The sequence below is a fragment of the Capra hircus genome, chromosome 3 (genome assembly GCF_001704415.2).
Source record: "Capra hircus breed San Clemente chromosome 3, ASM170441v1, whole genome shotgun sequence".
NCBI lineage: Eukaryota > Metazoa > Chordata > Mammalia > Artiodactyla > Bovidae > Capra > Capra hircus.
Genome location: NC_030810.1, coordinates 98,903,874 through 99,186,686, shown reverse-complemented (window position 1 = coordinate 99,186,686; position 282,813 = coordinate 98,903,874). Strand labels below are relative to the sequence as shown.

Here is a 282,813-nt window from a genome sequence, read left to right as displayed (position 1 = left end):
AGGTTATTATACTCACAGATCCCAGAGTGGGGTCACCGCTGGCAAGTGCAGGGCCATGCAGAAGCCCAATCGGTAGGGTGTTCAATTGAACAAGTGGGGAGTAGTGAGAGCCAGGGCCTGTGGGCTGCAGCCTTCACTGGGGTCCTGAGTGGAATCTAAAGAAAGCAACCCAAGATGGAGAAAGAGAGGAAGGAAAGAGGAAGAGGGAGCAGCAGGGAGTCAGGGAAGTGGAGGGAGGAGGGGAAAGTTAGAGTCCCGTTTGGGTTGCTTTTCAAGGGGTTTCAGTTGTTTGTGTGTGTGTGTTCACAAGGGGCCTGTGAGAAGGATGCTGATACACTGAAGCATTAACTCAAAATGGAGGGGTTTTAACACAATATGAGTTGCAAATACTTCCCCAAATTGTCGTTTGTCTTTCGACTTTTCTTATGGAGATTCCATTCATTTATATAGTGAAATTCATCAATATTTTCTCTCAGGACTGAGTTTGTGTAATAGTTAGAACAGCCTTTTCCACACACACAGCAAGAAAACAAAATAATTTTCATGTTTCTTGTAAGAATTTTATGTTCCTTTTCATTTTTATTTTAAATCTTTGATCAATTTGGAATTTACTTTTACGTAAAGGATGTCACTGGGCTTCCTTGGTGTGGCTCAGTGGTAAAGACTCTGCCTGTGATGCAGGAGACGCGGTTTCCTTCCTGGGTCAGGAAGATCCCCTAGAGGGGGCCACGGCAACCCGCTCCAGTATTCTTGCCTGGAGAGTTCCATGGACAGAGGAGCCTGGCAGGGTACAGTCCATGCGGTCTCAAAGAGTCTGACAAGACTAAGCGACTGAACACACAAAGGGTATGATATTCATTGACTGTAATTTTTTTTCTCAGACAGCTACCTAGTTATTAAAAACATGCTCATTAGAATTATTAATTCGAGTCCCTCTTTCTACTATATTACATTTCTTTATGTATTTTGGTCTATTTTTGGACTTTATGCTGTTCTATTGATTGCTGTTTCATTCATAAAAGATATTTTATAACTTTAATCATTATAATTTATGGCATTTTAATATTTCATAGGGTTAGTCCATCCTCATTCCTCTTTCTAAAAAAGAATTTCCCTGACAGTTACTGCTTGTTATTTTTCCATTTAAACTTTAGGATTATATGTTATCCGGTTTGAATTTTTAAAAAATTTCTTGACATTTTAATGAAAACTGTTAAATTCAGACACCAGGTTAAGGAGAGGTGTTCTTTTTGATGTTGAGTATCCTACCCAAGAACATGGTACATCTTGGTTGATAGGAAAGGAAGTTGCTCTAATACAGCTGTTCCTGAAATTGAGCATTTATCCAAGTCACCTGGTGAGTCTGTCTGTTGGGCCCACCTCAAGAGTTTCTGAATCTGTAGGTCTGAGGTAGGGCTTGAGGATTTGCATTTCTCAAAAGTTTCCAGATGATTTTGGTGATGCTTGTCTTGGCACAATACCTTGAGAATTGGCTACTGTATTGATGATTTTGGAGATGGTTCCATATATAATGGAGACTAAACATCTACAAACTTAAAAAAAAAGCAGGACTGGCCAATGATCCTTCTGGAGAAGTGGGAAGATCTGTATGACGAATTAAGAGGGAATCTCCGCATTGTGGTGGAGAAGCCTGATGACTGGTGCCAAACTCGGCTTCCACTCACCTTGGAAACACGGACTTTACTCACACCACCCATCACAACACTGAATGGGAGATTTAACAGGGACAATGTAAACAACTTTGGGCCTTCCGGCTAGAGCAAAGTTCGATCCATAGTTAACTCAAAAAGACCAATCAATAGCCAATTCAAAAAGCTTGAGTACAGCGTTCCAGAGGGACCGGATATGCTCATCCAATGACAGCACTGCAATCTGCCCGTCTGCCCCGCTCCAGGCTTTCACCCTTGCTCCTCCCGATCCATTCCCCCTTTCTTGGTTCTTCCGCGTCCCTCCTTCTCAGCGTCTTTTCCCTCTCCTCTTTTTCTTTTGGAGATCAGTCCTTTGAGGCTGATGGACGTTTCAAAACCCAGAAAGCAAAGGCACGTTGCTTAGCACCTAACGGCGAACATTTTAACTACCTAAGAAGGCACTTCAAAACCTCATCAAAAATTTCCCAGTGACTAAGAGAGAACGAAAGTGTTTCCGTTTGGTCGTGTCCTAAGACAGTGCAGGCCCCAACTTTTTGACACCAGGAAGTAGGTTCGTGGAAGACAGTTTTTCCACAGCTGGGGGGGGGGGGTGAGGGTGAGGGGGGTGCGGGGTGCGGGGATGGTGTTCGGGAGGTAATAGGAAGGATGGGGAGCGATGGGGAACAGCCGATGAAGCTCACCTCCTGCTGTGCAGCCCGGTTCGTAACAGGCAGCGGACCGCTAGTGGTCCACGACCCGAGGGTTGGGGACCCCTATCTTAAGACGTCTCCTAGGTGGGGCAAGTCGAAACAGAACAAAGGGGAAGGTCCGCGGGCCCCGGATTCGGTCCTCGGAGGAACCTGGTTCCAGGGAGCCTTGGATCAGGGACTCCTGGTCTCAACCTGAGATGCCGGAACCGGTAGCCCAGATTCCTCTTTTTGCTGAAATTTGGGCAAATAGAGGCGATTTCTGGAATAGTTTACTGAAGTTTGAAACAGCAGTGACAACAATAGTTATTTAGAAGCTGCTGGTTCAGTTGGCAGCGAATAAAGGAAGATTTAATACAACCGAAGGTGGGTAAGAAAAACAAAAGTTTAGGTCGCCCAACGTGGGGCTCGAACCCACGACCCTGAGATTAAGAGTCTCATGCTCTACCGACTGAGCTAGCCGGGCACCAGTGCAAGCACCTTTTCGTACACAAGTATAGTTTCCTTCAAAGGCCTACCTGCACCATCAAAGATATACGCAACTTAATTTGAAAGAATTCTCGGGCTTTAGGCTTTTCTAAATGGACTAGAAGCCTTTGCCACCAAAAAACTCGACGCTTCGATAGTGCCGGGACTGCGCGGGGCCAAGGGGGCTTGCCGAGGACCCAGGAATCCCGAATCCTGAAACCCCGACGTTCCTTCAGATTCCTTTTAGACCGGTTTTGAGACCTTTTGGTTAGCAAATTCCTTTGAGAACCCGGTGTCTGGGACCCGGAATACTGAACAGGAGGCGAAAAAGCGCGAGGGAAAGGGGAGGTCAGGCGCAAACTGCCGCAGGGACTAGGAGGGGCGCGGGAAGCTGCTCTCGCGAAATCTTGGTGTTGAGCCTCCGGCTTCCTTCCGGGTCCGAAACCCTTTTCCCGGTTCAGCCATCAGGACCAGGGGGTGAGGTGCAGGTGGAGCTGACGGAGGCGTCTCTCGGAAAATAGGTCCAATTCACTAGTCTTTTGGGGCACGATTTTGTTTTTGAATACTAAACTTCGTGTGACCTGAGTAAAAGACCATATTCATTACGTGTAAAAACCCCACTGAGATTTCAAGTCGGATGGAATTCAGAGCCTCAGGCGTGGGGGCTCACGGGAGATTTCACTCCATTCTCCGAAACGTTCATTTCTCCAACTTCTGGAAGAGGCGCTGAGTTCCCGAGTCACTCGCGAAAAGCTGTCTCCTCTGCTCAGGTGAAGGCAGGCTTTTCAGGCAGCTCCGAGGCGCTGCACATCGCCCTGAAGTGCCTCTGCCGGGGCTGGTCAGGTTCCCCTAGGTCGATGAGCCGCAGAGTGAGCTCCACGGAGTGAGACAGTTATTCGTCTAATCCATAGACTGCATATTCTGCGGTGCAGTCTTGAGCAAAAGTGGATTAAAAACTTTTTTTTTAATCGCTGAAAGTTTCCGAAAAACGAAGGCTGCTAACGCGAATTACAGTCATGTGCCGTGACTCGGATTCGAACCGAGGTTGCTGCGGCCACAACGCAGAGTACTAACCACTATACGATCACGGCGTGCTACCTTCGCGGCGGCGCAGTGCGGTTGGATTTAATATCCTTTGAAACAGGATTGTCTTACTGTAGCTTTCTTTGCCTAGTTGGCGCTATTCGCACAGAAAATTCCAAATGTTTCCACTCACAACCTCGAAGCCAGATCTGACACCAGAATCTGGGTCCGAGAATCCCGCGGTGCCGGCACCAATATCACCCCCTCTGCTGGCCGGCGCCGCACCGTCGAGATCTGAGAGGTCTGTCGCCTGCAGCTGGGGGACGGCGTCCCCAGTCGCCTTCCTCAGACCACTTCTCTCTTTCCCCTTCAAATATTCAAGGCGTTCGGCCTAGGTAACCAGAGCATTTGCCTATTTACACCTCCACCTGGTACCCTGGAGCTGATATTTCTGTTTCCTGAATGTTGGAACCGAAAGAGAAGCGGAGCTGGTGAGTTGCGTTCAGTTCAGTTCAGCCGCTCAGTCGTGTCCGACTCTGCGACCCCATGAATCGCAGCACGCCAGGCCTCCCTGTCCATCACCAACTCCCGGAGTTCACTCAGACTCACGTCCATCGAGTCAGTAATGCCATCCAGCCATCTCATCCTCGGTCGTCCCCTTCTCCTCCTGCCCCCAATCCCTCCCAGCATCAGAGTCTTTTCCAATGAACGGCTTTGAGATCCCTTTATTTTTTTCTTGCTTCCCTCACCGTTCCTTGGCGCCCGCTCTCAGAAACTAAGGACTCTTGGGCTGACTCCAGTAAATCTAAGCCGCCTCGGAGTAAACAAATCAAACCAGCCTCCTTTACAGACATTACCTAAAGGCCCCCCAGAGGACAATTATCGTAAACTGGTGCGAAGCAAGAGGCCAAACCCAGCAGATAGGCTTGGCTTGATAGCTGCAAGAAAACTGGAGCTTCACTTTCGCTAGAATCTCCCTGAAGGCTTAGAGTTTGAGGACAAATGGGTGGTCAAAAGATCTTTCTCCCTGCCCTTGGCCTTCAGGAGGTTTGTGCAGATAAAGCAGATAAAAGGGGTGCTGTTGCGTTGGCCGGGAATCGAACCCGGGTCAACTGCTTGGAAGGCAGCTATGCTCACCACTATACCACCAACGCACACAGGAAACAAACCTGGTTTACTTCACTATAACGAGTTGATTATTTTGGTCTGATTGTTTCATGTTTAGGGACTTACGTTGAGAAATATTCAACACAAAGCCAAAGGACGAAAAGTAAAAAAAGACCTCTAGGATTTCTTCTGTGAGCATATTAAAAATTTTGTGGTAGTTTTTTAGTTGTTTCAGAGGTTTAAGGAAAATCGATTTAGCTTATTTATCTTTTGAACCATGCCTCTGAAATCCAGCGGACAAGTTCAGGCCTTAATGTGGGTGTTATCTCTGTACATATATTGTTAAGCTTTTCAGACTGCTTCCTTAGCACAAAGGCATAGAGGTAAAGTTGCCATTGAAAAGCTACATTTTTAGGATTTGGATACATATTGCCAAATTGCTGTGTGGCGAAACCTCACCCAAAGTGTATTACCAAATTACATCAGTCAATTAGATATCATCTTTCTTTTTATTTTTACGAAGGTGTAACATAAAAATTTGGAGTCTCATTTTAACTTGTATTTACTGTACTACTACTGAAGTTGATCATTTTTCATAAACTTTACTAATTATTTGTATTAGTTTTGAGAAAAAAATCATACACTTGGTTGATTTTTTCTATTGGGTATTTGTATTATATGTATATTACTGACATGCTAGTTTGCCATTTGTCTTTTAATATTATTTATAGGATTTCAGATGGGCAGTTGTCTGTTTCTATATAGTTTTAACTGTCAGTTTTACTTTCTATGTTTGTTTTTATCTTGAAAAAGTCTTCTCCAGCCCAATAAGATAATTATCCACTATTTTTGTTTCAGTTCTTATATTTAATTTTTTAATCAATATAATACATGAAATTGTAATTCCACTTCCATGAATTTATCAGAAAGCAGTATCCAAGGACAGACAAATATGTATTCACACAGATGTTCATTAAAGTGTTATTTGTAAAGCCAAAATTTTAAGGATAAAAATCTAAAAGTCCAGAAACACAATTGATCAAATTCATTTTGATGAAAACCCAGATGAGCTTTTTTTTTAAAATAATATATTTATATTGTACATTGCTGGTGGGAGTATAAATTGATAGGACCTCGAAGGAGGGCATATTGGCACTGCCCATCCATAAATGCACATATCTTGTGAACCAGCATTTCAGTTCTTAGACATTTATTTTACACATGTACAAAATGACTGGAGAAGGAAATGGCAACTCACTCCAGTATTCTTGCCTGGAGAATCCGATGGACAGAGGAGCCTATTAGGCCTCAGTCCATGGGGTCGCAAGAGTCAGACACGACTTAGCCACTAATGAGGACAAAATGACATGTAGAAGATTATTTTTATGGTCACAAGGGATTAGAATAACATCCTAAGTGGAGAAGGCAATGGCACCCCACTCCAGTACTCTTGCCTGGAAAATCCCATGGACAGAGGAGCCTGGTGGGCCGTACTCCATGGGGTCTCTAAGAGTCAGACAGGACTGAGCGATTTCACTTTCACTTTTCACTCTCATGCATTGGAGAAGGAAATGGCCACCCACTCCAGTGTTCTTGCCTAGAGAATCCCAGGGACAGGGGAGCCTGGTGGGCTGCTGGCTATGGGGTCGCACAGAGTCCGACACGACTGAAGTGACTTAGCAGCAGCAGCAGCTAAGTGTCATCAATAGGAAGCTGGTTCCATTAATTATGGAGTATCAATACAATGGAATACTATGTACCGTAGAAAAGAATGAGGAAGGTCTTCATATGTAATCTGGAACTATTTTTTTAAATATATGTTAAGTGAAAAAGGCAAAGTTCAGAAAAGTGTGCATGGATTACTATCATGTGTGTAAGAAAGAGGAATATATTTAGATATATGTATGTATGCATGTACTTGCATTTAGAATAAATTTATTTTTTATATTTATAGTATACTTATAATTACAAAACTTACTATTGACTGCCTTATTAGAAGAAAACTAGAAGGCAGAGGTGAAAAGTAGGTTTAATAGTTATGCCCCTTTGCATATTTGAATCCTAAACCATGTGACTATATTACCTTTACAGAAATTAAATAAATTGAAAGAAAATATGATTTTGCTTAAGTATATTTATTTCCACTGAAAAGTGTTAGAAATATATTAACTTTAAAAATAGTTTGTAATAAAACAGTATGTAGAGCATTATTCTATCTTGTATTTCAAAAACGGGTAGAAGCCATTTTTTATGTTCTTCTCTATTTCCTATGTTCTTCTCTATTTCCTATGTTTCAGCTAAGGTCACCCATGGGGGAACTGAGTAGAAGAAACGAAGTTAATCATTAAAAGTATTCAGTAGGAAAGTTCAGGAGAGAAAACAAACACTTCCCTGACCGGGAATCGAACCCGGGCCGCGGCGGTGAGAGCGCCGAATCCTAACCACTAGACCACCAGGGACGATGGCAGGCTACTGCGGATACGAATATATGAGGCTAATCCAATGTGTGTCTCTGCTTACCCATTCTGTGACGTGTGTTTTTTCAGCTTTCTAGATTTTGAGACTCTTCACTACTGGGCCCTCCCCCCACCGAAACTACTTTTTCCTCGTAAAAAACTACTTTTTTTTTTTTTTCTTGAAGGAGAAAACCCTGAAAAGAAAGCCCCAGCTTGGCTCCCAGAGCTAAGTGAGGTTCGTATGCACACGATCGCAATGTCCAAAATTAAAGACAAATGTCCGGAGAAAAGACCTAAAAACTAATAGGAAACTCAGCTTACCGTGTTTGCAGTATTTCCTGAATTGCGATCAGCGGAAACGTGAAAGCCCCTAACTGGGCTCTCCCAGGAATCTTTCCTTAAGGAATATAGAGGTGCTATAGCAGGTTTTGGGGTTTTTTTTTAATCGCTTGTGAATTTAGGCCAAACTCTGTTGACCAAAGCGAACATTACAGACAAGTAAAAGTGATTCAGCCTATGGGTGGTTGGTTGTCAGCAGGATCTGAGCATAATTCGCTTGTGGGAGACTAAGAGACGTTTGGAGCTTCAGAAATTTCAAATATGAAGAAGGAAGAAAGGGAGAGAGGAGAAAGAAAAGAAAACTGGAGTGCATACCTAGACTGAAGGAATCTTAAAAACCATACCCCTCAATATATGCAAATTAGCTTTATAGGAGACAGAAAGCAAATATGGCAAAATGTTAACAGGGAATCTTGGTGAAGGGTAATTGAAATTTTATTATTTTAAATTTTCGCTTGTTTGATATTTTTCCAAAATAAAAATTTGAGAAAACCAAAAATGAAAGAGACAATCAAGTCTCCTCTCAGACATTTTTTGGTCCGAAGACTGCACTGTGATTAAGTCTCTGCACATAAGTTCAAATATAAAGTTTAAAAACAACCTCCACAATTTAAGATCAGAAAACACTTTTGATAAGTGAAAAAGAGAACTAAAAAATTGAAGCAAAAATCAGCAGGACCTGATAGAAAAAATGAATGGTAGGATGCCAGATGTTTATGGGGAGTTTATTGCTTCGTTTTGCTTTCAAAGTGTCAATATTAAAGAGCTGTGCAAGAAAAGTGTAAATCCTCTGGTCATCCAATCCACACTTTCCTAGGGAGAAGAGTAACTAAACACTAGACATTTATTTTTACAAAACCCAAGAAATCCTGGTGTCACAAGTCACCAAGGAACCCAACAAAGCCCACTTTCTTTTACCCCATCTCTGTTCCCACTGGGCAGCTACCTGTATTCAAATGCTGGGGGAAAAAAAATCTAACCCTCAGGGCAACATTTTGGGATTGTATCCAGGCTGGGTACAAGGCAATCCATTTTATTTTTCTGTGTCACAAAGGAAATGAGCCTCCTTATGTTTTGGTCAACTGTCTACTTTCATCAGTTATTCTGCCACCTGCTGGTAATTTTCAGTAACATGGAAAACTGGGAAGTACTGCAGTAATAGCTCTTGCTTGGAGCAAGCCTCCTTTCTCAACCTCAAAGCACCAGGAGAAATCTCATCATTCAGAATAGGATTAAGCCTCCTCCTTCCTGGCACCACACACCTAAAGATGAATGAGGGGGAGTGCAATTCATTTACTTCATTCCATGTTCTATTTTCTTTTTTCCTTTTTGCAAACATTTACAGATTATGTGCCAGAGTAGGTACTGAAGATACAAAAATATACGTAAAAAGCTCACAATCTAGAAGAAAACCAAATAAACAAGTGAACAAAAGAGAATAGATCGGAGGAGATTGAGCAGATGTATTTTCTTCTGTTCTCTCTGCTAATACCACTAAAAACCCTGGACATTTCATATAGAACAAACATATGAGACTCTGAAAAATAGAGGCAGACTAGCAAGGGGCCTCAGAGCCCAAGGAACCACACAGTGATGATTTCCTTGGGTTTTCTTAGTGCCTCATATATCCCAGACTTGGAGGTGAAGAAGCTGGCAACCTGGAAATGCAATGGATGCAGCCAGATAAGACCAAACAAAACCAAAACAATAACAACAACAAAAGCCTGCTCTCTCTAGTCAAAGGACTGGGAAAGAGGTAGCCTAGCAAAATAAAAACTTTTAGATAATAACTGCTCTATTCCAGCCAAATGCCACAGAAAGAACTGTGGCCCACATCAACCCACACCAGCAAAGACTGAGTGGGATACCTAGATTTCCATTCTCAGCAGGCCTGTAAGGAAGTATTCCTCCTCTTCCTTGCCAGATTGCTATCAGAGGAAACATGGTGCTTTCACCAACATTTGCTGATAACAAATCCTGCAGTGTCAGTGGAGGCCACGTGCAAGCTGGAACTCCTACTCCTGCCCATCAGTAATGAGGAACCCCTCTCCTCAGGTGTTAATGGAGACCAAGTAGGGAACCTGGAATTCTACACCTATGTGGTTTTCACAAGACATCTCACCCACCACTTCCTCTACCTGATGAGTATCAGAAGCAGCCAACTGAAACAGAAGGTTTAAATAAGATCCAGGGTCCCAAATGTTCAGGCTTTAATTAAAAAGCATTCATCATATCAATAAGAAAGCTCTTGAACTGAATGAAAACAGACAGTACCTAGATGATTGAGATGGCTGAATTATCTGACAGAGATTTTAAGGCAGTTATCATAAAAATATTTCAACAAGCAATTATGAACATGCTTGAAACAAATGAAAAATTAGAAAGTTCTGGCAAAGAAAAGTTTAACCAAAGAAATAGAAAATATAAAGAAAAACTGAACAGAAATTTTATGACTAAACCATACAACAAAAACTCTCAATGGATGGGCTCAACAGCAGAGTGGAGGGGACAGAGAAAAGAATTGGTGAACTGAAAGATAAAAAAACAGAAATTACTCCGAGTAATTTTTTAATTCCATCCAACAGAGAAAATGGAATTTAAAAAAAGCAGGGTCGCAGGTACTTGTGGGATTATAACAAAATATCTAACATTTGTGTCATCAGATTCCCAGAAGGAGCAGAGAAAAAGAACAGGACTAAAAAAAGTAGTAAAAGAAATAATAAGTAACTCCTCAAATTTAGCAAAAGTCAAACCTACAGATTCAAGAAGCTGTGCAAACCCTAAAGAATATAAACCCAAACAAATTCATGCCAGGACATCATCATCAAATTGCTGAAAACTAAAAACAGAAAAAAAATCTTGAAAGTGGTGAAAAATGACACCTTGCCTACAAGGGATAAGCAATTTGAATTACAGCAGATTTCTCTTCAAAGACCACAGAGGCCAGAAGAAGTGTCACAATTTATTTCAAGCACTGAAAGAAGACTGTCAACCCAGATTCTTATATCCAGCAAAAATATCCTTTAAGAATGAAGAGGCTACCACTCAACAATAAAAAGACAAACAACTCAATTAAAAAATGAGCAAATGATTTGAATTTAATTTCTCCAAAGAAGATATTCAAATAACCAGCAAGCATATGAAAAGATGCTCAATGCCATTAGTCATTAAGGAAATGCAAATATATCACAGTAAGATACCACTTCACACTTTCCAGAAAGGCTATAATTTTTAAAAATGGAAAATAACAAGTGATGGTGAGGATAAGGTGAAATTGAAACCTTAATCCACTCGTGGCAGGAATATAAAATGTTGCAGCTGCTGTGGAGCACAGTTTGGCAGTTCCTCAATATGTTAAACATAGAATACAATAAAGTAATTTCTCTCCTTGGTATAGATCCCAAAGAACTGAGAGCAGGTACTCAAACAAATACTTGTACATGCACACTGATAGCAGCATGATACTGCTGCTGCTGCTGCTAAGTCGCTTCAGTCGTGTCCGACTCTTTGCGACCCCATAGACGGTTGCCCACCAGGCTCCCCCGTCCCTGGGATTCTCCAGGCAAGGACACTGGAGTGGGTTGCCATTTCCTTCTCCAATGCATGAAAGTGAAAAGTGAAAGTGAACTCGCTCAGTCATGTCTGACTCTTAGCAACCCCATGGACTGCAGCCTACCAGGCTCCTCCGTCCATGGGATTTTCCAGGCAATACTGGAGTGGGGTGCCATTGCCTTCTCCATCAACATGATACTAGCAATAGCCAAAAGGTAGAAATAGCCCCAGTGTCCACTGATGAATAAATGGATAAACAAACTGAGGTATATACATACAATGGTATACTATTTGGACATAAGAAAGAATGAAGGGACTTTCCTGGTGGTCCAGTGGTTAAGAGTCTGCCTTCCAATGCAGAGGACGTGGGTGGGTTTGACTGCTGGTTGGGGAGCTGGGATCTCACATGCCGCGCAGCTGCTAAGCCCTGGTGCCACAACTAGAGTCCAGTGCACTGCAATGAAGGACCTGCATGATGCAGCGAGGACCCTGTGTGCCACAGCTGGGACCTGACACAGTCAAATGAATAAATATTAGACATTTTTAAAAAAGAAAAAATGAAGTACTGACATGCTACTACTTTGATGAACCTCTAAAACATGCTAAATGGAATAAGCCAGACACAGAAGGTCACATATGATTTCATTTATATGAAATGTCCAGAATGGACCAGTCCATAGAGACAGAAAGCAATCAGTCATTGCCAGAAGTTGAGGAATGACTTCACAGTGGGAACAGGGCTTCTTTTTGGGGTGATGAAAACATTCTGGAACTAGATAATGGTGATGGTTGCATAACATTTCAAAGGTACTAAATGCCACAGAAATGTACACTTTAAAATGGTTAAAATTGTGAACTTCGTGTTTTATGTATTTTGCCAAAATTTAAAAGTTAGTAACAGGGAAATCCTAGCAAGATTTTTCTGTAGCCATAGACAAAATTATTATAAAACTTGTATGGAAAGGCAAAGGAACTAGAATAGCTAAAACATGTTTTGAAAAAGAATTAAGTAGGAAGAATCAGCTCATCCATTTTCAAGGTTTGTTAAAAAGCTATAGCAGTAAAGATGGTATGGTATTGGCAGAAAAATAAATATCAGATCAATGAAACAGAATAGCAAACTTAGCAGCAGACCAAAACAAATATGCCAGTTTATTTTCTTTAACAAAGGTGAAAAAGCAATTCAATGGAGAAAGAATAGCTTTTTCAATATATATTGCTGAAGAAATTGGATATCCATAGGCAAACAAATAAAGAGCAAACAAACAAAACTTTCAACCTAAGTCTCATACCTTATACAAAAACTAACACCAAAGTGGATCAACAGTTTAAATGTGAAGCATAAAAATTTTAGAAAAAAACAGAGGAAAAATTCTTCATGATCTAAGGCTAGACAAAAATTTGACACCAAAAACATAATCTGTAAAGGGAAAAGTTGAATAAGAAGATGTCATCAAAAATAAATATGTTTACTCTGCAAAAGATACTATTATGAGAATGAAAAAGACAAGCTAACTGGGAAAAAATATGTGTAAACCATATACCCAAGAAAGGACTATTGTGTAGAATATATAAGAACTCTCTAACTCAACAGTACAAAAAAAAAATACAATAAGAAAATGATCAAAAGACATGATGGAACATTTCCCCAAAGAGGATATACAGATAGCAAATAAACACATGAAAGGATGTTCAGCATCATTAGCCATTAGGGAAATATAAATTAAAACCACAACTAGATATCACAACATACCTATCAGAATGGCTAAAATTTAAAATGACAATCTCAAATGCTGGTGAGAACAATGCAGAGAAACTGGATCAGTCATACATTGCTTGTGGGAATGTAGAACAGTACAACTACTGGGGAAAACAGTTTATTTACAAAAGAAACACAACAAACCACAGTTTATTTAAAGAAAAATCCTAACTATGCAATTCTTACATGATCCAGTGTTTACACTCCTGGGCATTTATCCCAGAAAATAAAAACTAATGTTCACACAAAAAAACCTATGTGCAAATCTATTAATGAAAAGCCAAAAACTGGAAACAGCACAGATGTCCTTTAACAAGTGAATGGTGGTACATCCATAGCATGGACCAGTACTCAGCAATAAAAAGGAACAAACTATTGATAGACACACAACTTGGATGACTCTCCAGAGAATTCTGCTGTGTGATAAATGCCAATCCCCAAACGTTATATACTCTAACCTGTTTATACAGCATTTTTATAGAAATGGAGATCAGATTAGTTGTTGCTAGATATTAAGGTGGAGATGAAGATAAGAGGGAAGTGAATGTGGCTACACAGGGGATCCTTTGATAGAAATGTCCTGTATCTTGCTAAAGCAAGGATAGTCCCTATAGAGAAAAGACTTCTGCTAAACCAGTTTAGGTCATGGTAGTATGAGACCACCTAGGATTGAGAATATCTGGCAGTATTCCTCAACCAGAGTGGTACCACCTTCTGGGGGGCTTTTGGAAACATGTAGGGGCATTTAAAATTTTACATTGTCAATTTTACATTGACATTTAAAATTTTACATTTACTAAAATTTTACTTGACAGGGGAGGGGAGACAAGAATGCTAAATGTACTGCACTGGGCAGGACAGTTACACACACACACACACACACACACACACACACACAATTATCCCCATTATGTTAATAAGGCCCCATTAAGAAACCATGAAGGCAGTTTTATACTCAAGGCCCCTATGACACACCTCAGTATGCTTTGAGCTCTAATCTCCCTTTTTCATTACTTTCACTGCCTCTGCTCTACCCATCTCAGATTCTCAAATCCACTTTCATGATAGAGAGGATAATCCTTTTTCAGATGTTAGAAGATCCACAGTCTCCATGGAGATCAGGAGCCTCTGGACCATAAAATAAATAAATAAGTATGCTAGTGATCCAGATGCTGCATACACAACAAAAGAAACATGAAATATAAAAACACTTTACGGCAACATGACAGGATTTTCTATCCAACTAGTTAATTCTCTCCCCTATAAGACCTCAAGGTAGAAATTAATATAAACCCAAATAAACAAAACACAATCTGTGAGGGCATATACTATAGTGGATATTCTTCAGCAACTGGGGTAAGTTTTTTAGAACTACTCGATGCATACCGCCCCCCAACCCACCCCCACCATGGGGCTTTCCTGCTGGCTCAGTGGTAAAGAATCTGCATGCAATGGAGAAGATGCCTGATTGATCTTTGGGTCAGGAAGATCCCCTGGAGGAGGAAATGGCAACCCCACTCCAGTACTCTTGCCTGGAGAATCCCATGGACTGTGTAGCTTGGCCGGCTACAGTCTATAGGGTTGCCAAGAGTTGGATGCAACTGAAGGGATTTGCATACTCGAACAATAGGCATAATAGAATTGCTTCAAAGAGAATATAAAATACACTTGGAGCAGGAAAAGCACAGACATACTTGAGCATTCTCTGAGGATGGGGCTTATATCTCTCATTAGATTTTCAAGAGGAGTTTGTGGTCCAAAAAAATTAAGAACTATTGATTTATAAATTCTTAATCTCATTTGGCCACCATCCTAAGCAGTTCAACGAAAGAAAACCTATCTTTTGCTCACTTGCAGTCTTTGATTTCAGCAACATTTTATTTTTGGAGCTCTCATCTTAATACAGGGAAATGCAAACACTGCATTCTTCACCTTCGCAGGAATTGATAAAAACATTAAATGTGAGGTGGCACAAAGAATACATCTTTATATAATAGCGGCAAATGAGTAAAACAGCAACATCCCAAACCCACTGGAGTGGGTTGCCATTTCCTCCTCCAGGGGATCTTCTTAACCCAGGGATCAAGCCCACATCTCGTTCATTGCAGGTAGATTCTTTACTGCTGAGCCCCTGGGGAAGCCCCTACATCCCTCTATTCTACATCAAAAACCCTGGGTTATGGGACTTCCCTGGTGGTCTAGTGGTTGAGAATCTGCCTGCCATTGCAGGGGAAACCGGTTTGATCCATGGTCTGGGAAGCTCCCACATGCCACAGAAGAACTAAGCTCCAAGTGCCACAATGACTGAGCCAGTGCTTTAGAGCCCGTGAGCCACAATCCCTGAGCCCCAGGAGCTGAGACTACTGAAGCCCATGTGCCTAAAGCCTGTGTTCTGCAACAAGAGAAGCCACTGCAATAAGAAGCCTGCACCCTGCAAGGAAGAGCATCCAGCCCCACCACCCCCAGTCACAACTAAAGTCTATGCACAGCAAGGAAGACCCACCAAAACCAAAAATAAATAACTCTTAAAAAAAAATCCTGGTTCACAAAGACACTAGCATTATTACTCATTTGTTTTATCCAATAGTATACCCACAAGCCTTAAGGATCACATCCTGGTTGAAGCAAAGGGGCTTGCATAATTCAATGAAGCTATGGGCCATGCTGTGCAGGGCCACTCAAGAAAGATGGATCATAGCAGACACTGACAAAATGTGGTCCACTGGAGGAGGGAATCTCAAACCACTCCAGTATTCTTGCTGTGAGAACCATGAACAATATGAAAAGGCAAAAAGATATGAAGGTGTCCAATATGCTACTGGGAAAGAGCAGAGGTCAATTACTAATAGCTCCAGAAAGAATGAAGAGACTGGGCCAAAGCAGAAACAATGCTCTGTTGTGCATGTGTCTGGTGGTCAAAGTTTGATGCTGCAAAGAATATAACACAGGAACCTGGAATGTTAGGTCCATGAATCATCATAAATTGGACCTGGTCAGACAGGAGATGGCAAGAGTGGACTTTAACATCTTAGGAATCAGTGAACTAAAATGTATAGGAATGGGTGAATTTAATTCAGATACCATTATATCTACTACTGTGGGCAAATATCCCTTAGAAGAAATGGAGTAGCTCTCATTTCAATAACAGAGTCTGAAATGCAGTACTTGAGTGCAATTTCAAAAACGACAAAATGATGTCGGTTCATTTCCAAGGCAAACAATTCAACATCACAATAATTGTCTATGCCCCAACCACTGATGCCAAAGAAGCTGAAATTTACCAGTTCTATGAAGACCTACAAGACCTTCTAGAACTAACACCAAAAAAAGATGTCCTCTTCATCATAGGGAATTGGAATGCAAAAATAGGAAGTCAAGAGATACCTGGAATAATAGGCAAGTTTGGTCTTGGAGTACAAAATGAAGCAGGGCAAAGGTTAACAGAGTTTTGTCAAGAGAACACAGTGGTCATACCAAATTCCCCTTCCAACAACACAAGAGATGACTCTACACGTAGACATCACCAGATGGTCAATACCGAAATCCAATTGATTGTATTCTTTGCAGCCAGAGATGGAGAAGCTCTATACAGTCAGCAAAAACAAGATTTGGAACTGACTGTGGCTCAGACCATTAGCTCCTTATTGCAAAATTCAGACTTAAGTTGAAGAAGCTAGGGAAAACTTACCTAGGCCATAAGGCCAATCCCTTATGATTATATGGTAGAGGTGACAAATAGATTCAAGGGATTAGATCTGGAAGACAGACTGCCTAAAGAACTATGGACAGAGGCTCATGACACTGTACAGGAGGCTGTGACCAAAACCATCCCAAAGAAAAAGAAATACAAGAAGGCTAAGTGATTGTCTGAAGAGGTTTTACAAATAGCTGAGGAAAGAAGAGAAGGGAAAAGCAAGGGAGAAAGGAAAAGATATACCCAACTGAATTCAGAGTTGCAGAGATAGGAAGGAGAGATAAGAAGACCTTCTTAAATTAACAATGCAAAGTAGAGGAAAACAATAAAATGGGTAAGATCTCTTCAAGAAAACTGGAGATATCAAAGGAACATTTCATAACAAGGATGGACATGATAAAAGACAGAAACTGTAGGGACCTAACAGAGACAGAAGAGATTAAGAAGACTGGCAAGAATACACAGAAGAACTACACAAAACAGGTCTTAATGACCCACATAACCATGATGGTGTGATCACTCACCTAGAGCCAGACATCCTGGAGTGTGAAGTCAAGTGGGCCTAAGGAAGTGCAACAAATTCTTGCAAATTCTATTTTTATTTTTATTCTATTACAAATATTTTCTAATTTCTCTTGTTATAGCCAGTGGAGGTGATGGAATTCCAGCTGAGCTATTTTAAATCTGAAAAGATGATGCTATTAAAGTGCTATACTCCATATGTCACCAAATTTAGAAACTCAGCAGTGGGAGAGTTTCCACAGTGGGAGAGCAGTGGCCACAGAACTGGGAAAAGTCAGTTTTCATTCCAATCCCAAAGAAGGGCAGTGCCAAAGAATGCCCAAACAACCAGACAATTGCACTCATTTAGCCTGCTAGTAAGGTTATGCTCAAAATCCTTCAAGCTAGGCTTCAGAAGTACTTGAATTGAGAACTTTCAGATATACAAGCTGAGTTTAGAAAAGGCAGAGGAACCAGAGATCAGATTGTCAGCATTCAGTGGATAATAGAGAAACCAAAGGAATTCCAGAAAATCTTCTGCTTCATTGACTACATGAAAGTCTTTATGTGGATCACAACAAACTGTGGGAAATTCTTAAAGGGAAGGAAATACCTGACCACCTTACCTGTGTCCTGAAAAATCTGTATGCAGCTCAAGAAGCCAACAGTTAGAACCTTACATGAAACAACTGGCTGGTTCAAAATTGGGGAAAGAATACAACAAAACTGTGTACTGTCACCCTGCATATTTAACTTCTATGCAGAGTCCATCATTCGAAATGCTGAGTTGGATGAATCACAAGCTGGAATCAAGATTGCCAGTAGAAATATCCACAACCTCACATATGGAGATGATACCACTGGCAGAAAGCAAAGAGGAACTAGAGCCTCTTGATGAGGGTGAAAGAGGAGAGTGAAAAAGCTGGCTTAAAACTCAGCATCCAAAAAACTAAGATCATGACATCCAGTCCCATCACTTCATGGGAAGTGAAAAAGTGGGGAAAAAGAAGGGGAAAAAGTGGAAATAGTGGAAAATAGTGGAATAGAAGGGGAAAAAGTGGAAGCAGTGACAGATTTCATTTTCTTGGACTCTAAAAATCACTGTGGATGGTAACTGCAGCCATGAAATTAAAAGACGCTTGCTCCTTGGAAGGAAAGATATGACAAACCTAGACAGCGTATTAAAAAGCAAAGACATCATTTTGCCAACAAAAGTCTCTATAGTCAAAGCTATGGTATTTCCAGTAGTCATGTACAGATGTGAGAACTGGACCATACAGAAGGCTGAGCAGTGAAGAATTGATCCTTCGAATTGTGGTGCTGGAGAAGGCTCTTAAAAGTCCCCTGGACTGCAAGGAAATCAAACCAGCCCATCCTAAAGAAAATCAACTCTGAATATTCATTGGAAGGTCTGATACTGAAACTGAAGCTCCAATACTTTGGCCACCTGATGTGAAGAGCTGACTCGCTGGAAAAGACCCTGATGCTGGGAAAACATGGAAGGCAAAAGGAGAAGTGAGCAGCAGAGGATGAGATAGTTAGATAGCAACACCAACTCAATGGACATGAATTTGAGCAAACTCCGGGAGATACCGAAGGACAGGGAAGCCTGGCATTCTGCAGTCCGTGCGGTCACAAAGAGTCAGACACAACTTAGCGACTGAACAACAACACCACCTAGAATACTTTCAGAATAACAATACCAATTTTACCACCAATAATATGACTACTTAAAATATCTTTGCACTTCTTTTTGTCCTTAAAAGTGGTATATACCACTTGGGATGTCACAGTCAAATTATTGTTTTTAAATCACTTGGATAGTTTGGGTGGAGTCATTGTACATTTCTGTAATAAAAACCCTTGTGATATGGCTTTATGTGGTAGAGAGAAAAAAATTTTCAGATCTGTATGTATAAAAAAGAGAAGAGTACTCTGTGGACTTCTGAATTCTGAATTAAATGTAGAGCAAATTAGTGCATGTGCCTTAGTGACACTATTTGAAATCAGTCCTTGTGTTAATTTCACTTGGCAAGTACTAAGAAATGATGATCCCTGATGCCTATGGCTGCAAAAATACAACGTGGCTAAATTCTTTGGTTGCAATCTCTTCAAAGGTCATAAGATTATGTTACTCCACAAAAGTATCTTTCTGAATCTCTTTTTCTCTCACTTTATCTCTCCAAGTTCCTCTCCCCTTCAAAAACTTGTATCCCCATTCCTTCTTTCCCTCGTTGACTTTGTTAGCCTCCTCCCTCAGCAACTCAGAAGCTTGTGTGTTTGTGTGTATACCTGCAAAGAGGAGCTGCTATATAAATAAGGTAATGAAAATGGAGGCCGTTGGGGAATAGACAGCTGCGAGGATCTGAGCTGGTAGACTGAAACACACACTCATCCTAAACCACTCAGAGCTCAGATTTCTTCTCTAGACAGCTGGCTTTTTAAGTCCTTCTGAAATACTCTACAAAGATGGGGGAGGGGCTGTGAACTACCTCTGCTATGGACCTTATTTAGTCAGCTACCTCTTAGATATGTTCTGTAGAAACTAAATGCAATATTCAGTATGGCAAGGATGAGGGTGCTGAGCTAAAGGTATACAACTGTCTAACTGTCTAAAGGCCAGTCTAACTAGACTAAAAAATTAGTCTAATTTTTAAAGGCCAGAGGGCTTTTAAATTATTGACAGTGCTGGAGGGCTGCTTGGAGTAGGCAGTGACTACAATCATGTAAGCTCAAACTGGATAACTGATTTGCTGGTCATATTCCTATCCCTTCTCTGCCACTTGGCACCCTATACCCCATATTCATTCTAATCCTCCTACCCTCTCCACCCTCCCCACCTTCTCGCCACACTCCAACACCCTACCCCCATCAACACTCCTGGAATTTTGGACTTAGCTATTTTTAAAACAGTCAACTCAGTAGCCACCTCCCTCCCCCGCTCAGCTGTCCAGTACTCCGGCCAGCCATCTAGTCCCCCTTCCCCCCACACCAGACCTTCTCTGGTTCCCTGACCTCAGTGAGACTGCAGCCTGTCTGGGGACCTAGGGGAGACATGGAGAAAGAGACGGGGGATCCCCTGGCTGGAGCTGACTGATACAGTAGACAGTCATGGCTGGAGAATTGGATAGCAGACTAATGTTTGACCTCTGGAAACAGTAAGTCAAAATTAATTGCAATTCCTTTAAAAATCTTCTAAATTGAAGTTAGAATCTCATAAAATTATGACATAAACTTGGATGTCTCTGGTGCAAATCTAGGATCTCTTCCATACCAAGGTGCCCCAGTCTCCATTTCTCCTTCTGTCTTAAGCTTTCTGGCCTCTGGCCACTCGAAGTTTAAACCTCCATCTCTCCTCTGGGAGTCTTAGCTGGCTCCTCCTATTACCTCAAGACTTCTGATGAAGTCTCCTTCTTTAGTAGAAGTTTCCTACACCTCCTATTCTGTGGTTTTCTCACCAAGGCCAAATTTAGCTTCAGATGATTAGTCACTGATACCCTCTATCTTGTTCCTATTTATCAGTGCCCTTCACATTGGGCTTCCGAGGGTGAGGCTTACTCCTTGTTGTACATGATTTCTGCCTACAACTCTAGTCCCATCATCTTGTTCTCCTTCCTGCATGACTCTCCCTCAATCATATCCCTAACTCCAGAGAGACTAGTTTGGCAAGAGGGAGTTAGCCCCTCCCCAAGCCTTGTCCTCATCAAAAGACTGACTTCCAAACTTGCAAAGTTAAGATCGATGGAAAGGTAAGATCAATGGAAAGGGTGGTTCTTCAGTCAGATTTGAAGAAAAGTTGACTCATGAAGAAGAAATGTTGACTCATAACAGACAAATATTGATTTGCATGCTTGGTTTGCATCCATTGTTCCATGAGACAGAGGGATAATTTTAGCTCTCTACAGTAGATGAAAGAGACTGGTTCCCTTTTCATTTGAATACTGATTCCAGAGATGGGATGTGTATCCCACCCTTACTCCTCCTTACTGAAAATTCTGACACAAAGGAGGAAAATCAATGAATGACCTCTGGAGGGTGTCCCCTCCTGATGGGGAAGGGTGAATAAGAGGTAGTCTCTGATGTATTTTCAGATCCTAATTCTGTTGGGGAGCCCACATAACTGAGATCTGATCTATCCACATGATTCCTCTTTTTGACATTTCTGCTGTTTGGTAGCTCAGAATGGGGCAATACCGTGGACTCTGCCCTCCGAGTCCACTCAACCTTTCTTCCACCCCCACCTAGGGGTATTGCATAAGGGGCCTGAAAGTGGTCACAAAAGCAGGGCACAGAGGCTTAACAGCCTTGTGTTTAGTTCAGGGAGACCCATTTCCCCTAAACTCCAGTTAGCTCATTCTTTTCTTGATCTTCCCAGATTCTCTTCACATCATTCTGAACAATCTTCAACTCTTCTCTTCCCCATGCCCAGCCACATTTCTTTTTTCAGTCCCTTACAGGACGTCCGGTCAAAATTCACTAGGTAGGAGGGTCATCAGCTGGAAAGAACCGGAACCTGGGGGGACCTGGCTGGATAGGTATGGGGGATCCAGGCCAGTGCCCTAGTCCCTGGTCCCCCCATGGCAGTCCCCCAACTCTAAGCATTCTCACTCTCCTGCTGCTCCTCTGTGGACATGGTAAGGAAGGGTTAGGTAAGGCTTTGGGGGATCTAGGGGGTAGGCTGCTATGTAGGGGTGGGCATGTGAGCTTGGGTGAATGAGCTGAGATGGGTGCTGAGGGGTCCCAGTCACTCGCCCCACTCTCAAATAGGTATATTTTATTCACCATTCAACTTGGGGAAGGGCACTGGGAAAGCCCTTGATCCACAGGCAGGAGAGATCTAGCAGGGCTTACCCATCTTTAGCAAGACTGAATGAGGACAAGACTAGGAAGCTGGGGGCTGGCGGCTGGGGACTGGGAATTGGGGGAGGCTCTCAGTTGGGTTTTAGGATCCGCTGCTATCCCCCCATGAGACCTGGGAGAATTATGGTTGAGGTTGCGCGGGGATTGGGGGACCAGCTCACACTCCTCTCTCCCTTCCGCCCTCAGCTTATTCTCAATGCAAGATCCTCCGCTGCAATGCTGAGTATGTATCTTCCACTCTGAGCCTTAGAGGTGGGGGTTCACCAGGAGCCCTTCGAGGAGGAGGCCGAGGTGGAGGGGTGGGCTCCAGCGGTCTCTGCCGAGCCCTCCGCTCCTACGCGCTCTGCACTCGGCGCACAGCCCGCACCTGCCGCGGGGACCTCGCCTTCCATTCTGCTGTGCACGGCATCGAAGACCTGATGATTCAGCACAACTGCTCCCGCCAGGGCCCCACGGCCCCTCCCCCACCCCGAGGCCCCGTCTTTCCGGGCGCAGGCCCGATCCGCGCCTCTGGCTCCCCAGCCCCGGACCCCTGTGACTATGAAGGCCGGTTTTCCCGGCTGCACCGACAACCCCCAGGCTTCTTGCACTGCGCCTCCTTCGGGGACCCTCACGTGCGCACCTTCCATCACCACTTTCACACGTGCCGTGTCCAAGGAGCTTGGCCCTTGCTGGATAATGACTTCCTCTTTGTCCAGGCCACCAGCTCCCCTGTGGCACTGGGGGCCAACGCCACCACCACCCGGAAGGTCAGGGACTCAACTGCTCCTCCATGGTCACCCCAGGGTTCCACTCCCATGCCAACCCCACTACTTTTCAGCAGTGCAGCTCTATTCCCTTTCCTCCTGAACCACTCTCACATCTTGAATCACTCCCTCCTACCGAACACTTGCTCCTGTAAATCACTTTCCCTCCGTGGGAATTTCACTCCAATGCAGAAAAGAGCTGGGGAGAGGAAAGTTGAGAAGCTCTGGGTTGAGAAGTTACAGAAAGGAAACTTCCTTCTCCTATGGGAGCAGCTGAAGTTGAGCCCAAACAGGAAGGAAAGGGATGGAGCAGGGATGAAATAGTATTGGAACATAAAGACAGGATCAAGGAGTGAGGACCGTGATAAGCCTTGCATCTCTGCTGGGATCAGATCCCTGATTATGTACAATAATGAGGCCTAGTTGATGGAAGAGGGGAGGGTTGCACTGAGCCCCAAATAAACTGTTTTCCCTCTTGCCCTTACAGCTCACCATTATATTTAAGAACATGCAGGAATGCATTGATCAGAAGGTCTACCAGGCTGAGGTGGACAACCTTCCCGCGGCCTTTGAAGATGGTTCTATCAATGGAGGTGATCGACCTGGGGGCTCAAGTTTGTCCATTCAGACTGCTAACCCTGGGAGCCATGTGGAGATCCGAGCTGCCTACATTGGCACAACTATAATCATTCGGCAGACAGCTGGGCAGCTCTCCTTCTCCATCAGAGTAGCAGAGGATGTGGCCAGGGCCTTCTCAGCTGAGCAGGACCTGCAGCTCTGTGTTGGCGGATGCCCTCCAAGTCAGCGACTCTCACGCTCAGTGCGTAGTCGTCGGGGAACTATAACCATAGATACTGCCCGACAGCTGTGCAAGGAAGGGCTGCCGGTTGAAGACGCTTACTTTCATTCCTGTGTCTTTGATGTTTTAATCTCCGGTGACCCTAACTTTACTGTGGCAGCTCAGGCAGCTCTGGAGGACGCCCGAGCCTTCCTGCCAGACTTGGAAAAACTACACCTCTTCCCCTCAGATGCTGGGGTTCCTCTTTCCCCAGCAACCTTCCCAGCTCCACTTCTTTCTGGGCTCTTCGTTCTGTGGCTTTGCATTCAGTAACCAGGCCAGCATTCAGTAACCATGATGGGTCTAGAAGTGATTTGAGGATAGAGATTGGCAAGGGAGAACGTAAGAATCATTGAAGGGAAACAATGAGGGTAAGAAACACATGAAACAATAACTTTTTTCCAGAGTGAGAGAAGGCTGCAGTCTAGGGTTGAAATGATCACAGCATAAGGATTTTGGGCAAGGTTTCTGCATTCCAGACTTCAGTAGGGGCTCTTCACTAATTTTCCAAGTCTTGTTAACAGGAAACAAATTGTTCTAGTCCATCTCCTCCTGAGATCACCCCTACAAGCTTAGAGGTTATGGGGTCCTGAGGATCAGTAGAAAAATCAGTAGAAAACTTAAGGGTTGAGACTTTTAATAGAGAAGAACTGAAAGAGGAAGACATGATCATCACCCATCAGAAACTCAAAATCGAATGATATTTTCTCTTGGAAGGTAGAAAGAGGAGGAAATGATGAGGAAAAGAATCTATTTGATAAGTATAATGTGGGTAAGATGTGTTCTGCTTTCTTGGTTCATAAATGAAGTGGGAGTTGTTTGGATTTTTGGTGAAGAGAATCTCTGTCTTTGGAGAATGACACAGGTAGGAAAGAAGCTATCATCCCCAACCCTAACTAATCTGATATTAAAGCTATGGAGTCTTCACATTGTTGTCTATGTTGAATCTCTTTACAGACGCTTAAGATGGCATAAAGTCAATGTGTTCACTCCACTGAAAGAGGGCTCAAAACCGTGAGATATTGTTCTGCCTTCAGGAAGTTTACAGGCTATTAGGGAGACAAACTGACTTACATGAAGGAGTGATGAGTGTGTAATTATTCACTAAATTCCATGATATTGTGAATTCAAATGGGAAGATGATTGAGAAGAACTCAAGAAATAATAAATAATAAGAGGTAATAGAGTAGATGAGATCTGAAGTGACCTTTGAAGACTGGGTAAGATTGGATTTGAATTAAGGATCTTCCAGGCAGGGGAAACCATCTAGACATTCAGATTCATGATTCAGTGAAGAAAGCAGCAAAACTCAAATGAAGTAGATGAGAAGTAAGGGCTAGATGGATAGAAGCCAGATTATGAAGTGCCTTGAAAGTGGGGCCAAGGAGTTTAAATTCAATTAACAGCTAACAGTTATTGAGAGCTTAAAACCTGCCAGGCCATTTTCTAAACAATTTAAAATTATTAATTCATCTAATACTCACAACTCTCTAAGGGAGGTAACTTTCTTATCTCTACTGTTATATAAGGAAAATGAGGTACAGGAAGACTAAGCAATTTTTCCATAGTAACACAGCTTACAAATGGTAGAGCTAGAAACTGAACCCAGAGAATTTGGCTTCGGAGACTTAACTTAATCTCAACACTACACTGTTCTGTCAAGGAAACAGCCATTGAAGATTTTAATTGTGGATGAGGCAGGGAAAGGGAGCTGCAGGCAGTGGCTGCCATCACAAAAACTATTTTCTTCTTCTGTCATATGAAACCCAAAAGGGAGAGCTGGAAAGTAGGGGGAAGCCCCAAATAGAAGGAATCTAATTTGAAGAAGAAAAGAAAATAGAAGCTGTTCTAGTCCAGGATGTTCTAAAGTAACAGTGCTTTACTCTTCCCTCTTCTCTCAGTGTCACCCATCTAACCTTTATATTGGTTAACTCCCCAGGACACACATATACACCAGCCAGTGCTTACCAGACAGAGCGTCCTTTTGGTCTGCTCTTTTAAATTTCTTTTGCAATTCTTTATCTTCTATTCCTGACTCACTATCTTCTCTAAAGACCGCAGCCACTCTGCCATTCCCACAAAGCACAGTCTCTTTACTTTTAAAGATGACCTGCCTCCCTGGTGGCTCAGATGGTAAAGAATCTGCCTGTAAGATACGGGTTTAATCCCTGGGTCAGGAAGATGCCCTGGAGGAGGAAATGGCAACCCACTCCAGTATTCTTGCCTGGAGAATTCCATGGACAGAGGAGCCTGGTGGGTTACAGTCCGTGGGGTCACAGAGAGTTGAATGTGACTAAGACACTTAGATAATCCAGAAAACAATCTGTTCTAATGGAAGAAAATTAGAGGAAACATATCCATTGCTGTTCTCACTTACAGATAACTTAGGCATTTTAATTCAAAACATCTTTTTGAGAAACTGCTCTTTATATTGGTTAACTCAAAAGAGTACATAACTTCATTTCTCAAAATTCCCTTGTGGGAATTTCAAGTAGGTTAAGAAGAATTTCATAGGGGAGTGAGATTCCAATTGGGGAGTGAGATTCTTTTATGGCACCTGTCATTTGCTTCATTTGCCCAAACTCAGGGTTAACCCTATTATCAATGGAATATTTAAAAATGAGTAGTTCAAAATAAGTACATGAAAAAATGTTCAACATCATTACTTATCATGGAAATGCAAATCAAATTTGAAAAACAAGGAGAAAACGCTACATAACCACTGGAATGGTTCAAATTAAAAAGACTGATCATATCAAGTGTTGGCAAATTGTGAAGCTCTGACATGCTATTGGTGAGAATGTAAATTAGTACTACTACTTTGTAAAATTTTTGGCAGTTTCTTCACAAGTTAAGCATAAACTTACCACACACTCTAAACAGTCCACCTCTAAGTATTTATCCAAGAGAAAGGATAAAGACTTGTATACAATACCACTCAGCAATAAAGTGAAATAAACTACTGATACACACAATAATAGGATGAATCTCAAAATAAGAATGTAAGCGAAAGAAGCCAAACAACAACAAAAAGAGTACATACTGTATGTTTCCATTTGTATGAAATTATAAAAAGTGTAAACCAATATATACTGAGAGAAAAAAGATCAGTGGTTGCCTGTGGATGGTCAGGGAAGGGAGAGAGGGATGGTTTACAAAGACACATGAGGAAATTGGAATAGAATGTTCATTATCTTGATTGTGGCAAAGATTTCAAAAATCATGAAACTATACACTTCAAATATGTGCTGTTTATCAAACATTAGTACATCTAATAAACGTGTAAGTAAAATAAATAGGTAGCCGATCTTTCCCTCTTCCTTTGGTGGGTCAGTCAAAGGAAAGACCATTGTATGAAAAGGAAGATTATAACAGAATTTCCTTCTTCTAGGAAAACACAGGAAAGAAGAGGATGACAAGGCAAAGAAAGAGAGCATTTAGTGACTTCCCTGCTGGTCCAGTGGTTATGACTTTGCCTTCTAGTCCCGGGGGTGTGGGTTTGATCCCTGATCTGGGAATAAAGATTCCACATCCCTTGGGGCCAAAAAGTAAAACATAAAACAGAAGCAATATTTTAACAACAAAACATAACACAGAAGCAATATTGTAACAAATCCAATAGAGACTTTAAAAATGGTTCACATAAAAAAAAGAAGGAAAGAGAATATTTAAATATTCTATACTCTCTCTTCTATCATAAGGACCATATTCCTTCCTCCAGATTCTCAAGGTCAGGGATCATGGAAAGGACATTTTGTGGTTTAAAAACAAACTGGTGCTTCATTTTTGTCTTTCCACTCCACTAACAGTCAGCAGATGGCGCTGATGACTAAAAAGAATTACCCAGTGGGGCTGGAGCAAGTCTTCAGGAAAAAGAAAATGAATTTCTTAGATTTTAATATGTTGACCAAATGAGAGAAAATATTAATAAGTATTTGACAGAATTGGCATTTCAGAAATAAACTTAATGGAGGCAGGTTCAAGAGGGAGTGGACATATGTATATACTTATGGCTGACTCACGTTGCTGTACGGCAGAAACCAACACAACACTATAAAGCAACTACCCTCTAATTAAAAATAAATTAAAAAAAGAAATAAACTAAATGTAGGTGCATAATAAACTAAATAAATTGCTTAAATAATTATGGGTTCATAACAAATAAAGGGTTGTTCAAGACATGAAACAGTCAAAATATACTACTTGACTCCACAATTGATGTTATTTATAGTGATAATATATAATTAATATAGTCATAATTGAATTGTGGTGCTGGGGAAGACTCTTGGGAGTCCCTTGGACTGCAAGGAGACCAAGACAGTCAATCCTAAAGGAAATCCTGAATATTTATTGCAAGGACTGATGGTAAAGCCCTAATACTTCAGCCACCTGATGCAAAGAGCCAACTCACTGGAAAAGATCTTGATGCTGGGAAAGATTGAAGGCAAAAGGAGAAGAGGGTGGCAGAGGATGAAATAGTTAGATAACATCACCAACTCAATGGACATGAATTTAAGTAAACTCTGGGAGATAGTGAAGGATAGGGAAGCCTGGCATGCTGCAGTCTGTGGGGTCACAAAGAATTGGACACTTAGTGACTAAACAACAACAATAGTGATAATAATGTAAATATTGACTACTGATTTGGCCAAAATTGTGATATAACTCTATCAGGAGGATGAGGTAGGAGGAATGGGAAGGTAGGGATAGGGAGTATGGTGTAAGACACTTAAAATTTCAAATACTGTAGCAAAAAGACAGTATGATATGTCTAATATTGGGCTGCCCTGGTGACTCAGATGGTAAAGAGTCTGCATGCAACACAGGAGATCCGAGTTCTCTCCCTGGGTGGGTAAGATCCCCTGGAGAAGGGAATGGTTATGCACTCCAGTATTCTTGCCTGGAGAATCCTATGGACAGAGGAGCCTGGGGGCTACAGACCAAGGGTCGCAGAGTTAAACATGACTGAGCTACTGACCCTGTGGACTGCAGCACGCCAGGCTTCCCTGTCCTTCACTATCTCCCAGAGTTTGCTCAAATTAGTGTCAATTATTTATAAATTAAGAAATAAAAGAAGAAATATATAATTTAGAAATATGAGAGGCTTCCCTGGTGGTCCAGTGGTTAAGAATCTGCCTTGCAATGCAGGGGACACTGGTTTGAACTCTGGTCTGGGAAGATCCTACATGCCAAGCAACAACTAAGCCTGTGTACCACAACTACTAAAACCCGTGCACCTAGAGCCTGTGCTGCCACTGCAACAAGAAGGCGGTGCACTGCAGCTAGAGAAAGCCCTGTAGCAATGAAGACCCAGCACAGCCAAAATCAACACATTAATTATTAATTAATTCATAAAAAAGAAATATGAAGTATATACCAGATGAAAAAGTTGAAATAATTGAAAGATAAATAATTAGAGTGAACTGAGAACTGCTGTTTTTTTGTGTGTAAGAATTAAAATTATGGGATTTTTGACTAAGTTATATTACATTATTTTGATTTTAAAAAAGAGACCACATTTCTACCTTGGCCAGTCCTGAGTATTTCCCCTTAACTTCTTATACTTGTGGACACCTCCATCATTCTTCAAACCCACCCAACCCCCTTCCTACCCACTTCACCTTACCTTGTATACTTCATGGCAAGTTCCTTCCCACATTTCTTCTCAAGGAAGCAGAGAGAATTTCCATGGTCCAGTAATTGCAGGTTCTCCAAATCAGTGCCAAGAAACTGCAGCAGCACTAAGGAAAGGAAGGAAGGCAGAACATTAGAAAATAATAGGACTTCCTCAGTTTTTCTGCCTACTCCCAAACCAAATTATTCATCATCCCCCTAATAGTTATTAGGAAGAAATAAGTCACATGTGTTTCCTGAGATATAATCTATGCGTGCTTGAAGGGTGGGCTTTGAGAAAGTGAAAGAGAAATCAAGAAATATAATTGGATTCTGCCCCTACTGCAGGGTTACTGTGGAATCATTCTTTGCTACTGGTTCCAAAAGAATCAATCTTTTGAATATCAAGGGTTTTGTGGACTTCCCTGGTGGTATAGCAGATAAGAATCCACCTGCCAATGCAGGGGACACAGGTTCCATCCCTGGTCTGGGAAGATTCCACAAGCCTCGGAGCAACTAAGCCTGTGGGTCTTCACTGTAGAGCCCACAAGCCACAACAACTGAAGCCCATATGCCTAGAGGCCATGCTCTAAAACAAGAGAAGCCAAGGTAATGAGAAGCCTCTGCACTGCAATGAACAGTGGTCCCTGCTTTCCACAACTAGAGAAAGCCCTTGCACAGCAACAAAGGCCCAATAAAAACTGTGTGATTGGTCTTTGATACAGCACTCTTCTTTTGCTTCTACCTATGAGGAACTAGTTAAGTTGAATTTTTAAAAAAATTAATTAGTCTTTCATCCTGCCTTCCAACCTCACCTCACTCCAGCAAAGAATCAAAAAGTCCTTTGCTGAAAGTGTAGCGCCTGAAACAGAAAATGTTCTGCCATGGTTTAATTTTCTATTTATGGAGGTCACTGCCCTGCATCTTGGAGAAGGCAATGACAACCCACTCCAGTACTCTTGCCTGGAAACTCCCATGGACAGAGGAGCCTAGTAGGCTGCAGTCCATGGGGTTGCTAAGAGTCGGACATGACTGAGCAATTTCACTTTCACTTTTCACTTTCACGCATTGGAGAGGGAAATGGCAACCCACTCCAGTGTTCTTGCCTGAAGAATCCCAGGGACGGGGGAGCCTGGTGGGCTGCCGTCTATGGGGTCGCACAGAGTCGGACACGACTGAAGCAACTTAGCAGCAGCAGCAGCCCTGCATCTACCACGACCAAGCCTACAGGGAGAATACCATCATTGCTGGAGAAGAAACCAAAACCAGAAGGACAGGCAATGGGATGGGCTAAATATGTGACATATTAGCTGATCAGGCTAAAATAATCCTACGGATTGACTTTGACCCTTATTTAGAATTTTTGGAACACCTAAACTATGCCAGGCCATAAGACAACATGGCTCCTATCTTTGGGGAACTCAGTTTAGTAGGGAGGAACAAATAAACAGATATATGATTAACATTTATAATATAGAGAAATACATCCAATATGCTATTGAGAACACAAAGAAAGTGACAAATCTGCTTGTAGAAATCAGAGAAATCTTTACAAAGGAGGTGACTTTTTTTTTCTTAAAGGATCAGAGATGTGCTAGTGGCAAGATTTTCAAACCATAAATTAGACGAATTTCATCCTAGTTCTGTGAATTAAGCAAGCCTCTTGAGCTCTCTATATTGCAATATTCCTTTCTGCAAAAATATCTGCCTATCCGGTGAGAATCAAATGTTTGTGTAATTGCTTTATAACACACATGTGTATTTAGCTGTATGTACACTTTAAAATGCATTAACACAGAAAGTTCTCTGAAATGGATGAAAAACAGAAAACTGTTTTAATATGTAATTCCTTCCTTTCAGTCATAAACACCTTCCTCTGCTCCTTCTCGAGATCAAAAAATCATCTTCCTCACTCAGGGAGCTGTCTGGTCAAGTTTCTAGTCTCAGAAACACTTCTGTGTGGACCAAGGATCTCGATTTTGTTGTTGTTGTTCAGTTCGCTCAGTCGTGTCCAACTCTTTGAGACGCCATGGACTGCAGCACTCCAGGCTTCCCTGTCCTTCACCATCTCCCAGAGTTTGCTCAAACTCATGTCACTGAGTCAGTGATGCCATCCAACCATCTCGTCCTCTGTCGTCCCCTCCTCCTCCTGCCTTCAATTTTTCCCAGCATCAGGGTCTTTTCTAATAAGTCAGCTCTTTGCATCAGGTAGCCAAAGTATTGGAGCTTCAGCATGAGTCCTTCCAATGAATATCCAAGATTGATTTCCTTTAGGATTGACTGGTTTGATCTCCTTGCAGTCCAAGGGACTCTCAAGAGTCTTCTTCAACACCACAGTTCAAAAGCATCATTTCAATTCTATGCCACTTAGGTTTGTCATAGCTTTTCTTCCAAGGAGCAAGCCTCTTTTAATTTCATGGCTGCAGTCACCATCTGCAGTGATTCCGGAGCCCAAGAAAATAGTCTGTCACTGTTTGCACTGTTTCTCCATCTATTTGCCATGAAGTGATGGGACCAGACACCATGATCCTAGTTTTTTGAATGCTGAGTTTTAAGACAGCTTTTTTACTCACCTCTTTCACCTTCATCAAGAGGCTCTTTAGTTCCTCTTCGCTTTCTGCCATAGGGTGGTGTCATTTGCATATCTGAGGTTGTTGATATTGCTCCCAGCAATCTTAATTCTGGCTTGTGTTTCATCCAGCCCGGGATTTCTCATGAGGTACTCTGCATATAAGATTAAATAACCAGGGTGACAATATACAGCCTTGACGTACTCCTTTCTCAATTTGGAACCAGTCCATTGTCCCATGTCTGGTTTTAATTGTTGCTTCTTGACCTGCATACAGGTTTCTCAGGAGGCAGGTAAGCTGGTCTGGTATTCCCATCTCTTTAAGAATTCTACAGTTTGTGGAACTTCCCTGGCGGTGAAGTGGTTAAGACTCTGTGCTTCCACTGCAAGGGGTGCAGGTTCAATCCCTGGTCAGGGAACTAAGATCCCACATGCCATGCAGCAAGGCCAAAAAATAAATAAAAATAATTAAAAAAAAAAAAAAAAAGAATTCTACAGTTTGTCCTGATCCATACAGTCAAAGACTTTAGCATAGTCAGTGAAACAGACGATCTCGATAGTACTTTATCCACTGGGTGGCAGGGCTGAGCCAACTGGATTACAGAATTGTGTAAGAAAGAACTTCTCAGAAAAGGGGAAGTTGGGTTAAGGACAAAATGTCCCATCTCCCTCATTTTTATAAACATCAGTACAGTCCAACTTTCCCTCATAGGAAAACAAACCATCACCTCTCACCACCTCACCACCCTTGCTCTATACATAACTGGGCCATAGGCTTTGAGGAAGAGGGACTGGTTATGTTCAAGTGTAGCAGAAGGAACCGAGATTAGGTTTCTTATAGTTAATAAGATACAGTACTAGGTTCTGAATTAGTGGCATATTCTATTGCAAAGATATATCCCAATCTATCAATTTAATTTATATTTAATAACCTATTTTCTCTATGAAATGTACTTTTCTAGATGCTATGAAGAATAAACATATTTAAAAGGACACAGATCCTGCTCTCTAGGAATTCATTCCATAGGACAAAAAAGAAACTTTACATGTAAATTCCATATAAGAAATAGTTTAAAAATATGGAATGGAGTATTCAAAGAGAATGGAATTCTATTTGGTTATAAGGTGAGAGATAAAGGGATTTGGGAATCAGGAAAGGTTTCATAGAGGAAAAGTTATTTGGCTGTCTACTGAAGAGTGGGTTCAGTTCAGTTCAGTTCAGTCGCTCAGTCATGTCCGACTCTTTGCGACCCCATGAATCGCAGCAGGCCAGGCCTCCCTGTCCATCACCATCTCCCGGAGTTCACTCAGACTCATGTCCATCAAGTCCGTGATGCCATCCAGCCATCTCATCCTGGGTCGTCCCCTTCTCCCCCTGCCCCCAATCCCTCCCAGCATCAGACTCTTTTCCAATGAGTCAACTCTTCACATGAGGTGTCCGAAGTAGGATTTAAAAAAGTAGAGATGGGGAGGAAAGTCGGGCATTCCAGGTAGAGAGAAAAGTATAAGCAAATGCAGAGAAGGATATATTAAGGGAACACGGTGTACTCAGGTTTGGCTGAGGAGTAGAGTACATTTCTGAGGAAGTAGTGGGAAATGAGACTGGAAAGTTTAGTTGAGGTCACTTTGTGAAGGCTTTAAATACTAGGTTGAAGTATTTTAATTTGATTCAGTAAGCAGAGGGTTTGGGAACATCACAGAACAGTTAGGAACTCAACTGTGTAAGATTAATCTAGTTGAGGTTTATGGATTACAGCAGAAAGATCAGTTTAAAACTATCAAAAATAACTTATGCAAAAGTGTTAATAACAAGGATATGAATCAGAGTGATGGCAATAGAGTAAGAAATAACAGCTTCTAGAAAAACAATGGAATGATGGCCTCTTCAGAATCTGGCAATTGACTGAATGTGAGCAATGTCAGAAAAGAAGGAATTGAAGACAGTTTTTAGATTTTATGCCTTGATATCTAGGGGAACATATAATGGTCCCATTAAAAGAAACAAGAGTAAGAAGTGAATTTGAGCACAGGGAGAAGATTATGAATTCTACTAGACAAGTTGAGTTTGATGCCAACTAGAACTTTCAAGACAGGCCAGAGGTTTCCATGAGTGATGTACAGATGGGCAAACTGAACAGCAAAGCCCGAAGACAGAGAAGGAGAGAGCCAAGCAGAAACGCTTTCAGTAGGGGAGAGAAAAAAGGAACTGCTGACAAGGGAGAAAAGGATAAAGTCCAAAAGGACATTTAAATTTACAAAGATGGCAGTTTTAAAATTATATAGAAGTCAAGGGGAATATGGCCTAAAAAATTACCGTGGTTTCCTCTGGAAACTTAAAGAAAACCATTTTAGTGACAGAAGAAGCCAGGCTACAAAGGGACAAGTTTAGCCAACAGATAAAGCTGGTATAAGTTACTCTCTAAAGAAATTTAACAGTAAACAAGAGAAAACATGGGTGATAGCATGAAAAGGGAAAAAAATCTTTTGTATCATAAGGCTACCTTAAGAAATATCTTAAAGGCATCTGCAGTAGTTTTGAACAAATTAATTCACCTCCTCTCTCTATCTTTCCCTGAAGTTGGACAACTCTCAGATCTTCATTCCTTCCTCAACATAGTAGAAAAATAGAGACACCAATAAACATAAAATATGGACTTCAAGATGAGATGATTTCTTTTTCTTTAACAGCTGTTCTGGGTCTTCTAAACTGCTGGGGCTTATCTTTAGTCGAGGCAAGTTGGGGCTACTTACTAGTTGCAGTGCTCAGACTTCTCACTGGAGTGGCTTCTTTTGTTGCAGAATACAGGCTTCAGTAGTTGCAGCTCCTGGGCTCTAGCACACAGGCTCAACAGTGGCCCACAGGCTTAGTTGCTGCAAAGCATGTGGGATCTTCTCAGATCAGGGATCGACCTTGAGTCTGTAACATTGGCAGGCTGATTCTTTCCCACTGAACCACCAGGGAAGACCCAAGATGAGTGTTTTTTAAATTTAGGTATGATTGACATACAACATTATATTAGTTTCAAGTGTACAATCTAATGATTGACATTTAGATATGTTGCAAAATGATCACCACAATAAGCCTAGTTAACATCTGTGATCATATTTAATTACAGGATTTTTTTCTCGTGATGAGAACTTTTAAGATCTACTCTCTTAGCACCTTTCACATAGGCAATATAGCATTATTAACTATAGTCACCATGCTGTGCATTACATCTCTATGACATTTATTTTATGACTGTTAAGTTTATACCTTTTGACTCTCTTCACCCACTTCACCTACTCCCTAACCCAGGCAACCAGCAATCTGTTCAAATGAAGTGGTTTTTTTTGTTGTTGTTGTTGTTGTTGTTAATAATTAAACTGAGAAACAAGAATCTTCAGAAAACAAACTAGAGACAAGATTCTAGATTAAGTGTTAAGAATCCTGAGTTTGGAGAGTGGCTCCACCAGTTACTAGCTATACATCCTAGAGCAAGTCTGCTGCTGCTGCTAAGTTGCTTCAGTCGTGTCCATCTCTGTGTGACCCCACAGACAGCAGCCCACCAGGCTCCCCTGTCGCTGGGATTCTCCAGGCAAGAACACTGGAGTGGGTTGCCATTTCCTTCTCCAAGAGCAAGTCTACTTAACTAAAATAAGAAAGTACCCCTCTTAAAAAAAAAAAAAAAAAGACTGGTAGAGTCCCCTTTAACTTTAATATTTTATGGAAGTAACTCTCTTTAACAAAAAAAATGACTGGTAGAGTCCCCTTTAATTTTAATATTTTATGAGTCTTATCCTAAACCCTTTACAGTGAAGATCAAACAAGAAACCATGTGTTAAAGCACTGAGAAGCAGGACAACACATTAGAAAGAGTACCGACTTAATTTATTTATTTTGGCCACACCACACTCAAGGCATCTTAGTCCCTGACCAGAGTCTAAACCCATACCCTCTGCAGTGGAAGCAGGGATACTTAATGGTTGGGCTGCCAAGAAGTCCTCAGGAGTACCTACTTTAGATCAGACAAACCTGGGTTCAAGATTTTGCTCTACTTACAAATCGGTGACTGCAGGCAAATTACTTAACCCTCTGAGCCTGACTTAACCCTGAGTCACAGAGTTATTGTGAGAATTAAATGAAATAATCTAACCTTAAATCCTTCTAGAACAAGGTGACAGATGAATCTATAAATAAAATATTACTGAGATAATTATGTAAAGGACCTGGTCTATTACAGGTGCTCAGTGACTTGGAAGAATACCTGACGTTGATCAGCCTCAAATGCCACACTCTCTTTTAAACCTTTATTTGTCTCTAAATTAATATTCCCTAGAGGAAAATGGGAAAGATAAAAGGGAAATTTTCAGAGTGGAAATGAAAGTAGTGATTAAAAGGATAAAAAAGGGGGCTATTAGGAACCTTGAGTCTTTAGAGTCCTAGATGTTTATCAGAGCACAAGTTAAGGAAAAGAAATGCAAGCAGCTCCTTGTATTTGATTGGAGCTGAGGGTAGAGGGCACTTCCCTCCCTAGAAGCTTTGGCTTTGCTCAACCACCTCCTGTAAAGCAAACAATTACCGCTTGGTTTCCTATTGATACTGGGGTTGAAGAGGGTGGGGAAGGAACAGGTAAAGATGATCTAATCTGCAAAACTCTTGGATTTAGCCCTCCTTTGCTGTTCCTTACTGGACCTGCTGTCTTCCTCCCTTGCACCCCACAAATGTTTGTACTCTGTTTTCAGGACAGAAGTTTGTAAGATTTTTTTCTTCTTTGGCACAGGAACTGAGAAAAAGAATCAGAAGGCACGTTTTTATCAGAATACCAGGTTATAAGGTGAAAGGTTGTAAACAACTCTGTCCAGGACAACTCCATTTCAGAACATGTCTTGGCTACAGGCCTGGTAGGCAGCAGCTGCCAAAGTGAAATCTTTTTCTGGCATTTAAGGGAACCCAGGCACAAAACAGCACAAACAAGTGGTCTGCACCAAGTTTTGCAAAACGGGAAAGAAAGAAGAAACTGGAGCCCAAGAGAGGGACTTAAAGCAAAAGAGAATGGTATTAAGATTTTTTTAAAAAAAGCAAGTCAGTACTCCATAGCTGTGACCAAGTAAATACTGGCATTCCCCTTTCTCTAAGATGTTCCAAATATATACCACCCTGGTCTGTCACATTCACCTCTCCTCCCTGCCCCTCAACATTTATGCAGTTACACATCACACATTGTTTAATAATATTGTCATTATGTATTTATTTGTCAACATTTTGGTATTTCAGATTTACATACACTTCCACATCTATCAACCTAAAAATTTTCTCAGAAGCTACAATTAAACATTTTAAAATTACTTTAGTGAGAGTCTCACCTTCCCTGCTCTACCTACTTCAACCAATATTGCTGACCAACTAAAAACAACTCAGGCCTTACTGGTTAACTTTCTTAAACAGGGTGCCGCCTCAAAACCACACACCCTAAGGATCAACATGTTCCCCTTTTTGTTCTGGGGGTTGGTCCTGTGGGTGTGTGTTTTCCAGTAGTCTTGATGCCTGATTCTTGAGCTTGCTTAATAGTGCAGTTGGGTTGTAACTTGTTAGCCTTAGGGTGTCAACCCAGTTAGGGTGTGCAAGAGCAAGTAAGAAGGATCCTTCACAGCAGTGAATAGCCATCTTCTTGCTAAGAGGGCAGGATCTCTATATATTCTAATGCTTCTTGTTTACTTCCCCATCTCAGTCTTGGGAACACTGTCTTCCTCTTTCTAGCACAAGAAATGAGGTAATAATCTCCTGATTCTCCAACCCATGGGGAGGAACTCAGGAATCAAAGAAAAAGGAGAAGAATTCCTATATCTGTGCACACAAGTCTTTCTTACTGCATCTCTGAAAAATTTCTCAGGAGTCAGCTCCTAAGGCACCTCACGGCCAGCTAGGGAAAAACCCATCTGACAGAGAGCCAAATAACACAGGATGAAGAGTCAGGGTTTCTTTTAGCTTTAACATACAGGGTGCTAATGATCCTTCTGTCTTTTCTTCCCTTTCTTACCTATTTCTAAACAGTTTAGGGGAAAAAAAAACTTTCCAAAGACTGCAGAATGGTTCCCTCAAACAGAAATACGGCCATCTTTCCCTGACACTTTCCCTCTGACGTTGACAATTTTCCTGCTTTTAACTAACTTGAAGGCTGTGAGGAGTGTGGGCAGCAGATTTAGAGGTGTATCTCTGATTTAGTAAGTTGGAAGGGGGAGGAAGACGAGACAGTTAAAATAACTCAGGAAAAAGATGACTAGAGTGAAGCCTTTTTTTTTTTTTTAAATTACTTTCCTGGAGAAGCAGGGAGTGAGATACTCAGAGCCCAAAGAACACACTTTAACGAAGAGGTAATGAGGTAACTGAGAGAACATAAATAAAGTGTTCCCTAACTCTGCAGATCAGGGACTGAAGAGATGACGGGATAAGTGGCAGGATGTGGATATGCCCGTACTGTACCAGTCCAGAGAACAGAGAGAACCGAGTGGAGGACGCAGGGGCAGAGGCACATGGACCGGAGCCCCCAGCCTGCAGCCCAGGGAGCTAGAAAGGGAGTGGGGGATGGCTAATCAGTCCCATATATTCACTTTGCTGTGACCGCTGAAGAGAGGTTAAAAATTTGTGACAAGTTCTCTTTTCCTTCCCACACAGCCGGGATTTTTTATGGGGGGAGCGGGGAGGAGCAGGGGGTTGTTTGTTGATTTTTGAGAGATGCGGGGCAAGAGAAGGACAAAGCGGATCTTCCTCAACAGTAACGACTGCACTCCCTGTCCTCCGCCCCATCCTCAAGTATTCTTGGAGCTCTGGGATTGTTTTTCACACGACTTGCGATTTGTGAGCCGGGAATAAACAGTCACCTCTAAATTAATTACATTGGCTGAGGTTAGGCATGGAATTCCATCATAAGCACATTTTCCTTTTACCTCAAAATAATAGCTACCACTCCAAAAGCATCCACACCCGTCCTTCGAAGACCACTGGCCTCGGATAGATTTTGGGGTCAGTGAAGCATTCCTTCCTTGGGCACATGGGAAGCCGCCCCATAGCCCCTCCGCCCCCTCCTCCCAGCCCCGCAGCGTAGCACAACAACCGTTTTCCCCGCCAGGAGCACACTGTGTCCACGCGCTGCTGCGACCTCGCTGATTGGTAGGGCTCCTGGTAAACAAGGAGCGGGCAGCCAATGGGAGAGCTGTGCACGAGGGGAGCACGAGCCTCCAGGCCAGCGTTCGCGTGGACCTGCCTGCTGGGCTACTATATAAACCAGTTTCCGGCTCTCAGTTGCAAACTATCGTTTCGTTTTCTGAGGTGGGACGCTTTAAGCCTTCCCGCCGAGATCCGGAGCTGTCCTCCAGCTGTTAGAAAGAAAGAGCTTATTTTTCTTTTGCAATCTCTTGATACAACTCGCGGCTTACATTTTTGGGTGGACGTGTTTTCGAAAATTCAGTAGAGAACTGAAAAGTGAAAAAGTTTTAACTTACAGCAAAAGGTCCTTTGATTGAGAGTTTTGTTTAGTCCTCATTTTTAACTCTTAAGCAGACCCAGCCCAACATGGTGATGTTCAAGAAGATCAAGTCTTTCGAGGTAGTTTTTAACGACCCCGAAAAGGTGTACGGCAGTGGGGAGAAGGTCGCTGGCCGGGTGATAGTGGAAGTGTGTGAAGTCACTCGAGTCAAAGCTGTCAGGATCCTGGCTTGCGGAGTGGCCAAAGTCCTGTGGATGCAGGGATCCCAGCAATGCAAGCAGACGTTGGACTACTTACGCTACGAAGACACGCTTCTCCTGGACGACCAACCAGCTGGTAAGTGACCCAACTATTTGCTGGAGGGTGAAAGCGGATTCAAGAAGAGAATTGATACGGATAAAGCCCACACTGTAGATCCTAAATTGCTCGGGTTGTGGGGTTTGAATTTTGTGTGGCTTCTTTATCTTTTTTAGCTTTAACTTGCTAACCCCTACCCCCACCCCCAAAAAAGGGTGATTTGTGCAACTTCTCAGGGTGCTGTGTTCTGCGGGTGATTCTGAGGGATGTTGACTTAGCTATTGAAAGGTTTTTATGTCTTAATAAATTGCTTGTTCTTTGCTTGCTTCTTGTTTGAGATGATGATAGGTTGAGCCTTTCAGCACTGCAGGGCTTTGCAACTTTTTGCTCAGCGAATGCATCAGAATCTCATTTAAGAACATAAGGGGTTCTGCATTACTCTTGCATGCTGCCCAAGAATTCCTTATTGCATAGAGGCATTTTAAGTATAACAAGAAACCTAGAAGCTTCTCCTTTTTCTCTTCCTTCAGGTGAGAATGAGATGGTGATCATGAGACCTGGAAACAAATATGAATACAAGTTCGGCTTTGAGCTTCCTCAGGGGTAGGTAACTAAATGCATCTGTGATCTTATCTGTCTGTAAAAATCTTCCCCTCTTTTGATCAGTTACTCTTCTTGGAGAGCATTTTTAAGTTGTTTCCTTTTTCTTGATAAAGGCCTCTGGGAACATCTTTCAAAGGAAAATATGGGTGTGTGGACTACTGGGTGAAGGCTTTTCTTGATCGTCCCAGCCAGCCAACTCAAGAGACAAAGAAAAACTTTGAAGTGATGGATCTAGTGGATGTCAATACTCCTGATTTACTGGTGAGATTCATTTTAAAAGTCTCTTCTTCTGGGTTTCAGAGATAAGTAGTTAGGTTTTTAGGGCATTAAAGTGAAGCCTGTCAGGGAATCAAGTCCTTAAGTCATCAAGGTGGGAGAGAAAACTACCTACTTTAAGCAGTGGAAAGAGAAGCAGAGAAAGGATCTCTAGAGATTCTCAAAACGTCTTTTTCCACTTCATTCTATATAGGAACCTGTGTCAGCTAAAAAGGAGAAGAAAGTTTCCTGCATGTTCATACCTGATGGGCGGGTGTCTGTCTCTGCACGAATTGACAGAAAAGGATTCTGTGAAGGTAAAAATCTAGTGCTGAAAATGAGAGACCCTTAAAACGGGAACTGTGGGTTTGCGAGTAAGGGCAGGAGGCAGGGACAGATTAAAAGTCATGGATTGCACTGAGCATCAGTTTTCATCTTTCTCATTGCCAGGTGATGAGATTAACATCCATGCTGATTTTGAGAATACGTGTTCCCGCATCGTGATCCCCAAAGCTGCCATTGTGGCCCGCCACACTTATCTTGCCAATGGCCAGACCAAGGTGCTGACGCAGAAGTTATCATCAGTCAGAGGCAATCACATTATCTCCGGAACCTGTGCATCATGGCGTGGCAAGAGCCTTCGAGTGCAGAAGATCAGGCCTTCTATCTTGGGCTGCAATATCCTGCGAGTTGAATATTTCTTACTGGTGAGTGGGTGGATGGGGTTGGAGAAAGAAATTGTTCATTGGTCTAAACGATAGTGGTGTTTCTTCAGATTTCTAACCTAACAAACTGATGTCTTCCTTTCTAGATCTACGTTAGCGTCCCTGGCTCCAAGAAAGTCATTCTTGACCTGCCCCTGGTTATTGGCAGCAGGTCAGGCCTCAGCAGCCGGACGTCCAGCATGGCCAGCCAAACCAGCTCCGAGATGAGTTGGGTAGACCTGAACATCCCAGATACCCCAGAAGGTGAGCCAGACACCTGATCTCATTTTTTTCCCTCTGGCCTGGGTGGGTTTGTAAAATTGTGGTTAGGCTTTTCTTGGCTGGGCTTCTTATCTCCATGCTTTCTCTCTCTAGCTCCTCCTTGCTATATGGATAGCATTGCTGAAGATCACCGGTTGGAGAGCCCCACTACTCCTCTGCTAGATGACACAGATGGTTCTCAAGACAGCCCTATTTTTATGTATGCTCCTGAGTTCAGGTTCATGCCACCACCTACTTACTCTGAGGTGAGAATTGTCATTTACCACTACATTTGTCCTAAGCCTTTTATAGGAAGTTAACTTCTTGGGATTGCCAGACTGGACTGTTGTGTTTTTTCTTACCCAAACTAAAATACTCTTTCTTTTCTTCCTCCCAGGTTGATCCCTGCATCCTGAACAACAATGTGCAGTGAGCATGTGGAAGAAAAGAAGCAGTTATACCTACCTGTTTCTTTTCATCTCTCTTCCTGGACTCTTTGATTTTTTAGAGACTCAACAGTCTCCACAGTGGGGTACAGGTCCACCCCAGCCTCTGACTCTCCAGTGTAGGAGGTGATCAGCAGGCAATCTCCTGGGCCTTAAAGGGTGCATACTCGTCCTCAGCCAGTGAGATGATGTGATACAGAGTTTTTTGCTAGATGGGTTTAAAAACACATTAGAAAAAAAACTAAGGCCCATCCCATTTTCTTGAATCTCTTCGAAAATTGAGGCATTTTCAGTAGTTTTGAGTAAGGGGTAGAAATGGCATCCTGGAATGGTGTTCCCACAGTTAAATTGAGGGGATTATATAATAGAGATACTGTTATAACAATAGATCTTGAACCTCTGCCATGTGGAGGAGAGCCAATTTAGCAAACTAAGAAAGTGAAAAGAAAAAATGGTCATGGCCAAAACTTTGGGAAAAGGATATTCTTAAAATCATTGTTCCCCACTGTTTGTACACTTACAGAAAAAGAAAAGCCCTCCAGAATTGATTGGGTTTGGACTCTGGAGCAAGCTTCCCATGTGAATTAAAGGGGAGGAGCTTTAAGTTTCATTGTTTAGAAAGTAGTTTTAATCAGTCATAAAGCAGTAGTAACTGTGCCCCACCAGAGGTCTTAAAAGCCATTTTTAGAGCTTGTTGCACTGTGTTCTCCTGTTGGCAAACATTTTTATGTGGGAGAAATTTTTTTTTTTTCTCGTGTGACTCCTTGGAATTGATTCTGAGGCAATGTCCTTAGCACTTTAGTTTGTGTCAAATTTGGGGTTTTTTCCTTTCTCAGATGTAAGCTAAAACTGGTCTACTATGTCTCTAGGGGTAAGCACAATGACAGGGAAAAAAAAGTGTTCCTGCTTTTGAGACTTTGTCCCAGTGTACGGAATTCTGCATTTCTGACACTGATCACGTGAGAAGGGTTGCTGCTATCAGCCTTGCCCACTGTGACTTCTCCAAACCCAAGGAGGAACCCTAGATAAAGTGCCCCAACACTGTGATGAGAGCATCCAGATGTTGCCATGAGAAACCAGAAGGCAGATCTTCACAGAAGCCCCAAGGGCTCACTTCCTGCCCAGTGTTAGGAGACAGGGTTGTTGACAGCCCCTGTTTCACTGCAGCCTCTAGCACTTGGTCAGTCACTCTCCGCCTTAGCACTTTGTTCACTGTCCTGTGTCAGAGCTCTGAGCTCTATCTACCCTTTTCTGAAAAGGTATGTGGGCTGAAGGTGGTTTCATTTTTTGTTTTTTAATTGTATATCTTTTTGTATGAGAAAAACTATATTTTGTACTTAACCAGATATATTTTTCACCCCAGGTGGGGGTATTCTTTGTAAAAAAAAAGAAAGAAAATAAAAAGTTTTTTAATGGCAAAAAAATGTTTCTCTTCTTGTCTGTAAGATAATATTGATGTTAGTAGAAAATGTGCCTAAAGGAGCTTTCCCCCTTACTTCACAACTCAGATTGTTGAAAACCCTATAGAGAAACCATTTCTTATTGATCCTAAGGACTATGGTCAGAATGGGGGTGAGGAGGGAAGGAATTTGAGCTACATTGTCTTTCGTCCAATTCACTGAAGAACTTCAGTGAATAGTGGGGTCTTCTGGTGGTCTGATCTGGTTTTCTACATCTTTAATTAATCATTACTAAATTTCTTCAGCTTTGGAGTATATAAGGCTTTTTTTGTTTATTTGTTTAATGAGCTCCTGAAATACAGAGAAATGAATTTTTGTAAGGGCATTTGGGAGGAAAGTGTTATGGTACTTTTATTTCTTATTTTGGTTTCATCATAGTTTCTTGCCAGTAAAAATGTGGTTTATATGTAGGAAGACAAAACAGGACTAAAGGATTTTTACAGTTAATGAATATCAAGTTTTTTGAAGACAGCTACCATTTTTTTAAAATCTCTGCAGCTCCTAGAACAATTCCTATCCAGGCACATGATCATAACTCAGTAAATGTTTGCTGAACATTCAAATCCACCTTCCTCCTTAGGGTATGGTTTACAGTTCCTGTTACTTCTTTGTAGAGTAATAACAACAGATTGATACCACAACTCCACCTCTAATTGAAATGATTATTATTCCTAAAGGAGTGACTTACAGTGATAAACCCTGAGATGGCAGAGGTTAACATACTTTCTGATTTCTGTTTCATTTAAACTTCTGCAGACAAATTTAGTCTTAGCCTTTATTGGGAGAGGGGTGTTGGCTTTTCTGTGGATCTCCACATAGTAATTCCCAACTTCAGACTCCTGAAAGTTCATTAAAAACGAAAGTGTTAGTTCAGTTGTGTCTGACTCTTTATGACCCCATGGGTTGTAGCCCACCAGGGTCCTCTCTCTGGAATTCTCCAGGCAAGAATATTGGAGTGGGTAGCCCTTCCTGACCCAGAGATTGAACCTGGGCTCTGCATTGCAGGCAGATTCTTTACCGTCTGAGCCAACAGGGTTCATAAAATCAATGTAAATTGAACAGAAAGTGAGATTGAAAAGATTCTTTTGCAGTTGTCTTTGTGTCTAGCTTTCATTCTCAGTAGTTGTTTTGCGCCTCCTGTTTTTTTCTTTATCAAGGCATCAGGTTCTAGCTCTGTTGCCATGGTGACTGTCACCCTCACTCTCACCTTTGCCTCCTCCATTTCTTACCTGTTCACAAATTTAGAGCCTCCTCCCTCTTTCAAATCTGTGGCCAGATTTGAAACCAGGTCAAAGTTGATGGAAAGTTTTTCTGGAGCTTGTTTTCCAGGGACTGGGGGGTGGGGCAAGGACAAGAGCTGGCCAGAGGGCAGGACAAAGAGAAGGGGAGACCATGGAGCACACAACTCTGGTTGTGTACACAGCCTGGCTACTGGAGTGTGATACAAGGGGATGGAGAGGGTAGATAACTTACAGCCAAGGGCTGATAGAAACTTGAGCCTTGAAGGGCCAGAACATATGCACCCTCTCCTGATAGCATAACAGCTCAAATCCAGCACAGTCCAACAGAACTTCTGTAATGATGGAAAGGTGGTACATTTGCACTAATACAGTAGGCACTATTCACACGTGACAAGTGCTCTGAAATGTGTGGCTGCTTTTACTGACAAACTGAATTTTTATTTTTGTTTGTTATAAATTTAGTTAGCTCCATATGACTAGTAACTGGCACAGAAAAATCTGAGCAAGGAAGGAACCAGCTATAGCTCTTCACCCAGAGGAAATACATCCCTCCCTTAAAGCACAAAAGTCTCTACTGGACTTCCTTTTGACTTTGATACACAACTCCTACTTCACCTCAGGACATCTGCATATGGGCTCACTTAAGTAGTCTTCCTTGGGTCCTAGCCCAGCTGTTTCTCCATTTAAGTGGGTGGATATTTTGGGTCTTCCTTTCCCATACTCTTCTCATATGTCTATTAATTTTTAAGGAACTATAACCTACACATACACCCATTAAAGGAAATCCAGTTCTTAGTATCATTTATTCATTAGGTCTAATCTGGTATAGGAAGATTTAAAAGAAGACAAAGAAAACTAAAGAGAGAAAATAGTTAGAGAAAGTAAAATTAATAAGAAAAGAACTGATACTTCTACAATCAGGATCCTGGACCATCTTGATAACTCTGAACAGACTGGGAAAAAACAAAGATATAATTTGGGAGGGAAAAGTATGGAGATCTGACCAAGCACCTGGTCAATAAAAAAATCACACAAGAGCTAAAGGTTATGAAGTGGGCTGAAGAAGTGACTTTTGCCCAGTTTTTTCACTACTATATAGACCTTTTCCTAGAATTCCTTCCATGGACTATCTTGGACTATCTCTAGGTGACAGAATGCATAAGATGGATAAGGAAAATGTTTTGCTGACCCTCCAGTAGCCCAGCCCTTGTCTCAAGCATCCTGAACTCAGTAGTTCTGGAGTGGAAAAAAAAACAAAGCAACTTTTGTCTCAGTTTCTGTTCTGTCCCTACATCCATCTCCATTTCCTAAGCTGAAAAACTCCCTCTCAGAGATAGCTACAGATCCAGGGCTGCGGTCCTGGAATAGGTGAGTCTATAGCCTAGAAAAAGTTCAAGACTAGCCTTCTTATTTAAGGAGAAATAGTATAGTGTGGTAATTAAGCACATGTACCCTGGAGTCAAGCTATCTAAATTCAAATCCTACTTCTACCACTTAACAAACTGTATGACCTTGCAATTTGTTTAACCTGTGCTACAGTTTATCTGTAAAATGGAAAATAATAATAGTACCTACCTTAGAAGATTGCTGTAAGGATTTAAAAAATCTATGGGAAGTGTTTCAACAACAGCAAACAAGTGCTTTTTTAAAATTTTAAATATTTATTTTGCTGTGCTGGGTCTTCATTCTTCCATGGGCTTTCTCTAATTGCAGAGAGCAGGGCCTACTCTCTAGTTCTGGCACACAGGCTTCTCATTGTGGTGGCTTCTCATGTTGCAGAGCATGAGCTTTAGGCGCACCGGCTTCCATAATTTCAGCTTGTGGGCTCTAGAGTTAGGGTTCAGTGGTTGTGGCAAATGGGCTTAGTTGCCCTAAGGAAGATGTGGAGTCTTCCTGCACCAGAGATTGAACCTGTGTCCCCTGCATTGGCAGGTGGATTCCTATCCACTGTACTACCTGTAAAGTCTAGAAACAAGTGCTCATTATCTAAGATATTGCGAAGGCATATTCACCACCACCACCTTGATTAGCTCAGTCCCAGGCATGTCCCCAGAACTGTCTTCCTCTGAACTGTCATAAATAACACCATTCTCTCTTTATTCCTCTGAATTCCCTTCCTGTGTTAGGGGAACAAAAGAGTCTGAGAAGAGGTCAGGGTACAGAAGCTGACTCCACCTTAGTTAATTTGGTGGTGGGAGAAAGGTGGCCCATTATTGGGACTCCCAACCACTGGGCCAGGACAGGCCCTCTGCACACCCCCATGGTATAGTTCTTTCATACTCCTGCGTGCTTCACAGGCCTCTGGAGTAACTCTGTTACTCCACCTTCTAGAAATTAGTTAATTGAGCTCTCAACTTTTCAGTACTATGGGACTGCCAGAGTCAGACAGGACTCAGTAACTAAACAACAACAAACTTTTCAGTACACAATTTCAGGGGAAAGATTCCCACCATTTGAAGTGATCAGCAGAGAAAGAGGGAGTGATGGACATATAATGTGACCCTACAAAGAACTCTCAGACTCCTCATTTGAAGGCATTGCAATTCATTTATTTCCCTAAGGTAAACGCATGACTGAGTAGCACAAAAACCAGTGGAGGTGAGCTCCACTGATGAAGCCCAATTTAGCCAGTTTAGGCTATTCCTGTCTTGTCTTGACCCTTCCCTTGGTGTGACCCTGTTGTGTCCCCTAGGGAGCCTGTTATGTAAGGAGAAAAGAATGGACAGGTTCTGAAGGCTGGGGTTTTTCTGACTACCAATTGGTTGGTCATCTTCAGGTAATAGAGTGATGGGAGAAGGAAGAGGAGAGGAAGAACATGGGGATGTAACTGTGAAACCCACAGGCTTCGAGTCCTGAGATACCACTCAGGGTCCATTCTTATTCCTTGTTGAGTGATGGAGCTGCTGACCACCTCTCCAAGTCAATCAAACAGTCAGTAAACAGGTTCTTGGAAATGTCTGGCTGGGTACCCAGCTCAGATATTTTTAACCTCTTGGATAGATGGACAGTGGAAGGATTTAGTTGCTAGGAGGAGAGGTGGGGTTCAGGACTGTGAGAACTGTGTTTCCCTTGTATGGTTCTGTGGCTAAAGCCCCTCCCTCTCCAGTCCACCTGTCTATATTCCAACTTCCTCCTTCGCCTATCCAGGCTCAGTTTCCTTCCTTCCTTCGTCTCCTGTTCTCCCATTTCTCTCTCTGTTTCATCTTTCATGCTTGCCTCACCTTCCAGCTCTGAGGAATCTTTGATTTCTGTTTCAGATCCCAGTATGTTTTTAGCTCCATATCCCTGAAGATCAGGGGAAAGGTGGTTGGGTGGTGACCAATGGCTCCTTTGCTTTTGCTGGAGAAAATGTTGCCTGCCACTGGGTACCCAAAGGCTTCTCCTTAGTTCTACTTCCTGAGCTGTCCTGTAGGAGAGCTCCATTCTCTCCTGCAGCCTCATAAACCTTACTGCCCCCAGCTCTTGGGAACAGAATTGGAGGTCTTGGAAGGCCAGGTTTGGGCCACACATACCTTTGGAAAGTAGAAGAAATGTTGGTAGAGGTCAGAGGCAGCAAACCATGGGCCCATAGGTGGAATCAGCTTGTAAGCATTTAGACATTTCTATAGTTTCTTCTTAAATATCAATATTTGAATTAGTTGTAAACATTAAACACCCTGGAGGAGGGCATGGCAACTCACTCCAGTATTCTTCCCTGGAGAATCCCAATGGACAGAGGAGCCTGGTGGGCTACAGTTCATGGGGTTGCAAACAGATGGGACATGACTGAGCAACCAAGCACAGCACAAACATGAAACAATCAGATGTCAGTAAAATCTATTGTCTGGCTCCCCTTAAAAAGTAACCATCTTTGGTAACACTGAGACCACATTCCTTGATGGCATCAACCTGCTGGAGCTAAAAAAGTTAGGCAGAATCATATTTACCAGTTCTCGCCATCCCCTATTGCATTCCACTCACCTGCTTCACTTCTTTATACCCATCTGGTGTTAAGGTTTGTCTTAGGTTGTTACCTCTGGTCTAAGTAGGGCTTCTCTAGTATTTCCTCTGAAGGACCCCCAAGATTACAGAGACTGAATTTCCCCCCCAGGGTTCCAGAACCATCCAAAGTAACCTGTCCCAAGCCAGATATGTCTTTGAAGTACCTGTTTTATGTTTAAAAACTACAAGTTTTGATTTAAATGGCATAATATATTTGTGTCATTTTAGTATAAGAATAGTGTATCTTCCCCCACCAAATCTTAAAAGTAAAATTGACATTCTGGAAGATGTGCCATGTGTAGTCTGTGGCTCCAAATATATTCACCATATCACCCATTGGTAAACTAATTGCAGTAGCACGATGCTAAAGACATGAGGCAAAAAGAGACATGGAAATAAAGACGTGGCTAGAGAGTCAGAAAAGGAAAGGAATCTGAAAGACAATGAGTTGGAGGGACAAGTTGCTTTCTGGCTCTTAGCCACCCCTCCTGACCTAGCCCAGCCCAGCTCCTGAGAAGTTTGTAGACATCCCTGATACCTCTGGACAGGTGTAGAGTGGTGGCTCAGGGTGAAAACCTAGTGTCAAAACAGGGGCCAAGCATGGGAGAGGTGAGGGGCCAAGACCAGCCAAGTGTGGTCAGACAGGAAACATTGTCCAGGGGCCAAGGAAGAGGCTTGCAGACAGGAAGTGGAGGGCTGAGAAAAGGACTGGTCAGCATTTGTCCTTTCTCTCACTGAGCCCATCTTTGTTTCACATCCTCTTACCACCCCTGCCCAAGAAAAAATGAGGCAAAGAGTTAACTTGACCTCCTTAGAGGTAGGAATTTCTTCTCCGGAATGGCTGTTTCTCTGGCCACAGAAGAATATAAGGAGGATGAGCACTGGGACTCCTTTCCCCGTACACATGGGATGTCATCTATTCTCTCCAAGATAGGAAATACCCCAGATCTGTGTCCCTGACTCAGCTTAGTTTGTTTCCTCCACTCCTTTGGTGGTAAAGACAGGTCTAACCTCCCTCCTATTCTAGCACTATTAATACTGTTGTGGTTGTGGTTTAGTCGTTAAGTCGTGTCCAACTCTTTGCGAACCCATGGACTGTAGCCCGCTAGGCTCCCCTGTCCATGGGATTCTCCATGTAAGTGGCTTGCCATTTCCTTCTCCAGGGGATCTTCTAGACCCAGGGATTGAACCCACGTCTCCGGTGTTAGCAGTCAGATTCTGTACTTCTGAGCCACCAAGGAAGTCCACTATTAATGCTACCCTGACTGTAACAGAGACTGTTAAGAGACACAATTTGGATATTTCTCCTTGTCCATTTTATATTAAGGGAAATGGAATTACAGGGTGGAGAAGATTCAAGGAGAGGCAAGGGTCCAAGTTTTGGGAACTCCTAGTCCACAACTGAGACTCCCAGGAGGAGAAGTTTGAGAATGGAGAACAGTCCCAGAGTCAGAGGTCACTGGGGCACACCACCCCCTGCATTGGTCAGGACTGGATTGAGGAATCCCTGGATTCCTTTCCCAAAAGTCTTGGTGCCCAGGCTGCTCACACGTAGCCCCTCATGTCCTACAGTTAGGGTTGGATCACCCTCTTTCCACTGACTCCCATTAGAGTTGCAGAGGGAACCTCCTTTCCCTCCAGAATACAAAATGGCAAATTAAGTCCTGTTGGGGATAAGGCAAAGCCCTTTTTGAGGTGATTCTAAGAAACTAGAACTTCTTATTTCCAGCTTTCTAGTCCCAAATGATCTTGGGGAAAAAGTAAGTCTCAGTAGGGGAAAGGTCAGTGAAGAAGAGGTCACCACTGTTCTGGCAGGATTAGCTAAGCGAGCTATTTCTGTTTAGCTCATTTCTCCTCTTGATCCTCTGGCCAGACATGCTACTTGAGGGGGATAGAGGAGACCTGCCCCATAGGCCCCTTCCTCATCAGTCAGAAATTCCCTAGGAGTCTCCTTGAGTCCTGGCTTGCTGGTTGTGACCTTGAACTCTTCTTCCTTGCTAGATAATGGAATTGCTGATCCTCCGGCTATTTGGGCTGAAGCAGTTTCGTGGAAAGGACTAGATGCCTGAGGTATCTTTAGCATGTCCAGCTGAAAATGAGGTGGGGAAACCCAGCGGATGGAATGAGTTCAGCAAAAGTTGGGCACATCTTCACCTTTGTTCTCAGGAACATTTATTTGGATTCTTGCAGCGGATCAACAACAACTTGAAAGATTCCTTGTGGATGTCTAAATTCTGCTTCATACATGATGAATTTGAGACTCGTAGACTGAATATGTGGAGAAGGAAATGGCAACCGACTTCCCCAAGGGCACAAAGCTATGAAATGGTGAAACTAGGACCACAAATCAGTGCTTTGCCCAGCTGAAATGGCAGCTTTCCCCCTTGGCTTAGTTCTTAAACTAGCCTACGCCTACAAGCCACCCTTCCTTCCTTTCAAAGTTCAACAGCAATAAAAATGAATTGAGGGGACTTCCCTGGCGGGCCAGTGGTTAACACTTCTTCCAAGGTGGGGGTGGTTGCTGGGCTTGATCCCTGGATGGGGAGCTAAGATCTCAGATGCCTGGTGGCCAAAAAATAAAACAGAAGCTATATTGTAACAAATTCAACAAAGACTTTTAAAAAATGGTCCATATTTTAAAAAATCTTTAAAAAATGAATTGAGGAAAATATGTCCTTTCCTCACCAAATCATGGGTGTTCTGGGCATCCAATATTTGAGCCTCTAATTTTCTTCAGTTTCCACTCCCTATCTTCTAAACTGCATGTTGCATCTCCCATTCAGCACTCCTTCAAATCACCTGAGTCCCTGAGCCTAAACCTGCAGACCCCAATCTCAAGCTTCTGGCCCAAAATGGGAGCAGAACAATAGGCTATGGCACATAGGGTAGGGAAGGATACTATTCTTGCCCAAGAATTGACCCTGCCTGGGACCAGTGCGGCCTAGATCATGGGCATGGGAACAATCTGTTCAACACAAGCAAACACGTAATACAGGGCTGAGCAAGAACAGTGTGAGGCCTCTCTAAGTGTTTGTAAGCTGTGTCTTGACTTCAGCCCTTTCAGATGGTCCTCCAGAGGACTAGCAGCCCCCCATGCCATGTACTGAGCCTTAGGCTTCAGCTTCAGCCTGCCCAACAGGGTCTATGGAAAGTAGGGGAAAGGTCAATGGAAACAGTCTAGCTCATTCCTGGAACCATTCCGGAATCTGGGGAAGCTGCTGGGTCCCTTGTCTCTGGCTTTGTTCACCAAGGTCACCTGCCAGGAAGGACAGGAGGCCAGAAAGGAAAGAGTCCAAGAATGGACTGATCTCTCTTGACACTTGGTCTTTGAGGCAGTACAGCAGATTCCCCAGAGGCCACTCTAATCTTTATCCTTTCCCCTATTTCATGGGAAAAGGATGTACGTGTATAGAGGCAGACGGAGGTGTGTGTTCAGTCTCTCATCTAGAATTCTTCTTTGTTCCCACTCTTTTTAAAGTACACATGCTGGTATTAGGTGGGATTTAGGAGGCCAGCTGTGCCCCCTACAAAGACACAGATCTAGTTAACCAGATAAGCTCTGGTGTGTATGTATATGCAAGTGAGTTAGGCAAAAGGAGATTTTTTTCAGGGTCTTTTATTTTTGTTTCTTGCTGATTTCTTCCTAGCCACAATCATTGTGTATGTCTATGGAAAACCCCTGAGACAGGTCCCTTTGCCCCTCCCTCCAACACAGTCACACAATACCTCAGAGAATTAGAAAAGGAAACACACCAATCATCACAAATTGCTCAATAACTCTGGAATGTTCTATTTCAGTTTCCTTCTCTGTTCTCATGGCTGCTTCTTCCTATCACACTTACTACCTAACACTTACTACCACACCCAAACCTGGCTTTTAAGGTGCTTTCCCTCAATGGAGTCACAGCCCCTGTTCCTTCTTTACAATGGGGTCAAAAATATCTAAGAGTAGATTGCCAGTCTCTATCACTTGATGCCACAGGGAATTCAATCTGCCTGCCTAAATATGGCTGGGGACTTTCTTGAAGTTTCTCCCGCCTCCCATCTTTATGGCTTTCAAATGTTTAGTAAGGTCGCTATGACAGCATCCACAGCTCTGTGCCTGTCTCCTTATCCAGTCCCTATTCTGGACACGCAGCTCGCCCGTGACTGTTGCATGTCAAGTGGCTGGAACCAATCAGTACATCTAAGGCTTCCTCAGAAGCCAATCAGAGCCTAGGGAAGTGACCTCACCCAACCGGAGGACTGTGTGGGCGGAAAAAGCACCTCCTAGAGCTGAGTGTCCCTAAGTCACTCCCTTCCTCCGCACCCTCCTTACTTCCTGTAAAGCAGTACTGCCTACCCCATCCCCCTCCACACCAAGTGAGTGAGAGAAAGGCTAACTAAATTCCACAGAAGAGAAACTGCAACTCAGCCACACAGCAGCTTCTGCAAGTGGAGAATAAGATATTCAGTAAGCTCCGTCTTCACAACACACCCTTCAAAGTGGGGTTCCCAGGGTCTGGAAGAGGTTGAGTGAGTGTGCTAAAGAACAATCAGCACCTCCTCCCTCCCCACACCTGGTTTTCTTGACTCCACAAAAATAGCTGTAATCATTCCTTGTAAACAAGGACAAGATCAAGGTCAAGTGCAGGAATGTGAGAGCCTGTGTCCCATGAACACATGTGAACAGAGACAATCACGTCCCCATTGCCTGAGGACCAGAAGCTCAGAAACCAGCTGGTCTTCAGGGCATGGGCTGTTTACAGCTCACTCCGTGTTGCCTTGCAGATGAGTTCCGAATGTTCCTTGGCAGAGCTATGTTGGGACTAGGTGTCCCACCATGGGGGTAGGAGGGAAGGGGCAAAGAACAGGAAGGCTGTAGTGCCCACTGTGTTACACTGGACTCTCAACAGGTAAGGAGAGAAGAAAGGTTTACTAGGCATCCCCTTCATTCCTCCAGCCCTCTCCCAACTAGGCCTCACCCTGGACAGAGAGACAGATAAAAACATTTTATTGAAACTGTAAAACTGCCCTTATTCCTCCTAACTGCTCACACCCAGAAAGAACTATAAAAAATAGTAGGGGCATGTGTACAGCTACCTCAGCTCTAACAATTCCAGTCCTCGTTTTGACCCTCCTTTTTTCCTTTCATACAACTGAGACACTGGTCCTTTGCCCTTTTTCCCAAGATATCAGAGGAGATACCACACCACAGGAGAGAGGGAGGGTAAGTGCAGAAAAGAGAGCTATCTACTGTCACTCTCCATTTCCGTCTCCAGGGACCAAACAGGTTAGCTGGATTCTAAGCAAAGGATTTGCTTGTCCACAAAACCAAATAATAGGGGCCAGTTAGTCTCTGTGTCCTAAATCAAGAAAGATATGAAGGTCCAGGGTATTGTTTAGAGTCTGTCTTCAGTATATAGCCTCATCCATATTGTCATCACTGTCACCCCCAAAGTCCTCCCCATTGTCAAAATATGACATGATGTAATCAGTTTCCTGAAATAGAAAAAAAGGAAGGGAGGAAGAAAGGTTAGGTCAGGCATGCTTTCAGCGTTCTCCTTTCTCCCTAGGTACCAGTCTCCTCTCCTCCCAATCACAGCACTCCAGGCTTGGGAGGTCCCTGCAAGCTATAGTTCACTTTTAAGAAGAGCTTAAAGTTGAAACTCCAGTACTTTGGCCACCTCATGCGAAGAGTTGACTCATTGGAAAAGACTGATGCTGGGAGGGATTGGGGGCAGGAGGAGAAGGGGACGACAGAGGATGAGATGGCTGGATGGCATCACTGACTCGATGGATGTGAGTCTGAGTGAACTCCGGGAGTTGGTGATGGACAGGGAGGCCTGGCGTGCTGCAATTCATGGGACTGCAAAGAGTCAGACACAACTGAGCGACTGAACTGAACTGAACTGAAAGGACAGATAAAGCAGAGGGTACTATCCTTTGTGGGCAGTACCTCCTTTGGCCTTCCAGCCCTCTGAAGAGAACATCCCTGGTGGACAGAGTTGAGATCCCTAGAGCTTATGAGTGGAAAAGACGGCGGTCTGAGAATGAAAGGTGGTTCCTTTACCTCTTCATGTTCTTCTTCATCATATTCCTCTTCTTCTTCCTCTTCCTTCTCTTCTTCTTCTTCTTTCTCCTCATCTTCCTCTGAAGTCACTTCTTCCTCCTTCTTCTCCAGAGTCTTATGTGAGGATGAAAAGAAGATAAACCAGACTCAGCTCACAGAAGGGGGAGAACTGAGGCACCCATGGGCCAAAGCAGAGGAATGAATCTGGGGCCCAGATGGCCTCTATTCATACTTCATCCTTACCTCTAGCTTCTGTATTGTTTCCTCCTTATCTTCTGTGGTCTTAGGGGGTCTCTTGGGGAGTATAATTGTGGTCCCTGGTGAGAGGATCACAAGGTGAACCATGAGAGAGCAAGCTTCCTTCTTGGCTGTCACCTCTTGCATAGACCATGTCACTTTGCTGCCCTCTCGTGGCCACCAGAGCACCCAGCAGCCATACTGGGTAGATGGGGTAGGTAGGCATCGGAGAGCAGGCAAGACCACCCGCAGCCTTGGCCCTCCAGTTGATGAAGGAAATCTCTACTTTCCCTCCTTTTTCCAGATACACTCACGTTCCTTCTGTAGCTTCCGCACTCGGATCTTTAGCTCCCGGGGCAGACGTCGCCAATCTAGAAACAGCAGGAATGTAAAAATCAGCCAGACTCTGCCTGGGGTCTGCTATGAATGGTGACTCTTTTAAAGGAGAGATAAGGGTCAGGGTCCAATCTAGAAACAGCAGGAATGTAAAAATCAGCCAGATTCTGCCTGGGGTCTGCTATGAATGGTGACTCTTTCAAAGGAGAGATAAGGGTCAGGGTAAGGGTGAGGAAGGAAAAGGTTGGGTCAAAGTTGCTTGGAACAGAACTGTGGTTTGAATACCTCCAGAGGAGTAGGGGACATTTACCAGGTTTTTAGATAGAGTCTGTGAGTACGCTGGAGCACATGTAAGTCTTCTGAATAGGGTGGAGGTTGGGGACAGAGGAGGGTGGATAGGGTGGTGGCTCAAGCATTTGAAAGAAAAGAAGTCAGTGAAAGGGCCCATCACCTACCAGGGTTCCAATCGATGGCATTGTCAATCGGCCCTGACATCTGATATTTGTCTGAGTAACGCTCCACATCTGAGGGATCAGAGGTCAAGTGTCAAAGTTTTATCCTATCAGAACCCTCGGGTTCTTCCTGAGGGTCTAGCCCTCTCAAAACTCAGAAATTGTCTTCCTCACCCCAAACCCAGAGCCCAGGGAGGGCAGCTTCAGTGAGGACCTTCAATACTCTTTTAACCTGTCTTTTCACCACCCCAAATTGCAATGTTTTTGCTATCTCTCTTAACCCCAAGGCATGGCTATATTGACTGGGAGTGCGTTACAGTGAAAAGCATACTAGAGCAAGAAAATAGGGTTTCTGTCTTCCCTCTACTCCTTGTTCACGGGACTAACTTGGGCAAGTCTTTTAACTGTCTGAACTTCAGCTCCTAGAGCTTTAGGAGGAAAGTACTAGTTGTCAATACACTGAAATACTATACTTCCACACCAACTGGTAACTACCCACTATCCCAGGCCTCCCAAGTATGCCCCCTTCTCCAGTTCCTCCTGGCTCCATGACCTCTCCATGAGCCACAAACCAAAGGGCTAATATTTTAATTTGCAGGGCTTCTCAGAGACCCCTTCTCAACTCCTTCTGACTGGTTAGTGCCTGTAATATCCAGATTGTTAAAAATTTTTAATACACCTCCCCATCTATATCTGTAAAATGGGAACCTTAATACTTAAGCTCTTACTGTCTAAGATTATTGTGAAACTCAAAACAAACCATGGATTCCATAATGCATTTCAAATGCAGGGGTAATTACTATGATCTCCCCAGCTAGGCAGTGAGCTTTCTGTGTCTCTTCTGACCTCTCTGGGGCCCCAGTGGCGCTAAGTACAGGGCACTACTCATGAAAGGCACTCAGAACATTCAACTGACCTCTCTTGGGGACAGCAGGCCGAATGAAGTAGGGGAGCTGCCGCATGGCCCCTCGAAGCTCCTGCTTCAGGGCCAGGACATATTCCCCTTCCTCTCCTGAGGGCAGAGGCACTGGGCGGAACTCCAAGGGCTAAGAAGGCAGAGGCAATGGTCAGTTCAGAGAAAAAAATGCTGGAGTATAAATCTAGGAGGGCCTCTCCTCTCCCCACACTTCTACCCAATGCTCCCACTGAGCAGGGAACCAAAGGCAAATGCTGGGAGCAACACAGCATTTTGAAAGCTGGGGAGCAGAGACTATAAAAAGTAAGGGCAGACACTTCCTAGTCTGGAAAATATCCCATGTAAGTTGCAAATACAGAGACAGGGAGGGGCCAGATGAGGATGATTTTGATGACCCAGGAGGAATCCAGGATCACATACAGTCAGTCAAGGGCATAAGGGATCTTGGGAAAGGGGGGCAGACACTCACAGGGAAGAGCGGAGAAGGCTGCAGGGTGGGTGGGGGCAAGGCATCCCCCTTCCCAATGCCCACAGCCTCCACGTTGAAGGTCAACTGGCCCCGGCCACAACCCCGGCCCCCACCCCGGCTGGCCATGATGGAGGGGGCCTGGGAATTCAGACATCCAATGGGAAAAACCTGATAAAGACAAAAACAAAGAGAAAAAGTACAGTAGAATGGACAGGAAACCAGGGAGATACAAGACACTCAAATCATTTCTCCCAGAGACCTGAAAAGCCAGTTTAATTCAATGAATTTTGAGAAGGCATGCTGCCAGGCAAAGTATTTCTGAAAATATAAATAAGGATGAGACATGGTCCCAACAGGACAGATAATTGCAACATGGTGTAACTGGTGTAACTGAAGCACAAGGAGGAAAGTGACTAGACACTTGGATAAAATTTCCCTATGTTTCCAAGTTAACTGGATGTTTATCATCAGCTGCATATCTACATATGATTTTTGAATTCTTTCTCTCCCTCACTTTCCAAACCTAACTAGGCCCCAATTCAATCTAATGCAATGCATTTCAGCAAAACATTTATTAAGCATCTACCATGAAAAAGGTAGTGTGCCAGACACTGTGAGGGAACAGAAATGAGTCATCAGTCTCACTGTCAATTGGTTGGGGGTGGGGGGAGCTGTGTGAGAAGAAATATTACACTCAAACAGATCTTTTTAAACACCACTTGGAAACACAGAATCTTAGAACTGGAAAGACACGTGGAGTCTTCTAGCTCAATAATCCTCCCAGTACAGTACTACCTTCTGTAAACTGTCAGTCACTCAGCTTCTGGTGGCATTTTCCTAAAGAGATGGTGTCCATTTTCCCCCAAGGCAGCCCTTCCATGTGATCAACTGTGATGAATTGAAAGTTCTTCCTGCTACTGTAACTGAACTCTGTCTCTTACCATCATTTTTGAAAAACCAGGCAAGATAGGATGGGGAATAAAGAAAGCCATCAAATGAAAAAGAAATTTGAAAGAAATTATATGCCATAGCAGGGAAGATACCTAGCACCCAGATCTTGGCTTCTCATACCACTCTCCAGCAAAAGGAACCAGGGCTTCTTGGAGAAATGCAGCTTCTCCAATGGGGCAGGAAATACACAAGATAAGACTGAAGTATCTTGTAGTGCCAGAAAGTAAGAAAGTGCTCAAAACACAACACACACATTGATGGGACTCTGTCAAAGGTACATAAGAGGCAAATGAAAGAGCTCCCAATGGCCAAAGTCTGAATAAGTTGAACCATAAAATAAAGCAGCATTGGAATGCAATATCAAAGTATAAGATAAATATAAAGAGACTATACTGATATAAATAAACATTTGAACAAATTAATACATGGGAGAGAAAAAAAATCCCATGTGCAGAATTCTAAATAAATTATGTAGAAAGAGTGTTAGTTGTTTAGTTGTGCCCGACTCTAAAATCTTGTGAACTGTAGCCCACCAGGCTCCTCTGTCCGTGGAATTCTCCAGGCAAGAATACTGGAGTAGGTTGCCATTCCCTTCTCCAGGGGATCTTCCCAACCCAGTGATCAAACCTAGGTCTCCTGCATTGCAGGGAGATGCTTTACCATCTGAACCACCAGGGATTATACCCTAAAAGGGGAAAGTGTAATTCCTCACTGCTTAAGTATGGCCTGTGCATAGGGAATTTTGTCCAAAACAATTTTGGAAAGGTGGGGGGGTGGTAACTTTATGGTATAGAAATTGGACAAGCATTACTTCAGTCAGGTGACCAAAGTCAACATGAACAACTTTAAATCATATTATTAGTATGTACCTTTGTGTGCTCAGTCATGTCCAACTCTTTGTGGCCCCTTGGACTGTCGTTCACCAGGCTCCTCTGGCCACGGAATTTTCCAGGCAAGAATACTGGAATGGGTTGCCATTCCTTCTCTAGGGGATCTTCCCAACCCAGAGATCGAACCTGTGTCCCTAGCATCTCCTGCATTGGCAGGCAGATCCTTTACCACTAGCGGATGTGATATCTTCCTCCCCAAACTGATACCCCAGTCTATAAACAGGAGGAAAAAAGCAGATACATTCCAATGGAGAAGCATCTTATAATATATGTGACCAGTACTCTTCAAAACTGTCAGGGTCATCAAAAACAAAAAAAGTTCACACTTCCATTGTAAAAGAGAGCTGTCCTAGTGGTAGCATTCTTAAAAAAAATTTTTCTTTTGTTTTCTAATTACAGAAGTAACAGTAAGTAAAGTCGCTCAGTAGTGTCTGACCCTTTGTGACCCCATGGACTGTAGCCTACCAAGCTTCTCCGTCCATGGGATTTTCCAGGCAAGAATACTGGAGTGGGTTGCCATTTCCTTCTCCAGGAGATCTTTCCAACCCAGGGATTGAACCCAGGTCACCCACACTGTAGGCAGAGAAAAACGGCAGGGACAGAGGAGCCTGGCAGGAGGCCGTCTATGGGGTCACACAGAGTCGGACATGACTGAAGCGACTTAGCAGCAGCAGCAGAAAACTTGAAAAGATACAAATGAGGTATAAAGAAAAATATCTACTAACCATGATGTAGTAATAATCATTACAAACATTTGAATATGCATCCTTTCAATTCCACTTCTGTATTATACATACAGTTTTGTGCATTATAAGTGTCTATATATATAGACATAATAAGGCCATGATAACTGATTGTAATGTGGTATCCTGGACACGATCCTGGAACAGAAAAAGAGCCTTAGGTAAAACTAAGGAACGCCAAATCAAGCATAGACTTTACATAATTACAATGTATCAATATTTATTCATTAATTATAACAAATATAGCATATTAATATATTACGTTAATAATAGGGGAAACTGGTACCAGGGTGTTTGGAAACTTTTTGTACTACCTGCTCAGTTTTTCTGTAAATCTCAAAGTGTTTTAAGAAATTAAATCTATTAATAAAGAAAGAAACATGAGTATCAATTCAAAATTCACAGTTCTCTGACCTTCCTTGGTTTTCATTTCCCTGACAGTTTTATTAAAGATTACTGGTCAAATATATTATAGGATGTTCCTCTATTGGAATTTTTCTGAGGTTTTTCTCTTGATTAGACTGGGGTTGTGGATTTGGAGGAGGATGATCAACAAGATAAAGTGACATTTTCATCACATCATATGAGTGTACATACTAATAACATGTTAGTTATGGAACAATAAGAGACAATATAATACATAATCATGACCTCTCAAATTAGTGGTTCGTAATAAAATTGTTCCGACAGTCCAGAGAAGAGAGAAAGCTAAGAGGACTAGGATGGTGAGGGGAGGCTTTAGGAATCACAAGGTCCCAAGTTTGGATCAGACCTTAGAAATGGTTTCCTTTCTTTCTTTCAACAAATATTTATTGAGCATCTACTATAATCTACTGTAATTGTAGCTCAGTTGGTAAAGAATTTGCCTACAATGCAGGAGACCCAGGTTTGATTCCTGGGTCAGGAAGATCCCCTGGGGAAGGCAATGGTAACCCACTACAGTATTCTTGCCTGGAGAATCCCATAGACAGAGGAGCCTGGCAGGCTACAGTCCATGAGGTCGCAAGAGTCAGACACGATTTAGCAACTAAACCACAACCACTACCACTATAAGCCAGACATAATGCTAGACAATGGAGATCATGGTGAATCCTTTACTTTAGACATTCAGCTTTCCTTTGATAAACCATATCTAGTAAGCTGTTATCCAGCTTCAATTTAAACTTTTTAGCAAATCTTTTTATCTCACTTTACAAGTCATTCCATTTTGGGATATTTGTTCTTTAATCAAAATCAAAAAAATAAAATGAGAAATATATGACTCAACAAAATGCACTCCACAAAAGATTAGTCAGGGAAAAAAAGATTTTAAAATATATTCAAGGTAATCTATTTTATCAGACTTATACACACCCATACATATAAGTAAAAAAGTTGTTCTTTTTCAAAAAATTAATTTATTTTTTATTGAAGGATAATTGCTTTACAGAAAAGTTTTTCTTAAAGGGTATACAAGAATTAACATTGGTTAATTTAAGGTGATGGGTTTTGGAGATTTTTTGGTAATATACATTTTAAGCATTGTTTTTCCTCTGTACCAAAAAGGTATTACTTTTATAATAAGAGGAAAATATTCATTAGAAAATTAAAAATATAGTAACTGAATAGTAGATGAGATTAACAATATGTAGCAGGAAGGAGAGGGTAGGGAAATGTTTGCTTAAGAAATCTGGAAAGCTTCAAGTCTAACTGTCATGAAAAATGTGAGGAAAAGATAGCTGTTAATGAGGTATCACCTCATATTAGTCAGAATGGCCATCATCAAAAAGTCTACAAACAATAAATGCTGGAGAGGGTGCGGAGAAAAGGGAACCCTCCTACACTGTTGGTACGAATGTAAACTGGTACAGACAATATGGGGAACAGCATGAAGATTCCTTTAAAAACTAAAATTAGAACTACCATATGACCCAGAAATCTCACTCCTAGGGGCACACTTGGAGAAAACCATAATTCAAAAAGATACATGCACCCCAATGTTCACTGCAGCACTTTTTTTGATAGCCATGATATGGAGGCAACCTAAATGTACATTGACAGATAAACAGATAAAGACGGTGTGATACATACAATACAATACAATGGAATATTACTCAGGCATAAAAGTAATGAAATTCTGCCATCTGCAGAGACTTGGATGGACCTAGAGACTGCCATATAGAGTGAAGTAAGTCAGAAAGAGAAAAATCAATATCATACATTAACACATATATGCGCAATCTAGAAAAATGGTGTAGATGATCTTATTTGCAAAGCAAAAATAGAGACAGACATAGAAAACAAACATAGATACCAAGGGGTAAGAGGGTGGGTGGGATGAATTGGGAGACTAGGATCGACATATATACACTATTGATACTATATATATAATAGATAACTAATGAGAACCTACTGTACAGCACAGGGAACTTTACTCAATACTCTATGGTGATCTAAATGGGAAGGAAATCTAAAAAAGAGAGGATATATGTATACATACAGCTGATTGACTTTGCTGTGCAGCAGAAACTAACACATTGTAAAGTCCAATAAGAAGTAATAAATAAACAAAAAACAGCTGTTAGTTAATAGCTTAAACTGTGATCTGATTTAAAGAACACATTAGGTGAGAGATCCTGTCTTATAGATGTGAGACAGGGAGCAAGAATTTGCCATTGTGTTTTCAGGCCCTTTCAAGGGAAAACACTCTTAACTAGCCGGCTTAGGTATTCCTCCATCTGATAGATTCAGTTCTATCAGTGGAGACAGGAGCTGTTTTGATTGCAAAGCAGTGAGGTGTTAAGAAAAGGCCATGAGCTTTGAGGTGAGACAAATCTAACTCCATTTCCACATACTGACCAAGTGACCCTCAAGAAATGTGGGGTAAAAAGAAGACAAAACTTTATTTAATTAAAGCGTTAAACTGGTGGTTAGGAAACTGTAAACCATCCATCTGTACCCTACTCAGCTTAGGAATCTACAAGGCTCTTCTATGTAAGATTGTGATGAAGTGATTGTGATTCTTGAAGATGTTCAAGGTTTCCTATAATCTGGTCCCAAACTACCCCTCCATAAACATCACGCATTCTCCTTCCCCCACAAACAACATCCCACATATGTTATACTCATTCCCAACTGTGCCATAACTGTTTTAATATGGTAGAAGTTACTAAAAAGCCTTTCTTAAATTTGATGTTATTGCTTTTCTGTATTTTTTTTTTTTTTGAAAACTGCTTCTTAGTAACTTCTACTACATTACACAGTTTGGCACAGTTGGGAATGAGTATATGTGAGATCCTGTTGTTTGTGGGGGAAGGGGAGTGCAAGAGTGAATAATAGGGAGGGTTGATGTTTCCTTATCTGTAAAATGGAAATAATAATAAAAACCATCTTAATTCATTCAATGAATATTTACTCAGTTCTTATTCAGTGTCAGGCACTGTTTCAAATGCTAGAGATGTAGCAGTGAACAAAATGGACAAAAACTGCTGCACGCATGGAGTTTAAAAGGAGCTTGCATTGTAATGGAGGTCTCAGTATAGAGATGGTTCAAGTCATGAGACTGGGAGAGATTCCTAAAGGAGTGGATGTGAAGAGAGAAAAGAAGAGATCCAGGGACTGAGGCTTGGAGCCCTCTAACATTTAGAATTTGCTATATTTGTAATACATAAGACAAAGATTTAACACTCTTATTATATTAGAACTCATGGAAATGAAGAAAAATCATCCCAATAGAATATGCAAAGAACATGAATAGGCAATTAACAAAAGAATGGTTAATCAAACTATTTTTTAATCTATAAAATTGGCAAAGATTTAAAAATTAATCAGGCTTCCATGAGTTTTTTTGAAGTGGACACTCTCATACCTCACTGGAAGAATTATAAATACAATATTTTGGGTGAGCAATTTGACTCTTTGAATCTACAGCCTTTTAAAAGTTAATATCCTTAATCCAGTAATCCCACTTTTAAAACTTATCCAAAGAAATCATCAGGGAGGGGGTTCAGGATGGGGAACACATGTACACCCATGGCGGATTCATGTTGATGTATGGCAAAACCAATACAATATTGTAAAGTTTTTTTAAAAAAATTTTAATAAGTAAATAATAAAATTATATGTCAAAAAAGAGAGAGAAATCATCAGATACATAGTCAGAGATATAAAAGCATGTTTATCAAAGAGCTATCCATAGTAGCACAAATTCTGAAATAACCTAAATAGTCCAACAAAAAATGAATGGTTGGGGCTTTCTCACTGGAGAAGGAAATGGCAACCTACTCCAGTATTCCTGCCTGGAGAATCCCGTGGACAGAGGAGCCTGGTGGGCTGCTGTCCATGGGGTTGAACAGAGTCAGACACAGCTGAAGCAACTTAGCATGCATGCATTGGAGAAGGAAATGGCAACCCACTCCAGTATTCTTGCCTGGAGAATCCCAGGGACAGAGGAGCCTGGTAGGCTGCTGTCTATGGGGTCGCACAGGGTCAGACATGACTGAAGCGACTTAGCAGAAGCAACAGCAGCAGCAGCAGCAGCAGCAGCAGGGGCTTCCTCAGTGGTCCAGTGGTTAAGAATCTGCCTTGCAACACAAGGGACACTGGTTCAGTCCCTGGTCCTTAAGATCCCACATGCCATGGAGCAACTAAGCCCATCTGCCACAACTACTGAGCCCAGGCATTGCAACTTCTGAAAGCCATGTGCTTAGATCCTGTGCTCCTCAACAAAAGAAGCCACCGCAATGAGAAGCCCACACACCACAACAAAGAGTAGCCCCCACTTGCCATAACTAGACACAACTAGAGAAAGTCTACTTGAAGCAACGAAGGCCCATCACAGCCAATAAATAAATAAATCTTAAACAACAAAAAAAGACCTAATGACCAACTTCAATAAATGGGCTTTATTTTTAAAAAGATGAACGGCTAAAAAAAAAATCAAATATCTATGTTAGACTATTATGTATACATAATAAAAATTTCAAATAATATTTAAAGGCAGAAAAATGTTCACAATATGATATAAAGTGGAGAAAGCATGATAAAAGGTTGTATTTGTTGTATGGCCCTATGTGTGTAATACACACACACACACACACACATATATACATATGTATACATGCAGGAAATAAATTGAAGGGATTCATTGTCATGATGTAATAGACATTTTATGGTTTTCTAGGATAAATGTATATTACTTCTATAAACAGAAATCAAAGAGAAGATTTTCTTTATCTTTAAGAATGTTACCATTAGGACAGTTCTGTCTCTTTTACAGTGAAAATGTGGAATACATTTTGTTGAGCCATATATTTCTTGTTGTATTTGTTGGATATTGATTGAAGAGCAAAGTGAGATAGGAAGTTCTCTTACTAAAAAGTTAAACAGAAGCTGGATAATAATTTACTAAATATGGTTTATCAGAGGAAGGATGCATATCTAAAGTAAAGGATTAACTATGATCCCCATTCTCCAGCATTATGTCTGACATATAGTAGATGCTCAATAAATATTTGCTGAAAGAATGAATACATGACTCCTAAGGTCTTTTCCAAACTTGAGACCTTGTGATTCCTAAAGGCTCCCTTCACCATCCCAGTCCTATTAGCTTTCTCCCTTCTCTGGACTTTGGGACCAATTACATTATGAACCACCAACTTAAGAGGTCATAATGATATACTGTATTGTATTTTACTTCGTGCTTTCTTAATTGCTCCCTAATTACATCAGAAGTTTAAATTCTTCCTTTCCAATCAATTCCATCCAATTAACTTTTCCTGGGCACTGTGCATTTAATACATAATACATTGTATTGTATTAAATACTAGAACTTGCCCTATAAAACTTTATATTGAAACATTAAAGAGGGAGAGGGCACTAAGGCTCCTGTAAAAGTACACATAAAATGCTATCATCAGACTGAGGAACAATTAATCCTGAAGAAAAAAAAAAATTGGTCCAGGAAAGCTACAGGTAGGAGGTAATATTTCATCAGAGTTTTGATAGACAACGGGAGTCTGTCAAGCTCTTAGTACTAATAGATTTAGGGGAAGCTGGTTCACAGTAAAGAGTCAGAGGTACCAGAGAGTCTTCCACTTTCTTCTTTAATATATCTCTCCTCTGCGCGAAGGAAAACTACAGTGCTCCAGTGTATAATCAACACAGCAAAGGGAGCCCACAGGGAGAGGGTGCGGAACTAGAAGGGAGCAGATCCAACAGGCTGCCGGAAAGCGTTGTCTCTCCAGCTAGCTGCTGGTCCCTGGTGAAGTAGTTCGGGAGATGCGGGATGGAACCAGGTCAGAGCCACCAAGTCGGGGGCCTTACCTGCTGCCCCTCCCCCACGCGGAAAACACGCCGCAGCCAACTTGAAATTTGCTTGTCTTCCTCTAGCTGGTGGCGTTCTAGGTCCGCCTCCCAGAGCTCCCCATTGGTGAGTTCTCCCAGCCAATCTAGGGGAAGCCGAGGAGGTCCGCCCACTTGAAGCTGAAGAGGGGAGGGAGGGAGAGAGTTAGCCGGAACTCAGGCTAGCCAAGCTGGGTGAGTAGGAAGATGGGGTTGCAGAACCAACCCAGGGGTCAGTCATTTCAGACCTCATCTCAGATGGAGGACCCTTTGGCCTGGCGACGGTTCACAGAGGGAAGCTGATCCTTAGATTTCACCGAGGGACTCTATAGAAAGAGCTTCCACAGAGAAATAAAACTCCCTTAGGGATCATTCTTTTTGTGGCTTCACACTTGGCCTCTGCTCCATTCCTCCAGTCTTCCCTTCAGTTCTGCGCTGCTTCCCTCCAGCACCACCCATGAGTATTTCTTTTCTAGAAAAATGTTTTCCTGTAGGTTGCTGCCATGTCTGTGAGAAGATGGAAAGAGGCTTTGGGAAAGGAAGGATTAGGAAATCAGATAACCAGAGTTGGGGAGATAGGGAAGGAGTCCAGTGTTTACTCCATTTTGTAGTAGCCTTTGGTTGAAGAGGGTGGGGTTGGGAGGAGGGGGTCCCACTTTTACACACACACAAAAAAACAGAAACAATGGGGAAAGAGATCAGAGTAGAGATAGAATCTAGAAGTTAGTCAAGAACAATAATCCTGATGTCAGAGAAAATGGCCCTGGGAGTGAAGCCTCTGGACTGGGAAGGCTGTTGGTGAAGTGGCAAGCACCCAGTCTCTGGAATAGGACAGAAACAGAGCTGTGAAGCTTTGGAGAACTGCTTAACTTTACTAAGTCATAGTTTCTTGATAACAAGAAAATAATTCCTACCTTATAGCATTGTTGTGAGGATTGGAGATAATGTGTGTAAAGTACTTACATAATTGGCACATAGTTGGTTTCCAGTAAATGGTGTGTGCATGCTAAGTTGCTGCAGTTGTGTCCGACTCTTTGTGACCCTGTGGACTGCACCCTGCCAGGCTCTTCTGTTCATGGGATTCTCCAGGCAGGAATCCTGGGGTGGGTTGCCATTTCCTTCTCCAGGGGATCTTCCCGACCCAGAGGTCGAAACATGGTACCTAGTAAAAATGGGTAGCTTCCCTGCAAATATTTCTCTCTCCCCCTTTTTCAGGAACATTATATCTTGTGTCTGGTGGCCTCCAGCCTCTGAATTATCTCAAGTGAGTTTTCCAAATCCTTAGGGCTTTTTCCTCACACCCCCCCGCCCCCCACACACTTTCCCTGATGCCTTCCAGCTGGACACAAACTCATTCCTAAAATATGCAGATGGAAGCTATGGTAACCATGGAGACAGGGCAGGTGGTGAGGAGAGGCAGAGACAGACACTGAGAGAAACCGACTGCTACAGATAGGGAGAAAGAAGACTTTAAGGAACGATTCTAACAGAGACCTTCAAACAAGATGGGAAAACGAGCCTAAGCAAGACCGAGAATAAACAGATGCAATGAGAGAGAATGTGTTACAAAGTTCACTCTTCTCTGCCCCTTTTCTCTCTCCCTTCCATCCCTCCAAAAATATGGGGAGGAGGCATCTGGGAATAACCCCTTGCTGTATCTAAAAACGACCCCAACCTCCGCATACTTATCTAAGTCTGTATAAGGGAGCTGAGGTCCAAGTTTATTTGTGATGCATGTTCCGGTTGCGGGGAGGTGTAATGAAGATGTATCGCTGTGTCTGACTCCAGCTCCCCCTGACATTTAAACTAGGAGAAGGCAGACAGATCTCTTGCCTCCCTCTGTACAGTAAGGACTCCAGCTGTGGATCCCATCGCCTCTCTCTTCACCTCTCTATATAGTGTGCCGTGTACCGTGTGGCAGGTCAGACCTGGCGCACAGGCGCGCATCAACGCACGAAGAGCGGAGAATGGGGATCTGCTGAAGCTAGACGAAGAATTGGGATGGTCCCAGTCTGGGTCGCGGAGGAGTCTCTTGAGGAACATTTAGGTTTGTTGTGACTGAGGGGCTAAGAAAGGGAAGTCAGGATTGGAGCCTCTAGCTTTTGAGGGTTTATGTGTGCATGGGTGGGGTAATGGTTTGGTGCCTGACGCCCCCACCCGCAGAGACTAGGCTATAAATAGCGAAGCATAGCTCCGCCCCCCCCCCCCAAGCTTCTCTCCTCCGGAGCCGGCGCTGTGCCCGGGGCGCACAGGGAGGAGGGACCAGGATTCTGTGCCCGGGCGCAGATACTGACACCAAGGGAATCCGAGTGCCCACCCCCACGCCATGTGGGCCCCCAGGAACCCGGCTCCGCCACCCCAGCTGCCCCGTGGCCCTGGCCTCAGCCCTGGCCCGGAGGAGATTCTGCGGACTTACAGGTATCTATTTGGGTGCACAACCTGGGAGGGGAAAGAGCAAGGAGTGATGAGGAATATAGCAGGAGCAAAAGAACCCCCCAATTCTCCCCCCACCCTTTTTAGGTCCCAAACGCAAGCTGCCTCCCTCCCCCCATTCAGTTTGTGGGGCTGTGGCAACCTAAAAGAGGTTAGGAATGGGACTGTGTGTGTGAATGTATGGGTGCATGTGTGTGGGTGGGTGGCGTTCAACATCCTAGAAAGGGGGATTCCAAGTGCGGATAAGAAAAGGGGGATGCTGGAAAGGTCTGATAAGCCGTGGGGTGAGGGTGGGGGTGCGGATATCCCTGCGCGTGCACGTACGCGTTTGCACGCGTGCTCGTCCTTCAGTGCGGGTGCACCCTTCTCATCTCCTCAGGCATGCGCTGGGGGGATGAGGGCGGCTCAGAGGCATGAGTTAGAAGAAGGACTGTGTACCATGCCGTGGAGATCTTCCCCATCCCACGCGGGTCCGTCCACCTGTGCCTCAGTTTCCCTGCCTGAATCAGTAAATAAGATCTTTCTCTTTTTTGCAGGGATTGGCTTCGCCCCTGAGCCCGCAGGCCTCTATCAGCCACTACCCTCACCCCCCTAGGCGTCCTCGGCAGGTCCCAATCCCGGCTCCAACGGTGCTTTCTCCCCAGCGGCAGCTATGCTGCACACCGAGGGCCACGCTCTTCTTCGGGCCGTGGGTCAGGGTAAGCTACGCTTGGCCCGTTTGCTTCTGGAGGGGGGCGCCTACGTGAATGAGGGTGATGCTCAAGGGGAGACTGCGCTAATGGCGGCCTGTCGGGCCCGGTACGACGACCCCCAGAACAAGGCACGCATGGTACGCTACCTTCTGGAGCAAGGCGCGGACCCCAACATCGCAGATCGCCTAGGGCGCACGGCGCTCATGCACGCTTGCGCGGGCGGCGGGGGCGCCGCGGTGGCCTCCCTGCTCCTTGCCCATGGCGCGGACCCCTCAGTCCGAGATCACGCCGGCGCCTCGGCGCTTGTCCACGCCCTGGACCGCGGGGACCGAGAGACCCTTGCCACGCTGCTGGACGCCTGCAAGGCCAAGGGCACGGAGGTCATCATCATCACCACTGACACCTCGCCCTCCGGCACCAAGAAGACCCGCCAGTATCTCAATTCCCCACCGTCCCCGGGGGTGGAGGACCCCGCTCCCGCTCCTCCTAGCCCCGGGGTCTGCACGTCGCCTTCGGAAATCCAACTGCAGACTTCAGGAGCGGGAGGACGAGGATTGTTATCCCCTCGCGCCCAGGAAGAAGAGGAGAAGAGGGACGTATTTGAATTCCCTCTTCCTAAGCCCCCAGATGACACCTCCCCTTCCGAGCCACTCCCCAAACCACCCCGCCATCCTCCAAAACCCCTCAAAAGGCTCAACTCGGAGCCCTGGGGCCTAGTGGCCCCTCCTCAACCTGTCCCGCCTGCCGAAGGGAGGCCGGGGTTCGAGCGCCTGACCGCGGAATTCAACGGCCTGACCCTGACAGGTCGACCGCGTCTTTCCCGACGTCACAGCACCGAAGGCCCAGAGGACCCGCCCCCGTGGGCGGAGAAAGTGACGGGTGGGGGTCCTCTCTCTCGCAGAAACACAGCGCCAGAAGCTCAGGAGTCTGGCCCCTCTTCAGGGCTGAGGCAGAAACTGAGCCGCATGGAGTCGGTGGAGCTCGATACTCCCGGAAATCTTTGCCCCGACTCGCCCGAGTGCAGCCGCCCGTCCCTGGAGCGCCGCAGATACAGCGCCTCCCCGCTGACCCTCCCTCCAGCGGGCTCGGTTTCCTCCCCGCGCCAGTCCCAGGAGAGTCTTCCTGGGGCTGTATCTCCGCTGAGCGGGCGGAGGCGGAGTCCCGGGTTGCTGGAGCGGAGGGGCTCGGGGACGTTGCTCCTGGACCACATCTCACAAACGCGGCCAGGTTTCCTGCCCCCGCTCAATGTCAGCCCCCATCCTCCCATCCCCGACATTCGCCCGGGAGGTCGGGCGCCTTCGCTGCCCGCCCCTCCCCAGGCGGGGGCGCCAGGCTCTCCCAGGACCAAGCGCAAGTTGGTGAGACGCCACTCCATGCAGACTGAGCAGATCCGCCTGCTAGGGGGCTTCCAGAGTCTAGGCGGGCCAGGGGAGCCTGGGCGCTGAGAGGAGTGAGAGGAGCCAAGGTGGGTGGGGATCAGGACCTTGGGACGGGTGGGAAAACCAGTTCACACACACACACTATGGACATAGAGGTCTCTTGCATGTGCTCATGGGCACGGTGCACACATACATGGGTAAACGTGTCCACAAGCACAGTACTCGTATTTACAGAGAAGGGTAAGTACTCTATTTATTGGGCATATAGACTCATGCATTCATGCCCTGGTCACTTCACAGTGCATATGGGAATTTCTCGTGCCCTTGGACACAGCGCACACAGGACCACTTGTGCTAGGGCCCCCAGAGGGTCCCAAACTCAACTTGCATTTGTTCAGAAGCATTAGGGAGCCCCTACTTATGGGTAATCTCCAATCTCTGCCCTCCTGCAACAGTAATCCCTTGCTTTCCATGTATGCCCTGCAACACAGCCTGCTCATGATTTCGGACACGCTACCCTCTTCGTGAATATCCCAACCCATTCTGCAGGTCTTGCTTTTCAATCCAGGCCTGGCTCCTTGTTCACACCCTGCTTCCAGCCCTAACCACTTTTCAGGATAGCTTCTTTACTCCCCTTGGGAATATCCTGCAGCAATCCCCAACCTCAGTTCTGCTGCTGCCCTCCCTGCTCTCAGCTTTACTTCTCAGCTTCCAGCTTTTTCTTCCCAGCCCATCCCCCTAACCAAAACACCAGGTTGTTTCATTTTCCCAGGAGGTGGGTCATGGGCTCTAAGCTGCTCTTCGGTCCATCTGAGCTTATGAACACCCCAACAGGTTGACATGGGGAGTAACCCTAAATCATTCCTCTCTCCAGTTGATATATCAAATAAATGTGTTCAGAAGTCTCTGTTTTGTCACTTCTGCTGGGAGTGGAGGGTGTGGGGGAATGAGGACTAGGGAGGGAGGGTGATGCTAACTATAGCTAGCTATAAAGATCGAGGGGATACTTCAAGGCTCCATCCACCTTCTTTCCAGGAAACCAACTGTGGTTGTAGAAGAAGAGGCAAGGGTCCCATGTCTTGAAGATTTTAAGGCATCTGATAGGTTTTCATTTCCCTCAGTCTCCCCTATGTCCATCCTTAAATTATTTAAGATTCCTACAAAGAATTTGCCCCCTCCACCATCAGCAACTATATTACAATAGATTAACTGTCCCTCTTTCAAGCTTCCTGCTTCTTGACCACTCATAGTTTTTCCTTGGTGGGGGGGGGCTATCTTTCATGTCACCAACTGCATTTCATCCATTTTTTTTCTATTTCTGTTTCCCCATCCTTGATTTCTGAGGCCCTGTTGGGTGGAGAGGGAGGGAAAAAGAGAAATAGTATAATTTCCACCCAAGTAAAAATGGTGACATTCAACAGACAAAGGGTGGGTGTATGTGTGTGCATGTGTGTAGTGTGTGTGTAAGAGAGTAATTGGAGGAACCCAGCCTGAAAGGTTCTGTGAACCAAGGTACCTGTCTTAATTTGCCCCCTGGACCTTTCAGCTTGCTGGTTTTCTTCCTATACTCTAACTCCTCCTTGCTCTAATGATAGGTAAGGGAGCAATTCTACTGTTTCTTCCTTCAACATAGAATTGGTGAAATCAGAAAATTACCCAATGGTGCGGTATAACAAAAAGATTAAAATATTGGAAATCAGAAGACCTATTGCCTAAACCAACTTTTGCTACATCCTGGCTATTTAATTTTGAACAATATATCTAGCCTGTCAATTTGCTTATCCATAAAATAATAAAATCTAGTTAGTGATTGCAATTATTAGATAAGACAATCCACTAAAGTACATTGTATAGTGTCTGACGTACAGTAAGTATGTGCTCATTAAATGTCAGTATCTTTCCTTCCTTTAGCTCCACTATCAATTGCATATGATCTTGAACAAGTCATATCACTTCTCTGAGTCAGTTTCCTCACCTACATCTATGAAATGAAATGATCGGACCAAGACTAAGAATCTTGTCATTCTGTCTACAGTTCTCCCCAGTCATGCATCCAGGCCCCCCTTTTTTCCCCCTCTAGCCTCGCCCTAGGAGTCTGGCCCGCTTTCTAGTACTCGCAAAGATGCGCCGGAGCTAAGCTTCTCCAGGGTTAGAGGTATCGCTTTTTCTCTTTGTAATTGGTTGCTCAGAACCTCCGCCCTCAATAATTTGCCTATGGTGGAGGGGCAGCAGGCCAGCTCCCGCCCCATCTCTGGTGATTGGCATAGGACTTGGCTCGTCCCCGCCCCCGTTTGACTGACGGCTGGGCTCCGGCACCTCCTTCAGTCCCTGGGCGCTCGCTGGCGGGGGTGGCTGGGACCGTTAGCTCGCCAGGCTGGCAGGCTCCGGGCCGCTACTCCACTAGCGGCTGGGATGGAGACCTTGCGAGCGCAGCGACTGCAGCCTGGAGTGGGCACGAGCGGGAGGGGCACTCTGCGAGCGCTTCGGCCCGGAGTGACTGGGGCCGCGGCTGCCACCGCCACACCCCCAGCGGGCCCCCCGCCGGCCCCGCCGCCCCCCGCACCGCCCCCGCCGCCTCTGCTTCTGTCCGGGGCCGCCGGGCTGCCGCTGCCCCCCGGCGCCGCAGGCAGCCCTGTGGTACTGCGGGAGGCCGTGGAGGCCGTGGTGAGAAGCTTCGCCAAACACACGCAGGGCTATGGCCGAGGTGAGTCTGCGGGGTCTGGCCTCCTCCGGGACACCCTCTCTGTAAGGGAGCTGTGCTCCCACAGTCCTCTGGATCGCTTTTCCTGGCTCAGAGCCCTCACATGCATTTCCTTTTGGGGAGTTTCCTTCAGGGCTGCACACACAGAGACATGCACACGCACAGACGCGCATATTCATACACACGTTTAAGCCTCTCACCCCTCCCCTTTATTGAGTTACTACTATATTCTCCAGGGACCCGTTTTTACAGATGTAGCCTTCTTTTCTTCCCAATCTTTTCCTCTTTAGAAATGGACTTCCTCCTGTAGCTTAGTGCTTTAACATCTCTCTGCCTTTACAGACCAGTCCCCATTGTGTGGGATCCTATCCTTTATCTCAGGACCAAGACATTTCTCAGCCACATCCTCTCAGTCTGTCTTCTGTGATCTCAGCAATTCCTGGGCTCCGGCTAATTTACTCTATCTCCTTAACCTTGACTTTTAAATTCTTTTCTTACTTATGTCACTCTGAGATTTCCAGTGCAACTTCAGATTTACTGGGGAATTAGGCAGGGCTTTCACAAGTCACCTGTAAATTGTGCTTTTAAATTTGGACCCCTGCCAGCTTCCTGTGACTTAGTGCCCTGCTTCGGTGTCTTTTTAAGTATGGAGCCTCACAATTCCAGCCTCTCTGTCTGTCTGGCTCTGTTTTCCTGGCCCTTGCCCAGGAACTGAGGATAAATCCCAGGTCTTGGCTCTCTCAATGTTAAATTCAGTGGAAATGAGCCAGACAGAAACCCTATTTCCTTTAGAAATCTTCATCTTAAACACGCCTAATTTCCCAGGTTTCTGAAAAGGGGGATGTGAGGATTTTCTTTGTTGTTTGTGTTTAACCAGTGCAGGATATCATGCGTTTGAGTTCCAAGATTTATAGTGTAAAAAGAAATATATAGTAAGGGATGTGGGGTACAGAATTCAGGTCTGAAATTTCTGAGACATCACTTTTCTCTGCATGGTTAAGTCCTGCTTGACCTGGAAGTGACTGTGTCTCTAACTTTCTAGTTTGTCTCTTTAGGACAGAGAAAGGTTGCAGGGCTTTCTCGTAATGACTTTTTTTTCTTCCTGAGAAAGTGCAGTGAGAGGAGCATACACAAAGGCTTTGGAGTCAGACAAGTCTGGATTAAATCCCAGATTAAATCTCTGTCACTTGCCAGCTATGTCTCTGTGGAAGAGACTTAACTTCACTGAGCTTTGATTTCCTTTGGAATTATTGTCTCAATAAATGATATATTGCACCTGACAGATATAATGTGTACTTTAAAAATGATAAATATCCTCTCAAGCTTATTGGTTCATTTCTTTGGAAAGAATACATATTTTCTCTCACTGTTAAATCCTAACAGTGTAAAACCAATGATTCCTATAAAAACATTTTAAGATCCATTTTGCTTTATTTGCACAATGATACATTTCCCATCAGTTTCCCTTTGTTCTTTAACATTTTAAACTGCTACCAAGGGGCTGGCACTCTCCTAGATGCTGGGAATACAAATGCATATTATCTTGAAATTCATCATGAGGGAATTTAATTGTTTTTTTTTTCTAGTTTAACACCTAGATTTAACAGGGCAATGGAATTGCCATTAGCTATTGTCCTGTTACTTCATGCCTCTTTTAAATTGAGACCAAAGGAAGGTCTTTGCTTCTGAGCATAGGAATAGCAACCCTAAATCTGAAGCCTTCTTCCTAGAATCGTATAGGTGTTTATTAAAATTGTAGAGGAGTGACTTTTTTTTTTTTTTTTTTGGTCTGTGTTACCTCAAGAGGCTATGGTTTAAACTGAGCATCCTGGAAAAACTTTTTCATTTCCTTAGAAAGTATGAGGGTGAGGGTACAAGAGAATTATACTGACAAAGAGCAACTGGTTAGCATTCAGACTCTCTAGCAGTTCAGTCCTCCAGCTTGCCTGCCTCCCACCACAGTCCTTCTCATTATTTTTCAGTTTCTCATTTCCAGCCTGGGTGTCCAGCCAGTACTTTGGGAAAGTTTGGCAGATAGTTCAGCTTCAGGCAAGCAGAATCTCTGCCGATTTGGCTCAGAAGACTTTCACCACATGGAATCACTTACTCTGCTTCAATTAATAGGCAAAACTGCCACTGGCCTGTGTCCACACACCCTTGTGACTGATGGCATGATATTTGGGGGCTGGCTCTATTCCCCTGCATAAAATTTACTTTAGTCTTTGCCCAGACCAGTCCTCAATCCAGCAATGCTTTACTGGATTATCTTCAATTCAGATCTTTCATCTTCCTCCTGACTGCTCCAAATTCACCTTTTCCAGGCATGGTCTTTAGATTTACCTTCACTCCTGTAGGCTCTCAGCACTAGATTCTTCTGTTATCTCACTTATTTGTCCTGTATCTCTCCCTGAAGTCCCCACTCATGATGCACACCTAGCTCAGTATGCTGTAGGATCTTAATCAGTTTAGTGCACAGGATTTGGAATCAGAATCTGGCCCTGTCAAATAGTGGCTGTGTAATCTTGGATATGGCAACCCACTCCAGTACTCTTGCCTAGAAAATTCCATGGATGGAGGAGCCTGGTGGGCTACAGTCCATGGAGTCACAAAGAGTCGGACATGACTGAGCGACTTTACTGTACTTCACTTTTAATCTTGGATAAATTACTTTCTCTCTCTAGGCCTCACCTTTTCCATTCATTCAGTTAATGAATATTTATTGATCACCGAGGTGAACAAGAAACTCAGTCCCTATCTTCATGGCGCTCACAGTCCACTTTATAGAGCATATGTGAGAATTAATGATGCAATAAAACAGGACAGTACAGCAGAAAGAGGACTGGTTTGGGAGGCAAACAAACATTGGTTCTAAATTCTGGTTCTACCACTGTGGTCTGTTTCCTAACTTGTTCACCATTTGTTCAGTGGGTATTACAATGCCTATCTTAATAGTTCTGTGTGGATTAAATGAATGCATGCAGCAGCTAGTTAGTACTTAATGGGTGGTTGCTATTATTATGCATGTGGAAATGCTTTGAAAGCTGTGCATTTGATAGGTACTGTTAGCATTACCATTTACCCCCTTTCCACATGGCATAGACCCCTTCTAATGACTCACAGCTGGTAATCTCTAAGCTGGCGCAATTGCCTGAACAACCAAGTTGCTTTCCTTGTTCTGTAACTTCTGTGTTACCCTCTTCAAACCTATCTTTTAAAAAGTTATTGCTGTCCCATGGGACTTTCCTGGTGGTCCAGTGGCTAAGACTTCTCACTTCCAATGCAGGGAACCAGGTTTTGATCCCTGGTCAGGGAACTAGATTCCCACATGCTGCAACTAAAGATCCTCTGCAGCCAAATAAATAAAATTATTGCTATCCTTTTATATCACATATGGTTACATGATTGGAAATTCAGCCCAGCTACTCCACTAGGTTGAACAAATGAATCTTATGTGGTATTTTCTGTTTAGTTGTTCCTTTTCCTCAGAATCACAGACAGCTTCTTTGTTCTAAGTGACAATGTAGTTATTAATGAAATGATTGGTCTGGATATTTCCAATGTTTGAAGTGTAGGATTAGACCCTGTATTCGTTTCCTGTGGCTGCTCTAACAAATTATCACACACTTAGCTTAAAACAGAAGAAATTTATTCTCTCATAGTTCTAAAGCCCAGAAGTTAAAAATCAGTATCACTGGGCCACAGTCAAGGTGTCACATCAGGCCTGTGTTCCCTCCAGAGGCTCTAGGGGAGAATCTGTTTCTTTGCCTCTTCCAGCTTCCAGAATTCCCTGGTTTGTAACAGCATCATTCTAATCCCTGTCTCCATGTTCCTGCTGCTTTCTCCTCTTCTGTTTTTCATCAAGTCTCCTTCCCTAAGGACCCCTGGGATTACATTTAGGACCCACCAAGGTAATCCATGATAATTTCTCCATCTCAGATCCCTAACTTAATCACATCTGCAGAATCTTTGCCACATAAGGTAACATTCACAGGTTCCAAGGATTAGGACACGAACCCCTTGGCAGGGTGCATAATTCCACTTACCATAGTCCTCTCCCAAAGTCACTGTCACTTTTCAGTCCCTCCCTTCTGGAGACTGTGCAGTGTGGGCTATTCAGGGGTACCTTCTACAAACTGAAATAGGAAGTCAGATGAAATATTGTTAACCAGTTTCCCTATCTTCATAGTAACATGAATTAAGCCAGGTCACACTATTCTTACAAATAGCTGTGAAAAGAAGAGAAGCAAAAAGCAAAGGAGAAAAGGAAAGATATAAGCATCTGAATGCAGAGTTCCAAAGAATAGCAAGGAGAGATAAGAAAGCCTTCCTCAGCGATCAATGCAAAGAAATAGAGGAAAAGAACAGAATGGGAAAGACTAGAGATCTCTTCAAGAAAATTAGAGATACCAAGGGAACATTTCATGCAAAGATGGGCTCGATAAAGGACAGAAATGGTATGGACCTAACAGAAGCAGAGGATATTAAGAGGTGGCAAGAATACACAGAAGAACTGTACAAAAAAGATCTTCACGACCAAGATAATCACGATGGTGTGATCACTCACCTAGAGCCAGACATCCTGGAATGTGAAGTCAAGTGGGCCTTAGAAAGCATCACTACGAACAAAGCTAGTGGAGATGATGGAATTCCAGTTGAGCTATTTCAAATCCTGAAAGATGATGCTGTGAAAGTGCTGCACTCAATATGTAAGCAAATTTGGAAAACTCAGCAGTGGCCACAGGACTGGAAAAGGTCTGTTTTCATTCCAATCCCAAAGAAAGGCAGTACCAAAGAATGCTCAAACTACTGCACAATTGCACTCATCTCACACGCTAGTAAAGTAATGCTCAAAATTCTCCAAGCCAGGCTTCACCATGGAAGTGAACTGTGAACTTCCAGATGTTCAAGCTGGTTTTAGAAAAGGCAGAGGAACCAGAGATCAAATTGCCAACATCTGCTGGATCATGGAAAAAGCAAGAGAGTTCCAGAAAAACATCTATTTCTGCTTTATTGACTATGCCAAAGCCTTTGACTGTGTGGATCACAATAAACTGTGGGAAATTCTTAAAGAGATGGGAATACCAGACCACCTGACCTGCCTCTTGAGAAACCTATATGCAGGTCAAGAAGCAACAGTTAGAACTGGACATGGAACAACACACTGGTTCCAAATAGGAAAAGGAGTACATCAAGGCTGTATACTGTCACCCTGCTTATTTAACTTCTATGCAGAGTACATCATGAGAAACGCTGGGCTGGAAGAAGCACAAGCTGGAATCAAGATTGCCAGGAGAAATATCAATAACCTCAGATATGCAGATGACACCACCCTTATGGCAGAAAGTGAAGAGAAGCTAAAGAGCCTCTTGATGAAAGTGAAAGAGGAGAGTGAAAAAGTTGGCTTAAAGCTCAACATTCAGAACACAAAGATCATGGCATCTGGTCCCATCACTTCATGGGAAGTGGATGGGGAAACAGTGGAAACAGTGTCAGACTTTATTTTGGGGGGCTCCAAAATCACTGCAGATGGTGATTGTAGCCATGAAATTAAAAGACACTTACTCCTTGGAAGGAAAGTTATGACCAACCTAGATAGCATATTCAAAAGCAGAGACATCACTTTGCCAACAAAGGTCCATCTAGTCAAGGCTATGGTTTTTCCAGTGGTCTTGTATGGATGTGAGAGTTGGACTGTGAAGAAAGCTGAGCGCTGAAGATTTGATGCTTTTGAACTGTGGTGCTGGAGAAGACTCTTGAGAGTCCCTTGGACTGCAAGGAGATCCAACCAGTCCATCCTAAAGGAGATCAGTCCTGGGTGTTCATTGGAAGGACTGATTCTATAGCTGAAACTCCAATACTTTGGCCACCTCATGTGAAGAGTTGACTCATTGGAAAAGACTCTGATGCTGGGAGGGATTGGGGGCAGGAGGAGAAGGGGACTACAGAGGATGAGATGGCTGGATGGCATCACCAACCCAATGGACATGAGTTTGAGTGAACTCCAGGAGTTGGTAATGGACAGGGAGGCCTGGTGTACTGAGATTCATGGGGTCACAAAGAGTCGGACACGACTGAGCGACTGAACTGACTGACTGACTGACACTATTCTTACCATCTTGTATGATCAGAGAGAACCTTCTCACTCACTTAATTTCATTATCTATTTATCCATGCTGCCCCACTATAAAATTGTTTATTTTTATAAAATTTTTTATTATAGTTTCATGTGTTGTTTTAGTATTTTTACTCTGGTGTGTGTGCACTCTCTCTTACCACTTAGACATTCATCTAATATTTTATCTCCTAAGGGAAAAACCAAAAGTATTCTCTTTCATGTTTTGTTCAAAATTATGGTACAAACACTTAAATATTCCTCACTACCTTGGTCTTTCCTGTCCCTTTTAGCCCAGAATCTATCAGTGACCTCCAAATACCAATTGTAGCTGTCAGATGTGTATGTCTCAGTAATTGCTACCCTTCTACCTCACTGACCTTTAGCCATCCTTATGCAAGCCATTATATCCATGGTTTGTCACTGAAAATCTGATAAAAACTATGAGCATTCTCCTACCATGCACACGCACACACACGCACACACAGAGACATGCTTAATTTTACTTAGAGTTTTGAAGGTCTTGTGAACCCCTATGAAGTTCAACCACTGAGTGGACTTTGGACCCTGGGTTAAGATTCCCAAGTTGGAAAAAACATTGGCATCAGGTTCTGCTACAGTTGTGTGACCTCAACAAATCACTTACCCTTCCTTAGCCTGAGATAGACTAGATAACCTCTCAAGTCCCTTTTAGCTCTAGAAATGAATGGGCCTCGTGGGCTTCCCTGGTGGTTCAGACGGTAAAGAATCTGCTTGCGATGCCGGAGACCCAGGTTTGATTCCTAGCCAGGGAAGATGCCCTAGAGAAGGAAATGGCAGGGAAGATTCAATATTCTTGCCTGGAGAATTTCATGGACAGAGGAGCCTGGTGGGCTACAGTCCACAGGATCGCAAAGGGCTGGACACAACTGAGCAACTAACACTTATGAGCATTTTCAAATGCAGATCACAATTCATTGCCTTTTTCCCTGATCATTTGCCCAATTTCTCATTTCATACTCACATTTCTGAAATAAGACTCCCTATTTCATTTGGCTTTGAGTAATTTTTTTTTTAAAGCCCTATACTCTATGCCAAAAGGGATTTAACTGGATAGAGAATGGTCATGTGCTTTTTAATAGGACCTTCCCCATTATAGCAGTCTTCTCCCCTTCCTCTTTATTTCAGTATTCTCCTTGTTTGAATGCCATAGGACCTGTCACCCAGCACGTTGTGCTAGATTGCCTCAAAGAGGGAACTGAGCCTGAAAAGATCTCAATGAAAAGAACAAAGCTTTCTGGGCAGCAATGACCTTTGAAGAGTCCCTGCTAAAACTAAGGGTGGGAAAGAGAAAGTTTCCTTTTCATGCTGTGTTTTAATGGAAGAATGAACATTTTAAAAAGTCAGTTAAATATAGGGTATTAGTTAAGAGCTTATCCTGCTTTTCAAACCCTCGTTGGTACATGGAGCGCTTGCTTCAGTTGCAGAGCAGTAAGATAAGTTATTATTGTCCATTTTGAACACCTTCATGGCAAGAAACGTGTGTTACTCGTCTTGGCATCTCTAATGTCTGGAATAGAGCTGTGCATCTATTGAGTGCTCAACATTTTGCTCAGTGTGTAGGTGGCAGCCATGAAAATGTGCTGGTTAATATCTGGTGCTGCAGGGAGCATAATTGACTGACAGCCTTAAACTGCTGTCCCCTCTGAGTTCATCACCAGGTTTGCATTGAGGCCATACACCCTGTCGGCTGCTCTGTCAGTGACTGAGCACAGCAGGGGTGCTAACTCAGGCACATCCTGAGATGTGGGATTCCTTTGGTTTGAGTACCTGGCCAGACCTTTCTTGGAACTGTGCTGCAGTCTGAGACTCTCATATCCACACTTCCTGCCTTGCCTCTCTTCTTCCACAGGTGTCAGACCGTGAACCTGGTCTGAAGGCTCTCCCTTCTCCTTCTTCCTCCCCAACAAATTTCTTGCATGTCTGACTCATCTTGGTGTCTTCTCCTTGTCAGACCTTAACTCACATAATATAGTAGAATTAACAAGTCCTTGTTGTAACAAAGGGTGGAGAGTGGTCATGGAAGATATTGGTGAATGTGTGTGATCATTTATTGCTATGAGGCTTTTAGTTAAAGCCATTTGAAATTTTGGCACTCTAGAGTCAAAGAGATCCTTTCCAAAGGCAAACTGATTTTATCCTGCCATCCATTTAAAAACCCTTCAGTAGCTTCCCATTGCTCCAGGATAAAGCCAGTATTCTAACATGACCCATCACATCTGACCTGATCTGGCCCTGGCTTTTTTTTTTCTCTTGCAACCTCATCTTGCATTATATTACCCCTCACTGTCTCTTTTCTGTCCATACTAGTCCCCTTGTTCATTGTACTTCCTGCTGCTACAGAGCCATTGTCCATGCTATTTCTTCTGTTCAGAGCACTTTTCTCTCACCTTTTTGCCTAGTGATACTTATATCTGAGCTTAAATACTACCTTGTCGGTGTAATATTTAATATTTATTCTTAGCCAGCTGACTAATTGTGGAATAATCTACTTGTACTTTGTCAGGTAGTAACAATGGTATGCTGACCTTGGAAACTCTGGCCTCCAATATTTATGCTGTTCTCTTTTGGTGTCTAAGACTAACCAAAATGTGAACTAGAGAGGTGAGGGAAGTATATTCTGGTCTTCCTATGCAAATGAACTTAATTACAGCCTTGGCTTATTAATTTAAATGCTTTTAAATGGTGATAGGTGGGGATCTAGGAAGGAGTAGTCTCTTAACGTAAGTACGGGTTACAGATAGTGTATTGAAGCAGAGCACCATGTGGAAGCATTCTTATTGCTGAACTGAACTACTTCTCTTTTTATAGTGAATGTGGTGGAGGCACTTCAGGAATTCTGGCAGATGAAACAGTCACGAGGGGCTGACTTGAAGAATGGGGCCCTAGTGGTTTATGAGATGGTTCCCGCCAACAGTCCTCCCTATGTCTGTTATGTCACCCTGCCTGGGGGAAGTTGCTTTGGGAGTTTCCAGGTAAGAGCTGGGAGGCAAATGTAGCAGAGATAAATCCGTAGGTGCTAGTGGTGGCTTTCTCTATCACTTTGGTCATTAAATCTAGGTCCAAAGTCACCTATTTGAGGACTTGGACCAGTTCTGGGTAAATCATTCTAATGAGTATCTGAGGCTCATTTTATCAGAAAACAACCTTGGTAGCATGCTTTTCTTTTTAGTGTGTGCGCTAAGTCGCGTCAATCGTGCCTGACTCTTTGAGATCCTATGGAGCCTGCCAAGCTCTGCTATTCATGGGATTCTCCAGATAAGAATACTGGAGTGGGTTGTCATGCCCTCCACCACTGGGTTTGAGTTTTTTTTAATTTATTTATTTTTTAATTGAAAGATAATTTGCTTTATAGGATTTTGTTGTTTTTGTCAAATGGGTCTGAATTTTTGAAAGCTGAAAGAGAAGCAAACTACTGGCACCTAACTCGTGTTCTGATCTGGCTTCCAGGTTCCTGCTCTCTCTTTTTGAGGACATAGGATAATATCCATCGCCCGCACTACTTCTTCATAGGCTGTGGCCAAGGAAGGCAGTGTTTGAGTTCTCTAAGAAATCAAAGGAGAAGGACTATGTATGGTGGAAATAGTACTCATCCAAGAGTTAGCATATCCAAATTCTCATTCCCCTGACTGCTAGCAGGGCAAGTCAAGTAATTTCTATGGGCCTTGGTTTCTCCATCTATAACATGAAGGAGACAGAGTAGATTATTTCTAGCCAGTATTTCTGGTACTAACATTCTACAATTATATAAAAGACTTGTATATGATGATGAAAAGAGTTGATGCTATTGTAGGGTAACAAGAAATTTGACCAGTGTGAATATTATCATCAAAGATGAATTTTTCACATTGTAGACAGGAAAGTAGCTTCCTGAAATGTCAACTTAGAGCCTGAATAGGAATTTAGGGAGGAGACTAGACACTTTTGTTCTGTTTTCCGTATGGCTTGAATAACCCTTAGACAAAGTTATACCCTCTGCTATGTGCTTCCATAGCACCTTGAACTTCCCCTGTCAAATTACTTACCACAACATATCGTTATTGAGTGTTTCTCTCTCCTAGTGGACTATGCTCTATGGTGGCAGAGACAGTGTCTGTCTTCTGTCTTCTTTCTTATTTGGTTTTAAATCTCTACCGTCCAACTCAGTGCCCAGCACAGAATAGACATTCAATAAATCTGTTGCACGAATGAGTGCCATTGTAGCTCAGTTGCAGTTTCAAATAGAAACTGTCCAAAGGGAGCTTCATTTCAAATCGGGTGACTAAATGTTTCTCTCAGAAACCCAGCCATTTCAGAGAAATAAATATGTGCCCAAGATAACTAATTTTTATCTTTTGCTTCTAGAAAATAAGATCTTTCCTTCCTTCTCCTACCTCATCATACCGTTGAATAAAGATTTAATAATCTTATGGTGATGCCACAAGTGAGTGGAAGTCACTCAGTCGTGTCCAACTCTTTGAGACCCCATAGACTATAGTCCATGGAATTCTCCAGGGCAGAATACTGGAGTGGGTAGCCTTTCCCTTCTCCAGGATGCCCCAAACTGGGGCATTCAATTTCTGTTATTTCCTGAAAGAGTAGAATTATCTCTCTTGGCCTCTTTTAGCTTATATCTTTTATATCCACTTTGGCAGGTGAGATTTCTCCTGCTGGTTTTCTTCATAGATGATTTTTTGGAAAGAGCACCATACAGTAGCATGGGCGGCAGACTAATAAATAGTGAGAGAAGCGGAAACAGAAACTGCATGAGCAAGAAGCTGTAGGGTTAATGTACCAAACTCCGTATGCTGTCTCAGAGAGACCTGTCAGCCAAAAGAAATTGGGAATTACTGAAATTAAGGATGGCTAAGTAGCAAACATAATCTGGTCTACTTTAAAAAATTACATCGCGTTCTTTAATCCTAATCATAAATGACAAAGGCCACAGAGGCCTTTGAAACAGCCAGTAAAAATGAATTTTAAAGGTGGCTAGGAATGGCAACCCACTCCAGTATTCTTGCCTGGAGAATCCCAGGGACGGGGGAGCCTGGTGGGCTGCCGTCTGTGGGGTCACACAGAGTCGGACACGACTGAAGCAACTTAGCAGCAGCAGGGATCTGAAGTTGAGCGATTCAAGACTTTTCAAAATCAGACTTTCTTTTTGATACATATGTTGGATACAGTGTAAAAACATGAGTTAATTTTTAATTTATTCTTGTTTTCCTCAAGTCAGCTTTTCTTTCCCTAGCTACCTCTTTTCTCTTTGCCTCCACTAGGAGGGGGTGGAGGAGAGACTATAAAATCCTTCCTCAGACCTTAGACTCCATTCAGGGATAGTTCCTTGGCTCATTGCATTAGTGGGGAAAGTGCCTGCACATAGCTAAGGGTTGAAGTCCAAGAATCCTAAATGGGTGCTTCGGATAGAGACTAGAGGGCTCCTCTGCAGAAGCAGCCTAGATACAGCTTTGTTCTAATCTTAGGTTATCTAGAGGGATTAAAAAAAAATCTTGCCCATCTCGTCTACAGAATAAAAGTACACGATACAGATTTCTAACAGACTGGCCAGAATCTGGCTTTTGAGTAATTAATTCGGTTGACAGCTTAAACAGAGGTACTTTTCGTATCCAGTGATTATATGCTGACTTCAGCAATCTTCTCCAGCCTGCCTTCAATTTGGTATGAGCTACAGCTGTCTCCAGTTCCTTAATGACTCCAGGATGTTGAATCAAACTTATGCTTCCAAGTGCCCCGACCATTTTACAATAAAAACTTTGGAGGGTGTGTAGAACAAACTGCCTTTTGCAAAGAGTATCCAAGTGTTGTCTGTGCCAAGTGTTTCCCTCCGCTTCTTCCTTCCTCTCTCTCAGATACACATATACACATATTTTCTCTGTTTACTGCCTAGTTTTGTCCCACAAAAGCTGAAGCCCGGCGGAGTGCTGCAAAGATTGCACTAATGAACTCTGTGTTTAATGAACATCCTTCCAGAAGAATCACTGATGAGTTCATTGAGAAGAGTGTCTCTGAGGCCCTGGCATCTTTCAATGTAAGTTACTTGGAGTTGGAAAGGAGGAGAGTGGGGGATGGGAGAATTGGCTGATTGTGAAATCTTGTGTATTACTAGGAAACAGGGCATGAATTCTTAGTTTTCTTTCCTGTCTAAATTTCTGTTCTGTTTATTTTCTGTCAGTCTTTTGTATTACATGCTCCAAATGCTTCAGTCTCTAAATCTGTGTATGTCTTTGTTATTTTGTCTCTTTCATTATGCCTCTGGTATCTAGAAATATTTATTTCAAGATTTATGGACTTTTAGAGATATTATAAAATAAAAATTGAACCGGAATTTCACTTTTCCCAATTTTGGTTTAAGACCTACTCCCTTTTTCCCTCACTCTTTTTTTATACAACTGTTTTTATTGTCACTTGTTTCCTGCCTCCATTACTTCATCTTGTTAATAAAGAACATGTTACAATATAAGTGTCTTGTCTTTTCATGTTTCTAGGAATGTGGAGGATAATTTATTTACTCTCTTTAAAAAGAACATCTCTTCTTTCAAATGATAATGACAATGATGATAACCATAGCAAATCCTAACTGAGTATTTATTTTGTACCAGGGACTATTCTAGGGGATTTATATGTAGTTTATCTCATTTCATCTTCACAACAGTCCTATGAGGTATGGTGGTGGTGGTGGTTTAATCGCTAAGTTGTGTCTGACTCTTGCGACCTGGTGGACTGTAGCCTGCCAGGCTCCTCTGCCCATGGGATCCTCCAGGCAAGAATACTGGAGTGGGTTGCCATTTCCTCCTCCAGGGCATCTTCCTGACCCAGGAAATGAACCTGGGTCTCCTGCATTGCAGGCAGATTCTTTACCAACTGAGCTATGAGGGAAGCCCTCCTTATGAGGTATAAGTACTATTGATACCCCTCTTTTACAGATGAGGAAATTATAAACACAGAAGTGAAGTTTTGCCTAAAGTAATATAGCTTGTAGATGGTAGAACCAAGACTAGAACCCAAGTCAGCTTACAAACTTTTCTAGCTTAGAGGTACATCTTAAAAATTAGCACTGCTTTCATCCTTCCTCTCAAAAGACCATTGATAGGGAGATAAAGTCAGATCAATTTTCTGTTTCTGTTTTCTTTACATTTAAGATGTAATTACATATACTAAACTGCTTCACTTATCTGTTTCGGAGATTAGTGTTGAACACTTTGACTCATAATCCTTATGTTACCTAGGACCCATCTGTTTTTCTCCTATTACCCTGTCAAGCAGTGTCTGCAGGGAATAAAACATTTTATATTAATCAAATCAGTTAAAGCACATTTTTCAGTCTTAAATCATCTAATGTATTGACATTATAAAATGAAACATTAGTTTGGATTATAGAAAACAGTGCTTATGATCATGGGCTCTGAATTTATTTTGAAATTTTGCTTCTACTTGTTATGTGACTTTGAACAAGTTAGTCTTTTCCAGTTTCCTCATCTGTAAAATAGGATAACAGTTATACCTATCACATAGGATTCTTGGATAAAAGAGATTATGTTCCAGTATTTAGCACATGCTATCTGTTTAGGTGCCTTTGGATGCAAATAATAGAAAAATCTCACTTCAAATTGACTTAATAAATAAAGGAAGGAAATTTATTACCTAACATGATAAGAAGTCTAGAAGTAGGGCAGATTTCAGGACTGGATGATACCATGGATTAAGAATGTCATCATTTAGGACAGCAGCTCCAACCTGGACTTCAAGCCTGAAGACCAGTCCCATTTTGACATAAAGGACGAGTTCTGTTGTCCCATCTGCAGGAGCACACTCTTGGGAGGTTGAAGTGGGGAGATACTCAGGTGCAAAATTTCCTGCAAAATAGCTGTCTGGGAGTCTTGGTCACCAGATCTGAATGAAGCAGACGATTTTTTTTGGTCTGTACTGGGTCTTCATTGTTGTGCACAGGCTTTCTGTAGTTGTGGCAAGTGTGGGCTACTCTCTAGTTGTGGCGCATGGGCTCTTGGCAGGTTAGCTCAGTAGTTATGGTACATGGGCCCTAGAGCATATGGGCCTCAGTGGTTGTGGAGCACAGGCTTAGTTGCTCCTTGGCATGTGGGATCTTCCTGGACCAGTGATCCAACTGAGCCCCTGCATTGGCTAGCAGATTCTCAACACCTGGACCACCAGGGAAGTCCAAAGCAGGCTTTAAAGCCATTTTTATTTATTTATTTATTTACTTTTGGCTGTGCTGGCTCTTTGTTGCTACACAGGCTTTTCTCTAGTTGCAGTGAGTAGGGGCTACTCTCTGGTTATGGTGTGTGGGCTTCCCCCTGGGGTGTTTTCTCTTGTTGCAGAGTACAGTCTCTAGGGAGAGCTGGGCTTCAGTAGTTGCAGCTCCCAGGCTCTAGAGCACAGTCTCAATAGTTGTGCTTTGTTGCTTTGTGGCATGTGGGATCGTCCCGGATCAGGGATCAAACCTGTGTCTTCTGTATTGGCAGGCGGATTCTTTAGCACTGAGCCACGAGGGAAGCATCAAAACAGACTTCTAACCTGGAGGAAAAAAAGAAAAGAGTATCATCTACTGGCCAAAATTCTTTCCATCTTTCCACTCAGCCATCCTCTAGATATTGGCTTTGCCCTTGGGCTGACTCCCCTCAGGGTACAAGACAGAGACAGAGTTCCATTTCAAATACAGAGAAAACTACATTCAGAGACAGAAAGAGACCATCTTTTCTAGTATCTCCTTAGTAGTAAGGACTCTATTCCCAGAGGCTCTCCAGCAGACCTTCCCTCTATCACCCATGCCCAAATCAGTTACAGGCAAAGGAGATTAGGGTTTACCCACTTGGAGTTAGGATAAAATCACTCTTCCCTGAGGTAATTGGGAGATGCATAGGCCCTGTAGTATGGAAGGAAATAGACATTGGGTAGGTCACCCGCAGTATCTGCTACAAAGTGTTTAAGAAATGTAAACTATTATTATTTTCGTGCCACTATTCTTTTTTTTTTATTAACCTCTCAAATTGAGAACTTAGTGGATGTCTCATTAATATCCCAGGGAATTCCCCTTCTCCAAAAAAAATAATTTTCATTTGGTCTTAGCCATGGGTAAAGAGTGATGTCCACATTTTTTGCTTTTAACTTTTGTCCTTTAAAAGTCCTGAATCTGACACTACATTCTGTCTTTTGACAAATCACCTAGCCTCTGTGGTTTTGAATTTCCTCATTTGTAAAATAAGTAGATTAAATTAAATTAATTCTAATTCCTTTCCAATTATATTCTGATGTTCCTATCACTAATCAAGTGTTCTGTGATTAAATGTTTATTGAATAAATGGAGTTCATTTATAACCTTGTTAGGTATAGAAGTATCCTATGAGACGGAACTTGCCAATGTTGGGTCGTGCCATTTGGTATACTCCAGATAGTTTACAGATGTGCCATGATACTGACCCCCTCAACTCTCAGGGGAACTGAGAAAGGCGTGAGGCAGATGGACTCCTCTGCCCCGCAGCCTCTGCTGGTAGCTGTTCTGTGCTGTATCATGGAGGCACTGAATAAGGTATTGCAGTGAACAATTCTAGATAAGATCGAAGATGCTTGCTTCAGAGCCCTAAATGCTAATAATGAAAATCACCACCTTTTCCCTCCCTTCCTCTAGATTTTCACTTCTAAATCCAAATTTTATGATATTTGTTTCACCACAAAGATTTAACCACGCATGGCATGATTATTTCTCATGAGCCACAAAACAAAGTCGGTTGATTTTGAGTAGTTCTGACTTCTTGTTGATTCTAGCACAGTGAAAGCAAAGAATGATAATAAACTAGCACTTATGGTATGCTTACTAAGTGCCTGACATTATTTAAGGTGTGATACATATACAGTAAAACCCCATGATAAAGTATCCCACAATAAACTGAATTTGGATCTAACTTAATTGGCTCCTGACCTCCACCTGATCCCTTTGCTCAAAAAGAGCAGAATTAAGTTCATATCTTGGGAGTTTGGGGATGTATGTGTGGAAATGGCTAGAAAGAGCAGGAAACCTCTTAGGAAGCAAGAGGAGAAAGCTGGATCCCTGTGTTCCCAGTAGTCTCCTGGCCTAATGTTTCTAGATCAGGTTGACAAAAAGGATCACTAGTAAACCAGGAGATGCCTTCATTTTGGAAGTCCCTGCAAGACCCTGGACCTAGAATTATCTTCAATAATACAAAACCACCAACCAAATAGCACAAACCAGAGCCTGTACCAGAATGGATTTGGATTGTGTAACTGGATACCAGGTCCAATATGATAATGCATCTACATTATATGCTTAGAATTGGTAGACTAAATTTATCTTTTTTTTAATTTAAAGTTTTAAAAGAATATCTGTAATCCTTAAAATAATCCTGTAAGATAGATCTATGATTATTCTCATTTTACAAATAAGGTAGCTGGGGAACAGAGAGGTTAAATGACTTCACCAAGACCATAAGAGTAGTCCAGTCCAAGCTCTTAACTTCTATACTGTATTGTTTTTCATACACTCTAGGCTTACAGGTAGGTCAATGTATTTTAACTCGACCCTGGCAGGGTCATGTTGCCAGTAGAAGACACACGAGGCAAATGTCCAGGAGGCCAAACTGCTACCCAGAATTTGCCATGCTTATGATTTTTACAGTCACTCTTTAAAATGCATTTGCTAATTGCCCTCTAGGTTAGTCCAGTCTTATATGCTGAACTCACTCTGTTATTTTAGCTAAATCAAGACTCTCCTCTATGTTTCAGTGCTCTCCCTTTTCTAAAATAGGGAAAATCAGATTGACTTGTCTCTATCACTTAAGTTAAAATGTGTGATGGCTCCAGAGGCCTCTAGGATTGCGCTGAGCAGCAGAATAGCCACTAGCCACATGTAGCTATTGAGCACTTGAATTGAGATATGCTGTAAGATGAAACAGACACCAAATTTTGAAAACTTAGCATAAGGAAAACAACATTTCATTAATAAATTTTATACTAATTATAGTTGACATAATATTTTAAGTATATTAGGTTAAATAAAATATGCTATTAAAATTAATACTATTTGTTTTTACTGTAATATGGCAACTAAATTAAACACGTGACTTGCATTATATTTCTCCTGGACAGTGCTGCTCGAGGTGATAATCCTGACTGAAAATCTATTGTCTTTTCTTTTCCTCTGTTACCAGGGCAACAGGGAGGAAGCTGACAACCCCAATACAGGGATTGGTGCTTTTCGATTTATGTTGGAATCCAACAAGGGCAAGTCAATGTTGGAATTTCAGGTACTATACTATTCCACCTACTTCCCTAGCTCTAATAACATGGATTAGACTGTACACACACACAGACACACACATACACACACACATGCCTCATACTAAGACTCAGTTGGAAAGGAAAGGAGAAAAGGTTATAGAATATTTTTCAAAATATAAATATCTTCCTTCCCCCAAGGCCCCAAGGACATATCAGAGTTGGTATAAGGCATGCTCCCACAAATACATTTTGTGAAAGTTTTCCCATTTAATTATTTTTAAAAAAATCAACATTTAATTGTGTATTTGGGTGCCTCAGGTCTTAGTTGCACCATGCCGGATTTTCATTATGTCATATAGGATCTTTTGTTGGGGTGCGTGGACTCTCTAGTTGTGGCGACCAGGCTTAGTTGCTCTGTTGCATGTGGGATCTTAGTTCCCTGACCAGGGATTGAACCTGCATCCCCCGCATTGCAAGGCAGATTCTTAACCACTGGACCACCAGGGAAGTACTCCCCGCCCCATATTTAATTCTTATGCAACCTCCATATACCACTGTCCTGGCACTTCATATTTTCTTCCTCCAGGAGCTAATGACAGTTTTTCAGCTGCTGCACTGGAATGGCAGCCTTAAGGCCATGAGGGAAAGACAGTGCTCTCGGCAGGTAAGAGTTCCTGTGGATGAGGGGAGACTGGCAGAAGGGCTGTTTTGAGGTGGCTGTTGTGTTATAAATAAGCAGGCCTACCAGGTTGTGAGTCTTGAAAGGCTTACGTAAAGTGCCCACTTCATTCCTATAATCTTAACTGTGATTCTTTTACTCGCCTTGCTTCTCCCACCAGGAGGTTTTCCTGTAAGACTCTCCTCAGAGGACACCAGTGCTGACTTTGGTTAGGACTCAAAGGCTAAGAGTTCCTAGTCCCAGTTGGGTTAATGAGGAATGAACCTTTACTTTGTCTGTGACTTTCACATTCCTCTCCCCCTCCAGGAAGTGTTGGCTCATTATTCACACCGAGCCCTAGATGATGATATTCGCCACCAAATGGCATTGGACTGGGTGAGCCGGGAGCAGAGTGTGCCAGGGGCACTGTCTAGAGAGCTGGCCTCTACTGAGCGGGAGCTGGATGAAGCCCGGCTGGCAGGCAAGGAGCTGCGCTTCCACAAGGAGAAGAAAGATATTCTCATGCTGGCTGCTGGGCAGTTGGGCAATATGCATTCCTCCAACTGCTAGGCATCTACCCACATGCTCGCATCATCTCCAGGCCCGTTTTTTATATGTCCTTTCTAAGACGTAGTGTGATTTCTGTACATACTTTCTCAATTTTATACTTTAAAATATAGATATATATATGTGTGTATGTATAAATTCTACACCTAGATTCCTATTTGCTAAGATATCCCTTTTCTTCTAGTTTTTGGATGTAGTTGCTTTTGAAACATATCCACACTGCTTTACAAGAAGAGCAGGCTGTCTTCAGAGCTTTGTGGACTCTTACACTGCCAGTAACTCTGTGTAGTCATTTCATTTGCACAAAATGACTTACTAGGTGTTCATGTCTCCTTTTAAAATAACAAGGAGCTTGAATAAGGACTGTGAGCCCCACCCTTACCTTCATTCCTACTTTCTCTTGGACCAAACAGAGCATGAAAATGAAAACTTTGGCTTTGGTTTCATCTTGAGCTGGGCCTACTTGGTACCAAGTTGTTCCCTCGGCAACTAGGTTATTTCATAACCTACACCACACCACACTACCACCTTACTTCTCTTCTGCCTCCAAACAGTACTTCATTTTAGGGCTTCCTCACTTTATTATTTGAAAGGGAAGTGGAGAGCTGGTGGTTTCTTAATTTTAAAATCATTGGTGAGAAACTTCCCAGGAAGAAGAGAGGAATTATAAACACAGCCTGCAGGGGTTTATCACCTGTTTTGCTTCTGGGGCATAGATGCCATACCATACCAGAATCTATTGAATGGGTAAGGGTTGAAGTTATCTTTCAATATTCTCTTTTCACTCCTCCTCCCCTGCTCACCAAGCTTAGTTAAACCCTGTCTATAGATCTTTCTGCTGCAAAGATTGGTAGAAGGTAAAACATATTTCCCTTTCTTAAAAACCTCCTCCCATCATTTTGGTTTTTGGAAACATCTGTCCAATTTGGTGAGGGCTATGTTCCTCCTACTCCGATGAAATGGCTACTGTTTATGACCTTAGATGTATATAACTAGATTCACATTGGTGTTCCTCTTTTCTTTCCTTTTCCTCCACAATGATTATTAGAGCATGAGCTGATCAGGAAAATTAGAAGATACTTTGGCATAATGGCACTTCCTAATAGGAACCATGAGAAATTTCAGGAAGGGAAAAAGAATCAATGATCAGCTACTTATGTTTTTAATATGAATACTATTCTCTTCCCTTACCTCTTTTCTGGGTAAAATAGGAGAAAGATGATCTGGAGTATAGCTAAAGCATTCCCCTTTGGGAGAATTTTTTGTACATCTCTCTAAGATATATTTTCTTCTTGTTTCTGTAATCACCTTATACTTTATTATAGCTCAGTGCACTTCCTAAACTTCCTGTAATGACACTTTCCGTTTAACAGTTATACACTTTGCTTTTAGAAATAGGTTAGGAAACAGGCTACAATTTGCACATTTGGATCAGATAGGGAAAAGATGAAAGTCAGCTTTCTTGCTTTTGAAATCATCTTAGTGACCAGTATATATGGGATCAGAGGTAAGGAATCTAACAACAGTTGTATTAGTACTTGAAAGGGATTTCCTTGAATTCTCCAAGCCCCATCTCTGTATTCCATGAAACACATGTAAGGTTGGAGCAGAGGCTCACTGCTTTTAAATAATAGGTGTGTCTATTCAGTTTGTATTTATGTTTATAATCCAGAAATCACAAACCCTCATTTCTCCTTTGCTGATTTCTCTGGGAAGGGGTGTGAATTATGGAAAGAACTTGTCTTTGCATCTCCTTGATTATTTTTCTCAAATACCAACCAGTAAGATCCCAAAGAACTTGGAGAAAAATTGTTCCCTGATATTTCCACTTTTGGTGTTAAATTTTTACTTACCTTTTTAGTACTCTCTATGTATTTTATATGTATAATTTTATATAATTAAAAATAGATTTTTGTCTAGTGAGCCATATCGACTCTTTCTTGAGACCCATGTATCAGAGAAGTTCTAAAATGACCCTCTTAAAAAAAGTTCAAAAAAGAACTTTTCTTAGTATTTTTAGGGTGGAAGAAATAAGATTGTACTGCTGGGAGAAGGCATCTGCCTCCCCTTCTCCAGAAATTTGAGGAGCCTGAATTTGGTTCTTGACCCTTTCTCCTCAAGTTCTGCCCTTTTCCACTAGCAGTCACACCCACTGTGGTGGCTTAAACTCTATCATACACACAGTTCTCAAACCTGTTCCTTCCACCCCAACTTCTTTTGAGCTTTTACATCTGTATTTCCACACATTGCACATTACCACCTGAATGACACAAGCTCTTTGAACTTACTTATCTAAAATAAAACCCATTTCTCCATACATGCTCCTCTTTGACTCCCCACGTTACTGAAATTACTGCCCAGGAATCTAAGCTAGAACTTCAGTTCTCCTTGAGATCCTTCAATTCCTCTTTGCCATCATCTAGTCAATCACTTACTGTTGAGTTTACCCCTATATAAACTTCTAATCTGTTTTGTCCATATCTACTGAATTGGTTCATTCCTTTAGCATCTCAGGGCTGGACCACGGCAACAGCTTCCTAATTATCTCTACCTTCATTCTTCATGTCCTCTACATTACTATCGGATTTCTTTCTAAAATACTTATCACTGTACCACTCCCTTGCTTAAACTATCATCTAGCTATCTTTACCTTTAGCAGCACTTCCCAAAGTTTTATATGTGAACCCTTGGCATTATCTGACAAGATTTTAGGTGGTAGATGGCCAAACATTTTTCATTTTTACTAGTTATGCTTTTATCTGAATTTATAATAGAAAAATATGGTCTCCACTGATGGCAGTGATATTTAAACAGTATAAATTTGTTTGGGGCTTCCCTGATAGCTCAATGGTAAAGAATCCTACCTGCAATGTCTAAGACCCAGGTTCAATTCCTGGGTTGGGAAAATCCCCTGGAAGAGGGCATGGCAACCCACTCTAGTACTCTTGCCTGGAGAATTCCATGGACAGAGGAGCCTGGCAGGCTACAGTCCATGGGGTTGCAAAGAGGTGGACATGGCTGAGCAACTAAGCACAGCAGAGCACATAAATTTAAAATGCCAGTCTATTTAAGGAAAAAAGTCAAAAATAGTATGAGGGCTACTTGCAAATGTTAAAAATTATGAATACTAAAATATTGAATTAAAAAAATTTCTTGCCTATAGGGTAAGTCCCAAATTTTTAGCATGACATACAGTTTGACCCTAAACTATATTACCAACTTTGTTTCCTAATTAGACAGCATCAGGCATAAAAAATTTCTTGCCCTCCTGATAGTCATTGGATATGTATTTAGCAATTGTCTGCTATGGATCAGGCACTGGTCTGAACTTTGAGGATATAGTTGTAAATAAGAATCTCTGCTAATGCGAAAGACAGTAAACAAGCTAGAAAGTAAACAAAGTAATTCAAGATTTGATTTTAAGTTCTGTGAAGGAAATAAGAGTGAAGGATAGAATAGAGAAGACTCCTTTGAGTGACAGCAGGATTTCAGGGAGACCTACAGGATGGGGTTGAACCAGCCATGTGAAAAGCTGGAGGAAGCTCATCAGGGACAGAAAGTTACAAAATGTCCAGAGATGAGAAAGTGTACAACACAATTGCGTATAGGGAGTAAACATAGTTGAGAAAAGTATAGTAAAGTAATAGGTGAGAGGGAAGAATGGTAGTGAAACAGTCTGGAGACATAGGCAGATCAGGCTGTGAGTCTGAATTTTATTCTAAGTGCAAAAATAAGTAAGGGGGATTTCAGTAGAGATGTGACTTTTTTTTTAAAGATCATACTATGTACTGTAGAGAATGGATTAATGTATCTTAGTTTCAATACAACCGTTTTGCCTGGAAAGCAAAACAGCCTTACAAGCACAGTTTAAATGGAAGCCCTCCCTTAAATGCACTCTCCTTAATTCCAGTCCTATTAGAAACTTGTATTGCTGTAGTAACTTGTAATAGCAATGATCACTTTCATAATATTATTATAAAGTGATTGTTGATGCTGTACTTCCCCTTGTATTGCTAGCACCTCTAATATTAGACACACATATAGGCATTCACAACTGATTTAAAAATTAATAAATGACTACTTATCCACTACTGTTTTTTAAGGCCTATGTCGGATTCCAGAATGTGGGGGCAATATTCTTTTTCCTCAACTCCTGGGTTTTTAAACGTGAAATATCTGTACTATCCTCAAAGAAGCTAAAGCCTCTGTTTTATTTAAAATCACGACTTTTTCTTTTTAATTCCCAGAAGCGGTGGGTAGAATTTAAGAGACTATTTTTAATTTGGGGGGTGGGTGCGTGACCCCGAGTTTGCAGGATTTTAGTTCCCCCACCATAAACTGAACGCGGCCCCCGAAGTAAAAATGTGGAGCCGCCAGGGAATTTCCTGAGACATTATTAAATAAAAAAAGAAAAGTTGATACGTGTCTCATCAAGAGTATTTCACGGGAAACCAGGTCGGCTGATTTTCTTGAGAGAAAGCCGATGCTGGGAGGGATTGGGGGCAGGAGAAGGGGAAGACAGAGGATGAGATGGCTGGATGGCATCACGGACTCGATGGACGTGAGTCTGAGTTAACTCCGGGAGTTGGTAATGGACCCGGAGGCCTGGCGTGCTGCGATTCATGGGGTCGCAAAGAGTCGGACACGACTGAGCGACTGAACTGAACTGAACTGAACAGTACGTTCCAGACGCAGCTTTTTGAGGTAGCATTGCTGGCTTAACTTTTTTTTTTAATGCTTCCATCAGAGATCCGGCTGCTCCTCGGTACAGTATAGGCCTGCAAGTTTTTAGAGAAAAAACTTTCTTCAGCTTCCAGTTCCTGGTATGGAAAGAAAAGAGACGAAAAGCAACCCGCTAATAAAAATTCGGCTGGGCTTCACAAGGAAATGGCAACGCCTTCCAGTATTCTTGCCTGGAGAACTCCATGGACAGAGGAGCCTGGCGGGCTACAGCCCATGGGATCGCAAAGAACTGACACGACTTAGCGACTAACACTTTCACTTTTCACGTCAGTAGTTAGTTTTCGTTGCTTAGTGTTAGGCGCTCAGTCATGTCCGAAGCTCTGGTTAAGAGGAACTCACTAGCCCCACCCACCCCCTACCTCGCCGCACACGGGTGCCGCGCAATGCTCTTGACCCGCTCAAGATGGCTACAGTAACACTTCCGTTATCTTCCCTAACTAGGCCCGCCTCCATTGCGTATTTTTACCGCGCAGAGGGCGGGACCTAGTGTTAGTTTTTGATTGGTCAACTTGATTGATGACCTTTTCCCTCCGCGACAGTTTCCCGAGGAGCCAAGTGCCTGAGCGGCACGGACGAGAGTTGGAGGGAAGGAAAGATGGCGGACGTACTTGATCTTCATGAGGCTGGGGGCGAGGATTTCGCCATGGATGAGGATGGGGACGGTGAGGACAGTGGAGGCGGCTGCGGGAAGCGGGGAAGGTGCGAGAGAAGGACGTTTTAGGAAAATATAATCTTTCTCCCCAGTAGGGAGGATACGAGCCAGGGAACCGGGTTCTGTTGGTTGGAGACTCCGCCCCCTTTGGGAGGAAAAGGGGCGGGCCGGGAAGGGACAGCCTGGAGGTGGTGGGGTTTGCTTTCAGATAATGTCTTGCAGAGAGAATATTGTTGTAAACAACTGTTACCTTTCTCACTTATTCCTTTTCTTCTGGGGCTCCAGAGAGCATCCACAAACTGAAAGAAAAAGCGAAGAAACGGAAGGGCCGTGGCTTTGGCTCCGGTGAGTGTTTGTGGGTGGAATGGGGTCGAATGGAGAGAGCTACGAGTTTTGGAATCCCCATTCAGACCTACGGTGAACAGTAGGAGAAGGGGGATTTCCGGTGATCTGCTGTGTGTTTCTAATAGAAGAGGGTTCTCGAGCGCGGATGCGTGAGGATTATGACAGCGTGGAGCAGGATGGCGATGAACCCGGACCACAACGCTGTAAGTAAATGGAACCTGCAGGGATCTGTCTGTACAGAGTTAGGGACCAATGAAGTAAAACCCAGTAGGAATGGAGTCAGAGGTCGCTTAACCAATCTCTGTGGAGCCTGCACACACACTACTTATGTGATCTTGCTTAAGTGTTTGTTGTGCTCAAACAACTTTCCTCTGTTCCCCTACCTACAGCTGTTGAAGGTTGGATTCTCTTTGTCACTGGAGTCCATGAGGAAGCCACGGAAGAAGACATCCATGATAAATTTGCAGAGTATGGAGAAATAAAAAATATCCACCTCAATCTGGACAGACGTACAGGATATCTAAAGGTATTCTGAGCCATACTCCATTGCTTCTCTTCATCCATAATCCTTAGACAGCATTGGTAGTTCTCCCACGTTGGCTGTGGTTGGCCAAGAGTTGAAATAAAATGAGATTGGGAATTGATTGTTAGACATAGCAAAGAGGCAGAAACAGACAAGTTGTATGTATAATAGGGATGTGACGTGCATTTGTTGTTTAAGGTTGATAGATTTTTCTAGTTGAGTAGAAAAGAGCTTGATGGAGTTTTGATGATCTGTTTTTTTCTTGTCTAGGGGTATACTCTAGTTGAGTATGAAACATACAAGGAGGCCCAGGCTGCTATGGAGGGACTCAATGGCCAGGATTTGATGGGACAGCCAATCAGTGTGGACTGGTGTTTTGTTCGGGGTCCACCCAAGGGCAAGAGGAGGTAAAGTGCAGAGGGCAAAAACATTATCTTAGTGGAAGGAATATAAGCAAAGCAGAATAAGGACATAGTATTATGTTCCTCTCATGGACCCTGCCCCTTTTCCTTCTTTCTAGAGGTGGTCGGAGACGCAGCAGGAGTCCAGACCGGAGACGTCGCTGACCCATCCTCTGTTGTTCAGGTGTTCTCTCCAGAGATTCCATTTGACCATGCAACCTTGGAGAAATACGGCTGGGGTGGAACTCTGTGTTTATATTTAATCTCTTACACTGTTTAGTGTTTCTTTTGAATTATGAATAAATGTACAATTTTTGTTTTCTAATTACTTTCCTTTTCTAATATTGCAAGCTCTGGAGTACTATTTACAGTGAGGCAGTATGGGTCACTGTGAAGATATTTCTCCCAGGGACTGAATTCTGTGTGAGTTTCTACATTAGATACAGTCTCCAGTGTCAGGGTCAAGTAGAGACACTGCTCAGTATTTCTTTTTCTTTGAAGCTAAGAGAGCAAGGGTAGAAGTAAGATGTTCTCATGACAGTAAGGAATAATCATTCTGTTCCTATATATGCTGTCCTGAGCAAGTGGTATCATAGAGAAGTCTCTTTTTTCTCTCCTGCCTTTCTTGTTGCTACATTTGTTTGTACTTCCATCTGTCTAAGAGCTTGAATCTCCTGTTGGGGCACTCTTCCAGAACCTCCTTCCCTGGAGGAGTCTATACTATGTTCTTGATGCTGTCTTTGGCGCCCAAAGGTGAAGGCCCCATAGAAGAGAGGATCCAGAGGAGCACTGAGGAGGCCAAAGAGGAAAAGGATGTGGCTGAAGCTAGGAGGCACTTCAGTTAGCATGGTGGGAGAGAACCAGTACCAAAGACCCAGAAAGTAATAAGGTGTCCAGCAGAAGATGAAGGTCAGCAGGACAAGTAGGGCCAGTAGTAGGGCCCAATGACGAACATGGGAGTGATTGTCTAAGGAGCGGCAGACGGCAAATTCACCTGCAGGGGCTGGGAATTTAGAAAATACACTCGAATTCAGAACCACTTAGCTTCTAAATTGATAGGCAGAAATTGTGAGATAGAGCTCTTCCCTCTATAAGAGAATGCTGCAAGCCCTCCTCCCCTTCCCAACCTGGGACTATATGCTCCCTTCCCATCAGAGATTATGACAGACAAGCTGGAAAAAAGGTTTCAATTGAGGTGTTGTGGTACATGAAGCTACAAAGTCTGTTTGAAGTGTTGGTGTCCAAGAGCAAAGGAAAATACTGATCTCCCTTCTCCTTAATTCTTGCCTAGCTAACTCAACTTCAGAGAATGATGGCTAGTGGTTGGTTAGAATTGAAAGCATTCAATGAAGTTAGTGTGGCTTTAGCTGCTAGAGATACAGTTTGTTGTTAGTCGCTAAGTTGCATCGGATTCTTTTGTGACCCCACAGGCTAAAACCCACCAGGCTCCTCTGTCCATGGGATTTCCCAGTCAAGAATACTGGAATGGGCTGCCATTTCCTTTTCCAGGCGATCTTCCCAACCCATGGATTGAACTTGAGTGTTCTGCAGTGCAGGCAGATTATTTGCCACTAAGCCACTGGGCAAGCTCCTTGGTTTGATAGATAGCTATCATATTAATGAGGCTAGACAATAGTTTTAGGGTATGGGTTAGGGCCTGGGGGTTGGAGTCTCACCGTGGTTCCCCTTCCTTGTCTGAGGAGTGGACACACTGCAGACAATGCGGCTATAGCAGATGGCCATTGCAGTCAGTGGCAGAGAAAGAGGCAGCAGAAGGTGAAGAGGTTATAGATGATCTCTTGCCATCGAGACTTGGACAGTATGGAACAGGAACAGCTAGATTGGAGTCAAGGACTATTAGAACTGGTCTCCCTTCTCCCCTGCCAAGCTACCTACCAATTTAACACTATCTCCTCCCGATTAATTCATTCTTTTGTGTGTGTGTGATTGTTAAGAAATTTGGGAGCTAATACAGTGCATAATCTCAATCCATTCTTAATTCCCTTCAGTGCTGAGTAATGGTACATCCGTGGTGTCTTATTTAAAAGGTTAGAAATGTATCTTGAAAATCCCTATTTTCCTCTTAGGCTATGCTTATTAAATCCAGGACTTAAAAGAATCCTGTCTTTTGAGTACTATCTACCATTTTATAAGAGGATATCTCTACCACCTCACCAACATTTTTTTCCCCTCACTGTTTTTAGCTGAAATTATTTTCCTGATGTGTCTGTGATTAATTATGTGGGAAAAAGAAATCTTGTATAAAATGGGAGGTGCTAGAGTTGCAGCTATTTTGCAGTCACTCTCTAAAGTGACTTTAGTAATAGTCCTATGTACAATAATTATAATGGTAAAATAACATTAATAAAATTTAACATTTTCCAAATGCTGTTGGCTGCCCCTCCTTTTTTTGGTAAACTAGTTTTTGGTTTGAATCAGTAAAGAGCATTTTTCAATTGAGAGCTTCAGGGTTCGTACCTTAGTTCAGGTAAGGTAGATTGAGTCAGTATTAGTTTGATAAAAGGCAAACTTAGTAGGTATCAAATTCCTAGATATGAGGCCTTTCAGAAAGGGATTTCAGCTGGCATGAGGGACTTTTAGGAAAAGAGAATAGTATTAGTCGGAGACATGATTTTATGAACTGCTTGGAGTTATGACCAGGCTATTCTACTTGGGGAGTGGTCTTTCCTTTACCCCTATCTTGAGTCCATATATTCCTGGATGGGTTTTTGTTTTTTTTTTCTTTTGGTGGTGGGGCTTGGTAGGGGGCAGGGAGAGTGGTGTGGTGAGGGTGGTGTGTGTGCATGGCTTGGCACTATGCCTAGAAAACATCTGACTTGTGAGAAGAAGGTTTGAAAACAGGCAAGGTTCGGGGACTTATATTTTAGTCCAGCCTCTTGACTATTTTATATGCATTTTATATTTTACTACCTACTATAGAAACCTTTACTTCTGATACTTGGAAATGAGTCTATGAAAATAATTTCTACCTACACCAATATTCCCTTGACCATGCTAACAATTTTTAATTGACATTTTAAATGCAACATATGGGCACTGCAGAATTTATACAAGAGGTTGATAATTTTTTTTTTAAGAGGTTGATAATTTGGAACCCAAAATAACACCTTTTGCACCTGAATCATGTTACCATCAGTTTGCAATTGAAGCAAATAGAAATTGCATTGTTGGACTGTCAGGCTCCAAGGAAGGATGAAATTCATCTATTCCATAATCTTGTGGTCTATGCATTTCAAGTGATTTAGCCAAAGTTATCCAGTTAGTTAGTGGTAGAGCCTAGACTCAGAAAAAACAGAGCAAATTAATACAAACAACAAAAACAGTCCTAATTCTAATTCCCAGTCCACTTCTAAAATTAATTTCATATAAACCTAATTAATTTCTTTTGCACTGAGGCAACAGGCAAAGGGCTCCTGTTTACAACATACTGTTGGAAGCAGTATTTTTTGTTTGTCTTAGAACTGCAGTCAGACTAACTTTTGGTAGTTACATTTCTAATATTTGAGGATTTAAGAATCCAGTCTTAAATGTGACTACAATGCATTATTCCAGAGACTGAAATGTTAACCCCTCTCCCTGACATAATCCCAACCATAGGCTCAGAGATGCTGCTTTACTCCCTTTCCCCAGATGGTGTTAGTGGTTTTGTTTTGAAGGAATTGCTCCATATTTAGCTTTTTTTTTTTCTTCTTCTAGATTTATAGTTTGTTTTCAATACTGAGATTTGATTAATTGGTACTCAAGTTCAGATGCACCTTTTTGTTTCAGTTTTGACACAATAAAGCTAGAGTAAAAAATACAAATCTGATTATGTTACCCGCTGCCTTTTACTTTAGTGTTTCCCCACTGCCCTTAGGATAAAGTACAAGCTTAATATTTGTGAAGTTGGTTCTTCCTTCCCCTCCAGGCTCATTACTTGCCATTTTCTAGCCCTCAACTTTAACTGTGATTACTTTTGAGATTTTCTACCCTCCACCTTCTCCAGCATTCCTCCTGCTTTGTCCTAACACCTATCTTTCAAGAATGAAATTTTGATATCTCTGGGAAGTCAGGAAGCTTTCCCTGAATGACCAAAAGTGGGTCAGACACCCCTCATTGTTCCTTAGCTCCTTATGCTTAGCTTTAGCATAACACTTAACTGGACATTATATTGTAATTGCCTACTTATTTGACTCTGCACTCCTCTATAAATTTCTTGAAGACAGGACTTTGTTGCTCTATTCTTAATAGAGCATTTAATGCACTTGGGGGAACTGCATTATTTTTTTTTTAATTGATGAATGAAGGTATCACGAAGTTTTACCCAAAGTCCCGGATTCACTCTTTTTTTTTTTTTTTAGTTTTCTTGTCACTGTCTTCTTAATGTCTTCCCTTGGAGGAAACTCCATGCTCTGAAGCTTTCCTGCAATAATCTGAAGAAGGTTGGGACTACGATGATGCAAAGAGGTGGAAGCCAAGTGTAGTAAAAACAGACTCAATAGAAATACAAATTAACATGCAATGATCTTAACTTGCAAAAGAGCAGAGGCTCCCACCCTGAGGATTAATGTTGACTATGGCCAGGCACACCCCTTGAATCCGAAGGCTCATGTTATGTACTCAAATTCTTGTCCAGTCTAACCCTGAGTCCCAAGTCACTCACCTGGGGCAAGGTGAGCAGGAAGCTGAGTCCCCAGGCTACCCCAAGAAGTTTCCTACCAGCTGAGCGCAGTCCAAACGGGTGGAGTACGGCTGCTTGGTGGTCGAGCCCAATAATTACAGGCAGGAAAGCTGCGGCCTACATGGCTACTAGTTTCAGGAACGTGAGTGTACGACATGCAAAGTCCCCGGCCAGCCATTGAACAGTGATATTCCAGGTCGCAACTAGGGGCATAACCATAAAAGTGACCAGTAAGTCGGCAACTGCTAAATGGGCGAACAGTCGTCGTACCGGAGAGGGACGGAGCTGGCTGGGTTGCGGCCGTGTCCCTGACCACACCACGGCCAGGTTCCCTCCAGCCGAAGAAACAAACAGCACGACAGTCACTCCCACTCGCACCTTGGCGGCAACTGAGAAGGTGGGCAGCTCTGCGCCCTCCACCTCTACTCCTGATCCTACCCAGACCTCCTCCCCCGCCGCTGATGACCCCCAAGGGGTGACGTTGCCTGCAGACATGGTAACCTGGAAAGAAAGGGGGCGGGGCGATGAAGTGTGGGTCTGAAGAGGTGAGCTGCGTCCAGTTTCTTCTCCCTCCTCAGGATCTGAGATGGTTATTTTGCGAATTTCGTCCACTAAAGCCTCTATCTCTGGAGACTCCGTCTGTAATCTGGAGGTCACCTGTCCAACTGTCAGGGGCTTGTAGGGACTAGGAATCTGGTGCTGGCTTCTACTTCCGCAGACTCCTTTAGCCCCCTGGAGCTCTGAATTCGATAGAAGCGTGAGAGTGAGTGTGTGTGTGTGTGTTGCGAGTGTTCCGCTGTAAGCAACCCTGGGTCAGGGGCAACCCCATCCTAGTGGTCCTGGAGAGAGCACTGCGGCGCCTTCTCGCTCCGCCCCGACTCCTGCAAGCCTCGCCCTTGGTCCAGAATATTTAAAGAAGACTGTGCCTCTGGAGGCTTGCTCATGAAATAGAGATCTTGTGATTAGAGAACGAGACGACGGAGACCACGCACACAGACACACACCCCTCCACCTCCCCCAATCCCCCCTGCCAAACACACAAACCATACAGATGTAGGCCCAGAGACAAGTGCTTCTCGTTCTGAAATTCCGTTTCAGGGGCCGGTTCCACTAGCTTTAGTTTCTGATGATGTTTGTCCCTCGTGCGGCACCGTTGGGTCGTTCGGGAGGCGTGACTAGGGGCGGGAAGCGAGGCGGGAGCGGAGCTGCAGAACGGGTGCCGCCGCTGTCATGGACGCCTGGGTCCGCTTCAGCGCCCAGAGCCAGGCCCGGGAGCGACTGTGTAGGTGCGGCCCGAATAGGAAAGGGGGACGGGCGGGCGGGCAGAGGAAGAGCCTCGTGAGGCGAGATCAGTTCACACTACGGGGGTCAAAAAGGGTCAACTCGGGCTACGGGGGCCCGGACGGACCGCGAGGGGCTGATTTGAGCCGGCCGCGAGGCCTTGATTCGTTCCTGCTCGTGAGAAAGATGGGGAAACTGAGGCACGAGTGGGCCAGCGGGCAGGCGGCTCAGGGTTGTGTGTTCACAAAAGACCAATACTTTCCTCCCTGGGCAACGGTGGGACGAGGAGCGTTCTCCCCGTGACAGATAGAGATCTGGACTGTGTCCTCAGAGCTAAGGAGGCACTCCTGAGTTCCTGTTATCCCCTTTACCCTCCGCCCTCCACCTCCGCCCTGCCTTCTAGTCTTCATTCATCTCAAAGGCCTTGAAGATCTCTTAGTTCACCTATTTTGAAGACTAACCTGTTCTTCAGCCATCTCTCGGCCCTTCACAGAACATTGCACACTCACACTGAGGTGCTTGTGGTCTTGCGATGGTCCTCCTGCCTTCTTCACTCTCCTCTTCAGGCTGCATCATTGTTAAATCTCATTTCCTCAATTCGAAGTAGTGTTCCCCAGCCCCTACTAGGCTCCGTTGTATCCTCAATGCCTTTCTCTTCCCTTGGCCTGGGGGAGAAACTAAGATATAGGCCTGAAGAGGAGGAAAGGGAACGGTCTCAAACTGGGAAGGGGGTGATCCATGGTTGCCTTTTGGAGGACATTTTTGAGGGGGAGATAAAGGAGGTCTCTACCTTACCTCTCTCTCCTCCAGGGCTGCCCAATATGCTTGCTCCCTTCTTGGCCATGCACTGCAGAAACATGGGGCCAGTCCTGAGTTACAGAAACAGATTCGACAACTGGAAGGTCATCTGAGCCTAGGAAGAAAGCGTAAGTAACTAGGCCTTTCCTTTTACTAGTCCAATACTTCTTCCATCCCCAGCCATTATTCCTTAGTCCCTCCTTCCTATTTTTGACCAGTGCCAATGCATCGTGGTTTGCCTCTGTACTTATCCTGTGCAGGCCTCCCAGCTGAGATAAGACAGCAGGGATAAGGTCCGTGAGGGATTGGAGAGAATGAGGCAGATTTGAGAAAGCTAAACTGGGACACAAATTAATAAAAAATTTGAACTAAAAAAGATTAAACTTTCTGCTGTTTTTTAAAAAGTTGTTTATTATTGTTTCTATCACTTGCCTGACTTTGATTCTCTTGCTTTCTCTCTTTCTCTGTATCTTGTTCTCTGTCTGCCTTTCTACTTTCAAATCCTTGCTTTCCGTTGCTAATCTCCACAAGTTCTACGCCTCGGTAACTCAGCAGATGCCCTTGAGTCAGCCAAACGAGCTGTGCACCTATCAGATGTTGTCCTGAGATTCTGCATCACTGTTAGTCATCTCAATAGAGCCTTGTACTTCGCCTGTGACAATGTCCTGTGGGCTGGGAAGTCTGGACTCGCTCCGCGTGTGGATCAGGAGAAGTGGGCCCAGCGTTCTTTCAGGTTTGATATTCTTTTATCCTACAAGGTCTATCTATTCTTCATACTGCCTACCTTGCCTTTCATGAGAGAACAATCTTTTAAGATCTTCCCAGAATATACACATCTGAATCACTTGGCTTCCAATCTTCATTTAGATCTTATACCATCAGAGAGTAATGAATGGGGGCAGATGGAAGAGGGATGCCCTTTCATGGCGAATGACTAAGATTGGACAAGACTAGATATTAATTATATTGCTTTAATTCTTCTTCTGTCTATACCACAGATTTATGCCCCTCATTGTCTACACATTCATGCATTCTAAAAATACTTAGTAGCTGCTTACTGTGAGCCAGGGAATAAAGCAAAGAGCTAAGTAGATATGGTTCCTGCTCTTATGAAGCTTCTAGTTTAGTAGGGGAGTCTGATATTAAAACAAATAATCACCAAACCGAATATTTGTGGGAAAGTATAGGATGTTAGCCCCTGGAGGAGGGCATGGCAACCCACTCCAGTATTCTTGCCTGGAGGATTCCATGGACAGAGGAGCCTGGCGAGATACAGTCCGTAGGGTCAGAGTCGGACACAACTGAAGCGACTTAGCACATACGTAGGATGTTAGAGCTTTATAACAGGGGGAGCTAATCTAGATATAAAGGTCAGGGAAAAGAGAACCCTTTGAGAAAATGAACTTTTATTTCACACCTGAAGTCTGAGTAGAAGTTATACAAAGCAAGCAGTATAAAGAAGAAACAGAAAATAACTTATTCTAAGGCTTTGAGGCAAGAAAGACTTCTTAGAATTAGAGCGGTGGAAAGAAAGCCAGTGTGGTTGACAGTATTGAGGAAGGGCATAAGTTCAAACTGGAGAGGTAGACCAGGGCCAGATCATTCATGCAAGGTCGTCTAGGTAATGGTAGGATTTTTTTCATTGAGTTTTGTTTAAATTTTATCCTAAGTCCAGTGGTTCTGAGCAGGGATGTGACATGATTCAAATTGCATTTAGAAGATCTGTCTTTCTGTACTGTGGAAAATGGAGTGCAGTAGAACTAAAGAGGAGAAGATTCTTTAATGTGACCATGAAATGATGTTGGCTTGGATTAAACAGCAGGCTGGTAGTGAAGGTGGAAAGGAATATGATTTGAGAATAAAATTTTCTGTCTATATATCACCTATATTTGTTTTTTGCTTCCCTATGATTCGCTTTGTTATTTTACATTATATTGCTTCTTTCCATCTCTGCTTATGTCCTGCTTTTCATCTTTCTCAGTGATTTACAATTATAACAAGGCTTATGGTATATGAGGGATGGGGGCAGAGGCATGGATAGAATGGTATGAAAAAGCAACTCTCTAGAAGAGTTTCTATGCCATGTCTACTCTTTCATTCCATAAATATTTCTTTAGCTCTTACTATGTGCTAGGCATAAGTCTAGACACAAAGATGCAGTGGTAAAGACAAACAAGATCCTTGCTCCTATGGAGCTTACATTGTAATGGAAAGGGACAAAGACACAGTAAATAAGAAAAACATCAGAGAGTGGTAAATGCTGTGCAGGAAATTAAAGTAGGGTCAAGTGATAAGATGGTAAATGGCTTGCTACTTTAGAATGGGCGGTCAGAGAAGACCTTCCTGAAGGGGTGACATTTAAGCTCAGACATGAAGTGCAAGGAAGAGCCAGCCATGTGAAGGTTTTGGAGGGAGAATATTCCAGATCGAGGGACTAGGTAATGTAAAGGTCCTAAAGCAGGAATCAGCTGAATGGGATCAAAATATAAAAAGAAATCAGTGTGGTTGGAGCCTAGTGGTTGAGGGAAAGAATGGTACAAGATAGAGTTAGAGAGGCAGAGTCACTTGTTGAGTTCTGTAGTATTTTATTCTAAATGTGATAGGAAGGAAACCGTCGAGAGTTTTAAGAAGGGGTATAATGTGATTTACATTTATGTCAGCTGCTGTATGAAATTAGATTGTTAGGTGTGGTGGGCAAGAGTGACCATGGGGAAACCAGTTAAAAGACTAAAGTAGTAGTTCAAGCAAGAGATGATGGTTGGTTAGACTAGTGGTCCCCAGTCTTCTTGGCACCAGGAATCAGTTTTGTGGAAAATTTTTCCACAGACCAAGGGGGTGCAAGCAATAGAGAGGGGCTGTAAATACAGATGAAGCTTCGCTGGCTTACCTGCCACTCACCTCCTGCTGTACTGCCTGGTTCCAGGGATTGGGGACCCCTGGCTTAGACTATGGTCTAAGTATAATAGATAGATGTGATTGGATTCAGGGTCTATATTAGAGGTAGGACAGTTATACTGAATACAGACCACTATTTTCAGAATGGATTTTAAAAAATTTTTTGATGTAGGCTGTTCTCAAGGAATTTATAATTAAAACATTTGGCAAGCTTGGCTTCTTTTTTTCCCTCCCTTTTAACAAAAGGATTGGATTTAAATTATGTGTGTGAATCTTTGAAACAACTGAAGCTGTTCTTTAAAAAAAAAAATAAAAAAATTGCATTATTGTAGTTCAGGTTGAATGCATGTGTGCTAATGGGTTGCCAAGTGGAAAAGTGAAATTTGAGGTTAATCTTGAACTATTTCATGATCTTCATTGCTTTTAAACCAGGATCTTAAGGTACACATACATAAACACATTAGTTACAGAAAGGTGGAAGGACATTTCTAATGGTAATAACATTTACTTCTGATATTCTAATGTATAATCTATTTGCACTATGAGGGAAAAAAGTTTAAGTGTTCTGTTGGATTTGCTAGGTGGGTATATGTACCTGTCCTGACCCTTCTTCCCTGTATATCCCAGGTACTATCTGTTTTCCCTCATCATGAATTTGAGCCGTGATGCTTATGAGATCCGCCTACTGATGGAACAAGAGTCTTCAGCTTGTAGCCGGCGACTGAAGGGTTCTGGAGGAGTCCCAGGAGGAATTGAAACTGGAGGACCTGGGGGTCCAGGGGTTCCAGGAGGAGGTCTGCCCCAGGTGGCTCTGAAGCTTCGGCTCCGGGTCCTGCTGCTGGCTCGGGTCCTTCGGGGTCATCCTCCTCTCCTGCTGGATGTAGTCAGAAATGCCTGTGATCTCTTCATCCCACTGGACAAACTAGGCCTCTGGCGCTGTGGCCCTGGGATTGTGGGGCTTTGTGGCCTCGTGTCCTCCATCTTGTCTATTCTCACCCTAATCTGCCCTTGGCTACGACTCAAGCCCTGATATGCTGGTACAGGATAAGGAGGGGACCTGAATTGGTGAGATGGAATTTTATAGATCGTCCCTGTGTCCCAGCGTCATTCTAACTCCACTCCTTGGTTAAAGTTAAAAATCCAGAGATTTGGGAATAAAAGGAAGGAGCTTTGGGGAAGATGAGATGAGAAAAGGTGAATTGTCAGATCAACTGGATGATTCAGATGCTCAGATCTGCTCCAGCTTTTGTTCTTTTCCTCCTCCATTGCATTGTCTGTGTCTCTCCTGACTCTTCTTACTGCCTCTTAAGTCTGTTTAAGATTCTGTCTCTGTATCCCTTTTGTACCTTCTCAGCCCCCTGTCATAGGAATTTAATCAGCAGAGTTACTTTTTGGTATGGGAAGTAGAAGTTATGGTCTGTAAGATTCTAATTGTCTTCTTCCTTTTCCTCACAGAAGTGACTTGTGGCAGTTATTTTTGCCTCCAGACTCCAGATCATAATTTTAAAGGCTTTGCGTCCCAGTGGGCTCTTCCCACATGCACCAGAAGTAGTTTCATGCTTCCTTTTCCTCGCTCATGTCTACCTCACTACCTTCCCTCATGATTTGGCATTCCCCTTCTTTCTACTCACACTGCAAGTTTCTGCTTACACTTTGATTTCATGGCTTTTTTCTAGCCTTTCCATACCCCTTCTTTGCCTATCCAGAATGATGCTATGTTTAGCATCTTGTAAATATTGTACAATGATTCTGTGTAAATAGTTGAGGCCTAAGCCCATGATGGACAGCAAGCCTTCCAGGTTAGCAGATTAAAGATCAATTTGCTCATTGATATTTGGTCTGGTCCTGTGTGTTCTGGTCATCTGAGGCCCCTATTTCTGTTACTTTGGTTTGGGTTTTCCATGGGATCAGCCACTGGCATCATTACCTGCAGACTTTTATTGAGTGTCTACAGTATGTAGGCCATAATACTAAGTGGTAAAGATATAAAAAGCTAAGAGGCACCATGGTCCCAACTGCAGAAGTTTATAACCTAGCTGAGGAGATGAGGGTATAATGGTAAAGTAATTATATTGGTTCCACAAAACATACCCTATACCAATTTATGGTTTATATTTCCTCTGAAAGCTATAATACCATAGGTAGCATAGGCTAAGAGTCACAAGCAGAACTAAATGGAGTGGGTGAGTCTTGGTTTGTGGGTGGGCTGTGTCTTCACTTGTTCGAACTCTTTGAGTAGGTGGGGAAATGGTATCACTGTTATCAACTCTTTCATTTTCCATATTCCAGATTGAGATAAGTAAGGTTAGGAAGTAAAAAGAATCTATTTCCCAGTCCTATCTTCTATTCCAAACTCGGGGAAAGCATTATTGCTTCCAACAACAAAGGACAGAAAAAAAGGAATAGAAAGAAATGACAGAAAGAGTTATGTTCCCTTTGGAAACTGAGATGATGCCTCCAGGGGGCAGCACCAAGGCAGAGAAATACACTAAAATCTCATTCCTCCTTTCCTTGGGCTAGGGCTCCCCACAGTTCCCCACCATCACTCCTCCCATTCCTTCCAACTTTATTTTTAGCTGCCAGTGGGAGGGGGCAGGATGGGAGGGAAAGTAAAGAAAACAGAGAAGGAGAGGGACAGAGGCACAGAGGACTTCTCACACGGACAGAGAACATCAAGGCATGGAATTCCCCCTCATCCCTCACCTGTTCTTGCCCCTGACGTTCCTGACAGGTGAGGGAGGTTAACTTCTTGGTTTCTGGTGGGAATGGAACATACACAGATTTTTGGCCTTGGGACCTTTATGGTTAAAATTCTTTGGGAGTTAGGTGGTGAGGTTAACTGGTTCTATGTTGTGTGTGTGTGTGTGTGTGTGTGTGTGTGTACATGTGTACATGCGTGCACGTGCATGCATGGATTTGCATTCTTATGTCCACACATATGACTGCCTGGCAAAGGCTGAGGCTGTCCACTGCCTTGTGTAATATTTGTGTCCAATTATATAAAACTTTGTCCTTAACCTTGGAGTCAACCGAAATGAAACATGATGTGAACTTCCACGTGGCTCGTCTGATTACTATTACCTGCCCCCACCCCTCCCTAATTCTCTCTGTCCTTGGTGGTCTCTGGGCTCCTGAGGCGTAACTAACTAGCAATGTGGTCAGAACTCTGGATTTATCTAACCAATGAGCTACAGTTACTGGTCATGCAGCCCTACCAGCTTCCCAGATGCAATAAGGCTCACATACAAAATACCTTTCTGAAAATGAGCATGTTTGAGACAGAGCAATAGCCATCGGTGAAAGTGGTGGTGGGGTGGCCTGAGAGGGGCTACTTGAAGGAGCAAGTTGCAGGGAAAGAAGCATGGGAGGGACAAGAGGCCTGGAATTTTTCCTCATCAGTGCCCTGTAATCTTTGTTTCCTAAAATAAATACCAGCTCTGATTTTAAGTGGGTTGGGGTTGGGAGGGAAGAGTCAGCCAGGACATGATTGCGGGGGTCTTCAGAGTGGGCTGAGAGTTAAGGAAGAAATGCAAGCAGGCAGGGGGAGTCAGGAGGGGGATGAGTTAGGAAGCAGATGGTGAGAAACTTTGGGAGTGATGGGACCCTTGGAAAGGATGGATGGCAAACCATGTGTGTAGGCAGGCAAGTGGCTCCACCCAGTTAATTGCCACTGAGGTTTTCCAGGGCTGGAATCAACCAGAGACCTAGACACTGGAGAAAGAGTGTGAAAGAGTAACAGTGATACTGGGAGTCAAGAAGAAACGAGACCCAAACATGCAGTGTTCTCTAACTTTCTCTTGTTCTCCCTATGGTCCTGGATTTGGGTAGAGTTTGGAAAGAATAGTTTTTCTGGGGCTGCAGAAAGGCAACCCTCACTTGGCCTGGAGAGGAGGATGTGTAGGAGGAATGATGTAGAAAAGAGGAAGTTGCCTCTTCCAGGCATGTCTGTGAATGAGATTTCAAGGATAGGAATGGAAATACAGCTGTGCAACAGCATGGCAGAGGGCCACAGCTTAGACATCTCTACCCAAACACAGGAAGGAAATCATCCTTGCTGGAGCTCTGAGTGCATGACATTGATGGAGTCCAGGGCAGCTTGTAAGACGAAGGGAGTTAGGCTTAGATCAGCATGTTCCCTTTGCGGCTTCTCTCTAGCTTTTCCTCCGTGTACTCATTAGCTTTTCTGACTGCTTCCTGCTAACCGTATGATCCTGGCCCCACCAGGTCTCTGCCTCCCCTTTAACCTGGATGTGCATCGCCCACGCCTATTTCTAGGCCCTCCAGAGGCTGAATTTGGATACAGCGTCTTACAACATGTTGGGGGTGGACGACAATGGTGAGGAGGAAACTAGAGGGCGGAGGGATTGGGACTGGAGTAGAGCTGTTAAAGGGGAGGCAAGGTGGCTAGAAATATAAACAAACCTGGTTCTTTGGAAGTGACTGGGGCTCTAGACTTGCCATCACCACGCCCCTTCCCTCTGGCCTATCTTAAGTGTCATATTCACACTGTGCTTGTATTCATTTCCTCTCCCCAGGATACTGGTGGGTGCCCCCTGGGATGGGCCTTCAGGTGACCGAAGGGGGGACGTTTATCACTGCCTTGTAGGGGGCTCCCACAGTGCCCCATGTGCCAAGGGCCACTTGGGTAAGAAGATGCCTCATTCTCCTAACCTCTAACCTTAATATACTAGTGGCTTTGATCCCTTACATCTCACTTCTTTTTAAAAAAATTTTTTTGGATTATAATTAATTTACAATGTTGTGTTATTTTCAAGTGTACAGCAAAGTGGTTCAGTTATACATACACATGTATCCATTCTTTTTCAGATTCTTTTCTCATATAGGTTATTACAGAATGTTGAGTAAGAGTTCCCTGTGCTATACAGTAGGTCCTTGTTGGTTATCTATTTTATATTAATAGTGTGTGTATGTTAATCTCAAGCTCCTAATTTATCCCCCACCCTACATTTCCCCTTTGGTAACCATAAATGTGTTTTCTAAGTCTATAAGTCTGTCTCTGTTTTGTAAACAAGTTCATTTATATAGTTAAACATATTAGATTCCACATATGAGTAATATCACACCTCACTTATTCACCTCCATATCCCACACACTCCTCATTCCTGACTTGATCCTGACCCCTTCTCATCCTCTTCCAAAATCACCTTGAACTCAGTCACCCCGTCTGTGACCTCGTGACCTCATGTTGTTCCACTCCCCTTCAACCAGGTGACCATCCACTGGGAAATTCATCTCGTCCTGCTGTGAATATGCACCTGGGGATGTCTCTGTTAGAGACAGATGGCAATGGGGGATTCATGGTAAGCTAAGGAAAGAGTCTCTGAAGGTTCGTGGTAGAGAAAAGGGCAGTCTGGCAAGGGAAACTGGTCTATGGGGAGAGGTCAAGGAGTTAAAAACCTAGAAAGCAAGAAGGGAAATCTCGGGAAGTGGCCTCACTGCCTCCTTTGACGAGGAGCATATTCTGAGGGTGCCCTCGCAAGCCTTGGAGTAACTGTTTGCCTTCCCAATCCCCAGGCTTGCGCCCCTCTCTGGTCTCGCGCTTGCGGCTCATCTGTCTTCAGTTCTGGAATATGTGCCCGTGTAGATGCTTCATTCCGGCCCCAGGGAAGCCTGGCACCCACCGCACAACGTGAGCCAGGAGAAGGGCCCAAGTCCCCAGAATAGGGGGTGCAGGGTGGGAAAAAGATGGGGCCTCAGTGTATGATGCTTGACCAGGGACCTGCATGGCTATCCTCACGGCGACCTAACGTGTGTGAAGGCTCCATGTTTCCTAACAGATTAGAATTCAGACTCTTTACCAGGGTATGAAGACTCCATGAACTGATTTAGTTCAGTCACTCAGTTGTGTCCGAACTGATTTAACCAACTTCAGAACTCAACTCTCACTATATTCCTCCATACCCTACACCTTAGCTATAGCCTTCACTTCACTTTTCTTGTATATGCCATCTCCTTTTATTTAAAGTGTTCTCCACCCAAATGCCTTTCCTTATATTCTCCTCAAACATCTCCAGTCTTCAATATCTTCTCAGCTGCTGCCTCCTTTTATTCCCCACCATCAGAACTGATCCTCTGTTGTTCTCTCACAACATAAAATGGTGCTAAGTTTCTACTTGCGCTTAATTCCATGTTTGTTGTTTTTGAGTCAAATGTATGTATTCCCATCTTCCCTTTTATTCAGTTCTATATTTACCTAGGACTGGGTAATCTTCCTTGTATGTAAGAAGTGCCTGATAGTTTGAATTAAATGTGCCCTCATGTGACACAGTGGTAAAGAACCTTGCCAGTGCAGGAGATGTAGGTTCAATCCCTGGGTCAGGAAGATCCTCTGGAAAAGGAAATGGCAACCCATTCCAGTATTCTTGCCTGGGAAATCCCATGGACAAAGAAGCCTGGTGGGCTATAGTCTATGGGGTCATAAAGAGTCAGACACGATTGAACGGTTAACACTTTCCTGTGACCTCTTTCCTTGTTGCCCCCATGCCCAATATCCTTTGCCCCTCTGTTTCCCATCACCATTACCCCTTCTCCTAGGCTGCCCCACATACATGGATGTCGTCATTGTCTTGGATGGCTCCAACAGCATCTACCCTTGGTCTGAAGTTCAGACCTTCCTACGAAGACTGGTAGGGAGATTGTTTATTGACCCGGAACAGATACAGGTAAGAGAAGGCAGGATGGATGGGCATGGAGGGAAGAATCGGGGAGAGAGAAGATAAATGTAGGCAGTATCTTCAGTAGTATCCAGATGCTCATCTCCCCTCCCTCACATGCTTTCTTCTCCCTCCCCCTGCCCATTACACACGCTCCCTTAGAGTGCACACTTTATCCTCAGGTGGGGCTGGTACAGTATGGAGAGAGCTCTGTCCACGAGTGGTCCCTGGGAGATTTCCGAACCAAGGAAGAAGTGGTGAGAGCAGCAAGGAACCTGAGCCGGCGAGAGGGACGAGAAACAAAGACTGCTCAAGCAATAATGATGGCCTGGTGAGACACTGGGAAGGGGAGTTTGGGCGGCCAGAAGGGGTAGGGGAAGGTTTGGAGTGCAATGTGTACATCCTGACATGTGTTGCTTGCTTATGTTTGTTTGCATGCTAATGGTAGGTGGGGTGAGTCTAAATTGCCCATCATTGCATTCCTCATTGCCTTTCTACGAAGTGTGTGTCTGTGTCTCTCCATGATTCTGCTTTACGTCTGCAGATGGAATTCTGTCTGTATACCTCCACTCCCCCTTTTTAAGAAAAGATTTATTTGTTATTTTTAAATTTATTGATTGACTGATTGATTTTTGGCTGCTCTGGGTCTTTGTTGCCACATGCAGGCTTTCTCTAGTTGCAGCGAGCAGGCACTACTCTTCGTTGCAGTGCACAGGCTTCTCACTGTGGTTACTTCTCTTGTGGAGCACGGGCTGTAGGGCTTTTGGGCTTCGGTAGTTGCAGCTCAAGAGCTCTGGAGCGCAGGCTCAGTAGTTGTGGCTCATGGGCTTAGCTGCTTTGTGGCATGTGGAACCTTCCTGGACTAGGAATCAAACCTGTGTCCCTTGCATTGGCAGGCGGATTCTCAACCACTGAGCCACCAGGGACACCCCTTCACTCCCCCTTTGATGTTGTCCCTTAGGTTCTCCACCACTCATGTCCTCACCCATTTTCCAAACTTGCCAAAACTCATCTCTGGGAAGACTCCCCTGACCTGACCATTCTTTATTCTATGTACTGGTGGCTCAGCTGGTAAAGAATCTGCCTGCAGTGCAGGAGACCTGGGCTCATTCCTTGGGTTGGGAAGATCCCCTGGAGAAGGGAATGGCAACCCACTCCAGTATTCTTGCTTGGAGAATTCCATGGACAGAGGAGCCTGGCAGGCAGGCTACATGTTCCATGGGGTCCAAAGATTTGGTTGTGACTAACACTTTCACTTTTTTTCCCTCACCCTTAATATTTATTCCCCTAAATACAATATTTGCTGAATGAATCTGTGAGTGGATGGATTTTACACTTATGTGCACTGATGATATGCTGCTCTGTATGTTATAGGACACCCCGACACTTGAGCCTTTATTACTGTGTGCCAATCTATTCTAGACAGTTGGGGAAATGGGCTAAAAGGCAAAAGGTCTGACCTCAGTGAACGGCTGACAGTGTTAAGTACTGGATATGTGTATCTATCTGCACACATCTGATCACAGCTCACTCCTTGTTTCTCTTCTCAGCACGGAAGGATTCAGTCAGTCCCACGGGGGCCGACCAGAGGCTGCCAGGCTACTGGTGGTTGTCACTGATGGAGAGTCCCATGATGGAGAAGAGCTTCCCACAGCACTACAGGCCTGTGAGGCTGGAAGAGTGACACGCTATGGGATTGCTGTGAGAATCAACTCTGGATCTGGAAGGATGGAAGGGGGTGGGGATGGTGACACTGAGGACTGGGAACTTAAGGAAAATGGATATTGATAACTTCCCAGACCAGTCACAACATACAACTAACAGCCTCTACCTTGATCTCCTGACCCCAGGTCCTTGGTCACTACCTCCGGCGGCAGCGAGACCCCAGTTCTTTCCTGCGAGAAATCAGAACTATTGCCAGTGATCCAGACGAGAAATTCTTCTTCAATGTCACGGATGAAGCGGCACTGACTGACATTGTGGATGCGTTAGGGGACCGGATTTTTGGCCTTGAGGGTAATGATTACCCTGGAGAAAAAGAGGACAGGGCAGGGGAAGTTCTGGGGTTTGGGTGGGGTTCTGGAAAAAGTTTATTAGGTCAAAAGGGGAACCATCTTCCCTTATATTGCCTCAATGTTTTCTTACACTCCAGGGTCCCATGGAGAAAATGAAAGCTCCTTTGGGCTGGAAATGTCTCAGATTGGTTTCTCTACTCATCAGCTAAAGGTTGGACAGACTCTGACCTCCCCCACCCATGACCCTTCTCAACGTCTGACTCCTTCCAGCCTCTAACTCAGACAACTTCAATCCCAGTGCTCTTCTATGCTGTACCTTTAACTAATGTCCATGCTGACCTTCCCATGCCTTTCCAACCGACCCCAGTCTCCCCTCAGGGACCCTCTCACTCCTGCAGAGTTTTTTCTTCTTATTCCCCACTGTCTTTTCAGCGACCCCATCTGGTTCTGCCCTACAGGATGGGATTCTCTTTGGAATGGTGGGGGCTTATGACTGGGGGGGCTCAGTGTTATGGCTTGAAGAAGGTCGCCGCCTCTTCCCACCACGGACAGCCCTGGAAGATGAATTTCCCCCTGCACTGCAGAACCATGCAGCCTACCTGGGTGAGTAGCAGAGAGCTGCAAAGGATTAGAGGGTGGCAGGGAAAAATGCTTCCCCAGTGGGGGCTATCAGGTACTTACTGCTAACTCACGCAGTTTCTCACTGATCTGCTACTTTCCTTGGGACCCCCTTCTGTGCCTTTAGGGAACCCTCCTACTCTGACCCCATTTTCTTTCCCTTTCACCCCTAATTCCTTGTCCACTTCTAGGTTACTCTGTTTCCTCCATGTTTTTGCGGGGTGGTCGCCGCCTCTTTCTCTCAGGGGCTCCTCGGTTTAGTCATCGAGGAAAGGTCATCGCCTTCCAACTTAAGAAAGATGGGGCTGTGAGGGTCGCCCAGAGCCTCCAGGGGGAGCAGGTAGGGCATCCAAGGTGAGGGATGAGGCCCGTGGGTCCCCAGGGACTCCAGGCTGTTGGGGGGAGGGACTCCAGGCTGTGAGGTGAAGGGGCAAGAGAGGGGCCTTAGAAATGTGTGATGAATTCTGGTTGTCAGGGGTGTGAGGACCAGATCAGCAGGTGCTTCCCACTTGTCCATAATCTTGCCTTCCCTTCCCCCTGGGATCACCACTGCCCACCACTCTCCAGATTGGCTCGTACTTTGGCAGCGAACTCTGCCCACTGGACATCGATGGGGATGGAACAACTGATGTCTTACTTGTGGCTGCCCCCATGTTCCTGGGGCCTCAGAACAAGGAGACAGGACGTGTTTATGTGTATCTGGTGGGCCAGGTGAGATGTGCTGGGATGCCCTAGAACTTGTCTGTGGGGGGTAGAGGGGGAGGGGAGGCACACACATTTGAGGGCTGGCCGACAGGTCAGGACTCTCTGATCAGCACCGTCGGTCTTCTCCTCACCGCCACCAGCCGTCCTTGCTGACGCTCCAGAGAACACTTCAGCCAGAATCCCCCCAGGATGCTCGGTTTGGCTTTGCCATGGGTGCTCTTCCTGATTTGAACCAAGATGGTTTTGCTGATGTGGCTGTGGGGGCGCCGCTGGAGGATGGGCACCGTGGAGCCCTGTACCTCTATCACGGGGCCCAGAGAGGAGTCAGGCCGCGTCCTGCGCAGGTCAGAAGAGCCCCGATGAAGCAGGGCGTGGTGAGGGGAAGAGGGTACACACCCTTTTCTTATCATTGTTCTCCTGGGCTTGAGACCCAAACTGAACAAGTGCCTTTTTTTGATTGTTTATTTTTATTTATTTATTTTTGGCTGGGCTGAGTCTTTGTTGCTTTTGTAAGGGCTTTCTCTAGTTGTGGTGAGTGGGGGCTACTCTTTGTTTAGGTGCTCGGCCTTCTGACTGCGGTGGCTTCTCTTGTTGCGGAGCACGGGCTCTAGGCTCTCAGGCTCAGTAGCTGTGGCTCACAGGTCCGAGTGTGCGGGCTTCAGTAGCTGCAGCACGAGGGCTCAGTACTTGTGACTCTCGGGCTCTAGAGCGCAGGCTCAGTAGTTGTGGCACATGGGGTTAGTTGCTCTGCAGCATGTGGAATCTTCCTGGACTAGGGATTGAACCTGTGTCCCCTGTACTGGCAGGTGGAGTCTTATCCACCTGGGAAGTCCAACAAGTGCCTTTTTTTTTTTTTTTTAATCAGTAGTCAAAAATGTGAGGTGATGGGGGCAAGAAACATATCACTATACTAGAGACTCCTGAACACACTCAAGTTTTTCTCCTTCCTCCTCATGCTTGAGGGGAGAATTAGAAAAAGCCAGATAGGAGGCCTCAGAAACCAGGTATGTGAGTCCCTGTTCAGTCTCTCCTCTCTCCCTCTCAGCGGATTGCCGCTGTCTCCATGCCGCAGGCCCTCAGCTATTTTGGCCGAAGTGTGGATGGCCGGCTGGATCTAGATGGTGATGACCTGGTCGATGTGGCTGTGGGTGCCCAAGGGGCAGCCATCCTGCTCAGGTGAGCAGTTGCAGCTCAGGCAGCAGTGGATAACATGGCACAGCTGTTAAAAGCAAGGGCTTTGGAGTCACAGACTTATATCTGGCTTCTTGATCAACTTACTCTGCACCTCCATTCTCCTAGTTTATAAAATAGGAATAATACCTATACCTGCTTTATAGGCTTGTGGTGAGGATTAAATGTGATAATCTGTACAAAGATCTAAACACCATGCCTAGAGCACATGGCAAGAGCTTATTGAATATCAGCTATTAGCTTACTTGTGTCCAAAGGTTCAGGGGAGGCTGGCTCGTGTGTCGCCCAGCTCCTTATTCTTTTTTTTGACCTCAGGGAGGCAAATACTGGGGATCGCCTTTCTCTAAGGGCTTTCCTCCCATAGCTAGACTTTCTTTCCCACCCTGTTTCCAGCTCCCGGCCCATTGTCCGCCTGGCCCCTTCACTAGATGTGACCCCGCCAGCCATCAGTGTGGTTCAGAGGGACTGTAAGAGGCGAGGCCAGGAGGCAACCTGCCTGTCCGCAGCCCTTTGCTTCCAAGTGACCTCCCGCACTCCTGGCCGCTGGGATCGCCGATTCCGTGAGTGACTGGGCAGCAGTCCAACCCCTCCCTGTCCTAGTCTTGGGACCCCTCTCCACCTGCACTCTTGCTCACCCCATTCAGATGTGCGGTTCACAGCATCGCTGGACGAGTGGACAACCGCAGCCCGGGCAGCATTTGACAGCTCTGGCCAGAGGCTGTCCCCTCGGCGGCTCCGGCTCAGTGTGGGGAACATCACTTGTGAGCAACTGCACTTCCATGTGCTGGTGAGGAGAGGGCAGGAACTCCTTGCCGTCAGGGCCTGGGAGTGAGAGAAAGGCTACATCAGAGGAGGAGATTCTGTTGGATCAGCAAGAAATCTGAAGTGGGAAAAGTGAGAGAGTTCAGACTTTGGAGGCAGGCTGATCTGGGTTTGAATCCTGCTCTGCCATTTAGCACCTGTGCATTCTGGCAAGTCGCATCACCTACAAACCTTAGTTTCCTTGCCTGAAAAGGGGAGATTAATAATAACAATGTTATAGGAGTTGTCTTAGAATTAAATGTAATAGTATTGATAAAACCTTAGGAGAGTATCTAGCACACAGGAAGTGCTCAGTAAATGATCAGTATAATTATCACATTCTACCAAGATTCCTGGGTCGTCTCCCTTACCCTGGTTCCCCATGAACCTTCACTCTGGTTTCTCTCAGGATACGTCAGATTACCTCCGGCCAGTGTCCTTGACTGTGACCTTTGCTTTGGACAATACCACAAAGCCAGGGCCTGTGCTGGATGAGGGCTCACCCACCTCCATCCGAAAGCTGGTCAGCAGTGCCAAGCCCTGCCCTGCCCCCGCGTTGCCACACTGCGCTTCTCACTGAATTTAAGAGAAAGGGGTGGGGGCAGACATGAGATCACAGTGGGATCTGACCTAGGCACCCACTCTTCTCTTTTCACTTGTCCTCCAATCCCATCCCTTTTTCCCATGCCTTCCTCTCAGTCCTCAGCCCCTTCTCTGTCCTCTAGGTCCCCTTCTCCAAGGACTGTGGCCCTGACAATGAATGTGTCACAGATTTGGTACTTCAAGCTAATATGGACATCAGAGGCTCCAGGTGGGATGGACATGAACGGCCAAACCGGGCTGACTTGAGGCAGACCAGAAGGGACTTGAAGGGAGATGGAGGGCTGTTTCTTGCCCAGGAGAACAGAAATGAGGCTTCTGGCTCTCCTTCAACTCTGGGCTGCCCTTTATCCACCACTCCTAGGAAGGACCCGTTCGTGGTTCGAGGGGGTCGGCGGAAAGTGCTGGTGTCAGCAACTCTGGAGAACAAGAAGGAGAATGCCTACAACACTAGCCTGAGTCTCAGCTTCTCCAGAAACCTCCACCTGTCCAGTTTCACTCCTCAGGTGCCCTTGGGGAAGGGAGTTCAGGGGAATCAGGGAAGGAGGAAGACAGCTGGAGTGCTAGCTATGAGGGCCTCTGGGAAAGGTTGTGTTTAGAGGCTGCAGGCAAGAGGGCAGTCGCAGCCCCAGCACAGCCTTCACCCTGCTTCCTCTGTTCTCAGAGTAACAGCCCAGTGAAGGTGGAGTGTGCAGCCCCCGCCCCACATGCCCGGCTCTGCAGTGTGGGGCATCCTGTCTTCCAGATGGGAGCCAAGGTGAGTCAGGGCCCAGGATGAGAAGGGGGCTTTGAGAGATCAGGGGCTGGAATCTGTGGGGCCTGGGAGTTTAGGGAAGGAGGCTCACAGATGGGCTCCCATTCCTCTGTAGTTGTCCCATGAAGAGAAACCTACCATGTCCCCATGTCCCCGCCCCTAGGTGACCTTCCTGCTAGAGTTTGAGTTTAGCTGCTCCTTCCTCCTGAGCCAGGTCCTTGTGAGGCTGACGGCCACCAGGTGAGAGGAGTGGGCATCTCCTCCCAGCCCTCTCGTGTTAGGTCTTGATGGGGGTGGTGTGGGAGTGAGGGTGGCGGTGGAAGCAGCATGACTCCCTCACTCCAGAGAAAGGGGGTCTGAGACAGGGCTGGGATGTGAGCCTCCCCTTGACCCTACAGCAGTAGCCTGGAGAGAAACGGAACGCTTCGCGATAACACAGCCCAGACCTCAGCCTACATTCAGTATGAGCCTCACCTCCTATTCTCCAGGTATGGCTCAGCTCCTCACTGGGACCCCATTCGGACCCCAGACTCGTCCTCTTTATGTTCGCTCCCTCTCCCTCCATGTGCTTCAGTGTTTCCGAACACCAAACCCCTGGGGTTGCCCCATCTTTTTGGCCTTAATCCCACTCATGCTAAACCTTCTCTTTTAAGCATTTCTCTTTCCTAGGTATGGGTATACCTATACATCCTAGTTGTAGGGCTTTGCTGGGCCCTGGGGGTTGGAGCTGGGGTGGTGGGATGTGGCCATAAAGTTTATGCCATGTCTGTGTCATATTTCATTGCTGTCTTCACTGTGTACCCCTGTATCTTTATCCATGTGCTGGCCCTTCCTACCACGAATCTGTCCGTGTGCTGATCGTGTGCCGGGTTTTTGTGTCATGGCTGTGACCGTGCACTTCCTGACTTGGTGTTCACGCAGTGAGTCCACTCTGCACCGCTATGAGGTCCACCCATATGGAACCCTCCCAGTGGGCCCTGGCCCCGAATTCAAAACCACTCTTAGGGTGAGAAGCCAGAGGGGCCTTGGCATGAGCAGAGGGATGGAGAGGAGTCCTGGGAAAAGGATGGGAAGGGTCTCTCTTAGATTTCAGTGGCATCGAGGGTAAAGCGGAACAGCTGAGGAAGGGTCTTTCTCTGTCTCTCACCTCTTCCTTTTCCAATCCTCCTTTTAGGTTCAGAACCTTGGCTGCTATGTGGTCAGCGGCCTCATCATCTCAGCCCTCCTTCCAGCTGTGGCCTATGGGGGCAATTACTTCCTGTCACTGTCTCAAGTCATCACTAACAATGTGAGTCTGGCCTGGGGGCCTATGGAACCCTGCCACCTTTATCTGGTGGACTCACCCAGCTCCTCATCTGCTGGGTCTCTGCTCTCAGAGATCCTCCCTCTCTGGGGGGGAAGGGGCTTTCTTTTCCATATGTACCTTCTTTGAGAAGAAAGGGGTTACCCAGGGAAGAACTTCAAGAGTGGATGGTGTGCTCCTGCTCAGCCTGGAGGGGCCGGCCTCTCGCCATCCAGGGGATCCCTCAAGTTGGCTCTTCCTCTAGGCAAGCTGCACAGTACAGAACCTGACCAAACCCCCAGGGCCCCCTGTGCATCCAGAGGAGCTTCAGCATACAAGCAGGCTGGTATGAGTCACAGGGGGGTGAAGAAGGTGTCCAGAGCAGGAATGCAGGGAGGAACAGTGGAGTTCAGAGCTTTGGGTGGAAGGTAGAGCCCGGTGTGGGGCATGGGGATTGTTCCCCCTCCAGGGTCCTGATCTGTCTCTCTCTTCCGATAGAATGAGAGCAATACCCACTGCCAGGTTGTGAGGTGCCACCTTGGGCGGCTGGCAAAGGGGACCGAGATCTCTGTTGGACTACTGAGGCTGGTTCACAATGAATTTTTCCGGAGGGTAAATGTTTCCTTTTCTACTACTCTCCCCTGCTGCTGCTATCTGGGACTTTAGCATAGGCATTTCGGAGATAGACTCATGTTCAGGTTTGAGCTTCTCCTCCTACTGGCAAAGTTATTTGATTTTTCTAAACTTCTTTCTCCTCATCTCTAAAATAAGGAAGAAAATATCTACTTCATGAGGTTGTTGTAAAGAACAAACTAATGAGATGCACTCACTCAAAGCTAGTTACTGTTTTTGTATTTTCCTCCATTTATCATCTCTTAGTGTTATTATCACTAAGGTATATAGGATACCTAAATTCAATCAATCCATCAAATGCCTACGATATAAAAGGCCCTGTTTTATATATAAATTCCCCTGTGACTAAGGAGAATATCCCCAACATTTAGCATCATGACTTCCCAGATGACACTAGTAAACGGTTCCCAGGTAAAGAACCTGCCTGCCAATGCAGGAGATGTAATATATGCGGGTTTGATCCCTGGGTTGAGAAGATCTCCTGGAAAAGGAAATGGCAACCCATTCCAGTATCCTTGCCTGGAAAATTCCATGGACAGAGGAGCCTGGCAGGCTACAGTCCATGGAGTTGCAAAAAGTCAGACATGACTGAGCATGTCTAGTTAACTCATTATAGTGATTTAATATATTTTTATTAAATGAACCAGTAAAGAGTTGATATTACATGTAGGATATGCATGGAGGGTAGTGGGAAGTGATATTGTATAGTGAAAGGGATCTAAATTATGAAAATTCTTTAAAGCTGAGGAGTTGAATTCAACATGATAGGCAGTCAGGAGTCAGTGTGAGTTCCTTAGCAGAGCAATGACATCTTAATTATAACAGCTGTTTAGTACTAGGGGTTTATATTGTACTTTCCTGTGTGCCATCTACTTTGAATAATATAAGATCCCTGGGATGTGGGCATTTTCCAGGAAAGTTAAGTCTGACACACCATCCTTCCCTAAGTCCAGTTCTCTCTTTATCTCTCTTTGGTATCCTTTTTTCATTCATTTATTTACTCTTTTAACAAAGGTTTATTGAGAAGTTGTGCTAGGCACTAGGGACACATAAGTTACTAACACTTGACCTCAAGGATTTTATAGTTCAACAGACGTGAAAGAGAAATAAACAGAATATTATAACCTAGTCCAGGGTGATGGGGGTTAGGAGGAAACACTTTTCTACTTCCCAGAGGGGATGACATCTAAACTTCAACCTGAAGGAAGGGTAGGAGTTAGCCAAAAAAAGAGGGGTTGAATGCATTTCAAGAGGAGTAGAGCATGCAGAGTCCATGAAGGGCCACAGGCTTTCCATCTGTTACCTTTCTTCTCTTTCACTATTGCTCTCTAACTGTTTCCTCTGGTCTTGAGGGTCCTGGAAGTTATCCCCCAAGCCTCATCTTTGCCATTAGGGTCCTGAGACCTGTTCCACCTGATGATGTTGTAGTTGTTAGTCGCTAAGTCGTGTCTGATTTTTTTGCAACCCCATGGACTATAGCCCATCAGGTTCCTCTGTCCATGGGATTTCCCAGGCAAGACTACTAGAGTGGGTTACCTTTTTCTTCTCTAGGGGATCTTCCTGAACCAGGGATCGAACCTCACTCTCCTGCATTTGCAGGCGGATTCTTTACCATTGAGCCACCAGGGAAGCCCAATCATGGCTCACTTTAAATCTCTTTCCATTCCACAGGCCAAATTCAAGTCTCTGACAGTGGTCAGCACCTTCGAACTGAGCACCGAGGAGGGCAGCGTCCTACTGCTGACTGAAGCCTCCCGGTGGAGCGAGGTGGGGTTGGAGACTGAGTTTGAGAGCTGTGAAACTAGCAAGGGTGGTGATAGCATCAGGGCATCCGTGAGCTTGTTCACAACAGGGGTGTCTTCATTAGGCAGCATTCAGGGAGTCAGAAGTGATCAGTCAGAATGGTGGGTCCCCCTGCCTCCATTCTGACCTCAGTTTCTTCCCTTTTATTCTTCTGTTTGGGGGCTGAGTTTGCTACAGTGTGGGGTGAAGCTAACTGGGCAAAAGGGTGCAAGTAAAAACCAGCTGTCCTCTCTATGGCAGAGCCTCCTGGAGGTGATTCAGTCCCGCCCTGTCCTCATCTCTCTGTGGATCCTCATTGGCAGTGTCCTGGGAGGGCTGCTCCTGCTTGCTCTCCTTGTTTTCTGCCTTTGGAAGGTAAGCACTGCTAAAGTGGACAGTATGGGGCATGGTGCCCATGAGTTAAGGTAGCCTTCATTACAGCAGGGAAAATTAGGTTTGTGCTGGGCAACTAAGCAGGCTGTGGGTGTCTCCAGATCTCCTTCACTGTCCTCTAGGAATCTTAGCTGAACTAAACCAAAGCCAAATAAAATAAATTTGAATCTCATTTTTGGAAGCAGAACAAAACTGAAGACTTCAGATACCTCTAAGGGCCTTTGGCAGGGTCTCTAGGCAGGGCATTTGGTGATAACTCTTATCTCTTTCCCTACAGCTTGGCTTCTTTGCCCGGAAGAAAATCCCCAAGGAAGAAAAGAGAGAAGAGAAATTGGAGCAATGAACGTAGAATAAAGTCCATAAAGACCTCTCTTGCAGCTTCTCCAAAAGACTTGCCTAAGAGCAGAAGTTTGGGGGCTCAGATGGTGCAAGAGGAAGAAAGCCTCTGGACTGTCTCCCCAGACCTGCAGCCTGACTTGACTTTTGAGTCATGAGGATGCTGCTGGCAAGAGATGAGGCCTCACCTCAGACAAGAAGGGCTGGCACTAAAACCAGGAACATTCCCACCCTGTGCTTCCCTCCTTGTGATCCTGGCTCCAGAGCTTACACTGGGGCCTTAGTGTAGGGCCCCTTTTTTCCCCTGTCCCTGGGAATCAGCATTGTTTTGCGTAGGTCCCTGACTTCTTTCAGATTCCGCCGCTACATCCTCCCTCACAGTTTGGAAAGGACTAGGGTTATCTTCCGCCATTCCCCTACCTCTCACCTTCCTGCCTTCTCCCCACTCCACAGGAGAGCGCTGACGTTGGCTTGCACGAAGTAAAGTCAACATCTGCTGCTTTCCTGTGGAGTCTGGTGATTCAGAGGGCCGGATGGGGAGAGTCAACAGGAAAAAAAGGAGGGAGGAGGAAAAGCCACAAGAGACATTCTGTACAATTCCAAGAAACAGAGAAGCCTTTAGACAGGCAACTGCCATTCCCCCTGAAACCCGAGACTTTCGTGGTGCACTCGCCTGCGCTTGCCCGCCCTCGCCCGCCCTCAGGTGCTGGTGAAAGGGAACTGCTCCAGGCCTGCTGGGCAAGGGTTTCCCAGCTCTGCAGCCTTCCCTGGGAGCAAAGCCAGAGCTGGGTGCCGCATTCTCTAGAGCCAGGGGCCCCCATGTGGCTAGAGCTGGAATAACAGGGAAGACTGGATGCCCCAGGCAGTTTTTTCTTATTAGGCCACACACCCTCTTGAGCCCTCCTTGGAGCCTCCTTATAGAAACTAGAGAGAAGGGACAGGGTTGCTGCTTGATGGTAGGAAACCCTTTCACCTTACTAGATTTGGGAGGCAGCAGTGCCAAGGAGTCTGAACAAGTAGGGTCTGAATTAAGGAAGAAGCTGAAGAAGGTGGCAAGAGGTCTCTGGGAAGCAAGCCCTTACTGGTTTGGCACTGGTTATACAGCACAAGTAGCTCCTAGGAAATATTTCTGGGGCATCTCCAGCCATACCTTGTGAGGCTTCTCTGGTGGCATCAGTTTACCAGCCCTTGCTTGAAGTTTACTGGAAATTCCCAAGTTAATTTCTATCTCTGAACAACCCCCACCCTCCACCCCCCGACCCCCAACTAACTTTTTGGTCATGGCCAGTAAAGAGAAGTGGATTCTCCTTGACAACTGGGTAACTTGCAGTTCTTTGTAACCAAGACTCTGAATACCAAAGTCAGATATTGGTTTCCAGAGAGCAGCTCTGACAGCCACTTGAAGAATCAACACCCATTTACAGCCCAGGAGAGAGGGGACCTGACCGGGCATTTGACTAGCAGCCACAGATTCTCCTCCAGGGCTATTCTTGAGATCTGGTGAGAGGGTTTATTTTGATTTATCTCTGACCTTTTACAGACAGCCATTGTCTCTGTTTCCTAATAAGGTGGACAGTTTATTAGATGGTCAGAACAAATAAAGTTCAGTATCAAATGACTTCTGATTCTTCTTGAGTTCCCTGGGATATAGACTGCTCACAAATTGTGAGAGGTGGAGCCTTGATTCACCTGAGACCCTACACAGTAGAGTCCCTGGAAGATGAAGTTATGAAGGATTTGAAGTGATTTCTGTGACTCTCCTACTGTGATGTGCCCTAGCCTCCTGCAGTCCTCACCTGCTTACATGAGCATACAGTGTAAGATGGGTAGGTTTGGTTTGGTAAGCACATAGGCCTAGATTGAAATCCCAGGTCTGCCATTTATGAGCTATATGGCCTTGAGCAAGCCATGACTAGCCTGAGGTTCAGATAAGAGGCTGTATAGAACAGTGCTTAAGAATGAAGACAGACTTGAGTTTAAGCTATACCACTTAAGGGCTTCCCTGGTGGCTCAGTGGCAAAGAACTCATCTGCGAATGCAGGAGATGCAGGCTTGATCCCTGGTCCAGAATGATCCCCTGCAGAAGGAAATGGTAACCTGCTCCAGTATTCTTGCCCGAGAAATCCCATGGATAGAGGAGCCTGGCTGGCGGGCTACTACAGTACATGGGGTCGCAAAAGAGTTGGACATGACTTATCGACTAAACAACATACCACATAAAACTTATTGGACATTGAACAGATTTAACTTCTCCAAGTCTTGACTTTCTTGACTTTAAACTTATTAAGGTGCAGACTTCCCTGGTGGTCCAGTGTCTAAGACGCCATACTCTCATTGCAGGGAGCCAGGGTTCAATCCCTGGTTAGGGAACTAGATCCCACATGCTAAAAGGAAAGATCCCACATGCTGCTACGAGGACTGAAGATCCCGGAAGTCAGTTAAGACATGGCTCTGCCAAACAAATATTTTAAAATAAATGTATTAGGATTGTGAGAAGTAAATGAGGTGATTCAAGTAAAGTGAACATATATAGTAAGTACTCAATAAATGGTAACTACTGTTATAAAAATAATTTGTTATAAGATAACCTACCCTACATAACCTGCCTTGTGAGGACTGAGGAGGTATATGGAAGCACCAAGTGATGCTCATGATCTGGTGACTTGCCTGCTCTTCATAGACTCTCAAGATTTATTTTCCTATGTGTTATTATCTCCTGCCACTAAATCTTACCCTATGCCTCCTCCCCTTTGAAATAAGCCCTCAGGTCCAGAAAGATGATAATTAGGTGATTAACTTAAGGTTCTAAAGGTAGAAATCTGATTGATTAGATTTCTTTAGACACCCAGGGTTCTTCTGTTATCCTCATGGTACATGGTTCTTCAGCAATGGGCTTCTAGAGACCATGTCTCTGTCTTTGTTGCCTAACCCTGAGAATAGTGGCCATTCTAGCTTATTAGGCAGGGACAATCATTCTGTGGCAAGCTGGTGTTATTTTGTAGCTGGAGGATCCGCGGTGGCCCTCAGCACATAGGCTATCGTTTCATCAACCTTTATGGAGCACACTTTCTGGGTCAGGGACTGAGGCCATGGTTATGTTGACAGATTCCCCCTCCTTATCCTGAGTCAGCCCACAAAGGGAGTTGGATATCCTCAAAGACTGGTTCATCTCATTCTCTCTCCACATGATTAATATTTTTCTCCACCTAGAGATCCCTCTCCTCTCTACTGCTCAGCTCCAGGATGGGACTTTCTCTAATTCCAATCTATTCTTCTATAAGCCTGTTACCTCTTCCTTTGAAGCACAGCCAGTTTGAGAAGCAACTGTAGAACAACAGGCTTGCCTCAGACACACAGAAAGGTGTTGCTTTCTTCTCATTGTTGCTCCTTTGTGCCTTCATTCATTACTTTGTTTATTCACTCATAAGACGTTAAGCACCTAATATGTGCTAGGCAATGAGAATAATATAAAATGCAGCCTCTACCATCAAAGAGCCCAGTCTAGTAGGGGAAACAAGCATGTAAACAAATAATGGCAAATACAGAGAGCTTGTTGCTAGACAATAGTCGCACACAAGGAGTGTGTCACATACAAGAAGCATACTTTTTTTAGGTGGGGTTGGCAGGACTTTAAAAGTTTACAGAAAAAAATTTTTGTGTCTTGAGGGGCCACCAAATGTGAAGGACCACCAAGTGTGAGAGGAGATAATCCAGGGAGGATTAATCACCAGTTGAAAAGGGAACTGTAGTAGATTAGAACAGCCTCAACATTAGGTTATTTGTGAAAGTAGTGAGAAATGAGACTTGAGAAGGTAGGGTGAGGCTCCTAATAAACCTTGTAAACCACACTGAGAGCTCAGCTTTATTCTGTAGGCTTTCCTATGCACTTGAGTGTGCTTTCTTTGGATGAAGGAGAAGAGACAGGTAGACTGGTTGCAACTGACCAAGCACAAACTGCTGAGAATCTGAATTTAAAGGGCAGTGGAAACAGTGAAGACAGTTTTGTATTTTTGTGGAACGGGATGCTGAGACAACAACAACAAAAAAACTCCTTCCTTTCCCTATGCCTTTTTCTAATTTAGAGATGTGTTAGGATATTAAGCCTGGTCCCCCGTCTTCAGGTTGCGGTGGGTCCTCCTGCTCAGTCCTTGGCTCGTACCACAATCTCCTGCCGTTTCCAAAACGCTCTCTTCAAACCCTTTTTTTGTGCCTGGGTTTTGGGCCGGGGAATGGAGGGAGGAAGCAAAGGTAACTATGTTGGCAAAGGTCTCTGGATAGAATCAAATCGTCGTCACGAGCGGTTAAATGCGACAGTTGCTAAGATCCAAGCAGACGCGGAGAACCGTGTGTTGGTGCTCGGAAGGGCGGGCCCGAGGCAGGGCTTGAGGGCGGGCCCGCAGCGTGGAACTGCGGGGAGGGGCGGAGCCAGGGGAGGAGATTTAGCTGCAGCCGGTGGCGTCCCTTTGGGGATTGAGCAAGTCAGAGCTGCGAGCGGGTTCGGTTTGGGAGAGCGAGGTTTGAGACCAGGCCCACCTCTCGGGCGGAGACTGCAGGACTTCGGCCTCCGCAAAGGCCGAGCAGACCTGGGCGAGGGGCGGAGTTTTAAGCCCAGCCCTCGGGTTCTAGTCTCTGATTGAACGCGGTAGGTCTCGGGGCGGGTCTGGGGCGGATCCCGTTCTGCATTTGACAGCTCTCTAACACAGCTGCCGCCGGGTCCTGTGGGTTCAGGAACCTGTGGCCCGGCTCTCCGCGCGTCCCCGTTCCCCCCGTGGCCCTGGCCCCGGCCATGAAGCGCATCTTCTCCTGCTCCAGCTCACAGGTGGCGGTATGTGCTAAAATGTCTGGGAGGCTGGGCATGGGGCTGGGGTCCAAGCCCTGTGGTGACAGAGTCCTGAGTCCCGACTCCACGGCCTTTTATCTCTGTCCGTCTTTCTAGCTCTTCCACTCCCATAGTGCAGCCCTCCAGCCCTGCCTTCCTCAAAACCCTGTCCCTTAACCTCTGACTTGCCTTCCTAACCTCTGCCCTCCCCAAGGTTCTTTCCCTTGACCCTTTCTTTCCCTCCTAGAATCTACGCCCCAACTTCTGATATGTTCCCTGCAGCCCCTGGTTCTCTCGTAAAGGCGCTGTTTTCTACTTCTACCCTGTTTCCCAGTACTGAACTGCCATCAGGCGTTTGTCCTATCCCCAGCCTGGGCTCAGCCCCAAGCTCCTTTCTATCTCCCCTCACGACCCTGCTCTCCTCTGTGGTCCTATCCTTGCTCTCAGTCCAGCAAGTACTTGCAGCCCTGTGCCTTCCCTAGCCCTTCTTCATAGTGTTCTCTGTCCTTGTCCCCATCTTACCCCATAACCACTCCCACTTCCATTCTCTCATCGCCACCACTGGCTTTCAGACAACAACACTCCAAACCTCTTTCCAGTTGGGACTCCCATAGCAGCAGCCTTCTCCTGTTCTCCCCCTTCAACCTCTGCCCGGCTCTGTCCAGTGGTGGTTCAGCTCCCCGATCTCTTGGTACCTGCTCTCTGTGGGTTAATCTTGCAGTCCAGTCTGGCCACACTGAGAGGCACTGCCAGAGGAGGCACAGTTGCCTGGCTGCTCCCCAAGGAATGGGTAAATTGTCCGCAGATTCCACTCTGGCCAGTTCACTGCAGTGCCTGGTCATCAGACGGGTTCTTGGGTCAGTCAAGGCCTTTTGCCTGCTTCTCCCCAGAATCTTCCTTCATTCTAAACCCTCACCCAGTTGTTTAGGGCTTGTACTCTGCTTTCTTTGACTCAGCTGGGGAACGGTGATGGTAAGAGAAGAAGAGAATAAAGTGGATTCACTCTGAGAGTTCCTAGAAGTCAATCCCCTCCCTTGACTCCCAGAACAAAGGTTCTCCCAGAACAGGACACAGGGAGAAAGTCTACAGAAGGGAGTGGCTAAGGGAGGGTATAGGTGCTTCTTTTCTGAAGATCTCTTACAGACAGACCTCCTATCAGGGGATGAAATTTTCTGTGGTCGCTGAGATGGTGGCTCATTTAGAAATAATGTTGCCAACTGCCTGTAGTAACATTGCTTAGCCTAACTTGACTTAGTGTTGTCATTCATTGAGCAAACGTGAAAAATGCTCAGCTTCTTCTGCAGGTCACAGAAATCTGAAAGCAAGCTATGAGGCAAGAGTAGGTACTCTGTTGAGGCCTGTTCTCATCCCACTTACGTTTGCTTCCCCATTAGTTTCCATGCATTAATCAACCAATCAAAAGGCATTATTGAATCACTATTAAAGGTACCAGAAACTGAGGCAACCCAGAGTGTCTTAACTCATGATGATTTTCTTATTCACATGGACTCTTCTTTAGTTACTGAAAGTCCTCCATATTGCCCTTCCCTTTCAGGTTTGTGGAGCCTGCCTCTCCTTAGGAATGGGGAAACTGTTTCATTCTTCCTGATTCTCTAGTTGTTGGTCCATGCCTCCTTTTCAGGAAGCTGGGGTGAACAATGGGATGAATATTGAAATTGGAAAGCATCCCTCTGTCCTTCTTCATCCCAGCTGTACAGAGGTTTGGCCATGAAGAATTTCTACCCACTCTAAACTCTTCTTAGTACAACAAGATTATAGGTAGCAAATTAGATGGATTTAGAACTACTTAGCTGAAAAGAAAACTGTTTCCTCAGTCAGGGTAGGGATCCAATAAGATTGAAAATAGACTAGTTTAAGCTGTAAATTGTTTCCTCATGAAACTTCCCCACACTTCTCATGATAAATTCCTCCACTCCCTGGGTGGCTAACCACTCTGAACCAGTTTGTCAGAGAAGTAGTGTCACAGCCTTCCTGACCACTCCCAAAGCCTAGCTTCCTAGTCATGGCAGAAGATTGCCCCTTTCCATCGTCTCTCCAACCCCTGGGTTCAGTGTACCCTCAGACTGAGATGAGAACTGAAGGATCAATGCTCATTTAAAAATTAATCTAAGTCATCCAGAATACATATAGGAAGCTCAAGAAACAAACAAAAACTTAACTCCTATGATCTCATTTTGTTTTAGTCCCAAGGAGTGTCTTCCATGTTAGTGTTGTAGGCAGTAAACCAGAAAATAGCTTTAAATCGTAGGCACTGAATCAAGTTAGAGAAATATCAGTTGCATTTTATTTAAAAAAACTATTTATTTACTTATTTGGCTGCATCGAGCCTTTGTTGCAGCATATGGAGTCTTTGATCTTTGTTGAGGTGTGCAGGTTCTTAGTTGTGGCATGTGAACTCTTCGTTGTCGTATGGGATCTAGTTCCCTGACCAGGGATCAAACCTGGGCCCCCTGCATTGGGAGCACAGAGTCTCAGCCACTGGACCACCAGGGAAGTCCCTCAATTGCATTTTAAAAATTGAGGGTCAACTCCTGGTTTCTACAGGGCAGCAAAACCATTTCCTTTCACCCATCCTACACAGCGGTAGCCATTCTCTCTACTGTTGGCGTGTTTCATCTTCATAGGACGCTCATGGGCACACAGCCAGAGATAAGAAGAGGCTGCAATTACTTCTACAAAGGCACCCCTAGTCTTGGCTACAGAAATACAAAGCATATCCTTGTTTTCAAGTCTACTAATTAATTTGGTGATTGCTCCCTTGAGGCCGTGATGGTTATTCAGTGCCTCTTTCCCAAGGTGCTGGGGTGAAAAATAGACTAGATCTTGCAATTCAGATTCAGAAGCATCTTTCTGTGTGTGTGTGTGTGTGTGTTTTGCCACACCATGCAGCCATATGGGATCTTGCTTCCCCAACCAGGGATTGAACCCATGCCCCCTGCATCGGAAATGCTGAGTCTTAACCACTGGACAGCCAGGGAGGTCCCTCTCTGTTCTTCTTCACCCTAGCTCTGCAGAGGTTTGGCCATGAAGAATTTCTACCTATTTTAAATTCTCTTGGTATAACAAGATTATAGAAAGTAAATGGGGGTAGATTTTAAAACTATCTAGCTGGAAAGAGAATTATCTACATTGCTAAGAAATGCCATTACCATCTATACAGCTGGACTATTGGCCAGTAGGAGCAAGAGTCCTTCCTCCCACTCCCCTGGATGGAGAATTCTGAGCCCAGGAATATCCAAAATGTGCCCAGCAAGTTTGAGAAGGACAGTGATTAGGACTAATATTTATTGTGTACCTCCTATGTGACAGACAGAGCTAGGTGCTTTATATAGTGTTATTTTATTAGGAAACTGTGGTTCAGAGAAGTTGTTACATGCCTTAGTTCACAAGGATAGAAAGTGTTAGAATCATAATTTTAAACAGAGAACTTCAGATTGAGGTCAGCTAATGATGGTGTCCTGTGGTGGAGGTGTAGTTCTAGCTCTCTGCCTTTTCTGAGGGTGCCATAGCCCCCAGGGGACGTTGGATAATATGTTATTACATCTCAGTCTGTTGAGCAGTCATTTTGCTTATTTTGTCCTTTGAGAATTAACCTGTTTGGAGACTCTTCCTCTTGCAGGGATTAGTGTCTGAACGTGGGTGGCTTTACCCTGGAGGCGGTCTTAGACTGTTTATTTGAAAATAAATAAACCTTCTATAGCTCTGACCTGGTGGTGAGAACTAAGATAGGGCATCCGGTGGCCTGGGTTCTAATCTCAATTTTACCACTATTCTGTGGTGTGCCCCTGGACAGTTATCTAACCTCAGTGCACTTCAGTTTCTTTTCTGTCAACTAGATAAAATAATATCAGTCCTAACTACTTTCCAGGAACGTTGAGAGGCTAATTGAAATAGCACTTAAAAGGGCTACAAGGAATTACCTCAGGAGTGTTACCTCAGAAGCCACTTACCTTAGATAATTTTATGGTGTCGGCATTTAAAATCTTTCCTGTTCTTGATTAATAATTTGCCCTGGCTATGTAAACAGTATTTGAAGCTGAGCTGGCTTCCAGAGACTCTATTTTTCCCCACCGCCTCCTATAGCTTCTTTCTTGTTTCGATCACACCTCGTAAAATGCAATGTGCCACCACCAATCCCGCACCACTTCCTGTTTTTTTTTAATAAGGATGCCATATACTTGTAAGGCTTTTTACAGTTTACAAACAGATTTTATATACATTAGCTCATTTCATACAACATGATGAAGCAGTAATTAGTTTCCGCATTTTATAGATGAGGAAACAGGTTAGAGGGGTTCTATGGCTTACTCTAGGTCACATAGCTGAGGAAGTGGTCGAACCAGGCCCTGAACTTAGGCCTGCTGACAAATATTCGCCTAGGGCTCTTGTCACCATTCCACAGATTTCTGTATCCTTTCCTCCTTTCCTTTCTCTTCTCCGGAGCAAACAAGGCTTTTCTGGGCTTTCGGCTCTGGGTGCTTATACACAACTCTTTCATGCCCTGTAATACTTCAATTATTGTAATTACCCCACCACCTGAAAGAGTCAAGCTGGCATAGTAGAACAATGCATGCCCAGGTGTGGCTCTTGTCTGGAACAGCTGCTCTCTGCCAGGAAAATGAGGAGGGATGGCAGGGTGGAGGAGGCCAACTGTCTCTTCTGCCTCCTCCATAGCTGAAGACCTATCTTGGCCTTTTGGTTGGTGTTGCCAGGGAAGGGGAAGAGGGACTAGCCAAAGGGCCTGGGTATGAGAAGGGAAAATGGAAACTTTGTGCTTCTCTTCCAAGTTTTGCACCCCAAAGCCAATGGGTAGAGATGGTATGGCTAGGCACTTAGACTCCTAACTGTGACCCAAAGCTAGGTGCCTTGGTTTCTCAAATATCTGAGAACAAAAACAAAGCAGCACAGGGGATTGAGAGGCAAAGTGAACCCAAGTCTGGAACGGTCAGTTTGGTTCAGTTTGCTCCAGCAAGACCTAACGACCAAAAGGGAAGGAGTCAAGGCTAGGACTGCTCGGGAGGTTGTGCATCTAAAAATAATCAAAATGCTGATTAAAAAAAAAAAAGACATTTGAAATACTAGCATTCAGGACTCAAACAATGATTTTGAATTCAGTACTCCAAGCCCCTTTTGGTCCAGAACAGGCAGTAACTGGCAGTAGTCCCCAGTGGCATGTGAGTTGGTGAGTATTGAACTGGCCCAACTATGAAGCATTCAGTGACCTAGGGTGAGTGACTTGTGGAACACTGAAAGGACCTCAGGGATGTCCCTTTTCCCTTGCTTGGCCTCCTAACCATCTTTTTTTCTTCCTCGGCTCTATCCCCACCTCTTAGATTCTTACAATGTGTTGCTCTGGTCCAGGTGGAGAGATGGAACCGCCGTGATCAGAAGCTGCTGGAGGCGGTGCAACGGGGGGACGTGGGACGCGTGGCTGCCCTGGCCTCCAGGAAATCTGCCCGACCCACTAAGCTAGACTCGAACGGCCAGTCCCCGTAAGTAAGTCCTCTTGATCCCCACCTTGGTATGTGTGTCATATTCAGTTGCTAAGTCTTGTCTGACCCTTTGTGACCCCACTGACTATAGCCCTCCAGGCTCCTCTGTCCATGGGATTTCCCAGGGAAGAATACTGGAGTGGGTTGCCATTGCTTTCTCCCCCTTGGTATGCAGTTCTCTTTAAAAACCTCAAACCTGAATATGATGTAAGACTAGGAAACATCTATAACTTCAGAGCCCTTTTTTTGTCTTAATTAGCAAGCATATCAATAAATCTTCACTACTTCTCAAGTGCTGCACAAAGTGAGAGAAGAAGAGATTGTCCTTGAGGTCCTTACACCACATGACCCACATCAGCAAAACTGACTGAGAAAGGAATAAAGCCATGAAATAAATGGAAAACTGAAACATACACTAAGTAGGGTATTTCTTCATTGCACAAGTTGGAGGGCATGTATGCTTGAGGCACTAGGAGTACTGTGGTGGCCATGAGCATCATGTGGCTGGAAGAGGTGATTAGTACAAGAGGGATAGTATTCCTTGTCTCTGCCCAAGTCAGCCTGCAAATGTCCAGCCCTCTGCTCTGGCCAACTCTTACTGTGACATTTCCAGTCTGCTAAGGGTATTGGGCTCAGAGTGACAGATAATTGTGTGTTCCCTGGACATCCTGAGATACTCAGATTGCTCAAGACCCATAGCTCTTCTTTCTACCTTTGCTTCTAGCCTTCTCTGATGTTATAACAGTAGGCCATTTACATAAGCTTCTCTTTCTCAGAAAGTCAGGCTAAGGGAGCTTTCTTTTCTGCCTTTGGAATTGGCTTTGGGTTGATGGAGCATAGCAGGCAGGGCTTAGAAGATTCTCCCAGGTGGGGAAGATCCCCTGGAGAAATGAATGGCAACCCACTCCAGTATTTGTACCTGGAGTATCCCATGGACAGAGGAGCTGACAGGCTACAGTACATGGGGTCACAAAGAATTGGACATGACTGACTGAGTAAAACCATTCCTCATCTTTATGAGGTCCCTTTATCTTTCTGCCTCCTGGCCTTGACTCTGGCAGGTTTCATCTGGCCGCTTCCAAAGGCCTGACAGAATGTCTGACTATACTACTTGCCAATGGGGCTGACATCAACAGCAAGAATGAGGACGGTGAGTTACACTGAGCCCTGGGTCATGCTGCTTGCTTTTCCCTTTATAGCAGCAGTGAGGGGCTGGGGTGTGGCAGTGCTGGGCCCTGCTGGGCGTTCAAAACTGTAGTCCCCCCTGCTTCTCTCCTTGTAAGTCCCAGCCAGCCTGCTTTCAGGGGTTCCCCTCCTTGCAAGCTGGGCCTACCTCACTCTCACTCCCACCTCCACTGTGGGTACCAGGCACTTGGGGAACAGGAATTTCTGGCCCCATGTGGCTGAGAGTTTCTCTCTCTAATCTCCCTCTGATTATCTGTGCGTCTCTCGCCTTCCCTCCCTGTGAGTCATCAGCATCCATGGGGCCACCTACCCGCTTTCCCTGCTTCTTTCTGTTTCTAGGCAGTACCGCCCTGCACTTGGCCACCATTTCTTGCCAGCCACAATGTGTCAAGGTCCTGCTGCAGGTAAGAGAGACCTCTGATACTACTCCTGTGAAAGGAAGAAGTGGACCCAGAGACTCCTGACTTTGTCTTGTACTCACCAGCAACATTTGGTCAAATGTACCCCTCACATCCCCAGTAAGAGAGCTGGTAAACTCTCATTCATTAATTCGTCAGTATTTATTTAATATTTGCTATGTGCAGGCACCCAGCTTAATGTTGCCCTCCAGGGCAATGAAAAAGCAGCATTGCTAGGGACTGACACCCAGTCAGTCAATATGTGTGTATCGAGTTTCACCATTGGCAGAGCCACTGCGGAGACTGACTGCTGTGATGATGGGCGGGTGGAAGGATGGCAGAGGTGTTCATGTTAAACCCAAAATCTGCTGTCAGTTCTTGAGGAGTTTGTAGTCTAGGAGTACAAAGAGAGATATACATGTGAAATGACATGTGGACAGTTCAGAGATAAGCTTCTCAAAGTTCAAAAGGCCCAGTTCAACCAGGCCATTGTGCCAATGGAAATTCTGCTTTGTTCTTCCTAGCTCTTTCCAAGATTCTCATTTAGGATCCTAAAGTACCAGACATGGACTCAGGCATTATTGTCCTTAATGTGTTTATTTACCTATAATCTGATTTTTCTTAGGCCCTAGGTTTATCAACCAGGGCTGAAATTCAAGGCTGCCTATAGTCTGCAAGGAATAAACTGGACTTGCCTAGTAGTTGGGCTTCCCTGGTGGCTCAGAGGTTAAAGCGTCTGCCTCCAATGCAGGAGACCCGGGTTCAATCCCTGAGTTGGGAAGATCCCCTGGAGAAGGAAATGGTAACCCACTCCAGTATTCTTGCCTGGAGAATCCCTTGGACGGAGAAGCCTGGTAGGCTACAGTCCACGGGGTAGTTGGCCATAGCCATGATCCCTCTGCCCCTCCCTATAGTACGATGAAAGCTGGTTATACAACAGATAAAACAGGGTGGGAGATGACAGTGTTAACACCGTGCTCCATGCTGATTCCCTTTGTGACTGTTTGCAGCATGGTGCCAATGAAGACGCTGTAGATGCAGAAAATCGTAGTCCATTGCACTGGGCAGGTGTGTGCCAGGGTACTAGTGGGAAACGGGGCTGCTGGGACCAGAAGGTGGGGAGGGAGGGGAGGATAATGTTTGGGCGGGAAGGGCAGGCCAGAGTTGACTGCTCAAAGGGTTGGAGAGGATCCTGCATCATGGTCTGAGAGGTGTCCTTCAGGCTTCTGCTTAACCCAATCATCCTGTAACCCTCCGTAGCCTCCTCTGGCTGTGCCTCAAGTGTGCTCCTTTTGTGTGATCATGAAGCCTTCCTGGATGTCCTGGATAATGTAAGTGTTGGCAGGGCCCTATATGGGGAGGCTGCTGCTTTCTTTGAGGTTAATTAGCCAAGTTCCATGACCTGGGGTTGTGGGGCACCACCTCTTCTTCCTTCTCCCTCTGCCCCTCCTCCTTTGCCACACAGAGAGGTTAAGGCTTATCTTCTGGAGAGTTTCCAACCCTCTGAGAAGGAGTATTTAGCTTCAGGATTGGCGCTTTTTCCTGGAGAGGTGTGGCAGCAGGGGAGTTGGTAGGACGTGCCGAAGCCCTGGTTCCCCTGTCTCCTCACGAACCCCGTTCCCACAATCTGTGCAGGATGGACGTACACCCCTGATGATTGCCTCACTGGGCGGTCATGCAGCTATCTGCTCACAGCTACTGCAGAGAGGTGCCCGGGTCAATGTCACCGACAAGAATGACAAGTGAGCCCTCTATCATCCCATCCCGTAACCCGACCCTGACAATCTAAAAAGGAGCCACTGGGCAAAGAGTGTGTGTGTGTGTGTGTGTGTGTGTGTGTGTGTGAGATGGAGAGATTGGTCTCTGTTTTCTTGGGAACCTCCTTCCTTCCCAGTGGTGGTTCAGAAGAGCCCTGCTTGGGCTTCACTGTTTTCCTCTTAGTGAGTTAAGAATGTTCTCCTTATGCTTTCTTATTCTGCTGCTGCCAGCGCCATCCTTCTAGTGTAGATGACTCTGGAATTAGAATTAATATTCCTGGAACCACTATTTTAATTGACTGGCTTTCAAACTATGTTCTAGACATAGCATCTGTTTACCCAGTAAAGAACTTATATAGAACCTCAACATATAAAGCAGATGAAAATGGACCCCCTCAGATGGGCTCCCCGCTTTCTGATGTCACAGCTCCTGGAGTGACATCTGCACAGGTCTGGTCTAGCCTGATGCTTTGTCACTGACTGGTGACGATCTGTGGTTCTCCTGACCACAGTGAGTGACAGCTGACCTTGCAAGTGGATTTTTTTTTGTTTTTTGTTTTTTTTTGAAACCAGGACTCCAGGATGTCATGAGAAAAGCCTATACTCAGATTTGTCTCACCCCACAGATCGGCTCTGATCCTGGCCTGTGAAAAAGGCAGTGCTGAGGTGGCTGAACTGCTCCTGAGCCATGGAGCAGATGCGGGGGCAGTGGACGGCACGGGGCATGATGCTTTGCATTATGCCCTACGCACACAAGACAGGACACTGTGGAGGCTGCTGCGGCAGGCCCTGAACCGGCAGGGCCGAGGGGGTAAAGCCAACCCGCTTTTGTGACTCCAAGATGCTCCTTGACAGCCTTAGCATCCAAGAAGCTTCTTAGAATCCCATTTGTTTCCATGGAAACAATCCATGTGATAAATAACTGTCACTTTAGTGGAGAATTTACTTATTGCTTTTGCTATGAGATGACTCCCACTTCCCAAAAGCAAGGTCACAAAATTCTTTAATGCAACCTTGTCTCTCCCTGAAGGCAACTCTGGCTAGCACTGTTGCTAGCATTTATAGTTGTAATTGTTCATCTATTTGTGTGATTCGATGGTCAATCTGTCTCTTGCCCCTACTATACTGTAACCCCCTCAGATAACCTCCTCTGTTTTGCTCACCATTGGCTCCTGGTTTCTATCTATAACAGTGCTTATTGGCACAGTGTCCAATACATAAGTGAGTGAAAGAAATAAATGAGCCAACATATCTCTGGGACAGGGAACCAACATTGCTGGCTACTTAGGGATTCATCAAATAGAGGTGGCTTCTGTCACCAGAAACACACGTGTGGTTAAGGATGAACACTGAGGGGCCACTCCTTTCAGAGAAAGTCTGAAGCCAGAGTGTGGGCCCTGTCTCCTCTCTCATTTCCCCCATGTCTTTTCATGTAGGTCAGGGGCCAGTTCAACACCTGAATCCTGAATCCCAGGTAAGACCCTAAGTACCTCCTCCTTTTGCTTCTGACCCACCCCAGTCTTTCCTGCTGGGATGTCTCCCAGGCAGGGATCATTGGGGCATCAAGACAGCCTAAGAGAAGAAAGGCTAGCTGCCTGGGTTGACGTCACTGTTCCTTTTTCTACATAGGCCTCTCCCTCTGAGTCTCAGGTGGGTGCTCCACCTAAGAGCCCATGGAGGGCAGAGCCTGAGGAGGAGCAAGAGGAAGAAGAGGATGAGGATCCATGTTCAGAGGAGTGGAAGTGGAAGTATGAAGAGGAGAAGAGAAAAGTTTCTCAGTTGGAGCAGGAACTGCTGCAAAAGATGGAAGAGTGCAAGGCTCAAGCTACAGCTTACCTGGGCCTGGAGAATCAGATTCAAGAACACATGCGGGAGCTGGGGCTCCTCCTGTCCCAAGAGCCCAGAGCTCCAGGGGACCAGGGCTCTAGTCTCCGGCCTGGAGGAGACGGCATGGAACAGGGTTGTGCTCTCAACCTGCTGGCTAAGCACATACAAGAGCTGAAGAAGCATCAGCAGGCCACAGCTGCAGCGGCAGCCAACCCAGTATTAGCTTCCAAGAAGGCTGAGGATTCAGTCCCAGGGGAGATCCAGTATGAAGCCCAGGGAAGGTCCCAACCAGAACAGGAGCCACCCCAGAGCCCAAAGTCTGAGACTGTAGGGGAAACTACGGGACAGCAACTGACCAACAGTGATGGGCAGGCCCTTTGCCTTGATCATACTGACCAGCTGTTTGCTGGCCGGAAGGAGAGGCCCCAGGCTCCAGGGTCTGAACCCACAAGCACAGTGGCTGAGCCAGTGGGCACAGCAGCCATGAATCAGCTCCTGCTACAGCTGAGGGAGGAGCTGGCTGCGGTGTGGCGAGAAAAGGATGCAGCCCGGGGGGCTTTATCAAGACCCGTCTTGGAGGGAGCTCTGGGGACACCCCGGGCTGAAGCTGCAGCAGCTGCCTGGGAGAAGATGGAGGCCAGGTTGGAGCAGGTGCTGGTGAGACTGGATCGAGCAAAAGCAGGATTGCAGATGAAACCCCAGGCCCCTGCCCAGGAGCCCAGAGAGGAAGCACCCAAGGCACTGCCAGGGACCATCACCCAAGAGGATGAAGAAAAGGAGAAAAGGGTCCCCGGGGCCCGGGGAGAACCTCTAGGGGCTCCTGGAGGGGACCAGATGGCAGGAGGAGGCCAGGCCAGGGGACAGCTGGAGAAGGAGGTGTCCGCCCTGAGACTGAGCAACAGTAACTTGCTGGAGGAGCTGGGGCAGCTGGGCCGGGAGCGGCAGCGGTTGCAGGGGGAGCTGCAGTCCCTGAGCCAGCGGCTACAGCGGGAGTTTGTGCCCAGGCCGGAGGCGCAAGTCCAGCTACAGCAGTTGCGGAGGAGTGTGGGGCTGCTGACAGATGAACTGGCCCTGGAGAAGGAGGCCACCGAGAAGCTGCGGAAGCGCCTGGCCTCCCAGAACAGAGGCCTCCAGGGGCTGTGGGACTGCCTGCCCCCAGACCTGGTAGGCCAGGGGAGTGCACGGGGTGCAGCCGAGCCCCTCGAAGACCTGCAGGCCTGCATCAGTGCCTTGGTGGCCAGGCACCGCGAAGCCCAGCAGGGGCTGGCTCGGCTGGAAGAGGAAAACCAGCAGCTACGGGGCTCCCCTTCCCGCCGTGGGGAGCCAGGCGTCTCCACGAAGGGCTCGGCCTCCCCTCAGGTGGCGGCTCTGGAGCAAGACCTGGGGAAGCTGGAGGAAGAGCTGCGGGCAGTTCAGGCCACAATGAGCGGGAAGAGCCAGGAGATCGGGAAGCTGAAGCAGCTGCTCTACCAAGCCACTGAGGAAGTGGAGGAGCTGAGGGCCCGGGAGGCGGCCAGCCTGCGGCAGCACGAGAAAACTCGGGGCTCCCTGGTGGCCCAGGCCCAGGCTTGGGGCCAGGAGCTGAAGGCTCTGCTGGAAAAGTACAACACTGCCTGCCGGGAGATGGGTAGGCTGCGGGAGGCGGCGGCCGAGGAGCGGCGCCGGAGCGGGGACCTGGCCGCGCGCGCAGCAGAGCACGAGCGCCAGGCCAGCGAGATGCGCGGACGCTCCGAACAGTTCGAGAAGACGGCGGAGCTGCTCAAGGAGAAGGTGGAGCATCTCATCGGGGCCTGCCGGGACAAGGAGGCCAAGGTGAGCAGGCCAGCCAGCCAGCCGAAGGGAGTATCAGGGACGGTTTCTGCGTGCTTAGGGTCTGCGGCCCTGAAACTGGGACTTCCCCGGTGGCTCAGCGGTAACGAATCCGCCTGCAGTTCAGGAGCCTCAGGAGGCCCCACGGTTCGATCCCTGGGTCAGGAAGGTCACCTTGAGGTAGGCATGGCAACCCACTCCAGTAGTCTTGCCTGGAGAATTCCATGGACAGAGGAGCCTGGCGAGCTCCAGTCCACGGGTCGCAGAGTCGGACACGACTGACGCGACTTGGCAGGCACGCACAACCTGAAACTATCTTTGGCCAATCAGATTAATAGCCCAAGCAGAACCAGTCAATTGCACAATGTTCTCCTGGGTCTGAGGGGGTTTGGGGTTGAAGCTCACTTCAATCAGAGTAGGTTTTACAAAAGAGTTTCATTGGCAAAGAGGGTGCCATGCAGAGGAAAAAATTTGAAAACCATTGTGTTAGATACTCGAGTTTCCTAATGATTGCTCCAAAAGTGAATATGTCTATATATTTCTAAAAGACATGTTTTTATGAATTCTAAAAAAATCAATTTACAAATGAATTTAGTAATTCTAGAACTACTTGTGCAATGAGTTCAGACTTATTAAAATTTGTGTACATGATCAAATTTAGAAAGATTAAAAACTATAGGGAGTTACATTTGACAGAATATAATGTACATAAATGTAGAAGGAATGTTATATAGAATAGGAATCAGTGTGGGGTGGGGCTAATTAAAGAAGGAATTTTATGTTGGTGTTGAAGATGATTAGACAAATGAGCAAAAGAAAATAGTGTAGTGGGCTCTTAATTGAGATTGCCTTCATTTGAATTTCAATTTCAAAACTAACTGATTGAGGGGCTTCCCTGGCAGGCCAGTGGTTAAGAACTGGAGCTTCCACTGCAAGGGGCACAGGTTCAACCCCTAGTCTAGGAACTAGGATCCTGTATGCCATGAGCGGCCAAACAAACAAAAAACCTGAACTGATTGACCTTGGGTGAGTTATCTAAGCTTCAGTTTTCTCATATATAAAATGAAGATAATAGCAGTTGTTATGAAGATTACATTAAATAAGATATTACAAATAATTTTGGCAAATGGCTAATACCCAGTAAAAGTTAGCTACTCCTGCATTCCTGCCACCATTCCTATTACAGCTGGTTATCATTAACTGCATTTGTGTCTCAACCTCACGAACCACAAAAACTCATCTCCATTTCCTTCAGTGATCAGCAGCCAGAAGTCGGTCAGGATTCAGTAAGGAGCTAAGAGTGTGGACAATGAATTCAGAGAAATCTTGATTCAAAATCAAATCTTGATTTCATCACTTATCAGCTGTGTGATTTTGACAAATTACTTAACTCTGGCTCCTTATCTACAAAGTGTGAATGATAATACTTCCCTCAGAGAAGTATTGTTTTTCTTAGAACAGATGAGTTGTTTTGAGGGTTAAATGAGACAATGTGTGTAAAAGCACATGGCAGATATTAAATACCCAATAAATGGCAACTGACCTTGACTTTGAGTGGTCCTGGGGTGGGAAATGACTGGGGCCTCATTGATTCCCTTCATTTCCTTTTGGCCTCAGATCAAGGAATTGTTGAAGAAGCTGGAGCAGCTTTCAGAGGAGGTTCTAGCTGTTCGGGGAGATAATGCTCGCCTTGCTCTACAGCTGCAGGTATGTTTGGTCCTCGGGAGATGGGCACTGCTAGAGAGGAGCGTGCAGAGTGGCAGTGATGTATTTGTGGGAGAGATTCTGGGGATCCAGAGGCCCGGCCAGGCAGTGGTCTAGGCTGAGGCGCTCAGGGGCCAAGGGAGCCCACCTGCCACAGCCGACCACTTCCCTTTGTTGTTCCTCATGCTTGGGGGAGGAGGGTGAGTCACATGACCTCCCACTGATGCTCACTCCTAGGATTCCCAGAAGAACCATGAAGAGATCATCTCTACCTATAGGAAGCATCTGCTGAATGCTGCTCAGGTGAGCCTGGGGGGAGGTAGAGGCAGAGAGCTGGCCAGGGGGCATTGCATTTGGCGCCTCTTCTCTTAACTGCAAAGACGTCATCTCTCAGAAAGCTGGACTTCAAATGTTCCAGTATCAGGTTTCTGGACCTCATGAGGCAGATCAAGAGTATGAATGTGAAGGGAAGAGGTGTTTGCCCCTCCTTTCCAATTCCCTGACTGAAAGGCTTTTTCCTGTCCCTATGCCCTTTCTTGGGGAGTTTCCCAGGTGGCGCTAGTGGTAAAGAACCTGCCTGCCAATGCAGGAGATGTAAGAGATGAGGGCTTGACCCCTGGGTTGGGAAGATCCCCTGGAGGAGGATATGGCAACCCGCTCCAGTATTCTTTCCTGGAGAATCCCATGGACAGAGGAGCCTGGTGGGCTACAGTCCATGAGGTCACAAGAGTCAGACACGACTGAAGCAACTTGGTACACAGAACATGCCCTTTCAGTTTCCTCCGGAGCCAGCTTATCCCTCACCAAGGAAGAAGAGGTGGGTGGCTTGCTCCTTTATCAGGAACAATAATAACTACAAAGAATCGAACCCTTAGTTTTGTACCCAGTGCTTTGCTCCACCATATTCACAACTGTAACCCTCACAGCAGTCCTGAAAAGTCAATGTTACTATCTTCCTTGTAAAGATTAGGAAACAGCTATGGAGAAGTACTACTAAGTGAGGGCACATAGTAAGTTGCATTCTACTGCAGAAACTCTCCCTTTCATGTTCTGTTCATCTCCTTTTGTTTCTTTCCTGCTACCTACAGGGCTACATGGAACAGGACGTGTATAATATCCTCCTGCGAATCCTCAGCATACAGGAGTAAGGCAACCCGTGCCCTAAAGAATATGGGATCTCTCTGTTGTGAGTTATGGGCTCAGGTTGATGAGGGAAGGAGCCTGGGAGAAAGGGGGCTTAAGGATAGGAATTGGAGTCTCCTTTTGCCCCAGGTGATAGCTGACACTAGGGAGATAGAGTGGGACATATCTTGTGGGGGCATAGACTGTTTGAGGTGAAGTCACTTGAGAAGACATGATATGGGGAATTGCTGGGTGGAGTCAGGAGTCAGCGAGCAGATAGACTGAAGGGGCCTAACTTATGGGGTAAGAGATGGGAAAGAGGAGTTGAGTGACTTTCCTAGGGTCTGGGGTGGAGAGAAGCCAGTGAAAGATGAGTGATGGTGGGCCAGCGACACACAGTTGTTTCCTAGAGTGGCATTCTGCAGATTCCGGAATCTCCTTCCCTCCCCACCCTTATTCAAAGTGTAGTCATCCTCTCTTCCTCCTGACCCCCAGGCAGCTGGCTATCTTCTTCAGTCCGGATAGGTGAGGATCATAGGCCTCTTGGCATGGGTGGGAGGAGACTGAGGGTATAGAAGTGTGTGCATTTCATCCTTGAATTTCCTCTTTCAGGGAACAGAGCATCCTGGTTGGCAGAGGCTCCATCAGGCTGTGGTGGGTGGTCGGTTGGCCACTGGGGGTGGTGTGGGTGGAGCTTCACCTGACATTATGGACCCCAGACCTGGAAACCTGGACCTTGGAATCAGCATGGATGAGATCAGAGGAGGTGTGGGTGGAAGCCAGGTCTATGGAGAATAAAGCGGGAGGCAGGATGGTGTTGGGTGTCATTGTTCCTTCTAAAGGGGGCATGGGAAAGGAATCTTTTCATTCTTTTTTGATCACAAATGACCCTGTAAATTAGCTGCTTTCAAACTTTGATTATGATCCAAAGTAAGAAATACATTTTACATCCTGTGTGTACATACCTGAAATAATATTTACCCTTATTATTTCTATTCTATTCTATATTCCATCAAAACATATTAGTTACATCCACTAATGAGTCAAGACCCAGTCTGAAAAACAGCATTCTCACAGTTGGAAAAACAGCCCTCTATAAAAATGGATATCGACACTCCTTTCTCTAACATCTGTTTCTTACTGACTGAACAGCTCTAATCTTTCTCTCTACTTTGGGACTTCTCAGTTCACTATCTTTTTTAAGAAGAAGAGATTGAGAGGCCTAGATTTACTTCAGTATGTACAGTCTAAAATATTCTATCATATGTTAAACTAGGTGTCTAGATTTGAGGTACCTGGTCTCATGAAGTCACTGTTCTTTGCCCGAGGTGCAGAGGGTTGAAAAGTCTGATTCCTGGAAAAGGGATGAAAGGATACTCAGCTTTGGCTTCTTCCCTCCAGTTCTGTCCTCAGACTGATAAAAACGTATCTCTGGGTCACTTTTCCTGGGTCTCCGCCCTTTCCCACTCCTCCACCAGTCAGACTGCTAGGTGAGAAGGAGGCGGTCAGTTACTCAAATATCTGGAACTGCGGTTCGGTGGCCCCCACATTGATCCCTCCCAATTCCTTCTCTCAGCCCGCCCCCTGCTGGGTTACGCTGGGTCAGGCAGCAGCAGTTTGGCAGTAAAGAGACTGACTGGGTTGAGAGAAGGGTGGGGAGGGGCTGTCCTGGAAGACAAGGGGCCACGCAGGGGTGCAGAGCCTGTCTCCAGGGTTTGGCCAGGAAAAGGGCAGCTATGTAGATTAGGTCCTAGAGAAGATGAGGTCAGTTTCAGGGTTTATGCGGATGGGCACAGGACTGCTTTAAGCTTGAGAGAATGAAGAGAGGAGGAATTGATGGGAAAACGAAGAGCATCAGAAGGTCAAAGTCATTTCTATTAAGGGGAACAGAACTTCTTTTCCTTCCTGCCCTTTCAGTTACCACAGAATAGAAAAGGAATATTACATTCCTTATTGTATACGCAGTGTGGGGTGGGAAGGATGAAGAGACTGCTGAGAGAAAGGTCCAGAGACCGAGAGATCATTTTGCTAAGTTCAAGTCAGGAAACAGTTCTGGTAATGGAAGTCACGCCTTTGGGTTCCTCTGGGGTTCCTGGAAGCTGATCCCAGGATGGCTGAGCTGTGAGAATGATCAATGATGTTAAAACACAGAAGTAGAAACTTCTCCAGTCATGGGTCTTCCTAAGCAGTCTCCTTTTATACAACCCCATAAACTGTTACCCCAACAACTCAAGCCCTGAAATTTTCCTTGATTTCATGAATAAATCTTTCTTTCTCAAAGTAACCCTAGTCTTAATGTTCCCGTCTTTCCTCCTGGACTGTCTCTTTAGTAGAACTTCAGTAGGGACTTAACTATTCCTGCTTCACTTCTCTCTCCTTCTCTAGATGGGGTATACACATGAGAGGTGAAGCTTGGTGAGCCCTGATGGAGTTTGAACCCCAGATCATGTTTTCTGAATGCCCTCGATCTGAAACTTGGTTCTGATGTGCAGTTCACCTCCTTTGTCTGGTCACATAACTTTATTACACTGATGTGAAGAGGGTCTACTAAGTGCCAGGCACTGGGGATAGAGCTTGCAGGCAAGATCAGACCCAGGAGCCCTGGTTCCTAGTTCTATGTTATCCTATAGGGATGCTAGAACTTAAAACAGCAATGAACTTTTTTTTCTCCCCTTGTGAATTTGTTTGTCTTGAGATATAGGGGATGGGTTGGGGAATATCTCCATGAGTTATGCCCCATCAGGGAAATGTCCATTCTAATCTCCTTGGGATAGCTTTTGGAACATTTTCTTGGAGCTGCTGCTCTTGCTACTGTTACGGAGTCCAAGTTCACTCTCCCTCATGACAGGCCAAGGACTCTGAGACAAGATGTTGAGGCAAGGAATTTTATTTGGAAAGCTGGTTGATCCAAAAGATGGCAACATCTCAAAATAACCATCATGTTCTGGGTCTGGATACCAGGTTCTTATGGATCAGAGATGGGGGGCAGTGGTAGGTGAGGAAACAAAGTAAAAAAAAGGCCATTAATCTTGCAAATATCTCCTAGAATGGCAAGCCTCAGGCAAGCGGATGTGTTAATTTCTTTCTTCTTGCAATTCACAGGTGGACAGGGTTATGAACAGAGGCACTTTCCCTTAACAGTGAGGTAAGGGGCAGAATTCTCTGAAGTAGGGCTTTATGTATGATTATAATAACAAAAACAATGGAAAGCAAGTGAAAGAAACAGTTCCAACATGGAGTCAGAATTGACTTCTCTCTGCAACACTACCAGCAACCTCTTCAAGTCCATTGCTGAGCAGCTCCTCCTTGGAAGAGCGTTTCCTCTTTTTCTTGGGGATTCAAATTAACTATTATAGGAGATCCCGCCTTTATTAAATTACTAGCAATCTGATTCTCCTTGCTCCGCTAGATCTAGCTCTTCTTTCACTGTTCTCTTTGAGCCTCTTGAGTTATATGTGCCTTGTGCTCATTTCTTGCTATGCCTGCCTCTCTTCTTTTTCTCTTTGAACTGTCACCCGTTCCCCTTGTTGGTTTGACACTTCACCTTTTCTGATACTGGCTACCCTTCTGCTGTTTCTACTCTTTATCTTGCATATTTCTCTTTTCTACATATTCTTTGTGCCTTTCTCTGGCCATTTTCTCTTTTTTTCCCCTTGCTTTGTGTGCCCCAGTGTCTCTTTGTTCTTTGCAGTTTTCAGTTTCAGCATTCATCTCTGTTCTCTTGGTTCTTCTCTCCTTTTGCCTTTCTATTCACTTTTGAGTATTTCTTGAGACTATGTCTTCCCCTCTTTGATTTCATGCAATTCTCTCTCCTTGCATATTTTGTGTGTGTGTGTGTGTGTGTGTGTGTGTGTGTGTGTGCTCTTTTGCGTGTTTGTAAAGGTGCCTCCTAACCCCTTCCAGTAGGTGCAGAGTGTCAGCTATCAAAATAAGCATTGCAGAGCTGTTCCTTATGCCAGGCCCCCCTGTGAGATGATCCAAAACCAACAGAAGATCCAAGGGTCTAGACTGGAGTTGGATAGAAGACTCAAGTCTCAGTGAGACAGAAGGCCAAAGACCCAGGATGGGATTAAAAAACCTTATCTTGAAGACCTGTGGCCCAAAAGATGGAAGTGCCCAAGCACACATAAAGACCCAGGACTCAAACCTATCTATATAAGACAGAAGGCCCAAGAGAGACAGATATTTCAAGACTAAATTAGATGGGAAACTGGAGGTTCATGACAGAGATAACCAGGAAAGAAAGAAGCCCCAGGACCAAAGGAAATTCCAAGATGAGAATCTTAAACCCCAGCTCTTTTCTATTGCTCTTTTCCCTACTCTTGGACATTTTCAGTTCTCCCTTCCTTCTTCTCATGTCTCCATGTATATTTACTTTTGAGATGTCCTTTTTGATGTTGCTGTTACCTTTAAAAAAAAAACCGTATCTTTAGATCAGTGAAAAAAAAAAAAAACTACTAGCAATCAAGGTGAGGTTGCCTTTTTTCCTTTATATTTTTATAGCTTTATTGAGGTATAACTGACATACAAGAAGCTGCATGTAAAGTGTACAGTTTGATCAATTTTGACATATTTATATACCCATAAGGGGCTTCCCTGGTAGCTCAGCCACTAATGAATTCACCTGCAATGCTGGAGACCCCAATTTGATTCCTGGGTCAGGAGGATCCCCTGGAGAAGGGATAGGCTACCCACTCCAGTATTCTTGGGCTTCCCTGGTGGCTCAGACAGTAAAGAATCTACCTGCAATTCGGGAGACCTGGGTTTGATCCCTGGGTTGGGAAGATCCCCTGGAGGGCATGGCAACCCACTCCAGTATTCTTGCCTAGAGAAACCCCATAGACAGAGGAGCCTGGTGGGCTATAGTCCATGGGGTCATAAAGAGTTGGACACAACTGAGCGACTAAGCACAGCACATACACCCATAAAACCATCAAACCAAGATGATGAACATACCCATCAAAGACTTTCAAAAAGACTTCCCCCATCTCTCTCTCTTTTTTAATCTTTCCTATTCTCCTTCCCCTGAAACCACTGAAAATTCTAGATGATATAAACTAGTCCATAGTAACTTTTGATTTGTTGCTGTTGTTCAGTTGCTCAGTCCTATCCAACTCTTTGCGACCCCATGGACTGCAGCAGGCCAGGTTTCCATGTCCTGCACCATCTCCTGGTGCTTGCTCAAACTCATGTCCATTGAGTTGGTGATGCCATCCAACCATCTCATCCCCTGTTCTCCTCTTCTCCTCCTTTGATATAGAGGACTTAACAAAAAAATGAGCTTAGGGCCTGATGAAGGCTGAAGTGTCGGAGGGAGCAGCTGGGATTTAGAACCAAATATTTGAGCTTGAGTTTCCACTACTGCCAGCAGCAGAGCAGCAAGGAAAGAACCTGAATGTCTGGAGAGGGCAGACATCCTCCCTAGGGACAAAACCCAAAGTAGCTGGGCATGGTCCAGTTCAGCAGGTACCTGGGGGTGTTGGTAGGCTGGCACCTTCAATCTTACAGTTTTGGGGTCTCATGGGAAGGGTTATATTGAAAGTAAGCAAAATAAGAGGATTATTCATATTATTTACTAAAGTACTCTTTCTGTATGCCAATTATTGGTTTAACCATCTGGCTGCTGCTAGACTGGAAGCTCCTGCAAGGATTTTATGTCCTCACCACCTAACAATCTTTGAACAGTAATCAAATATTTATTGAACAAATGACATTAGCACTTAGGTCCCAACCAAGTACAAAATGCTGTGTATTTTTCCAATACCTAGTTTGGGTAAACTGCTCTCAAGTTGGTATTTTCAAGGGAACTGTCTGCGAGTGATTAGCTTAGTTGAGGTCTATGGCTTTGGAGGAAGGAGAGTAGGCAGTTCAGAGAGAGGCAGAAAAATTGCCCTTTCTCGGTGAGAAAACCTCCCCTCCATTCACCTTCAACTACACTAAAGCTCTTAAGTCTCTGGTGACAGTCTGTGTATTTGAGGTAGGGAGTAGGGGACCACAGGTGGAAGTAGGGTTTAGGTACACTTCGTATTTTAGCAGCTCATGTTTTCTTTCCCGTAGGGAGAGACTCACTGTAAGTAGCTACCTCTTTAAGCGATCGGATTTCTGGTCCACACCGTCTTATTTGCAGCCTACTTCCACTCAAAACACATAGAAGGGTTTGCTTGCAGGGAGTCAGAACAGTAGTGAGAATGGTGAAATCAAAGAACCTCTCTCCCATCCACTCCCTAGAGGAGTTAATTTCTCCTCCGCAGGCTCAGAGTCCCGCCCTCTCCCGTCTCAGACTCCGCCCCTCCCCACTTCTCCGCTGTCCTGGCGGGCTCATCCAGGAGGGGGCGGCCCCAACCCTAGCGCTGGGCCGGGCTGAGCTCCCGCCCGGGCGGAGCTGCGGCTGCAACGTCCAGCTGCCGGACCGACCTCCAGCCGTGCAGACCTTGGGAGCAGCGCCGGGCCCCCTCCCCCCCATCTCCCCAGCCCACCCTCTGAGCGTCCCGAGTCCCCTCCCCGCTCCCTGCAACTGTGCTGGTAAGTCCCACTCTCCGCACGAAACTTTTTTGCTGGCGAATTTGAGCCCTGCCGCGGGACCATGAAATACAATGTAACCGGTGGGGGGTGGGGGGAGGGGTGAAGAATTGAGAATAGCCGTCTTGAAATAAACTATTCACGACTCCTTGGCGTCCCTAAAATGGATCAGGTCTCACCCATTTCCCGAGTTGGTGGAACTCTTGAATTTGGGTGGTTAAACTTGTAGAGAGGGAAACGAGGGGGTTTGCTCCAACTTCGCTTCCCCCTCCCCCATTTCTCTGAGATTAAGCCCTTCTCGAGACTTTTCCCTCCATATCCCAAGTATCTTTGGCTTTCTCAAAGCTCATCCCTTCCCGACTCCGGCGTGGCAAGGCCCCCCTCCCCCAGGTACTTCGGGTTCACCTCCTCTCCCATGCCACCGGGGACCCCGCGATCCTTCGGGCGGCACACTCCCTCCGGGTCTACGGGTCTGGCACCGCGGCCAAAGACGTGCAGCGGCTGGGTCCGGCTGTGGAGGGAGGGGCTGAGGCCGGGGTTCGTCCGAAACCCGGCGGGCGGGGCCGGGAAGGGGAGGTGTAGGGGGCCGGACGGGGCGGAGCAGGCGGCATTTGCGGCCGGCGCCGGGGTGGAGAGTTGTGCGCCGGTCCCTGGGCCTGAGCTCCGGCTCGGGCTCGGGCGCCTGCGATGTCTCAAGATGGCGGAGCTGGGCGAATTAAAGGTACCGGCCCCCTCCCCCATCCCCATCTGGACTGAGCCGGGCTGTACGCCGAGTCTGGGAAGCGACCGAGACTGGGTGCTGAGGGCTCGGGTGGGGGCCGGAGACGTGGTGGGGACTGGCTGCTGGGGATGGAGAGAAGTGGCTGTGGCGAGGAAGGGGCTGCGCGGGGCTCCGGGGGCGGGGCCGCGGGGCAGATGTAGGGGTGGGGCCGAGGGGAATTGCAGCTGTTGGGGGCCGAGGCTCAGGGGGCGGGGACGCGGGGTAGAAGTCGAATTTGGTAGTAGGGGCAGATGTAGGGGTAGGGCGGGGAGGAAAAGCTGCTGTGGAGTCACAGCGGGCGAGTCGATCGAGGCCTAGAGAGGTGACAGTAGGGGGCAGATGATGGGAATGGGGCTGGGGGGCCGATTACCGGGAGGCTCCTGGGGGAAAGGCGCTGAGAGGATAGTGACTTTGGGGCTGCTGTTGGGATCTGAGCCTTGGGAAGTACCAGTAGGTGGCTGAGATCTAGGGGGCGGGGCTGTATGGGGATAGATCGAAGGGGTGGGGCAGAAGCATCCTGGAGGCTGAGAGGAAGGTCCTGCCTTAGTGAGTCGGTATCTCTGGGCAGAGAGAGAGAAGTGTTAGACTATGGGATTGAAAAGAATTTCTTGACAAAGCTAATGGAGAAATAAAGACAGGACCGAGGAGATAAGGATGAGGATAAAGGTAGAGGAGCAAGTTTTTAATTATATTCCTCAAAAGGGGCCCAAAGCCATAATGCCTCCATCAGAATTGCAAATGATTAGCAAGATCGGCCCGTGGCAGGGTCTCCTGGAGATTCACAGAAGTGAGTTCTTTAAGCGGAGAGCTTACCACTACCAGAATCTTGAGGATAAATAACCATCTTGCAGAACCTTTAAAAACCATGGGGTTCACCCCCTTGCTCCTGGCTTTATTCTGCCTTTTGAAATGGAACCAGAGTCATGGGAAGGCCTGAGGTCTAGTCACTGGTTCCAGCTTCCTAGGAGAGCGTGCAGTTCTGCACCTCCCTATTCTTCCAGGGGCTCTCTTTAGAGCTTTCCCCTTGTTTCTTCCACCCCTGTGGAGGAAGGGAAGAATCACTTACTTTCTCTGGGTAGGAGAGAAGCAGGTTATTAGTTCCTGGCAGATGGAGTAAACAGGTGAACAGGAAGGACTCCACAATTCACTGTTAACCCCTCACCCCAAGTTTTACTCCTGTTTCTCTCCCAGAAAAAATAGGACTGAGGGATGAGTGGTTATGTAAATAACACCAAGGAAAGGTTTGGGAAGTTGTAAGCATTGAACCCTGACCTGGCCACAAAAGCTTGGGGAAAATAGCTGAGGTAGATTGAGGTGTGGAAAGGAGTTGATTTTGAGGCACAGTCCTCCAATCACCTGGCCCCTTTCTTCCCTGTGGGGCTGTCTGGCCTGAATCCTCTTCTCCCCTTCCTCCCCGTCTCCTGTCCCCTTCCCATGAGGCTAGGATGGGTCTGAGAGTCTGCGAAAGAGCAGGAGAGGAGATAAGCAGCTTAAAGGAGAGTCCAGGCTCAAGGCAGGGTGGTGGGAGGAGGCTGTAGTGGACTCAGAGATGTGCTGTAGGGTGGCATGCACCCTGCCCCCACATGGTCAACTGACGGGATGGGGAGACAGGATTGTTCAAGCCTGGGGGGTAGTGGAGAGGTGACCTGAGGGTTGCTAGGATGGGACCTAGATGTCCTTTTGGCTAGGTGGGCAGTTTGGCAGTAATCCACTGGCTGCAAAGCATCTTTCAGATCAGTGCTGGAGGGAAAGCACATTCCCCACCTAATAGCTCAGCCCCGGTGTCTTTGGCAGGACAGGCCTGTGCAAGGTAGGATCCTCAAGCTTCTCTGATCTCCACAGCACATGGTGATGAGTTTCCGGGTGTCTGAGCTCCAGGTGCTCCTCGGCTTTGCTGGCCGGAACAAGAGCGGACGGAAGCACGAGCTCCTGGCCAAGGCCCTACACCTCCTCAAGTCCAGCTGTGCCCCCAGCGTCCAGATGAAGATCAAAGAGCTTTACCGCCGACGCTTTCCCCGCAAGACCCTGGGGCCCTCTGATCTTTCTCTGCTCTCCTTGCCCCCTGGAACCCCTCCTGTAGGCTCTCCTGGTCCTCTGGCTCCCATTCCCCCGGCCCTCTTGGCCCCTGGCACCCTGCTGGGCCCCAAGCGTGAAGTGGACATGCACCCTCCTCTGCCCCAGCCTGTGCACCCTGACGTTACCATGAAACCATTGCCGTTCTATGAAATCTACGGGGAGCTCATCCGGCCCACCACCCTTGGTATGGCTCTTTGTGATCCCTGGGTCTTCCTGGCCTCCCTGCTTCTTCCTCAAGCCTTTCTTAGGCTTTCGTCCTGTGGGCTCAGCATACTGGAATAGGGGCCACTTCTGTGGCCCACTGGGCATGGGCTTGGGAATAACTGCCCCTTTGTGTCCTCAGCATCCACTTCTAGCCAGCGGTTCGAGGAAGCGCACTTCACCTTTGCCCTCACCCCCCAGCAAGTGCAGCAGATTCTTACTTCCAGGTTTGTCTCTTTGAGTCCTCCTGCCTCATCCTTGGGTGGTTACCCTGAGACTCCGCTCTCTGACTTTCTTCTTTTCTTTTTTGCCCCCCTTCTCACCATCCTCCTGCACCTGCTCTGTCCCTCATTCTCTTGTGTGTCTCGTCTCTATCCCCTGGACATCTAACTCTCTGTTTCTCTGTTCACCCCTGCGCTACCCGCCAGGGGCCACACACTGACATGTCTCCTTCTCCCTCCCTGTTTCAGAGAGGTTCTGCCAGGAGCCAAATGCGATTATACCATACAGGTGCAGTTAAGGTGAGTTGATGCTGTCTCCCAGCAGGACTCCCACTGAGGGTGGGAACGAAGTGAGGGTGTGAGCGCTCCTATTAGGAGACACCCCTGCTCCGTGACACCCGCCCTAGCCCTGGAGTTCTTGTTTGGAAGCTAAAGGCTACAGATACCCTTGACTGATTTTCTGAGATTGCCTACCTCTCTTTGTCAGATTTTGTTCCAGAAACTGCCTCCCACACTTTCATCTTCTCTTATCTGTTACCAGGTTCTGTCTCTGTGAGACCAGCTGCCCCCAGGAAGATTACTTCCCCCCCAACCTCTTTGTCAAGGTCAATGGGAAACTATGCCCCCTGCCGGTAAATGCTCTTCTTCTGACAGTCATCCTTTCCTTGTTTCAGTTCTTCAATGTTAGCTACACATCTGTTATGAAAGAGACGTGCCTAGCACAGTGCCTGACACATAGTAGGTGCTCAGTTTACTGCCTGAATGGATATAGTCTAGCGAGAACTAGGATAGGGCTGAACGAAAGTTCTCTTAGAACCCAGAGGAGGGACATTGTTGTTGTTCAGTCTCTAAGTTGTGTCCAACTCTTCGCGACCCCAGGGACTGCAGCATGGAAGCCCTTTGTGTCCTTCACCATCTCCCGGAGTTCACCCAGGTTCATGTCCATTGAGTCAGTGTTGCCGTCCAACCGTCTCATCCTCTGCTGCCCTTTTCTCCTTTTGCCTTCAGTCTTTCCCAGCATCAGGAAGAATATTAGTTCAACCCAAAGACTCAGAGAAGATTCTCAGAAGTGATGATCCTAGAGTTGAGGGTTAGAAGAAATCGGGTATCCCTACTCTTCCTTTTTAAGAAGGCAGTGAGCAGGTTCCTTTATCTTTGGTCAGTGAATAAGCTCTCCTTTTCCCCCAGGAATGAGCCTCACTCCCAACCCTAGATAGTGCCCGTTTTTTGAATCACTGAATGGGCCCCCATCTCCTTGGTCAGAGAGTGAGCTGACCTTTTCTCCAGAAAGTGAGTAACCTAAGACAAGATGTGTTGACCAGTCTGCCCCTCCCTCCTCCAGGGTTACCTTCCCCCTACCAAGAATGGGGCTGAGCCCAAGAGACCCAGCCGCCCCATCAACATCACACCCCTGGCTCGTCTCTCGGCCACTGTTCCCAACACCATCGTGGTCAACTGGTCGTCTGAATTTGGACGGGTGAGCATGGTTGAGGCAGGGAACCTGGAGAAGCCTGCAGAGAATGAGAGGGGACCACCAAGTGTCTTGGGCTGGGGAAACATATCTCTTTGTGGGTCTCTCTCCCTCAACTTGATGCCTCTGGCCCTTGTGTGACAAAGTGGAGACGGCGGTAGTGGTGGTGTCCAGTGCAGAGGCTAATTGTTTCCCCTACCTCCAAGTAGAATTACTCCTTGTCCGTGTACCTGGTGAGGCAGCTGACGGCAGGGACCCTGCTACAAAAACTCAGAGCAAAGGGCATCCGGAACCCAGACCACTCCCGGGCACTGAGTGAGTAACATCTTGCCTCTCTTCCCTTGACCCAGATCCAGTTTTTCCTGGCCCTCTGGCCTTTATAGTTAAACTTATACCCTTCTTGTGACAACTTACCTTGTTACCTTTTACATGAACCCTAAAACCCTTGTGGTACCCCTCTTACCAGTCTTTGTGGTTGAAAAGTGGGGCCACTCCAGGCGTTGAGTGACACTCTTGCATTCCCAGTTATACATCTGCTTTGTACCTCACAGACCCTAACTGTTGGGATATCGGTTCTCCAGACCAGAAAGTCTTTTTTAAACTTAAAATTTTAATTTATTTATGGCATGCAGGTTTGGTTCCCTGACCAGGGATTGAACCTGTGCCCCTTGCAATGGAAAAATGAAGTATTAACCACTGACCACCAGGGAAGTCCCTAGAAAGAGTCTTAAGTATCGTCTACTCCAACTGTCTTGGCGATGCTTCAATTCCCTCTAGGTCGTCTCTGCCAAAGATGCTGAAGATTAAGCATCTTTAGGGACTGGCAGATCCCCTTCCCCCACCTTCATAATGCAGGTCCCAAGCCACCCCCATATGCTATCCCATAGGCTCCCAAAGGCTCTCTCCCCAGCTGCCTCTCAGCCAGGGCCATCTGCTTCTGGCTTCAGCATCTCCTGGGCCTCTCTCCAGCCTTGCTGACCCCGTGGCTCTGGCCCCACTCTTGTTTCAGTCAAGGAGAAGTTGACCGCTGACCCAGACAGTGAGGTGGCTACTACAAGTCTCCGGGTGTCACTCATGTGCCCGGTGGGTACCAGGGAGAGGAGAAGGGGGAGGAGGGGTGGGATGAACTTCTGGACGCAGATGAGGGTTCATAGGGAGGTTGGCATAAAGCTTTCTGGGATATGGGGACTCTGACCAGAGAACTTGTCTCTCCTCAGCTGGGGAAGATGCGCTTGACTGTCCCTTGCCGTGCCCTCACCTGCGCCCACCTGCAGAGCTTCGATGCTGCCCTTTATCTACAGATGAACGAGAAGAAGCCAACGTGGACATGTCCTGTGTGTGACAAGAAGGCTCCCTATGAATCTCTTATCATTGATGGGTAGGACCATTCTGCATTCTGCTTCCTTTTACTGAGGATATCTGGTAGGACTGCCCCTCCTATATATAAATCCATACCTATAACTTACTTCCCCTCCCTTGAACCCGCTTACCTGTCTGTTTTATATAAATATTATCTATCTTCCCACATTGAGGACTCACTACACATTGTGCTGAGAACTTTGCATGCCTTATCTCATTGAAACCTGTGAGATGCCAATAACCCTGTGAGATGGGTACTGTCATTATAGGCGAGGGAAGCTGAAGCCTAGAAAGATGCAGTATCTTGCTCAAAGTTATACTGTAAATAAGTGGCAGAGCCAAGTATACGAACTGTTACATAGAACAATTACCTGACCTCTTACTGTATATAGCAGTCAGGTTCTTTTGAGGGCCTGGATGTGCTGATCTAGTGAGTCTTAACTCTCTTGCAGATCCTCTGTTATGGTTCTTATTCCCAGTGCCTTGTTTGAGGTGGTTTATAGCAGCAGCAGCATAGAGTTCTGTATAGAGTTCCTGGTGGCTCAGTGGTAAAGAATCTGCCTGCAATGCAGGACACCCGGGTTCAATCCCTGGTCGAGGAGATCCCCTGGAGAAGGGAATGGCTACCCACCCCAGTATTCTTGCCTGGGAAATCCCATGGACAGAGGAGCCTGGCAGGCTACAGTCCATGGGGTCACAGAGAGTGGGACACGACTGAGCGACTGACGCTTTCATAGTGTTCTATACCTCTGCTTGTTCTGTCTTGTCCCTAGTACCACACCAAACAGATTTTTTAGCATGTATTTATTTTAAAACTTAGCATTTAAAGTTTTCGCAGCTCTTTTATATACCTTGCGCTTCCCTCATAGCTCAGTTGGTAAAGAATCTGCCTGCAATGCAGGAGACCCCGATTCGATTCCTGGGTTGGGAAGATCCCCTGGAGAAGGGATAGGCTACCCACTCCCGTATTCTTGGGCTTCCCTTGTGGCTCAGCTGGTAAAGAATCCGCCTGCAATGTGGGAGACCTGGGTTTAATCCCTGGGTTTGGAAGATCCCCTGGAGAAAGGAAAGGTTACCCACTCCAGTATCCTGGCCTGGAGAATTCCATGGACTCTAGTCCATGGGGTCGCAAAGAGTCAGACACGACTGAGCAACTTCACTTTCACTTTCTTTGTACACATTACTTTGATTCCAACAACCCAGAGAGGTCAGGAAGGTGGATAACAGCCCTAATTTACAGATGAGGAAATGGGTTCAGGAAGGTGAGTCCCAGAACTCCGTGGCCACTGTTCCAGCCACCTCCCAGCCACGTGAATTCCCATCTTTCCTCTCCCCCAGTTTATTCATGGAGATTCTTAATTCCTGCTCGGATTGTGATGAGATCCAGTTCATGGAAGATGGATCCTGGTGCCCAATGAAACCCAAGAAGGAGGCATCTGAGGTTTGCCCCCCGCCAGGGTATGGGCTGGATGGTGAGTGACCCCTTGTCCCCCAGTTGAGCTAAATCTTGTGTGGCTTCTTCTCTGAGACACAGTCTTCTTACCGCCCACAGGCCTCCAGTATAGCCCAGTCCAAGAGGGCAATCCATCGGAGAGTAAGAAGAAGGTTGAAGTTATTGACTTGACAGTAGAAAGCTCATCAGATGAGGAGGACCTGCCCCCGACGAAGAAGCACTGTCCTGTCACCTCAGCTGCCATCCCGGCTCTACCTGGAAGCAAAGGGTATGAAGAAACAGGCTGAATCTACAGCACAGGGCACAGAGGGAAAAATCAGGAATGGGCAAAGCCTGGGCAGAGAGGGGACTTGGGATGCTGAACTGGGTGAGGGCACCTGATTCCATCTCTTTCCCCACAGAGTCCTGACATCTGGTCACCAGCCATCTTCGGTGCTGCGGAGCCCTGCTATGGGCACGCTGGGCGGGGATTTCCTGTCCAGTCTCCCACTACACGAGTACCCACCCGCCTTCCCCCTCGGGGCTGATATCCAAGGTATGACATGGATCACAGTATGGGGCCCTGGCCTGCCATGTCCTCCCCCAAACCAGTTCAGAACCCTTGCTCCTCTTCAAAGCGTTTTGGCTGTTTTGCAAAGGGCTACAATCCAGGGAACTTCTTTGAATTTGTGTGTTGTGTGTGATGAAGTGTTCAGATACGAGGTTGATTTTAATTTTTCTTTTCCTACCAGGTTTAGATTTATTTTCTTTCCTTCAGACTGAGAGTCAGGTAAGTGGTCCCTTCTCCACCTCAGATCTCTGAAGCTTCCTCTCTAGGCACTGACGGGGCCCCTCAATTTTCCCCAGAGACCTAAATCGGCTTCTTCATGAAGGGTGGGGTGGTACGGGCAGTTTATTTCCCTCGGAGGCACCGCCTGGGACTTCCTCAGATTCTCACCCGGGTCTTCCTCTGTCCCGTTACTGTTTGTCTCTAGTTTTTAGTGTAGTTCTGCTCTTGTCTGCTCACCCCCCACCCTGCCCCCAACCCACGTGCACTTGAGTGCCGTGGCTGCCCTAGCCGGACATTCCACACATTTCAGACGCCCACAGGGCCAAGCTGGTGGGGCTGTCTCAGGGCAGGGAAGAGGGCTGGGGTGTGGGGGAAGGAGTCAGAGGAGAGTTCTCCTGCTTCTCAGAGAACTCTTCAGGATTCTGAGGGGTTGATTTATCCCATATGGTATTTGTGAGATGAGGGAGGTGGGTAAGGAAGGTCCAGATAAAATCTTACACCTCACTCTTGCTTCCTCCCAGCACTATGGTCCCTCCGTCATCACCTCACTAGATGAACAGGATGCCCTGGGCCACTTCTTCCAGTACCGAGGGACCCCTTCCCACTTCCTGGGCCCGCTCACCCCCACACTGGGGAGCTCTCACCGCAGCGCCACGCCGGCACCCCCTCCTGGCCGTGTTAGTAGCATTGTGGCCCCTGGGGGGACCTTAAGGGAAGGGCATGGAGGACCCCTGCCCTCAGGTCCCTCTTTGACTGGCTGTCGGTCAGACATCATTTCCCTGGACTGAGTCTCCCAACACTGAACAAGTATGCTGTGGAGTCTAGACTCCTGGTTGCTCTGACCCCTTGGGGCGGGGGCAGGGGAGCTTTGGTCAAAGGCCAGAAATACCTTCATGGACACAGGTTTTTTGGCCTTATCTCTGCCTGACGAGGCTAGCACCCAAAGGGTTAATATTTAACCTCTTTTTAAGGACATTTGGGGTCTGTTTTTGGAAACGTTCTTTGACATCCAGCACATTCCTTTGGGTCTGTTAACCTAGGCAGTGGGAGGCAGATGGGATGGGATGCGAGTTGGGGAAAGGGCTGAGTAGTCCTCAGCCTTGACTGTCTAGGGCCTCGTGGGGAGGGGGCTTTTCTTGTGTCCCCCAGATGCCCTCTCTTCCCAGCCCCACAGCCGGCTCTGCTCCTTCCCCGCATCCATCGTCTCTTCGTGTCCATTCCGTTTTCTTTGGCCAAACAGACAGGTGGAGTGACTAAGATAGGCAGACACATGGACGGAGAATTCTATTTTGGGTTGCAGATTTTTTGTGCATAAACAAGAAAAACCAAAATATTCCAAAGATGACCTTCCTTGCCTCCTACTGCCCAGTATGACTGAGGAGGAGATAAGGCCTTAGCCCGGATCCCCAGGCGTTTGGGAGAAGGGCCTGGCTGACTGCCTGGGTCTCTATTTATATATTTAAGTTCACAACGTTGCTTACCCTGACCAGCCTGGGGCCTGAGCTTCTAAAGGCTGGTGGCCCTGGGGTTAGGTCTGGTTCATTCTGCACCTTTCCTGGGAGGTGGGAGCATCCTTGTGCTCTCTCCTGTCTCCCTTTTCAGGCTCCTCTGGGGCCCAGGATCTATGTTGTAATTTTACTTTTTATTTTCACAGTTGTAGCAAAGTTCTTACCCATAATAAAGGTTGTGAATGTTCTGTGAGTGTCACGGAGGTGGGCTGGGGAGGTGATTAAGCACTCGGCTTTCTAGATCCCTAGTGCGGGGAGGTGGGGAGGGAGGTCCACACTCTGTTCTTCCCTTGCTGGCCCTGGGTCAAAGTGAGCTCTGGGTGTTACACTGAGGACTTGCCAGGGCAGTTGTTCTTTCTTCCTTTCTTTGCCCCAAGCCCATAAGCACACTGGCCGCTTCACCCCAACACCGTGGAGCCCTTATGTCCTTCCTCATCCTTACCTGCCCAGATGTTGCAGCCAGAGCGTGAGGGCGAACTTGGTGCCAGTGCTGACCCTCTCTCTGCTGTCTGCCGTGGCTGGGGTTGTCCGCAGCAGGGTGGATGTGGGCAAGGCCAGAGGCTGGACTCCTCCATTCTCTTTTAGTTCCACTGCACTGCAGAATGACAGCTCCTGTCTGGGCTGTGCCTTGTGGCTTAGCCCCACTTCCATATCCATTAGGTCATATGATCCTCCCAACAACCACAGGAGAGGGGTGGGTGGGGGGATTAACCTCATTTTACAGAAAGGAGGGTAAAATGACTTGCCCCAGTGAGAGTGTGGGGCTGAAACCCAGGCAGCCTGTTAGACAGGAACCCTTAGGAGTATCATAGGCAGTGTCTTTGAGCTATGTGCTCTCTTCATTATCAGTTGACCAATTCCCTCCCTAAATCTCCCCCACAATACATATCTTCCCCTGAGGAGGAAGGCAGAAGGTGAACTTCTCAATGTCTATGTGTTGGAGGGACAGGGAGAAGTTCCTACTTACGGGACAGAAGATGGTAGGTCCTGGGGAAGATGTTTGGGGGTCTCTGTCCCATCCTCTGTGGCAGCCACTGCAGCTGCTATGTCTGGTCCCAGCCACATGAAGGCACTCACCTCTCCTGCATTTGGTTGAATCCGGGCCTGGGGCCAGACATGTTGATCCTTTAGTTCCCCCCACTTAAGTCATCGTTAGAACCAGTCTGTCTGGGCCTCCTCAGCCCCATTTCCTTCCTTTACTGCCAGCCCTACCTGGAGCTGCTGCTGTGACTCCTGGGAGATGACAAGTATGTAGAGAACGATGTGATGGTATTTGGGGAGACCCCAGCTCAGCCTAGGGGGGTAGGCAGACTAAGAAGAAAAAAAGAGAACTTCCTGTCCCTTTTTGAGACTTTGAAAATGCAGCTGAGGAAGGGGAGAGTATAAATGGTGTAGGAGGGACGTGGGTAACAGTCATGGGATTGGGGACTCCAAACCACCCACACTCCATCAGTTCCCCAGTGGTCAAGGCAAGTAAGGCTGTTCTGTGGGCTTTGGTGGGTTAGTAGTTATTAAGTGCTCTTGGTTAGGTAGGAAGGAACCTCTCCCGGGCCCCTGTCTCACCTCCCATAACCCCAGAGGGACCCAGGAGAACTGGCCCTGGGGCAGCTGGAGTCCACTCTCCTCCCAAAGCTCTCGAAGCCCCCCATCCAGCAGCTGGGGGTGAGAGGATAGGAGGTCAGAGAGGCCATTGCCTGGCTCCTACAAGTCTTGTGTTTGGCCTTCCCCCAGCCCACACCCCATGTGGTCCCAGACAGGGTCTCTCCTTTGGCAGAGGGTGCAGTTTGGCTCAGTTGATTGGTTACCTCTTCATCAGGTTCCACATGCCCACCTGCAACAACAGTGGGACCAGTCGGTGAAAGGTAGTGTTCCTGTCCAGGGACCCCCCCACTCACTATGTTTGCCCCCTCCTCCAGTGGACACAGGTGCAGTTGTAGCCCCTTGTGATTCTGGGACCTACCACACTTCTGGGCCTACTTCTGTCATTCTGAGACTGGGAAAAGCGCTGTAGGGTAGAGGCAGATTTCTTTCCTGGACATTGGGCCTTCTCCTCAGTTCACTCACCTGGGGGTACCCAGAGGTTGGGCGAAACGTTGAGGGTGCTTGTCCTTCGCGTCAACAAGACAGTCTGATCGCTGGACTGCAGAATGACCGCCACACCCAGATCCACACCTCGACCATTCGGGGGCAGCTCGACCCCCGGAGCCCTGGGCTGTTGGTCCAGGGCCGCAAAAGGGCAGAAAGGGGGTCGCTGGCGGGAGGGAGCCACTAGGGTTAACATCGCAGAAGAGACAAGGAACTGGAGGAGCCCGAGGCAGGTGACCGGCCCAGGCCTCTCGCTTCCAGCTCCCACCCTCTCCCGGTCCCTTCCTTCGGTCCTTCAGCCGCCCTATCGCGTCCCCTCCTCTCCCCACCTGGAGCGGAAGCCTGGCCGACGCGCCTGGGAAAGGCTTGTCCGAGAGGACCAGTTGTCCCCGCTTCAGGCCGCAGTGCGTGGGCCACGGCCCGAGCCCCGACCCGGCGCCCAGGAGGCCGCACACACTCTGCGCGAAGCTCACCGACTCCGGGCGCCCGGAGAGGAGTAGCAGCACCCGTGCCGCCGCCATCACGGGCTCCGGCGCACTTGGCGCCCTCTGGCGGCCCAGCAGCGCTTCCCTTCCGAGCCTTCCGCTGCCTCGGAAGGAAACCGGCTTCCGGACCGTCCCAGGGGGAAATTTAGGGAAGAACCTTGGGGATGATCAGCAGGCAATAAGTAAATGACAAAGCGGAACGCCTCTAGATCCTCAGCTCCTCTTGTCCTCCCATCTTCTGTTTAGGAAAATGATCCCTAGATTGAGAGTGATTTCTGGACTCGTGTCATTTCCCACCAGGCATGGGTGGAACTATGTAAGCAACCCTCAGGGCACTCTGCACACCTGTGCTAGCAGGTAACACCTCGGATTAATTACATCTATCTCTTAGCCAGACACCCAGGAAACATTCTTGACACCTTCTCTTTCTTTCTTTTCACTCAAATGGCAGCCAAGTCCACCAGATTCTACCTCCTTAAAGGTTCTCAAATCCGTGTCTTAATCTCCAGCTTCCAGTGCCCTAGTTCGTCTTCCTCATATTCTGCCTGAGATATTATTATAGATCTGTACGTAGTCCATCCTAAAAGAAATCAGTCTTGAATATTCATTGGAAGGACTTATGTTGAAGCGGACATTGCAATACTTTGGCCACCTGATGCAAAGAACTGACTCATTTGAAAAGACCCTGATGCTGGGAAAGATTGAAGGCAGAAGGAAAAGGGGATGACAGAGGATGAGATGGTTGGATGGCATCACCAACTCAATGGACATGAGTTTGAGTAAACCCTGGGAATTGGTGAGGGACAGGGAGGACTGGCGTGCAGCATTCCATGGGATCACAGGGTCGGACACAACTGAGTGACTGTACTGAAACAGTCCTGCCCCCGCCAATTCATTCTCTACAGTTCAGAGTGATCTTTCCAAAATACAAGTCTGCTCATTTTGCTTCTCTGTGCTCGCAGGATAAGCTAAGCTACTTACCACAGCACAGCAAGGAACCACCAGTTCTTGCTCCTGCCTGTCACTTCTGGCAGGACTTATGCCATTTTCTAGTCATATCCTATTTGTGGTTCCCCCTAAGAAACAGGGTCTGCTTCCCTCTGGGGTCTTTCCCCCTTTCACCTGGTAAATCCCTATCTTTCAAAATACAGATTGTGTCACTTCTCTTTGCCTCCTTTCTTGCCTGACCCTTTCCCCCTTCACGTCTATACTACAGCCCCCCAACACATCCTTGTACTTATTTGTCTCCTTTCATTACGTTTGTGCTCGAGGGTCTTTGCATTCTAGTACTAACTTGTGCTCAAAAATGGTGGTGTCTTGAAGGCAGAGATGGTATTGTATTAAGAGTTATCTTTGTGTATTGTCTCTATAGTTAATTGGCATTCCAATGTTTAATGAATTAGGACTAACACTTGGCAGGAGCAAACTGAACTGATTATGAAATAGGACCTAACTGCTTTAAATGAAATGAAGCTGCTGGGACAAATTATACCAACTAGTCATCTATCCACAGTACTGAGAGAGGGAAGTTACAATTGCCAGTTTTTAGGAATAATGGTGAAGAGAAAGGCAGTGATTTATTGAGTGCTTACCATATGCCAAGCACTGTGCTAAGTTTCACACACATAATTTCAGATGTGTTAGAAGCCCAGAGCTGGCAAATGTGACATTTATCCATAGATTCTAGTATGACTGCTTGGGCCAATCCACCTGCTAGCCCTAAAAATAGCTTTTATCCCCCTCTCCATGGTAGTCTTTCACATTCTCTACACTGTGTGTGTGTTTAATATTACAGTTTAACAAAGTAAAGAACAGGTGCAGCTTTTTGAAAATGGGATAAAAAGCTTAGGAAGAAGTTTTTCTCATTGTCAGGGATGTTCAAACACAGCTTTAGCTGACTTCTCGGTGGGAACTGATGCATCTAATAGGTGATTAATCTAGTTGATTTAAGGTTCTTTCTCCTGGCAGGATTTGATGAGGGTAGAATATAAAGATGGTTCTAAAACAGGATCAGCAAACTTAAAAAAAAGACAGGTCACACTCTTTCTGGTGTACTCCGGGTGGTAGGGAGAGGGAATGTCAGCACAGAATCTGGATCTTCTCCTACTCCTTTATTCTTCCTTCCAATCCCCTCAGATCTTTGGAGGAAGACTTTTCTTCTGGGTCACTGTCTCTTCATGGTGCTCTCGATGTATGATTCCAGTAGGAAGATGGTTTCATCCACCTGGATCTCACAGGCATCCAACCTGAGTGAAATAAATGAGAGCATTTGTCCAGACTGAACATTTATCAGCACATTTAAGATTAGAGGCTGGACTGATTACCCTCGAAAGTACTGGGCAGAAAGCAAGAGAACTAATAGCTCATTCTCCCATTGACCAAGCATCTTGTGTGTGCTAGGCACTGTGGAAATTGATGAGGATTCAAAAAAACAACACCTCTGTCCCAGGAGAAGTTATAGTCTAATTTGCAAGGAGGAAAAAGCACACGGTAAAGGCACAGGTGTAAAAGGACCTAGTGTATTTTAAAATAGAAGCTGAGAGTGGCTGAGGCTGAAAGTGATTAGGAATAGAAGGGAATACCGCTTCTACTGATAATACTGATAAAAATCATCTATGAAAAACCCATCTGAGCATCATACTTAGTGGAGAACAACTGAAAACTTTCCCTCTATGATTAGGAACAAGACAAGGATGCCTGCTTTTTACTTCCATTCAACATTTCACTGGAAGTTCTAGTCTGGAAATTAGGCAAGAAAAACAAACAAAAGGCATCTAGATTGAAAAGAAAGAAGTAAAGCTATTTCTAATTCACAGATGACATAATCCTACAGACAGAAAAAACTCAAAGGATCCACAAAAAACTTACCACATCTAGTACATGAATAGGCAAAATTGCAGAATATAAAATCAAAACACAAAAATCAGTTCTATTTCTATATATTGGCAATAAACAATTCAAAAATGAAATTTAAGAAAACACTAAAACAGCATCAACAAAGAATAAACAGGAATAAATTTAACAAAAAAAAACTATAAGACTTGAATACTGAAAACATCAATGAAAGAGATTAAGGAAGAACTAAGTAAATGGAAAGACCTTTCATATTCATGGGTTGGAAGATTTAGTATCATTAAGATGGCAATCTTCCCCAGATTCAAAGCAATCTCTATGAAGGTCTATGGTGAAGAGTGAAAGGAAATGAGGAAGAAGGGACAGGCTAGTAGGAGACCATGAAAGGACTTGTACGTTACGCCAAGGAGGCTGGTCTTTATGCTGTAAACAAGAAGTCACTAAAGCATTTAAAGTAGAAGAGTGCTACTATCAATCCCTTTAAAGAAACTAACTTTGAAAGCATTATAAGAAATGGTTTGAAGGGGGAGGTGACTGCAAAGGTCTTGGAAAAAGGTGAGAAGGGCATGCATGGAGAGCAAGATGAAAGGCCAAATTTGGGACACCTCTGCTGAAGTAACATCAAGAGTTGCGGTGAACATGAGACAGAGAGAGAGAGAGAGGAGAGAGAGGAGAGAGAGGAAAGAGAGGAAAGAGGAGAGGAGAGAGAGGTGAGGGAGGAGAAGCTGAGAATATCTTCAGAAATTTGAGCTTAGGGAAATAGGTGGATTAAATTCTGTTAATTGAGGTGAGGAGGAAGATAGTGAGTTTCAGTTTGCTCATACTGGAGGGGTGGGAGGACATCAAAGTGGATTTGTTTGGAGGGCATTTTGAACCAGAGCTTTGAAGTTTGTGAGGCTTACTTGTTGACGTTGCGCTTCAGGGTCTCTAGCTGCTGGCGTTCGGGGGCTGTGATCATCTCCTCAATTTCCTGCAGTTGCGCCTCCTCTGCGCCTGTAGCCTGCATAGATGCAATGATGGCTTCTACCCTCTGAGACTTTTCTAGTAGACGCCTGTCAGAAAAACACAACTCTGAGGCATGTCCCCTAGCCTTGGAGATTTCATCTCATACACCTGGGGCATATCTCCCCCTTTACCATGTTCCTGGTCAAAGTGGACAATGTCACTCTCTAAGGATGTTTTCTACAAGTTTAATTAGAAATGTGACTTTATTCCTGAAACTCTTGCTGCTTCTCACTTGTCCTTAAAGTTTGGTGCCAGTTTATATGTTGCCCATAAATTTAATCTGCAGAACTATTTCACTGGGGATATCTGACAAAAATGTATATGAATGCATGATTATGCCAACCTAAGCCAATAATTCAGTGCAACCAGACAGGTTATTATCTCTACTGGTTTCCATTTCTGTAGGAAATTTCCCCATAAGCTTTTTGGCCTTGAAATATGTAATTACTCAGCTGAAAATGCTACTCACTTGTTTTCTTTGGTTTCAAATTGTCTCCTTTCTATTAAGTTGGCTACACTCTGAGGAGAGAGAAGAAATGCACATAGTTCTACATAAGTAGCTCAGGCAAAACAACTAAAGGGGGCGTGAGGGTGCGACAGCTCTGTAGAGGGAATGCGGAGGAGTTACCTTGTAGCACCTGTGCAGCAACATTCGGGCAGCTGACAGGATGTTCACAGTATATAAATAGAAGGTCCGGGATGGGGCATGGTCTGGTGTTTTGGGAATTTCCTATTTGTCCACAAAAAGAAAAATAAGAGACATTATACTTTCCTTCAGAACTGGCAAAGTAAATACCTATGCCATCTGGAGTTACTAAGCCCTCTCTTTCACCTATATTCCCTCTTCCCCAGTCATATAGCATCTGTGTTTATAGCATAATCAGCCATATGGAGGGCTGGGATGTCCTGTTTTTTCCTTTGATTGTCAACATCCTGAGTGAGGAGGAAAGAGAAGGCACTTAACATTTACTGAGCATCTCTTATGTGCCAAGTAGACTGCATTTGATTTTTACAACAAACTATATTATTTCTGGAGAAGGCAATGGCACCCCACTCCAGTACGCTTGCCTGGAAAACCCCTGGATGGAGGAGCCTGGAAGGCTGCAGTCCATGGGGTCGCTGAGGGTCAGACACGACTGAGTGACTTCACTTTCACTTTTCTCTTTCATGCATTGGAGAAGGAAATGGCAACCCACTCCAGTGTTCTTGCCTGGAGAATCCCAGGGACGGGGGAGCCTGGTGGGCTGCTGCCTATGGGGTTGCACAGAGTCGGACATGACTGAAGTGACTTAGCAGCAGCATATTATTTCTGTTACCTCCATCTATCACCATTTTGTAGGTGGGAAAAAGGACGGTAGGTAATTTACTTAGTGTAACTGGGTGATAGGCGGAGCTGTGACTCTGATTCCAAAATCCATTCTATCTTACTTCCTTTTAGGGTAGAGTACATAGCTCTGCATGCAGTGAGGACCCAACAGATGCTATTGATAGACTGACCGGTAATAAACTTAAGACTTGAGGAAAGGATAAATCATAGGAACAAGGAGCTAAAGAAAAAAAGGTACGGTGATTCTGGGGTAATTTCTTGGCTTTGCCTCTTTTTCACAAGGCCAGATAAAGCTCCACAGTTATCTTGCAAGTGCTTGCTATGTCTTTGTCAATCTTTTTTTTTTCCTTTTGTCTCAAAGACAGATACAGAGTTTGTTTGAGGTTCAGAATATTTGCTTTAGCAATTTCTCTCATCCATTACCTCTGCTGGTTGGCAATTACTGTTACCTGCAGTGATATGAAATTTTCTGAGAGCATCTTATAAAGCATATCCTTTGCCTCCTTCGCTGGAATCATTGCAAAGTCTTCTACCTGCTTCTGCTCCAAGTGTTTCTTTTGTAAAACTAGACGGAATATTCTGGCACAGCGAGATCCAAATCTGGAAAGGAATAAAGAAAGCAAATGGCATGCCAACATAAATTAGCTTTAGTTTTTAGTCACAGAGGGTTGTTTAGTTCTATGTGTGGAGCAAGGACCTGAAAGGAACAGTAATCAGAGAATCCTTCCTAACTCCATTGATCATGACAATACTGCTAATCATAAGAGTCACCAACTGCTGACTCGAATGCCTCAGTTCCTGCATTTGTAAGGAAAGGTGTTAGGAAGGCTGATGAATTGGCATCCCTGGGAATTAAGCAGCAGGGTATTTAGGGTAAAGAGCAGTAATAGATGGGATCCATAGTAGTCCAATGGAAAATGGGGCAAGATGTGCCAAGGTGTGCCTATACTGGTTGGTTACCTAGTGATCAAATCACTTGTTCAAATGGGGTGTGGAAAGGAACTATCTGACCCCCAACCCTTTCAGGGTAACCACCTTACCTCTCTTGTACGACAGACTCCAGAGTGGCCGTGGCTAGAGATCCTAGAGCCTTATGCAGGTCTTTATGTAGAGAGTAAAGGTCACTCCATAATGTTTTGGCCTGGATATTGTGCTCTTAGTTTTATTCCCAAGTATTTAATTTAAAATTTAAATACTGTTTTGTTTTTCACATTAGTCTCATTTATGTTATGTGTTTCAAAACCTTAATTAACTAAAGGTGCTTAAGTCAGGGTTTTGCTTAAGTAAAATTTAGTTGGTTAAAAGTCTGTTTTACTTCTTTATCATCAGTGTTTTAGTTCAATTTTCTAACTTACTTAGTATACTATATGTGTGTGTTAGTCGCTCAGTCGTGTCCAACTCTTTGCAACGCCATGGACTGTAGCCTGCTGGGCTCTTCTGACTGTGGAATTCTCCAGGCAAGAATACTAGACTGGGTTGCCATTCCCTTCCACACTTAGTATACTAAATATCATCAAATCTTTCCTAAAGTCACTCTTCTGTTTCATAGTTTAGGCTGCCTGACTGTTAAGGAAATAACCACCAATAAGGATACTGATGACATACATTCCTCCACCACTGTCGCCAGACTTTCCAACAAACTCTAGCTATTGAAAAAAGAGAGAGAGAACTTGAGTTATCTGAATGGAAAGTCCAATGATTCTGTTTCCAGAAGAGCAAATCTGGTCGAGTTGGTAGGAGGAAGCTCTCCCATCAGGTGATGGTAGAGAAATTGTCTGAGCTGGCAAGGTAGAGAATGCAGCTGCAGAAGACTGCTACCAGTTATCAGTGGCAGAAATTAATTCTAAACACAACAGAAAAAAGAAAAAAAAAAACTTACTGGATCATCTGCCAGCAGAGTGAGATACTGATCAAGAACTTGCTTAGAGATGTTATAGCCAACAGGGAGGGATCTGAAGATCTATGGAGCAAAAAGACACAGTGAAAATGAGTTTGGGAACTTAGAACTGGTGACATTGCTGAAATAAAGATGTTTTAATTTCAGATATCACAAGTATAAAAATGTCCCAAAGTACAGCAGCATTGTTGGTAAGAGTAAAAAACTGGAAAGAATTCACATGTCCAATAATAAGGAATTCATTAAGTACAGCATGGCCACATTAAGTGGAATGTGATATGGCCATTATAAAGAATGAGACAGATCATGAAAAGGAAGTTTATATATACTGTCATATGAGAGAAGCAAGTTTAGAACAGTATGCAGAGTATAATCCCTTTTAAAATTTTTGTTAAAAAATATACATATACCTACATTTAAGTGAGACTATGTATAAGAAGTCTGAATAAAGATATGTATCAAACTACTGACAAAGATCTCTGGGGTTGGGATTATCCAAAACTACATATGTATTTAAACTAGAGTATATTACATACAAGAAGGACAGATTGTAAGGATTCAGTTTGATGAGTGTTGATAATTTTATATACCCATGTAACTACCATCTATAAGATACTTGCCTGCCACTTCTGAAAGTTTGGGGAACCACAACTTTGAAAAACTATACATTTCTAGGGACTTCCCTGGTGGTCCAGTGGCTGAGACTCTGTGCTCCCAAAGCAGGGTGCCCACGTTCAATCCCTGGTCAGGGAACTAGATCCCACATGCTGCAACTAAGAGTTTGCATGCTGCAGTGAAAGATCCTGCATGCTGCAACAAAGATCAAAGATCCCACGTGTAGCAACCAAGACCTGGTGCAGCTAAATAAATAAATATTAGAAAAATAACTATAATTTCTAAATACCAGTCATATAATTATTTTTGTCATCAGAAAAACATTTACATTAAAATTTTTGTTATATAATAACTTAAAATTTAAACACTGTAAAAATACAACTATATTTAATATGGATAAATATTGGTATGGTTAAAAAGTAACAATATAAAGTATTTGATATATTAAATATTTTTTCAATCAAAACTTAATAAACAAAACATTAAAAAATTAAAATATACTGAAAAAACAAATAGAAGCAGCCAAATAATATCCTGAGCACTAAAGCTCAGATTCCAAACAGTGAATACTTAGAATAATTAAGAGTAATCTGTACCATATATATACAACGAAATACTACTCAGCCATGGATTAACCTAGAAGTTATCATACTAAGTAGAGTAAATCAGAAAGAGAAAAACAAATACTACACAGTATCATTTATATGTGGAATCTAAAATATGACACAAATGAACTTATCTACAAAACAGAAACAGACTTACAGAGAACAGACTTGTAGTTGCCAAGAGGGAGGTGGGTAGGGGAGGGTTTGGCTTGGGAGTTTGGGATAAGCAGATGCAAACTATTACATATAGAATGAATGAACAACAAGGTTTGCTGTATAGCACAGGGAACTATATTCAATATCCTGTGATAAACCAGTAAGGAACATGTAAAAGCAGAGAGAGAGAGAGAGAGAGAGAGAGAGAGAGAGAGAGAGAGAGAGAGAGAGAGAGAGGGAGAGAGAGAGAGAGAGAGAGAGAGAGAGAGAGAGAGAGAGAGAGAGAGAGAGAGAGAGAGTGTGTGTGTGTGTATATAAAACTCAATCACTTTGCTGTATAGCAGAAATTAATGCAACATTGTAAATCAACTGCACTTCAATAAAATATATTCAAAATGACAAAAAAAAGAATTACTTGTACTTTGACTAAAATAGTGGTTTAGGTTTTTAAAGGTTGAATTCCCAAGAGACCAAATATTTCATTACCTACCACCTGGGGATAATCACTGTCCCACCTCAAAGGGCAAAAACCCTTTCTTTCAAGGTCCAGACCTTAACCTAATCCCAGGCTCTACATCTAATAATTATAACATCCAAGAGTCAGTCAGAAAACTAGTATAAGAAGCATGCAGCTCACCTCGTTGGAAGACAGTGGCTGGGTGAAGGGGGCACCAGAGGGAGTGGTGACCTCACTCATCCGGAGCATGGTCCTCACAATCTCACTACTGGTCTAGGTTTGAACAGTGAACTGGAATTCAGAATTCACTCTGCTGCGTGGGCTCTGGCTACATGCCAGTGGCCACATCTGGTAAATAGTGTAATGTTCCTGATAGCCACTGTCCCACCCACTTAGAGATCACCTGATCCATCCTGTTGGCAACTGCACTGACAATGGCTTGGTCACGGAAGTGCTGATGGAATCTGTCAAGGTTGGCTTGCCAATAAATCCCATCATCTGGAATGGGCTGAAGAGGAGAAAAGTATTAGAAAGAAACATTTAGATACAATGAAGTTTTCTAGGAGGAGTTTGGATTTTACTGTTCCTTTTCCTATACAGTAGTGACTAAATTGGGTGGAGAAAAAAACCATTCAATTGTGTGGATTTAGTGAAGTGAAGGTCGCTCAGTCGTGTCTGACTCTTTGCGACCCCATGGACTATAGAGTCCATGGAATTCTCCAGGCCAGAATACTGCAGTGGGTAGCCTTTCCCTTCTCCAGGGGATGTTCCCAACCCAGGGATCAAACCAAGGTCTCCCACATTGCAGGCGGATTCTTTACCAGCTAAGCCACAAAGGAAAGCCCAATCAGAGGTCTACTTTTCTTTATCCTGTCATTACCTTATTTTAGGCTCTAATCTTGACTCATCTGAATGACTGTAAGTAGCCTCCTAACTAATTTTCATTTTTTAAAAATGAACACTATAAAAGAGAATAATTTGGTTTTCTGTTTTTAATCTTTTTCTTTTTGCACTGTTCTCCCCGTTTCTCATAGAGCTGTGCTTTTCCAGCTTTTGGGGTACAATCCCCCTGAAGAATCTGAAAAAAGCTATGAGTACTCTATAGAAAATTGTACAGATGAACAAGTACAGGTAGACTCTCTGAAATGCATCCATGAAGTTGTACAAGTTATGAACCACGGTACTATAGTAACATTTCTAAATCGTAAATCTAGCTACTTCATTCACCTGTCTAAAATTCATCAACGACTCCCCCTTATCTTCAGAGTGAAGTATAAACCTCTTAGTCGATCAAAAAATATTTACTGATGTTATGCTAGTATTCCAGGTACCAGGGTCAAGATATTGTCCTCAAAGAGTTATAGTCTATTGGGAGTACAAATAATAAATAATTTCATCTACCTTTAAATGCTGTGAAGATGAAATGGGAAAATGTGGTAGAGAATAGAATAGAGAGTGGGCAATGGTGCTCGAGCTCTTAAAAAACAGCATTTGAACCGAGATTGGAATGATGAAAAAGAGGCAACTACATGAAGATCTGAGGGAAAGTATTTGAAGCAGAAGAAATCCTAGGGACGAAAGCCAAAAGACTAGAAAGAGCACGTATGACCTATTTGAGGGATGGAAGGAAGAGCTGAGATTGGAGAGCCTTGTCTCCAGCATATCATGCCAAGTCTTAGTTCATGTAAGGGATAATAATCCATGGTAAAGATCTGGATTGCTTCTAAGAGTAGTGGGAAGTTATTAAAGGAGTCAAAAATCAGTGATGGGTTTTTTTTTTTAAAGAACAATTTAGCAAGTCATTTTGGCTCTTATGTAGGTATGAAAGTAGGAAGGGAGACCACTTAGGAGAGCGTTGGTGAAGTCTTGACTACAGTGATAGTGGTTTGGACTAAGGTTACTGGGAATGGTAAGAAACAGTCAGATTTGAATTGATTTTAGAAATTGGGTTGACAGGTTTTACTGTGAGGTCAGATGGTTCCCAGGACTTTGGTCTAAGCAAATGGTATCCAAGGTGATTGGTCTTGGTGATGTTCCTAAGATGAGGAAAGCTTAGGAGGGAGTAGATAGCTAGGAATGAGAATCAATTACTCTGTTTTAGTCATACTACTTTTGGGATGGTTATTAGACATCTTTATAGGGATGCTGAGAAGGCATTTGAATGTAAGAGCTCAGGCCTACACGTATCTTTCTAGACTCATTTGTGACCACGCATCCCTGTGGGTCTTCCAGCCACAATGATCAAGTTGAACTTTTTCTAAGCCCTTTATTTGTGCATAAGCTACTACCTCTGTCCAATGAGGTTAAGCCTCAGAAGAGAGACAGTAATGGGCAGGATAGAGACAGTAATGGAGTGGCCTCTTTGTTAGTCTGTCCCTGGCCAACATTTGATGAAGTTCATAATCCCACTACTTCTCAACCCAAGAACCTTGAAGCTCTTTGGGGCTTGGTATCTCAGTGCTCTTCCTGGCAGGACTCAGGGTGAGGACTCCAAGTCCAGAAGCATCATTACCTCTTTGTTATCTGTGCTCTGTTTTGGTCTCTTGGCCTTGGGCTCCCCAGTAGCATCTTCGTCAGACGATCTCCTCCTTTTACCTTTCCCTGCCAAACAGAACAGTTGCACTGATAGGCTACATCTCCTATGATGACAGGAAATTGTGGAAGGTGACAGCAGGTGTCGCTATCCCAAAGACATCTGTAGTGGCCTCTAGGCAAGAGATGTTGAGACGGAGGAACTACAAGAAATTCAAGTTAATGATGAAGTCATCTGAAACTCAACATGTTCAAAAAGAAACTCATAGTCTCTCTCCCTCAAACTGCTCCTGTTCCAAGGCTTCCTTTCACAGTGAATGGTATGCTCATCCTTCCATTACGCCAGCCAGATGTCATTCTTGATTTCTGTTTTCCTCATCCCTTCTATGCCTAATTATTCACTGGTTTGTCTACATTTACCTTTGCCCCATCCTTTCTGCAGACAGAAACATATTTTTAAAATGCAAATTAGATCATGTTACTTCCTCTAAAATCCTTTAGTAGTTTTCTTTCGCATCTAGGATGCATCAAGTGCTCTATGAGATCTTGCATGAACCTTATCGTATGGCTCTCTTTCCTTTGCTCTCTATGCTTTAACTACACTGATCTTCTTTTAATTCCTCAAATATACCGTTTTTTCCCTCACTACAAACAATTCCTTTTGCCAAAAATGCTTATCTTCTGTACCTCTTCACACCTTACCTCACTGATTGGCTCCTACTTCTGCTTCAAATCTTGGTTCAAATGCCATTTTCTCAAAGAAGCATGTGCCCTAAACTCCCAGGTAAATCTGATCCCATTATATATTTTCATAACACTCCTAACACACTTTTCATACTTTTCCTTCATAGTACTGATCACAATTTGTTAGTTATATATCCATGAGTCTATCTGATTAATGTAAGCTTCCTATACTAGACTCAAGCTCCATAAGGGCAGGGACCATAATGTTTTTTTCATCACTTTATACCATAGTATCTGGCATAGAGCAAATCCTTGGTAACTGCTTCATTGGTTAACAATGAAAACATTCATTTAATAATCACTATGAAACGTTCAAGAAAGAATCTACAATTAGGGCAAGTCACAGATCTCAGGGTCAAAATTCCTTACCTATCAAGCTCAGTTTAGGAACCAGGTACATGTCCTTTTCATTGATGACAAGAGTGGGGGCAGGGGGTGGTGGCCCAGTATCTGAATTCTCAGTGGCAGGCACCAAGGGGCAACGCTGCACAAAGTGTGTGTCCACTAGTCGCACAAATGTGTTTGATACCTCGGCATAGTCCATGGTCTTGCCATCTGTGTGACAGGAGGAAACAGGCAAATGAGACGGCCTCAGGTAGCTAAGGGTTCACTCCAGCATCCAGTCAACCTATGCTTTTGTTAACAGCTGTGGATACAGTACTGACCCTCCATAGTCTCTGTGAGCCTATCTGCTACTTTCTTCACAACAGCTGACATTGTCATTTTGCCATTCAACAACAGCTCCTCAACAATCAGCTCTCCAGTGTCACTGTATAGTGTTTTGGCGGTATAGATGTACCGGGGATACCTAAGCATTCGCAACACCCGGTTGCACTGGGCTTCATACTCCACCACGCCACGTTTGTGCACTTGATATATCACCAAGTTGTGCTGGATGAGGACACAAAGGGCTTTTTTTACCTAGAGAGGATATAAAAGAGAAGAAAAATCTGAAGATGCAGTTCATTATTGCTGGCAAGTTTTGTCCAACAGTTTCCTAAACATCAAGAGACAGCTGCAAATTGCTCCCTCTCACCACTGGAATAGTTAGTAAGAATCGAATGTCAGTGGAAAAAATCAGGAAGATTCCTTACTATGATGTTCATATTTCCGCCAATCTTTATTTTTCAAAGTAAAGTTTACTTTCCCTATATTATTCTCATTCCTAAAATGTAGTACTGAGATTAATAGACTCATTATGAATAAATGAAGTATGGGATAGGAGGAGCAAAGATTTGCCTAAGAAGCCACAAGGAGCCAGAACACTTTGAGAAGCAGAACCTTGGGCCCTATGTCTCAATCTCTCTCTCCTCTCAAATAACACCATTCTGATTCTAGGGCAGACTTTGCTCTTTTCCATTTTGTGGGGTTATCCGGTCTCTTACTCATGTCTGACTCTTTGCAACCCTATGGACTGCAGCACACCAGGCTCCTCTGTCCTTGTGGGGCAGGCAGTAACAATATTAAAGGGTAGGTAAAACAAATTAATGAAATGAAAGCAAATTGATGTGATCCAAACTTACCTGATCTAGTGATGTTCCTGTGTCATGGGCAATAACTCTTAGGGGCTGGCTGCCAGTTCTGATTAGGTGGACTCCAATTTTTTCTACAATCTCTCCAAAATGCTCTTGGAGCAACAAAGAACACAGTTTAATTTCTGCTTGAGTCATTATGCTGAGGAGTCTCAGAGCTAGGAAAAAAAAACACAACAGTATGATGGGAAGTTTTTCTTTTATGTTGGGAGCAGAACTGCTGAATGTAAATTCATGTTCTTTCTAGATGGCAATTTGACAGTAGATATACCAAAAGCCTTAAAATCTTGCATCTCTTTGACCTAATTCTTTTGTTTTAGATATTTTGTTCCAAGGGAATGATAAAAATATGTCACGTCAGAATACTGATATTCTGGGAACCTAATAAGTGATTATTTCAATAAATTATGGTATATGCATACAATGGAATTCTATGCCAACATTCACAATACAATATGTATTAGTGTAGGAAATTATTCTGTAACTGAAAGATGCGGGTTACAAAGCAAAATGTAGAGGAAAGTTCAATTACTGAAAAAATCCCCACATGCATGCATCGAAAAAGAAGACTGGAAACCTATGTATATGAGATTTATCTTTATGGGATCATGTATGATTCTAATTTTCTTGAAAGACTGGGTGTAGATGGTTTTGCGATCTGTCACAGACTTTAGATTCTATACGTCATTGTTTCACTCCTATTGGGAGTGAACAGGCAATGACAACTTTGCAAAGTAAGTTAGGAGGTAAATGATAGCTTTTCAACAGGGTGTTTCAGATAGGAGATGAAGTATGTTGTTAGCAGGGCAGTATTTAATTTTGAAATTTCGATTTCTTGACTAAGTAGACAGAAAAAGAAACAGACATGGTTGACTATATAATCACAAGTGCTATCAAACACTGGTGTGTTCATCTATTTCTCCCAATCCCTCAGAAGCCAACCAAGACTATGCCTTTCAGCTTCACTATCCCCGTCCACAGGTCTTTGGGGACACATTCCCAGACCCTCTGCCATCCTAGAAAAAGGATTTCTAGGGAGCCTGGCTCCTGGCTCTTCACTCCCTTCCCGCTGGTTCCGGTTCCGGAGTGGATGCCCGGGTCCAGAGACAGGGCTGCCTCGTTCAGACAGCATTTTCCACTAACCTCGGGGTCAATGCAAAGTAACGCCGCCGAGTTCCCCACGACTGCTTTGTGAGGTTCCCGCTGACCGCCCGGGCAGAGGGGGAGCCCAAGGTTCTTTCGCGCAGGAGCACGGCCACCGAGGAGGACCGGCGAAGAGGAAAAACATGTGCCGATCTACCCCAGCGTTTCGGTGGTTTCCGGGGACGCTCTTTCCTTCTTCTCGCTGGGAGTTTGGAGGACCCACGAGGGGCTGTTTGAAAAGCCGGCCGGCGGGCGGACTCTCTTTCCTGCGCCTCTTTGGTTCTGGGAGGCGGGCCGCGGGGTCAGCCGCCGCGCCACCGCCTCTGTGGGCCGGGCGGACTCACGTGACTCGCGCGGGCTCTGGAGAGGCTGGCAGCACTGAGGAAGCGGTGGAGGCGGCAGAGGAGGCGACAGCAGCCGGGAGCCAGCGGCCTGGCGAAAGACCGGCCGGCTGCCCTCTCGGACGGACAGCCGTGGCGAAAGAGAAAAATGGCGGAGGCTTCAGCGGCCGGGGCCGGCGCGGGCTCTGCGGTTGCCGCGCACCGGTTTTTCTGCCACTTTTGCAAGGGCGAGGTCAGCCCCAAACTACCGGTAAGAGCCCGGTTCCTCTGCCCTCCGGCATCGGCCCGGATTCCTCTCCCAGATGGCCTGGAGTGGGGATTAAGCTTCCCACACAACCCCGATTCACCTGACATCGGTCTCTCAAGTACCCTGCTGCCCGGGCGTCTCGGCCCAGGCTCCGCAACTCTCGCTCGGATGTTCCACCTGCCCTTCACTTTCTCTCCCGTCTTGACCAGCTCCTCCCATCCCCCCCGCCCCCCGCGCTCCATTTTTAATTTTTTTTGCCTTCTTTATTTAGCAAGTTCTCTTCTGACACGTCGCCTGTTTTCATGCACTCTTCTTCACCTTGTCTCCTTCCCACGATGACCTCTCTTTTCCTGCATTCCATACTCTTTCCGCTGTTGCCTCTCCCCTTTATTCCTTTTCCACTTTTTACTAGATCCCCCCCCCCCCTTCCCTCTTCTCATTAAAGCAAAATAGCGGATTGCTGAGAATTGTCCTTATTCGGTCGTCCCTAGGAAAGGAAGCAAGAAAACGCGGAGAGAAAGAGAGGGTTGGAAGGTAACTGGGATGGAGAGGGGGATTTTGCTCTTCAGGGGTTTCCAGTATTCTTCTGAAAGTGAAAACAGCAGTGTGCTAATGACTTGCAGACTGCCTGCGCTCCCTATCACTATTGAAGGAAATGGCTTTAGGAAGAAGGCAGAACATATTGTTTCAACTTGCATATTTTGATTGTCATGCTGCCAGTGTCTTTAGCACCACCTGCCTTACTCACCCTTCCTCCTCTGGTTCTCTCTCTCTTCGCTTAATAAAAAAGATCTAGGACAGAATGCTGGGGACTGCATCATCTAATGTAAAATTAGTTTTCACTACTCTCTGCCAGATTTTGTTAGTCCCTAGAGAGGTAGTGCTATGGCTGTGAAAAAAAGTGCTTCTGCAGCAAGCTCGCCAGCTAAACACCCAAACCACACAGGCTTTTTTGGCTTGGGCTATATCTACCACAGGGAGACCCACCAGGATGAATGTTAATCCTGCCTTTGGCCAGTCATCTTTAGCTAGTTATGATTGTTTTTCTCCTTAGAAGTATCTGTGTTCAGCCTTAAGTCAGGGTGCCTAACAACTTCCCTCAGTGTTTGCAGCGTCTCTGATAAAATCTGTAAGAAAGCCTACTAAAGTGTGTCTGTATATCTTATTTCTTAGAAACACCAATGGAGGCCAGGGAAAAAGTGCCTAAAGGTATATAGCCTTTTTGCCTAAAGGTTGTGCTTTTTCAGGCTCTTAACAGCGTTTTCTTTCTTCACTATTTGCCCCACCCCCAATTTTGTAGTCATAGTTTCATCTACATGCTGTTTTAGTTTTGTTTGCTGCCTTTTGGCTGTGTTTACTTTTCGCCATGGACAGAGGAGCCTGGTGGGCTGCAGTGCATGGGGTCGCTGAGAGTTGGACACGACCCAGTGACTTCGCTTTCACTTTTCACTTTCATGCATTGGAGAAGGAAATGGCAACCCACTCCAGTGTTCTTGCCTGGAGAATCCCAGGGACGGGGGAGCCTGGTGGGCTGCCGTCTCTGGGGTCGCACAGAGTCGGACACGACTGAAGCGACTTAGCAGCAGCAGCAGCAACTTTTTGCCATACTGCTCCTTACTGCTAATCTCGATCTATCTATCTCAACTTCGTGTGTTTTTGATTTGGATCCTCTCAGATAAGAAGACAAATTTCTTTTAGAAAGGAGATACTAAGAAATGAGGGGGAAATCGTGAAGGGAATTTTATTTTTTATTTTTTCCTGGAGAAAGAAGTTTAATAACATGTATACCTCCTATATACAGGGGAGATGCCAGGGAAAACTGAATCTCTCCCTGAAATGACTTTTAAGCCATCCCTAGAAACAGAAGACTTTGGGGAAGAGGGGAAACCAGTTTTGGCAGATTATCATGCAAAACACGGTAAACAAGCGTGATTGTTTGCAGATTTAAGTCAGGACTTCTCCATTGATAAGAATTGAGATTTCATTGTCCTTCTATTTCTGGTGCAAAGAGGGACAAACCCCTACAGATGGAGATTTCTCTGTTGTAAGTGTTCTTCACAAAAGGGCAATGGCTACTCAGTTTTTTTGAGATTTTAAGAATGAAAATACTATTCAGTGGTATTGTTAGGTTTCAAAAACGTCTTCATTCTAGAAGTGAATAATGATTTAGGAATTTTCTTTTTTTATTAAAAATGATTCCCTGTTTACAGTGAAAATGGTTTTAGTAAAATTTAGTGAATACTAAACTTGGATTTTATTTTTAAATTAATTAAATTTTTTGGAGAAGGAAAGAGTGGCTTTATTACTTTACCAGGCAAAGGGGGATAGTAGGCTAGTGCCTCAAGAGCTGTGCCTTCCTCCCTGGTGAGTTGTTGTTCAGTCACTAAGTCCTGTCGACTGTTTGCGACCCTGTGGATTGCAGCATTCCAGGCTTCCCTGCCCTTCACCATTTCCCGGAGTTTGCTCAAATTCAGGTCCGTTGAGTCAGTGATGCCATCCTACCATCTCATGCTCTGTTGCCCCCTTCTCGTCTTGCCCTCAGTTTTTCCTAGCATCAGTGTCTTTTCCAGTGAGTTGGCTGTTTTCCTCAGGTGACCAAAGTATTGGAGTGTCAGTTTCAGCATCAGTCCTTCCAAGGATATTCAGGGTTGATTTCCTTTAGGACTGACTGGTTTGATCTTGCTGTCCAGGGGATTCTAAAGAGTCTTCTCTAGCACCACAGTTTGAAAGCATCAGTTCTTCCTCTCTTAGCCTTCTTTATGGTCCAACTCACATCCGTACATGACTACTGGAAAAACCGTAGCTTTAATCATAGGGACCTTTGTCGGCAAAGTGATTTCTCTGCTTTTTAATACGCTATGTTTTTCTTCCGTATTAAAGACAGAAGTCTTTCTTCTGTCACAGCTTTTCTTCTAAGGAGCAACCGTCTTTTAATTTCATGGCTGAAGTCACCATCTGTAGTGATTTTGGAGCCCAAGAAAATAAAGTCTGTTACTGTTTCCATTTTTTCCCCATCTATTTGCCATGAAATGATGGGACTGGATGCCTTGATCTTCGTTTTTTGAATGTTGAGTTTCAAGCCAGCTTTTTCCCTGGTGAGTAGGGAGAGGTTATGTAGTTGCTGCTGCTGCTGCTAAGTCGCTTCAGTCATATCCAACTCCGTAGACATATGTGTAACACCATAGCCGGCAGCCCACCAGGCTCCTCTGTCCCTGGGATTCTCCAGGCAAGAACACTGGAGTGGGTTGCCATTTCCTTCTCCAGTGCATGAAAGTGAAAAGTTAAAGTGAAGTCGCTCAGTCGTGTCCAACTCTTCACGACCACATGGACTGCAGCCTACCAGGCTCCTCCATCCATGGGATTTTCCAGGCAAGAGTACTGGAGTGGGGTGCCATTGCCTTCTCCATTATATAGTTAGGCAGGGGTATATGATAAGGATCAAGGCAGTAACAGTCTTGCATTCTTCTGCAAGGTTTCAAGAGGGTAGGTTTGTGTGCAGGGTCTTCAGTGGTAAGTGTTCAGGTTTCCTAATCTTGATGAGCCTCTCTGGTTCCTTAATCTTGCCTCAAATGGTTCATTGGCTGCTCTTCCTTTGATTAGCTATTGTTTTGGTGTGTGAAACTCAGAGAAGGTCATGGAGGCTGGAGTCTTGCCTATAAGAAATTGGGCACAAAACGGCCTCCATGTGCAGGAGCCCCACAGGACCCTGCTTGGCATCAAGCTGAAAGTGAACAGAGAAGGGTCCAGAGGCCTATGAACAAGTGCATCCAGGAAGCCACTGATAGCTTAAGAGGAAAGGAGAGGCAGATCACGTAGGCTGGGGTCTGAGTTAGGGAAGGTTTCTTGGAGGCATTCCAGCCTAGAAGAATCAAGACAAGTGGACAAAGATGGGTCAGCATATTCCAAGTGGCCATCATGGTTGGCGCTTAGGCAAAAGCAGAGCGATTCATGCGCTCTATCCTTCTTCATTCAGGTCCGCTTCCTCTTGCCACTTTTCCTCTGATTGGCACTGGGTGAGTCGAGCCTTACAGCTGTTTTCTTTGCCGGCCCCAGATGAGTTAGGGAGGGAGAGGGTGAGTCCTCCTCTAAACTTGGATTTTAAAATAAAGGATTTTGATTATATGGTCTAAAGCCCTACTATTTCAAGTTTATATTAAATATCATTGGGTAAATTGGTATTGTATTTTTTTGATCATCAGGTGATAGAGGAAATACTTAAGTAACTTAAAGTTATTTTCAAAATACAGCAGAAGCTTCTGCCTTGCCTGTCTATCCATTGAGATACACTGTGAAGCCAAGACTGATGGAGTTAAGCATGCAACACTTGAGAGATGCCCCTGAGGGAAGACTGGGTGGTGCCACAGAGGACTATGTCATGCAGCTATACTCCATACTACCCTCTCCCGTTTTTAAATCAAGGTCAGGGAATATTACCTTTTGAGATTAAATTCTGTAGAGTCATTGAACAGGTGAGATAAATCTTGCAGAGTAAACAACTTTTAGTATTGATGAAACTAGGGTGGTTCCTGAGTGTTTTATGGAGATCAGAGTATCCAGACCCAGAGAGACCCATCTCATTAAAGGTCTGCAAGTGTATTACTCACTTCTGAGGCTTTGCCTGAAGAAAGTAGCCAACTTCTCTCCCTCTTCCGTCTCCTTATTATATCACCTTTGGACTAATCAAATGCCATCCTTATCAGTAAGTAATATTACCTAGTTTGTTTACCAGGTACTTTACAGATCATTGTTTTTGTGCTATACTTGTAATGACTCTACTACAGGAAGACTTTCTAACCACCCCATAAGAGAAGCTAAAAAGTAGACTTCTTAAAGACTCTGTGATTCTTAAAACTCTTAAGTTCCCTGTCCTTGCTCTTTATCTTTTTAAAATTTACTTATTTATTTTTGGTTGCAGTGGTCTTTGTTGCTGTGTGTGGGCATTCTTTAGTTGTGGTGAGCAGGGCCTGCTCTTCGTTGGGGTGCATGGGCTTCTCATTGTGGTGGCTTGTTGCCGAGCACAGGCTCTAGGCATATGGGCCTGGTATTTGTGGCCCAGGGGCTCAGTAGTTGGGCGAATGGACTTTTGTTGCTCTGTGACATGGAATCTTCTTGGACCAGGGATCCAACCCGTGTCCCCTGCCTTGACAGGCGAATTCCTATCCACTATACCACCAGGGAAGTCTGACCTAGAGTTTTAAAAGTGCATGGTTCTTAGGAAGATCCTAGAATGGTGTCTTAAGTAGTATTAGTAGTTTTGTTGAACTGGAGGAAAGAATCAGTGATTTGAGCTGGATTTTATAGGTTTTAATTATTTACATTTCTTAAATTGTTCTATTGGTGACTTACCATCTAAAAAGTCTGCTTGGTTATCTAGCATCTTTCTGTGCTTTATAGCTGTTGCTTATTAAATGTCTCTTGAAATATTCTGAGTTGAATTGTTGTTTAGCTGGTAAGTTGTGTCTGACTCTTTTGCGACCCCACAGACTATAGCCTGCCAGGCTCCTCTGTCCATGGGATTTCCCAGGCAAGAATACTGACGTGGGTTGCCATTTCCTTCTTGAGGGGATCTTCCTGACCCAGGGATCTAACCTGCATCTTCTGCTTTGGCAGGCAGATTCTTTACTGCTAAACCACTAATCTGAGCCATCAGGAAGCAAGCCTTTGAGTTGAATACCCAGTAGTTTTTTCTTTTTAAAGTAGTGGTGTTAATGTATGAGATCTATCCAAAAGGCTTTGGTGGAACAAAATGCAAGCGCTGCCATGTGAAGTTTGAACATAACAATGTCAGTAATTATATTCCCTGCAGGGAGCTAGAAGAAAGACATGTGTGTTCTTATGGGTAGAAGGCTAGTTCTAGTCATGAAATTCTGCTGATAAATTGACTTTTATGTGTATCTTGGGGAAATCTTGGGATTTTTTTTTTTCAGTATGAGGAAGAACAAAACCTTAAACTCACCACAGGTGAAATTCCTTATATTTTTAAGGGGAAGTAGCACTTTTTGATTGCTAATACTTTATGTTTCTTTATGTTTACTTGGCTTTTTATGACCTTTGCTTACATTAAGGGAGAGGATGCTGAAGTCTCTCAGACTGCCATCATATCAGAAGAGGAAAAACCATGTGGATTGTTTCTTATTCTCTCTAGTCAAATTAGAAGGGTCTGAGAATAAGAAGCCTGTGAATGCTGACTTCTTTTCATCTCTCCACACCTTAATTGATTAATAAAGGATATAATGTAGAGCAGTGGTTCTCAACTGGGGGCAGTTTTGCTTTTTAGGAGGAAATTTGGCAATGTCGGTAGATCTTTTCTACAGCAGGATTGTTGTCACAACTGTGGGAAAGGGAGGGTTGTTGCTAGCATCTAGTGGATAGAGGCTAGGGATGCTGCTAAACCTGCTTCAATGAACAGGGCAACCCCCACAGCAAAAAGTTATTGGGCCCAAAATGTTAAGAGCACTGTGGTTCAGGAACCCAGGTGTAGAAGGATAAAAGGATAGTCATTGTCTTGTGTCACTGGTGCTGAAGGTTTTGTCCTGGGGTAGCTTTGATCTCTAATTTTGGAATCCTATTGAGAATTTTCAGTGAGATAAAATTGAGATAATTTTAACCAAAGCCCTGATGGGAGGGATTGCTTAGAAGGTAGTTAAGTGGCATTCTATTATAGCAGTATCTCTTGGGGTCACTTTCTCTCCTTGTGGTTACTGAGACCAGAGGAATTGGATCATGCCTCTCAAGTTACACACTGTGGGGCAACTTCTAAAAGTATCCAGATTTTTTTGTCAGTTGGAAATTAATTGAAGTAGTAACACAACATGTAACTTAGTAAGACATCTGGAAATTCCAGTTTGAAGACAAAGTAGAAAGCAGACACCAAGTCTAACTTTTAGTTTTTCTGTAGCTCATCTTTGCATTAATTAAGCACTACTTTCTCTGTTTCTTTTAATGTTCTTGAAAGTTTTCATGAGCTTAGGAGATTTTGTGCTTAAAATTTTAGTTTCCCCAAATTCTTGGTCGAGTTGGTGAATTGAAGTTATCAAGCCTTGTTCTAATACTGTTTGTTCATAGGATTGAAGTTGAGTCATCTGATCCTCTCAGTTTGTCTTGGTGTATCCCACTGTAAAATAATACTGAGGTGTGCCTATTAAATGGAGCTATGTAATCTTTGATTGAAAGGTTGTGTAGGAATGAGCAGTCCTTATTCGTAGAGAAATAAGGCCTTTACCATAGTAGAAACGTTTTAGGTGGTTCTTATAGTTTCACATAAAGAAGTTTAGGTTAGATTCTGAAAGATTTTTTTGAAATCTTTTTTTTTTAATTTCAGTTTGTTATTTCAGAATTCCTTAGAGGTATACACATACGTGTATAATAAATAGAAGTGACTGGTGATTTTAAACAGGCACACTTTTCTTGTATGTTAAATAGATTGCCCAGCCTCTTTCCCCAAAACAGTTAGTTTTGTTTTCCTTGAAAATCTGTTAAGGTAGTAATCTCTTTACTTGATGAGTTCAACAGGTATCACAGGAAGTAGGCAAGGTATCCTGTATTCACCTACTTGCCACTCACTTTGATGCTGTGCAGATCTGAACCTAAACTACTGTTATTTTGATTGCTGATATAGTGTGAAAACTATAATTTTACATTTACTTTTTGTTTAATAACATGTAAAAGGTAAAATCAGCAAAGTAGCTTTTACTGCTGTTTTTAATTTGCATATTTATGATTAAAAAATGTTTGGAAGTAATATTCACAAATAAGAATAATGAAAGTGTTTAATTCCCTAAATTTTTCAACCTTATTTTGCTGATCACTAAAATTATTGGCTTATTATTTTGTGCCAAATGTAGGTGCTAATTCAGTTAGGGAGACTTGTTTTAGTAATATATTAGCATTTTGTTTCTTTTTTATTTGTTTTTGAAATGGAAAATTTTATTTGGGCCAAACTGAGGATTTTAACCCTGGAACAGCCTATTAGAAAGCTTTGAGAACTGTTCCTTACTAGCATTCTGTTTTAGCATACAATCTGTATTCGGTGAGCAGATTCAGAGTTCCCAAGCTTTTTAATAAAGTTAGCAGTGTAACATTGGTCTTTCTCATCTTGCAACACTAATGCTATAAAAGGATTCCAGAAATCTGTTACTGAGTGTGAATTAGCTCTGAACTTAAGTATTAAGTGATTGTCCCCCTGGCTGTTATTCAGGAAGAAAACCAGTTTACAAAAACAAAAATCTACCATCAGGCCATAGTTTTTTAGTGTTATACAAAGATACCTATACAATTTAAATATTTGGAGAGCTGTGATTGAGTTCCAGGCCATTAGAACTGCCTTTATTTATGGTCTTATTCCCTAAGAATAGTAACATTCACAACCTTCATCATTTTGTTTCTTCATTCCAGACCTGAAAGGTTGACATTATCAAGGATTCCAAACAGGGATGTATAATTAACCAACTTTCTTTGGTTCATTGTGTAACAAGGCAGAAAATCGGGTCAGGAGACAAAGTGTTACTTGATATAATTTGATCAGATGGATGGACAAGAAGCCAGATTTTCTAAGGAAAAAAAAATTTGACTAAACTACAAGAGTTATCAGAGATATAGCTAACACAGTATAGCCAGAAAGGGTTTAGTTATAGTGTTCTTTGCTAGCTTACAGTAAAGGCAGCAAGAAGGGGAACAACTCAGTGGCATAGATATAAAATGGTAAATGATCCTAAAAGTTTGCCCTTAGTTCTATTATGTACCATCATAGTCTGAGAGAGAAGTTTGTCTTCTTCCATTCAGTTTAGGCTGATAGACTCGTCTTACTTAAACTGACTACCTTCATTCATTCAGCAATTATATTCTAAGCCCTACATTCTAAGCATTGTGCAGAAAGAAAAGCATACTTGGTGGGGAAAGAAAAATAACCTGGGATTAAAAGTCACTGAAATCATGTACAAAGTTTATGTTCTAATAATAAACTTCCACTTAGGGAAGTAAAGACATATAAAACAAACTTCTGTGAATATCCTGATTTTAAGTATGGTTGTTGTTCAGTCGCTAGGTTGTGTTCTCTTTCACAGCCCCGTGGACTGTAGCCAGCAAGGCTTCTCTGTCCGTGGGATTTCTGAGGCAGGAACACTGGCGTGGTTGCCATTTCCTTCTTGAGGGGATCTTCCCGACCCAGGGGAAAAACTGGCATCTCCTGCTTGACAGGTGGATTCTTTACCACTGAGCCACCTGGGAAGCCCCCAGATCTTCAGTATTAACTCAATAGAAGAGTTGAATGAATGAGACTTCTTGTTTTCCTGAAGGAGAGTTAGAAGAGACAAGTAAATGAAGACAACATCTGTGTTCCAGTTTTACAGATGGAGAAACAGGTCTTCCCAAAGACCATGAACTGGTGGAACTGGGAATAGAACCCAGAAGTTCTGTTACTGACATGGGTCTGTGGACTCATTAATCAATAGAAATTGAAAAGAGGCCAGATGAGAAGTTCAGGCAAGGCTTTATTGGGACTTGTGCTTCAAGTAAGAAACAGATAACCCTGCTCGTTTTCTGAGGTGAGATGAGCTAGTGGTTCCTTAAATGAGGTAAGGGTACGGGTGAATGGGTGGGTTGGGCAGGAAGCATAGTTTAGGTGGCCTCCCCACCTCAGGTGATGCTGTGTGCAGGAACCATGTGCTTTTGTTCCCAACACCGCCTACATCTCCGAAAAGTCAGTCAGTGTGTGGCCTTTCTGTATCTTACTGTTCATAAGTGCCCCAACTGTGCGTTTATGAAATTACTTTTCACTTCAGTTCAGTCGCTTAGTTGTGTCTGACTCTTTGCAACCCCATGGACTGCAGCACGCCAGGCCTTCCTGTCCATCACCAACTCCCAGAACTTGCTCAAACTCCTGTCCATCGAGTTGGTGATGCCATCCAACCATCTCATCCTCTGTCGTCCCCTTCTCCTCCTGCCTTCAATCTTTCCCAGCATCATGCTCTTTTCCAAAGAGTCAGTTCTTCACATTAGGTGGCCAAAGTAGTGGAGCTTCAGTTTCAGCACCAGTCCTTCCAGTGAATATTCAGGACCGTTTTCCTTTAGGATGGACTGGTTGGATCTCCTTGCAGTCCAAGGGACTCTCAAGAGTGTTTGCCAACTCCACAGTTCAGAAGCATCAATTCTTCAGTGCTCAGCTTTCTTTATAGTCCAACTCTCATATCCATACACGACTGTTGGAAAAACCATAGCTTTGACGACACAGACCTTTGTCAGCAAAGTAATGTCTCTGCTTTTTATTTTATTTTATTTTTTTTCTTTCAATGCCATTCTCCCAAATCATCCCACCCTGTCTCTGCTTTTTAATATGCTGTCTAGGTTTGTCATAACTTCTCTTCCAAGGAGCAAGCGTCTTTTAATTTCATGGCTGCAGTCACCATCTGCAGTGATTTTGGAGCCTAAGAAAATAAAGTCTCTCACTGTTTCCATTGTTTCCCCATCTATTTGCCATGAAGTGATGGGACTGGATGCCATGATGATAGTTTTTTGAATGTTGACTTTTAAGCCAGCTTTTTTCACTCTTCTCTTTCACTTTCATCAAGAAGCTCTTCAGTTCCTCTTTACTTTCTGCCATAAGAGTGGTGTCATCTGCATATCTGAGGTTATTGATATTTCTCCTGGCAATCTTGATTCCAGCTTGTGCTTCATCTAGGTCACTGTTTCACATGATGATTTCTGCATATAAGTGAAATAAGCAGGGTGATGATATACAGCCTTGACATACTCCTTTCCCAATTTGGAACCAGTCTGTTGTTCCCTGTCCAGTTCTAACTGTTGCTTCTTGACCGCATAAAGATTTCTCAGGAGACAGGTAAGGTGGTCTGGTATTCCCATCTCTTGAAAAATTTTCCAGTTTGTTGTGATCCACACAAAGGCTTTGATGTAATCAGTAAAGCAGATGTTTTTCTGAAACTCTTGCTTTTAGTTCCTTAGTTTGTCCAGGTGCAAGCACTCCAGTAAAGGGTCACAAGTCCCAGCCTATTTCAGATCTATTAACTTTGTTTTGGGTTTCCCTTGATGCAAAAACAAGACCAGGAGCTGACTGTGGCTCAGATCATGAACTCCTTATTGCCAAATGCAGACTTAAATTGAAGAAAGTAGGGAAGACCACTAGACCATTCAGGTATGACTTAAATGAAATCCCTTACGATTATATAGTGAAAGTGAGAAATAGATTTAAGGGACTAGATCTGATAGATAGAGTGCCTGATGAACTATGGATGGAGGTTCATGACATTGTATTGGAGACAGGGATCAAGACCATCCCCATGGAAAAGAAATGCAAAAAAAGCAAAATGGCCATCTGAGGAGGCCTTACAAATAGCTGTGAACAGAGAAGTGAAAAGCAAAGGAGAAAAGGAAAGATATTAGCATCTGAATGCAGAGTTCCAGAGAATAGCATGGAGAGATAAGAAAGCCTTCCTCAGCAATGAATGCAAAGAAATAGAGGAAAACAACAATGGGAAAGACTAGAGATCTCTTCAAGAAAATTAGATATACCAAGGGTACATTTCATGCAAAGATGGGCTCGATAAAGGACAGAAATGGTATGGACCTAACAGAAGCAGAAGATATTAAGAGGTGGCGAGAATACACAGAACTGTACAAAAAAGATCTTCACGACCCAGATAGTCAGGATGGTGTGATCACTCACCTAGAGCCAGACATCCTGGAATGTGAAGTCAAGTGGGCCTTAGAAAGCATCACTACGAACAAAGCTAGTGGAGGTGATGGAATTCCAGTTGAGCTATTTCAAATCCTGAAAGATGGTGCTGTGAAAGTGCTGCACTCAATATGCCAGCAAATGTGGAAAACTCAGCAGTGGCCACAGGACTGGAAAAGGTCAGTTTTCATTCCAATCCCAAAGAAAGGCAATGCCAAAGAATGCTCAAACTACTGCACAATTGCACTCATCTCATACGCTAGTAAAGTAATGCTCAAAATACTTCAAGCCAGGCTTCAGCAATACGTGAACCATGGACTTCCAGATGTTCAAGGTGGTTTTAGAAAAGGCAGAGGAACCAGAGATCAAATTGCCAACATGTGCTGGATCATGGAAAAAGCGAGAGAGTTCCAGAACAACATCTCTTTCTGCTTTATTGACTATGCCAAAGCCTTTGACTTGTGGATCACAATCAACTGTGGAAAATTCTGAAAGAGATGGGAATACCAGACCACCTGACCTGCCTCTTGAGAAACCTGTATGCAGATCAGGAAGCAACAGTTAGAAGTGGACATGGAACAACAGACTGGTTCCAAACAGGAGAAGGAGTACATCAAGGCTGTATACTGTCACCCTGCTTGTTTAACTTCTATGCAGAGTACATCATGAGAAATGCTGGACTGGAAGAAGCATAAGCTGAAATCAAGATTGCTGGGAGAAATATCAATAACCTCAGATATACAGATGACACCACCCTTATGGCAGAAAGTGAAGAGAAACTAAAAAGCCTCTTGATGAAAGTGAAAGAGGAGAGTGAAAAAGTTGGCTTAAAGCTCAACATTCAGAAAATGAAGATCATGGCCTCCGGTCCCATCACTTCATGGCAAATAGATGAGGAAACAGTGGAAACAGTGTCAGACTTTATTTTTTTGGACTCTAAAATCACTGCAGATGGTGATTGCAGCCATGAAATTAAAAGACACATGCCCCTTGGAAGAAAAGCTGTGAGCAGGCTAGACAGCATATTCAAAAGCAGAAACATTACTTTGCCGACTAAGGTCTGTCTAGTCAAGGCTATGGTTTTTCCAGTGGTCTTGTATGGATGTGAGAGTTGGACTGTGAAGAAAGCTAAGCGCCGAAGAATTGATGCTTTTGAACTGTGGTGTTGAAGAAGACTCTTGAGAGTCCCTTGGACTGCAAGGAGATCCAACCAGTCCATCCTAAAGGAGATCAGTCCTAGGTGTTCATTGGAAGGACTGATGCTGAAACTGAAACTCCAATACTTTGGCCACCTCATGCGAAGAGTTGACTCATTGGAAAAGACCCTGATGCTGGGAGGGATTGGGGGCAGGAGGAGAAGGGGACGACAGAGGATGAGATGGCTGGATGGCATCACCGACTCGATGGACATGAGTTTGGGGAAACTCCGGAAGTGGGTAATGGACAGGGAGGCCTGGCATGCTGCGATTCATGGGGTTGCAAAGAGTCGGACACGACTGAACAACTGAATTGAACTGATGCTTTAAAAAGGCAGAAAGTGTAACCTGGAATGTAAAAGAATAATCATAGGAGATTATAGAAAACTTAAGGGCTTCCCTGGTAGTTCAGCTGGTAAAGAATCTGCCTGCTGTTCAGGAGACCCCATTTTGATTCCTGGGTCGGGGAAGATCCACTGGAGAAGGGATAGGCTACCCACTCCAGTATTCTTGGGCTTTCCTGGTGCCTCAGATGGTAAAGAATCTGCCTGCAATGAGGGAGACCTGGGTTTGATCCCTGGGTTGGGAAGATCCCATGTAGAAGGGAATGGCTATTGACTCCAGTTGTGGCCTGAAGAATTCCATGGACTATATATAGTACATGGGGTTGCAGAGTCAGACACGACTGAGCGACTTTCACTTTCTCTACGAGAAAAGCTGTGTGGTTGATGTTAGAGATGTAAGTTGACGTGAAATTCATGGTGTGGTGGGTTCTAGCCTAAGCAGGAACTGTGGTGTGTTTCAAACAGTTTGTGTTCCTAATCCTTCTAATTATGAGTTTCTCAATAGTTTGCCTTGTGATACTCTAGAGAATATGACGGAGAAGGTGATGGCACCCCGCTCCAGTACTTTTGCCTGGAAAATCCCATGGACAGAGGAGCCTGGTAGGCTGCAGTCCATGGGGTCGCGAAGAGTCCGATACGACTGAGCAACTTCACTTTCACTTTTCACTTTCATGCATTGGAGAAGGAAATGGCAACCCACTCCAGTGTTCTTGCCTGGAGAATCCCAGGGATAGGGGAGCCTGGTGGGCTGCCATCTATGGGGTCGCACAGAGTCGGACACGACTGAAGCTACTTAGCAGCAGCAGCAGAGAATATGAAGAATAGAACATGACTGACTTAATATTGTGATCTTAGATTTGGATTCTGTCAAATGACATGGAAAATAGGCTTTTCTTTTAGCTAAAATAAAAAACAGACTTTGTGAACACATAGAGCAACAAAGCTGTGGAATTAGAAAGTAAATAGTAAGTTTTTATATTATATTTCATATTATGAATAAACATTGGATATAAATTTGTATAAAGTTAAAGGGTATATAAATTTCACAGTATGGGATTAATATAAATAAGTCTTGGCTTGTAGGTTATTGTTTTACCAAGACCTCACATTTTGTGATGTTAGCCCATGAAATATAAGAAGGAAAATAAAATTATCCATTAGAACCATCCTTTCCTCCTAAAAACCACAGACACAAAAAGAAAAACACCACAAGTCCTTTTCACTTACATTCTGAGTGCCTTCTGTCTTCTAGGACTATTCTTCTCAGTGAGTAAACCTCAGGGCTAAGCTGCACTTAGGGAGTTGTTCCTGATTCAGACTATTAATGGTGAAAAATACTTCTCTTTGTGGATATTTTTAGATGAAACAGGCAGTGGATCATCCAAAGTAGTTCATTCAAGTGTACCTGCTACTGAGTGTCTTCTCTGGAGTTTCATGTAGTAAATGTTCAGGCCCTGGAGGAAAGCAGTTAAGTTTGGAGACATGCATAGTGCCAGACCTATAGTGAGCCTTTGATTCACTTTTATCCTTGCCTTTGCCCTCCCCTCCAAAACCTATTATGCTTAAAATTTAAAACTCTGTAATCTAGATATATCAGGATGATATACTAAGACCAAAGCTTGGGTGTGGGAGGAGTGTAAAGTCAGAGACTATGTTTGGTTCTTGTTTGATCTCCTTACAAATTCTCCTTAATTCATGGATGTTCCCCCAAAGGGAACTTAACATTACCTCTGAAAAAAAATTAGGAAAAATTAAAATGCCACGTTAGCCATCTTAAGAAATGACCCAAGAGATAAATACTTAAAATCTAGTCTGGTTGTAATCTCAGTGTAGGGCAGGACTAAATTGTGATTGTAAGTAAGAAAATACAGCCAAGTAATTGTGTATTATATTCTAACAGGAGAAAGAATGTATCTATTAGAAGAAGGTGTGGAAATTGTAGATCATGAGTGAAAGAATAGAAAAAAGAGTCAGAGGCGAACATATGCTATTTTCTTCCTGCCCAGAGGGAGAAGAAACACAGATCATTGATTTTGAGAATCTGGCTTATGCTGATTGTGGAAATGGATATATTAGGCTATCTTAGCCTGATGACACAGGTGATTATAATATGGAATAACTACAATAGCTATATTATATGTCTAATGTGGCAATCATTGAATTAGGTAATTTGCAAACAGCGTAACGTTTATAATAATACAACTAATAAATAGAGATTTGAGTGTAGAATTCAGGTCTGTGATTCCTCTGCTCATGTGTCTTTCCTCTCAGGTAGAATTATTTATTGAGGAAGACTGTGCTGAATAGTAAAAGTAAATGAGCCACTCGGTAACTCTTTTTGTTGAAATTAAATTGACATTCTGGTTTTTATATACATGGCCTCTGAATTTGGTTTTATGTGAATCTTCCTCTTAAGAGACAGGTCTTCTCTGAGTGCTTGATTAAATTTCTGATCTTGTAAGATAGAAGGTTTCAGACCCTGGATTGTATGTTCATCAGGGTAATGCTCTCCTGTTAAGGGAAGGAGGGGTCTGGAAGGTTGCTGAATCTCCCAAGTCCTGATTTGGCCTTGACATAAACTTTTCTATTCAATCATCAGCAAATTATAGTTCCTATTCCTTCCTTTAAAAGAGTAATTATTGTCAATCAGTGAGGTGTAATGAAAAGAATATGGGGTTTTGAATTCAAAAAAGACCAGGATTCAAAACTCTCATCCCTTGGTCAATATTCTGGTTTTCTGTTACTGCCTAAAAAGTCACCCCAAACTTTAGTGACTTGAAACAGTTATTATATTATCTTTCATGTTCTTACGGATTTATAGAGTTCAGCTGGTCAATTTTCACTTGAGATCTTTCATCTGTTTGTAGTCCACAAAACTGGAGGGAGCCGTCTGAAGGCCCTACTGGGATGGACCTCCAAGGTAGTTTTTCCCTCTTACAATCCAGTCCTTCGGTGATGTCTCAGTGCTCATCTCTGTGACCTCTCTGTCCAGCAGAGTTGTTGTTTAATTGCTAGGTCATGTCTGACTCTTTGTGACCCCATTGACTGCAGCATGTTGGGCTTCCCTGTCCTTCACTATCTCTTGGAGTTTGCTAAACTCATGTCTGTTGAGTTGATGATGCCATCCAACCATCTCATCTTCTGTCGCCCCTTTCTCCTCCTGCTCTCACTCTTTCTCTGCATCAGGGGCTTTTCCAGTGAGTTGACGCTTTGCTTCAGGTGGCCAAAGTATTGGAGCTTCAGCATCAGTCCTTGCAATGAATGTTCAGGGTGGATTTCTGTTAGGATTGACTGGTTTGATCTCCTTGCTGTCCAAGGGACTCTCAAGAGTCTTCTCCAGCACCATCATTCAAAAGCATCAATTCTTTGGCACTCAACTTTGTGGTCCAACTCTTACATCCTTATATGATTACTGGAAAACCATAGTTTGACTATACAGACTTTTGTTGGCAAAGTTAATGTCTCTGCTTTTTAATATGCTGTCTAGGTTTGTCATAGCTTTTCTTCCAAGGAGCTAGTATCTTTTAATTTCTTGGCTGCAGTCATTGACTGAAGTGGTTTTGGAGCCCAAGAAAGTAAAATCTGTCACTGTTTCTACTTTTTCTCTTCTGTTTGCAATGAAGTGATGGGACTGGATGTAATGATGGTCTTTTTTTGAATATTGAGTTTTAAGCCAGGCTTTTCACTTTCTTCTTTCACCTCATCAAGAGGTTCTTTAGTTCCTCTTTGCTTGCTGTCCAGCAGAGTAGCCCAGACTTGTGTGACTGCTCAGTTCTTTAAGACTCAGAAAGCAGAAACTGTTAGGCAGTTAAGAACATTGTCTGGAATTAGCTCAGTATTCTATAGGTAAAGAAGTCACAGGGCTCTCCAGATTCAGTGATCTGGTTCTTAGAACTATGTCTGGGATCACGAAGAGAGAACTTGTACATTTCTCTACTCTAAATCAGTGTGATTCTTGCTTCAAATCTCTCTTCTGTCTTCCCAATTATGGTATCTACCTTCTGAAATTATTTTCTTTTTATCACAGTTCTAAACATCATTGAAAGTTCAGGATCAGTGTAGATGACCCTTTAAAGACCTTACTTACTCCATGGTGGGAATGTAAATTGATAACTGTCACTATGGAGATTATGGATTAGTGCTTGAAAAACTAGGAGTAGAATTGCCATATGATGCAGCAGTCCCACCATTGGGCATAAACCCTGAGAAAACCGTAATTGAAAGAGCCATATGTGCCCCAGCTTTCGTTGCAGCACTATTTACAATACATGGGACATGGAAGCAACCTAGAGGTCCATCGACAGATGAATTAATAAAAAGTTGTGGTACATACATACAATAGAATATTACAATAGAATATTACTCAGCCGTAAAAAAGACTACATTCAGTCCTATTGAGGTGGATGAATATAGAGCCTGTTATACAGAGTAAAGTAAGTCAGAAGGAGAAAAACAAATATCATGTATTAACACATATATATGGAATCTAGGAGCCTGTTTGCAGGGCAGCAGTGGCGATGCAGACATAAAGAACAGACTTGTGGACACAGTAAGGGAAGAAGTGGGTGGGGCCAACTGAGAGTGTAGCGTGGAAATATAACTTACCATATGTAAACTAGATAGTGAAATTTTGTTTTATGATGCACTGAGCTCAAATCAGGTGCTCTGTGACAGCCTAGGGGGGTGGGATGGGGTAGGAGGTGGGAGGGAGATTTAAGAGGGAGGGGACATAATGTGTACCTATGGCTGATTCATGTTGGTATATGGTAGAAACCATCACAATATTGTAAAGCAATTATCCTCCAATTAAAAATTTTAAAAATACATGTATAATATTTCTATATATATTTAATGTTGATTATGAAATAAATGTGATTCAGTTCAGTTCAGTCGCTCAGTCGTGTCCGACTCTTTGCGACCCCATGAATCGTAGCACGCCAGGCCTCCCTGTCCATCACCAACTGCCGGAGTTCACTCAGATTCACGTCCATCGAGTCAGTGATGCCATCCAGCCATCTCATCCTCGGTCGTCCCCTTCTCCTCCTGCCCCCAATCCCTGCCAGCATCAGAGTCTTTTCCAATGAGTCAATTCTTTGCATGAGGTGGCCAAAGTACTGGAGTTTCAGCTTTAGCATCATTCCTTCCAAAGAAATCCCAGGGCTGATCTCCTTCAGAATGGACTGGTTGGATCTCCTTGCAGTCCAAGGGACTCTCAAGAGTCTTCTCCAACAGTTCAGTTCAAAAGCATCAATTCTTCGATGCTCAGCCTTCTTCACAGTCCAACTCTCACATCCATACATGACCACAGGAAAAACCATAGCCTTGACTAGACAGTCCTTAGTCGGCAAAGTAATGTCTCTGCTTTTGAATGTGCTGTCTAGGTTGGTCATAACTTTTCTTCCAAGGAGTAAGCGTCTTTTAATGTTTCAGCTTTAGCATACAATAATAATTGTATGATTATTACACCACCTACTCATAGCTGTATCTTGGACTTCGCGATCATCCAGAACATTGCTTCTTTTGAAATCTTAGGCTTTACTATCCCATGGGCAGGCCCCAACTTCTTAAACTTCCAGCTCTTTTAGTTGTTTACTTTCACTCTAACCATTCTCTGATTGTATTAGATTCTGCTACTTTGACTCCTAGTTGTGAGGTGTGTGGCAAGAAGTTTCATGTTTGTTTATTAAGTAAATATTTATTGAATACCTGACTGTTTTAGGGGTATAATGGTAAACAAAATTGATCTGAACCCTGCCTTTATGAAACTTAAAGCTTTCTGAATGGTTACAGACATTAAGAAAGAATAAAACAAATATATAATTACAAACTGTGATAAGTGCTATAAAGGAATGAATTAGGAGCCATAAGGAGAAAATAAGAAGAGGAGAGGACTTCCCTGGTGTTACAAGTGGATAGAATCTGCCTGCCAATGCAGGTGACACAGGTTCAGTTCCTGGTCCAGGAAAATTCCACATGCTGCAGAGTAGCTAAGCCTTCTGCACCACAACTGCTGAAGCCTGTGTGCCTAGAGCCTGTGCTCTGCAACAAGGGAAGCCACTGCGATGGGAAGCCCATGCACTGCAACGATAAGTAGCCCCTGCTTGCTGCAACTAGAGAAAGCTCACACACAGCAACGAAGACTCAGTGCAACCAAAAATAAATAAATTCTTTTTAAAAAGAGGAGGAAAGCACTTTAGACTGAATAGTGAATGAGGGGCTTTCCAATGTGACCTCAAAATGGAGACCTAAAAGACCGGAAGTCCCTTACCATGCAAAGAGTTAGGGGAATAGTGTTTTCAGTTGTAGGAGCAGAATGTGTGAAAGCTTGAGGCAGGGATCAGCTTGATGAGTTAGAATAATTGAAAGGTCTTTGTGACTGGAATTCACTGAGGCAGGTAGCCTGAAATGAGGTTGGCAAGTTAAACAGGGACCGGCTGAATCAAGGCCTTGCAAGTCATTTTTAAGAGTTTGATTTTATTCTGAGTGTTTCTGGAAATAGTTGAAAGGTTTTAAGACGGGATGATATGGTCTGTTTTATGTTTTAGAAAGATCATTCTGACTTTATCATGCAGAACAGATGGGAAGAGGCTGGGAGAGAAGCAGGAGAGCACTCAAGAGGGAACTTATTCATTGTTCAGAGGCAGTGCTGGCTTGGGTTATGATGGTGTGGCAAAAAGGCAAGGAGTAGATTTGAGAAATGTGTTTTTTAATTGATTTTTTTTCTTTTTAACTTTAAACATTAAAGTAGATTTAAGGTTAGCCTTCTAAAGGCCATCTCACTTGCTTTCAGGTAACTTTCTTTGTAGGAGAGAAAGGAATGTAGTTACTGCTACCTGGGAGGATAGGGGATGAGGAGCAGAGGGAGGGGCGCAGGAATTTATATGTTCTCCAGGTTGTTACCTGCCTGGAGTAATTCACAGTATGCCCATTATTAGTGTTTCTCATCTTTCATGTTTGTAGAGAAGAAAAAAGGTTGAGAGTTTCTGCTCTACAGGATAAATTTTATGGCAATCTGAAGTTTTCCATAGCCTGGTTTCAGCCTGCCTATTAACACTCATCATACCATTCCCCTCCAACCACCATGCATGCTGTATTCTATTGTTACGATTTTTAACTCATAATTTCCTTTTTTATTGAGCAGATAGACTAATATTTTAAGTCTCTGTTTCTGATAAAGCTTTCCCTGATTCCCTCAGGAGAACTTTGGTATTTTGTTTATATTCCCAGTATGCATTGCTTAAAGCAATTGTTTTATTAAATTTAAATGTTTTTATTGCATTGACTGCTTACCAAACTAATCTTCTTGACAGAAAGGATTGATTTTTTTCTTTATGCCTCTTTTAAGAAAGCATTTGAATGTTCGAGTTACATTTCTGACTGTCTTTGTTTGAGTAGGCAAATACAGCTTACATTTCCTTCTGATAAGACAAACTTTGGGATTTAGAAAATGTAGCGAGCAAGAAAATAGTTGAAGATGTCTTTCCCAGATCTATTTTAATAGGTATTAATAATTAAAATATACTTTTTAAAATTGTGGTAAAGCAACCTTAGAAGTATATTCTTTCTTATCAGCCCCAATGTGGTTCAGTCACGTCCAACTCTCTGTGACCCTATGGACTGTAACCTGCCAGGCTCTTCTGTCCATGGGATTCTCCAGACAAGAATTCTGGAGTGGGTAGCCATTCCCTTCTCCAGGGGATCTTCCTGACCCAGGGATCGAACCCCGGTCTCCTGCATTGCAGGCAGATTCTTTACTGTCTGAGCCATCCAATTAGATCCTTGGAGTGGAGAAATCCATCAAGATAACCCAGAAGTTCTAGACACAGATAATTGGCCCAAAAGCTTGATATTTAATTAAAAGAAAGATTCCTGGTAGTGAAGGAAATAGAAGTTGATCTAATGGAATTATTCTGGTTATTATAATTAACATGTCTATAGAATACCTGAGAATATTTAAGTTTTATTTGGAACCGTTGATCAAAAAATAGGTTAGAAGTGTTGTAAAACTTCACTGTAAAAAAAAAAAAAAAAACTTCACTGTAAATTCCTAGTCTACAAATTGATCTATTCTGTGATTCAGTTTATGTCTCCTGTCATTGTTTAGAGCCAGTGCTAGCTTGGGTTATGATAGTGGGGCAAAAAGGCAAGGAGTAGATAAAGGAAAAAAATAGCATAGCAGAAAAAAATAGCAATTTCTATACCCATTGAGTACTATAATATTTTACTGCTCTGATACATCTCTTGGAGCTTTTTCACTAGATTTGAAGAGAAAATTAGATAATGAACTCATTACAGTTAAAAAAAAGTTCAAGTTAAAAAAAACAAACTTTGACATTCTTCCCTTTTAGCTTTCACTGGGAATCACTTATGAAGCCATTCTATAATTATCACGTGGAATTCATTACTTGCCGGAGTATAACAGAAAAAACTATCCTGGGAGTCAGCAAGTACAAACAACATTTCACAACATCAGCTTGTGTACCGCATATTGTTCTGTAACTATATACTTAGCTTTCTGATGAAAGACTCTCATTTACGTCTTCCTTTCTTTTATAGGAATATACTTGTCCCAGATGTGAATCAGGTTTTATTGAAGAAGTGACAGATGATTCCAGGTATAGTACAAGCCCATGAATAAATCAAGCATTCTGTTATCAAAATTATGTTTTTTAGCATCAACTGAATGAATATAAAGAAATTTGTTTTATAACTTACACTCTTTGCTGAGAGAGAGAGGGAAGTAGCAGAGCAAAGAGGAAGAAAAATGGGAAAATTAGGAAAATATTGTGATAGTGCTAAGTCACTTTAGTTGTGTCTGACTTTTTGCAACCCCATAGACTGCAGCCCACCAGGCTCCCCTGTACCTGGGATTCTCCAGGCAAGAACACTGGAGTGGGTTGCCATTTCCTTCTCCAGTGCATGAAAGTGAAAAGTGAAAGTGAAGTCGCTCAGTCGTGTCCGACTCTTTGCGACCTGATGGACTGCAGCCTACCAGACTCCTCTGTCCATGGGATTTTCCAGGCAAGAGTACTGGAGTGGGTTGCCATTGCCTACGATAGTAGGTGTCTTGAGATCTACTGTAGCGTTCCTGGGAAACCTCTGTATCCCTATCAGAGTAAATTTGGTGAGTTTTCATATATTTTCTGAGACTTCGGGGTTTCTCTTGGATTATTGGTTGGTTTTTAGTGACTACTCTGTTGCCTGAGGGTAGATTGCTCTTATACCCATTTGGTGGGCTGGGAAGCAACTTCTGACAAAGATTACCTAGTAAGATAAACAGGCTGTTCTAGCCAGGGAAACTGAGTTGTGATTCTTGAGGAAGCCTTGGGTCCCTTGTGCTTATTAGGATTATTGTGGTCAAACATACCATCTTGCTACTGTAGTATTAGTGTGTTGGTAATGCTTGAAACTGGCTCTTGTTGCTCTTACTGATGGTATAAAACCTATAAAATGGCAAAGTTATTTCTGAAAATGCCAATGTTACATATTCCTTCTTGGTTAATATGAGTAAAGCTATGAAAGTATAATAAAAATTAGAATAGTGTTGATAGGAGGGCTTCTTTTAATATTGGAGTGACTTTGGGGGTTTTAATGGCAGTAAATAATTCCTTTACTGTTGCTGTTGGCAGAATATAAAGTTGAAGTTCCCTTCCACAACCAGGAAAAACTACACATTTTACAGTATGTACAATTAGTTTAATTTTATTAATGATCAGTGATTATATGTATAATCTGACCTGGAGCTTCTGGGGCAACATATGGCATGAAGATCTAGTTTGCTGCAAACACTTGATGTAATCTTGGTTTTAAATAACACAATCCCAGCTCAATCTATAAGATTAGCATGATGGCAAAATTAGCAATTTTGTGTGGATGGCATGCTAACTTGGGATAGCTTTTTATTTGTGCTGTTATAATTGCATTATATACTTGTTTCAAGCAGGGTATGCTCTGCATGTGTTATAGAGCATGTTGTTTTTTGGGGGAGCATTTTTTTTCAAAGGTTTTGAATACTAATCCTGGTTTCTTCAGCCATGAGGTTGGTGATTAACTACAAGATGAATCTTTTCTAGAAGAAAACTGAATTCTGTGGGTCCTGCTCTCACTTGACTTAATCTTTTATTTGTGCGTTTGTGAGTCAAAGGTTATCTTATACAGGTGCTATTGGTAGCAGATATTCAAATGCAAAGGTGATGTCTTTTGAAAGATCAGTGTTTTAAATAGTTGAAGAAATCTTTGCTTAGAATCACCTACTATAAAGTTTATGAACATTTGCTGATTTGAATACTTACCAATTACAGTGTTAAGTAGTGGATGGTAAAAATTAATGAGAGCAAGTCCTTATGTGGACATTGGATAATGGGTTCCATTTGCTGTTAGATATTCATCTGGAGGAGCATCTTGTAAATTTTCTTAAGCTTTGTAACATTTCTCAGAAAAATGTAATTGTTTTTATTATCCCTTCTCTATGATTAGCCCTATCATTCTTTTTAAAAAAATTATTTATTTATTTATTTTTGGCTGTGCTGGGCTCTGATGCTGGGAGGGATTGGGGGCAGGAGGAGAAGGGGACGACAGAGGATGAGATGGCTGGATGGCATCACCGACTCGATGGACATGAATTTGAGTGAACTCTGGGAGTTGGTGATGGACAGGGAGGCCTGGCGTGCTGTGGTTCATGAGATTGCAAAGAATCGGACGCGACTGAGTGACTGAACTGAACTGAACTGTGCTGGGCCTGTGTTGCTGTGCATGGGCTTTTTACTAGGTGCTGCGAGCAGGGGCTACTCTCTAGTTGTGGTGCTCAGGCTTCTCATTGTGGTGGCTTCTCTTGTTGTGGACCAAGGGCTCTATGGCCTATGGGCTTCCATAGTTGTGGCACATGGGCTGTAGAGTGGGGCTCAGTAGTGGGCTCAGTAGTTGCAGCTCCCAGGCACGGGCTCAAGGGTTGTGGTGTACAGACTTGGTTGCCATGCTGCATGTGGGATCTTCTTGGATTGGGGATCGAACCCGTGTCTCCTGCATTGGCAAGTGGATTGTTCACCACTGAGCCACCAAGGAACCCCAGCTCTGTCATTCTTACTATACAAAGAAATTTTAAGGAAAGGGAAGGCTGGGAGAGTTGCAGGGATAGAAGAACCCTAAAAGAAAGAGTTAATAGCTTTAATTACCAAAGATACCTGAATCCTTGAAGCTATCAATATATGGTAAAGGCAGGAAGAGCCCTGGAAGCCTGTCTAGGTGTGAGCAATAAAATGGATACACAGTGGTAATTTAATTATTTATCTAGCATAGAGGTACTGGTAATTTGGGGCTTGTTTTACATAGGAAGTGTTTCTTACAAAAGACATTTTAACCTTTGAAACAAATAACAGTTGTCAAATGTTTTCTAATCAGAGAATAAGGCTTGAGAATGATGCCATAGATAGAGAATGGCATTAGCTTTCGTTTTTTCACTTTTCAGTTCAGTTCAGTCGCTCAGTCGTGTCCGACTTTTTGTGACCCCATGAATTGCAGCACGCCAGGCCTCGCTGTTCATCACCATCTCCCAGAGTTCACTCAGACACGTCCATCGAGTCCGTGATGCCATCCAGCCTCTCATCCTCTGTCGTCCCCTTCTCCTCCTGCCCCCAGTTCCTCCCAGCATCAGAGTCTTTTCCAATGAGTCAACTCTTCTCATGAAGTGGCCAGAGTACTGGAGTTTCAGCTTTAGCATCATTCCTTCCAAAGAAATCCCAGGGTTGATCTCCTTCAGAATGGACTGGCTGGATCTCCTTGCAGTCCAAGGGACTCTCAACAGTCTTCCCAACACCACAGTTCAAAAGCATCAGTTCTTCGGCGCTCAGCCTTCTTCACAGTCCAACTCTCACATCCATACATGACCACAGGAAAAATCATAGCCTTGACTAGATGGACCTTAGTTGGCAAACTAATGTCTCTGCTTTTGAATATGCTATCTAGGTGGGTCATAACTTTTCTTCCAAGGAGTAAGCGTCTTTTAATTTCATGGCTGCAATCACCATCTGCAGTGATTTTGGAGCCCCCAAAAATAAAGTCTGACACTGTTTCCACTGTTTCCCCATCTATTTCCCATGAAGTGATGGGACCAGATGCCATGATCTTCGTTTTCTGAATGTTGAGCTTTAAGCCAACTTTCTCACTCTCCTCTTTAACTTTCATCAAGAGGCTTCTTAGCTCCTCTTCACTTTTGGTTCCAGACTAACCAGGGTGTGTGTGTTTTCTCAATGAGCTGAGTGCGGTGCCTGGATTGCTACTGTAATTCTGAAAATGAAAGCTGCTCTAGTAATTTGTGGACTTCGTATCACTGGGGTGAGTGTGTGCATGCTTGTGTGCTAATGTGTGTACTTTTGTGCCCTTGTATGTGTCTTAAAGTAAAAGTGATGTCCAGCGATTCTTGTGGTTCTTTCCATCCCCTTTCTGTCAAAGTGTTTTAGCCAGTTTTTTCTCTTTGCAAATTTCATGGGTATGGTGGGATCTAATATTTTTTCCTGGTCTTTGAGAGTTGGTTTACACATGCAATATTAATTCAGTAACATTTTGTTTTGAGTTATCAATGCAGGATATAGTAAAGCAGTGTTATGAAAAGTGCTGAGTGCTCTGTATAATGGCTGATACATAATAAATACATATATTTGTGGTATTAATAAAATACAGTCTTTACCCTCTGAATTTTATGTTTCTGAAAGAAGGGTAAGAAGTAGAAATGGACGAAACGAGTTCTAGATATGTATAATACAAGGTCAAATTTAGAATCAAAGTCAAGAGTGCAGAGGGCTGTGGAAGAGTCTTGTTTGGTGAGTTTAGTAAAGTCTTAATGGAGGATGGCTCTGAGGGGTGGGTAAGATAATCATCATCAGAAAAAAATATTTATGGAGCCCTTTTATAAGATGCTAAATATTGTACCAGACCCCTTGCATTACTAATTTTTAATCATTTCTAGTAGTTTCAAATGTTGTGTGTTCATCTGATGGTTAGTGGTTTTTTAGTGAAATATTATTTGGAGAATCTAGTTTTATTTTTTAGCTTCTGAGAATAAATATTTTTCTTCCTTTACTCAGATTTGAGTTGCATTGCTGGCTGTAGGTCCTCTTCCTTCTCTGTGATGGCCCCTCTCTCTAATTTTTTTCACTTGGTTTAGCCTTGATTTTGTAGTTTGTTATAGTTTGTGTTAAATCTATTAATTTTCATAGATTAATGCAAGTTCTTCATAATTTCCTTTGTAGGTGTCACGTTGGGATGAGTTCTTTTTCCTTATTGGGATTTGTTCTCATTGTACCATTCTATATTTAGGTTCTGGGAGGGAAGCTTACTCCTGGGCATAGAAACTAGAATCACTTCTCATTGCTTTTTCTCTTCAGTTTTTTAGGTGGTGGCAGCAGCACATCAACACAGTTTTCAGAGGTAAGTTTCCCTTTGGCTCTATGGAGTCTTTAGGTAGTGGCCTCATGCTAAATCCGTGACAGATTTTCACTTGCCATTGCAATAAAACTTCAGAATGTTTAAGGAAAATGTAGGCAAGAGTAGTCTTAGAAGGATTTGTGTTCAGTAGTTGGGGCTTTGGCATGTTATTTTTAGTAAACCTTTGATTAGGTGGTGTTTCAGTTATTTTCTGCTTCTATATTGTGTATATAGTGTGAGAATGTAAAGCTTGTGTGTATTTTTTTTAATAACTGTTGCAGACTCTTAGTGGTATGACAGTCAAGTAAAGAGCAGGGGATGAGTTATAATTGAAGTCACATTGAGGCACAGTCTACAGTTTTACACAGAGGTACTGGTTTCTAGAGATTACCTTTTATGAATATGGTAATTTGGTGTATGTATTGGAATTTGGGTGCCAGATTAAGTATAAGATATTTACTTGCCTTCCAGGTCTTGAGATAGAACCTATAGTTAATTTCCAGTTCTTTATATAATGTGGGTTCTCTTACTGCAAAGCACAAACTCTGGGGCGTGTGGGCTTCAGTAGTTGTGACAGGTGGACTCAGTAGATGTGGCTCTCGGGCTCTGGAGCACGCGCTTGGTAGTTGTGGTGCACAAGCTTAGTTGCCATGTGACATGTGGGATCTTTCTGAATCAGTGAGCGAACCTGTTTCTCCTGCATTGGCAGGTGGATTCCTTACCCTGGAGCCACCAGGGGAGCCCTAAGGTTTAAGTGACATTAAGTACTTTTTGTTCATAAGCATTAAGAGACTATATCTCACAAGGGTAGACCCCCTCTGCCTATGGAAACCCTGGTTTGCTTTTGCTCCTACTGCCATATAGTTTGGTTAGCCCTAGAAAGCTAACAGATGCTAAAAGAAAAAAAAAAAATTTAAATCCCATAATCGGAATTTCTTTGTATTTCAGGATCACATTAACCTTTTTTGGAAATAGTTCAAGTTTTGAGAACAAGCAAAACTTCTTAGTATTTATTTGTGTATAAATTAAAACTGTATTTGCAGGTGTGTCTGAAAACTGGTATTCAGTAAGAAGCCCATAAAACCCTGAGCTTCTCTCCTTTATCCTCTGAAAATTATTTTAAGACTTGGAGCTCTCAGGCTTTTTTTTTTTGCCACACCATGCAGCTTGGTGGATCTTAGTTCCCAACCTAGTTTGTTCCTTAGTTCCTTAACCAGGGATTGAACCCGGGCCCCAGTAGTGAAAACACCAAGTCCTAACCACTGGGCCACTAGAGAATTCTCAGCTCCCCAGATTTTTTATGTTATTAGATATATAGTCAAGAAACTTAATGTTTGGGTAATAATCCTGTTTTATTAAGGGTATTTTCTTTTACTTATGGTCTGTGGTACTTCCCAATATCCGGTATTAAGTTTTTTACTTAACTCTGAACTGACTTGGTATGTGGGTTGGTTAGTGTGATTCAAGATAGATTATGTCTTTAAACTCCCATTTTCTTGTTTTGATGGATGAAAAAACATTACTTAAAATTGATTCTGCTCACTAGGCCTGAAAGCCTTTCCAGTTTTAGTATGTTTTTTTCCTTGTGTGTGCTATTCCTGATAACACAGATTGTCACTTACTGGTTATACATATGCAGAGGAAAAACTTCATCTGATTTTCCTTAAGTGTTAGTTCTCTTTTAGGAGATGGAAATACAGGTTTTATAGTTATGACTCACTAGGAGAAGATGCATTCAGAAGAAAAATAAATATATATATTTCGTCAGTTTCCTAACTTTAGTAATGCTAAATCTGACACTGCATGAGTTATCCTTCAGGTGTTGAAGTAATTTTGCCTAGTTATAGCCTGTGACATCATGTTCTTCAGGATTTGTAGCAAGGGTATGATTACACCCAGTTTTCCCTTGTCATCAAAGGGACTATTTCAGTTTTCTCCTTTTAAAATATTTTGCACTTATATAGAAAAAAACCTGTCTTTTAATATTGTAGAAGTTGTCAAGGATTAAAAAAATCAGCTAAGAAGTGTATGTTGAGTGCACTTCCAGCACTCTGCTAAAGTTGGAGCAAGAAACAAATGTTACAGTTGCCTTGAGTGCAAGGAACTTATAATTTAGTTGGGGAGCAAGTGCAAACATATGAAACAAGTATGAACACAAGAAAGAATGTACAGAGGGTATAATAAACTTATTGTGGGGTGTATGTGACAGACAGAAGGAAGGACAGATTAGGTGTGCTGCAGTCTTTGAAAAGACTAAGATGTTTAGGAATAGAGGTCAAATGACATAGTGATATGCCCAGATCCAGATTGCCTGAGTTTAAATCCTGGGTCTACTGCTTACTGACTATGTAAACTGGGCAAAATTACTTAGAATTTTTCAGTGCCTCTGTTTCCTCCTTTGTAACTTGGGGAAAATAATAATACCTACCTCAGAGGGTTGTTGTGAGGATTGAGTTGATACATGCCAGGTGTGTGGGCCAGTGTGCCTGCCGTATAGTGAGTGCTTAATAAATTTTAGCTGTTATTAATTCATGGAGAAGGTAAAACAAGGCTTCAAGTACTAGAGCCTTAAAGGGTAGGTGGAATTTAGATAAGCAAAGAGATGAGAAAACACAAACACTTTTCCTCTAGACAGTGTTCATAGGCTTTAAGTTAATAATTATACCCATATCCCTAGAGGAAAAGCCTAGAAAGAAAATTATGTTTGGAAACAAGAGTTGTTTTTCTTTTCTATATTTCAGTTGATAATTCCAGCAAATGCTTATGCTCAGTTTTGCTCTATTTTTCTTCAGAGTTGCTTGTACAATGAAGAGATTATTTCTTAATTAGTATTTATTAATGCTGGATTCTTAAAACACTAGATATATTAGAAGAGGCTTAGTCCAAGCATATATGTGTGTGTGTGTGTGTGTGTGTGTGTGTGTGTGTGTGTGTGTGTGTGTGTATTTTTTTTTTTTCCTGAATGAGATCTGGGATGGGGGAAACAGGAAGAGTAGATGAGGATAGAGAAGAGTTGCCAGTGAAACGGGAACTATGTTTGAGTAATGTGTGAGGGTTGGTGGAGAGTGAATTTAGAAATGTTGCTAACATTGTAGAGAGGGGGGACATAGCTATACTGAGGTCCCTGTTGATAATCTGGGGAATTGAGCCCATTGCTATCTGAGCGTTTCATTGATTACTTGAAAGCTTCTGACCATGACCTGGTGCCAGTGAGACATCTGATCTGAAAGTCTCAGCTTTCCTGAGTATATCACTTCAGTGCAAGAGTGGCTATGGCTTCTGCTTCATAGTAGCAGAAAACAAGATAGATGGTTTTCTAGAAAAAGAACTCCCAGGTGTGCAAGAAGGCAAGGTACTCTGAGCAGCCTGATTTATATTTATTTAAATAAAAATTGTTTTGGTACATATGCAGCTATTCCACTATTCTAAGAGCCCCCTTTCTTTATCTATTTCCTTTCAGGTTTTGTTCTGAGGCATAGATACTGAAAGATATTATAACAACATTAAGAAGATTATTAAAAAGTCTTCCATATTATCATTACCTTATTTTTTATTTCATCCTTTCCTTCCCTCCCTTTCTCATTTTTTTCTTCCTTTCTCATACTTTCCATTTCTCACATTTATGCTTCATAGCTGTTTTCAGATATAATCATATGTTGTGTTTCTGATTTTAAAAATTTACTTAAAATGACATAAATTTTTTTCTTATGTCTTCATAATTATGAGTTATATATTTTATGACTTCATATTCTTTCATGCATTCTCTATATTAAACTGTTATCCTGTATTAAAACGTGTCTGGCTATACATGATGGTTGATCATTGATCATACCTCTTCAGTTCATCTCAGAGTCTAGAACATGTTGAGAATTAAACCATAGATGCTAGGGAGATGGAAATAAAGATTTAACTTTTATTCAGTGAAATTGGAAACCACATTTGATCTATGGCCAAATGGACATCCTAAGTCTGCACAGGATGCCCCTGCTGAGAATTAGAGGCAGCAGAGCAGGCACAAATACTCAGAACACTTCTTTAGCCGTTGTACAGAGTCCTTATACATGAACTCCATCAACTGGAGAAATGTGACTTAGCAGATGTTAGGTTTTTGCTACTTACCAATCACAGCATCATTCCTCTGGTAGGGAAGAGTAATGAGGAATGAATAAAGAGGTTAGAAGTGGTAGTGAAAGCTCTTGAGTCTTCCATGCTCACCTTTGAGTTTAGTAATTGAAGTCTGTAGTTAGCAAGGATCTGGGACTAGTAACTCTGGCAGTTAGGCGAGGAGATGAGTAGTCTGGGAGGGCAATATTATGTCTACCTTCATAAAGTCTCTCTCCAGTACCAACTATGCTCTTTTGTGTATGCTCCTGGAACCTGTGGAGAAGGCTCTGAAGTAATCAAGAACAACTTAAATTAAGCTGAGCTAAATAAAACTGTTGATATTCTATTGCTCTTGACCTACAAAGATGATAATTTTAAATGATTAAACCTAGTAAAAAAAAGTTAAAGATTTCAAATCTTTAACTTTCTTTTCCCAAGTAAGTCTTCCTTTTAGCTGTTTGCTTTTCTTCTCAGTCTCAGCCAGAGGGCTTGTACTCAAATGCCAGGTAGAGTTTGGATTCTTTGAGCAGCTGCACCCTGGATGTGATCTTAAAGGTTGAATTAATTCAACCAAATCTTTCATCTGTCTCACTTTTTAGTATAAAGAGTTAAAAGAGCTCATTTCACAGTGCTGCCTACTTCACAGCCAGTCCATTTGGAAATATCAACTCCAGAACTCTTCAGCAGTTGTTCAAAGAATAGCTGTGTTTCTCTAATTCAGTACTAAGTTCACACCAGTAATTCTGTTGCCAAGCAAAGAATGTAATGTAAACTCAATGGTAACTGAAGGAAGAAGAATGAAACAGAAAATAGTTTTGGTGTCAGCCTTGCCAGTTTTTTGTTCAGTGACTGCCAGTTGACCACATCTATAGTCTGTAAGCTTAAACTCATTTGGAAAAAGGTGCTTTTCATAAGATAATTTATGGCACAGTGTTTACATTTTAAGGGGTGGGTGGGTAGTGGACATCATATTTTTTTCTTTGTGAATAGTATTTGAATACTCTGTATTTTTATAAAATTTAGAAATTTTATATTTGATTGAAAACTTGTATCCAGGCTATGTAGAGACCTCTTAAAATGGAATAATGAGAAAACAACCCATTTTTAGAAAACTGCAAAAGATTTAAACAATCTCCTTTACCAAAGAAGGTGTATAGACGGCAAAAGGAATCTCAACATTGTTAGTTGTTGTTTGTTGTTGTTGTTTAGTTGTGTCTGATTCTTTGTGACTGCATGGACTGCAGCATACCAGGCTCCTCTGTCCCGCACTACCTCCTGGAGTTTGCTCAAATTCATGTCCACTGAGTAGTTAGGAAAATGCCCATTAAAACCACAATGAGGGAATGCCCCGGCGGTCCAGTCGTTAGGACTCTCGATCTTCCACTGGAGAGGGCATGGTTCAATCCCTGGGTGGGAAACTAAGATCCTCATGCTGCGTGGTATGGCCAAAAACAAAAAAACAACAACTCACCAGAGTGAGCTACTACATAGTTATCAGGATGGCTAAACTTTAAAAGACTGACGGTATTAACTTTTGGTAAGGCTGTGGAGCAACTGAAATTGATTGTAAAAATGGTCCAACCACTTTAGCAAACAGGCTTTTTTTTCCTTAGAAATATCAGCTATATGATTTAACCATTGTACTCCCCTAAGATACGTACATAATTGTGCATAGCAACTATTGTAATAATAAAAATTAGAAACATTCCAAGAGCCCATCAACAGGTGGATGGATAAACAAATTGTGGTATATCCACAGTATGGAAATACTACTCAGCAATATAAAGTATGTGGAATGTGACTCAACATAAACCCTTGATTCATGTAAAAATTAGAATGAATCTCAAAATAATTAAGCTGAGTGAAAGAATACATATAGTATGATTCCCTTTACATGAACTCCTACAAAGTATAAAATTCGAGAAAATGCAAATCACGGAGTGATCAGTGGCTGCTTGAGGGCAGGGAGGGGCAGGAGGAGGGGATTACCAAGATTCATTAGGAAACATTTGGAGGTGATGAAAATGTCCTGTATTTTGATTTAGTGCTTTTGTAAAATTGCTTGTGAACTGTTTTCAAAATTGCATTTCTTAAGTTCAGTTCAATTCAGTCGTTCAGTCGTGTCTGACTCTTTGAGACCCCATGAATTGCAGCACGCCAGGCCTCCCTGTTCATCACCATCTCCCAGAGTTCACTCAGACTCATGTCCATCAAGTCCGTGATGCCATCCAGCCATCTCATCCTTGGTCGTCCCCTTCTCCTCCTGCCCCCAATCCCTCCCAGCATCAGAGTCTTTTCCAATGAGTCAACTCTTCGCATGAGGTGGCCAAAGTGCTGGAGTTTCAGCTCTAGCTTCATTCCTTCCAAAGAAATCCCAGGGCTGATCTCCTTCAGAATGGACTGGTTGGATCTCCTTGCAGTCCAAGGGACTCTCAAGAGTCTTCTCCAACACCGCAGTTCAAAAGCATCAATTCTTCGGCACTCAGCCTTCTTCACAGTCCAACTCTCACATCCATACATGACCACAGGAAAAACCATAGCCTTGACTAGACGGACCTTAGTCGGCAAAGTAATGTCTCTGCTTTTGAATATACTCTCTAGGTGGTCATAACTTTTCTTCCAAGGAGTAAGCGTCTTTTAATTTCATGGCTGCAGTCACCATCTGCAGTGATTTTGGAACCCAAAAAATTAAAGTCTGACACTGTCTCCACTGTTTCCCCATCTATTTCCCATGAAGTGATGGGACCAGATGCCATGATCTTCGTTTTCTGAATGTTGAGCTTTAAGCCAACTTTTTCACTCTCCTCTTTCACTTTCATCAAGAGGCTTTTTAGCTTCTCTTCACTTTCTGCCATAAGGGTGGTGTCATCTGCATATCTGAGGTTATTGATATTTCTCCCGGCAATCTTGATTCCAGCTTGTGTTTCTTCCAGTCCAGTGTTTCTCCTGATGTACTTGCATAGAAGTTAAATAAGCAGGGTGACAGTATACAGCCTTGACGTACTCCTTTTCCTATTTGGAACCAGTCTGTTGTTCCATGTCCAGTTCTAACTGTTTAAGTTAGTAATTTTGAAATCGCCCTCAGCTGACTCATCTCTGTAGATCATAATGGTTTGTTTTTTTTTCCACCACTATCTAAGACTTTTTCATCACCCCTGGAAGAAACCCTATATCCATTAGTAGTCACTCCTTTTTCTCCCCAATTCCCCCAACTGTAGGAAACCATCAGTTGATTTTCTGTTTCTGTGGTTTTGCCTGTTTAGGACATTTGATATAAATGGAATGAATGATACAGTATGTGACCTTTGTGACTGACTCACTTAACATAATGTTTTCTTGACATATCTATATTTTATAGCACGAATCAGTGTTTAGTTCTTTTTTATGGCTGCATGATCTGCTGTATGGATATACTACATTTTGTTTATCTGCTCATCAGTTGATGGACATTTCCATTATTTACACTTAACCGTTTTGGATAACATTGCTGTGGATATCGGAGAAGGCAATGGCACCCCACTCCAGTGCTCTTGCCTGGGAAATCCCATGGACGGAGGAGCCTGGTAGGCTGCAGTCCATCGGGTCGCTAAGAGTCGGACACAACTGAGCGACTTCACTTTCAGTATTTACTTTCATGCATTGGAGAAGGAAATGGCAACCCACTCCAGTGTTCTTGCCTGGAGAATCCCAGGGACAGGGGAGCCTGGTGGGCTTCCATCTATGGGGTCACACAGACTCGGACACGACTGATGTGACTTAACAGCAGCAGCAGCTGTGAATATGTATAATTTTTTTCTGTATGTATTTTCTGTGTTCTCAAGTATATAAGTAGGTGGGAAATTGCTGGGCCATATAGTAACTCTTTAACTTTTCAAAGAATTGACCATAATATTTGAGGTGCTCATATAATCGTGGTTCAGTTCAGTTGCTCAGTCGTGTCCCACTCTTTCTGACCTCATGGACTGCAGCACGCCAAGCCACTCTGTCCATCACCAACTCCTGAAACTTGCTCAAGCTCAAGTCCATTGAGTTGGTGATGCCATCCAACCATCTCATCCTCTGTCATCCCCTTCTCTTCCTGCCTTCAATCTTTCCCAGCGTCAGGGTCTTTTCCAAGGAGTGAGTTCTTCACGTCAGGTGGCCAAAGTATTGGAGCCTCAACTTCAGCATCAGTCCTTCCAGTGAATATTCAGGACTGATTTCCTTTACGATTGACTGGTTTGATCTCTTTGCTGTCCAAGGAACTCTCAAGAGTCTTCTCCAACACCACAGTTCAAAAGCATCATTTCTTCAGAGCTCAGCTTCCTTTATGGTCCCAACTCTCACATCCATACATGACTACTGGAAAAACCATAGTTTGACTAGACAGACCTTTGTTGGCAAAGTAATATCTCTGCTTCTTAATATGCTGTTTATGTCTAGATTGGTGATAGTTTTTCTTCCAAGGAGCAAGCGTCTCTTAATTTCATGGCTGCAGTCACCACCTGCAGTGATTTTTAAGCCCAAGAGAATAAAGTCTGTTATTGTTTCCATTGTTTCCCCATCTATTTGCCATAAAGTGATGGGACTGGATGCATGCCGTGATGATAATTTTTTGAATGTTGAGTTTTAAGCCAGCTTATTCACTCTTATCTTTCAGTTTCATCAGGAGGCTCTTTCCTCTTCACTTTCTGCCATAAGGGTGGTGTCAAATGCATATCTGAAGTTATTGATATTTCTCCCTGCAGTCTTGATTCAGGCTTGTGCTTCATCAAGCCTGGCATTTCGCATGATGTACTCTGCATGTAAGTTAAATAAGCAAGGTGACAATATATACAGCCTTGACGTACTCCTTTCCTAATTTGGAACCACTCTGTTGTTCCATTTTCGGTTCTAACTGTTACTTCTTGACCTGCATACAGATTTCTCAGGAGGCAGATAAGGTGGTCTGGTATTCCCATCTCTTTAAGAATGTTCCACAGTTTGTTGTGATCCACACAGTCAAAGGCTTTGGCATAGTCAATAAAGCAGAAGTAGATATTTTTCAGGAATTTTCTTGCTTTTTCGATGATCCAAAACATGTTGGCAATTTGATCTCTGGTTCCTCTGCCTTTTCTAAAACCAGCTTGAACATCTGGAAGTTCATGGTTCATGTACTGTTCAAGTCTTGGTTCAGGTCTTGCCTGGAGAATTTGGAGCATTACTTTGCTAGCGCCTACTTGATAAGCTCTGTCTTGAAAAACTGAAAATGTTACTCTGCATTGGAAGTAAAAAGATGACGCTTCAAAAAATATGTGGGCTGAAATACTTAGATGTTTTAATATAAAAAGATGGAGGGACTTCCCCAGTGGTCCAGTGACTAAGACTGTGCTCCCAATGCGGGGGGCCTGAGTTGGCTCCCTGGTCAGGGAACTAGATCCCACATGCAGCATACATCCTCGCTTGGAGAATTTTGAGCATTACTTTCTAGCATGTGAGATGAGTGCAACTTCTGTAGTTTGGACATTCTTTAGCATTGCCTTTCTTTGGGATTGGAATGAAAACTGACCTTTTCCAGTCCTGTGGCCACTGAGTTTTCCAAATTTGCTGGCATATTGAGTACAGCACTTTCACAGCATTATCTTTTAGGACTTGAAATAGCTCGGCTGGAATTTCATCACCTCCACTCGCTTTGTTCGTAGTGATACTTCCTAAGGCCCACTTGACTTTGGACTCCAGGGTGTCTGGCTCTAGGTGAATGATCACACCATCATGGTTATCTGGGTCATTAACATCTTTTTTGTATAGTTCTCTGGTTAGCTTATAGCAAATTTTGCTAATTGTCTATATCATTTATTTCAGCATGCGGCCACTCTTAGCTGCATGTTGGGATCTAGTTCCCTGACCAGGGAGCCAACTCAGGCCCCCTGCGTTGGGAGCACAGTCTTAGTCACTGGACCACCGGGGAAGTCACTCCATCTTTTTTATATTAAAACATGTAAGTATTTCAGCCCACATATTTTTTGAAACATCATCTTTTTACCTCCAATGCAGGGTAACATTTTCAGTTTTTCAAGATAGAGCTTGTCAAGGAGGCTGTTTCTGTGAATCTTTTGAATGTTTCACCAAAATTTTATAATGGTATTCTTGTGATAACCTATGTGAAAAAAGAATCTAAAATAAACTGAATATCTGTTTTTAACTTGTCTTGAATACCCAGTTTTGTTGTATGAACTGTTTTTTTCTCTTAGGCTTGTCTTAAGTCTGCTCAGAGGCAAATGACCTGAAGCTATTCTTATGCTTAGTGTTGATTTAGTATAAGTTTGTGTGCTGCTGCTGCTGCTAAGTCACTTCAGTCGTGTCCGACTATGTGACCCCATAGACGGCAGCCCACCAGGCTCCCCCATCCCTGGAATTCTCTAGGCAAGAACACTCTGGAGTGGGTTGCCATTTCGTTCTCCAATGCGTGAAAGTGAAGTCGCTCAGTTGTGTCCGACTCTTAGTGACCCCATGGACTGCAGCCCACCAGGCTCCTCCGTCCATGGGATTTTCCAGGCAAGAGTACTGAAGTAGGGTGCCATCGCCTTCTCCGATAAATTTGTGTGGTGTGCTCTTTTTATCAGGTGCTATATGGTCAACATACATTAATATCTTGGGACAAATACATTGACTACTACTGTCTGTCTGCACTAATTTGTGGTTTCCAAACAAGTAGAAAATGCCTTAAACTGATGTTGAAGCTGCTTCTAAGCTTGGGTTCCTTCAGAATTTTTAAAAATGTTAGATGCAATAATTCATGTGTAATTATCAATGCAGATTATTGATATTATGAGTTTGGTACTTAATTTTTCTTCTAATCAATAATTTCAAATATTTATCCAAAGAAGACATATATATAGATGACCAATAGGCGCATGAAAAGATGCTCAGCATTACTAATTATTATAGAAATGCAAGTCAAAACCACAGTGGTAGCTATCACAAACAAGTCTACAAATAATAAATGCTGAAAAGGGTGCAGAGAAAAGGGAACACTTCCACACTGTTGATGCGAATGTAAATCGGTGCAGCCACTTTAGAGAACAGTATGGAGATTCCTTAAAAAACTAACAATAGGGCTTCCCTGGTGGTCTAGGTGTTAAGAATCTGCCTGCCAGTGCAGGGGACATGGGTTTGATCCCTGGTCCAGGAAGATCCCACATGCTGTGGGCCAAGTAAGCCCGTGCGCCACGACTACTAAGCCAGCCCTCTAGAACCTGTGAGCCACAACTACTGAGCCCATGCTTCATAACTACTGAAACCTGCGAACTCTAGAGCCTGTGCTCCTCAACAGGAGACGCCTCCGTAATGACAAGCCCATGTACTACAAGCAACGAAGACCCAGCACAACCAAAAATAAATAATTAAAAAAAAAAACCCAAAAAACTAAAAAATAGAATTACCATGTGATCCAGCAGTCTCATTCCTGGGCATATATCTGGAAAAGACAAAAAGTCTAATTTGAAAAGATATATGCACTCAAAAAAAAAAAAAGAAAAGATATATGCACTCCAGTGTTCACAGCAGCACTGTTTACAGTAGCCAAGACATGTGAAGTCGCTCAGTTGTGTCCGACTCTTTGCGACCCCATAGACTGTAGCCTACCAGGCTCCTCTGTCCATGGGATTTTCCAGGCAGTAGTACTGGAGTGGGTTGCCATTTCCTTCTCCAGGGGATCTTCCCAACCCAGGGCTCGAACCTGGGTTTCCCGCATTGTAGATAGACGCTTTACTGTCTGGGCCACCAGGGAAGCCAAGACATGAAAGCAACCTAAATGTCTACTGACAGATGAAAGGATAAAGAAGATGTTAGATACACACACACGTATACTTATGCACAATGTAGAATATTACCCAGCCATTAAAAGTAATAATGCCATTTGTACCAACATGGATGGACCTAGAAGTTTTCATACTAAGTGAAGTAAGTCAGACAGAGAAAGACAAATATGCAGATGACACCACCGTTATGGCAGAAAGTGAAGAACTAAAGAGCCTCTTGATGAAGGTGAAAGAGGAGAGTGAAAAAGTTGGCTTAAAGCTCAACATTCAGAAAATGAAGATCATGGCATCCAGTCCCATCATTTCATGGCAAATAGATGGGGAAACAGTGGAAACAGTGGCTGACTTTATTTTTGGGGGCTCCAAAATCACTGCAGATGGTGACTGCAGTCATGAAATTAAAAGATGCTTACTCCTTGGAAAAAAGTTATGACCAACCTAGACAGCTTATTAAAAAGCAGAGACATTACTTTGCCAACAAAGGTCCGTCTCATCAGAGCTGTGATTTTTCCAGTGGTCATGTATGGATATGAGAGGACAGTATGATATAGATGGGCTATAAAGAAAGCTGAGCGCCAAAGAATTGATGCTTTTGAACTGTGCTGTTGGAGAAAACTCTTGAGAGTCCCTTGGACTGCAAGGAAATCCAACCAGTCCATCGTAGGAAACCCGTCCTGAATATTCATTAGAAGGACTGATGTTGAAGCTGAAACTTGAACACTTTGGCCACCTGATGTGAAGAACTGACTCATTTGAAAAGACCCTGATGCTGGGAAAGATTGAAGGCAGAAGGAGAAGGGTACAACAGAGAACGAGATGATTAGATGACATTGCCGACTCAATGGACATGTGTTTGAGTAAACTGAGAGTTGGTAATGGACAGGGAGGCCTGGCGTGCTGCAGTGCATGGGGTCTCAAAGAGTCAGACACGACTGAGTGACTAAACTGAACTGCACTGAGAAGGCAGTGAGATAACATATTTAAAGTGCTGAAAGAAAAAAATGGCCATCTTGAAATTCTAAATCCAGTAAAACTGTCTTCAAGAATGAAGGAGAAATTAAGACATTCCCAGATAAACAATCAGAGAAGGTGATGGCACTCCACTCCAGTACTCTTGCCTGGAAAATCCCATGGATGGTGGAGCCTGGTAGACTGCAGTCTGTGGGGTTGTGAACTGTCAGACACAACTGAGTGACTTCACTTTCACTTTTCACTCTCATGCATTGGAGAAGGAAATGGCAACCCACTCCAGTGTTCTTGCCTGGAGAATCCCAGGGACGGGGGAGCCTGGTGAGCTGCCGTCTATGGGGTCGCACAGAGTCGGACATGACTGAAGCGACTTAGCAGCAGCAGCAGCAGCAGATAAACAATAGCTGAGGGAGTTCATTACTATATGCTTTATACCATCTATACAAGAAATGCGGAAGGGAGTCTTTCAGGCTTTCTATAGTCCTGTTGAGTTTACTTTCTGCAGTAGGACAGAAAAATACACATTTAAAAAATCAACCTCCTATAGATTCTTATACACAGAAAACAAAAAGAGAAACCTCTAGGTGATATTAAGTGTTTTCTGTCTGGTAAAAACTATTTTTTAAAAAAGCCCTATTATCAAGTGTTCGCCAGAATTTGATACAGTGGAAACCCTTCAACACTCATGGTGGATATGTAAATTGGTTCAACCACTTTGGAAAACAATTTGGCATTAATATAGACCATATATAAAGTTGTATAGACCACTAACAGAAACTTCCTATCTATAGCAGAAAACATATATAAGAATGTTCGCTCTGGCTGTTTGTAATGGCAAAAAACTGGAAACAGTATGTCCTTATGTTTATTGAGGGAAGAAAAGATTTTAAAAAGTGTGGCATAAAGTGTGTTTGAAAATAAATGTATCAACATGTGGAGACAGAAAAGCAAGTGCTTTCATTATGCACTTTCATATTAACTCAAAGGCACATTTTATTTATGAATGTGTATATTTGTGGTAAAACTATTTAAGGAATGGTAAAGAAAAAATTGAGGGTAGTGGTTATCCCTGGAGGTTGGAGGAGGGAGGGACATAGGGTTTCAGTGGTTTTGGTCATATGAGCTAAGAGATGGTTACATGACCATGTGTTTTCTTTTTTAAAAAATTATTTATTTTTCCTTTTTTCATTTGCGCTGGGCCTTCGTTGCTTTGTGCAGGCTTTCTCTAGTTGACGGCGAATTGGGGCTGCTTTTTGTTGCGGTGCACAGGCTTCTCATTGTGTTGGCTTTTCTTGTGGAGCACAGGCTCTAGGGCGTGCGGGCTTCAGTGGTTGTGGCGCAGGGACTTTGTTGGTCCACAGCATGTGGGATCTTCTCAGACCAAGGATGGAACCCATGTTCCCTGCATTGGCAGGTCGATTCTTATCTTCTCTGCCACTAGGGAAGTCCTGTTTTATTTTCTTACACCTTCTTTCTTGTGTTATTTTACATGTGTCAAATACTATATATTATAATAAGAAATGTTAAAGACAATATAAAACATAAAACATACTGTGCTATTGTTGAAAAGAATGATATGCCTTTGTTCTGAGTTATTCATTGCAAGCCTTTTTTTCCTTTCATGGAATTTTTTTTTTTGAACTGCTGTATTCTAATCATTCCCAGAAAGTGATTGGGACATAGTACATGCTCAGTAAGTATTTGTTGAATAAATGTGTGTGTTTGTTTATAAAACCTGGTGAATGTATGTACAGATAGATAATTAAAGATCTGGAACTCTAAAGCTCTACCAGTGAGAGTAGGGGAGTGTCGCCATTGCTGTGCTGGCCCACCGTGAAAGCTGGCATGCTGTCAGATGTCACAGACTGGGTGTTCCACTGCCCCGCTTAACCACATCCTCAACCCCCCCATCACTTGGGGCAAGGGCTTTAGGGCATAATTTAAAAAGGAGGACCTGAATCCAAACAAAGACACAATCACAGCCTCTTATTGACTAAGAGGCTGGAAAGTGACTTAAATTTGTCTTACCATTTTTTTGCACTGTATTTTAATATTTTGAAGTTTTATTTGCTTTCATTTCATTTGGGTTTGTTTAGTTTTTGCAGTTGTTAATATAGGACCTGTTTTGGGGGATGATTTCTCAGAGGTAAACTAAGTCTTTTCATAAACTAAGGTAGTCTTTTCATAAACTCTCTTTATATTTCTTTTAGTCATTGTGTGTATTCATCAGATAGTTCTGTCTCTATGTCCTGTCAGTTTCTATTAGTGGAATGGTGCCTATGTTCTAGAACTATAGCAAACAACAACAAAATCATAAAATATAAAGAGGAAAACAAACGATAAAAATTTAACAATTCCCTCTCAAGAAAAAAAGAAAAACAAATCTGGAATTCTGCATACCAAATTAACCTCTAAGTAGTTCTTTGGAATTAGGGGTAGGGTTTGGTCACAGCTGAGAGAATGGAAGCTATATTGTATTTTGTATTTTTATAATTTATATTTATTGTATACTTTTAACTAAAAAGGGAGAAGGCATCTTTGAAAATAAAGCAGAAATTATAAATTGGAAAAATTAGCAAAAAATAACATTATCGACAAACCTAGACAAACCCCTTAGCTTCAAGAATTGATGTGACAAATTATTGGAAGGTAGATTGAGAATCAGCTTAGATTAATGTGCACCTGAGCTGCTAACCCTTCTCTGAGTATTTCTAAAGGAGGCTGTTGCTAGTATGGGGCTCTGGAAGAAAGATCAGTCTGGGATGGAGGAGCTGTGAGGATTTTAGGATCTAAGGTCGTGTACTGAGTAGTTTAATATTTTAGTAACATACTAAAATACAATAAATAGGTTTTTTTACTTGATTTAAAACTTTAAAACAACACGAAAAGACCAGGATGTGACCAGAGTTATGTACTTGGTTGGATGGAGTGAAGTAAGTTGTGTTCTGTGGAACTCTTGAAATATCTGATGCCCAAATAAGTAAAATTTAAATTATTTTAGAGGTAACTTGGATTTTTTCCTCTTACTCTTTGTTTAGTGATTCCTTGGCAAAGCCCAACACATACTCTCCTTCCCCCTCGCCCCTAGACATGCCTGTCCCATGCCAATACACTTTTAGTAAAAAGTGTGTACAATAGAATGGCCTTATCAGACATTCTTGCACTGCTTTGGCATAGCTTTGACACAGCTTTCTCATGTATCTTCTATAAGTTAAGTATTTTATAGACATCTGTCTTCACTTTGTAGTGTTGATGCTTTTTTTTTCCCCACAAGTGTATATATCCATTTTATTTAATCTTAGGTTATTCTATGGTAGACATGTGGATGTCATTGTTACAATACACAAGGTTATAATGTTGATCTAGATGATTGATTGTACTTAGGACAGAAGTTCATGATCAACCTTTGGTTCATACTTTTAATTTTAGTGTGGGAAACTGGTCAGAGCCACGTGGCTATGAGCTCAGTATTAAGGTCTGGCCATTGGCTTCTTTCTATATGAAGGGAATTATTTCTTGGTATACAAAATTTTCCCCCTGTGCATACACTTGAAAGACTTCTCTTTTTTCCTCCATGAAATTGGGAAGCATACATTTTTAAAATTTGAAACTGCTGAATTTTAAAGTCTTAAAAGTTAATCCTCTCTTTTTTTCAGTATGTTTTCATCCTGTTTCCTCTGTCGCCTTTTCTTGAAACAAGTAACATGTTGTTTATTTCTGGTTTTTGCTAGTTCTGGGACCGTTTGGACCCCACGATGTTTTTCCAAGATTTTAGACCCTTTCTAAGTAGCAGTCTACTGGACCAAGATAACAGAGCCAATGAGAGGAGTCACCAAACTCACACAGACTTCTGGGGACCAAGTCGGCCTCCACGGCTGCCTATGACTCAGAGATACAGATCTCGAGGAAGTACTCGTCCTGAGAGATCCCCAGCTTTTGAAAGGTGAGTGCCAAGTTGTTATTTAAATTCTTTTTAAGGGTAGTTTCAGTGAAGGGCATATTGACATAATCTAATTGACATAATAAGATTTTCATACTTACTATCTTTGTGGACAAGATGAGAATATATATGCAGAATGAAAATGAAGCCAAACTGAATGTCTTTATTCAACTAGTACCAGTTTACCAATGATGATAAAACTAATGACATAGGTCTCTAGTTAACATTTTTATTAATATTTCAGATAAAAATCTAGGTGATATGTTTATCAAAGTTTCAGAAGATACTGAAAGTGATAGGAGATATATTGGATGACATTAGGATTCAAAAAGACCTCAATAGATTGGAGTGATGGAGTTAATATGAAATTTAATAGGAATATAGAGTCTTGTGACTGCAAAAAGTTTACTCAACAAATACTTATTGAGTGTCTTTTATGTTGAGACACTTTACTGGATACTGGGGATATGATGGTGAGCAGAACAGATAGTAGTTCTTGATCTCATGGATACCATTTAGTAGGAATGATAAACACTAAATTTTTAAGTGTTTGCCATGTGCATAGGATTGTGCTTTGTGCTTTTTCTACTTATCTCATTTAATCCATGTAAAATGGTAGGTGTTGTTGCTGTTCTCATTTTGTTATTGTTCAGTTGCTAAATCACGTTCAACTCATTGCAACCCCATGAACTATAGCATGCCGGGCTTCTCTGTCCTTCACTGTCTCCTGAAGTTTGCTCAAACTCAGGTCCATTGAGTCTGTAATGACATCCAACCATCTCATTCTCTGTCATCCCCTTCTCCTGCCCTTAGTCTCTCCCAGCAACAGGATCTCCCAGAGTTGGCTCTTTGTATCAGGTGGCCATGTGTTGGAGCTTCAACTTTAGCATCAGTCCTTGCAGTGAATATTCATGGTTGATTTCCTTTGGGATTGACTGGTTTGATCTCCTTGCTGTCCAAGGGACTCTCAAGAGTCTTCTCCAACACCACAATTCAAAAGCATCAATTCTTTGGCACTCAGCCTTCTTTATGGTCCAGTTCTCACATCCATACATGACTACTGGAAAAACAGTAGCTTTGACTATACAGACCTTTATCACCTAAGTGATGTCTTTGCTTTTTAATATGCTGTCTAGGTTTGTCATAACTTTTCTTCCAGGGAGCGTCTTTTAATTTCTTGGCTGCAGTCTCCGTCCACAGTGATTTTGGAGCCCAAGAAAATAAAATCTGTCACTGAAGTGATGGGACCAGACGCCATGTTGAGTTTTAAGCCACCTTTTTTTGGCTTAAAGCCAGAAAAAGACAGTTTTTAAGCCAACTGTCCTCTTTCACCTTCATCAAGAGGCTCTTTAGTTCCTCTTCATTTTCTGCCATTCAGGTGGTATTATCTGCATATCTGAGTTTGTTGATATTTCTCCCAGCAATCTTGATTCCAGCTTGTGATTCATCCAGCTCAGCATTTCACATAATGTACTCTGCATATTAGTTAAATAAGCATGATGACAGTACACAACCTGGATGTACTCCTTTCCCTATTTTTGAACCAATCTGTTTTTCCGTGTCTGGTTCTAACTATTACTTCTTGACCTGCATACAGGTTTCTCAGAAAACATGTAAGATGGTCTGGTATTCCAGTCTCTTTAAGAATTTTCCAGTTTGTTGTGATCCACACAATCAAAGGCTTTCACGTAGTCAGTGAAGCAGAAGTAGATGTTTTTCAGAAATTCTTTTGCTGGAGTATAAAATTCTAAGAGAGAAAGAGCTGGGTCAAAGGATATGACCATTTGAAAACTGATACTGTCCAATTGCCCTTCTGAAAGGCTATAGCGTTATATTCTCACCAATAGTATTTGAAATGTACGGAACATCCTTATCAAACTGTTATCAGTCTTTATCTTTCATGATCTGATAGACAAAAATATGCTAGTAATATGCTAAATATTACTTTTTATGTCTCTAATTTTTTTCATTTGATTAAGCTTCTTTTCATATAATATTAGGTATTTATATTTTTTCTTTTATGAATTGTATATTAATATCCTTTGGTTGGTTTTCCTATTACGGAATTAAAAAATTGTTTTATAGGAGTTCTCTCTATGTAGCAAAGATCTTAATCTTTTATATATTGTTTGTATATTACATATTTTAGATTTCATACCATACTTAGAAAGTCTCTCTCCTTATCTCATGATTTTAAAATATTCTCATATTTTCTCCCAGTATTTTCTTATCTAGAGCTTTTTTGTTATAATGGTCAGAATTCTCTTATTACAAGCAATAGAAATTTAATATAACTTGAGAAAATTAGAATGTGTTCGTTCATATAACTCAAGTGGTTCTTGGCCGTATCAGACCCAACATCTCTCCTTTTTTAGCAAATATGATATCATTTCTTATTATCCTGATTTGGAATTTATTCATAATCTATAAAATATAATTAAAACATCTATGCCTATATTATTATTCTCCAACTAATATAAAAGAGAACTAAAAGTAATACATAAAAAATATGTTATTAAATTTATAAATACTTGGCTATGACTGATTTGGGAGACTGTGAAATACCAGATGCTTGCTTATGTGTGGAGAATCAGTAAGAAAGTGATGGTGCCTTTCTCTCTGGCAGCAGCCATTAGGTAAGCCAAGATAGGTACTTGTATTGGTACAAGTATTAATACATCCAGGAGCTATAGAGGAAGAGCAGTCGACCTAATGCACTTTCTTCTCAGGGTACAGTACTGCCAGCTCGCAGAGCTCTGCAAGACTGCCAGCCCCACTTGGCTTGATAAAGTGCATGGACTGGGATACAAGGCCAAGCGAGATTATGTTGTATATTGGATTTGTGTGTATTTTAGTGGCTGTAAATGCACATTTCCTAAGGATGCATCCTGTGGCAGGCCTGTCAATCAGGATGTTAAGCAGTGATAATTTGCTCAAAGCCTTCAGTCTATTGCCGAGGAGAAAGCTAGATGCAATTGTGGGGCTTTGAGAGTCACCATGTGCAAAAGAATGAAACTGTCTTATACCATCCACAGAAATTAACTCAAGATTGGTTAAGGACTTGTACATAAGACCTGAAACCATAAAATCCATATGAGGTAGCTTAGGCAGTAAGCTCCTTGACATTGATCTTGGTGATGATTTTTTGGATCTGACTACAAAAGCAAAAATGAACAGTGGAACTACATCAAAGGATAAAAAACTTCTGCATGGCAAAGGAAATCATCAACAAAATGAAAGGCAAATAGCCTCACAATCTGTTTAAAAAATGGGCAGAAGATCGGAATAGACATTTTTCCAAAGAAGACATACAAATGGCCAGAAAGGACATGAAAGAATGCGAAGAATCACTAATCATCAGAGGAATACAAATCAAAACCGCAATGAAATATCACCTTACACCTGTTAGAATGGCTGTTTTCAAAAAGACAAGAAATAATAATAAGTGTTGATAAGGTTGTGGAGAAAAGAGAACAAAACCCTTTACACTGTTGGTAGGAATGTAAATTGGTGTAGCCACTGTGGGAAACAGTATGGAGGTTTCTCAAAAAAATTAAAAATAGGACAACCTTCAGTTCAGTTCAGTCACTCAGTTGTATCCGACTCTTTGTGACCCCATGAATTACAGCACGCCAGGCCTCCCTGTCCATCACCAACTCCCATAGTTCAGCCAAACTCATGTCCATCGAGTCGGTGATTCCATCCAGCCATCTCATCCTCTGTCGTCCCCTTCTCCTCCTGCCCCCAGTCCCTCCCAGCATCAGAGGCTTTTCCAATGACTCAGCTCTTCTCATGAGGTGGCCAAAGTACTGGAGCTTCAGCTTTAGCATCATTCCTTCCAAAGAACACCCAGGACTGATCTCCTTTAGAATGGACTGGTTGGATCTCCTTGCAGTCCAAGGGACTCTCAAGAGTCTTCTCCAACACCACAGTTCAAAAGCATCAGTTCTTCGGCGCTCAGCCTTCTTCACAGTCCAACTCTCACATCCATACATGACCACTTGAAAAACCATAACCTTGACTAGACGGACCTTGGTTGGCAAAGTAATGTCTCTGCTTTTGAATATGCTATCTACGTTGGTCATAACTTTCCTTCCAAGGAATAAGCGTCTTTCAATTTCATGGCTGCAATCACCATCTGCAGTGATTTTGGAGCCCAAAAAAATAAAGTCTGACACTATTTCCACTGTTACCCCATCTATATCCCATGAAGTGATGGGACAAGATGCCATGATCTTTGTTTTCTGAATGTTGAGCTTTAAGCCAACTTTTTCACTCTCCTCTTTCACTTTCATCAAGAAGCTTTTTAGTTCCTCTTCACTTTCTGCCATAAGAGTGGTGTCATCTGCATATCTGAGGTTATCGATATTTCTCCCGGCAGTCTTGATTCCGGCTTGTGCTTCTTCCAGCCCAGCGTTTCTCGTGATGTACTCTGCATAGAAGTTAAATAAGCAGGGTGACAATATACAGTCTTGACGTCCTCCTTTTCCTATTTGGAACCAGTCTATTGTTCCATGTCCAGTTCTAACTGTTGCTTCCTGACCTGCATATAGGTTTCTCAAGAGGCCAGTCAGGTGGTCTGGTATTCCCATCTCTTTCAGAATTTTCCACAGTTTATTGTGATCATAGTCAATAAAGCAGAAATAGATGTTTTTCTGGAACTCTCTTGCTTTTTCCATGATCCAGAGGATGTTGGCAATTTGATCTCTGGTTCCTCTGCCTTTTCTTAAACCAGCTTGAACATCAGGAAGTTCACGGTTCACATATTGCTGAAGCCTGGCTTGGAGAATTTTGAGCATTACTTTACTAGCATGTGAGATGAGTGCAGTTGTGCAGTATGAGTGCAATTTGAGCATTCTTTGGCATTGCCTTTCTTTGGGATTGGAATGAAAACTGACCTTTTCCAGTCCTATGACCACTACTGAGTTTTCCAAATTTGCTGGCATATTGAGTGCAGCACTTTGACAGCATCATCTTCCAGGATTTGAAATAGCTCCACTGGAATTCCATCTCCTCCGCTAGCTTTGTTCGTAGTGATACTTTCTAAGGCCCACTTGACTTCACATTGTAGGATGTCTGGCTCTAGGTGAGTGATTACACCATGGTAACTATCTGGGTCGTAAAGATCTTTTTTGTACAGTTCTGTGTATTCTTGCGACCTCTTCTTAATATCTTCTGCTTCTGTTAGGTCCGTACCATTTCTGTCCTTTATCGAGCCCATCTTTGCATGAAATGTTCCCTTGGTATCTCTGCTTTTCTTATGATCCAGCTATTCCATTGCTGGGTATTTATCTGAAGAAAACAAAAACACAAATATGAAAAGATAAATGGCATCCCGTGTTTGTTGCAGCATTGTTTTCCATAGCCAAGACATGGAAACAACCTAAGGAGCCATTGATGGATGAATAGATTAGAAAAAGAAATTTTGGTGCACATATATATGTGTGTGTGTGTGTGTTATTCAGCCATGAAAAAGGATGAAATTTTGCCATTTGCAACAACATGGATGGACCTTGACGGCATTATGCTACATGAAGTAAATCAGACAAAGAACGACAAATACTGTATGATCTTATAGGTGGAATCTTAAAAAAAAATTCATTAATCAGGTTCATGGATACAGAGAACAGATTGATGGTTGCCAGAGGGATTTTAGAGTGGGAGGTGGGTGAAATGGGTGAAGGGTGTCAGAAAGGACAGATTTCCAGTTATAAATAAGTCGTGGGAATATAATGTACAATGTGACTGCTATAGTTAATAATGTTATTGCATATTTGAAAATTGCTAAGAGAGTAGGTCTTAAAAGTTCTCATGTTAAAAATTTTTAAACTGTGTGGTGACAAATATTAACTGGACTTATGTGATAATCATTTCACAAATACATACAAATATCAGATATAGAAAGCTCTTTAATTTGTTAAAACATTTTCTGCAAATTGCTTCATGAATGCATTGGGAAATTATGAAAATTAAAGTGCAATAATGTTAGAAGACTCTTAAGTGATAGTGTGTTTAATAAGATAAACAGTTTTATCTTTTACACCCCTTTACTTATTTATTTTAAAATGCAATTAGGCCAGGAAATGGGGCCTGGGGGCAACATTAACATCATCCATACACTATGTAACATGAAGCAAAGCCTGACTGACAGCTTAATCCTGAGATTGTAAAGAATTAAAAATCATGTGGAAGCTGCTCATCCCTGGCTTTATGAACACTTTCATCTTTGCTTTATCTTATTAGGTAGTTATATGTCAGTGTTTAAAATGCTGTGTGGTATGAGAGGTGTGAAATAAAGTCTTCAAAAGAGGGGTGTAGAAACTACCCCTGTAGATTTGTTGGTGCAAATGATGAAACCTACAGCTTTATTGAGGTGATGCAGTACTCTGCTGGTTTATTCTCAAGTAACTGATTTATAGTTTGGCAAGGACAAACTTTCCAATTATATTTTGATTAGAAATATGTAGAGTGGGAAGAGGGATCTCCTAACCTTTTGCCATGATTATATGTAGAAAAATAATGAAAGTTGACCAGTGCCCCTGTTTTTAGGGTTAATCCAGCATCCCATTTATATAACTGCTGTTTCTGAAAGGAGAAAAGTTTAAAAGGCCACCATTTTTAGGATAATTAAATAGAACTGTTGCAGGAGGGTTCTCTTACAAATGAAACAAATCCTAGTTAACCTGGTTAGCTCAGTTGACCTCAGTCTTCACGATGCCTTTGAATTTCACATAAAAGATGAAGGCTTCTCATTGAATTCCATGTCTCCATGGGGTCTATGGAATCCTGAATTATATACAAAGTAGTAGCGGTATTCACAGTGGTATGTATTGAAACTGATGGAAATTGAACATCAGGTAAATGAGGTCCACCTTTGTTTAAAAGTATATCATTGCTCAGTTCAGTTATCAATATAAGTTCTTATTTGCAGTCTTACATTACCTTTTCTGTAGCTATTTTTCTCATCCCTACTCTGAAAATCCTTACCATTCCATAAACTTGCCACAGGCCATCAATTGGTTCCTCCTTAAAAGCATACCACCAGGAGTTCCCTGGTGGCCTAATGGTTAGGATTCCGGGCTTTCACTGCTGTGGCCTGGGTTCCATCCTTGGTCGGTGAACTGAAATCCCACAAGCCACATGTGTGGCCAAAAAAAAAGCATACCACCATCTTCTGTTGAGTTTATTCTGTTTGCATTATGTCTTCCAGTAGAGCAGGCATCTCTTTGCTAGGGTAAATCTGAGTATGTCGGAAATATAGAAGCGAATTGTCCCAGTTCTTTCTAGTTCTGGATGTATAGAATTAAGAATAGATAGCTTGATTTAAAAATCTAAGTGCTGATTTTCTTGAACCAATTTTTCTTCTGTTTTGTTCCAGAGTCTCAAAAGGCTCAGTTAAGTGATTTCCAGAAAACATGTTACAGGCTCATCAAAGCTCTTGAGACCTTGGATTCCTTTCCACTAAAAAGAAATCTTAAATTGTATATTCTGATTATGTGTATGGATTTTTCAACTAAAGAATAAATGTCTGTAATTTTTTAAAAAAAGAATATGATAGGCAGATGGTATGAGAGTGTAATATCTGCCATCTCCGTCTACCACAAACAGCATTGCCAGAGTTGTGTGCATCTGTACGTGCTCGGTTGTGTCTGACTCTTTGCGACCTCCTGGACTGTAGCCTGCCAGACTCCTCTGTCCATGGGATTTCCCAGGCAAGAATACTGGAGTGGGTTGCCATTTCCTACTCCAAGAGATCTTCCCCACCCAGGAATCGAACCTGTGATTGCTAGTGTTAGGATTTTCCAAAGTGGTGAAGACTTCCTGGGAAAGTGCTGGGGGTGGGAATGTATAATTTTCCCTTGATTTTCACAGTAGATGTGTTACTAGAAAATTCAGTTAATTCTAAACAGACATGCCCCAAATGGATGTCCAGGCAGGATGTTCACAAATTATACATGTTGGAAGACAGTTCCGTGTTGGTCCTGGCTGTCTTCCCATTTCTTGGCAGGATGACTAGTACTGCTCGTTCCTATCTGTTGAGTATGAATGGTACTACCCCATTTATTGTATCTAGCAAAACCGTCTCTTTGGATTTCTCAGTTGCTGTGTGGGGACAGTATTGACCACTGATGTAAATTAGATGTTCTTAGATGGATCTAAGTGGTTGGTCAGTATGTTATCATTATCTGTCTGTCTCTGTCCTCTCTTTGTTGGCATCATTATTAGATAGCTCTCCTATGTAAAATGAAAGACAGCTAATGGTAGTTCCAAGTTTATAAGAACATTAGAGCATTCATCCCAGTGGATATGTGCCTCCATCCACTTCCAGGGAGGATTTCTGTGTTTTGTGCACACACTTCTGGTACTGAGTGGTATTATTCTTGTGCATTTTTTGAGTTAATATGTCCCCTCCGAATATGAATATATAGTTACTTTGCATTATCATTTGTTGAATAATCCATCTGACTTGAAATGTTACCTTTGTTATGTATACGCTTTCATATTCATATCTGGACTCTGTATTATGATCTGATTTTTTTTGTATGCTCTATGCCTGTGTCTTCCTGATTTACTTTCTATAATTTTATAGTATGATTTGATACCTAGTAGTGAAAGTCTATTTCATTATTATTCCTTCTTAAAACCTGCTGAGTGCTTCTCTTACATTTACTCTTTCAGGTGAGTTTTAAATGTAATTTGTCAGTCTCTGACCTCTCTTATCCCATTGGAATTTTGACTGGAATTTCATTTATTTGGGGACATTTGGTACTTTTTATAATACTGAAACTTCTCATCTGGACCCACGGCTCATGTCTCAATTTGTATAGTTTTTTTTGATGTATTGAGTAAAATTTTATAGTTTCACTTAACTTTTAAACTGATTGTTAGATTGCTATCCAACACCTTGCTCCTTAATTTAGTTGTCTTATTAGCTCTAATAGTTATTCATTTTATTTTCTAAGTTTTCTAGATTAACAGGTGTATCATTTACAAATATTGATTGTATTTTTTCCCTCTGTTTATGCCTCATTATTTCTCTTATCTGTTGCATTGACTTTATTATCAAAACAAAGTTACCTAATAGTTATCTTTGTCTTCTTCCTGACTTCAGTAAAAGTGAATTAGTGTTTCTTTATTAAGCACATTTGCTTTTGGTTCCTAATACATGCACTATCACATTTATTTTATTCCTGATTTATTATGGGCTTTTAATTGAGGATGGCAAGTGGTTTTATCAAATGCTCTTTGCAGTCCTATGAAGATGGCCCTTATAGTTTTTCTCCTTTAAACAATTAGTACATTTTATTAACTAATAGATTTTCTAACATTGAATGAACACTATGAATTCATCAGATTTGATTAAAAACTACTTTGTCAAAGAAGCATTGATCTTTTAATGCATTGTTGGAGTTGATTTCTTCCTAATCTTTTTTAGGATTTTTGCATCAATTCATATGGAAGCTGGTAATTTTCTTGTATAATCTTTATCAGGTTTTGGTATCAGGGTTATTTTAGTTTGGTAAAATAAACTAGGAAATCTTGCTTTGTTTTTATGGTTGAGAATAGTTTAAATCAGGAATTATCTATTTTTTAAAGGTTTGATAAAAGTTACCTATAATTTTTATCTGGGCCTAGCATCTTTTGGGGGACCAGATCTGTTACAACCTTTTCAGTTACTTCTGGTTTAGGGTGGCATTTTATTCATTTTTGTATTCCCAGCTTCTAGTTAGTGTCTGTTTTATAGTGAATACTGTATATATTTGTGTTGAATGAATCTTCTGGAGAAAGAAATGGTAACCCACTCCAACATTCTTTCCTGGGAAATCCCATGGACAGAGGAGCCTGGCACACTCCAGTCCATGAATTCACAAAGTCAGACACCACTGAGCACAAACACACAATACACACACTATATATTTGTGTTGAATGAATGAATAATTGTAATTATGTTTCTAAGAGCTATATGGAACATATGAATTAGTAGGAGTAATAGCTAAGAGTTTGTGCCAGATAGTAGTTTGAGTGCTTTACAATTAATTGTTTAATCTTCATTATAATTCTGGATAAGTTACTATGAATATTCCATTTTACAGTAGAAACTGAGGCACAGAGAGGTTAGGTAAATTGCCTGAAGATATGAAGCCAGTTAAATATTGGAGCCAGGATATGGCAAAAATGATGATATTTGTAGTTGGTGGGATTATGAATGTTTCAAAATACTTAAAGAAATTTTAATAGTGTTTTTAATAGTCTTCACAATTAGGAAAAAAAAGAATTAAGCATTTGCCTAACTTTCTCAAAAATTTTCCTTCTAAGGGACACATATCAGTGTGTCAGTAAGTAAAACTTAGGAAGTTTTAAGTTCAATTTATTTTTTCTTTTTCTTCATGTAAGTGTAAATGAGCACATCTTTGGGGCATATTGCTCTGCCTTCTTAGCAGGTCAACCCAGATTGCTCCACGTGATTGTTATTACTTTACAGTAGTTATCATTACAATGTTACCCAGTGTTTTGAAAGTACTATACAATTTCATATTTTATAAGTTTTTTATTGATTAAATTTTGGCTTGGCTTCTTCCTGATAACAGTTTGTCCTGTTGATTTGAGAAGTAGTATAACTTTTTATCCTGCTTATCAAGTTTTCCAGAGAAGGCAATGGCAACCCACTCTGGTACTCTTGCCTGGAAAATCCCATGGATGGAGGAGCCTGGTAGGCTGCAGTCCATGGGGTTGTTAAGAGTCGGATACAACTGAGTGACTTCACTTTCACTTTTCACTTTTATGCATTGGAGAAGGAAATGGCAACCCACTCCAGTGTTCTTGCCTGGAGAATCCCAGGGATGGGGGAGACTGGTGGGCTGCCATCTATGGGGTCGCACAGAGTTGGACACGACTGAAGCGACTTAGCAGCAGCAGCAGCAGCAGCAGGTTTTCAACCTAGAATATGTTCTCCTGAAGTTAACCCTAGGTTATGGGACCATTGTTTACTGTCCACTACTCAATTTAAAAATAGTAGGTTTACTTTGTTTTATGTTTTGGCTTGGATTGAAAAAATAGCATTGCCTAGAAATTAGCCACACTTGTTTCTTGGCAACCCACTCCAGTACTCTTGCCTGGAAAATCCCATGGATGGAGGAGCCTGGTAGGCTGCAGTCCATGGGGTTGTTAAGAGTCGGACACGACTGAGTGACTTCACTTTCACTTTTCACTTTCATGCATTGGAGAAGGAAATGGCAGCCCAGTCCAGTGTTCTTGCCTGGAGAATCCCAGGAACGGGGGAGCCTGGTGGGCTGCCGTCTGTGGGGTCACACAGAGTCGGACACAACTGAAGGGACTTAGCAGTAGCAGCAGCAGTTTCTTGGTACGTAATCATGTAGACCTTTTACATACATATATATGAGATACCTACATCTATAGAGTTGAAAAGGAATCATACTATACCTATTTTATAATATCTTTATTTAATCTTCATAGATTGAGTATATCTTTCAATGACTATCTGATTGGGCCCCATCTTGAGGTCTTTTAAGTCATTCAGTAAACATTTGTGTATTACTGCCAAGTGCTATTCAGGATGTTGGGCATACATTAGTGAACAAAACAGTAAAAAAAAAAAAAGATTGCCCTTGTGGAATTTAAATACTAATGGGGAATGATAGACAAGCAAAATAAACCTATCAATAGTGTTAAACAGTAAATAATATGGAAAGAAATAGAGGAGGGCGCTTCAAAAAGTGTAGTCAGCGAAGGCCTTATTGAGAAGATATTTGAATAGATATAAAAGTAGTGAGGGAATGAGCCAGGAATGTGCCAACAAGGAGAGTCTAATGTAGAGAGAACGGAATAAGTGAGGGGAATAGTAGGAGATGAGGTCACAGAGAACTTGTTGGGGCCAGAGATCAGGAGGTGAGTCTGAGATCATGTAGTGACTGGTAGGCTATTATAAAGGCTTTTATTCTGAGTGCATTGGAAGTCCAGTAGGAATTTTAGGGTAGAAGAATGACATGGTCTAACTTACACCTTTAAATGATCATTGTAACTGCTGTGTTGATAATAGAATGGTGAGTGGTATGTGTGTGTATGAGGGGCACAGGGGCAAAGACAGAAGCAGAGAAACAAGTTAGGAGGCTGTTGCATTAAAGTTAGAGATGCCAGTGGCTTGGATGAGGGTTAGTTTAAAAAAAAGAAAAAAAGCTGGATTCTAGGTAAAGATTGACTTTGGGCATGACAGGATTTCCTGGCAGATTGGATATGAGGTGTAACAGAAAGAAGAGTTAAGGATGACATAAAGGTTTTTGTCTGAACAACTAGAAAAATGGAGCCACCATCAGCTAAGATGGGGAATGCTAAAAGGGATGGGTTTGGGGGAGAAGATCTGAGAGTTCACTTTTGGACTTAATAAGTTTGAGGTGCTTATTACACATTCAAGTGATAATGTTGAGTAGGGAGAGGTCCCGCCTGGATATAAAACCAGGAAAGTTGTTGCCTGTATATGGTTCAGTTCAGTTGAGTCGCTCAGTCGTGTCTGACTCTTTGCGACCCCATGAATCGCAGCACGCCAGGCCTCCCTGTCCATCACCAACTCCCGGAGTTCACTCAGACTGACGTCCATTGAGTCAGTGATGCCATCTAGACATCTCATCCTCTGTCGTCCCCTTCTCCTCCTGCCCCCAATCCCTCCCAGCATCAAAGTCTTTTCCAATGAGTCAACTCTTCGTATGAGGTAGCCAGAGTACTGGAGTTTCAGCTTTAGCATGAGTGCTTCCAAAGAACACCCAGGACTGATCTTCTATATATGGTACTTAAATATAAAACTGGATGAAATTGCCAAAAGAGGCAAGATAGAGGAGCTCAGGGAGCTCTGAGCCCTCCTTGATTAGAAGTTTGGAAGGTAGGAAGAATAAGTAGAGGAGACTGACAAGGGAGCTAGGAGGAAACCTAGAGAGAAAACAGCTCTGGAGACTAAGTGACTACTCTTATCTGATTTTAGCATAATATCTTCCCTTCCAGACCCTGTGGATTTATTTCTCTCTTCTGTGGGTTGCTAAAATTAAATACATAAACCTCTTCCCCCACCCCTTTTAGCTCCTATTACTTTAACGAGAAAGTGTTTGTTTAAAGAAAGTTCACTGTAAGTACTGTGTATGTATCTATTGAAGATAATTTCCTGACATCAGCTCATACACTTACTGGGGTCACCTTGAACTGCTGAAATGGAACCTGTATCTCACTTCTGGAGAGTAAGCAGCCGATAAAGGTGAAATCAACAGCTTATCCCCTGAGGTGTCCCTGGCAATTCCAAGTATTTATATAGGGTCTGCTTTAGAGCTTCAGGGAACTAGAGTCTTTCTCTCTGTCTCTCTCTCAAACTTGATTATTACCACTTACTTATTGGTTAGTTCAAGTATGTGATTATCTGTTCTAGTTAGTCATCCCTCAGTATCTGTTGGAGGGATTGGTTCCAGGACACCTTGTGCCCCCTGCTGGTACCCAACTCTGAGAATTCACATCTCTGATATAAAACAGTATTTGCAAATAACCTGTAGTACATCTTTCTGTATACTTTAAGTCATCTTTAGGTTACTGTAACACTTAATACAATGCTATGTAAATAGCAACACTTTAAACAAAGTAAATGCTATATAAATAGTTGGTGTTGAACTGCAAATTCAAGTTTTGCTTTTTGGAGCTTTCTTGAGTTTCCCCCCTTCCCTCAGTAGTTTGCAGATGCAGAACCTGTGGGTACAGAGGGCCAACTGTACAGCTCCCCAGTTTTCATTGCGCTTTGCTTTATTGCGCTTAGCAGATACTGCATTTTTTACAAATTGAAGGTTTGTGGCAACCCTGTATCCAGCAAATCTGTTGGTGCCATTTTTTTCAACTGCATTTGCTCACTTCATGTCTTGGAGTCACATTTTCATAAGTCTCATAATATTTTAAACTTTTTCATTATTGTATTTGCTGTGGTGACCTTTGATCAGTGGTCTTTGGTGTTACTACTAACTTGCTGAAGGTTCAGATGATGGTTAGTATTTTTAAAAAATAAAATATTTTGAAATTAAGGTATGTACATTGTTTTAGACATAATGTTATCACATACTCAGGAGACAACAATAAAGTGTAAACATAACTTTTATATGCACTGGGAAACCAAAAAATTCATATGAGTGATTTTATTGCAACATTTGCTTCATTGCAGTGGTCTGGAACCACACCTGTGATATTGCTGAGATATGCCTTTACTAGCAAGCGAGGATATACTAGTCATTTGTTGCTGGGTAAACAGATTATACTAGAATTTAGCAATTTATGGTAGAGTTATTGCTCAGTCGTGTCCAACTCCGCAAACCCCATGGACTATAAAGTCCGTGGAATTCTCCAGGCCAGAATACTGGAGTGGGTAGCCTCTCCCTTCTCCAGGGGATCTTCCCAACCCAGGGATCCAACCCAGGTCTCCCTCATTGTGGGCAGATTTTTCATCAGCTGAGCCACAAGGGAAGCCCAAGAATATTGGAGTGGGTAACCTATCCCTCCTCCAGTGGATCTTCCTGACCCAGGAATCGAACCAGGGTCTCCTGCATTGCAGGGGGATTCTTTACCAACTGAGCTATCAGGGAACCCCATAGCAGCTTTTAACAACAGACATTTATCATCTCACAGTTTCTGAGGGACAGGAATTTGGGAGCAGCTTGGCTAGGTGTTTTTGGTAAAGTTTTTCATGATGTTGTAATCAAAATGTCTGCAGTGGCAGCAGTAATCGGAATACTTACCTGGGATTGGTAAGATCCACTTCAAGATGGGTGAACTAACATTACTGTTGGCAGGAGGCCTCAATTCCTCACTGTGTGGGCATCTCCGTAGGACTCTTTGGTGTCTTCATGACTTGGCAGCTGGCTTCCCCTAGAGTAAGTGATCCAAGAGAGAAAAAGGAAGAAGGGAAAACCATAATGCCTTTTATATCCTGATCTTAAAAGACAAACACTGTCACTTCAGCCATATTTTATCTGTAAGGAGCGAATCACCAAGTCTAGCCCACATTCATGAGGAAGAATATTAAAGAATTTGTATACATGTTTTTATTTACAAAATTAAAAAAATTTTTTTTTCCTTAAGTTTTTGGCCATGCTGCACGGCATGTAGGGGTCTTAGTTCTCCGACCAGGGATGGAGTCTGCGCTCCCTGCAGTGCAAGCAGAGTCTTAACCACTGGACTGCCAGAGAAGCCCTGGACATATTTTTTTTAAACTACCACAATTTAACCTTTGGCCAGAAATTTCTCCCATGTGAGAAATACACTCACCTCCTCCCAAGACCCACCAGAAGTCTTGTCCCTTTATAGCATCAACTTGAAATCCAAGTGTCATTTACTTAGGTCTGAGTATGGATGAGGCTCTTTGGGTTATAGACAGAATTCCTTTTGATGTGGAGATCTAGAAACCAAAGACACAAGTTTTTTACCCCTCACATATACAATATATAGTGATGGGACAGGAATGTAATCAACAGGTATAGAGATTTCTGTTTAGAAAGGGAGAAGATGTAAGGCACACAGAAGTTACTGATGGATAGCAATTTTGATGTTTGTCTGGATAGATGTTGGACGGTCCTTGATTAGGACTTCGTTCTACTTCTGCCCAGGAATGCGTCTCTGTGGCTCTTGTTTCCTCCTTCCTGGCTCTTGATTCCACCCTATGAGTCATTCTTTTCCATGAAAAGTAGTCCAGATTTGCAGCTCCATAGTTTTTTTAGCCTGCATCTTGCCAGTAGAATTTTGAGGGCCTAAAAGATCTCTTTTCATTTTGTACTGCCTTTGTACTTTTCAATTTAAGCTGGTAGTGTTTCTTTTTAAAACTTTGAGTCTCCTGTGAGTATTAGTGAAGTTCATGCCGTTAACAAAAACTATGCTCACAAGTCTTTTTTAGATACTCCCTTTTTTACCATGGACTTCTGCTGGGATTGCTGAAGGACAATACTTGTTGTGGGTAGACCTGTATACTCCACCAGTGTTCAAGTCCTAACTTCCTAACTTAGCTGTGAATATAATCTTATTTGGAAATAATGTCTTTTATGTGTGTGTGTGCTCAGATGCTTTAGTTTTGCAACTAAAGAACTAAGGCTGTTGCAACCCTATGGATTGTAGCCTGCCAGACTCTTCTGTCCTTGGAATTCTCTAGGCAAGAATATTGGGTTGCCATGCCCTCCTCCAGGGGAGTCTTTCCAACTCAAGGATCAAATCCACATCTGTTATGTCTCCTGCATTGACAGGTGGATTCTTTACCACTGAATCACCACGGAGGCCCCTGACAGCATCTTGATTTCAGATTTCTGACTTCCAAAATTATGAGAGAATAAACTCCTGTTGTTTTAGCTACCCAGTTTGTGGGGATATGTTATGGCAGCCCCAGGAAACTATTAATAATACAACATCCACAGTTGTTTAATTGAATGGTTCTCTAGGCACTATCTTTCTGAGGTCTTCACAAAGAATTTTTATAGCCACACTCTTGGCTGCTTTAACTGTTTTTTTTTTTGGCAGTGCCCATGATTTGATCTTTGCTTGAAAACCATTTCTTTCTTTCTTTTTTTTTAAGCCATTTCTTAATTTTAGTATCATTTGCCATCTGGAGAGTCTGGGAATTTTCAGAATGATCCAATCTTAACTCCTTTTTAAGTATTCTTCCTTTAATGTATTCTTCTTCTTTTGCATTTTAATGCATCAAGATGAAACCAAAAGGGACCTTCAACATTCCTGTCTGGAAATCTTGTTAGCTAGATTATCATCCCGTTCATGAGCCATAACTTCTACTTCCCATATGATGGCAGGATTTTTCCACTACATAACAAGGATCTCTTTCCCTCCTGTATCCTCACTTTCCCTTAAGTACTCACTCTTCCTCAGAAGCCATCAGGCATCTACTGTTTCTTCAAGGCTTTTCAAACTTTTACTCACTGTCCTCAAAATCCTTCCAGCTCTGCCCTTTGCTGTATTTCAGAGCTATTCCCACATTTTAGTGTTTTTTTTTTTTTTTTCAGCAAGCTTCCCAGGTGGCCCAGTGGTAAGGAACCCACCTGCCAGTGCAAGAGACACAAGAGACATATGTTTGACCCCTGGGTCTGGTAGATCCCCTGGAGTAGGAAATGGCAACCGTCTTGCAGTATTCTTGCCTGGAAAACTCCATGGGCAGAGGAGCCTGTCAGGCTACAATCCATGGAATTTCAAAGAGTCAGACACAACATAGCATGTGTGCACTCACTTCTGGGTATCAAAATCTGTATTAGGTATCTATTGCTGTATAACAGTTACCCCAGAGCTTAGAGGCTTAAACAACAAACATTTATTATCTCATAGGTTCAGTGGGTCGGGAATTTGAGAGCAGCTTAGCTGGGTGGTTCTGGCCCGGGATCTCATGAGCTTACAGTAAGTTCATTGGCCGTTGCTGTAGTTATCTGAAGAATCAATTGGGAATTACTCAGATTTTGGCAAGTTTGTTCTGGATATTGCCAGGAAGCCTTAGTTCTTTATCATGTGGGCATTTCCACAGGATTACTTGATATGACACTTTCCCAAAGAAAGTAATCCATGAGAGGGTGCAAGGAAGAAGCCACAATGCCTTTTATGACCTCTCCTTGGAAAAGGAAATGGCAACCCACTCCAGTATTCTTGCCTGGAAAATCGCATGGACGGAGGAGCCTGGTAGGCTACAGTCCATGGTGTCGCAAAGAGTTGGACACAACTGAGCGACTTCACTTCCACTTCCACTTTCACTTTTGGAAGTCACAGTTATCCTGCCGTATTCTATTGTTAAGAAGTAAGTCACAGCTGATACTGATACAGCCAGAATCACTGACCAGACTCTCTCTGGAACAGGAAAGCAGAGTAGCTGGAGGACAGGATGAGATTGGAGTAATTAGCTCATAGAGCTAAATGCTCATCTACTCCAAGAGGAAATCAGTAAATCAATAAGTGAATGACTACAACTGATTGAAAGAGACAAATGAATCATGATAGCACTTAGGCATATGAATATTTAAGAATGCCAGAAACAACCACAGAAAGTGACTCCCTTCCGGGAGCAGGAACAGGGGGTTGGATAAGACAGAGAATCTTTTGTAAGAATCTGTTTAAATCTTTGTGTCTTATTTGACTTCCTTAACTTTGGTAATGAAAGAAATTTAATTTTTAATAATAAAGAAGTAAGTCAGAGTATGGTATTGGCATGAAAATAGATATCTAAATCAAGATAACAGAGGGCCAGAAATAAATCTATGCATGTATGGTCTATTAGTTTATGACAGAGGAGCCAAGAATATACAGTGGAGAAAGAACAGTCTGTTTAATGAGTGGTGTTGGAAAAACTGGATAGCCACAAGGAAAAGAATGAAATTGGATCAGTGTCTTACACCATACAAAAGTTAACTTAAAATGGATTAAAGACTGGTACATATGATCTGAAACTGTAAAATGCCTATAAGAAAACAGGCAGGAAACTCCTTGACTTGTCTTGGTGATGATTTTTTTCAGTTCAGTTCAGTCGCTCAGTTGTGTCCAACTCTGCGACCCCATGAATTGCAGCATGCCAGGCCTCCCTGTCCATCACCATCTCCTGGAGTTCACTCAAACTCACATCCATTGAGTCAGTGATGCCATCCAGCCATCTCATCCTCTGTCGTCCCCTTCTCCTCCTGCCCCCAATCCCTCCCAGCATCAGAGGCTTTTCCAATGACTCAGCTCTTTGCATGAGGTGGCCAAAGTACTGGAGTTTCAGCTTTAGCATCATTCCTTCCAAAGAACACCCAGGACTGATCTCCTTTAGAATGGACTGGATGCATCTCCTTGCAGTCCAAGGGACTCTCAAGAGTCTTCTCCGGCACCCCAATTCAGAAGCATCAATTCTTTGGCGGTCAGCTTTCTTCACAGTCCAACTCTCACATCCATACATGACCACTGGAAAAACCATAGCCTTGACTAGGCGGACCTTTGTTGGCAAAGTAATGTCTCTGCTTTTCAATATGCTATCTAGGTTGGTCATAGCTTTTCTTCCAAGGAGTAAGCATCTTATAATGTCATGGCTGCAGTCACCATCTGCAGTGATTTTGGAGCCCCCCAAAATAAAGTCTGACACTGTTTCCACAGTTTTCCCATCTATTTCCCATGAAATGATGGGACCAGATGCCATGATCTTCGTTTTCTGAATGTTGAGCTTTAAAATACCTTTTTCACTCTCATCAAGAGGCTTTTGAGTTCCTCTTCACTTTCTGCCATAAGGGTGGTGTCATCTGCATATCTGAGGTTATTGATATTTCTCCCGGCAGTCTTGATTCCAGCCTGTGCTTCTTCCAGCCCAGCGTTTCTCATGATCTACTCTGCATAGAAGTTAAATAAGCAGGGTGACAATATACAGCCTTAATGTACTCCTTTTCCTATTTGAAACCAGTCTGTTGTTCCATGTCCAGTTCTAACTGTTGCTTCCTGACCTGCATATAGGTTTCTCAAGAGGCAGGTCAGGTGGTCTGGTATTCCCATCTCTTTAAGAATTTTCCACAGTTGATTGTGATCCACACAGTCAAAGGCTTTGGCATAGTCAATAAAGCAGAAATAGATGTTTTTCTGGAACTCTCTTGCTTTTTCCATGATCCAGCGGATGTTGGCAATTTGATCTCTGGTTCCTCTGCCTTTTCTTAAACCAGTTTGAACATCTGGAAGTTCATGGTTCACGTATTGCTGAAGACTTGCTTGGAGAATTTTGAGCATTACTTTACTAGCCTGTGAGATGACTGCCATTGTGCGGTAGTTTGAGCATTCTTTGGCATTGCCTTTCTTTGTGATTGGAATGAAAACTGACCTTTTCCAGTCCTGTGGCCACTGCTGAGTTTTCCAAATTTGCTTACATATTGAATGCTGCACTTTCACAGCGTCATCTTTCAGGATTTGAAATAGCTCCATTGGAATTCCGTCACCTCTACTAGCTTTGTTCATAGTGATGCTTTCTAAGGCCCACTTGGCTTTACATTTCATGATTTTTTTGGATGACTCCAGAAACAGAGGCAACAAAGACAAAAATAAACAGGTGGAACTACATCAGACTGTGAAAAGCTTCTGCATGGCTAAGGAAATCAAGAGAATGAAAAGGAAACCAACTGAATTGGAGAAAGTATTTGCAAATGATATATCCAACAGGAGACTAATATCCAAAATAATACAAAGAACTCATGCAACTCAGCAACAATAAAAACAAACATCCGAATTAAAAAATGTGCAGAGGACTTGAATAGACATTTTTCTGAAGAAGACATATAGGTGGCCAACAGGCACATGAAAAGATGCTCTGCCATCACTAATCATCAGAGAAATACAAATCAAAGCCACAGTGAGCTATCACCTCACACCCATTAGAATGGCTATAATCAAAAAGATAAGAAATAACAAGTGTTGATGAGGGTGTCAAGAAAAGGGAATGAACCCCCTATACACTATTGTTGGGAATGTAAATTGGTATAGCCAATGTGGAAAACAATATGGAGTTTCCTCAAAAAAAAAAAAAAAAAAAAAAAGAACTACTTTATGATCCAGCAATTCCTCTTCTGGATATTCATCTGAAGAAAACAGAAGCACAAATTTGAAAAGATACATGCACCCCATGATCATTGCAGCATTGTTTACCATAGCCAAGGCATGGAAACAACCTAAGGGTCCACTGATAGACAACTGGATAAAGAAATGGTGGTACACGTGTACAGTGGAATATTATTCAGCTCTAAAATAGACTGGCATCTTGCCATTTGCAACAACATGAATGGACGCTGCTGCTGCTGCTAAGTCACTTCAGTCATGTCTGACCCTGAGGACATGCTAAGTGAAATAAATCAGAGAAAGACAAATACTATATAATCTTATAGGTGGAATCTTAAAAAAAAAAAAAAAAAAATTCAGTGTCCAGGTTCATAGATAGAAGAGAACAGATTGGTCGATTGCCATAGGCAGGGGTTGGGGGATAAGTAAAATCAGTGAAGGGGGTCAAAAGATACAAATTTCCAGCTATAAAATAAATATTGGGGGTATAATGTATAGCACAATGACTGTATTATCAGGGAAATGTAAATGAAACTCACAATGAGATAGATTATAGTTCATTACTATTAATTACATTACAGTGTTATTTTAATACTGTGTTGCATATTTGAAAGTTGCTAAGAGGGTAGATCATAAGAAAGTAAAATTTTATAACTATGTATGGTAATGAATGTGAATAAGTTTTATTATGATGATCATTTGCAATATATACAAACATCAAATCATGTTGTACCTGAAAAAAAGATACAATGTTATATGTCAGTTGTACATCAAAAAAGAAAAAAGAAAAGTCGATAAGTCCAACCTATACCCAAAAGAGGAGTATAAAATAACTTGTGAATGTCTTAGTTAGCTATCATGGAATTTTTTTTAAAAAGGCTCTTTAGGGCTTCCCTGGTGGCTCACTGGTAACGAATCTGCCTGCCAATACAGGAGATATGGGTTCAGTCCCTGGTTTGGGAAGATCCCACATGCCATGGAGGAACAAGCCCGTACGTCACAACTGTTGAGCCTGTGCTCTAGAGCCCTGGAGCTGCAACTGCTGACGCCCACATGTCCTAGAGCCTGTGCTGTGCAATAAGAGAAGCCACAAGAACGGAAAACCTCTAGACACAGCACCACAACTAGAAAACACCCCGAGCAGCAAAGACAACCCAGAATGGCCAAATAAAGGGATGGGCGGGGGTGCCGTACCTTTAAATAGTATTTCGCACAATGTATGCTAAGTCGCTTCAGTGTCCGACTCTGTGTGACCCTATAGACAGCAGCCCACCAGGCTCCCCTGTCCCTGGGATTCTCTAGGCAAGAACACTGGAGTGGGTTGCCATTTCCTTCTCCAGTGCATGAAAGTGAAAAGTGAAAATGAAGTCGCTCAGTCGTGTCCGACTCTTAGCGACCCCATGGACTGCAGCCTACCAGGCTCCTCTGTCCATGGGATTTTCCAGGCAAGAGTACTGGAGTGGGGTGCCATTGCCTTCTCCATTGCACAATGTATATAAGACATAAAAATGGAACTACTCCTGTTGCAGGGAGGTGGGTCCAGAATCCCACGGCCTAGCATCTCTTTAAGCCTCTCATGTTGCTGCCAAGGATCCAGGAATCATAGTTTGAACACTAACCATACAGTCAGAATCCTTTCCTGCTTAATTCATAAAAATCTAAGGAAGACAGCCATAATAGCAAAGAAGCAGTCTACCAGATAGCAGACTTATTTCTGGTGCTATTTTTTAGAGTGAAAAGCCATTGTGTTATGGGGAGGGGGTTGGTGATGAGTCAGCCATGGATATCTACAGAGTACTTTCATGAGTCTGTTGTCTTAACTATTTTTTTTTCTTCAACAGAGTACTACAACAGATCATTGCAGGATTCATTCCTGGATCCCCATTTTCTTGGTAAGTAACTAGTTGCCTTCTGTCTCAGTCTCCTGGAGTAGCGTAATTTTCAGTACTGTAGTATCTGTGCCATAATGAGAGACAAAAGGAGCTGCACAGGTGAGTGTATAGATGTGATTGGCAGGCTGTTAAAGACTGCTGTTGTCTGCTGAGCCCAAACTTAATCAGAACTTATTTTTTGTGTAATTCAGGCTGATGAGGGCCATCCTGGTCCTGCAGGGTGTCTGATTCCATTCATACTCAGGTCTGAGGGTCGTGCTGAGGTAGGGAGTGAGGTGGTCCCTACCAAGTTTGGTGTCTGATTCGTGAGTTTCTCTTGGAGATTATATGGGAAGATTTTATTCCTTAAGAATTTCTGAAATTGAAAACGTTGCTTCATTTCCTTTTCTCAAAGTAAGAAGGTTTTTTCAGAAGAAACAAAAGGCTTAAATTCAGTAACAGAGTGACAGTTACTTACTGTACAGGTTAAAGATGGATTGTCTTCTTGTCTGGACAATTATTTGCCACTTCTGACTCTACCCCAGAAGGCTTCTTTGCTCAGAGGGACCTTGGTCCTTCCACACAGTTACCCTGTTTTCCAGCCTCTAGTTTCTTTAAGCATGTTCCAGCCAAAGAGTCAACAGCTCCAGAAAGAGGTGCTGCCAAATCCCTTTTGTAACTGCTCTAAGTTGTGATTCAGAGACACTGCTATGGCTGCTTCTCTACTTGAAAGCTGCTCATTGTGTAAGGCCACAGGCTGCCCCTTAGAATGAGGGAACTTTGCTGTCAATTTTGGCCATTCAGGAAGGGAAAAATCTCCTTGCAAAGCAGCTCCATCTATGTTTAATTTAAATGGGCACAGAGGAGACAAACTTTTAACCAACAGGCAATGAGTCACTCTTTTTGCTCTGGTTTGTCAGGTGGTATTTTAGGTAGCTTCACATTTTATGTTCCATACAGTTAAGCAGAAATTCCTGGAGAATGAGAGACTGCCTTTGGATAATCTGTTTGACCTTGAAATCACTGAGAAATTCTTTGCCACTTGGTTCTAGAGAACTAGTGACTTGCCAGCTCTGAGAGAGAGCAGGATTCCTCTGCCAACTTTTTCTGTGGTGTAAGGCGGAGCCTGGTCACTCCATCTAATGCTGTCTGTCTCATCTCATGTATAGGAGCGGGATGCTGCACTCCAACCCTGGGGACTATGCCTGGGGTCAGACAGGGCTTGATGCCATTGTAACCCAGGTGAGGAGCTGCCTTTTGAGGGTGTCTGTTCAGTGTGTCTCATGGTTCCACAGGCTTCCTGCTTTCCTTCTGCTACTTTCTGAAATGGCAGTCACTCTGCTTTCCCTAATATTTTGAGCTTGTGGGTTTCTGTTTTACTAAAGAGATAAATGGTTTATGGATTTAGCTCAGCATCCATGTATTTTCTTGGTCCTAGGGACTTTCTAGAAGATAGTTTCAACTCCAAAGGAAAAAACTTCTATAACAGTATTTTCCGTTTTGGCCTCTTGTTCATTCCTATGAGGATTCTGTTGACAAGTACTTCACAAAAAAGAAAGGTGTCCTCACATGTTGAAGCAGGGATTTCTGCTAGAGGGAGCAAAGTAGGGGAAGGAAGCAGAGAAAAAGGTATTCCCATGCCATGTATAATTGCTTCCACTTGTTTATGTTTATTTTAATTTAATTGGTTTTTCATTTCCCTTGTGGATTGCTGAGACTAGAAAGCATGTCATTTATATCCAGGTCTTCTTGTAGGAAGTAATTTACCTATTTCTTGGCTTACCTAATGCTACTTTCCATATTCTCACCTTTTTCTTTCTTTCAGAAAAATGAAGTTTTTGAACTGGTTAAGTATCAATTTCTGTTAAGGTGTAGTTTTATTTGTGACATCACAACCCTTTTGCTGCCTCCAAAGTTGCTTTATGCCCAGAGGTGAGCCTTGCAGTGATGGATCTGTCTGTAGGCTTATACTAATGTCACTCTGAAAATGTAAAGCAATTATTCTGGCAGCAGGAAAGGGCAAACCCAAGCCTCTCAGAGCCTTGTGGAAGCAAAGGCAACTAACATTTCTAATGTCTGTACTGTTCTCAGATGGAGCAGCTGCTCCCTCCTAGGGATAGTTTTATGTCTGCCACTTCTTCTTTGCCTTTTTTTTTTTTGTAGCTTTTAGGACAACTGGAAAATACAGGGCCTCCCCCAGCTGACAAGGAAAAGATCACATCTCTTCCAACAGTGACAGTAACTCAGGAACAAGTTGGTAGGTTCCTTTTTTTTTTTGGTAGGTTCAGAATCTGAGCCATGTACTATATTAAAAATCTTCTGTGAAACTGTAGCATTCCTAAAGTTCCTACCTGTGTGCCAGATATGAAAGGTACCTATCGCTTCATTAGGGTTAGTCAACAGGTAATTCCTGAGCAATTACCATGCTATTTTTCTAGCTGCCATGCAGGAAATAGAGAAGTGCAAAGGTATATAAAGCTTGATTTCTTGAAGAACTTACTAGAGGAAGCAAAACTCACCAAATTAGACATTATTATGTAAAAAGTACTTGAGTAAATGATACTCTAGGGGAAAAGGAAGAGAAAAATAGGAGGCTAGGAATTTGTTTCACATCTACCCTATACTTAGGTACGTTAGATAGATATTATTTTATTTATAAGCATGAAAAAAACTTAGTGATAAGGGACATTAGTTTGGAGTTGGAGTTTCTTTCCCCATGAATTCTACTTTAGAGAGTCAGAAGATTTTAAAAGATAGGATGGGCCATCTTAGAGAGATTATTCTGTTTATGGCAAAGTATGAACCAATGAAGAATGTCAGTATGAACATGGAGTCTGAATTAGGTATAAGGAGTGTAACCTCATTAGATCTGAAATAGAATCTAATTTGTGGAGTGATGGGAGGTATGTTTGAATTGGAGGTGTAATTGGATAGGTATGACTGGATAAGTCCTTGTTGCAGGGGACCCTGAAACTGGCAGAGGAGTTAGGGCTGGATGTTTTAGGCAGTAGGTAAATTTTGTAGGTCCCTAACTGGAGGAATGAGGGAATCTGAGTGATCTTTGGGGAAGATTAGTTTGGAAGGTAGTATCTAAAATAGGTTGGAAGAGGGAAGGAGCAGAAATACTCTTAATGGGCTGTTGCAGCATTCTGATGGGGTTCAGGTGATGGTGGCAGTGCTACAAAGGAAAGGGTAGACTCAGATAATTTTTGAAGAAACGCTTTCATCATTGATTGCATAAGATAAGGAGGGGAAAGGGGGAAAGATGATTCTAAAGTTTTGCAACTCTGCAACTGCAGAGGTGGTGCTGACATCATCAGGGATGGAAGAATTGTGAGCAGGCCCTGGTTTGAATAAGGAGGTGATGTGATGTTTTTAATTTTGAATCTGTTGCTTTTGGGGATCCCAACTGAGAATCCAAGAAAAGATGAGCTGGGAATTGCTGTGGAGCTGGTATGAGGGAAAACTAACTGGTAGCAAAGTATAGGATATATTTGGCAGGCCTGGAGTCAGGGTTGTTACCTAAGAGGCTATTGCAGTAAACTAGGCATGAGAAGTAAAAGCTGAAATTAGGGCAAACATCGTGGGAGTAGAGAGGAGGGAGTGAATCTTTTAAGTGGTATTTTACTCCAAATGCTGTGAATACTGTGGAGCATGTAGCATACATACCTTAGCTGCTGGAGAGATAGACTAGCTGGTGTTATTAGCCAAACTTGGGAAACTTGGAATTTGCTGCTTGGTAATCCTAGTTCAGTTTGTAGCCATTTTGTCTCAGAAGAAGGTTTCCTGTCTCTGGACTTGGAACCTGAGTTACCCTTGCAGTTCTGTAGCAGCACCTCTTGGTACAGCTTTTAATAAACACCTCGTAAAAAGGGCTTTAGGGTAACCATGATGCAATAGAATGTGTAATGTCGAAAGTAGTAGAGTGAAAGTGGCTTGACACACTGAATGAGAGCTGCTAAGATTGTTGAGATGAGTCCTTTGGTTGTGGTGGACAGATTGCCAGTGTTTCCTAAGTAGAAACTGCCAGAACACATTTGAGAAGATATTTTTCCTGTTTTACTTAACAGATAATCTAAGCCCCAGTTCTTCCAACTCTTTATGTTGAAAAATAGACCTCATAGAGTTGCTGTCTGGACCTTATTGGAATGGGCCCATTTGTCAGTCCTTTTCATGTCCCTGGCTATTACCACCTCTGTCCCCATTTTGAAGTAAAATTCTGCTTCTTCTCTGCCTCCACCCTAGATGCACTTTGTTTTTTCTTTGTATACCTTTGGTTATTAAAGACATTAGGCTAGGTTTTCTTCCTTCTTTTTGCTTATTTTAAAAGGCATTTCCTCCTCTAACAGATAAGGGCTTAGAGTGTCCAGTATGCAAAGAAGATTACACAGTTGAGGAGGAAGTCCGGCAGTTACCCTGCAACCACTACTTTCACAGCAGTTGTATTGTGCCATGGTTAGAACTGGTAAGTACAGACAGCTCTCATCTGTGATAGGGCCCCTGTGCCAGTCATGTCTTGGGGGGATCAGTAAGGGCATAATTAACAGTTAGTGGAGAGCCAAACAAATCAGATTTTAGTTTCTGGCTAACTCCTAGTAGCACCATTACTGTGTTTTAGATTGTTAATCTGTTCAGAACTTCTCTGACCAGGGGTTAGCAAACTACAGCCTATAGGTTTCTGTGGCCTGGCACATATTTTTGTAAATGAAGTTTCATTGGAACATAGCTATGCTCATTTGTTTACAGATGGTCTATGGCTACTTTTGTGCTCCCTCAGCAGAGTTAAGTAGTTGCAACATTGGTGGTATGGCCTGCAGAGTCTGAAATAGTTACTATTTTTTCTTTAACAGAGCAAGTTTGCTGACCCCTGCTTAAGTCCATCTCAGTCATTGTTTCTAGTTAGTTCTGTTTGATAGTATGTGTTAGCTATCCTTACGTTGCTGCCTTGAATTCTTTGTCAGTTCTGTTAAAAGTTCTGTTTGGGAAATGTCCTGGGGTTACACTTGAAGCCCAGCAGGTACTCTGTGAGAAGGCATGCCCTTTTTGTTTATCTACCTGCTAACTGTCAGGGTTTCTGAAGTGTTTAGTTAGTTCTTCCAGCTTCTCGGGTCAGGCTGTTCACGTGGATTTATATCTTTGTTTCAGCATGACGCATGTCCTGTATGTAGGAAGAGCTTAAATGGTGAGGACTCTACTCAGCAAACACAGAGATCCGGGGCTTCTGCAAGCAACAGATTTAACATTGACAGCCAGCTACATGACCGATGGACTTTCTAAAACTAAAGACCACGTCTGAGCCAGGGCTATGGTAGACCTCCTATCACAGCTATTATTTGTATCAATGCAAAAAAAATAGTAGGTGGATTTAGGAATCACTTAAGAAACCCCAACTCATAATATTAATTCACTGAGTGTTTTTCTTCTCTAAATTTAAAGTTAGTGTCTACAGATGGAATTGTATCTAGAACCAAATGCCTCTTATTCCTGAATTCACAGTGATAATTTTGTAAGTGTGAAACTTAATTAATATGGGTTTCCCCTGCCAGAATAGAATTGGTTAATTATGTGGGTTTCCCCTGCCAGAATAGAATTGGTTCCTTAAAGTCTACCTAGGGTCTTGCTGTCTGTCGTGTTACCTGTGACGGTTGTTTCCACCTCTTTCTTCAACCTCCACCGTCGTTAGTGTACTTTATAGTAAATACAGTGGAACCAGCCGTAAAGCCCTGCTGATAAAGTGCTTCTGTTTTAATTGTACACAAGCATTTACTCTTGGCCATGTTAGCCATGGAGTAAAGTCATATTAAATCAGGAATCTGAGACTAATGATTTTTTTTTTCTGAAATCTTTAGAGAGCAAATCAAAACAAAGTTAGAGTGGGAAGGCTTCTAATTGTACTCTTTGGTTTTCTCATTTTTATTTTTAAAGACTACTTGGTAAGATGCAGCTTCTGCAGAAACCAACATGACAAATGACATGTCTTAAGAGTCTTACGTTGGTAGGGATCTGATTCTGATTCCTATTTGGGAATAAGTTGGGCAGGATAAAGGCGCAGAAAGACAGATGTTTGAAATCTCTGGTTCTGAGGTTTTTTAGTGATTCTCAGCTCACTGTTTATCCTGGGGACCTTAAAGTAAGTTCCCTCACAGAAATAGGATTATTTTATTACTGCTTCTGCAGCTGATTCATGTTTTTTTTATAATTCATTGGTCTTCAGGAATTGAGACTTTATGTTGTTTCATTTTAATTTTTAAAGTGCATTTATCATCTCTGAAACCTCTTTATGTTTGCTTGGTTCTGGTTATACTTGGAGGCCTGTTGATTTTTGTGATCATGGGGAAACAACTTGGCCTAGGAGAGATAGGCCTTCTTTTTTCAGCCTGTGTCCCGTGTACACGTACATGCTCTTTGGTGCATTTAAGTGTTTAAAGTTGAATAAATGAAGAAGCTTAAGAATGTTGTTGGAATGTCAAAGTCTTAAAAATAAATGATGGGAACGTGTAACTACAGTTGGTCCACCAAAAAGGGTGACAAGAGGGGCACCATGGGTGTGGTCTTCTCAGCCCTTCATGGTTGGAATGATCAAGAAGATGAGTCTTTGGTGAGTCTCTTTCTTGGTTAGGAGTCTGTCACACTGATTTTGGGCATGAGGGGTGGGGTTAGAGAGATCTTTGTAATTTAGTAGAGGATAGAGGAGTAGGGGAGGGAAGAGAGAAAGTGGGAGAATTTAATGCTGAATTAATAGCCTGCCCCTAAAAGTTGTGACCATACGGTATGATTCAGGTTGAGCCCAGAGAGAATGAGATGTTTTCTCATATGATTCTTATGTTATACCTCTGTAGAGAGAGTGTTTTTGGAAAATGTAAACTGTTTACTATGGTTATTGAAGTGTAACCCAGAGATATACATTGGCTTTGAATGAGAAGAGGTGATGAGTCTGAGGGGACATAAGAGGTATATTGTGAATGGCCATTGCTTAGGTTGAGATGGGCTCGACTGAAGTTGGAGTATGTTGTGGTTTTCAAGTAAAACAATATTGACAATATCAGCTGTCTCAGAAAAATGATGTTAGCTTGGAAGTTTTGTTATTATCTGGATATGCCAGGACAGAAATGGTAGGGACCTAACAGAAGCAGAAGATATTAAGAAGAGGTGGCAAGAATACACAGAAGAACTGTACAAAAAAGATCTTCACGACCCAGATAATCACGAAGGTGTGATCACTCACACTCACCTAGAGCTGGACATCCTGGAATGTGAAGCCAAGTGGACCTTCGGAAGCATCACCACGAACAAAGCTAGTGGAGGTGGTGAAATTCCAGTTGAGCTATTTCAAACTCTAAAAGATGATGCTGTGAAAGTACTGCACTCAATATGTAAGCAAATTTGGAAAACTCAGCAGTGGCCACAGGACTGGAAAAGGTCAGTTTTCATTCCAATCCCAAAGAAAGGTAATGGCAAAGAATGCTCAAACTACTGCACAATTACACTCATCTCACACACTAGTAAAGTAATGCTCTAAATTCTCCAAGCCAGGCTTCAGCAATATGTGAACCATGAACTTCCAGATGTTCAAGCTGGTTTAAGAAAAGGCAGAGGAACCAGAGATCAAATTGCCAGCATCTACTGGTTCATTGAAAAAGCAAGAGAGTTCCAGAAAAACATCTGTTTCTGCTTATTGACTATGCCAAAGCCTTTGACTGTGTGGATCACAATCAACTGTGGAAAATTCTGAAAGAGATGGGAATACCAGACCACCTGACTGGCCTCTTGAGAAACCTGTATACAGGTCAGGAAGCAACAGTTAGAACTGGACATGGAACAACAGACTGCTTCCAAATAGGAAAAGGAGTACGTCAAGGCTGTATGTTGTCACCCTGCTTATTTAACTTCAATGCAGAGTACATCATGAGAAACGCTGGGCTGGAAGAAACACAAGCTGGAATCAAGATTGCCGGGAGAAATATCAATAACCTCAGATATGCAAATGACATCACCCTTATGGCAGAAAGTGAAGAGGAACTAAAAAGCCTCTTGATGAAAGTGAAAGAGGAGAGTGAAAAAGTTGGCTTAAAGCTCAACATTCAGAAAACGAAGATCATGGCATCTGGTCCCATCACTTCATGGGAAATAAATGGGGAAACAGTGTCAGATTTTATTTTTTGGGGCTCCAGAATCACTTCAGATGGTGATTGCAGCCATGAAATTAAAAGACGCTGGCTGCTTGGAAGGAAAGTTATGACCAACCTAGACAGCATATTAAAAAGCAGAGACATTACTTTGCCAACAAAGGTCCGTCTAGTCAAGGCTATGGTTTTTCCAGCAGTCATGTAAGATGTGAGAGTTGGACTATAAAGAAAGCTGAGCACCGAAGAATTGATGGTTTTGAACTGTGGTGTTGGAGAAGACTCTTGAGAGTCCCTTGGACTGCAAGGAGATCCAACCAGTCCATCCTAAAGGAGATCAGCCCTGGGTGTTCATTTTAGGCACTGATGATGAAGCTGAAACTCCAGTAGTTTGGCCACCTGATGTGGAGAGCTGACTCATTTGAAAAGCCCCTTATGCTGGAAAAGATTGAGGGCAGGAGGAGAAGGGGATGACAGGGGATGAGGTGGTTGGATGGCATCACCGACGTAGTAGACATGGGTCTGGGTGGACCTCGGGAAGTGGTCATGGACAGGGAGGCCTGGCGTGCTGCGGTTCATGGGGTCGCAGAGTCGGACATGACTGAACTGAACTGATGCCAGGACAGACAGGTGTAATTTTATTTACAACTAGAGGACTAGAATGATGCCAGTTAAATGATGATGTTGTTAAGGTGCTGCACTCAATATGCCAGCAGGTTTGGAAAACTCAGCAGTGGCCACAGGACTGGAAAAGGTCAGTTTTCATTCCAATCCAAAGAAAGGCAATGCCAAAGAATGTTCAGACTACCACACAATTGCACTCACTTCACACGTTAGCAAAGTAATGCTCAAAATTCTCCAAGCCAGACTTCAACAGTACGTGACCCATGAACTTCCAGATGTTAAAGCTGGACTTAGAAAAGGCAAAGGAACCAGAGATCAAGTTGCCAACATCTTTTGGATCACAGAAAAAGCAAGAGAGTTCCAGAAAAACATCTACTTCTGTTTTATTGACTATGCCAAAGCCTTTGACAGTGTGGATCACAACGAAGTGGAAAATTCTTCAAGAGATGGGAATACCAGACCACCTTACCTGCCTCCTGAGAAATCTGTATGCAGGTCAAGAAGCAACAGTTAGAACCAGACATGGCACAACAGACCGGTTCCAAATCAACAAAGGAGTACTTCAAGGCTGTATATTGTCACCCTGCTTATTTAACTTATAGGCAGAGTACATCATGAGAAACGCTGGGCTGGATGAAGCACAAGCTGGAATCAAGATTGCTGGGAGAAATATCTATAGCCTCAGATACGCACATGACACCACCCTTATGGCAGAAAATGAAGAAGAACTAAAGAGCCTTTTGATGAAAGTGAAAGAGGAGAGTGAAAAAGGTGGCTTAAAACTCAACATTCAGAAAACTTAAGATCATGACATCCGATCCCATCACTTCATGGCAAATAGATCGGGAAACAATGGAAACAGTGAGAGACTTTATTTTCTTAGGCTCCAAAATCCCTGCAGATGGTGACTGCAGCCATGAAATTAAAAGTTGCTTGCTCCTTGGAAGAAAAGCTATGACCAACGTAGATAGCATATTAAAAAGCAGAGACATTACTTTGCCAACAAAGGTCTGTCTAGTCAAGGCTATGGTTTCTCCAGTAGTCATGTATGGATGTGAGAGTTGGACTACAAAGAAAGCTGAGTGCCAAATAATTGATGGTTTTGAACTGTGGTGCTGGAGAAGACTCTTGAGAGTCCCTTGGTCTGCAAGGAGATCCAACCAGTCAGTCCTCAAGGAAATCAGTCCTGAATGTTCATTGGAAGGGCTGATGCTGAAGCTGAAGCTCCAATACTTTGGCCATCTGATGCAAAGAAGTGACTCATTGGAGAAGACCTGATGCTGGGAAAAACTGAAGGCAGGAGGAGAAGGGGACAACAGAGGATGAGATGGTTGGATGGCATCACCGACTCGATGGACATGAGTTTGGGCAAGCTCCAGGAGTTGGTAATGGACAGGGGAGCCTGGCGTGCTGCAGTGCATGGGGTCGCAAAAAGTCAGACATGACTGAGCGACTGAAGTAATCTAAACTAGACAACCAGAAAGACTCTTGAGTGGCTTTACAAAGGTATGCAAACAAAGTGCTGGATAGGGATTTAACTTTTCAATATAAGAATAGCATCAATGTAACTTATCAGAAATTTCCTTCACTTTTTAAAAAATTCTTTTAGATAAAGAAGATAAATCTTTTTGCTGTTTCCAAGACCCCTCCTACTTAATGAATCTGTAGTGTTTCTTCAAAGAATAGGAAATGTCTCAGACTTCCAGGTTAATTTAGGTAAGGAGTGTTTTAGGGTTCTCCAGAGAAGCTGAACCATAAGGTTGTGTGTGTACATGTGTATAGAGATTTATTATAAAGAATTGGGCCACATGATTATGGATCCAAACACAGTTTGATACAGTGCCCAAAGCAGAAGTCTCCATAACCCAGATATTTCAGGTGTTCATTCCTTTACAGCCTGAAAGTTTACAGACTCAGGAAATTGGAGTCTTACTAGGAGTCAGCCTTACTAGGAGAGATGATTCAGCTTTCCCTCATTATCAAAGCGAATAGAAGAAAGTTGCAATTTCAAATCTTAGGCATTAGACTTGAGGCCTTTACATTTGTGCTAAATGGCCTACCCTTTGAGTTCCGTGCAGAGATAAGCAGATTGTTTTCTCATTCATAAATGTCGTTTTTTTTCTTAATCTTTTTTCATTATAATTTGAAATAAGAGGAAGTAAAACTTTGTTAGCACATAATTAGGAGAGACTTCCTAGGGATTGGTAGACTTGAAAGTTGAGAGGTTATGTAGGTCAGCTCCAGGCTGGCCTCCGAGTGATTATTGCTTCTTGGCTAGTTTCCAGATGAATTAGAACTGGGCAGTTGGATGGGCAGGGCAAAGTGATGAACATTTATCTTCAACAGAGAGAAGGAATAATCCCAGTATTAACAATTAATTTTCCCTCAAAAATTCCTCTTATTGCCAGTTCTCTGAAGAGTTGGGAAACCTGGAGAGTCCAAATAGCTTCCTTAGTTGTGAACATTTGCTACATAACAAATGAGCAAATACTTGTTAATGTTTTCCTTAAGCAGTACTCTGTCTGGTCCAATAGTTACTTCTCAAGTTAGAAGGAAGATTTGGTGAGAATTTGTTTCCCCCCCAACAAGTCTCACTTGGATTAAATAATTATTAGAAAAATTCCTTGTTTATGTCTTTATACTGAACATTTCTGTGTGTGTGTGTGTGTGTGTGTCTCCATAGGTGCATGCATATATGCACATTTCACTCTGGAGGAAGAAGGGATTTGGTGGGCAGACGGGAAGCCTGGCGTGCTGTGATTCATGGGGTCACAAAGAGTCGGACACGACTGAGCGACTGAACTGAACTGAATTGAAATAGATAAAGTGAGCAGGGTTACAGCAGAGAGCTGGAGCCTCACAGTCTGATTCCCTCATTGTACCTGCCTTAGGCCCATGTGTCTCTATACTTCTCTATTATGGGGCAATGTTGGCTTGGGCAGGCATCCTGTTATGTGGTGTGTGGCAAAGGGTTTCACTGGAGCTAAAAGTCTGCTTATCATTTTTGAAGGTTGAGAATAAATGACTTTGAGGAAAGGGTGTTCATTATGTTTTTCCTGTATTATAATTAGGTGAACTGTAACACAGTTGTCTTATTGTTTTTAAAATTTCTTTCTTGATAAATTATTGGTGACAAATTGACTTCCCACATGACCTTCTATGTGCTTCAGTTTCATTCTTCTTGGTGTCCAAGTACTATTTCTCAAGGAATACAAGTTTATCAGAACTTAACAAAAACTAATCAGGAGGGGATTGTAGTTTGTCTGTTTTAAACAACAACAAAACAGCCTCTGGGGTTTGGAGAAGTGAGAAACACCACCTCAGAGTTGATTTTTAGAGCTGATCTAGGAAGGCCACTGACATCTGTGAAGGAAGACAGATTTAGGAGAAGGAGCGGGGCTGATGAGTAGATATTTGATTGTTAGGGGAAATCCCACTGGTCTCTGTAGTAAGAAGTAGGAAAATAAAGGTGCTGTTTGCAAGAATTTACCAGTGGAGATTTGGGAGTTTGAGGGTACTAGCAGGAGAGAGTACTCTTACTGAAAGTTTCCAAAATTAATCTAGCATAATTTCTGATGTAGGGAGTTGGGGGAAAGATTTGGTGGGGTAAACCAGGGGTTCTCAACCCCTGGGCCATGGACCAGTACTGGTCCGTGGCCTATTAGGAACTGTGCCACACAGCAGGAGCTGAGTGTCAGGCGAACAAGTGAAGCTTTGTCTGTATTTACAACCAGTCCCCCTCACATAACCATCTGAGCTCCGCCTCCTGTCAGATCAGTGGAGGCATAATAAATTGTACCGCTCTTGAATCATCTTGAAACCATCTCCCCACCCTTATCTGTAGAAAAATTATCTTCCATAAAACTAGTCCCTTGTGCCAAAAAGGTTGGGGAATACTGAGGTAAACATGTCACAGGTGTCCATCCTACTGGGGGCGGGGAATTGTAGGTTGCAGCAATGTCAGCATCCCAGCAGGCTGTGCCATGGGTTTTAAAATAGAATGTGTAGAATACAAAGTATACAACCAGAGATCTTTTCCAGGATCAAGAGAGGATCAAAATGTCTTATCCAGTGGACATTATTGAGGTTTTGATTTCTTATATACCTGCCAGATAAGTGGAATTATAGGCACTCAAGTTTCAAATTTTTTACGTATAAACTTTGTGTTTTGCCGAATTACACTTAAGGTGTCCCCAGAAGTGAAGTCTATATGTTACCTTTCCTCTTTCACCTGAAATACTTAATATTATAAATCATGGAAGGTGAGCTTATGATTCTTTTTCTAATAAGATGTATTACTTTTGAGGTACAAAAATTATTAGATTCCCTCCCAACAAGATTATAATTGTAGTTTTAGTATCTTTTGCTGGAACAAACACACAGCAAAAAGCTGCTATGCTTTCAGTAATGCTTTTAAATCAAGTTGTCTTTATTAGTCACACAAGAATCTACATCCAGTTGAAGAAGTATTACTTATTTGTAAGATATATTAGAGATAATACTTAAACAGATTTCTTATGTAACTGCGTGGCCTTACAGAGGTTCAAATTCCTTGGGTTAAGAATCACTCATATAGATTGAAGTTTAGATGTGTTTCCAGAAGAGTACTTACTCATACATTTGAAAGTCAAGATGTGTTTCAAATTTCTGTTTAACTGTCTTGAAATAAGCAGAATAAATAAATTCTTTAGAAGTGGGACCCCTGACTTACTGTTGGCTTTGTTTATTCTGCTTAGTTCAAGTCAGAGTTAGTAGTCTAATGCTCTTGAATGTCTCGATAAACTTGGCCAGTAATCATGTGTCCTTTCTGCAGACTTTTTTTTTAATGTAGGCTATAATTAGCACAGCACAATGGATAAAAACTTTTTCTATAGTTGGATATGGCTTCTTTGTGAGACTTCCAGTGATTGTATAATATGGAGTAGTTTCAGAAGAGTCTTTGAATAGTAAAAAAGTAAAAGACATCTCCACTCATGTAAGCTTAAAATTTAGTTAAAAGAATAGCACTCGTACATAAAATAGGTCGATAAAGATTAAAGTGAGTGTACTATAGTGGAGAAAGCTTTGGAGACTTCAAAGTCAGAATTCCAGTGGTTCTGGGTTTAAAATTGAGAATATCATTTGATTCTCAGAGGAATCCTATGGAAACAGAAGATAAAGTAGGAAATATGCCATTTTACAAATAAGTAGATAGAAATAGTATCTCAAAACTTCATTTGCCCAAGGACACGTAGACACGTAGCTTGTATGTTGCAGAGTCAGAATTTGAATTCAGGCTTTTTGACTTCATGCCTAGTCTTTTTACCTCCATAAGACAACAAAATCCAAAATCCTTAGTTTGAGGTTGAATGCTATCACTAATAAAGGTCTTAACCCATCTGTTTTCAGCCTTTCTCCCTCTATTCCTAAAAACTTCAGCTCCCACATTTTGCAGGTCCTGGCCAAGGATCACAGGTAAGGTGTCTGTTGCCCTTTGATGGTTTGCCATTTAGCCCTGGTTGAATTGTGTTCCCACCTCTTTATTCATATAGTTCCTCCTATGAGGAATATCCTGCCCCCACCTCTCTGCTTGACTATGATAAGAGGTTATCTGTCCAAAGAGAGACAAGAGGATCTGTAAACTTAGGGAGAAAAGAAAAGGCTGCAAATACTGCTTTGATGTTTATTTAAAAAGAGAGAAATGATTAGAGAGGTTGACAAGTACTTCATTGAAGCTGGACAATTAGGATCTGTGGTGCACCTGACCTACACAAATAAATCTTCCTCTTCCTCCAGCACCACTAGTGGATGCTGGTCAACACCAAGGTCTCTTTGTTTCCTCATTTTCTGCCAAGTCAGTTACTGGGTCTGGCGTTCTTCTCCTGTCCTAACTGTGTTTGCTTGTCTCATCTATCTTCCCTTAACAGTGTCAAATAAAATTTCTTCCAAAAACATTGATGTTCTCATTTTGTTTGACTTGCTTGTTTATTTGACTTTGTTCGGAGGGCATAGAGGAAAAGTTCTTCCAGGGTACAAAAACACAAAATACTTAGCCAGTATTTGAGTGAGAACTGTATACCAACTGTTTTGTGAGAACTGCACTGTTTACTGGTGACTGAGATAGGAAAAAAGTTAGGTTTGTTCTGGCAGTGAGGAGGGGAAGTGAAGGAATACATTTACTTGCCCATCTTATATTTCCCATATTTTTGGCATATTTAGCCTCTCGTCACCTGTTCCCTGATATTTCCTTCTCTGCATACTGTGATGTGAAAGATATCAAGCTAAAGAAAGTCTGTTTTCTCTTGCTGTAGCTTTTTTTTTAAAATTTCTTCTGGCACAAGGCTTACAAAGCTGTAGAAAGAAAAAGGAAGATTTGTATTATGCTACAAACTTAAGAATAGCTACAAAATACCTGATGTATTTCATCCTGGGATATGTGTTTGATAGACCCTTATGACTGGAGGGAATGGACAAGGAAAGGAGGGAAGAAAGTCTTACATGTGTTGTGTCTTACTGCTTAAAGTTGCAATTGTGATCTTATGAAATCCGCATGATCCTGATGGAAGTGGGGAAGAAGCCTACCTCTCCTTGCTAGAAGGTAGGACAATCAAAGAAGAAATAAGACACCATTCAATTTCAAGGTAGGTTTTCCATGTATAGCAATGAATGCCTGGCACAGTGAAAGGACAGAGACACTTACTGAAATTAGCTTCATGAACTGAGGGAGGCATAGAGATCCAGGAAAGTCCCCTCATTTTTGTCACATGTATGCATGGTAACTTGACCTATGTCATTTCTTTGGGTCTGAGAAAATGTGTGTTTTTGTTTTACTGAACAGTACCACATCGATAATTCTGCTGAGTCTTGAGTTGGGAGAGAGGGATGAAAGGAATGAACCATCAAAGTTCATTCTCTTCACCTGAGTAGAAAAAGGAAAAGAGCTTAGAAATTTTTTTTCCTCTAGCATAACTTGGGAGTCAGAGGTAGTAATAAATGGTAATAGGTTGTATGGCTAAAACAAATTTCCTCTTTAAAGTTTTTAATCTGTATGAATAATTAAAATTAACTTTGTCAATGAAATAGCCATCTGAGAGGATTTGGGTTCAATAAAGAATTATGTCTGAAGGGTCAGACTGCTTGATATTCACCAGTTTCCTCCTGAAAGCTGGCATTGGCTTACATTTGGCAGATGCTTGCCAAGGAGCGGAGATTAGGTCTTTGTTTTCTTTTGATAGTTTAGGTTAAGGGCTGAAGTATGAGTGTTAGGTGATCCTGTTTCTGGAAATGGGAGGAGGCAGTCTCAGAATGGGGAGAGTGGTGATGGAGTTGAGAGAGAAGTTGCTTAGCATGTAGTAGGTGATCACTGAGAGCACAGATTTTAGAGTGAGACGGTCCTGTATTAATTCCTGTGCACTGGGGCAACCTTTAACCTCTTTATACCTATTTGCTGGTGAGTAATCAGGGAATATTTACCTGGAAGGGTTGTGAGGTTAGAAGCACCTTGTAAAGCCTAGCCCATCGTACAAATTCTTTAAACAAATTTATTAAGAGCCTGCTATGTGTGTGATATTGTTTTTTTGATGGGGTAAAAAAGACAAAGTCCTTACCATATTTATAGAGCTTGCATTCTGGTGTCACTTGGAAAATATTACTTACTGTTGAGGAAGGCCTCAATAGGCTTGAAATTAAGGATGTCAAGGAGAGGCAAAAACCTGTATCAGTTACCAGTTGTGCAGACATGAAATGGTAAATCATTGCAAATTAATACCTCCTTTTGCATAATGTCAGGACATCTTTTTCATGATCTCCAAGGATACCTCTCAGTATAATTAGTTGCCCACATAAGTGTTTTTTAACGTTTGTGGGTGGTGATGATGACGTACTTAAGCAGCAGTACATAAATATAGAATCTATGTGTGTCACAGTGGGGATGCAAATCGGCCTACCTTGAAGGAACTCTAAAGGCCAGAGAGACAGCTAAAATAGCTTAGTTACCTTAGATTTGAGTGTCCTCAAATCTCACTTCAAAACCATCTTCTGGAGTGAATCAAGCAGTTTGCTGCTGCTGCTAAGACGCTTCAGTCGTGTCTGACTGCGACCCCATAGAGGGCAGCCCATCAGGCTCCCCCGTCCCTGGGATTCTCCAGGCAAGAACACTGGAGTGGGTTGCCATTTCCTTCTCCAATGCATGAAAATGAAAAGTGGAAGTGAAGTCGCTCAGTTGTGTCCAACTCTTCGTGACCCCACGGACTGCAGCCTACCAGGCTCCTCTGTCCATGGGATTTTCCAGGCAAGAGTACTGGAGTGGGGTGCCATCGCCCTCTCCGAAATAATATCACTTAGCACAATGCCTGGCACACAGTAAACACTCAGTAAATGGTAGACATTGTTTATTGGTATTATCTGTTAACCTCTTTGGCCTTATTTCACCTTCCACATTTGGTAAGCATCCATATTTACTGACTGTAGTACTTAAGTATGTTGAGAGGATGAGAAAGGCTTTCTGTCTTAAGGAGAACCATCACAAGTACTAATAGAAATATTTAAGGGGTATAAGCATCTGTCTACAATGTGGGAGACCCAGGTTTGATCCCTGGGTCGGGAAGATCCCTTGGAGAAGGAAATGGCAATCCACTCCATTACTATTGCCTGGAAAATCCCATGGGCTGAGAAGCCTGGTAGGCTACAGTCCATGGGGTCGCAAAGAGTCGGACACGACTGAGTGCCTTCACTTTCACTTTCAGGAGAACACAAATACTGGATTATAAGAACAGTGGCTTCCTTATACTCCCCTTCTATTCTCCAAGGCTTAGCACGGTGCCTGGGATATGTAATCAGTCTGTTCAGATGAATAAAAGAGGAGTTTCCATTAGGGAGATTAACCAGAACAGTATTCACATAAGTAGTAGAATGAAATTTCATAGAGCACCTTCAGGGCCAGGCTAAACTAATTCACTGCCGCATGACAGTGAAAAGCCATCAAAACTCTGAATGGTGTGTGGTTTGTACAAATTTGCATTTTAGATGTCTGGTGGCAGTATGGATTAGAGGTAGAGATCATATTTTGGGATGATGGACCATTTATTAGGCAGTAGCTCGGTGCCAGGCCCTGAGGTAGGTGTGGGACGTTATATATTGAAAAAGACATAGGCAGATTTGAGATCTGGGGTTTACCACTTAGGAGACTATACTGTGAGATGTTGAAGACCTGGAAAACACCTTTGGAAAGAAAGGAATGAATATGGGAAAGAACTAGTGGTACTTACTGACCAGATAGGGGAAGAGGAAAAAGGAGGAACTAAGGTTATGACTGAATCATGGACAAAAATGTGGTCTCAGATTTGATTTTGAGGGGGGAAATGGTAGGGCATTCAAGAACAAGGAGTCAGTTGTCAGGGTAGATTTTTTAATTGAAACTTGGGAAAGAGGTTAGAGTTGATTTGTGGGTCAGTTGCAAGGAGTCGCAGGTTTAAATCATGAGGGTGGATGAGAAATTGGGAGAGAGAAAAGATTGAAGGAGTGGGGAGTGAGCCTTGAATGAATTTTCATGTTTGAGAGGCAGGAGGAGGAAACAGGCAGAGGAAAGAAAAGAACAGCCAGAAAGGTAGAAAAACCAGAAAAGAGTCAGAGAAGCCAGTGAGATGAAAGTTTGATAAGGGAGAGAATGGAAGTGCTGAATGTTAAGCTAGTTAGGTCAGATGGGAAGACACCAGGAAGCTAGGAGGAAAACAAATTCCCTTAGGCTGAAGTAGAAAATTTGGATTAACTAGTAACTGTAGGTGATGAAAATATTTGTTAAAAGGCTCTGGGATAGGTTTTTATTTGGGGGTGAAGGGTTAATCAGCCAGTCGTGTCTGACTCTTTGTGACCCCATGGACTGTAGCCCACCAGGCTCCTCTGTCCATGGAATTCTCCAGGCAAGAATACTGAAGTGGGTTGCCATTCCCTTCTCCACGGGATCTTTCCGACTCAGGGATCAAACCCAGGTCTCCTGCATCGTAAGTAGATTCTATCTGGGGCTGGGTAGGAGAAGGCAGTGGCACCCCACTCCAGTACGCTTGCCTGGAAAATCACATGGATGGAGGGGCCTGGTAGGCTGCAGTCCATGGGGTTGCTAAGAGTCGGACACGACTGAGCGACTTCACTTTCAGTTTTCACTTTCATGCATTGGAGAAGGTAATGGCAACCCACTCCAGTGTTCTTGCCTGGAGAATCCCAGGGACGGGGGAGCCTGGTGGGCTGCTGTCTATGGGGTCGCACAGAGTCGGACACGACTGAAGTGACTTAGCAGCAGCAGCAGCAGATGTACTTTAGATCTATTTTTCTTAAAGTCAAAAAGATAGTATGTGAAAGTTCATAAAAAATAATAGTGTCCTTTTATCCATTATCAACTCTTTGAGGTGTTTTACCGTATTCCTACACAAAGCCCTGAGACTGCCACTTCTTGATGATAAAGTTTAGACATTGTCTACTGACTTTGTGTTATAGAAAATGAGGGTGTAGTTCTCTTAAACCTCTACTCATCTCTGCATCTTTCAAAAATCATTATATCACAAATTTTAGTTTATTTTTACATAATTTGGATTCTGTAAATGCTACTTATTACAGAGCCAAATTATGAGCTACCATTGTGCTTCCCTTTGTGAAATTTAGTGTTTTCCCTGGAGATGATGGTCATCTTAAATAGGCAGAGTTTTCCATATCCATATCTTTAATCCTTTATCAGATCTGTCATAGACCTTCAGAAAGATAATCTGTCAATTCCATTTCACCCTCTAGAGATTTTTCCGAGCCCTCTTATGATTTGCTTTCTTTACAACTAATTACCCTTTGGGGCCCTTTTTCATTCTAGAATTTCTTTTTCCCCTTCCCCCTATTAGTTTTCTCATTTCCTGGATCTCATTTCATCCACTGTACTGATTCACTTTCTTGGTTTACTGAAGCACTTTTTTTTTTTTGGAGTCATTGTGTGTCAAACTGTCTTCATTCTTTCCTCTTGTTTAACTGGTAGTTTGGTTGGGTATAGAATTCTAGCTAGAACATAGTTTAGTTTTGAAGACTTGCTCCCTTGTCTGGGAATAGGAGGAAGTCATATATAAAGTTGAAGTTGGAGTGACCATATTTAGGCTGTGCTAAAGCCTGTTGACTCAGTGGTAAAGAATCTGCCCGTAGTGCAAAAGACGGGAGTTCCATCCCTGGGTTGGGAAGATCCCCTGGAGGAGGGCCTGGCAACCCACTCCAGTATTCTTGCTGGGAAAAATCTATGAACAGAGGAGCTTGGCTGGCTATGATCTGCAGGGTCGCAAAGAGTAGGACACGACTGAAACAACTGAGCACGTGCACACAAAGTAGTGACAAAGCAGGGGAACATACACGAAGGAGACGTGCAGCGATGAGCGGGCTTCCTACCCCAGAGAGGCTGAGACAGTAACTGGGGTTCTGTTGGCTTTCTGGTTTCTGATTCCAGAACTCATGAGGGCTTGCTGTACTTATTATTATTCCCCACCCCCCAAATCTATGACAATTTGAGTGGGTTTCTGTTTCTTAATAGATTTTTTTCTTCTGATGAAAGTTCCTAAGATTTACTCTTAAAAAAAAAAAAACAAAAGATTTTTTGTTGTACTGGGTCTTCGTTGCTGCTAGGCTGTCGCTAGCTGTGGTGAGCAGGGCTACTCTTGATTGTGGTGCACAGGCTTCTCATTGTGGCTTCTCGTTGCAAAGCACAGGCTCTAGGCACACCAGCTTCAGTAGCTGCAGCACGTGGGCTCAGTAGTTGCAGCTTGCAGGCTCGAGATTGTGGGCTCAGTAGTTGATGCACATGGACGTAGTTGCTCTGCAGCATGTAGGATCTGCCTGGACCAAGGATCAAACCCACGTCCCCTGCATTGGCAGGTGGATTCCTAGCCACTCTGCGCGAGGCAAGCCCAGGTTTCTATTACTTATGACTAAATGCTCTTCAAGACACCTATCCATTTATAAATTAAAGACAAAATGAGATACCTTTGTATCCATGCTTTGAGGAAAGGCAGCATTTGCCAATGGGAGTGATGGCAAAGGATCTAAGTAATGGGAAGGACTCTTTTTCCAAGGTTACTGCCTATCCAGGATCTGAAATAACTACTTCTGGCTCTAGCTGTGACTGTGCTTACTATCCCACCTGGTAGCATTGGGATGATATCAGAAGCTCAGCTATGACTCAGATAAAAATGGCCCTGAAGGTGGATATCCAGCTTCCGGCTTCTGGCACAACATTGGTAGGTCTCCCTCTCCAATGGAATGGCTTGGTTTACGGTGAGCACCAACTGAGATGATATTTCATTGATACCATCTCTCCCAGGATCCTATTTAAGTCTCAGTTGCTTCAAGCTTGTCTCAGGGGAACAATCTCAAAACTTGTCCTTGCACGAAAAACACGATTCCTGCCTCAGTCTCTTCTTTCTTAAGCCATACAGTTGCTTTCCCTCCTGGGAAGTTGAGCTGAGGGTGTGCGTTCATTCTGAAATAGGAAGGAAAGTGTTAGCCATGGAAGACAGGTATATACATGGTTAACTAAATCCACTCACATAAAAATGTTGAGGCAGAGATGGGGCTGCTCCATAGGCACTGAATACCACCTTGTTAGAAGAGTAACCTACAGACTATACCTGTATCTGAGGGTGGTCTGCAGTCCCAGTTCTTCATTAATTCTGAAGTGGTTTATATTTTATTCTTCAACTGGAACTTCTATAGGCCCTTTAACTATTAAAAAGTTCTTTTGTATACATTTATGGTGTAGTCCTAGAGACAGGTATTATTTTTCCCATTTTACAGATAAAGTGAGGCACAGAGTGATTAAGTGGTTGCTAAAGTTGACAGATACTGGAGTATCTGGATATCAAACCTGGATTTTATAAATTTATAGTATAAGTGAAGTCGCTCAGTCGTGTCCGACTTTGTGACCCCATGGACTGTAACCTATCAGGCTCCTCTGTCCATGGGATTTTCCAGGCAATAGCACTGGAGTGGATTGCCATTTCCTTCTCCAGTGGATCTTCCCGACCCAGGGATCAAACCCAGGTCTCCCGCATTGTAGACAGACGCTTTACCGTCTGAGCCACCAGGGAATTTATAGTATATAAGAGCCTAAAGGCCAGATTACCAGGCTTTTTTGCAACATATAGTAGAGGCAGATATCTGATGGGAAGGGCAGTAGTATTAGTTCTTAAAAAGAAAAATAAACTATATTTTTCACCCTTTCATTAGTGTCAGGAAAAATGGGTCCTTTTCTTCCCCACCAGGAAAAAAAAAAAAACCATGGGTTCCATCCCTCATGAACCCAGGATTCTCCTGATGACTGTCTCTGCTCTGGGGATCTTTGGATGGGCTGTGCTCACCACAAAGCTAGATGTCCACAATTGCCAGAAGAATGGGTAGGGTACAGCAGCCTCTCCATCCGCATCTTGCATGTTGTCAGTAGCCCCAAGAATAGCAGATGTTGGCTCTGCTGGTGTCCTTGGCCTCACTTCCTGAAAGCACAAGGGGATCTCCTACACAAGGTCTGACAGAGATCCAAGACCATCTCCCTGTTTCTGGCAGCAACCTCGCTTGGTTAGTCTGATGGAGGTTTCCTAAACCCTACCTTGTACATGCATTATTTTGTTAATGATGAATCTCTAGAAATGGCATTGCTGGTCAAAGAGTATATGCATTTGCAATTTTGAGACAGTTGCCATTTTGTCCTCCACAGAGGTTGCACCAGCATACCTTTCCACCAACAACATATGAAATGCTTCCTCATACCCATGCCAACAACATAGTGATAATTTGAGAAGTGAAAAATGGTCTTCATACAGTTTTAATTTACAGTTATCTTATCATGACCTAGGTTAAGCACATTTTATATATTCAAGAGACATTTGTTTATCCCTTTCTCTGAAATTGCTCATCTCCTATAGGGTTGATGTCCTTGGTCCATCCATGTTGCTGTAAATGGCATTATTTCATCCTTGTTAATGCCTGAATAATATCCCATTGTGTATACACACGACATCTTTATCCATTCCTCTGTCGATGGACATCTAGGTTGCTTCCAGTGACATTGATTTTATTTCATCCAAGAGCATGATATTACTTACCATTTTAAAAAGTCTTGTGTTTTGATATGTGTGTCTCAGGCATTTTTAGAAGTTTTTAAAATTAAAGTTGTCCATTTTTTAAGTTTATTTCTTAGTATTTTATATTTTATGTCACTATTGAAAATATTGTCTTTTCCCCATTGTATCCTTTATGTTTGTCATTTTAATTTTGTTATCATTCATTATATCTTTTATCTTTTCAGTGTTTTTCACACCTGAAAGACTATTGATGATTATATATTAATTTCATACCTAGTTACTGTCTCTTACTCAATTCTGTAATTGTTTTAAATCATTTTTCAGTTGATTCTTTTGGATTTTCTAGTTGTATAATCATCTTATTTTTAAACAGTGATAATGACTTCATTTTCTATTTTTATATTTCTGATTTCTTTTTCCTATCTAATTGTGTTGGCTAATGTCTTCAGAAAATATTAAATGGTGGTGATAATGAGTCCTGTCTTTTTCCTTAGTTTAATGGGGGATTCTTCAATTGTTTCCTTATTAAGTATTGTGCTAAGTATTTTATTATGTTAAGGAATATATGTTTATTTTTATTTTATTGAATTTTTAATATATCAAGAATAAATATTGAATGCTTTATTAATTGCCTTTAACCATCAAAAAAAATTCATTTTTACCATTTTTATTTTTAGATTCCACATACAAGTGATATCATATGGTATTTGTCTTTCTCTGTGTTGACTTTAAAAAATGCACAATTGTGAGAGTTGTGAGTTTATTTTATTTGGGGCAAAATGAGGACTGGAACCCAGGAAACTGCACCTCAGATAGCGCTGAGAACTACTCCAAAGAGGCAAGGGGGAAGAGGCAGGGAAAATAAGTTATTTTGGTGAAGAGAATACATGCAATCAAGCACGTTTTTCTGGAAGATTTCTGCTTGTCTCATGAAGCTTTCTGCTAGTCATGAAGAAAAGCTGTCACCATGAAGGATTTTAGTGCTTTCCTAGATCTGAGGAGATACAAGAATTGGACTCACAAAATCGACTCCTGAAAATATCTTCAGTTCAGTTCAGTTCAGTCTCTCACTCATGTCGGGCTCTTTGCGACCCATGAATCACAGTATGCCAGGCCTCCCTGTCCATCACCAACACCCGGATTTCACTCAGAGTCACGTCCATTGAGTCGGTGATGCCACCCAGCCATCTCATCCTCTGTCGTCCCCTTCTCCTCCTGCTCCGAATCCCTCCCAGCATCAGAGTCTTTTCCAATGAGTCAACTCTTTGCGCGAGGTGGCCAAAGTACTGGAGTTTCAGCTATCAGTTCAGTTCAGTCGCTCAGTCGTGTCTGACTCTTTGCGACCCTATGAATCGCAGCACACCAGGCCTCTCTGTCCATCACCAACTCCTGGAGTTCACTCAGACTCATGTCCATCGAGTCAGTGATGCCACCCAGCCATCTCATCCTCTGTTATCCCCTTCTTCTCCTGCCCCCAATCCCTCCCAGCATCAGAGTCTTTTCCAATGAGTCAACTCTTCGCGTGAGATGGCCAAAGTACTGGAGTTTCAGCTTTAGCATCATTCCTTCCAAAGAACACCCAGGACTGATCTTTAGGATGGACTGGTTGGATTTCCTTGTAGTCCAAGGGACTCTCAGGAGTCTTCTCCAACACCACAGTTCAAAAGCATCAATTCTTCAGCACTCAGCTTTCTTCACAGTCCAACTCTCACATCCATACATGACCACTGGAAAAACCGTAGCCTTGACTAGACGGACCTTGGTTGGCAAAGTAATGTCTCTGCTTTTTAATATGCTATCTACATTGGTCATAACTTTCCTTCCAAGGAGTAAGCATCTTTTAATTTCATGGCTGCAATCACCATCTGCAATGATTTTGGAGCCCAAAAAAATAAAGTCTGACACTGTTTCCAGTGTTTCCCCATCTATTTCCCATGAAGTGATGGGACCAGATGCCATGATCTTCATTTTCTGAATGTTGAGCTTTAAGCCAACTTTTTCACTCTCCTCTTTCACTTTCATCAAGAGGCTTTTTAGTTCCTCTTCACTTTCTGCCATAAGGGTGGTGTCATCTGCATATCTGAGGTTATTGATATTTCTCCCAGCAATCTTGATTCCAGCCTGTGCTTCTTCCAGCCCAGCGTTTCTCATGATGTACTCTGCATAGAAGTTAAATAAGCAGGGTGACAATATACAGCCTTGACGTACTCCTTTTGCTATTTGGAACCAGTCTGTTGTTCCATGTCCAGTTCTAACTGTTGCTTCCTAACCTGTATACAGGTTTCTCAAGAGGCAGGTCAGGTAGTCTGGTATTCCCATCTCTTTCAGAATTTTCCACAGTTGATTGTGATCCACCCAGTCAAAGGCTTTGGCATAGTCAATAAAGCAGAAATAGATGTTTTTCTGGAACTCTCTTGCTTTTCCATGATCCAGCAGATGTTGGCAATTTGATCTCTGGTTCCTCTGCCTTTTCTAAAACCGGCTTGAACGTCTGGAAGTTCACGGTTCACATATTGCTGAAGCCTGGCTTGGAGAATTTTGAGCATTACTTTACTAGTGTGTGAGATGAGTGCAATTGTGCGGTAGTTTGAGCATTCTTTGGCATTGCCTTTCTTTGGGATTGGAATGAAAACTGACCTTTTCCAGTCCTGTGGCCACTGCTGAGTTTTCCAAATTTGCTTACACATTGAGTGCAGCACTTTCACAGCATCATCTTCCAGGATTTGAAATAGCTCAACTGGAATTCCATCACCTCCACTAGCTTTGTTCGTAGTGATGCTTTCTAAGGCCCACTTATTCACATTCCTGGATGTCTGGCTCTAGGTGAGTCTGGCTCTAGATAATCACACCATCGTGATTATTTTGGTCATGAAGATCTTTTTTGTACAGTTCTTCTGTGTTTTCTTGCCACCTCTTCTTAATATCTTCTGCTTCTGTTAGGTCCATACCATTTCTGTCCTTTATCGAGCCCATCTTTGCATGAAATCGTCCCTTGGTATCTCTAATTTTCTTGAAGAGATCCCTAGTCTTCCCCATTCTGTTGTTTTCCTCTATTTCTTTGCATTGATTGCTGAGGAAGGCTTTCTTATCTCTTCTTGCTAGTCTTGGAACTCCGCATTCAGATGCTTATATCTTTCCTTTTCTCCTTTGCTTTTCGCTTCGCTTCTTTTCACAGCTATTTGTAAGGCCTCCCCAGACAGCCATTTTGCTTTTTTGCATTTCTTTTCCATGGGGATGGTCTTGATCCCTGTCTCCTGTACAATGTCATGAACCTCAGTCCGTAGTTCATCAGGCATTCTATCTATCAGATCTAATCCCTTATATCTATTTCTCACTTCCACTGTATAATCATAAGGGATTTGATTTAGGTCATACCTGAATGGTCTAGTGGTTTTCCCTACTTTCTTCTATCTGTTAAATAGTTAGGAAGACCAGTTTTTCCTTGAGCCTACAGTGTCTCATTTCTGCTCTCCTCCATGAACCCCTTTCAGGGGGTGTTGAAGATCAGCAGCTGCAGCAGCAGATGATTTAATCCTTGTAGAGGTAGATGGCAAGTGCCAGTTTGTGTTTGACATCTGTCTGACTTACTTCATTCAGTATGACAATCTCCAGATTAATCAGCACTGCTGCAAATGGCACTGTGGTTTTTTTTAAGTTACTGTAATATTTCATTGTAAATATGTACCACATCTTCTATCCACTCCTCTGTCAGTGGGCATTTAAATTGCTTCCACGTCTTGGCTTTTGCAAATAGCTGCCATGAACATTGAGTTACATGTGGCTTTTTGAAGTATGTTTTTCTCCAGATATATGTCTGGGAGTGGGATTACTGGATCATATGGTAGTTCAGTATTTAATGTTTTAAGGACTTTTCATACTGTTGTCCATAACAGTTGTACCAATTTATATTCCCACCAACAGTGTAGGAGGGTTCCCTTTACTCCACACCCTCCCCAGCGCTTATTTTTGTAGATTTTTTTCATGATGGCCATTCTGACTGGTGTGGGTGATACCTCATTGTGGTTTTGATTTGCATTTCTCTACTAGTTAGTAACGTTGAACATCTTTTCATGTGCGTCTTGGCCATCTGTATGTCTTCCTTGGAGAAATGTCTATTTAGATTTTCCATCCATTTTTTGATTCGGTGTTTTGTTTGTTTTTTATATTGAGCTATGTGAGTTGTATATTTTGGAGATGAATCCCTTGTCAGCCACATCATTTACAAATATTTTCTTTCATTCTATACATTGTCTTTTCATTTTGTTTATGGTTTCCTGATTTCAACTCTTGATGGCTGTTTCCTTGGCTTGTCTCAGGTCCTCCCCTGAACTTTATTTCCTCATTTGTAAGTGAGGGGGCTGCCTACTTCTAAATATGGAAAAAACAAACACACAGATTTGAACCTGGCTTTCTCCCCAGTTGAAAGATTTCAGTGATTCCATGTAGTGGATGTTTGTCATGCTTCTGGCTACTCAGTAGTATCTTTTGATGGAACCAGCTGCATCCTCCCTTCTCCCCTCATTATCTCCCTGTGAGAGTGTTGGTAGAAGGCAGAGCCCCAATTTCCTTCCAGGAGCCCAAAAGACCAGATACACCTTTTTCCCACCCTCTGAAAGATGGAATTGAACTAATGGGATGTTGCCATCAGGCCTTTGGCTCTTGAGGATATGCAGTAAAAATGAGGTGACAGTGGGGTAATACTCACTGGTGAGATTTCTTCAAAGTCTAGTACCTACTCACTGTCCTACCCTTATCATGATGTTGTAGCCAAGTTCAGTTCAGTTCAGTCACTCAGTCATGTCCAACTCTTGGCAACCCCATGGACTGCAGCATGCCAGGCCTCCCTGTCCATCACCAACTCCCGGAGTTGACCCAAACTCATGTCCATTGAGTCGGTGATGCCATCCATCCAACCGTCTCATTTCTGTCATCCCCTTCAATACCCCAAAGCTATTTTACAGCTGCATATTTCTGTCCATGAGGTTTACATCTCCAGAGATACTTTCCTTTCTTTCTTTGCCTGTAAACTCTTAATTATCGTTTAAATTTCAGCTTATGGTCCTATGGGGGTGGGGAACACAATAAAATAAAACTAGTTGAATAAAAGGAAAAAGAAAGTAAAAATTAGGAATAAAAAATAATCATAAATATCAAAGGAATTAAAAATTATAAAGGGTATTTTTCTAGCATTCTATGCTGACAAGTTAGAAAACAGAAATAAATTTCTATAAAATACAAATAACCAAAACTGAGTCAAAAAGAGGGAAAAAACCTAAAAGACCAAATAACCATGGGAAAATTTGAGAATATTATTTGGTACTTTTGCTTTATTGACTATGCCAAAGTCTTTGTGTGGATCACAATAAACTGGAAAATTCTGAAAGAGATGAGCATACCAGACCACCTGACTGGCCTCTTGAGAAACCTATATGCAGGTCAGGAAGCAACAGTTAGAACTGGACATGGAACAACAGACTGGTTCCAAATAGGAAAAGGAGTACGTCAAGGCTGTATATTGTCACCCTGCTTATTTAACTTCTATGCAGAGTACATCATGAGAAACGCTGGGCTGGAAGAAGCACAAGCTGGAATCAAGATTGCTGGGAGAAATATCAATAACCTCAGATATGCAGATGACACCACCCTTATGGCAGAAAGTGAAGAGGAACTAAAAAGCCTCTTGATGAAAGTGAAAGAGGAGAGTGAAAAAGTTGGCTTAAAGCTCAACATTCAGAAAACGAAGATCATGGCATCTGGTCCCATCACTTCATGGGAAATAGATGGGGAAACAGTGGAAACAGTGTCAGACTTTATTTTTTTGGGCTCCAAAATCACTGCAGATGGTGATTGCAGCCTTGAAATTAAAAGATGGTTACTCCTTGGAAGGAAAGTTATGACCAACGTAGATAGCATATTGAAAAGCAGAGACATTACTATGTCAACCAAGGTCCGTCTAGTCAAGGCTATGGTTTTTCCAGTGGTCATGTATGGATGTGAGAGTTGGACTGTGAAGAAAGCTGAGCACCAAAGAATTGATGCTTTTGAACTGTGGTGTTGGAGAAGACTCTTGAGAGTCCCTTGGACTGCAAGGAGATCCAACCAGTCCATTCTGAAGGAGATCAACCCTGGGATTTCTTTGGAAGGAATGATGCTAAAGCTGAAGCTCCAGTACTTTGGCCACCTCATATGAAGAGGTGACTCATTGGAAAAGACTCATGCTGGGAAGGACTGAGGGCAGGAGGAGAAGGGGATGACAGAGAATGAGATGGCTGGATGGCATCACTGACTCGATGGACGTGAGTTTGAGTGAACTCCTGCAGTTGGTGATGGACAGGGAGGCCAGATGTGCTGCAATTCATGGGGTCACAAAGAGTCGGACATGACTGAGCAAATGAACTGAACTATCTTTTCAGAAAGCACTACTCTGGATTCTGATGCTATTCAAATTGGCAGCATAGAAGAAGGAAGAAATCTCATTTATTTTTACTAATACCTTCCTTGGTGGCTCAGACGGTAAAGAGTCCATCTGTAATGCAGGAGACCTGGGTTTGATTCCTGGGTGGGGAATATCCCCTGGAGAAGGAAATGGTAACCCATTCCCTTGCCTGGAGGACTCCATGGACAGAGGAGCCTGGGAGGCTACAATCCACAGGATTGCAAAGAGCTGGAGACAATTGAGTGACTAACACTTTCACTTTTCACTTGCTAATCCTAAAAGAAAGCATATAAAGGTCCACAGACCAACCTCACTTATTTATGTGAAAGCACTAAATATTCACCTGGAAATGCAAAAGAAAAAAATAAACCAATTCAGCAGGGTATTAAAAATGTAATGTTGTTAGTCATTCAGTTATGACTCTTTGGGACCCTATGGACTATAGCCCACCAGGCTCCTCTGTCCATGGAATTCTCCAGGCAAGAATACTGGAGTGGGAGGCCATTCCCTTCTTCAGAGGATCTTCCTGAACCCAGGAATCAAAGCTGGGCCTGCAGGCGGCTTCTTTACTACTGAGCCACCAAGGAAGCCTGTTGTGTCTCATTACCAAGCATTATCTGATTGGAAAAGAAAGATAAAAGAGGACTGCACTGATTCTTTCCACCAAAGGATGTGGTTAAGTCCAGCAGCTTGTGTCCAACTCTTGATCCCAAAATTCGCTTGTGTGACAAGTAAGTTTCTTAGGCTCCTGGGACAGGCACTACACTAAGTCCTTAATAAATGAATACCTTTGACAAACCTGAACACCTGTGATGTGTCAGGCAACACAGGACACAGAAAGATAACTAAAATGCAGAGACAGACTATTTTACTGGTTAAATGCAGTCTGTAGAATCATGACAGGTTTGTGATCTAGCTTGAACAATTATTAGCTGTATAATGGGCAAGTTTTTAAACCTTTCTGAAAATCAGTTTATTGATCTATAAAATGATGAAAATAATATTCTCTTCCCAGATTTGTTGTGTGGGTTAAACAAAGCAACCTGTGTAAACTACATATTATATAGCACCTGGCATAGAGTAAGGGCTCAAAAAATGTTAACCATGATTATGTTTTTAGTGGTTCCTCACATTTGAGACAGTTTACAGTGTCTCAAGCACATACACATACATGACTGTGTTTAGTTCTTTTTTGTTAACTTTACATTAAAAATTTTTTTAAATTTTTGGCTGCACTGGGTCTTCATTGCTTAATGTGGGCTTTCTCTAGTTGTGATGTGTGGACTTCTCACTGTGGTGGCTTCTCTTGTTGCTGAGCACTGGCTCTCAGGTGTACAGGCTTTGGTAGTTGTGGTGAAGGGGCTTAGTTGCTCACAGCCTGTGGAATCTTCTTGAACCAGGAGTTGAACCCATGCCCCATGAATTGGCAAGTGGATTCTTAACCTCTTAGACCACGAGGGAAGTCTTGTGTTTGGTGATCAATCACTGAGGTATTATGTTTATTTAAAAATTTGTCGAGAGGCATTGTGACCACTTTAAAATCACAGCTTCTAAATAGGGGAGCAAGAATTCTAACTCCTAAGTTATGAGGTCTTTCTCTTGGAATTTTCTTTGCCTCTTTTCTCCCACCCACCCATTCAGGAATAGCTGTAACACAAGGGACTCTGATAACAATAATAAGGTTGTAAAGTCACCCCACTCCAGTATTCTTGCTTGGAAAATCTCATGGATGGAGGAGCCTGGTGGGCTGCAGTCCATGGGATCGCGAAGTCAGACATGACTGAGCAACTTCACTTTCACTTTTCACTCTCATGCATTGGAGAAGGAAATAGCAACCCACTCTGATGTTCTTGCCTGGAGAATCCCAGGGACAGAAGAGCCTGGTAGGCTGCCATCTTTGGGGTTGCACAGAGTTGGACATGACTGAAGCGACTTAGCAGCAAAGTGTATCAAGGAATAGGGAAGGAGAAATTCTAGATGAGGGATCTGGAAAGGCTTCAAGGTGACAGTGGAATTAGGGCATCATGGATGTTTGCTGGTGCCTTATGGGTACATGGTGAGTGGACTGGGGGAGATTTGGCTTCCAGACCTGGCTCTGCACTGGGCTTTCCTGGTGGCTCAGTGGTAAAGAACCTGCCTGACAATGCAGGAGACAGATGTTCGATTCCTGGGTTGGGAAGATCCCCTGGAGAAGAAAATGGCAACCTACTGCAGTATTCTTGCCTGGGACAAGGAGAATACTGTCCCCTCCCCTCCCACTGACAGGGGAACCTGGGAGGCTATGGTCCATGAGCTCGCAAAAAAGTCTGACAGGACTTAATGAATAAACACCTGGCTCTGCACTAGCTAGCTGTGAGATACTGAGAAGGTCATATCCCTTTTCCAGGCGCCTTTCCTAAGGGACTGGTGCAGCGGGACAGGAGGGGGCAGTGTAGGGACTGCTTCCAAGAAGAGAGCAGCAAAGTCTGGCAAGCTTGCAGGAGCTGATACAAGAGTCACCGGGCTTCGTGGTGCCTAGGGCCGAGCTGGAGCAGAGCGTGTAAGTCTGTCATGGGCCGTTATGGAGGGCTGTGGGTAGGCGGGGTCCGTTGGACAAGGATGCTTTTGGAGTAAGTCACCTTGGTGCTTGTGAGCGAGCATCTTGGTGTAATGCAGGCAGAGCCCTGCTGGTTCTGCACTCTGACCGCTAGAGGGCGCTGCCTTCCGGTTGAAGTCTTCCTGAGCCCAGGCTTTGGCACCCTGATTTCGGGCGTGAGGTGGAGCTTGCGGGTTCACCCAAGAAAACCTAAACTAGAGGCAGAGGTCTAGGGTAGGGATATGCAATTCCGGGCCTGATGGGTCCTGGGGTCACAGCCTGTACTAGAGATGCAGCTGGCACTAAATAGGAAAAGTGGTGGGGCGGGAAGTCGGGACATTCTGGGTCCACCACGTGTGTGGGACAAGTCTTATCTCTCTCGTAGAGCAGAGCAGACAAAGACATGGACACTGACTAGGTCGGCACCAGACTGGCACTCTCACCTTTTGGCCTTTTCCCAGGGTTTCCTGAACTCCCTTGGCTGCCTAGGGCCTGTGGACTCTCAGTATGGAGTGACCTCAGCCACAGCCAGCAGGGCATGGTCTCCTTTCCCTGACCTTTTCAAATGGGAGACCGCTGAGTCTTAGATTCAGATGCAAGCTTCCTGTGATGGAAGGCATGTTCCTAAATCAGGCTCATGTTCCTCCTGTGTTTCAAGCTGCATCATGGGAATGTGATGATTAAATGGCACGTGAAGCTGTACCCAAGGTTTTCTGAGATATGTGGACTATTACTGGTGGGGATAAGATTGTAAGGAAGAGGCTCCATTCTCTCCTATACCAAAGCCCAGACCTAGCCTCTCAGAGGAACTGGAAGGTTAGCAACCACTTCACAAACACCTCTCTTTGCAGATCTCCCACAACATTGAAAAAAAATGCTTGAGACCCAGAGACAGGATTTTTTTAAAAATTTAAATTCACTTATTTTAATTGGAGGCTAATTACTTTAAAATATTGTATTGGTTTTGCCATACATCAACATGAATCTGCCACAGGTGTACACGTGTTCCCCATCCTGAACCCTCTTCCCACCTCCCTCCCCGTACCATCCCTCTGGGTCATCCCAGTGTACCAGCCCCAAGTATCCTGTATTCTGCATCGAACCAGGACTGGCGATTCGTTTCTTATATGATACTATACATGTTTCAATGCCATTCTCCCAAATCATCCCACCCTCTCCCTCTCCCACAGAGTCCAAAAGACTGTTCTATACATCTGTGTCTCTTTTGTTGTCTCAATGATACAGGGTTATCATTACCATCTTTCTAAATTCCATATATATGTGTTAGTATACTGTATTGGTGTTTTTCTTTCTGGCTTACTTCACTCTGTATAATCGGCTCCAGTTTCATTCACCTCGTTAGAACTGATTCAAATGTATTCTTTTTAATGGCTGAGTAATACTCCATTGTGTATATGTACCACAACTTTCTTATCCATTCATCTGCTGATGGACATCTAGGTTGCTTCCATGTCCTGGCTGTTATAAACAGTGCTGCGATGAACATTGGGGTACATGTGCAGAGACAGGATTTCATCAGTCACCACAGCTTCCTTAGAGTAGAGGCAGAGTTGTAAGTCAGCCAAAGTTCAGTCAGGAGACCCTTGGATCACTGGTCTGCTTTCTCAGGCCTCCCACTCTGACCCCTCTCAACACTAGAGCAGGCCTTCTCAACCTTAACATAAATGCGCTATGAACACTTTTATTGTCTGGTGAAGTCTGTGGATCATCTTCTCAAAATAATGTTTAAAAATTTGTAAAATAATATATATAGAATAACAAAGGAAACAAATTATATAAAAACAGTTGTCCAAACATTAGAAGAATACGTGAAAGAGTGGTGTATGGGTTTCTTTAGAAGTAGCATCAGTCTAAATAAACAATTGTAATTTCACAGAAGTGATGAGCATATATGACATATTAAAAAATCTGCGACAACTCTAAAGAGATTTGTAAATAACTGTAATTTCTATTGATGGCAAATTCTAATGTGGTTTGTTGCCTACATTCATAATGGAAGCAAATGCTAACTTTCAATTAGAGACTGGTGAAGATAAAGATGTAACGTTTCTCCCTAATTCACGATCTCATGAGTGAATGTATGCACTCCCCAGTTAAGAGGTCCTGCAGGACAGGCTCCTTATTTTGCCTGTGGGGAAAACTGAGGCAACCAGGTCTCCCGATTCCTAGGTGAAGGGTCTTCCCACTAAAGTGCATAACTCTGGAACTTAGGGAGAACTGTCTCCAAACCAATCTCTTCACCCTGGAATTTCCAGGTTTACTCTGCCAGAAACATGCCAGTGGCCAAAGCCTCCCTTGTTTGCATCACTCCCAGAGCCTACATCTGGGATGTGAGCTCCCCTCAAGTCACCTCAGAGGGCCACCTCCAAGCTCCGTGGAGCCTAGTGTCTTTTACCAGGCTAGGCCTGGGATCCAGCGGAGAATTGATTCAAGCCTTGCTAACTTTCCTCTGCTAACTGTCTCCTTTTTATTGATAAGAATGACCCTTTGTCATTCATTCCTCAAGACTGAACATAAGAAAAGAGCTTGGAGGACTTAGAAATGCAAAAGCAATTTAGACTTTGTCAGCTACAGTTACTTCAAGGAGTTCACCTGGCTTTTCCTCCCATGAACACACAGTGTGGTTCTTTCCCATTTGAGGAAGTTGTCAGGACAGGGTGTGCCCCCGAATGCCTCCTGGAGAAGATTGAGCACGCCGGCTTCCTGGGCCTGAGGAACACTTCTCTTCCCAGGCTCTTGAGGGCAAAGAACATTTTAAGACATGGGGCTTCCCAGGGACCTCACTGGAAGCCTGTCCTTGCCTGACCAGTCCTGTCGACTGTCCCATGCCCGCTCCCAGGCCCCTGGTCCCCAGTGGGCCTCTTTACCTCAGGATAGAAGTTCTTTCCTGCTCTCAGGCTGGGGGCCCTGGTGAAAGCTCTGTGAATGAGCTCTCAGCCCTCAACTTGCTCTTCATTTTTGTTGGAACCCCATCCCCCTCTTCTGTCATTGCTGGTGCCTTCATTACTAGTATATATGGTCTTTTTTTTTTTTTTTTTTTTTTGCATGTGTTAGAAATAGACTAAGGTGCTGAAAAGGCTGAGAAAAACCACTCTTTGTTTTCTTCACCTTGAGGGACAAAGATTTTTCACTTGGTAGCTCACTATAAGGATAAGACTGAAATTAGAATATCTTAATGTCTTGACACTATAAGGACAGAATGTGCCCTCAAGTATAAAGTAAGGCGTCTGGTCTTTTCTTGAGAGAAGACTTGGCTTAGGAGTAGGACACCAAGGTCCTGATAAAGACATTGGGATCTAGGGTCAGTCTCCTCTGGGAAGGCCCTTGCCAGGTTATTCTTTCTTCTCCCTCAGCTGTGAAGTTGCCAAAAATTGATTCGTGGGTACGTCCTGACCCAGACTAAGTGATGGCATTTTTATGTCTTTTTTCTCTATGCTTTTACTTTTTACTTTCCAGATGGGCCTGTTAATCTATGTGGGGCTGCTTCTGCTGACTCCAAATATCCTGAGTCTGCCATTTGACTCTCCAGACAACGCCTCTCCTGTCCTGAGTTCATTCCTAAGCCACATTCCATAATCAGTCTAATTACTGGATCTTGGCTCAGATGGTAAAGAAACCACCTGCAATGTAAGAGACCTGGGTTCGATCCCTGGGTCAGGAAGATCCCCTGGAGGAGGGCATGGCAACCCACTCCAGTATTCTTGCCTGGAGAATTCCATGGACAGAGGACCCTGGTGGGCTACAGTCCATAGGATTGCAAAGAGTCCAACATGACTAACCACAGCACAGGACAGAGAACAGAGCTGCTTCAGGGTGAAGGGGAAGATGGGCCAGGAGTGATGCAGGGAGGCCGGGGGGAGCAAGGGAGGTGAGGGATGGCGGCAGTCAAATGGTCCTATACGTAGAGGTGAGGGGGTGGGTGACTGACCTTATTTCTTCACTCGTGACCCCCTCACCCATTTCCATTCTATTCTATTCCTCCTTGGTTGTTGATGGCTGGGGAGACCATGACGATTATTCCTAAACTCTAGATTGTGTACTTTGGTAGAAAGAGCATTGGTCTGAGAATGAGAAACTCTGGGCTCTAACCTCTGCAAGGCTGGGCCAGGCCCTGTGCCAGTGGGGACTCAGCACAACAGGAATCCCCTGGTTCTGCAGCAAACTCTACCATGATTGCCAACCAGTGCTGGGCTACCCAGGAGCCCTAATTGGGTTGGGTGACATTTTTCATGACTAGAGTCCCTCTCCACTTGTGTGGACAGGGAATTCCTGTTTTTAGTACTCTGTGCCCCACCCCCAAATAGTAACAGGACTTCTGGAGTTTGAGGTCCTTTCAGTGGACAAGGAAACCATTGTCTGGGCGTTGTCAGGCGAGACATACATCAGGAACATCTTGTTATTCCACTGAAGTATTCAGCTTTCAGTATTCAGAATGAGTCAATTCCAGGAGCCTGTGGTATAGAAACCCTTGTTGAGAAGGGGGATCTTTCATCCCCTTTCCATGTCTCTCACCAGCATCCTGGTCACAAGGCCAGCCCACCACAGCCCACAGGACACCTGGCCCTGCTGACACGAACTCAAATTGGACCTGGTATCTGGTAACCCAGTATCCTTCTTTGCTGTCCATACAATAGTGGTCAAATTTATGACCTCCTGTTCCCTAAAAAGGAGATTTGTCCATGCTTGTCTCTGTGGG

General features: G+C 43.4%; 14 protein-coding genes and 4 non-coding genes across 33 annotated transcripts; 10 read left to right on the top strand and 8 right to left on the bottom strand.

The window, feature by feature from the left end:
* TRNAK-CUU lies at positions 2,750-2,822 on the bottom strand. The gene has a single exon. It is a non-coding gene; the product is annotated as a tRNA-Lys (tRNA).
* On the bottom strand, positions 3,844-3,915 carry TRNAH-GUG. Its single transcript has one exon. It is a non-coding gene; the product is annotated as a tRNA-His (tRNA).
* TRNAG-UCC lies at positions 4,930-5,001 on the bottom strand. Its single transcript has one exon. It is a non-coding gene; the product is annotated as a tRNA-Gly (tRNA).
* Positions 7,342-7,413, bottom strand: TRNAE-CUC. Its single transcript has one exon. It is a non-coding gene; the product is annotated as a tRNA-Glu (tRNA).
* HFE2 (hemochromatosis type 2 (juvenile)) lies at positions 20,234-24,626 on the top strand. 6 transcript variants are annotated; one of them, XM_005677729.3, is made up of 4 exons: positions 20,234-20,413; positions 21,703-21,889; positions 22,302-22,864; positions 23,349-24,626. In XM_005677729.3, the coding sequence occupies exons 2-4, from the start codon at positions 21,793-21,795 to the stop codon at positions 23,970-23,972; spliced, it is 1,284 nt and encodes a 427-aa protein (XP_005677786.2). In that variant the 5' UTR covers positions 20,234-20,413; positions 21,703-21,792; the 3' UTR covers positions 23,973-24,626. The 6 variants fall into 6 exon arrangements, with proteins under 6 accessions (XP_005677786.2, XP_005677787.2, XP_013817914.2 ...); XM_005677730.3 differs by having other exon boundaries at positions 21,685-21,889; XM_013962460.2 differs by lacking the exon at positions 21,703-21,889 and having other exon boundaries at positions 20,236-20,413.
* TXNIP (thioredoxin interacting protein) lies at positions 39,161-43,337 on the top strand. Its single transcript, XM_005677732.3, has 8 exons — positions 39,161-39,683; positions 40,175-40,247; positions 40,361-40,508; positions 40,717-40,819; positions 40,953-41,209; positions 41,314-41,470; positions 41,582-41,733; positions 41,865-43,337. The coding sequence occupies exons 1-8, from the start codon at positions 39,434-39,436 to the stop codon at positions 41,898-41,900; spliced, it is 1,176 nt and encodes a 391-aa protein (XP_005677789.1). The 5' UTR covers positions 39,161-39,433; the 3' UTR covers positions 41,901-43,337.
* POLR3GL (RNA polymerase III subunit G like) lies at positions 52,196-69,303 on the bottom strand. 2 transcript variants are annotated; one of them, XM_018046016.1, is made up of 11 exons: positions 69,234-69,303; positions 66,211-66,300; positions 65,945-66,103; positions 59,624-59,779; positions 57,058-57,225; positions 56,589-56,718; positions 55,676-55,744; positions 55,199-55,255; positions 54,891-54,964; positions 54,648-54,761; positions 52,196-54,076 (listed from the first exon to the last, which is right to left on the bottom strand). In XM_018046016.1, the coding sequence occupies exons 4-11, from the start codon at positions 59,624-59,626 to the stop codon at positions 53,990-53,992; spliced, it is 702 nt and encodes a 233-aa protein (XP_017901505.1). In that variant the 5' UTR covers positions 59,627-59,779; positions 65,945-66,103; positions 66,211-66,300; positions 69,234-69,303; the 3' UTR covers positions 52,196-53,989. The 2 variants fall into 2 exon arrangements, with proteins under 2 accessions (XP_017901505.1, XP_005677790.1); XM_005677733.3 differs by lacking the exons at positions 59,624-59,779; positions 69,234-69,303 and having other exon boundaries at positions 66,211-66,992.
* ANKRD34A (ankyrin repeat domain 34A) lies at positions 67,056-71,373 on the top strand. The gene is made up of 2 exons (XM_005709616.3): positions 67,056-68,380; positions 68,932-71,373. Exon 2 carries the CDS (start codon positions 69,048-69,050, stop codon positions 70,530-70,532), a length of 1,485 nt encoding a protein of 494 aa, XP_005709673.3. The 5' UTR covers positions 67,056-68,380; positions 68,932-69,047; the 3' UTR covers positions 70,533-71,373.
* LIX1L (limb and CNS expressed 1 like) lies at positions 72,775-93,713 on the top strand. The gene is made up of 6 exons (XM_013962464.2): positions 72,775-73,170; positions 82,130-82,293; positions 85,203-85,343; positions 90,496-90,591; positions 91,152-91,229; positions 91,551-93,713. The coding sequence occupies exons 1-6, from the start codon at positions 72,879-72,881 to the stop codon at positions 91,791-91,793; spliced, it is 1,014 nt and encodes a 337-aa protein (XP_013817918.2). The 5' UTR covers positions 72,775-72,878; the 3' UTR covers positions 91,794-93,713.
* RBM8A (RNA binding motif protein 8A) lies at positions 97,073-99,473 on the top strand. Of its 2 annotated transcripts, none has more exons than XM_018046014.1 (6): positions 97,073-97,195; positions 97,471-97,530; positions 97,659-97,733; positions 97,920-98,056; positions 98,324-98,460; positions 98,574-99,473. In XM_018046014.1, exons 1-6 carry the CDS (start codon positions 97,129-97,131, stop codon positions 98,617-98,619), a joined length of 522 nt encoding a protein of 173 aa, XP_017901503.1. In that variant the 5' UTR covers positions 97,073-97,128; the 3' UTR covers positions 98,620-99,473. The 2 variants fall into 2 exon arrangements, with proteins under 2 accessions (XP_017901503.1, XP_013817917.1); XM_013962463.2 differs by having other exon boundaries at positions 97,656-97,733.
* On the bottom strand, positions 102,966-103,946 carry LOC102184212 (gonadotropin-releasing hormone II receptor). Its single transcript, XM_018046015.1, is given in 1 exon segment — positions 102,966-103,946. A coding segment is annotated over 1 exon segment (564 nt). The 5' UTR covers positions 103,631-103,946; the 3' UTR covers positions 102,966-103,066.
* PEX11B (peroxisomal biogenesis factor 11 beta) lies at positions 104,304-109,940 on the top strand. The gene is made up of 4 exons (XM_005677737.3): positions 104,304-104,421; positions 105,227-105,342; positions 105,746-105,947; positions 108,737-109,940. The coding sequence occupies exons 1-4, from the start codon at positions 104,366-104,368 to the stop codon at positions 109,137-109,139; spliced, it is 777 nt and encodes a 258-aa protein (XP_005677794.1). The 5' UTR covers positions 104,304-104,365; the 3' UTR covers positions 109,140-109,940.
* On the top strand, positions 110,060-127,512 carry ITGA10 (integrin subunit alpha 10). Of its 2 annotated transcripts, none has more exons than XM_005677740.3 (30): positions 110,060-110,840; positions 112,334-112,445; positions 112,645-112,754; positions 113,339-113,430; positions 113,645-113,759; positions 114,665-114,792; positions 114,966-115,114; positions 116,334-116,484; positions 116,634-116,799; positions 116,936-117,009; positions 117,257-117,401; positions 117,608-117,756; positions 117,984-118,127; positions 118,262-118,465; positions 119,167-119,297; positions 119,706-119,872; positions 119,957-120,099; positions 120,523-120,636; positions 120,839-120,924; positions 121,078-121,219; positions 121,378-121,470; positions 121,631-121,707; positions 121,869-121,955; positions 122,389-122,473; positions 122,642-122,755; positions 123,015-123,095; positions 123,248-123,361; positions 125,054-125,149; positions 125,426-125,539; positions 125,835-127,512. In XM_005677740.3, the coding sequence occupies exons 1-30, from the start codon at positions 110,789-110,791 to the stop codon at positions 125,898-125,900; spliced, it is 3,501 nt and encodes a 1,166-aa protein (XP_005677797.2). In that variant the 5' UTR covers positions 110,060-110,788; the 3' UTR covers positions 125,901-127,512. The 2 variants fall into 2 exon arrangements, with proteins under 2 accessions (XP_005677797.2, XP_005677796.2); XM_005677739.3 differs by having other exon boundaries at positions 121,866-121,955.
* Positions 130,568-149,064, top strand: ANKRD35 (ankyrin repeat domain 35). 5 transcript variants are annotated; one of them, XM_018046008.1, is made up of 15 exons: positions 130,568-130,712; positions 136,095-136,225; positions 137,287-137,375; positions 137,750-137,814; positions 138,819-138,876; positions 139,069-139,139; positions 139,444-139,550; positions 140,192-140,376; positions 141,002-141,039; positions 141,195-143,204; positions 144,819-144,908; positions 145,143-145,208; positions 145,994-146,049; positions 146,523-146,552; positions 146,640-149,064. In XM_018046008.1, exons 1-15 carry the CDS (start codon positions 130,680-130,682, stop codon positions 146,926-146,928), a joined length of 3,318 nt encoding a protein of 1,105 aa, XP_017901497.1. In that variant the 5' UTR covers positions 130,568-130,679; the 3' UTR covers positions 146,929-149,064. The 5 variants fall into 5 exon arrangements, 4 of the variants coding, with proteins under 4 accessions (XP_017901497.1, XP_017901496.1, XP_017901498.1 ...); XM_018046007.1 differs by having other exon boundaries at positions 130,568-130,718; XR_001917867.1 differs by having other exon boundaries at positions 130,569-130,718; positions 145,994-146,091; positions 146,640-146,692.
* On the top strand, positions 152,377-162,552 carry PIAS3 (protein inhibitor of activated STAT 3). Of its 2 annotated transcripts, none has more exons than XM_018046011.1 (14): positions 152,377-152,549; positions 155,149-155,566; positions 155,726-155,810; positions 156,054-156,104; positions 156,346-156,436; positions 157,147-157,281; positions 157,485-157,590; positions 158,285-158,358; positions 158,493-158,653; positions 159,973-160,106; positions 160,187-160,355; positions 160,489-160,622; positions 160,819-160,856; positions 161,378-162,552. In XM_018046011.1, exons 2-14 carry the CDS (start codon positions 155,152-155,154, stop codon positions 161,642-161,644), a joined length of 1,860 nt encoding a protein of 619 aa, XP_017901500.1. In that variant the 5' UTR covers positions 152,377-152,549; positions 155,149-155,151; the 3' UTR covers positions 161,645-162,552. The 2 variants fall into 2 exon arrangements, with proteins under 2 accessions (XP_017901500.1, XP_017901499.1); XM_018046010.1 differs by lacking the exon at positions 152,377-152,549 and adding an exon at positions 153,159-153,267.
* Positions 159,786-165,581, bottom strand: NUDT17 (nudix hydrolase 17). The gene is made up of 8 exons (XM_018046012.1): positions 164,779-165,581; positions 164,429-164,615; positions 164,170-164,195; positions 163,928-164,020; positions 163,577-163,675; positions 163,332-163,468; positions 162,807-162,959; positions 159,786-160,342 (listed from the first exon to the last, which is right to left on the bottom strand). The coding sequence occupies exons 1-8, from the start codon at positions 164,968-164,970 to the stop codon at positions 160,339-160,341; spliced, it is 891 nt and encodes a 296-aa protein (XP_017901501.1). The 5' UTR covers positions 164,971-165,581; the 3' UTR covers positions 159,786-160,338.
* Positions 166,470-180,284, bottom strand: POLR3C (RNA polymerase III subunit C). 2 transcript variants are annotated; one of them, XM_005677744.3, is made up of 15 exons: positions 179,801-180,284; positions 178,649-178,815; positions 177,791-178,046; positions 177,495-177,680; positions 176,362-176,450; positions 174,253-174,357; positions 174,030-174,122; positions 171,999-172,079; positions 171,714-171,765; positions 171,160-171,220; positions 170,569-170,719; positions 169,421-169,522; positions 169,262-169,311; positions 168,690-168,839; positions 166,470-167,180 (listed from the first exon to the last, which is right to left on the bottom strand). In XM_005677744.3, exons 2-15 carry the CDS (start codon positions 178,793-178,795, stop codon positions 167,099-167,101), a joined length of 1,605 nt encoding a protein of 534 aa, XP_005677801.1. In that variant the 5' UTR covers positions 178,796-178,815; positions 179,801-180,284; the 3' UTR covers positions 166,470-167,098. The 2 variants fall into 2 exon arrangements, with proteins under 2 accessions (XP_005677801.1, XP_005677802.1); XM_005677745.3 differs by lacking the exon at positions 174,030-174,122 and having other exon boundaries at positions 179,801-179,943.
* RNF115 (ring finger protein 115) lies at positions 180,207-253,308 on the top strand. Of its 2 annotated transcripts, XM_018046006.1 has the most exons (10): positions 180,337-180,391; positions 202,171-202,229; positions 203,244-203,295; positions 206,994-207,036; positions 223,616-223,827; positions 246,237-246,287; positions 247,436-247,508; positions 248,430-248,523; positions 250,616-250,731; positions 251,412-253,308. In XM_018046006.1, the coding sequence occupies exons 2-10, from the start codon at positions 202,220-202,222 to the stop codon at positions 251,541-251,543; spliced, it is 783 nt and encodes a 260-aa protein (XP_017901495.1). In that variant the 5' UTR covers positions 180,337-180,391; positions 202,171-202,219; the 3' UTR covers positions 251,544-253,308. The 2 variants fall into 2 exon arrangements, with proteins under 2 accessions (XP_005677823.3, XP_017901495.1); XM_005677766.3 differs by lacking the exon at positions 203,244-203,295 and having other exon boundaries at positions 180,207-180,391.

Bases quoted from the DNA above. Each gene is read 5' to 3' on its own strand.
- HFE2 (XM_005677729.3), top strand. From the start codon at position 21,793: ATGGGGGATCCAGGCCAGTGCCCTAGTCCCTGGTCCCCCCATGGCAGT. The intron at 21,890-22,301 runs GTAAGGAAGGGT...TTCCGCCCTCAG, and splicing joins GCTGCTCCTCTGTGGACATG to CTTATTCTCAATGCAAGATC. The intron at 22,865-23,348 runs GTCAGGGACTCA...TTGCCCTTACAG, and splicing joins ACGCCACCACCACCCGGAAG to CTCACCATTATATTTAAGAA.
- TXNIP (XM_005677732.3), top strand. From the start codon at position 39,434: ATGGTGATGTTCAAGAAGATCAAGTCTTTCGAGGTAGTTTTTAACGAC. The intron at 39,684-40,174 runs GTAAGTGACCCA...CTCTTCCTTCAG, and splicing joins CCTGGACGACCAACCAGCTG to GTGAGAATGAGATGGTGATC. The intron at 41,210-41,313 runs GTGAGTGGGTGG...CTTCCTTTCTAG, and splicing joins GAGTTGAATATTTCTTACTG to ATCTACGTTAGCGTCCCTGG.
- POLR3GL (XM_018046016.1), bottom strand. The intron at 55,745-56,588 runs GTCAGTTGAATG...CTGATCCCTCAG, and splicing joins GCCTGCTGTCCCCAAGAGAG to ATGTGGAGCGTTACTCAGAC. The intron at 55,256-55,675 runs GTAGGTGATGGG...TGCTGTTTCTAG, and splicing joins TGCCATCGATTGGAACCCTG to ATTGGCGACGTCTGCCCCGG.
- ANKRD34A (XM_005709616.3), top strand. From the start codon at position 69,048: ATGCTGCACACCGAGGGCCACGCTCTTCTTCGGGCCGTGGGTCAGGGT.
- LIX1L (XM_013962464.2), top strand. From the start codon at position 72,879: ATGGAGACCTTGCGAGCGCAGCGACTGCAGCCTGGAGTGGGCACGAGC. The intron at 85,344-90,495 runs GTAAGTTACTTG...CTCTGTTACCAG, and splicing joins AGGCCCTGGCATCTTTCAAT to GGCAACAGGGAGGAAGCTGA. The intron at 91,230-91,550 runs GTAAGAGTTCCT...CTCCCCCTCCAG, and splicing joins AAAGACAGTGCTCTCGGCAG to GAAGTGTTGGCTCATTATTC.
- RBM8A (XM_013962463.2), top strand. From the start codon at position 97,129: ATGGCGGACGTACTTGATCTTCATGAGGCTGGGGGCGAGGATTTCGCC. The intron at 97,734-97,919 runs GTAAGTAAATGG...CCCTACCTACAG, and splicing joins TGAACCCGGACCACAACGCT to CTGTTGAAGGTTGGATTCTC. The intron at 98,461-98,573 runs GTAAAGTGCAGA...CCTTCTTTCTAG, and splicing joins CCACCCAAGGGCAAGAGGAG to AGGTGGTCGGAGACGCAGCA.
- PEX11B (XM_005677737.3), top strand. From the start codon at position 104,366: ATGGACGCCTGGGTCCGCTTCAGCGCCCAGAGCCAGGCCCGGGAGCGA. The intron at 105,343-105,745 runs GTAAGTAACTAG...AATCTCCACAAG, and splicing joins TCTGAGCCTAGGAAGAAAGC to TTCTACGCCTCGGTAACTCA. The intron at 105,948-108,736 runs GTTTGATATTCT...TGTATATCCCAG, and splicing joins TGGGCCCAGCGTTCTTTCAG to GTACTATCTGTTTTCCCTCA.
- ITGA10 (XM_005677739.3), top strand. From the start codon at position 110,789: ATGGAATTCCCCCTCATCCCTCACCTGTTCTTGCCCCTGACGTTCCTG. The intron at 116,485-116,633 runs GTGAGAATCAAC...TCCTGACCCCAG, and splicing joins TGACACGCTATGGGATTGCT to GTCCTTGGTCACTACCTCCG. The intron at 117,402-117,607 runs GTGAGTAGCAGA...GTCCACTTCTAG, and splicing joins GAACCATGCAGCCTACCTGG to GTTACTCTGTTTCCTCCATG.
- ANKRD35 (XM_018046007.1), top strand. From the start codon at position 130,680: ATGAAGCGCATCTTCTCCTGCTCCAGCTCACAGGTGGCG. The intron at 137,815-138,818 runs GTAAGAGAGACC...GACTGTTTGCAG, and splicing joins GTGTCAAGGTCCTGCTGCAG to CATGGTGCCAATGAAGACGC. The intron at 145,209-145,993 runs GTGAGCCTGGGG...TGCTACCTACAG, and splicing joins ATCTGCTGAATGCTGCTCAG to GGCTACATGGAACAGGACGT.
- PIAS3 (XM_018046010.1), top strand. From the start codon at position 153,244: ATGGCGGAGCTGGGCGAATTAAAG. The intron at 155,567-155,725 runs GTATGGCTCTTT...TTGTGTCCTCAG, and splicing joins CATCCGGCCCACCACCCTTG to CATCCACTTCTAGCCAGCGG. The intron at 158,654-159,972 runs GTAGGACCATTC...CCTCTCCCCCAG, and splicing joins GAATCTCTTATCATTGATGG to TTTATTCATGGAGATTCTTA.
- NUDT17 (XM_018046012.1), bottom strand. From the start codon at position 164,970: ATGGCGGCGGCACGGGTGCTGCTACTCCTCTCCGGGCGCCCGGAGTCG. The intron at 164,021-164,169 runs GTAACCAATCAA...TCTCACCCCCAG, and splicing joins ATGTGGAACCTGATGAAGAG to CTGCTGGATGGGGGGCTTCG. The intron at 163,469-163,576 runs GTAGGGCTGGCA...GTCTGGCCCCAG, and splicing joins AGTCACAGCAGCAGCTCCAG to GCCCGGATTCAACCAAATGC.
- POLR3C (XM_005677744.3), bottom strand. From the start codon at position 178,795: ATGACTCAAGCAGAAATTAAACTGTGTTCTTTGTTGCTCCAAGAGCAT. The intron at 178,047-178,648 runs GTAAGTTTGGAT...TATCCTCTCTAG, and splicing joins CAGGAACATCACTAGATCAG to GTAAAAAAAGCCCTTTGTGT. The intron at 169,523-170,568 runs GTAACAGTAATT...GTGGACAAATAG, and splicing joins AAAATTTCATATCACTGCAG to GAAATTCCCAAAACACCAGA.
- RNF115 (XM_005677766.3), top strand. From the start codon at position 180,290: ATGGCGGAGGCTTCAGCGGCCGGGGCCGGCGCGGGCTCTGCGGTTGCC. The intron at 180,392-202,170 runs GTAAGAGCCCGG...TTTCTTTTATAG, and splicing joins AGGTCAGCCCCAAACTACCG to GAATATACTTGTCCCAGATG. The intron at 247,509-248,429 runs GTGAGGAGCTGC...TTTTTTTTGTAG, and splicing joins TTGATGCCATTGTAACCCAG to CTTTTAGGACAACTGGAAAA.